This window comes from Cygnus atratus, chromosome 5 (genome assembly GCF_013377495.2).
Source record: "Cygnus atratus isolate AKBS03 ecotype Queensland, Australia chromosome 5, CAtr_DNAZoo_HiC_assembly, whole genome shotgun sequence".
Classification (NCBI taxonomy): Eukaryota; Metazoa; Chordata; class Aves; order Anseriformes; family Anatidae; genus Cygnus; species Cygnus atratus.
Genome location: NC_066366.1, coordinates 3319870 through 3541241, shown reverse-complemented (window position 1 = coordinate 3541241; position 221372 = coordinate 3319870). Strand labels below are relative to the sequence as shown.

At 38.3% G+C, this 221372-nt stretch overlaps 5 protein-coding genes and 1 non-coding gene across 17 annotated transcripts; 3 read left to right on the top strand and 3 right to left on the bottom strand.

Moving 5' to 3' along the window:
* Positions 1-9252: 9252 nt before the first annotated feature.
* On the bottom strand, positions 9253-14483 carry CALCB (calcitonin related polypeptide beta). Of its 4 annotated transcripts, none has more exons than XM_035550102.2 (5): positions 14365-14483; positions 13298-13393; positions 12869-13000; positions 9826-9999; positions 9253-9483 (listed from the first exon to the last, which is right to left on the bottom strand). In XM_035550102.2, the coding sequence occupies exons 2-4, from the start codon at positions 13381-13383 to the stop codon at positions 9837-9839; spliced, it is 381 nt and encodes a 126-aa protein (XP_035405995.1). In that variant the 5' UTR covers positions 13384-13393; positions 14365-14483; the 3' UTR covers positions 9253-9483; positions 9826-9836. The 4 variants fall into 4 exon arrangements, with proteins under 4 accessions (XP_035405995.1, XP_035405996.1, XP_035405993.1 ...); XM_035550103.2 differs by having other exon boundaries at positions 9826-9996; XM_035550100.2 differs by lacking the exons at positions 9253-9483; positions 9826-9999 and adding an exon at positions 11523-12036.
* Positions 14484-26840: 12357 nt separating this feature from the next.
* LOC118249771 (vitamin D 25-hydroxylase) lies at positions 26841-36047 on the top strand. 3 transcript variants are annotated; one of them, XM_050710919.1, is made up of 7 exons: positions 26841-26950; positions 28100-28245; positions 28963-29104; positions 29526-29687; positions 30677-31309; positions 34227-34556; positions 35504-36045. In XM_050710919.1, the coding sequence occupies exons 5-7, from the start codon at positions 30937-30939 to the stop codon at positions 35677-35679; spliced, it is 879 nt and encodes a 292-aa protein (XP_050566876.1). In that variant the 5' UTR covers positions 26841-26950; positions 28100-28245; positions 28963-29104; positions 29526-29687; positions 30677-30936; the 3' UTR covers positions 35680-36045. The 3 variants fall into 3 exon arrangements, with proteins under 3 accessions (XP_050566876.1, XP_035405986.1, XP_050566877.1); XM_035550093.2 differs by lacking the exon at positions 29526-29687 and having other exon boundaries at positions 35504-36047; XM_050710920.1 differs by lacking the exon at positions 29526-29687 and having other exon boundaries at positions 31113-31309.
* An 8533-nt stretch (positions 36048-44580) lies between these two features.
* On the bottom strand, positions 44581-136170 carry PDE3B (phosphodiesterase 3B). Of its 4 annotated transcripts, XR_007708319.1 has the most exons (18): positions 134843-136028; positions 68716-68766; positions 67569-67817; positions 64666-64808; positions 61201-61307; positions 59399-59609; positions 58757-58830; positions 58154-58257; positions 57260-57394; positions 54960-55071; positions 53125-53238; positions 51903-52102; positions 49962-50165; positions 49393-49554; positions 47733-47979; positions 46871-47396; positions 46040-46115; positions 44581-44659 (listed from the first exon to the last, which is right to left on the bottom strand). XR_007708319.1 is itself a non-coding variant. In XM_050710918.1 (16 exons), the coding sequence occupies exons 1-16, from the start codon at positions 135815-135817 to the stop codon at positions 47167-47169; spliced, it is 3276 nt and encodes a 1091-aa protein (XP_050566875.1). In that variant the 5' UTR covers positions 135818-136060; the 3' UTR covers positions 46091-47166. The 4 variants fall into 4 exon arrangements, 2 of the variants coding, with proteins under 2 accessions (XP_050566875.1, XP_035405985.1); XR_007708318.1 differs by lacking the exon at positions 44581-44659 and having other exon boundaries at positions 44853-46115; XM_050710918.1 differs by lacking the exon at positions 44581-44659 and having other exon boundaries at positions 46091-47396; positions 58196-58257; positions 134843-136060.
* On the bottom strand, positions 106864-107052 carry LOC118249938 (U2 spliceosomal RNA). The gene has a single exon (XR_004779249.1). It is a non-coding gene; the product is annotated as a U2 spliceosomal RNA (small nuclear RNA).
* Positions 136171-136199: 29 nt separating the features above from the next.
* PSMA1 (proteasome 20S subunit alpha 1) lies at positions 136200-166383 on the top strand. 4 transcript variants are annotated; one of them, XM_035550097.1, is made up of 14 exons: positions 136200-136261; positions 137006-137092; positions 141316-141401; positions 151820-151932; positions 156691-156832; positions 157474-157518; positions 161218-161319; positions 161831-161934; positions 162719-162807; positions 163523-163593; positions 164314-164443; positions 165060-165139; positions 165509-165613; positions 166014-166383. In XM_035550097.1, exons 5-14 carry the CDS (start codon positions 156830-156832, stop codon positions 166068-166070), a joined length of 786 nt encoding a protein of 261 aa, XP_035405990.1. In that variant the 5' UTR covers positions 136200-136261; positions 137006-137092; positions 141316-141401; positions 151820-151932; positions 156691-156829; the 3' UTR covers positions 166071-166383. The 4 variants fall into 4 exon arrangements, with proteins under 4 accessions (XP_035405990.1, XP_035405988.1, XP_035405992.1 ...); XM_035550095.1 differs by lacking the exons at positions 136200-136261; positions 137006-137092 and adding exons at positions 136364-136710; positions 152759-152805; XM_035550099.2 differs by lacking the exons at positions 136200-136261; positions 137006-137092; positions 141316-141401 and adding an exon at positions 136383-136710.
* A 433-nt stretch (positions 166384-166816) lies between these two features.
* On the top strand, positions 166817-186459 carry COPB1 (COPI coat complex subunit beta 1). The gene is made up of 22 exons (XM_035550104.1): positions 166817-167038; positions 169575-169726; positions 170371-170600; positions 171211-171380; positions 172067-172181; positions 172798-172890; positions 173233-173370; positions 174404-174523; positions 174933-175040; positions 175134-175280; positions 175705-175850; positions 176816-176912; positions 177150-177310; positions 177989-178109; positions 178506-178733; positions 178905-179084; positions 180117-180261; positions 181747-181866; positions 182322-182467; positions 183888-183977; positions 184709-184864; positions 186133-186459. The coding sequence occupies exons 2-22, from the start codon at positions 169636-169638 to the stop codon at positions 186190-186192; spliced, it is 2862 nt and encodes a 953-aa protein (XP_035405997.1). The 5' UTR covers positions 166817-167038; positions 169575-169635; the 3' UTR covers positions 186193-186459.
* The last annotated feature ends 34913 nt before the right edge of the window (positions 186460-221372 follow it).

Sequence of the window (221372 nt, the reverse complement as noted above, 5' to 3'; positions counted from 1 at the left end):
AGATTCCTAGAAATTATGATGTCTTAGAAGTCAAGCTCAGAGTATAAAGTACCAAACCTATGTCCTGTAGATATCTCCAGTCAGGAAGGAGGAAGTCTGTGGCAGCAGAAGACATAAATACATATCATTACAAGGAACCAACACTATAACTTTTCTATGCCTCTGCCTAGCAACACTGTCTCACGAAAAGGAGCTAGCAAAGGTGGCGCATGCATCTGCTGCAGAAAATGCGGAGGTGACAGTCTTCTGCCACATTAAGTTAATAATACTGTATTAAGTTAAGATCTGCATTTTTAGGACTAACCGTCTACCAGACTTCGGGAAATGACTATCAGGAAGAAAAATGCATTTAAGCAGAGAGTCACTTTCTGCGATAGCCATATGCTTAGTATCCAGTTGCAAACCAAATAACCTTTTATCTTCTTATGCCAAAGTATTGGATTATTTTGCTAAATTTTACTCTAAGGTTACCAGGCATCCTAATAAGTTTTACTTTCCATTTAAAGAACAGGAAAAACATTGGAATTAATTATAAATGATATTTTAAAAAGATTTAGAAGATTAAAAAATCAAATATTATTTGGCATTTGATGGTGAAGTGACATCTGTACCTTGTTCTTGAGGAATTTCAAGTAGTACAGCTCTCAGGAGTAACCACCACCAGAAGGAAACCAGGCATCTAAAATGGGATTTCAGATGAGTTAAATTAATCTAGATGCTACTGTATACTTTCATTTTATATTAATACAGTGTGAAAAGGACATTATTTATGATAAAAAGTCACATGCAGGGAGGCTGGAATACTCCAGCTTTTCCCTGACTCATTATTGCACAATTCAAAATGCTGCTCTGACTTAACGCGCTTCTATTCTCTGCCATATTGAGTACACAGTAGAGGTGGCACTCAATGAACAATATTTTATAACTCCTCAGCCCTCCCTGCACTGTGTATTTCTCAAACCCTGTGCTATGTCTCACTATTTTGCTCTTGAATATTTTTACAGCATTCTTCACCACCACATTCAAGTCCAGCACAAATCTGAAATGAGAGCACATCACTGATCATTAAAAAAACACTTAGCAGCAGTAGTAGTACCATACCTTGAGATACCTACCATTGTGATGAGGTCGTACAGTTTCTTGACCCCCAAAGGCAAGCTGGGAAAATGCTTTAGGGGTTAAAAGTATGTATTGGTATACACTGGTTCTTGGAGTCAGCTCAGTGTTGATGTATGTTCCTCTTTACCTATGACATTTATTAGGAGGCATCATCAAGTTTAAGCCAGCAAGCCTGAAGGTGTGCTTCTCATTAAAGATGTGTAGAAGTCCATCGATTTTCAGCAAAGTACTTGAATGTGCTTTTAATTTGATGTCCATGGCACCAGAGCATGAACTAAACCAGTTCTGGAATAGACTGACTATTTCTAGATGAGTAATGGACAGCTACCAAACACAGCTGTTCCAGTTCATTTATACAAGTTATTCGTTTTTGCAGATGCCTACCTGGGAAAACATGTCAGGCGTACTGCACAGGCAGGGCTGTCCCTTGTACTGCTCCTGCCTTCGGGGGTGTTCACTGTAATAATTCTCTCTGCATCATTCAGGACCCGATGAATAATTCAGCAGAGTTTCATTACTCCACCTGTCCTGTTTTGTTTACTGGAATATCTTTCCATGGTTCAGCATCTCTCTGTCTTCAAGCATAAAACCTGTGGAAAATGCAGCAGTTCACAAGGGCTGAGGGGAATCCTTTTCTTTGATGCTGAAGTCCTATGAACTGACAGTATTTTAAACCCAACATAAAATAATAAATATGTACATCTCGTCTCCTTTGCAAGCCTTGGAAAGCTCAGTTCTCTTGTTGAATTACTTTGAATTGAAAACAAAACACCCAAAATTTGGGGAGGTATTCCAAGGAGCAACTCAGGCTGCTCTCTTCCTCTTACACATTTAGGGTAAACCCTATGAGCTTTACTCTCAAAATGTAAACAGAATAAGGCTTGGTCTATGCTGCACAGTCTGCCAGTACGTCCCTCACACAGGTATTATACCAGTAGACCTGCAGATGGTAACATAAACAACATTAGGATTTTCACTAGCATGGAAACACTGTGTAGAGATGAAGAAAAGTTAGGAAATATTTTGACCAGACCAGAGAGATAAGTAAAAATCTGAAGTCTATGGTTATTCAGCTAAATAAAAATGCTCTTATGAAGAGTAATTTACCTTTCACCTTCTTCATTAAAACAATTATTAGTAGTTCTCTATTTTAACGATTAATGACAGGAGCTCCTGCAGAACATACTCTTATTACTAAACTGTTCTGGATTAAAAATTGGAAACATATATTAACATCTTCATTTAGACCAATATCTCAACAAATAATTGATTTTTATTTAGACGATCTGCGAAACTAATAAAAATACGAAAAGGTATTTCTGTTTTTCAGTCAATTCTCTTGAGAAAGAGAACAAAACCACTTTGAACTTCAGCAGCAAACATTGTTTTACATGAAAATAACAGAAAGTAGCTCTAAATTGCTCACTCGTACCACTTGGTAACTGTTACACCCGGAGACTTTCTATGTCTCCTATGCCCTCTAGCTTCTAGCAGATGTATTTACCAACCGCTCCCTTTCTTAAGAATATTTAGTTTTAATTTCTATTCAGTTACTAAAAACTTACTAAAACAGAAAGTGAAAAGCCTTCCCATCTCTTCTTCCCACATATAACTTTTATCTGAGACTGAAAAGAAGACATGAAAATGTTAGTGTAGATTCTCCTCTGCATTAAAGGCACCTCACACTTCTCTGGCAGCGTAAATGGGCCTTAGAGGCACACATTAGATTTAAATCAATTGCATTATGTAATACATAGCTTCTGTAGCTGTTGCAGGGAACACAAAAAATAAAACTCTTGGAGAAGGGGAATGCTGGTGAGAGAAAGGCCTCAGGGCCCCTGAAGCTTCCTGGGCTATTCTTTTTGTGAGTGGGCCACATCAGCTACCTGTGCTACCGAGAGACAGGGTACAATGCTAATGCTTTTCACTACCAGTGCTGCAGGTAGCAGTGCTGTTGTTATAAGGTGGTATTCCGTTGTCTTTCAGAAAGTCACTGGAATAACTGGACAGTTTTCATTTAAAATTTATAATTCCAGTATTTGGAACTCTAATCTGTTTCCTTTCCATTTGATTCTCTGCTCCCATCACATTAAGAACACAGATCAATATGCATTTTTATAGCTACTTTAACACTTAGTACCTACACTTAATACCTCTAATTATAGAATGATAAAGAAGAATTTTCTAGCCTCGAAATAAAGGATCTGTGATAACTAAGAGTGAAAGCATTGCTTAGAAAATGTGCGCTCACTCAAAATTGTCAGAGGCAACACTGTCTTCTTATACCTCTCTTAGAGGGCTGAGAATTTACTAAAAACCACTTCTAAGCTACTGGGACTTTTCCATAGATACAATCTGCATTTCCACATGAAAGTCACTACACTGGCATTGTCATCCTTCCCCATGATGTGCTTGCTTCAGGATTAATTTATTATAGCAAGCTATTCCTACCCACTAATAATAATAACCACGATGCTAGTTCAATATAAAAACATGGTTATATCAGGAGCTAAAAATGGAATTACAAACTATCTATGTAACTATTTGAGGAACATACTAATCAAAATAATTGGCTTCCTCCATGACAGGAGAAAGTGAAGACCTATAACAGTCTTTCAAGCATGTCAGCAGAATAATGGGCAAATTAATGTGGCTCATATAGTTCATTTAGACTTTCAAAATGTTTGCAAAGCTATGAAGAAGCTATGGAGAGTCCAAACAGCCATAGGATGAACGTTCTCTTATGGAGTAGAAGTGGCCTGAGAGAGCAAAAAAAAAGCAAAAGATCTGATTTTCTAAGCCACCACAACAACAGGCTGCTTATGATCATGATTTATGACCCTAGCAAAACTGTAGTAGAGGGCAGCTAATAGTACAGCAAATAGAGTTCAGTGGGACTGACTGGGATGGAGACATCCAGGACCAGGGGCTGTTTCTATCAGCCCCAGGAGAGGAGGAGGAGGAGGCACCCTCCGGCATGCCCAGCACTCTGGGCCACAGCTGCAGGGGGGACAGGAGCTGTTGAGAGGCAGCTACGCAGCATGGAGCTACACTCTTAACTCCACATCAGGAAATATAAGGTAACACACTGAAAACACTAATCTGACTGTCCTCTCCACCTTCCCATGATCTGTGGCCACTTAGGGAAATGCTTGGGGTGTCTGGTAGGCAGCTCAGCGAACACCACTGCTTACTGCATCCAACACTTTGCAATTACATGAATTATTTCATGTTGAAAGCCTTCATTGCTTCCACTCATTTGCTTCATCCCTTGACAATGCTCTGTAGCATAGCTGTTGGCTTCTCAAGCACTTATGGCTGCAATCTTGGGAGCAGGTACTCAAGACAACCTTGGGAGTGGTTACTCAAGATTGTTGTACTTATGGCTCTACCTTACTTGATCATCACCTCCAGAAAATCGCACTTGCCATGTGGTCTTCTCAGAGAAGATCAAATAGATGAATGCAATGCCAAATCGCCTCATATACTAATATGACAAGATACTATTAGGAAAGCCATTGAAAAGAAGAACTGTGACACAATAACAGAAGTAAATAGAAAAGCCAAAATAACAGGAGTGTAATCTTCTTTTGCAGACAACCAATATGTGTGTAAGGAAGTACTGAGTAGGATCTCAGAGTATTTTCTCATTTGTTATGGAGGGAAAAAAACCTGCCCAGAGGTACACACTCAGATTTTTAAAGGTAACTTTTGCTTCTCTGGAGGTGAATAAGTTAGCTAGAATCACAGCACAGCCCTGGACAAAGGAGTAATTGGTGCAAAGCACAAATTGTGATAAAGCCAAGAAATGAAAGGAGTATGTTTTGTATTACTCTTAGGATGTATTTGAAAGCTCCTAGATAATCTATTGTGAACTTTGGCATAATTAAGAAATTTAAATTATTAGTTTCTGAAAAAGGGCACTCCATGGGCATTTTCTGCAAAAGAGGAGAACTTGATAAGGAACATCCAACATAAAGGACAATTCTGTGCAGAAGGGGGGGAGGATGAGGTGCCTTTTAAAACACTAAAGAGGCAGAAAATGTATGTACCACGTAGACCCCCCCCTTTGGCAGCAAAGGCAGGGCTCACCTGGTTGTCAGAAGCAGTGAGCACAACAAGCTTGGACTAAAGTTGATGGTGCTCAGCACGGGTGAAATGAAGCTTGAAATGCCAGATTAATCTATAACAGGTATTCTGAGATCGCTCTGACATAGTTCAATCTAGAAAAATGCACAGGCCCAAATTCTCCAGCACAGTTTAAACTATTCACCTTGGAGAGAAGTTCAATCTGCTAATTATACATGACAATGTTGGATTAGCTAACCGATACCAAAATTTACTACTGCCTACTAAAAGTTGCTTTTGGCAGTGTTCAGTGTCAGAAGCAATAGCATTAGCTCTTCTGCTTTCTCACATTGCAGATGATGGAAGCTTTCAGGAAGATGAATTAAATTCTACTAACAGAAGAAAAAAGGGATCTAAACATTTGGAGAGAGACACAGTGAAATTCCACCTGGATTATTTCAAAGTGCTGCTATATCAGTACATGCAGAGATGTGCTGGTGCATGATCCTGAACCAAAAACTCAGTGGATCCAGGAGCACATTCCCCTTGGCAAGGAGAGCATGGCTGAATTGCTCCTGCCTCTCTGTTTTGGCAACTGCAAAGGTCCACAGGGACACATATTGGTGTTAGCACCTCTGTTATCGCTCATGTCTCACGCATCCATCACCTGGTCCCTGCAGCAGCTCGCCCACACTTGCCTGACACCCTGTGAGGTGCTATGACCCTGCACAGTGGTCCTGGGGACCCATGACACCATGGAGAGTCCACAGCTCCCTCCTGTGTGTCCCCTTTCCCACAGCCTGCTCCAGGAGGTGAGCAGAGTAGTTTGCCTCATGGCACCAGCCCAAGTGACCACCTCTGCTCACTTGTCCCATGTTCAGCTGGAAGCTGCACCTGCCAGCAAGACAAAAGCAGGAGCAAGTGGGTGAATAAATACTTCAGATAAGAGGGCTCCCTGAATGCCCTCACTGTCCTTATTCACTGGCCACAAGATGGTGCTTTTTTACCTCCCATTAGTTTAGAGCAAAGAACTGGGCAAAATTCATAATCTTCCTTTGGCCCACATGATACTTGTGTCTATATTTGTACTAGAAAACAAAACCACTGTAAAACCTGCAAAATAAAAGCCCCAAAACTCTATAGCAACAGGAAGACCATCTATAAGAAATTATCTTCAGATATTTCTTTCTCAGAAACGTCTTCTCCCTTTGCCTTTACTTGCAAAGCACACTTCCCAAAGAATTTGCTTGCACATAGCTAAAGAAACAACCAATTTGTCAAAGCAAAGACACACTGACAAACATCTAAGAACATCAGAACCAAACCCTAGCCATGAAGTTACTGCCTCATAAACGAGAACACACACACTTGAGCGTGACTAATTTGTGTTGTTTGGCTGACTGAATACTAAGCAAGTTAGGTTTGATGCCACTTGTACATACTGCACCAATATCATATTCTCTACCAGCTTTCACCATGCCTAGAATGGCAATGTAATTAAAATGGAAAGGTAAGTACAACAGAAAGCACATTTTCCCTTACTAAATGTAATTTGCAAAATAGATTTTCTATTTGGGTAAAAGTTTGTGTTTGCTTGTTTGTTTAAAACAACAACAACAACAAAAACTGACAAGTTTGGGTAATACTATCAAGAACAGCACTTTTAAAAAAATGGAAAATTCTTCCAGTTGTTAACAGAGTTAATCAAAGCAAATGACAAGCTTCCAATGGTTCTGCAATTCTTTCTAACACACTCATTACCTTAAAATAAATAAATAAATATAAAAAATAGTTTTTACACCTCTAGCTTTGTCTTGCTTCAGTAATAATCCGTTTTCCCAAAAGTTCTGGGCAACTGAGTTTTGGGGTGAAGGGTTTCTACCTTTTCACATAGAAAAGGATATAAGGATCCTCACCATCTTTCCCATTTGCCCTGTACTTTCTGTCCATTACAGACATTTATTTGTTGAAAATATTGCATTGATGTGTGGACAGAGATCTTACTGAGAAAACCGAAAATACAACAGGAATATATCTTGAGATACGAAACTATTTCTCCCTAAAGAAAAAAAGTGCATCAAAAGTTTGATCCAATCTTTCTCCAGCCAGGACAATGTAAGAACCAGCACCAACATTACTAGAATCTGTTGTCCATGTTAGATTTGTGATTTGATGTAGAATATTTGTCTGAGGAAATCCCTCTGACTGACAGGAACAAAATAAAAAATAAAAATAAGATAAAATAAAATAAAATAAAATAAAAAATAAAGTTTGTTAAACTGAAAGCAAGGACTGAGAGTTTTTAGAAGGGATGGAAACTTTGGCTGTCAACATAAGGGAGGCTCAGACACGTCTCAGCAGAGGATGGCTGTAAACAGAAACAACAAACTGCTTGAGTGTCTAGATTTTAAGACCAGAAGAAGACCATGAATATTACCTGGCTTCTTCTTTAATGTCAATTATCAAATAACATGTATTCATCCCAATAACTGTTCTTAGGCATTTTATTTTGAAGCAGATTAAGCTGTTGTGTGCTGTAGCAGGGAACAAGAGACCACCTGCCACCTGTGTCCGGTGGCTCTGCAATGACAGGGAAAGGTTATACTGAGGTGGCCAGGTCATCTTGTCATGTGATCCATGCTTTGTGCAACAGAAAATTGGAAAAAATCTAACTAAAAAATGTTTTGGGGTTGTAAAATTGAGAGCTGGGTCTTTCACATGTGACCCAAGCAGGGTCACACAGGCCAGTGGTTCACCTTGCAGCTGTAGTACGCTCAGGTGAGGCAAATCTCGGATACTTTAGGGAAAAATGGAAAAAAAAAAAAAACTATCTCAAGGCAACAGATTTCCAAGCCAAGGGGAGACCACAGAGTCTGCATTCCTTCCTTGCCCATCTAAGCACTGGAACTTTTCCGTTTAAACTAGCTTATATCATCTACAAGGTCTGCTTTGTATGCTGACTTACCAGGGCTGAAATGTCCCTCAAGGAGCAAAACCATAGCCATTAAAGAGCATGCTACAGAAATGCCATCACTGGACAGCCTTACTGGCTGTGTCTACATCTGGTTGACCATGCTTCTTTTTGCTATTATACCTGCAGCAAAGACAGACAGAGATATCGTGAGTGCCTTAACCTCTCTCTACTTTACACTGTGAGGTGATCTTCATCTGAACTGATGAAGCAGATTTTAGAGTCAGACTGTGCAGCACAAAACAAATCTAAACAAATATCTGACTCAGCTACTAAACTGAAAAAGCAGCAGCTTTGAGGAGGAAGTTGGCAGCACCACATAAAAATCCATGGATTGCTTCCAGCTACCCTCTTCGCCACTTACTCTAATTATTAGTCCCTGATCTCTAAATAGACTCTGTCTCAGGATTGCTTAAAAGAAATGTACATTTACATAACACCTTTTCCTCTTTCTTTCTAATTCACTTTTTCAACCTTAGACAAAAATCTACAGAGCATGTTAGGCCATTTCAGCCAAACTACATCCTGTATAAAAAAAAAAAAAAATTGCCTTAACCCACACATGGTGAATTCTTACTCTATTGTTTTATTAAATGGAACTGTGGCCTCTTTTTATTTTTTTTAGTACAAGTCTCATTAAGTTGTGGCTTCCTCAGCTACTGCGTTATGAATACACATAAAACAGCAGCTATTCTTTCTGTTCTGAACATTGGATTCAAAACCTAGCATTTATGGCTAACAAGGCTGTAGCAAACCACTGGGCCAGCTGATTTCCAATGATGTTGGGCTAGTGTCAAATGTTTCTGTAAGTGTGTTTAAATGAAAAATCAGTTTCTCAATCCAAGTGTATCTAAAATACTTTTTTTAATTTTGCGCAAATTCACAAATGATACAATATTTAAGTGTTGATTGTTTGTTTTTTAAACATACTGTACAGTCAGGTTACTTCAGTGTTTTACATCAAGGCACAGCACACTGTATTATACACACATGCCTTGCCAGGCAGCAGTTTAGTAGAATCCCCGAGTTTCGGCAGTAGTGCCAGGATAAATAGCAAGAATCACATATATGCTAGAAGATAAATAAATAATAGATGCTGTCACATTTTATTTGAAATAGAGTTGCATATAAAAAGAATATACAATAATTTAACTTGAATAACTAGATTCTCTTGTACTATACATAACAGAAGTGTTCTCATTTGTATTAAATAAAACATTTTTAATATTAGGATGCAAAATTAATCTTCTTTTTGGCTGTCTTGAATTATGGAGAAGAGCTCCTTTCATTAGAAATTAAAGTTGGATATTCAGTTTCATGTCAATCTGAAAGAAACAAACACAGAATTACTGATATGTCAATAATGAAATGTTACTGGTAAAATGGGGGAATAAGTCATTTCTACCCAACTGTGGTGTTTAGATAACTAGCTTCACAACACATTAACTAAGCAGATCATTTACAAAAGCTCTTCTTCACAGTTTAAACAAGGTGCACTTATATTTGTAATGTCTTTTTATACTGTTACTTGTCCTATTTTCCCCAGAGGTTTTCACTGTAGACCTGTTACTCACCAAGAAACACTAGAGCTCTGATAACTCAAGTTATCTGAAGGTTGCCTGCATTGAAGACCATTTAGTGCAACGTAGTTACCATATTCACATTACCATTCAGCTCTTTATATTTGAATGCTTCTTCTTCGCCTGCCGAAAGCCTTAGACCCCACGTTAGTTGGGACGAAGTTGTTCTTGCCCACTCCTCCTGACCTGCTCAGGAAGTCTGCCAGACGATGGGTCACGCAGGTTGCTGTGTTGCATGCCCTCTTCTGTGCTGTTACACTGCTTTTTGAAAGGAAAAACAAAAGTTAGTTCCCAACGTATCTACTCTGCATGCAACAGAATGTCAGTAACAGATCATATGCCTAGGAAAGATTTTTCTATAAAAGCAAGCAGGCTTGCTGAGCAGCAAGCATTTACAACTTCAGTGAGCTTTGCTAACAAGCTCTAAAAGCTGCATCTTTATGTTTTTCTAAGTGTCAGGATCAGTTTACAAAAGGTAGCTGAGCCACCTTCTCGGGCGATTGGACCACACCAGACTTTTAGGGATGCCTGAGCTGTTTCTTACCTCTGGCAAGTCACCACAGCTAGCAGAAAGCTGCTGATAAGGTGCAGATCTGTGGCATTTAACCAATCTCCCTTTCCACCAAAAATTTAAATCTGTGTTTTGTTTGCAGTGCTGCTGAAGGATGGTAGCAGAAGCTGATCACTAACTTCTCAGGTCAGCACCATAACACCCAGAAGAGATACGAAATTCTAGCATCACTGGCCAACGGGAATTGTTTTTTTTTTCCCCCCAGTGATGCTGCTAGGGCTGTACCTGCACAGCAGCCAACCATTTGCTCCTACCCTTTCTTTCAGAGCTGAACCACACATAAACATACTACTTCTGCACATCTAATTGGGATATGGAAACACCATTCCTGCCATCAGACTCCAGTCTATTACAGCACATCGCCATGCAAATAGTACACTTACATCAGGATTTCTTCTGATAATAATTTTGCAACAAAGGACTTCATGGCATACACGTTCATATGGCCCTTGCTTGGAATAGTTTTCTACTAAAGCAAGGACTTTTTCTTGGAGAAGGAGGGATTTTGCTCATTTAAGCATTACAGAACTGTTCATTAACAACTAATATTGTTTATAACATCAATGTAATGTTTTGGAACAGGCTTCTGATTACAGGATAGCTGTGGTGCTGCACAGGAAAACTAGAAAGAAGGATATGTAACATGTCTGTGAGAAATAGCTAAAGAAATAGTCATTTTTTAAAAGAGGCTACAATATTTAAACATTAAGCAAAAAGAAAAAAAAAAGAAAAAAGCTTTGTCTCCTAATTCACATTCCACACACACTATATTGTCTTAAAGTAATATAAATATTTTTAATACACTTGGGTTTCAAGTATACTAGTGTGAAGACCTATTATAAAATTAAAAGGAAAAAGGAAGAGAACATTAAATTCTTACCTGGAAGTGTTCAGTACTCAGCTTAAAACAGGATTACAATTCTAGTTTGAACAGCTCTGTATGAGCCCTTCCTGATTGCTTTGTTTCTCAGGATCTTTACCAATAGGATTGTATGCATAATTTGGTTACATGTGTACAATATCTGAGAAATTGAAATTATACTCCTATCTTATTGCACTTCATCACCTTCCTAAATTATTCTAGACTTACTTGCATTTCCTCTCTTGAATATGAATAGAACTTTTGTAAAAATGTTTCTAGCCTTATCTAGAAGTCCCGCATTCTAAAACAAGTAAACCAAACAGATCTAATCCTTATAGAAAAATAGGTTTATTGAACAAGTGCATGGGCAGGCATGAAAGAAGAGTCTACTTGTACATTTAGTAGCCAGAAATGAACCCTGTCTAGATTTTTTTTTTAATCAATGTCTAAGAAAATCATTTGAAGTCTCAATGCAGTGCTGTTCATTTTTATTTATTTTTCCCCTAGCTTGTTATGTGTGTTATGTTCTGTCTTCCTAACATTAAGGTCCATCTCAAACATTCTCTGTCGAAAACAGAATCAAAAGAACATAGCAAAGTTAGCAATCAGAGTTAGATCCACATGCATCAGGTTAAAAAAAAGGGAGAAGGGCAGAAATAAGCATGTCTAGTTGTTTCCTAGGGGTTCCCCATAGTTTGCATAGCGTTCATGTTCCAGGTCACTCAGCACATTTCTTTTCTTGCCAGGAGTTCCAGCCCCGACGTCAGTACGAGGGTAAGTTTGCAATTTGTGCAATTCTTGAGACAGTTTGCCCAGCACACAAGTACTCAGACTGGCACAGCGTTTGGAAATAGGTCTATCCAGGCTGCAGGGGGAAAAAAAACATGCCCAAAAGAAGAATAATCTCAAACATGCATGGTCATGCATTTCTTCCCTAGACAAATATATACAGTTAGGAAAAATCAAAAGAAAAAAAAAAAGATAATATAAAAATAATCTCTCCACATCACATTCCATGCAAGGAAGGTTCATACAAATGCAGTTAGAAGGAAAACACTATCTTTTTCCAATGAATACATTTTGTCGATAAAGCAAGTTGATTAGCCTTTCAGATGCTCACAGTTAGGGGACAAAAAGATTTTAGTTTCAAGATATTCAGCATGCTGTTTAGTCTCTCATACATCACCATGCTTGCAATACAAATTCTGTTAGGATAATGCAAATGTTCTTGCATGCCTTTGCTCTAGGGGGGAGAGTGGCGCTGCGTGCATTAGGAGGAACACCTCCCCTCTGCCAGGGACTTTCCATGCCTTACAACAGCATGCACTTTCACGACAGAGAATCCAAGAGTGATTGAATGGCCTCTAACATTCCCACTAGGAAAACATACCTTTTGCTGCCATGTTTTAATATAACCCCCTCATTCAAGCTCAAATCGCCCTCCACATTCAGTCGTAAGAGACAGATAGAAGCAGGTTAACTACGTGGAAGCCATTCTCCTGATACCATTGTTAGGATGTTTCTGCATTATCCTTTACCAATTAGGTGACCACAGTTAGCCATAACCACCCCCCCCCCAAAAAAAAAAAAAAAATTTACTTGACTTGCAGAGGGTCTGCTCAGATGGCTCTTGCCAGGTATCAAACATTTAACACTGCCCAAGTGCCCTTCTTCCACCCCAGGACCACAGTCCTTACCTGTTCCCCTCAGAGGCTTGCTCCAGTTCTTCTGCTGTCATCTGTATGAACTCTTTCACCAGTGCATTTAATAGTCTCCGAGCTTCATAATCACTGAGCGTCACTCTGTCTGTTATGGACTCCAAGCCAGGTCTACGCGGAGGCAAGCAAAATAGGATGAATACAGCCCAGTTTGCTATAGAGAGGGAGTGGAGTTTGTCACACTTTGCTGTGTGTCATTGACAGTGTCTTTCACTGGTGTGAATATGTAAATCGCGCTCGTGCACAGCATTAGGGGGTTTATATACGTAGTTAAGAAAAGACAGTATCATAAATAGCATTAGAAGAAGCTAGCTTTTGGTAGCCCTTTCTCCTCCTAGGTCTCTAAAGGAGATTAAGTATTTCCATACCATTCAGATCAAGCACTCGGCAACAGGACCAGCTTCTTACCTGACTGGAGCTGCTTGGAAGCTATCCATCTGGCACATGACCAAGGCATAAACAGCAAGGAAAGATGAAATCTTCAGCATAACCATGATTTCCTCTCTACAACAAAGAGGTACATCAAGCAATGGCTGTTTTCCAACCCTCTCAATCTTATAAGGTCACAATTTCCTAGCTTCAAGTAGCACAAATGCTAACAGCTTTTATTTTCAATGTTGCCTTTTCACTTCTGTTGATCATTCACATTTTGCTTTGGTTTTCTCAGAATTTTAAAATAGCTTAGCACTATTACAGGGGATAAAAATGCAGCTTTTTGGAGTTGAAGTTCTGTACAGCAGCATTCAACTTAATGCAGACTTTCTCTTAAACTGGCTGAACACACATTCCTCTGACTAACTACTGCATACAATGTCATATTCAGTGTGTCCATCATGAACGGGCAGCCATGGGAAAAGAGTTGGGGGAAGAGAGAGAGAGAGAGAAATGCTTAGCATAAAACATTTTAACAGTACTGCTGTTAGCGCTTTGTCCAAAACTGCTTGCTTTTCGGCAGTTAACACACTAATATCCCAGCTTAGGTCATGCTAATTTCAAAAAAGCATTCCTATTCTGAAATCAGAAAAAGAGTAAGTTTCATTAAAAAAAAAAAAAAAAAGCAGTCACAAGAACAAAGCCCGCAGAAGAAATTTTCATCGATTTGCTTTGAGATACACCTCTGCTCCTCAAAGCACCGGTTTCTTCGGCTCAGATGAGCACCCCTGCGACTACCCCAGGAGTTTCGGTTTTGTTAGCTCCCGGTTCTCGACCCGGGTTTTCTCCCAGGTGCTGTCCCGCGACAGGGAGAACGAGCGAGAGACCGAGGGCCAAGTTCTCTCCCCTGCATACGCACACACACTTCCGCGCATACGGACCCGCACCTCCGCAAACAGCAGCGCGTTACGGCCCCGAGCAAAGCTCCGCAACCCGGCGTGGAGACGGGACGCGGGGAAGCCTCCGGAGGCGGCGCTGCTGGAGAGCTGCTGCTGCTGCTGCTACAGCAGCAGCAGCAGCAGCAGGCAGTGCGCGGTGCTTACCGGCGGTGCGGTGCGGTGCAGAGGCCGGTGGCGCCGCCGAGCCGCGGTGCCGCGCGCTGCCCGCCCGCTGCCCTTTATCCCTGCCGCCGCAGCAGCCTGCGTGGGCGCCCGCGGGGCCCCGCCAACCAATCGCCGCCCCTGCCGCCCGGCCCGGCGTTGACGTCATGCCCCGCTCCGTGACCGTCCCATTCACAAAAATCCGCCGGCGGCGGGGCCGGAGGGGGGGGGGCAATTCACGGCGCCCCCGCGGGCCGATCCCCGCCGCTCTCCCGGCGCCCCGACGGCTGCGTTCGGGCGGGCGGGGGCCCGGGGCGCGAAGCCGGGGCAGGGGCGCAGGGCAAGGACGGGAGGGGCGCCCCTCGGCCGCCCTAGCGTCCCCGGCAGGGAGGGGGCGCTTTGGGGCCGCAGCCCGGCGCTACTCCGCGGAGCGAGGGGCCTTGGGCAGCCGACCCTCGAGGAAATCCTCACCACCACCGTCATCCTCACCACCATCATCATCATCCTCACCACCACCGTCATCCTCACCATCATCATCATCCTCACCACCATCATCATCACCACGGCCACCGCCGTAAGGCGCCTCTCCCGGGCAGGTGCACGGGAAGACACCCGGGGCGGGGGCCGAGCCCCGCCGGCGGTAGCGGATTACCGGGCAGCTGCCCGCCGCCTCATGCATCACCCGCGGAGGGCCCTTTGTCAGGGCGCGGCGGGGCTGCACCTGCCGGCAGGATGTTTGCCGAGGGGGGGCGGCGCGGCCGGGGCCGGGGCCGGGGCCGGGGCCGGGGCCGGGGCCGGGCGGAGCAAGGAGGCCGGTTGCCCTTCCTCTCGCGAGTCGTACCGCGGCCCCTCACCGCCCGGGACCCCGCGCACCGTGCGCGGCCGGGCCGCGGCTTTGGCAGCCGGGTGCTGGCCGCCGGGCTTCGCGCCGGTTACCGGGGGGTTGTTACAGGAGCCGGGGGCGCGGGTAGCGCCTGGCGGCAGGCCGGGGGGCTCCGCCCGGAGGCGGATGCAGTCGGGAGAGCCGCGGAGCAGGTGCCGTCGCGCTGTAAGGTTTTTTGGCTTCGAAGTTTAAGGAGGAGCGCAGAACCGCTGCGCCGGGCACGCGCTGGGGGTTTCTCCTTTCCCTCGCCGCCCGCGGTCGCAGCAGCCTCTCGGCGACCCCGGCCCCCTCCTTGCGCCGCAGCGGGGCCCCGCGCCCCGGCCGGGCTCTGCCCCTGCTCCTTCTGCACGGCGGCGGCGGCCAAACCGTTCGGCTGCCCCCCGATTACCGGCCCTCTTTCGGAGAGCGAGGCGTGTTCGCCGCTCCTCCGCCGCCCGCGGGCCGGGGGGGGCCCCGCCGAGCTCAGCGCGCCGCCGGCCCGGGGGCACGGAGCCGCAGGGCGCGGGGCTGCGGCCGCCCCGGGGCTGCTCTGTGCCCCCTACCCAGCCCGGGGGCTCGGGTCGGCCCGCAGAGCCCCGTGCCCAGCCCGGTCCCGGGGCTTCGCCCCTGCGGCTTCCCCACGCTCGCTCGCCGGGCACCGCTCGCACGCTCCCCCGGCGAGGCTTCCTCCTGCCCCCCGCCCGCCCAGCTGGAAATTTCGTTGTAAATGGCACGTCTGTGGCACGCACGAGCATCCCGTGAATCTTTTGTCTGCCGGGAGAAGGAGTCGAACTGTTTGATTTTTAATCTCCCCATCTTCTGCGACTCCTGGTCAGATTTTTAGTTAGTCTTTCTGAGGCTGCGTTTGCAAATAGCGGGTAGCACCTAAAGGAAGGCTCATCTTTGCTGTTTCAGCGTGACTTGTACAGCTCCATCAGCAGATGTAAAGTGTAGGAACTTAAATGAGTGAACTTGCAGTCAGACATTTCTCAAACTCCACTCTTGCTTCCCGCTTCCTCTGTTAACAGGTAATCGTTCAGATATTTGCTTTGGGGATTTATTAACTTTGCACAGAATATTCCTCTTTTAACCTTACAAAAAATCCAGGCAACCCTGCTGGAATAATGTATTTCAGTTCTTCAGGGCGAAAACAAGTTGCATTTCATCTTACAGTTGATTCAGTCACTTCAAGCACTTCTCCTGCCAATGCAACTCAGCCGTGGCCAGGAGTCTGGAGGATGCACTGACTACTGTATTTCAGCTGCCAGCATTTCTACTTCAGGCTTTCACAGGAAGAAACATAAATTTACAGCAACAGGTATTAATGCCAATAGATATACTTTTGTGCACGTAAAGATGAAATAGTACTTGGATGTTGGCAAGCACTTAGGCTGCTCCTTGCCAGAGCTAATGGAGGGACTCCCGGCTTGTTCTATTTTTTTTTTCCTCAGTTATACATCAGCTGGTCTCATCAGATGTATTTTCTTCTTGCAAACCTCTCTTCTCTCATACGTAAGATGGAGAAGAAAATTTACAAAATAAAAGGAACTGCAAAGATCAGTTTGTCTATTTTAGGGAGCTGTTGAAAAGATACAGAGTTCTCACAGGATAAAGCTCTCCTGTTGCTGGATGAATCCAAAACCAGAGGTTAAGTTTTTGTGGAAAAACTAGCACAAAGGGGTGCCTATGAGCACTGCACTAGGAAAGCAAATGATTAGGGAAACAAGGAACTTGTTCTGCTTTTTTTCATTGCCTGATAATATAGCAGGTAAAATAATCAGTTTCAAAAGAAACAAACTAAAGAGCTACAAAATATTTTTTTTAAGAATTATCTAATACATCCTACAGATCTGAGTAAAAGGAATCTCCTCTCCTAATTTATTTAAGTTTGCAGGAAATAAGAAAAATCTGCCCTATTTTAAAGTGACTTTCTCACTTGATAGAACTTCTTACAATATTCTACTATTTACCTATACATTTTAAAGTGCAACCATTTTTTTCTACTATACATGTTGCCATTACATCAACAAGCCATAGACACTGCAGTGAGGTTCTTAAATGTTATCAGGTGACATGCCATTAAACAAAAATATCACATTTATATATTACGCTGCAATTTTTGTTTAATAATAAAAAGTAATTCTTCGAGATAGACAAGACTGTGAGCTGCACAGACAGAATTTCCATCCCCAAGTATGGTTCACACCTGACAAGAGAGGACTCTTTAAAAAGGAAGGGAAGCCAGGGATGATGCCACCACCCACAGACACGGTAAGTTATTACTGAGGCAGGTGAGCGTTATTTGCTTCTCTCTGCTCTCTCTAAGCTTGGTTTTCGTAGCACCCAGATAAACCATTTGCAGATCAGGACATTTCATGATAAAACCAGCTGTAAAAATCACATAGTCTTTCTCTATCTGTGTCTCTGCTTGTCTGTGTTTCATGTGGGTGCCTAGTCTGATTCAGTATCCTGTCTCCATGAACGGCCAGAAAGCATTTCCACTTAAGCAGACTACAAACAATGCAGGGGAAAGTGAGTGCTCTTGAGCTCTCCCACGAAAGCGTCTTTCTAATGTTTGATTGCAATCCATTCTGCAGAAAAAAAAATCTAAGCTGAGCCAGAGTTAACCACATCATGCTGTTGTAAAAGAAAGCTGTACATCAATAAGAGCATCATATTTAAGACCTGAGAGGTAATCCTTACACTCTGCTTGTTGCTGATAAGGTCTCAGCCAATGTACTCCATTCAGGATAGCACGAGAAAGCTCAAAAAGACTCAGGCAAGTTGGAGAAGTCCAGAAAATAATAATAATAATAATAATAATAAAACAGTAATAGTTATAAGAAAGCCCACAACATGACTTAGGAGGAAGAAAAAACAAACAAACAAAAAAGACACGAAGACTGGAGAAACAGTTAAAAAAAGGAAAGTCTACAGAAAAGTGTGATACCAAAACCATAAATACTTGCCATGAGTCTACATGCTGGTACTATGTTCAAAACAGCAAAAATATATGCGCTTAAAAGTAAACAGGGGAGATGCCACACATTAGAAAGATTGACACATTGAGATTAATGACATGTAACAACAGGTTGTATTGCAGTTATGGCATATCTTTCACTGCAGGGTTGTATGGCATGGTAGTCTAACGTCTGTCAGGAGTGACATACACAGTTGATACACTCTGGGGATGGAACATGATCGACTAAACTGCTCTCTTCAACTTTTCCATCTCCAGTTTCTGAGATTCTGTAATTTTAATAGCTAGAGACTTGTGTAAACTCTGAAACGTAACACCTCACCTACCATCCAAACTTATGTTAGCACTTGATCTTGGAGATGTTACTTCCCTAAATCATCTGCTCCTTTGCCTAATTCTGCTCCCACAGCCTCCAGAAGGCCATATTCAGGTTTAGTCTAAGCTCACATAAAGCTTATCCACAAAAATATTTGACCGTCCTACAAATCTTGTAGCTTGGTTTAAATTTGGCCAAAACAATGAGCGCCTCTTTTTAGAAAAATGCAGTGCTTTAATGAGGAACAGAACACTGACACAGATCCCAACACTACAGGGTTTTAAAGGTTTTCCTTTTTAATGAACATCAAAACATTCAGGGTGCTTCAGGAAGTACTTTCTCAAAAATGGAATTGCTATTCAGCCAATTACTGAGAAATCTATGAATCAGTCTGAAAGCAAATTCAGTTCTTCCGACATGCCTTAGAAATGCTCCTAGACTGAAATATGAAAGACATTTTAAACAGAAGATCAATGCTGGATTGTTTTAATCTCACTGAAACTTTCCTAATGAGCTTTGGCTTTGAAGCAGTTTCCCTGTATATATTCAAAATTCGGTGCAGAATAATCTTTTAAAACAAAGCAAGTCACACTGTCCTACACTGCAGTTCCCTTGGACAGGGAGAAGTGGGAGACAGCAAGGAAGCTGGCTATGGCTTGGCCATCTTCTGTGCTGCATAACCATAGCTCAGCCTCTGTGCAGGCTCGCAGAGGCTGCAGCCCTAGCTCATGCTACCTGGCAACACCTCCATCCTCGAGAATTGGCAAAACTAAGCTGCACTCCAGCCAGAGCCGGTTCTGTCCCTGGTTGCAGCTCCAAAGCTCTGACAATTGAAATTCCTCAAGGGGAATTCTCAACTCTCCAAATGCAGCCAGGGCAGACCTGCAGCATGACCAGAGCAACACAAGGGAGACAAACTGCAGCTGAGAGTCTCACTCTGAAACTATTTCAGAATTGGCACCTATTCCCACTTCATACATTCTGCTGCTGAGATAAGAGTTGAACAAACTCCTTATCTGGAAAGCAACCTCAGAACTGAAAACTAACCTCGTTAAGCAATAGCATTGTCATAAAACTTTGTTTGAATTGCTTACACAAATGCTACGCTACTATATGTCATCAGAGTACGTCAGCAAAAATCTGGTGAGAGACTATACTGTAGATCCTCAAGTTAATCCTATGTTTGTCCTTTACAAGACATAAGGAGCCTGGAAGATCTCATTATTTCATTCTTTGTTCTGATAGTAGTGAGGTCTGATTAAGCCACAGTATAACTTAATGGTTTTATAAGTCCATTCTGGGACTATTCAGTTGCCCCAGCAATATCAGCTGCTACAGCTATACATCCTTGTTGATACCAGTAATGGCATCTGTATCAGGAGGACCAAATGCAATTGTTCCTGAGCTGGCTGTTTAATTGTTTGACTCTTAACAAAAGCCACTTGGGCAAAGATTTACCTGTACCTTTAGGTACTAGGTACCAAAATAAACCTCTCTCCTTACGGTGCTGGTAAATAGTACGTAAAGGAAAAAGCTATTACTATCATAATAGTTGCTAATCTACTTACATTGGAGTTTCTGGGAACCAGCAATCATATGAGAGCATCAATTAAAAGACACGCTTCTATATGTTTGCATTAAATTGACCTAAGTATATTCTGAAAGATTAAAAAATAAGAGCCAGCAAATAAAATATGCCAAAACTATTTTTAAAGTTACAATCTTTACACCACTATCATAGTTTTCTGCATCTGACTGACAACATAAAATGCTTAGGCACAGTAGAACTGTGACTAAGGAGATGTTGGTTTTCAGCCACCAAACATCAAATTCGTAAGAGAAAACTTTAGATGGGTTGTTCTGCTTTAGCAAATCATAAAGTGCCATCAATGTTATAAGTTTAGCTAAGAAGATACTGTAATTCAGCATTCACTAAGATGAATGGGTATATATACCTATAGCATATAGATATGCTACAAAGAGCTATGTAATTATAATAGATAACGTCTGCACGTGACTCTAAACTTGTCAGTGGGCTCATGAAATTATTTTTGTCAGTGAGAAGTACGCACGTTTCACACACGCTGATACAGCCGTTTTTCATTTTCTTGCCCCCCCCAAAAAAAAGAAAAGGAGCAAAATCTTTACATTCCCGGCCATAAAGAATTTGTTTGCCTGTATAACACTTAATAAGAAATGGTATAACTTAACTGGACAAAAGATACCATTATAGGAAGAGAATGCAATTTAGCCTGATAAAGGTTTACCTTGTTTTCTAGAAGTTCAGTAATAATGTCAGCGTTAAAGACTAAGACAGCAGAAGTCTTCTTTAAACTGCAGCTGAGTACAGGTTTGTGAAATATTTGATGGAACTTAGGAATTACTTCATTTTTCTCTCAAGGGTGTAACAGAGTTTTGATCAGGATTTTGATATTGTTACTGAAAGAACAGTCACATCTATGGGTATGTTTCTTCAAATTCCTTCAAAAGTCAAAGCTATGTAAATGCATAGTCATTCCCTGTCAAAGAATTGCTTTCTGCTTTTCTTGAGAAGACAGAAATGTAATCATTTGCTGTTACTTGACTGTCTCCTTACAGAATTTATGATGCGAACTAATTGTAAATCTTGATGACCAGAATGTTTTAGAATTTAATAAAGATACATGCTTTAATGGGTTTCTTTACTCAGCCATCATTTTTTATAATTGAAATCAAAAAACCTTTACTCATCCTATGAGTTTGCTCATTTGATCATCTGTAATTAAGATGAGTAAAACCTTCCCAAAGTAGCAATTCAGCACACACTACCCCCATGCTCTTGAAAGAATGAAAGAATGAAAAAAGGATCAGCCAGGAAATGGCAAGGAATCTGCCCTTGGACAGCCCATTGGAGTCTTGCATCCCTAAACCTCTGTTCTTAAGTGATTTCATCTGTCCACAATGGTTTATCACTTACTTCTGACAACTTTCAGTCATACTTATCCATGCCGTTCCTTTTTCCTCCATTTAATCACACATCGTTTAGAGGTTCTCAGGTCTTTTATCTTGGCTGATTGACCACCTTTTACATTTGGCTTGAACAAATCTGATTTTACAGCTCTGCAACCACGTTCTTTGGTTTCAAATCCTCTCTTACAGCAGATAGCACCACCATGTTTACTCCATCACCAGGGCTAAATGCTACGGTAAGGTCAGTTTTGATTGTTCTCTCCCCTGCTTGAAGATAACTCTCAAATCGTGTCTGTTTTTTTTGTTTGTTTGTTTTTGGTTTTGTTTGTTTTTTTCTTCCACATTAAATCACACAGAATTACAGAATCACAGAATTGTAGGGGTTGGAAGGGACCTCAAGAGATAATTGGGTCCAACCACCCTGCCAAAGCAGGTTTCCTAGAGCAGGTTGCCCAGGTAGGCGTCCATACAGGCCTTAAATATCTCCAGAGAAGGAGACTCCACAACCTCCCTGGGCAGCCTGTTCCAGTGCTCCGTCACCCTCACCGTGAAGAAGTTCTTTCGCATGTTGGTGCAGAACTTCCTGTGCTCCATTTTGTGGCTATTGCCCTTTGTCCTGTCCCCACAAACCACTGAAAAGAGGTTGGCCAAATCCCTCTGTCTTCCAAACTTAAGATACTTGTAAACATTGGTAAGATCCCTTCTTAGTCTTCTCTTCTCAAGGCTGAACAGACCCAGGTCTCTCAGCCTTTCCTCATAGGGAAGATGCTCCCGGCCCCGTATCATCTTTGTGGCCCTCCACTGGACTCTTTCCAGGAGATCCCTGTCTTTTTTGTACCGGGGAGCCCAGAACTGGACACAGTACTCCAGGTGAGGCTGACCAGGGCAGAGTAGAGGGGGAGAATCACCTCCACTGACCTGCTAGACACACTCCTTTTTATGCACGCCAGGATCCCATTGGCCCTCTTGGCCACCAGAGCACACTGCTGGCTCATGGTCAACCTGTTGTCTACCAGGACCCCCAGGTCCTTCTCCACAGAGCTCCTCTCCAGCAGGTCACCCTCCAGCCTCTACTGATACATGCGGTTGTTCCTTCCCAGGTGCAGGACTCTACACTTGCTCTTGTTAAACCTCATTTGGTTTCTTCCTGCCCATCTCTTCAGCCTGTCCAGGTCTCGCTGAATGGCAGCACAGCCTTCTGGCTTGTCAGCCACTCCTCCCAACTTTGTATCATCGGTGTACTTGCTGAGGATGGACACTATTCCCTCATCAAGGTCGTCGATGAAGATGTTGAACAAGACCGGAGCCAGCACCGACCCCTGGGGAACACCGCTAGTCACAGGTCTCCAGCCGGACTCTGCGCCACTGATCACCACCCTCTGAGCTCGGCCAGTCAGCCAGTTCTCAACCCACCTTGCTGTCCACTCCTCTATCCCACACTTTCACAGCTTTGCTGGCAGGATGTTGTGGGAGGCAGTATCAAAAGCCTTGCTAAAGTCAAGGTAGATGACATCCACTGTTCTCCCCCCATCTACCCAGCTGGTGATGCCATCATAGAAGGCTACGAGGTTGGTCGAACATGATTTCCCCTTGGTGAATCCATGCTGACTACTCCTCATAACCTTCTTCTCTTCCAATTGCTTGGAGATGGCATCCAGATCAAGCTGTTCCAACACCTTTCCAGGGACAGAGGTGAGACTGACTGGCCTGTAGTTTCCTGGATCCTCCTTCTTGCCCTTTTTGAGGACCGGAGTGACATTGGCCATCCTCCAGTCCTCAGGCACCTCTCCTGTTCTGCAGGACCTTTCACAGATGACAGAGAGAGGTTCGGCGATCACCTCCTCTAACTCCCTCAGGACATCTGGATGCATCCCATCAGGACCCATGGATTTGTGTGTGTTGAGCCCACTCAGATGCTCCCAAACCACTCCCTCCTCAACCAGTGGGGAGATCTCCACTTCCCAGACTCTTTCTCCTCCCTCCAGGGTCCAGGAGTCCCGGGGGAGGGGAGTCTTTGAAGCAAAGACCGAAGCAAAGAAGGCATTCAGTATCTCCACCTTCTCAGCGTCTCCCATTACCAGGACACCCCCCTTGTTCAGCAGGGGACCCACATTATCTCTAGTCTTTCTTTTACTGTTTACATACTTTAAAAAAAAAAAACACTTCTTATTATCCTTTATCTCTTTTGCAAGCTTCACCTCCAGGTGGGCTTTAGCCTTCTTCATCACATCCCTGCAGGCCCTGACAACACTCCTACACTCCTCCCAAGAGGACAGGCCCTTTTTCCACATTTCATAGACCTTCCTCTTCCTTTTGATCTTATCAATGAGCTCCTTGCTCATCCACGCAGGTCTCCTGCCCCCCTTCCCCGATTTCCTACTCTTTGGGATGCACCGATCCTGAGCTTGGAAGAAGTGTTGTTTAAATGTTGCCCAGCTCTCACAAGCACCCTTGCCTTCTAGCAATCTAGCCCATGAGATACCCCCAAGTAGGTCAACGTTGGCTCTCTGAAAATCCAGGGTAGCAATTCTACTTTTTGCCTTCTTCTACCAAGTTCCATCTTGAACTCCACCATCTCATAGTTGCTGCATCCCAACCTTCACATCCCCCAACCTTCACATCCCTAACAAGCCCATCCCTGTTGGTAAGAACAAGGTCCAGAAGCACCACATGCCTTGCCGGTTCCTCCACCACCTGCGTCAGAAAATTATCTTCAACACATTGAAGGAACCCTTTGGACTGCGTGTGCCTGGCCGAGTTACTTTCCCAACACATATCTGGATAATTGAAGTCCCCATGAGAACCAGCACCCGGGATCGCGAGGCTACTTCCAGCTCCTTGTAGAAGGCCTCACTGATCTCCTCCTCCTGATCTGGTGACTGGTAGTACACCCCCACAACAGTGTCACCCATACCAGCCCACCCCTTAATTCTCACCCACAAGCTCTCCACTCATTCATCACCCTTCCCCAGGTGGAAAGTCTAATTAAAGTCTATTTCTTGATTTGTAGCCAAACATTTGGACTTTTCTTCAGTACATTTTTTTTTCTCTTCTTGGGTCTTTCATATGATTTTGTTGGTTTTGTTTCCTCTTCAGAATGCTTGCTGCCAAAACTGTCAATCACCTGTCTTTTCTTTTCTGACACAGATGCCGTGGAAATCATGATCCTCCTTGTAACTCAGATTGCGATGACACCACACAATTATACAGTATATAATTGCATGGTGTGTTTGGCATATTAACATTTTTACTCCCATGAAAATCAACATCATTTTCATTTTGCAAGTTAGCCCCGTGTAATTGTAGGCTGTGAATAAACCTTTCTCCCACCATTTTGAAGTTTTTTTCTGATCAGCCAGTCTGTGTAGTTCTGTTCACCTGAATTTGCTGAGCAGAAGTGTTTGGAGACCTCCTCTTTTTTTTAAATGTATGCAAGTAAATAGGTTCGAATCTATCCATTTGAGTTCACATGCTTCAGAACAGCTGCTCAAGTACAGTGAATTCTAATCCTTGGCCGTTTCTCCTCATTCTGCCTCTGGCTGGAGCCAAGCTGAGGCTGAATTTCTTGCCCTCCAGTGAGAAATCTTAGGCCTCTGACCTTGAAATGCTGACATTTTTGCAGGTATGGCCAAAATAATTCAAGACACCAGGCACTATCATATTGAAAAAAAAGGATGAATGAATAAATAAGTGGAATGAAAAAATAAATTTCCAACAGTACTCAAGCCACTTCTTTGTATCATGAGAAACTGGATGAGATTCTGGTATGGAAGGCTGTCATTAATAACATTTTACAGGCATTTTACAGATAGGGCTGAGAAAGGTGCTGAAGGCCTGTGGAACTGACTTCTCATTGCATGAAGATTTACCCAAAAATCAGAGTCTTTCACTGCACTGACCCATGGAAACCAGCACAGACTTTGGTCAAACCCCCCCACCAGCCTTCAGCGCGTGACAACACACAGGCATCAGCAACTCTGGCTGAGAAAACTGGATCAGCATTGCTGCACTTAACCTTCAATAAAAGTTACTGGCATATTGTTCTGTAGTACCTAAGTGACATTTATCCTTCCTTCTCAATCTGCCCATCCCAGGCAATTATGAGCAAGGACCTTCTTTGAATCTTGTTCTCCTATTAGACTTTATATTGTTGTGCCCTATTCAGCAAGTACCTAGGTAGTCAGTCTGATTGCCCCAAAGCCTCGCAGATGTCTTGCAGCCAAAATGCTGCACTTGGTCACTTCCCAGCTCCCCTCCTTGTTCCCCATTTCAGCCACAGCTCTTACCTCCTCTCTGTGCCCTCAAAGCAATGGCCTTTGCTATGTTTGATTTCTTCATCATCTGCCTTCTGAGCAACATATGGGGCCCTCCTCAGCCTTCGTGCCATGTACTCTCAGGTCATGAGTGCCACGTTCGAAGCAGAATGTCCCATCACAGAAGCATACTGAGCATCTAATAGTTAGGTTATCAAGTACATAGCGCATTTGATCTGTAATGTTATGAATGTAATTAAGTACATGGGTATACATTCTTTATCACTTTAGATTTTAGAATTCTTACAAATCTACAAAAAGAAACTAAAAGAAGAAAAAGAAAGATAGATCGAGCTGGAAACACACGGTATAGAAATTATAACAGGGCAGTAATCCTTCTGTTGTGCCTAAGATTTACTGCCAGTGTAAAGTCGCAGTGATGGAATAGGAAAATCAGCGCGAGTGGAAACAAAGTGGAGTTTTCTATAAACTCTCTGGGCAGGCTGTTACATTTCATGGCGGGTTTGCTTTCTTAGCTCTGCAGTAAGTGATCCCGAGCGCTTCCAGCCCCCTTTTCCCAAGGTATGGTCCTGCTGAGCAGCAATCGCGCTGGCCCGTTAGGTACCGGGGGGCTTCCCCCAGCGCGCAGCTGCCTCCGAGGCGGCTGCCAGCCTCGGGGGGATAGACACCCCCCGACCGCTGGATTTTGCTTCCCCGGAGCCAAATGAGCGGTTTTGCTGTCCCAGGCGTGCGCACGGAGGCACTCTCGAGCAGTACAGGCACTTCCACCTCACTCGGGCGCACACCACGCCGGCACCGCAGCCACCCACCCGCCTCCTCCAAGCCACCCCCCGGGTAACCCCGCTCCGCGCCCGGCCCCGGCTGACGCGGCAGGCGGAGCCGCCGCGGGCCAATCAGCCCAATGGGGCGGCGGGACGGGCCGGGGCCGGGCCGCGGCAGGAGGAAGCGGCGCGATGCGGCCGGCGGCGGCGACGGGGGACGGGGGGCCGGGGGCGGGGGGCGGCGGCCGGCTGGTGTCGCCGCTGCTGCTGCTGCTGGTGCCGCTGGCGCTGCTGGCCGCGCTGGTGGTGCGGCAGCTGCTGAAGCAGCGGCGGCCGCCCGGCTTCCCGCCCGGTCCCGCGGGGCTGCCCCTCATCGGCAACATCCACGCCCTGGGCGCGGAGCAGCCGCACGTCTACATGCGGCGGCAGAGCCACATCCACGGGCAGGTACCGGGCAGGCGCCGGCTCCGTCTGCCGGGCCGGGGCCGGGGCCGGGGACAGGGAGCGGGGCAGCGCGGCGCCGGGGCGTTCTGGCCGCGCTGCGGCCGCAGGAGGAGCCGGGCTGCGGGACGGGAGCGCTGCTCCCCCTGGCGGGCAGCGGCGGCGCCGGGCGGCCCTGGGAGCATCCCCGGCGGGGCACGCTGCAGCCTTCACGGGGACGGGCAGGGGCAGGCGCTGGGGGAGCGCAGCCTTTGCGCTGGAAAGGCGCTGCTTTAAAGGGCCTCTAGGGGGATAGTTGGATATTTGCTTACAGACGGTTTGTGTGCATACACGGGGGGGTTCTTTGTTTTCCCCGCACTTAGTTATTTCTCAGCTGTTTCCTTTCATTGGCCAGTTTCAAGCAACCAGTCTATTCTTACACGCTTCATAAAAAAAACAAAGTGGATATCCTATCAGGACATCAATGGCAGAAACAAAAGGATAGGGGCATCTCCATTTCTTTCTTTTGTTTTGGCAATAGGAAAAAAAAAAGTGAATGTGTTTCAAGGAAAACATTCACATGAATGGATTAGAAATAGGAAGGAAAATATATCATAAAATAAGTTCAGGTTTCCACTTGCCTGAAGTGCTGCCTGCAGTTCTGTTCACCTGCTGTCACCAAAGATCCTGCAGAATTTGGGGGCACTTGAAGGAGGCAGATCAGGATATGGGGAGCTCTGAAAAAGATCAACAAAATGATCTTTTTTAAAATGACATTTTATATTCTAGGAAGAATAATAAATAAACTATGACTACAGTATGCAAAAATGACAAATGCTCTCAAGAAGTATACAACGAGTTTCTTCTTGTCACATAAAAGCAGCATTTGCAACAGTGAAAAATTCAAGTTTGCTAAAAGGAAATAGGGAAATGCATATCTTCACAGAATGCATAACTAGACTAACGCTCATTAATTCTTCATATAATGGTGTCCAACAGTGCTGAGATAAAGAAAAAATAAGGATTTGTGAAGGCAAAAAATATGGGACTTACAATGCTCAGACAAGTATGGAAAGGGTTATAGAATTTTTGTCTTCAGAGTTTAGCCTCATTTTAAGTTTTTTGAACCATAGGATAAATTTTTCATTTTGTTTATCCTGTATGTGCCTTCCGCAGGATGTATTGCATCTTTCTCCAAAGCATCTAGTGCTGACCACTTCTGGAAACAGGAGATGGGACTAGCTGGGCTATGCTATCATTTGTTGGCTGTCATCATGGCTCTCACATCTGTCATCTGACGGGTCTTGGGGAGCCTGTGCAAAGTAAGCTGGTGTCCAGTTTCAGAGACAGAAAGCACTAGGTGCAGCTTGGTTGTTTTCACAACTGACACCACTTCTACATCTGCCACTGCAGAGTGATGGAAGTCTTTGCGATAACAACTTGTAGCTTCAGTCACAACGTCCATAACCAAATTAAGCACTGGAATTTACCTTTACTAAGGAAGGGAGGAGAAAAAGCTAACAACAGTGAGACTTTCCTCCCTTCTGTGGAAATAGTCTCACCAAATTAAGGAAGTAGCCAATACAAATATTTTATTTCTAGATCTTCTATAAAAGATATACCTTATGCCTACTAAAGTTAGGGGAAAATATTTTTTTTTTTCTGAAATATATGCATTGTGGTACCTGACTCACATTTTTGTAATGACTATATGAAAGCATCCCCGGTCCTTACTTTGGAGGTCTCATCACGTTAGGTGCACTGCGAAGCAGAGTGTAGTGTGGGCTAATTTACTATATTGTTTGACAGAATAAACTAGCTCACAACAAACTCTGTGATGCCACTATTGTATCACTAGTAGAACTCTCTGGTTACCTATATGCCCTACTGAAGTTATTATTATATTTATGAAGATTGTATTTTCCATTGAAGTTTAACATTGTTTCACTTTTTCATTAGTTGTTTTGCTTGCTTTTGTTATTTGTTCTTAAGATTTGCTTGTAATAGCATTTATTATTTTTTTCTTTTTTTCTCCAAAGATTTTCAGTCTTGATCTGGGTGGTATATCTGCTATTGTGCTGAATGGCTACGATGCAGTAAAAGAATGCCTTGTTCATCAAAGCGAAATTTTTGCAGATAGACCATCTCTTCCCTTGTTTAAGAAGTTGACAAACATGGGAGGTAAGTGCCAGTGTCTTCAAACAGAAATGCCGTTTTTGTCCATTAGTTTTGATTAGTGTTTATGATCACATAAAACATTTGCATTAGCTGTTTTCTCTACTTTGTTTGTTTAAATCTCCTTTCATGAAATACTTAATGCTTTTTTAAAGATATCTGGAAAGGATTGTCATTCTTGGACTAAATTCCATAGCAACATGTGTTTCATTTTTTGTCTCCATGCTCTCCCCTCCCCACTCAATTACTATCAGTTGCTGAGCCATTTTCTTTGTTCCTGGTGATCCTGAGTTTGAAGCATCTCTTAGTTTCGTATTTGGCTATGAGTAGTGAAAACATCTTCTGAAGTAGCTATACTTAGAACTCTTCGAATTGTTTAGTATGAACTTTGAGGAACGTATTTTGTTACATCTTGTCTTTTGTGTAGATTTGGGCCTTTTAAGTAGGCAAATATGATTTCTGTGGCCTTCCTATTAAGAAGATCTATATTAGATGGGCCTCTAATATTCAAATAAAGTTGTATGAGGAACTTCAGGAATTTGAGGAGTTTAAGAGCTGCAGCAGAAACTTAAATTCTGTGGTTGAATAGGTCAGTATTTCTCCTTGGTGATTCAATTCTGTTTTTTTTTTGTTTGTTTGTTTTGTTTTCTGTCTTTTATGCTTGGCTTTGTAACATCTGTTTTGCAATACTTCTTTTACTTTGCATTACACAGATTTCAGCCACATCATTAAAAATTGTACCCTGTTCCTTCCTTGGTTCAGTATTCTTTTTTTTTTCTTTGCTTAGAGTGCTTAATTAACTTTACTGTGTTTAACTTAAGTATCTTAATTAACATTCAGGAGCTGTTTTGACTTCAAAGACGTTTGTCAGAAGCAGGCTGACAGTCCCAGCTCCCAGTGACACTTTTTATACCTCCCTGAGATGTGGAGAAGTACTGTGACCTTTACAACTCTGATAAGAGACAGCTTTGAAAGTATTCAGTATTTGAATTCAAGCCTAATAGGAAGGATCTTTTTGATTTTTTTATTACCAATTTCACTTCTTAACTTTTGTTTATAGGATATGCTACTTTAATAATAAGTGAGTGACAACTTCAGTGAAGAAAGGAAGATATGGGCTTTACTACATGTTAGTATATGTGTTATGTCCCAGAAGGGCTTGTGTTTTGATTGCTAAAATGTTTTTTTGTCTTTATGGATATCAAAATACTCTTGCTGTACCTGTTGACATTATAGTTGCATTGCATTTTGCTGTGTGGAAGTACCCATAGCAACTGTTCTATCTTAGTCCAAATTTTCATAAACACAACATGTTTCCAAACTGATCAGATGTGCCTCTACATAAGGATACGATGTCTGTTAGCCTGCTTTGATAGGTTAGGCAAATGTTTGTCAGGAGTAGCTTAGGCAAATTTAATTCAACTTTGAGACAGAGAGATTGTTTCAGTAATCACTTAATGGCTCATTCTATCAATAGTAATATACTCTTAGAGTGGATTGATATATTAAATAATTTTATCATCTTATGGGGGAAAAATAAAGCATTGCATAAAATACTGTGTCAAAATATTTTTTCAGGCTTACTGAACAGTAAATATGGCAGAGGATGGACAGAACATCGCAAATTAGCTGTAAATACCTTTCGAATTTTTGGATATGGTCAAAGGTCCTTTGAACACAAAATTTCTGAAGAATCTGTGTTTTTTCTTGATGCCATTGATACATACAAAGGCAGACCATTTGATCTTAAGCACTTGATAACAAATGCCGTTTCAAACATTGCTAATCTGATTATTTTTGGAGAACGTTTTACATATGAAGATACTGAATTTCAGCACATGATTGAGATTTTTAGTGAAAATATTGAATTAGCTGCTAGCGCTTCTGTATTTTTATATAATGCTTTTCCGTGGATTGGTATCTTGCCATTTGGGAAACACCAGCAGCTGTTTAAAAATGCAGCTGAAGTCTATGACTTTCTTCATGAGCTTATTGAACGTGTCTCTGAAAATAGGAAGCCTCAGTCACCTCGACATTTTGTAGATGCATATTTAGATGAGATGGACTGCAATGAAAATGATCCAGAATCTACATATTCAAGAGAAAACTTAATTTTCTCTGTTGGAGAACTCATCATAGCTGGGACAGAAACCACAACAAATGTTTTAAGATGGGCAGTGTTATTTATGGCTCTTTATCCAAACATTCAAGGTAAGAATGCTGATATTTTGAGGAACTGATACACTTTCCTATTGCCAATTTAAAATGCTTTTTCAAAATAGTGAAGTTATCCATACTTGTAACTAAAAAGGAAGGTTTGTATATATTACTGTACTTCATTTTCCAAATATGCTATGGACAGATGTGAAAAGCTGATTTTATTTGCAGATGAAGATATCAAAAGTGAAGCATTGATAGTATTGATGATAGTATCTTAGAATATTATTAAATTTTGTTTTAAAACTTTTTAAGGAGCTTTGATTTTTTTTCCATAAATTATTTCTAATATATTTAAATTTAGCATTATGGTGCTTAATATTGGTTGGCAGGTGCACTAGCTGTATGTAGTAAAATAATAAAAAAATGCAAATATGTATAAAAATAATAAACTAAATAAATAAAACGGAAAAGCATCAGCAAAAATGTTTTGGATAATTGCTTAGGTACAATTTCATTTATCCTTAAGTGCCTCCACTCAAAATAGATTTAGGTATCACAGACATGTATATTTATACTTTTAGAAGAAAGAAAAAAAGCATTTCAAAAATATAAGATACATTACAGACATTTTGAAGTAAGGCAGCACTAGATGTTTGAGTATCAGCCCAGACACTTTGTGTAGAAGTTTGGATATTAGAAGTGAGTAGTAACACTTCTTGTTTCACTGCTTACAGTTTTGCTTTTCCTATCAAAATCTTAGATGTGCTAAGTTCAAGTAGGGACTTTCAGTATTTGGAGAAAAAGCAGCATAGATGACTCAAACTTGGAAAGTTACTATTTATACTTTGACCAAATAATATTGCTCTAACATCAATTTGAACACCATTATTTTAGATTAGGGATGAAAACACTACCCATGTCTATAAGGCTATTAAGTTCTGCATAGGAACCAGATATCATTATAAATGAAAGATCATGTTTTCTTCTCATGGTAGTCGGTATATAACTGCACTTTCTGATTTTCTCAGCTATATAATATATATCTTTTTAATTTAAATCAAGTGGACAAAACATAATTATTCTTTTTAAATTAGATAAACTTTTATATTTAAGGCAAATACAGCTCTATTTAAAAAACATTGAAAATTAAGATATGTAATAATAAAAACATATGTCAAGACCTGACATTCAATAAACAGTAAAAAGCATTCAGATTAAATATAGAAAATTGATGCCAAAGATTTTTTATTGCTGTTACGATAATTGTTTTTGGTTTCATATTCACTGAGCTGGTTAAAATATTTGGTTAAGTAGAACTAAAGTTTTCTCAATGCCTTCTGACAGCCATAATTTCTTACATATTTTCTTATTTTCATTTGTTCAATGATTTTAGTTAGCTGATTGATTCATTGAACATGAGGTAACTTGTTAAAGATTAAAAATCAGGCAAATTTCGTCTTCTAGTTTAGGATTAAAAGTAAGCTGTAGCAGAATTGAAATGTGTTTTGTAAAAACTTTGATAGACATTCTAAGGAGAAATACCTACTTTCAGTTCACTGAGTACAACTAATATTATTTTGTGGGAGCTTAAAACTAAGATTGCTACTTTTAAACAAGAAGCATACTTCAGAGGTTTTAAAACAGAAGGGTCTAAAAAAAATATTGCTTATATGCTTCTGAGTTCCACTGATTCATCTTTATGCTTGATAGTAGTACAACTAGAAAGTCTACCAAAAAAAAAAAGAAAAAACGTTCAATAAAATTAAAAAAAATATATAATCTGATTAAAGATACTTAAGTTTTAGGTTGCATATATAAATTCTCTATATTTAGCTGAAAAGAAAGTATATCAAGTGCCATAAGTAATCGACAGGATAAGATTAACTAAGAACATCCTTACTCCTCTATTAAGAGCTGACCAAGATACTTATTCAATAGAGATCAGGAAAACTTAGCTTTGTCTCCTATAACATTGGAGTTTTGTAGAGATCCACTTACCTAAAATAATCTTCTGATTCCAGATCTTATGGTATAAAGTTACTGATTCGGGATTCAAATTCAGTTCACCTGGATAAAAATAAAAATTGCTATTACCTTTTTACAATGTACACCAATACATCACTGCATTACAGAACGTACTTTCACTAAGCTGCTTCTCATCTTTTTATTTTTATGTGAAATGTTGTCACTTCATGTTGAAGAACCTGGTCATTCTGGTAGAATTTTTCTGTAGTTTCCCAGAATTTTACTATCAATCCCACATGAACTGTAAATAAAAAAAAAAAAATCAGTTTTGTTTTAGTTAGGAGCTGTTTGACAGGTTTAACAAAAAAAGGTGTATCAGGGAAAAAAAAAAAGAGGAGGTCTGGACACCTTTGAGATGATTTAAATAATGATCTTATGCCTGTGAAGTTAATTTTTAAAATAGCTTAAAAACAGAGACTGATTGAATTTGTTCCTTTTCAGTTAAATTCAGAATCTAGCTATAGCTGTCCCTCTTACCTGATACGCTACAATGAGAGTTATTTTCATTTCAAGAGTAAATGACTTTACACTATGACAATTTCAAAGAATCAGCAGAATTATACAAATGAAATCTTAAGTAGGTAATTTCAGTGTTATTTGTGTCCACTCAGGTACTTAAAGTACATTATCTTTGCAGTGTCACGCTTGTTTCCTTCATTTTGAAGAGCTCCAGAAATAAAAGTATACTCAAGTGAAAAAGAGTATGTCAGAGCATGTTTTCAGTTTTTAATAGTTGCTCTTTAAATGAAGATTACTGGTATATATGCTAATAAGAATTCCTACTAGCTGGAGGAAGAAAACAAGAGTCTAAATGCTTATAAGCTACTATATTTTGTATAAGATATTTCATGTTTCAGTATTGTTTTAAAAGTATGTTTTTAAGCTAGAAAATATGCAGAATATTATTCAATAAACAACATGCTTTTATTCCTTTTCCTAACAGGGCAAGTTCAAAAAGAAATCGATTTAGTCATCGGCCCAAACAAAATGCCTTCTTTAGAAGAGAAATGTAAAATGCCATACACTGAGGCTGTTCTACATGAAGTTCTAAGATTCTGTAACATAGTTCCGCTAGGTATTTTTCATGCAACTTCTAAAGATACTGTCGTGCGTGGTTACTCTATTCCTGAAGGCACTACAGTCATTACAAACCTCTACTCTGTACATTTTGATGAAAAATACTGGAGCAACCCAGAAGTGTTTTTTCCTGAGAGGTTTTTGGACAGCAGTGGGCAGTTTGTCAAGAAAGATGCATTTGTTCCTTTTTCACTAGGTATGAGCCGTTGCTTCGACTGTTCCTTTTCACAAATCTAGGAATGTACAACATGGAATTGATAGCAATTAATCAGGAATGGACAGCATGATATAAAATGTCCACAGTTCTGATGAAACAGCTATTTTAAAGATATATTCAATATAATGCATTCTGGACAAAGCAGATTTTTGAATAATATCCGTATTATTATATAAACTAACAAAAGAGACTGCATAGTATCCGTATCTGAGGAGTCTATATACATCATATCATTGTAGTACCTAAATGCTCTTTGTTACATGATTAATGCAGATAGTCACTTGCTGCTGAATTCATTACATACAGGCGATTTACACATCCAGTTTTCAAATTGCAGCACTTTGGTCAGCACCAGAAATTGCAGGTATTATTCCAAACTACCTTGGGGGTCAGATTATAGCACTGCATTCTGTCCCAAGGAAATATTCTTGGAGTCCTAAATTATCTTTATAGGCATCATATGGTGCCTCTAAAGGGCAAATTTACCTCACATATAATTAGCAACCTAAAAATTACTTGTTCAGTCTAAGCTTACTGCCTACCTCTGCAGTCCATAGAAAGACATACCCTGTGTAGAGGATTACTTACTTTACTATCTGAGATACTCTTTCTCCAAGAAATAAAAGGAGCCAAGACAATTCTCTTGGACTAGATGCACAACTTATACATGGCCAAAGTTAGATGTAATGAATTATATCTTTATTGCATATTTTATTATGGTTTTGGAGGGTTTTTGTTTGTTTGTTTGTTTTTGTTTGTTTTGGTTATTCTACCTTATTACTTCTAGGTTTTGTTATCCATTCATCTGTCTTCCAAAACCACTATTTCCCTTAGAACAGAAATGACCATTCTTATTCATGAGTGAAAATGTAATTATTTAATGAATTTTAAAATTTTTTTTTTCAAAACCTTTTTTTCCAATCCAGGAAGAAGACATTGTCTTGGAGAACAGCTAGCTCGAATGGAAATGTTTTTGTTTTTCACTTCGTTGCTACAACGATTTCATTTGTGTTTTCCTCATGGTGTGATTCCAGATCTCAAACCGAGGTTAGGCATGACATTACAACCACAGCCATACCTCATTTGTGCAGAAAGACGATGAAGAGAAGTATCTGGACTGTCAGGTGGAATAAAATGCTCCAAGTTGCAGCTGAGGAATCACTTGCCTTCTATGTCTAAATGTATTCATGTTGGAAGAACAAAAAATTTAAGAACTTAAACTGTGGTTATTTGTGCACAAGTTTATGTTTTTTTTTTTACTTGGTTTTCATATATATAAAAAACAAAACAAAACAAAAAAAAGCAAAATCATACAGCACATCCTGTGTTTAAAGTTGATGTTTTCAGTCCATAATTATTTTCTTTGAAAATAGCTTCTGTTTCAGCTTTTCAATATTTCTTTGCCAGCTATTTTATTTGAGAGGATATTTTTATAAACATGGAGTATATTGCTCAAAATTTTTTATGCCGTGATTTATCTGTAGAAATCCCATACACATTATTCCAGCAAAGCAGTTCTCTATAATTCTCCATTAAATTTACATAGCTAAAAAGGTTTTAAAGATATCTATTTAACTGTATGTAATTTTAAAAAATATATTATTTCCAGCCTTGACGAACAAATTGACAAAACATTTTAATCATTACTTCTCCTTGCCCAGTCTTCCTTCATTTTCTAGCAAGTCAGATAACCGCATGAATTCACTTTTAAGATCTTTTATGGCTTGCTTCTCATTTAGTAACATACACAAAGTGTTCCATTATTCCCATGCTCATGACAGTTACAGCAATCTTCTTTGCCAGTTTATTGCATTTCCAGACACGGGTCCTCCATTGCTTCCCAACACAACGCATTATGTAATCATTAAGCTCTTCCTAAGTAGTCTAGAAAAGAGTGTTTGTGTTACCAGTGTCACATGCAGCTATGCTATAAGTCAAGAAAATAAGCTGCTAATGAGACTGACAAGAAAAGAGACTATTTTTTGGGGGGCGGGGGGGCGGGCAATAGAGTAGGGTAAGGAGAAACAAATATTTAAATGGATTTTAAGCACAAGCTGTAAGCCCAAAAACTATTTCTACCAGCCTCATTTTTGATTCTGCTTGACAGCTATTGCTTTATGGTTATTGGTAGACATAAACAGAACACAGGCCCTGCGGGAGAACCTGATACTCTGAATATGGTGCACAAGTCTGCATTGTGTGGGGAGTAGTGGGACTTCAGAATAGAGTTCATTAAAAAACACACACTGAGCAAACAGCTATTTATGGACATGGCTGAGTATTAGGCTTGCTGTTTATGCAGCTTTTGCTTTGAGTCGGAGCTGTGGAAAAGTTCAAAGGCAGGAATTTGTCATTTTTCTTCTCACTTGATGTTTTTGGCTTATACTGAGCAGAATTATTTCCTTTCTTTGGAAATAACAGAAGAGAAAGGTCAAATAGAGGTAATGACAGTCCACTTATATAATAGTCTGTTGACTTAAGATGCAGCAGGTCCAAATTAAATTACTTACCCTGTCAGAGGGTAGTCAGACTCACGTGTCCCACAGAGATCATCTGAAATGCATATTTCTGGTGCTCTGAAGAAGGAAGGAAGACTATCAAATCCTCTTGCTGACCAACTGCTTTTCTGTAGAGATAAAAGATTTCTAAAGAAAAAAAAGAGAGATGTCAGCCTTATTGCTGTGCATTTGGCACACCATGAAAGTTGCAAATAATCTGCTCCTAAGATTTTGGCATACAGGGTGTATAGGAATGAGACAGCTGCTGAGGTTCTTAATACTGTTAAAATTGAGACTTTTCTGTTGTCAGCGTAAGTAGATGGTGGGTACTTCTGAAATGTTTATGTAAAAATAGTGGGATCTACAAAACGTAGGTCCCTTTAGCATGAAGAAAAATGGAACGGAAAAAAGAGTTTTCAGAGCTACATTTCTGGACTCATGGGAATTCTGATACCCACTCACAGCTAGAGTTTTGCTACTTGACATTTGTTTAAAACATGTTTCAAATAATCTAAATTGAAGGGGGGAGGGGTTAAAAAATAATCAAGAGGTGGTACTTGTAGGGCTACACTGAAAACACAGCTGGCCAGTGATAATTGCCTTTTCCCTTACTTTGAGAAATAATTCTTGGCTGGTCTTAAATCCATTTAATGAGAACTGTATTGATTATATGCCATTCTGGTTTCTAAATCAAAATACCTTAAAAAGCCTTAGAATATTGATCCAAACTATTATGATTATCTGCCAATTTACAGTCTCATTCAAACTATCAAATACATCTGACAAACTGTCTTCTCTATAACAACATTAGTTATGTCTCATTCAGTATCAACTTTTTTAATTGTTTTCCCTCAGATATCTGACTTAGAATTATCCTACTGATCCAATTTAGTCGTTTGAAATATTGACATATTAGTTTTTCCAGTCCTCTGGTATTTCGCCATCATACCAAGATTGAATTGTAATGAACATGGGTAAACAGCTAGGTGCTGAGAATTCCCCAGTGAAAGTTTTAGAGTGGAAATAAGTAGCATAACTGCCTGCTATTTATCATTCTTTTGGGATTAAAGCATTTATTTTGTGTTAAAAATACATTGCTTGATTTTTTTCCCAAATACAGACCAAGTACTTCCTGCATAGTTTATCTTTTCATCATTTTTACCAGCATTGTTGCATTCTTAATATTTCCATTATTCCCTTTAAGGAATTGTCAGTATTACTGAAAGGGCTTGGTGGGTATTGTTTTGGGGTTATGTTCTGTTGTTGTTCATATCATGTTCAAATGTACATACCCATTAAGGACTCCTAACCCTTCAACTTTGCTGATTCTAGGTTCTGTTTCTATCACTTACTCCACTGTCAATTTGCTGTATTTCATACCTTACGGTGTAATCCATATTGTAAAGCTGTAATTCTTAAAAGAGGTTCGGATTCATGGTGGATTGGTAAACGTGCACTTTAACTCTGCAGCCAAAAGATCTTGCGTTGACAGAATATTGAGTGAGGATACAGAAGCCACATATATATTTGGTGCTGGCACAAGCATTCCTCAAATACTGTCCTGATCTGTTGTCTATATTTAAAGGAGCGTTTAAAATGTGGTTGTGTTCCTATAAAGCTGTAAGAATAACTAAGAATGTGCTTATGCTGTATATTCTGGCTTGCTGCAAGGTACTTCTACTTATTTATGAGCTGACCAAATACTATGTGATCATATGAGGGTAGCACTATGTCCAAGCCAATATGGTTCCAAATCAGCATGATTTATTATTTCAGACTTGGTGATACATGGGCACTGTTTGACAGCTTATGGATAAATTGGAGGCTCAAGCATGTTTCCAGAATATACACCACAGAAATGTACTGTAGAACATATTGGCTAGTCATACATTCAAGACAATTCATTTGCTTCATTTATTGAACACGTGAGTAAGTGACCTGATTACAGTCTACAGCTATCTATTCAGAGAGAAAAAGTTGATAAAAGATCTCTTCAGTTAGCGAAAAAAGAACAGAAAGAGAAGTCAAGCTGAAATATCTTTGAGCTAGGAAGCAGGCGAATACATTGAAACTGCTGTAGATGAAGAATTGGGTATATAACTAACAGTGAGGATATCCCTGGACAGTTACAGAAATTTTAAAATCAGTTATCAGACATTTCTCCTGATCTCTGCTTATAATTTGAATTGCCTTCAGCATGAGGTGTAAACTATATAAGGTCACAATAGTCTCCCATCTCAATCATCACCTTTTTAAAGTGTACTGTTCATTCTGAATTCCATATTTCTACTAGTTATTCAAGTGTTAAAGCAGCCTGAGTTTACATATCAAGCAAACCTTTTCTTGATTTGGTATGTCATAACTGGATTCTGTGGTTGTCTGCACAGCGAGGATAAATTCTCAGTATAAATTGGTCTGTAAAGGTACAGACATGGATTTTCATAGCAATTAGATATCTGAGGTGTTGTTTAGGCATTGGGCTTCATAATTCAAAGCCTTTGTCTAATCAAGATCAAATTAAACTTCTGGAAAAGTTACACCTTATTCTGTCCTTCATACAATTTGAGGATCACTAGATTGTTCCATTTCTAGGTTTATCCTTTTAGATATTTCTGAAGGCTGTCAACTATCTTGATGTCAATGTGATTAGAATTAGGCAGAACCCATACTCACAGTGGTCATTTCTTAGGAAGACTGCCAGAATTCAGGAGACATTACGTTTGCTACGTTCTTCTGAATAAGTAACATTACAAATAGATTAAATCTATTACAATAATGGAGCAAATCAGGAATGTGCAATCTAATCCAATAGTTTACTATTACTGCAGCAGATGGCTGCTTGCCCAAAATTTTACATGTGATTTATAACAGCCTATAGTAATATAACAGAAAGCACAATACAGTTACTATTTTTCCCTTGCTGTTTTTAACTGCTGACTTGCTTGTCGAGGCTAGTACTGAAAATCTTAAAAGAAATATCCTTAATTTGTATAAACTATGACTTGTCAAAAACACGAAAAGAGATTACATATATACATTACATATATGTTACTTTATATATATATTACTATATATAAAGACCTTTTTACATGACAGTTAATTTGTTAGTATGCTTAACCACATTAACCCCACTATTAGTATCTAGACAACAGGGTCCACACTGAATACTCTTATGCTCTTACTAAAATGAGGCAATAAAAGATGACTCAAATATTGTTCAGGTCCTTCACCAATATAGGTAATGCAGGTAGGATTTCTTATCAATAAGGAATGCAAATGAAGTAATAGAATCACTATGGATAAAACACCTTAAAGAATTCCAGTTACTCTAAAGTTTACTTTCTTTACACACATTCCATTTTAGGGAGTCCAAATGCCCTTTGGTTGTCTTCAACTTGCACAATAAACTCAGTTAAAATAATGCTTGTGGTGAGCATGCGCCACAGCAGAACTGAATTGGTCTAATTTTTCCAGGAAAAACCTAGGTAATTATGAGCCATCTTGTGTCTATATAGGTAAGGAAGTTCATTTAATTGTTCATCGTGGGAGCATAAGAGTTGTTTTTTTAAAGATCCTCAAGGAATCCATATCTTCTCCTATTATATTTTACATTGTATGAAACTATAATATTTCTCTTTCAAAGTACAGTCAAAATTAGTAGACAGTTCCACTGATTCAGTAGACACTTCCAATTCCCGTTTTTTGAATTTGTATTTGTCAAATATTGAATTTTGTATGTCAATTTCTAAGATTGCGCACATTTTCTTATTAGTCTTTAAAGTGATTCATATGAGATCCCGTTTCTAGTCCTAGTATTTAGTATATAGGTCCAGAAATAAAGTCAGTAAGCTATACAGTTTGCTCATCTGACCCAGGCAATATATTTTTTCTCAGAGCTGTTTATCAGACTTTATAAGACGTCCTTTGTACACTAAGGTAATCTCTCTCAGTGAATCACACTCTCAATCCTTAGACAATGAGCAGTGTTTAGCCTGAATCTTCCTTCCTGCAATTTAAAGTTGTTACTACTTGTCCTAAACACTATGAACACTGAAAACATTATTCTGATTGCTTTGCTCTTTGAAGCAGCCTTATAAAACTGGATATAATTACTTGTCTGATTTTTTCTAGACTCAGAAAAATCTCTTGAATTCATTTAATCATTCTCCTCTCTCTTTAGGACGTCTTCTGTGTTTCTGATCAGTCACACTGATCTCTATTGGAATTCAGCAGTCTGTCTAATGGACATACTTTTCCTGGGGTGTGACATATGAAATTAGAAACAGTACTTTGGTAATTCCTTATGTACACTGAATAGAACAGAATGATTATAAATCCATTCTTGAAGATAAATAGGAGTGCTTCTTTATTCACTTCTCTGAGAGGAACCTTTGTTAGCATATGAATCAGATAAATGAACAATACCACAGAGATTAATTAACACTAGCAGGATCAATGTCATGATAAAAGACACAGAAGTCTGTTAGAATGACCACACAGGAGTAAGTTTTCATGCCTAACTGGCATGGTGACAAACGAGTTTGAAAGCAGTCTGCTCCTCACTTGCTATAAGCAATATTAAGCTTACCTTTTGGATTTTTGGTATAATACATATATCTTAAGCCAAGCATTAGTCCTTGTTTTATAAGTAAAATGAAAAGACTTTGATCTCATCCAAGGTGCAAAGGGTTCTGCTGATCTGGAGAGATGAGTCAGGAGTGAATCATCACCTGTTTTTTGGCAAGGTACTTATAAGATGGACAAATCACAAGGTGAATGATAGGAATCATTTGAAACACCTCATTATTTAAAGGCGCTGTTGTTTTAATGTTAAGCATTTCTATTTCTATTTTTCTGAAACCTCAGGCAAACCACAAGACAAAATTTCTGCTCTGTATAAGCTTTTAACTCTTAGGTTTCACACATATTAATGTTCTGCCAGATAGTAATATTGTGCCAGGTAGTAGAACCTATCATAGACACCAGTTGCTATCACCTATGATCTCTTGCAGTACAGAAATCAAAAGATGACTCTTAGTGTACAGATTCCAAAAGAAGCCTTCCAGTCAAACATTTCTGATCATGACGTACCCTTTTTTAAAGTGTGGTTGTAGTATCACACAGAACCAAGTGTCAATCCCTTAGGTGCATTAAACTTTCATTATTCAGTATTCTGCATATATCACAACATAGCATTTAAAGTTAGTCATTTTCTGGACAGACTTTTAAATCTCAGTACCCGAGAAAAACAGCTTTTTCTTTACTGGGACAATTTTATTTAGCTTAATGCTGTCATTAACAAAACAAGCAATTGCTAGTTACTCTATTGTTTTAGAGCATTAAAGATAACAAAAGACCAACCAGAAGTATTATTTCAAGTGCAAACCAGAAGTGTCTTAGAGAAATGAGAGTAAAAATGGACAACAAAACCATTAAGACAGATTGCTCTGTTAAGAGTTACGTATATATACGCAAATGTCTTTAAGGGTTATACATCTGCTGGATTCATAAGGGTGTGGAGTATATATACTATGTCAGGAGGATAACTTTCAACTCAAGTACACTGGAGTGTTTATCCTATAGTAGCTTAGCTTTCCTTCCTGTTTCCATAAACTTTCCTTCCTGTTTTCTCAGAAATACAAGCCATTATTTTCTCATTTAACAGGAAAAAAAATATATATATTAATTGCTTGTGACCCTATTAAATACATATAGATATAGCTAGTCTTAACTAACAATTGTGTTTTTTTGCCAGCTTCATCTCTGAAAAGTCACAGTATGATTATCATAGCAAGATAAAGTTTTAATTCTGGAGATATCAGAAGGAAAATTCCTCAATGCAAAAATGAAAGCAATTGATCACCTCATTTGCCTTTGCACAGACATGAGGAAGCAAGTTGTCCAAAACCAATTCTGAGGAAAGCTGTAGGAAAATTATATATATAATAAAATTAAAAATAATTAAAATAAAACACTGCCTTGATCATATTTTTATACCTTATTTGATCAAGTTAATGTTTGTCTACACATTTTTAAACATATTAACGTTTATTTGTCACAGAAAAAATCAATTTTCTTAAACTTGCATCATTTGAGTTATGATAGTTGTATTTTTATTAGCAGTATGACTTGTATTGTTTAATAACAATGAAAATTACCATGACATATCAAAAGATATCCTGTTTCCATATTTTTTTTTTGAAGACAATGAACTGACTTGAAATTATAAACTCTGTCTCTCTTCCATAAAAGAATGGATCATGTGCATGTGTAATTATATTTATGCCATGCCTATTTCTCCTTTCCTAATTTTCATCACCTAAGCTAATTCTATCCTTTCACTGTGATTCAAGTACCACAGGCTGGGATTCCTGATCTCAGACTCATCAGCAAATGACACTTCAATTCTGCACCTCTCACATTTTTTCAAACGTTTTTGGACAAAAGGGAAAGTACTGCCCCTGGAGTTTCGGTTCCCGATTGGTTTACTTCAAATTCTTTGTATACTTTTAGAAGAATCATAAACCAGCCTTCATCTATAAGTACCCAGGAGGAAGCACCAGAGCTAGAAGTGAGCTCTCAAATCCTGCTAACACCTTTTGTTGATTCACCTGTCATTGTTTGTGTTTGACAGACAAATGTCTGTCAGTCTCAATGCCTATGAGAATATTCCCTTCCTTTTCACTTAAAATAAAAAGGGAGGTTGAAAGAAGAGCAAATAAATTATTTTTCTCAGTACAATATACTTTTGTCACCTGGCAGAACTCTCCTCCAGTTGATCCCTTTTATTAGGAAGTTGAATGCAAGAAGTACACAGAAAAAATTGTTTTATGCATATAGCAAATCGAGATTTACTCAAACTTTGTAAACTTGAACTTACCTGAAGTAATGTTACACCTGTCCTTCCATTTTGAATCCTAGACTCACCATCTGAATGTGCTGTGAATAATTTATGGGAAGAGGATCCAAGTTGATTTTGACTCTGGTTATTTAGTACCACCATGACATTCAGAGGTCTCCAGAGCTGTAGAGGGAATTGGCTCTTTACAGGAAACAAACTCAGTAGTTTAGTTCTGTATGCACTGTATGCATGGGAGCAAGTAATCCAATCTACATTGCAAAAGAGGGCAACGAGGAGGTGGGAGACTGTCTTGACAGAAAAGATGTGAAGACTTCACTTAAAACTGAGAATATTATCCATTAAATGTTTATCTACACTAGAAGCATAAAATTCAGTGTAGGCTAATTTAGCCTACTTCCTTACAAAACAAGTAAGGAGTGTTGCTTTAGGAAAATATTTTAAAAGGTGTTCTTTTGTGTGCTTTCTTGTGCTCCTTAGCATCCCTTGGTGGCTGTGAATTGAAGCATGATCACAGATTAAATTAGTTGTAATTTTTTCTCAATGGTCTGTTACCAGAATGAGAGTGATCTGTCTTATATGGATATATACCTTATTGTTGACAACAGCTCAATCAACATTCAAATGACCCTCCATTGACATTTTTGAAAGATTAAGGCGCCTCAGTTAAAGCTACATCCACTTCTACAAACGTGCCCTGAACAAACCTTTGGTGACATTTGCTCCTAGGGAAACGATAAGTCACATATTACGTATGCATAAATAAGACATTTCAAGGTGCTCTTGAATACATTCACAACTAAACATTGAAGCAAGATATTGTAACTCGAAAATACCTAATTGAAAGTAGGCATAATATTTTATACCTATTAATAGTTTAATAAACACCGAGGTTTTTTTTTTTTTTTTTCTAAATTTAAAAATTTCTTCCGTATTTCTAAAGAATATAATGGAAACCTGAGATAAAGTTGCTGGCAATGTTGTCACCAGATATAATTACTGTCAATGCTTTAGTAAAAGATAATGTTATTTCTACCTTCTTATTCTCTCTTTATAATACTTTTTAATAATGCTCCTTTTAAAAGGAAACTAAATAGAAAACTGCCATGTAAAATACCGTAACTATAACTTTAAACAAGCACATCTGCATTCTTTTGTCAGTAAAAGCAAGAATGAAACTAAATAGTATTAATGTGCCCCCCCTTTTTTTTTTTTAACATGAAAACACAAACTAACCACAAAACACTGAGAACATAGCATATTGAAACAAGCATAATTTCTGTAGTCTTCATGATTTGTTAGGAAATATATGAGCACCAAATGTAAAATACGAGGGAGTGATAAGTGTCAGCTTCACAGAATCACAGAATCATCCAGGTTGGAAGAGACCTCCAAGACCATCTAGTCCAACCTCTGACCTAACACTAACAAGTCCTCCACTAAATCGTATCACTAAACTCTACATTCGCATTCAATAGTGCAATATTTCATTAATGACAGAAATATCTGTTTTTAACACTGCTCATGTTACAAAAAAATGCAGTGATAGTAATAATGGCAGCAAAGTGGAATTTGGCACTGATTATATAAAATAGCAAAAGCACAATTCAGTGGTCTTATAAGTCGATCCACAAAAAGCTAATTAGTGGAAAATCGAAAAAAATATATATCTTTCTCAGTTATTTAAACTGACCCAAGAGCAAAAGAGAAATTCAATTGTGTAAAATAGTGCAATAGAATTTACACAAGGTTATCTTAGGAATGCTACCTCTTTTTCAAGTGAACTAATAAAAATGTGAACAAAAATATGCTAGAATACATTTAGCAACTTGAACATGTGTGCCTTTTTTTAAATTCCATTCAACAGCACAGCATGTATGTGTTTAGTATTAAAAGATGCACTTTTAAAGCTAGCTTTATTTGTGGCTTGCATAAGGTGATTATGCACTTGCAGCCTAATTTATTTATTTTTATTTTCGCAATCAGATCTCCAATGGTAGTGTTTCTAAAAATATATCTGTTTGGATTGTCTAAGCTTATTTAAAACCTAAATTATCTAAAGTGTAATATAGTACAGTGATATTTATCTTACTATTAGGCCTTACATGAAGTTTTCACATTCTGCTTTCCATATGTATATTTCAGGATGTACATCACACTTGGAGGCAATATAAGCTATGTCTGTGATAAAAGAAAAGATGTAGGACACATTAAAATACACTAGCCATTTTGAAACAATAATTTGTATCTTTTTTTAAAAAAAAATCTTTAATTCTCCTAAAGTTTTACATACAAAGAATAAATGAAATACAATCTTATTACTTTAAAATTTAATACCAGAAATCGGTGCAAGATAAAATCTATTGTGTGGTTGATTTGTTTTTAAACAGGAACCTGAGAAAGGGCAGGAAATATAACATTTTAACTAGAGAATAAAATCCCTTAATAATTTAAGTAGCTGAACAGATTTTTTAAATGTTCTACCACAAAACAACAAGGCAACAGATAATGGCCTTATATTCAATGAATTATCATGAACACCCACTGCAAACCTGAATATTTTCTGCAAAAATAAAACATCAGATTATGCACAAGAATAAAAAGCATCAGAAATAGATGCACCTGATTTTTTTCTTTTTTTTTTTAAACCACAAATACCAGAATTTAGCATTTATGTCACAGTCCTTGAACAGATGCTCTGAGATGACTACATTAAGCACACTATTGCACTAAGTAGACACCCCACAACAGGCTTGCACTGCAACAGTAACATGGTTTTCATACAAGCACAGACTTTGTCTTATTCATGTTCAAAAACAACATGAAATACGCAACTCATTACAATATTAGAATTCATCCAACATTTCCTTGTTAGCAAAAGGTTCTTGCCACTTTGGTAACTAAAGTCACTGAATGTTTTTAAAAATTGCAGGTACCTCAAGGAAAATAGGAGTTCCTTTTTCAGCAAGGCAGCGTTATATCAGAATATTTTATACCAACTAAGGCATAAAGAACTTTGCATCAGGGTATACAATACTCAATCTTTGAATAAAGTTTCGTATTCTGTGTGGCAAAAGTGCATAGGGATTCCACTGGAGTAGAAAGAATCCTCTCACAGTATTAAGGCCTTTCAATTTTAAGTGAACTGTGTTAGGCTAAAGTCAACACAGTGAAAATAGATATAGATATATATCAGCTTTCTATCCTCGTAATGGACATGACTGAAGTTTTCTCAGCATGTCTTTTCTTCTCCTAGCTGTCGTTCATCTTCTTCATCAGCTTCCTCAATAACCTGAATTTCATCTGCTTGAGGTAAAGATGAGTTCTCAGTCAGCAGTTTAGCTCCTTCAGCTTTATTTTTTTCTTCTTCTTCAATCACTTTCTTCCATATTTTGTGATTTTCACTTAGATGGTGTATTAGCTGGCAAAATATTCGTCGTCTACCTTTTCTTCTTTGAGCTTCTGAAAAATTAAAAGCATTAATTGATTTTTTGGGATTCAAAGTAATTACATTTTATACATACAGACAAAATGCCACGTTGAAAAAGAGATGTAAATTTGAGAAAAAACACAGATTTTTATTCAGAATATTTGAACAGTGACACGGAAAAGTATAGCGATGACCTTTTTTTTAGTTGCAAGTCTCCTGATATTAACAAAAAAATTATTATGAGTAAAAATTAAGGTGAATAATCACAAAATCTACAATATTTGAACTCCACAATTTCAACCATCATTGTTATTCCTGAATCTATTAAATAAAAAAAGTGTGTGTGCAACTCAAATACAGAAACTTACTTAAAATAAGATCGTCTTCTATTTCCTCATCATCACTCTCCGACTGTGCTCCATCATCATCTTCATTACTTTCTGCATCCTCCTCTTCATCAACCCATTGCCCTGGAAGCAACCCAGCTGCATTATAGGAATTACAAAGGGGGCCAACTATGTGAGTGATGAAAGATTCTTGCAGTTTTGCAAGCTGTGGAGAAGAGCGATCCATGAAGGGACTTATAGGTAATCCAAGACTTGCTTCCTCATCACCCTGAAAAAGAAAGGAAAAAAAATACAGAACTTCGCAAAAAATTAAATTCAATTTTTAAAGATTAACTTTAAGAAACCAAATACACATTAAATAGATTGTATCTATTTGTCAAAGGCAATAATAATATAGACTAAATGAATGAAAATGTAATCAGGACAAATAATAATAAAAAATAAAAATGAAGACATTTTCAGACTTGCACAGATCATAATCCTCCCTTCAGCTTTGCTGCAAGATACCCTTTGCATGGATGAAGATCTAGTTCTACTGGGACTGCTATTCCTCTGCCTTTACAGGATAGCTTCAGGGTAGGCAGAAATTTGACTTCAGCTGCTGAGCTGATGAACAGAGAAAATGGGAAAGTAATCAGATAGAGTAAGGCATTCTGGTGAATGGCTTCACCCAAAAGCACGGGGTAGATTGAAAGGAAGCACAACATCCAATATAAATTACATATATATAAATATATGCGTATTATATACATATATATTTATTTTTATAAATGAGAGAAGAAAAATCTGAGCAGTTGCTCTGATTTATAATAACTTGTCTTAGCATTTCTGTGGGACCTGATTGTTTGAATTTTTTTTTCCTAAAGGAATAACTTAGAATACTAGGTGTAAGCACTTCAGGTACTGAGTAAAAACTTAAATCTCCTAAGAGTTTTTATAGTTTACTTGTATTTTCCTAGTCTGAAAGATATTTTTAAATCCCTGGTTGTTGTCTTATAATAGTGAATCCCCCAGGAAATTGACTACAGAAAAATAACAGAGTAGGAATGTTGTAAGATATATTTGGGGGATATCTAGATACTTGGGATATCTAGAACTTATAGAAGTTCTAGATGTAAAAATAGACACCAAATTTTCAGACTTTGAGTTATTAACAATAGGATTATTTATGAAAGTTCCACTGTAAACATTTATTTACATTTTAATAATGCTAATTACTAATGCATATATTTAATATTTGGTTTTGAATGTTTTAATGTCTTCTGCCTCAGCACTATGGATTCATTGAATATACATTTCCAGTCTTGTGGATTCCATAATATTCTTTGACATGGAAACATTCCTGTTAACTTAACTTACCAAAGTGGAAGTTATTTTAGTTTATCAGTATCAACCTAAAGGAAGAGGTGGGGAATGAACAAAACTAATATCTGAAAAATGGACAACATTAGTAGGGAATTTTTTTTCAAGCTTCTAAGACGATAGGAAGTAAAAGATTATGTTAGTATGCTAAGCATAAAAATAACTTGTCAGTGTTCAGAAAGAGAAGATGGAAATACTTTACCTGAAGATTTAAGACAAGGAATAATATTTAGCTATATATTTTTAGTGTAAAGAATTGAATGTCTGTCTCAAATTTAAAAAAAAAAAAAAAGAAAAGAATAATACTTTCCATACCTACCTGTTCATAAAATTCATTAACAATGCCTTCTGTCCATTTCAGATGCAGCTCTCTAACTTTTGCTGGGCCATTAATATCTGCCAGTTTGATGCATATTTGACAGACAAGCAAGCGATCATTTTCATTGCTCCATTCTATACCATGACTGTTGATATCGTTGACCTGTGTTGAGTACATACGTTTTTAAAAATTAAGTTAAAACTATTCATGAATATTATATTTTCAGGCTCTACACAACAGACAGCCACTTTAATTAGTTTTTTCTTTTTTGTTGTTGTTATTTTTGGTTTGGTTTTGTTTTACATAGTCAAAGTCACTTTCTATCTTTGAGAAGACTGAACCATGAGATATGATTGAGGTCTCCCATGAGTCCTGTGTGTCACATCTGCTAGGCCTACTATGTGATACACGAACTGACATATAACTGTTCTATACATATTTGATTTTTTCGAGTCACTTAAATAGTATAAAACTTCAAATGCAAGTTATTAATACTATCAAATAACAATGCAAACATTAGTATATCATGACCATCATGAGCTTTGTGACAACATTAAAATGTAACTAACCTTGGCATTAAATTCTGCAAGGAAATCAAAATGCTTCTTGAGATCTGTGGCAAGGATTGCTTCAATCACTAAGAAACGAAAACGCTTAAATTCTACATGATCAAGATTTGATAAGAAGTTGTATTCTGGTCGTGATAGGAAAAGATTCCAGGCAGAAGCAGCATGGTGATTTTCTAAGACTGATCTGTCATTGTAGAGAACAGCCTACACAAAAAGAAAATCATAAATGATAGATTTAATATTTAGAATTACAATTAAATATTCTGAAGCTTAAGGGATAGTCACTAACAGCTTTTTTGTTGTTGTTGTTCTTAATGAAACTATTAAACGATGTTTTCACCTTCTAGCTTTGAGGGTTAAAAGTGAAATAGAAGTGGCAGATAAGAGGAAAAAAAGTAGAAAAAAATTTTCTTTCTTCAAAAGTCCTTAAAGGTCTCCTAGATCTCCATTCATCCTTGTAGGCATGCATGCACACACACACACACCCCACACTTAAAACAGAGACTTTGTATGTTTGGCAATATGTATGGGGCACACACACTAACACAAAAACAAAACAAAACCCACAGATCTAATTATATGCTGTTAATTCCTCTCAGTTCCAGTACTGTGTTTTGCTTTTAAAAATCATTTATTAAATTAAAAAATGAAAATAACCCTTAAGCTAATTAAGAACTGTGGTTAATGCAAAATACTGCAGAGATTCACTAGTTTTCAATATGTTACATTTAATGCTGATGAATACATTTTAACTGCAAATGAATTACACATATTAAACAGTAGTAGATTTTACACACAAATCCTGTGTTTATACAAAATATCCTAGAATATAACCAATGAATATAAATTAAGTAGGACCTGAAAAGACTTTTATGGAAAATTGCAAAAAAAATCTTCAATTTTTCAGAAGATGAAGATATTACTGATAAAATGAATGTGTTTATTTTTGAAAAGTGGAGATGAATGTCTATGTCATTTGTTTTGATTCTTCCTTTCATATTGTTTTCAGTATAAATACATAACTAAACTTTTCTTTTTTTAATCAGAAACCCTTGAAAGCTGACTGAGAAGTTGATTTTTAAAGCCTCCATCTCCTGACAAGTTGTATTAGTTTCTGATTTACTACTGTTATCGTCATTATTATTTCAGTTTCTCCTCTCAAGCTGATTAAGAGATAGAAATCACTATGATACATATTCTTTTTCCCCTGACGGTATTGCACTCATTAGGTAAAAATATTTCACTGTGAAGTTTAGGTATCTTTTATTCAGTGATTTCCTCCCCACAACAACACCCTTCCCACTCCACTTTTTTTTTTTTTTTTAAAGAAAAAAGCTTTGCTCTCCTTTGTCTCTATTATCTTTCTTTTCAACCCTGAAGAGAATCTCTACTTTCCTACTGTCTGTTCTAACAACAAAGTTGAATATGAGAGACAAAAGCAAGGATGTTTTGCATATTTCTTCTTCTTAGTTTACTCATCCACCCTTAAAGATAACAGTTATTTACCATAATGGACTAATTCAGAGGTTAGGAAACGCAGTTAATTGAACTGCTAGAACTCTTTTTTTTACGGTAATTGCAGAAATTACTATGATTACAGAGGACTCCCAAAATGTGATATATCCATGAATTTAGCTGCTCAGACAGTCATAGAACCAGCTTTAGGAAATAATCTATTACTATAACCTGCATTGATTTCTGTTGCTTACAGTTTTGTAAACTGAAAAATATTTTTATATATTTGCACAACCAATACATACGAAGCACATTGGAATTTATCAGGAAAAACTGTTACACGAGTAAATATAAATTAATTTCCCTGTGCCTTATATTGGACAAATGATCCCTAAACAGGCAATAGTAGTGATATAGAAGAAAAGAGATTTTACTATTTTGATTTCAGATAGAGACAAATAATTTTCTAGTTAAAGAATCTCTTACCTGTGGAGCATTTGTAGCTACTAGAAAAGCATTTGTACGACCAGGATGATCATAATCATGCATGGCAGCTGCTACATATAAAGCCATCAATTCCAAGGCAGGAATGTTTGATGCCAGGCACCCATAACTATCATCAGCAACAGAACAGGTTTTTGAAGAAATATAGTTGACTTGAACAGGGCCAACACCACTAGCTTCGTCTACGAAAAAATGAAAATAGAAAAAGAAAATATTTAGAACGTGATTCATTTATATTTTTAATACATTTTAAATGGCTCAGTGTTATTTTAAAATACTAACGTAATCTTAATACAGTTATCCTTGCAATTGTGGAGCTGAATAATTGGCAAAGAAGGAATTCTTACATCTTGAAGAAGGAACAAAAAGGGAAAGAAAAAAAAGTCATATTACTGCTTTTACATAAACCAGCAATTTTGAATTACAGTTAAAAAGGCCAGTAAGCAGTAAATTCATGACCACATGGGTTGTCCAAAATGGTATATACGATCTTACAAATATATAGAAAGCTTTCAAGATGTTAAACAGGATGGCAGGACATTCTGGAGTATTTAAGAAGTGTCCCAAAATGGGAAAGCCATATGTTCCTGTTCTAAAACCAATTCTTTAGTACTGCATACAGATATTAATATACCTCAGGAATCTTTTTTTCAGACATGATCTCCCATGACAGTTCTGAAAGATAACTACCATTCACACAAATAAAAGAGACTTTTGGAATAGCTGTTACTACTCATAAGCAGGAAGAAAAATTTAGTCTAATGTATTTCAAGTGCTAAACACGTACTGACTGTAGCAGTATGCAGAGGTTTCATTCAGCATAGAAAGCTTAAGTGAAATGGTATTCTTGGCTAACAAGTCAGCTCATCTAATAACTGTTCTAAAATCAACTGCATGATACTTCTGAATTGTTTATACTAATATTTGAATGGTATATACTAATATTGTCATATATCTACTGCCTTATATTAAAATATAAGCAATAATATTTGAGTTACAAGAATACTTTTTTCCCCTGAGAATCACGGAATGGCCTGGGTTGGAAAGGACCTTAAAGATCATCTCGTTTCAAACCCCCTGCTCTGGGCAGGGTTGCCAACCACTAGAGCAGGCTGCCCAGAGCCGCAGTTTTGTTTAATTTATTGTAGTTTCATTAAAACATTATTACAGCAAATGAATAGAAGTAAACTATGTGGATACATACCCATATCACTCTCCATTATATGCTCGTTATGAATTTGCTGAAATCCAGGAATGGGCCGTGTTGTCAGATACCATACTGCATGAAGAACATCCGTGGCGTGTATACGATTGTGATCTGAAAATTATAAAAAAAAATAAATAAATAAGCAAGTTACTTCACACCCTTTACTCAGGCTTTGATGTGTAAGTTATTTTTAAAAATGCACATGAAAAAAAAATCTTGAAAATAAAAAGAAAATAGAAACAAAACTATTTGTAATATTTTTCAAATTTCACACAGACATAATACACTATATTTGACTTTTAATTCTCATAAAGATTCAACGTCATTTTCTTATTCTTTCCTTTTCCCTACCTGTGTTGTAAATGTACTGTAACCAGTGTTTCCACACAAAAAAAAACACTAACACTTATGTATATTCATATATCGCATAAGATACACTGTGTATCTTATAAAAAAAAAAAAATTAAAATGTAGTAATACATAAAACATCAAAACAATTATTCATGTTTAACTTACATTAATAACTTGGAGAAACAAGAGCAGAAAAATGAAATTAAGGAAGATAGAAAGAATGGAACTAACTCAATTGAGTGGACTTGTTGACACTGTACTTCTTGTGACATTATTCATATAAAACCAAACCTCTACTTTCTTTTATTAAAACATGAAATTAACTGTTTTTGAGTGTTGTATTTCTGTAGAAATACCTGGGGCAAATCAGTACAGAAAAGTCAGTAAAAGGAATGATCAACTAGTTCCAAATTGGTTAAAACCCCAAGGCAGAATTGAGCTTTACTATCTAATATCTAAAGAACTATTTTTGTTATATAATCCATTTGTTTTTCATTAAAATTATATTTCTAATGGGATCTCATAGAATGTTAGTGGTATGCCACAAAAAGGATTAGAGATCTACAGTGAATCACAGACTGACTATAAAACTAAACACACTATTAAAAGATGCGTTATGTGAAAACCTGAAAGTATTTGTTGTGCCACTCTTGGATTTTGTAAAGCCAGAGAAGACCTGGAATATGGTAAGAATAGGGAACAAGGATTTACAAAGGGAAATTAGAACCAATTTTGTGTATAATAAGGGACTTTAAAGTAACCCAACAGACCTTCAAAATACAAGAAAATGCATTGAATGTGATTAAACAACAGTTCAATCTATCAACCACAAAGGAACCACAAAAAATATCTAATGGACCAAATATAAGGAAAACTTCAATTAAATATAAAGGAAAAAAAAAACACATTTAAACTGGTAGTAGACACTATATCACAATGCTTTTAAGAAATAAGTGAGGTAAAAATCATACATTCTCTAGGCATACTTCATCCAACCTGAGAGTCCGGAAAGGATTAAGTGACCTTTTAAATCAGTGATGGTGAGCTACTAGCATTTATACCATTCTGACACCTATGGGCATCTGGGTTGGCACAAACACTTGTGACATGATTTTATTTTATTTTTAAATTTGGTAACACTAAACAGACAGATGAATGATTGCTGTCAAAGTTCTTTATTTTCTCATAGCTCTACTACAGGACTAATCCAATTTTCTGCTAAATCAACAGATGTTCTCCTATTGATTTCAGTATGTTGGATTCAGTTACTCATTCAAATAATTTAAGATTATATTCAGCCTATACATTAAAAAAATCCATTTTGGAATCTTTTTTTGGTGCAGTAAATTAAATAAGTTCTAAATTCTGACAAATATAATAATTAAAATATATTCTATTCCTCCATATTAAATATTAATACAGACCTCAAAGAGATACACTAACATATAAGAAAAAAGCACACACAATTATATATTACTCACAGGGAATATCTCTGTAGCCATTTTCGAGCGCACAGAAGTAATTCATGAATTCTTGAACTGGGATTTTGAAAATCTCAAACAAACCAGTGTCTTGAAACAAAGTATAAGTTACCTAAACACACATTAAAATGCATTTTAGTCTGAAAGATAACACAATACCTAAGCATATTCTGTTTTTGCAACTTTAAAAATGTTCTTGTTTTTAAAATTTTGCTTGCCGATAGAGCTGGAAATTATTGATATGCCATTAAAGTTTACCTGAAAGCTAATGTAATACAGTTATATGTTTAATCATTTTAACACCAAAAATATGCACTTTTATATTCCTCTCAAATACAAGATAATAAAACCTTTTTTCTCTACTGATAAATTATATTTACAACTGATTATTTTAATAACATTCTCTAAAATTTTTCATAATACGTTAGGGAACTCATGCTTTGTTCCATTAGTAACCTAAAAAAGAATAAATCTATATTCTTACTTATTACTCTAAAACTCAGATTACCTAACTATAGTAGCAGATCCATTAATAGGGAGGAGGGGGAAGAGAGTCACCCCACACTTGTATTTATTTTTAGAGAACTTAAATTCTATTCTTTCTAACCACTGTGAAATATCTTGGGTATTTTTAAAACAATCTGTCTGGTAAACCAAAAAATGTTTCAAAATATTTTTAAAATGTACATGACACGTACACACGTAAATACTGTGCAAATACATTAAGCTGTACAAGTAGAACAGAGTGACTATAAAGACCAAAAACCAGTTAAGGCTGCAAATATTGAGAAAGCTTTTTAAAACAAGACACTACACCTCTTTTGCCACCTCCTTCCCAGACACTTGAGAGAGAAAAATCTCTGAAGTGTGGGAGGTGCTCAAAGAAACATCAGAGCAAAATCCCTCCTTCCAGCTGTCCCAACCATCCCCCTTACACATACTCAATCTGAGAACCTTACAACTGATAATGGTAAAATACAGTTTTTATTTGGCTTTTAACCAAAGTATATATTGGATGCTTACAGCACAACTGACAAAAGGACTGGGGGAAGAGAGGAGGAAGACAAGTAATACACATATATACAGAAGAACTGTTCCAGAACTTGTGGCGGAGTTAAGTAGAAACCTGCACACTTAAGTACTTACAGGTTTGAACACCAGATTGCACACAAATGAAACACAAGCTAATACAGATCCCAGAGTACTAGTATACAACCGTAAAAATACCACTCAAAAGTGGATTGTAGCATTCTGGACTGCACATTAACAGCAGTCAATAACTGAGGTGACAAAAGACCTGTCAACATTTGATTTAAAAAAAAAAAAAAAGGAAAAGAAAACCAACTGAAGACTTAAAACAATAGCCAGAATATTTGTGGATAATAAAAGAAAAAGACTGTGCCTAATGACAAAAATGAAGTTTTCCTCATTGTCTTTTCCATGCCTTCAGTATAGATGCAGATCTATTTTTCCACCTGCACACGAGTCCTTTAAACCATTTTCCTTCCCTCCAGGTACTTGTTCATAACACTCCCCTTGAACCAAAAGAAACATACATTCTACTTCAACATACAAAACTAAGATACTAGCAAGAAAAAAACTTTTCATCTTTGTATTAGAACCAAATCCAGCTCATACTATAGCCCCATAATTTCTAAATCCAGAATAAAGAAAGAAACAGAAGTTTACAGATGACACTGATGAATAGGAGAGGCTGAGGAAGACCAAACAGGATCATTCTTTTGCACCTGCCATTAGATTGGCTTCAGCACAACATGAAACTGCACAAAAGAGCTTAGTAGTAAGTCAGAAAGAGATAAAAGGGATACTACATGCAGAAAGCAGCATGGAAAAAAAATCCCATTGTTTGTAGGATCAAGAGGCAAAAGACTGCCTAAAAGATCACTTCTCTTCCCCCACAGGTGTAGCTCTGGCAGAATTATTTTACTGAAATAAAGAAAAAAGAAATGGTTGACAAACAAGGTAGCAACTCTGAAAGCAGGAGACATTTTTTTTTTTAATAGGAAACGGCACATTACTACAAAACCCATTCCAGTAAGCATGAATCTAACCTATTTTACATTGAAAATAAAATTCAGAAAATTTGGAGCAAGTTGTAAATAAATAAATCACTTATGGTTTACTATGAGATGGAGTACATGAAAAATGAAATTTCCACTTTTCAAGTTAGTGTTCAAATTTATGTTGACTGCAAAACTTTACAATAGTTTTAATGAAATATAAAAGCTTGACCGTTTTATACGCCCTCCCTCTCCCTCATATAATAAAATACAACAAACCTGGCTAAGAATCCTTCCAGATTGGTCTCCCATTTCTTGTACAAGGTCAAAAATTTGGAAGTTCCAATTGTTCATTTTCTCCATTAGTGAGTCATGTTCTATTAACATTGTTTCTAATGTAGGATTCTGCTCCACCTGTATGAGAGTAAGACACTTAATCATCTCTAAAATAAAAATGAAAACTAATTTGTCAGCTGTATTGACAAGAAAACATCAAAATGATAAAACCTTATTGAACTTATTGAATGGTGCTGTAACTGTGGCTATGAGAAAAATCATAAATCAACAGCACAAATAGCACAGTTAATTACTTGACTTTTCTTTCATATTTGGGGGCAGCTTTCTGAGATAGTACCATTATTATTACTATTATTCTTAAAGCAAGTTGATTTAATAAAACAAAGTAAAAATATGCATAAGCTAACTTTTACTGAGCTTTGACAATTCCTTAGCTGAACCAGATTTGAAAAACTGATGTATAGACCCAAAATGGTAGAAAGGTGTATTCAACAACTTGTCTTCTTGCACTACCAATATACGGCATTGTGTGAACAGTGTCTTTATAGTTTCACTGAAATTGATGTATCTTTCATAAACTTCAAGGAGAAAATACAAGTCAATCAGTATTTGAACATACTACCTACATTAAATCCACACAAATTAATTTTGGTCAACAATAATTAGTGCAAGTCATCATCTTGTTATTTGCTAGTGAAATTTTTGTGAGGTAGAAATACCCTATTATTAACTGTAAATTTGAATTCCAGTGATGCACCATTTCCCTTCAGTCACTATAGATATTAGCAATAACAAAACCTCTTTACTACACGTTACAAATGATAAATATTTTATTGATACAAGTTACTGCAAGTTCTTTTGCAATTACATGCTTACAAGTGGACTATTTTGTGTTTCAATAATTATTTCCTTCTTTACATCTTTTGTCTTCTCTGTATGGTAGAAAGATTCTTTTGGAACACTAGTGCTTCCAGCTTCACCTTAAAGAAAATAAACAGATAAATACTATATCAATCATTTATTTGTAAAATATTAATGACTAATAATTCTTGTACTTATCATACAGATTTCTTCACAGAAAGATAAATAATAGCTTGTTGCTAAACCACTTATTTAAGAATTTAACAACAAAGTGTTAAGGGATAAAATCTATTAGACAAAATGTATTTGGAGATTTAGAAAAAGTAGAAGCATGACTTTTTACTTGTACAAATTGGTGCAGTTTAGTTGAGATAGTACAGAAATTTTTGACATACTGAGTAGAGGTCTATAAAGCTATGACTGGAAGCCTATTATATAATCCTTATTCTGAAGCAGTTAATATTTTAGATTATCCCAATTATCCCAAGTGGCAAGTTGAAATAAAATATATGCATATAAATTATTTGAAGTATAGTGAAATTTCATGTAGAAATATAAAAATATTAATTTAACTGGCTTTTAAGAAAACATAAATATTTGTCTATTTTGAAATCCCACCTGATTTTTTGTCTTTATATTCTGCAAATTCTTGTTCTGGTGTTGGAACAGCCTTGAGTATGTGACATCCACAGCTTACAGAATACATGAAAAATATTTAAAACATTCAGTAATTTTCTTCTTTTACTATTGCTGTGTTGTATTGAAAAAAATCTGCAAATTACTTTTCTTAAAAAGATATGCTTTTCAAGGTTCCTCCACCAAGTGACCTTAGTATTTTCTTCTAAATTAGGCACATACAGATTTAGCCTGTACTTAGAAAATAATCAGCCATCACCTCCCCTGGACTCGCTTCCATGAATTAACAACGTAGAGATAATTATTTAGAAAGTGTTCAGACATAAAGAATTAAATTCCCAGGTTGGAAGTCATCCTTCTCTAAAATATGTAAAATATTATTGCTCTACAATAGCTACTGCATTTCCTACCAAGGTTGAAATGTTTCAATTCATTAGTACACAACTCAATGATACAGCATCTTTTAGTTCCCTGGATAACATACATACAAATTATTATGAGATGATATGCCTTTTTTTTTTTTCAGTATTAACAAATAATAGGCCTTGTTATTGTTTTCAATGAAAATATTAATAGTATGTTCAACACACATGAAGTTACTAAAAATGTAACAGTTTACAGTACCTGCTACACACATGACCTATAGGTGTTTTAACTTGCTGCTGAAAATCTGATGAACTAAATGTGTATGCTGGAGGCTTATAAATATTAATGCTTGGTTTTGTAAGAAAATCAGCAGTATCAGGAAATTCTACAGGTGACCAGCTGCTGAGGGTCCCACTGGAGACAGATCCATGACTAGGTGAACCCACAGGACTCAGGCCAGGAGAAGCACCTTCCAAAACAAATATAACATTGGGTTCAGACTATAATAATAGTCTTATTGTTTAGAAAGACTGAAATTAAACAACAATAATCTTTATAAATTGTAAAGAATGTGGAAGTTTTCAAAATGCAGTGTACAGTTCACATTGTTAAATACATATAGGTCAGCAAGATTTATTCCTAGTTTTGAGATCTACAAATATACAGCACAGTCTAGGCAATATATCTGAAGGAGCAGACTATGTAATGCATAACATCTGGCTTTCAAAGGTTTTGTTTTGTTTTTAGCTTTGGAAAACTTTAATTGGTTGCTGAAACTTTCTATATTCCTTTCTGACTCAGGATTGCATTTTTCCAGAACAAATGACCAAAAACAATTCAGTACTGATAATTGACCTAGTGCAAACTGTTTTACCTCATTGTTTTGTAACGAAGGAAAAATAGACTTAAGGACATTTTTAAAAACAAAGGAAAAAAAAACTGTAATCATATTTTTGAAGCAAGGGATTAAAGTTGGCAGATACTGGCCATTTTGACAGTGATGTGTCATTTTGTTAGTGGTAAGGTAATCTGTCCAAATCTGCCTATTTAGTCATTAAAAACAAATTAACAAAAACAACTAAAGTTCATTGTAATTAAAGATTTACAAACAAACAAACAAAAAACCAACTTAATCTTCTTTAGATCCATGAAATTCACCATTCCTGTTCAAACACTAAGCTAGGTTTTACTTCAGGAAATCTAGGAAAGAAAATTAGTAAAACTGCACTTTGACTACTATGTGCCTGACAATTTACCACAAAATTTAGTGTTAAGCCAAATATCAGTTCTTTCCTCTGCAAAAATACACAAAATATAGGTCTATGAGTGCAAAAGGTAAGTTATAACCATTGCAAACATACTTTCATCAAAAACTATGAAGTGCTCTTTGTCAATGGCTCAAAGAGCAAAATCATGAAGTATTCTTTGGATATTCCATAGATGAATTAGTTATTGTCCTGCAAGCTATGAAACAAAAACTCCATCATATTTTTTGCGATTGGTAGTGCATGACAACAAATTACTAAGAGAACATACAGTAGGCATTAACTGCCCTTAAAAAAGGAATCCATACATTATCCGCTTCAAACAGTATCACAGGCTGCACTGAATTGACTCACAAACCTCAAGAACAGTAAGTAATTACATTTTGTTACTGTAAAAAATATATATTTTGAAAGCCACAGCGCATAAATAACATTGTTCTATTACAAAAAGCAGCACTACTAAAAAAAGAAAAAGGTCCTTATTAAGGTATGTGAACTTAGCAATTTTCAACAATTGCCAACCATGCTGAATATAACAACTTGCAGATACATTGCATTAGGTGACTAGTGAGATTTTTACAAAGTTATGTTAACTGTAATTTTGAATTTCTTAGAAGCAGATTAAAAATGTATAGATACTAAGTGTGTGTGTGTATATATATATAGAATATATAGAACATGTTAGTATTATATGGGTACTACATTTGCATTAAATAAATAAATAAATAAAATTGTAATGCATGATGTACTGCCTTGACATCCTGCCACTAGGCTATACAAATTGCGCAATCTTACTTGTTCGTCTGGAACTTATATGATGACCCAATGTTATTGAAGATGACCTTTGTTTTGGTATTGTCAGCAGGGTTGCACCAAACGACCCATTTGAATGGGTTCCTTGGCTGAAAAACAAGCAAACAAAAAAATTTTACTCTTCCCTACCTTTGTATTCCATCAATAAATTTTATTTTATCAAATAAAATGCTTGCAAAACAGCTAGACTAAGTTCCACTACCATTCAAGAAAAAAAGAGAGTACTAGAAAGAAATAAAGGGCAAGATCAGCTAGACAATATGTTGATTATATAGAATAAAAAAAAAAAAAAAAACAACTAGGTACTGGGTAAAAGCCACAGCAAACATTATGTGGTCCTAAAATAATATGTATAACCAGACTAGTTGTCATAGAACTCCTTGTCTAAAATTTTATTTATTTTTCTTTAATATTGTCTAGAAGGGGTCCAATATTCTTCTGAATAATCATATTCATCAGCTAGACCTTTCCACAGAACACCATTCAATTCTTTCATGATCATTTACATTTTAAGAAATGCTATGAATAGACAAATTTTCAAGATTATGAAGTAACTGGAATTTGCTCAATTATTCTGTCTTGCATGACTGCTTAATATACCACTGCTAAGTATTACACAATAATGCATATATTTATTCTTTTGGGATAATATCAGATACTCTAGTGTATGTTTTAACATAGCAGGCTATTTTCTAATAGCTCTGAAAGCATTTAAAATATTGTTCAGAGAAGATGTGGATGCCCCATCCCCGGAAGTGTTCAAGGCCAGGCTGGATGGGGCTTTGGGCAACCTTGTCTGGTGGGAGGTGTCCCTGCCCATGGCAGGGGGTTGGAACTGGATGGCCTTTAAGGTCCTTTCCAACCCAAAACATTCTATGATTAGGTACATTGCAAATATGACAGCCTTATGAAGCTACAGCCTGCTTTTCAAATCAGCTCCACATTTTTAATTAATCATAAATTATCTTAAAAATAAAGTTGTTTTGACTGTCATATTTTATTTCAGTAGCTACATTGTCAAACATGACTGTTAAATTATGCCATCTGCTGTCGTAGGCATGACATTGCACTCCAAAATTCCCATTATATATTTCTGTTAGATAATAAAAACATGATATGCAATTAAAAGCAACCGTATACATGTAATCTAAAGAGAGAATACTTGTAAAACTAATTATTTCATTTCAGTGTGGGAAAACAATATCTACTTAATCTTTGCTTTAAATCAGATTTCAAACAAAAGTCAAGCATAAAAAAAACTTTTTTTTTTAAGTATATAGAAAAAAATGAGTTAAAAAATAAGGACAGATTTATTATCTTGAAGTCTGATGCTGACTTGTTAGACGAATTTTTAAAAAACGTTCAGGTTGACAATTTGGGCAGAGTGAATTTTTTGCTATTTGAATGCTGTTCAGCTTTCATAATTTACATGCACTCTTCTAAAGCATATAAAAATGTTGCATTAGTATTTAGTATATGAAGACTATATATTAATCAAGGTCCGTTCACCTCAAACTAGTGTTTGACTGACAAACCAAATCAAGAGCCTGTATGCAAATACAAGAGCAGCACTTAAGAGTTGTTTTTGAACCGTCTCAGAAGACAAAAAAAAAAAAATCTGCAACATTAAATCAGATTTTATAACAATATTAATTTATAGTACCACTGTGTAATGTAATGTCTTTCTCAACTCAGAATTCAGCTGAAAGTAGTCACTGTATGTAGAAATCTTTTGATTGTTGATAAGCTTTCCTCATAGTAAACAGTTTCCTGGTTCACTCTCCCTTTCTACTATTAGCCTGCCCATCTTTGCTTCTTTTCTAACAGTCATTGGGACCCTTATAGGGGTGACTTACCTCCGTAAGGCTGGAAAAGTTATGCCTTTTCTTTTGCTAAGTTATTTTGCTGACAATTTAAGGAACTAACTTAAAGAGCCAGAGCCAATGGGACAAAGGGACAGGATTGTACTCTAGGAACGCAGGACTGCCACTCTTGTCTATTTCCAGTCTATTTAACTGAGTAGATTTTTTCAAACACTGATAACCAAATTATCATGAACTTATAAACTTTACCTACTGCCATAACTTGAGCAGTGAGTGTTTGTGATGTGCTTTCATATTGCACCTGATTTGATACAAAAGTAATGAAATTATTGCCTATGGATGAGGAGTAGAAAAGGTATAGTAATTAGTTAAACTTCCATTAATGTCAAATTCATACAGACTAAATATATATATATATATATATATAAATAATATATTAAAAACATAAATATATATCTTGCTGTCGACCCGACAGTGACAGGAATGGAAAGTTATCCATGACAATTTTCAAGTATTTTTCAAATATATCTTCAAGTATATTTTATACATAAACCAAACTTAAGTTTTAGTTCATAAAAACATGAAGCATGTATTTTTTTTTCAAGGGAGAAGTAAAAGCTACTGACAATTGCCAAATTGTTTAAATGGCTCACTGTAAAGTGAAATATTATCTTGATTAATAAATTACTGGACATGTGTATATAAACATTCATCCACTACCAGTAATCATCAAATATACCTCACATTCTTTTTAAAAGGCATCTATTTACTTACCTTACAATCTCTATATAAACCATTAATCTTAAAAGGTAGAGTCATGCAAAAAGCTTTTTTTAAATTAATTTAAGCTGCATCACAACTTCAAATTTCTGTTGCACTTTTCTCACAAGATACCAAGCAAAACCACACATTTAAATTATGCAAGAAGTTTCACTCTGATACGCAACATTAAACAAAAAGAAAAAATGTATATTAATTTTATTCCTAATTCAAAACACAAAGTTAATTTTAGAAATAAAAGCTTTTTTTCCTGTGTGTGTGTCATACTGACTGACAAGAAGAGAAATGCATACTTTCTTAGTATGCTTTAACGCTTGCTTGATAACTGTATGAATAAGAAATGTTGCAATACACACAGCAGTGGCTACCAAATACAAGGAGTTTATGTAATCCTTTTAATTAGAAAAACAGTTTTTGTATATGTGGAAGTTGGAAAGTGATACCTATTTTAAATAAAAAGGAAGAAGATAAAGTCAGTAATGATTTAGAGTTTACAGAATTGCAAAAGAAATTTTTATTGGACTTAGTTTTCATTTCCTACTAAAACTGATATGCAGTCCCACTCAGTGCAACAGGGCACACCATTCAACCTCAGAACAACCTGATTTCTAGTTGGGACCAGAGTTACAAAAGTATAGTATATTACTAACTTGAAATGTTTTCCAATTTATGCTGTCAGAATTGGGAGACTTAATTCAACTACAAGAATAAATACTAAATTTACATTTAAATACTACAATCTATATTAAATACTTCCCCTGACAAGTGCCAACATTACAGATAATTAATATTTTTGAAGAACAACATTTATTATTCTACCCTTAAAACCTGGTTAGGTGCTTACCTTGATGTGTTATATTCCTGATGAGATCTCTTACTGTTACTCCGTTCCCATCTAGAAGGTTGCGATTCTATAGGTGGAATGCCAGAAACTCCTGAAGCTCGTCTCAGCTGTGGTGTTGGTAGGCTATTCCTGCTATTTAATCCCTATTGAATAATTTAATTATGGTTAAAATTTACATAATTGAAATTAAACAAAAAAACCTTTATTTATACTTTCTGAAGATAGGATGTGACACTTTATTGTTAATCATTTATAGTGAAACAGGAAGCAAGGTATCTCATATTCACTCTTACTGATTAAGAAAATCAAAAAATCAAAATCAAAAAATTTAAAATTATTTTGCTCATTGCAAATAATTTTTTCTTTTCCCAAATTAAAATATGTAAAGGTACTTGTACTTTGAAATCCACATGGTCCAATAATTACTCTTCAAGTGCTTTTAAAAATGGAGGTCATCTAGAGATGGTCAATTGATGTAGGATTATGGATCATCTTTCTACCCATTTCAGTTGTATGGCTACACAACCAGCTCTCCAGCATCCAGGATAGCCTGAGATGGCAATAGCTCAGATACTAAAAATTGACAATGCTTGTATTGTGGGCCATATGGAAAGGACAATGCATGTACTGTGGAACATATTGAAGGGGCAATGCACAATAGGGTCAGCTGCGTATCATCAGGCTGTGTAACATCAGGGCTCCCTCTGTTTGCATACTGGCATCACAGCACCAAGGAGGCTTCCCAGACACCTCTCCATTCCCAGCCTTGAAGCTATGTTAGTTTAGACATGCTGCAGCCCAAACACATGGAATCACCATTGTACTTGAACACAAAGCCCTCTGTTGCGGGACAACAGCACTCAAATGGTCCTGGTATGGAAATAGCTCATGACTTCCTAGCTCTGCCTTACAGAACTACACCCAAAAATGTATAGCCATGTTTAAATAGTAACTAAGAAAAGCTAAGTAACAGAAATAAGATCACTGAACTGAAACTGCAAAGCTGGCTCTGGCATATCTGCCTTCATTGCACAGAAAACCTATGCATTGCATTCTAATAAAATTTAAGAAATCTGACTGCATTCAGTCCACAATCCACATGTGAACTTGCCCCTAATCTTGGTCACGCAATGAGGGGTGAGGAGGTGGGGGTGTTCCACATAATTCAGATACATGGAACTAGACCTCACAAAGGAGAGGGGAAAAAAAAAAAAAAAAAAAAAGGATGCCAGGAAAAAGTATGTAAAGCAAGAAATACAAAGGGAGACTTGCAATATTGAGTAAGGTCTGCATGGTCATTTATGAGGACAGGTGACCCTTGGATACTAGCTGTTCAGAAGGGTTGCAGAAATACTGACTTTGCAATTTAAGCTTCATTAGTTGATCAAAGATCATACTTAACTCACTATTATATACTTCAAAAAAATGAAGCTGTTGACACACACGACTAGTTTCTCACCCTGAAAAGTCAGACTGCTTTGAGTCTTTGATATGAGATGCACCTTGACCCTGTTTGCTTTGCTGCAAAAAACAGTAGGCACAGCCAGAAAGGTGGAACTGGACAGAATAAGGACCACCATATCCCACAGAAACCTGCAGTAGTCCTTAACCAGGCAGCTCTACTACAAGGAGAACCAGAGGAGCATATTCTGCTAACCTACCTAAACCAGTTACAGCAAAATCTTCAGACAGGGAGCAACAGGAGTCAACTAAGCCATGCACTCTTGAAGAGCGATTTGCTAGGCAGAAATAGTTTAAACAAACAAAATCAAAATGTATATCTGAAATCTGAATGGATTGATGTCTTAAGACAATCTCCAGGAAAGTAGAGGAAACAGTTGTAATTGTAAAGCAAACTCAAAAATTCCTCTACCCTGGGCATTTAGCCCAGGGAAAGCAGGCAAATTGTTTGAGCCCAGCCTTTGGTTATAACGCAACACTGAGCACTACGTGCTCTCAAGCTTAGAATGGACTTCTGTGTCAGTGGACCATATCGATCCAACCTGTGTGCTCTCTTGCAACACGAGGAGCACAGCTGAAAATCCCCAACAGTGAAGGAGAAAAGTCCACTCCCTGAAACAAGCACGTGTGTTAGCACAATATTGAAATAAGTCCCCAATACCTGCACTGAATCTGGCTCATGAAGCAGTTTATCTGACCCTGAAATACTAAGCCAACAAGCTGAGCAGTTTGGGGCAACCTGCCCACTACCTGGAAGTGGAAGCACCTGCAGTGCAGGGACTTCCTGCACCAGCCTCTGCAATAGCCAGTTTCAAGCTGTCAGCACCATGCAACTCTAGAATTATTAGCTCTGGTGCACCACAGCTGAGTTTGTATATCTGAATGTTTTTCCACCATGTTCCTTAATGTGTCGTATAATAAATAGATTTACACACTCGCCCCACAATGTGATGTGCTCCGTAGGAAGAAGTGAATGTTTTACATAGCTGATTTACTTCTGTTTGATGTTTACAAAAAATGAATTTATTTTGAAAAAAAATTTAATTGGTTAGTCAACATATCTAACAAATAACTGTTAGAGCAAGAATGCAAGAGAATTAAGAACAGCCCTGTTTATCCCATATAAGATGAAAATATTATGAAAATATTGTGTTCTAATGATATTTGCTTTTTTTTTTAAAACCCTGTTTTTATTTTGAGAAAATGTGTTCAGAATGCAGACAGGTGCTTTTTACCTGTCTACCCATCAATCATTTGAATTTGCATCTTGGTATACATCTGCATTTCAAAAAATGAATTTTCACATCTTCTTTCTTTTGACTTTAAGCATAGTGCAGGTACTCAGCAATGAAGCTGCTATACATACAGAAGCATTCTTTCCAGATGATTTTTTTTTTTTAAATGGCAACATATATATATAGTGACAATTAAAGTCATTTGACCTTGAACAGCTTTCGGTCTCCTTTTTCAGCAGAATCTTCTACTTCAGGACATGGGAAGAAACCAGGAAATGGTGTGAACGGATTGGCCTTTGGCCTGCATGTGGCTGAGAATGCACCAATCAAACTATTAATGCTTCGAAGGGAAGAAATCACTTGCGCTGGAAGGGATGGGTCAGTCAGGAGGTCTGTTAGCATGCTCCGAGCCTCATTTAGTACTGAAAGATCAACTCCATTTCCACTGCCAACATTCTAAAACAGATGGAATTGTTGCAAACTATCAACATGACAAATAGTTTCACTTCGTTTTAAGTTTTAAATAAGCATCTTATCCAATTACAAGTTAAAAAATAAAGAAAATAATTTGCTTTTACAGAAAAAATATAGACAACACCTCAAAAATTTTTTGCAAATATTTCTCATGCAATAAGATAAATATTTCAGAATTCAAAGCTAGCTACCAGTTTATTTTTCTCTTTTTAAAATAAAGAACCTGTCTCAATTTTTCTTCTTATTTTTTTTATTATTTTTTCTTAGAATTAAATTTAGTATTCCATATTAAGTATTCCAATACCAACAGAAAATTTGGTGGAAAAAAATTTAAAAGACCTTCACAGAGGTACCACTTCCACAACCTCATTATTGTTATTATTTCTAAATCTACTGAAACAAATCCTAAAAAATGTATCAAAAACTATCATTAGTTTTTATTTGGCAAAGCTCCCTGAAGATGAGCAGTAATAGCTAATTAGATGCCAGTACTGACACAAGAAAGAGAAGGAGAAACAAGCAATCAGGAAAAAAGGTGAGATCCTTGTGGGCCTGAGTTTGATGACATAGCTGGAGAATCACTCCCTAACCTTATGCTAATGATTGTTTAAGCAAAACAAAACAAAAACAACAAAAATCCCCCCCACACTCCCATATTAACTGGGTTTGATATTGGTCTCATGTACACCACCAAAATCAGGTCCTTGTCACCTTGGTCAGACTGCTAAATAGTTAGCTACTGCTACATAGATACGTAGAGCTAGAAAGTATTAGAACAACTTCGGTAACAAAAATATCCATAGATAAATCTAACAGTTTACAGAGAAGTCTGTACTCAGACAAATTCATAAAAGAATAATTAAATTCATAACACACTGACCTGGTAATAGGGCTTGTACCATTGCTTCAAATCCCAATCCCAAAGTATCATCTGTAAAAAAAAAAAAAAAGTAAGAGTAACAGGTGATACGTTAATACAGAATAAATCTTGATTATATGAGGTAACATAAAATGCTTCTTTTTCTTCATGTTTTTTCATATGAAAATGAGGTCATTTTCTCAGTTAATGCTACCACAGCAAAAGTCCTAAAGAAACATTTGAAGAAATTGTGTATGACAGAGACGTCTTGATGATGACATAAATATATAGACTTATTTCAATATTTCTGGATTGCTGACAGAACATCTGAGACACACACTAAATTATTCGGTGATAGAGCTTCCCTGTTTTTATTCACCTAGACTTATATAAGCAAATCTATTCTAAAATCTCCAATATACTATAAACGTAGGTAAATTATCAAGAGAACCAGTATATAGCTACTAGACTTGGGAAAGGAAAAGTATACCAACAATGTTTTCCTCCTTAAACGATAAAATACACTGCAAAGGTAGTGAGAAAAAAGAAGCATAATAGCATATGCTTTTCCCTTCAGGATGTGGGCTGTACCAGGCTTGACAAATCTCACAGTAGAACTTCCTACATGAAGTACACAAGCATAGAGTAAAAAAATTAATATAATAGGTGCCTCAACATTAAAGTGAATTTACAAGTAAATACCTATATCTAATAAAATAAACTGCTGCAATAAGCTCACAACAGAAAAACACAAGTTAGAGGAAACACTTTGCATTAATTTTCAAATCCATGCAAGGAACAGCTTATAGCACAGCATTTGTTTTCATTTAGTCCCAGGAATTTCTAACTGTAGAAATTCACTGCAATTCTATTTTTAGGAAAATCCCATAAATTTCATTAGGAAATACTTTAAACACCCTCATCAACAAATTTATGTTTCAGAATTTTTACAAATTAAAATTTTGCTAAATCTATGAAAAATATAACTCGTAGAATATTTAACACAGTTGTGAATAATACAATTTAAGAAACTGTAAATAAAATTTTAAGAAAAAATGGGAAAATATAAAAACAGATGAAAGACTTTTCTTTAAAAGAAAATTAAAAATACTACAACATTAAAATCCTACAAAAAATGCATGAGGAGAACAAAAGTTTTCCCATGTAAGTTACAGAGCTTGTCAAAAAAGTGTTCAAAAAGAAGCCACTGAAAGTTTTCAAATGGTTCTGCATACATGGGATTACCAACACAAAGGTCTGTAGGTTTGAACCTATAATTTTCATTTAAGCTCACTTATTACTCCAATTATAGAATCTTTGTATAGTTTATTAACATACATGAACAAGAACCCTGCAACAGCCGATAGATGGAAGCTAGCAATTCCGTGGTAGGACAGATATTTAGACAAGAATTTCTACAAAAGTTATATATATTTATAAATAATATTTTACATATGGGGGGGACATATATATTTATATAAATAGAAGACTGAGCATATATATTATATAACTGAGCAACCAAACTGCTTCTCTGGTTTCTCCATCTTTTTCTTGTCCCATAACTTTTTGACTCATCTGACCAACAGGGGAGCCTACATACTCATGAGTCATAATATTTTATTGGCCATTTTGGTCAGAGGAGGCTCAGAGGAAACACTGAATGTAAGGAAGCTGAGATATTGTGACAGAGGTACAGGGTGAAAGGTGGACAGAAAGCCCTAAAAATCATCATTTGCTATTTCTGTTGCTCACAGAACACATTTATTTTTTAGAGGACAATGTAGGAAAAAGACCTTCACTTTTTAATTCCTAAAAGGAGCAGCAGAAGGGAGAAGAGTCATCTGAGATATGCACATGCGTGAGTGGGTCCATAACAGGAAAAGTCCTTAATACAGCTAAGTCCATCAAGGTGGGAACTAGCATCACTGGAGGTGGCTTCGCACTGACTACCACACTAAACTGTGAAATGGGCTGCAAGCAGCAACCAAGTGGTCTCCAGCTGAGAAAGCAGGCCATCTTTGCCACTTTGTCCAAGTACCTTCCCAGTACAATATTTTGCACTCACATTTTGCTCATTTTCAATATTTTTAATAAAAAATAAATATTACAAATAATAAACGTTAAAATATTGTGTAATATTTTGATCTTTTTTGAGTCCAAGTCCCAACTCATTTTTTATACATTTGTTCTCCATCACTAATTAAGATATTAAATAAAAATTAAATACAACAGAAGGAGTAAAGAAATATATCCACAGAAATTATGAAAACAAATATCTCCTGGCAGTACATGCACTTCCCTACATAAACGTTCCATATGAATATACAGATTTTGATAAAATTACCATTCTGAATGAATGTCTTTAGTCTTTAACTAAACTGATTTGTATGCATTTTTTTCTGAGCCTATTTTCACAGTTACAACTGTGAAAGTTTTGGTAGAATTCTAATACATTGCATTAACTATTTGTCCACCATTCAGAACTTCGGCAGCAGCTCTGTGGAAAAAAATGCCTATTACACAGATCCAGTGTCACTAGTCACGTTAAATTTCAACAACCTATTACGTACACGTGGTCAGGTTGTGTGACTATTGTTTTTCCCTGCTCTGTAAATCTAATGAAATATAGCATCTGTAATGACATTGGCTAGAAGTGAAATACGTTCATTGTATTTATATATTGTAGGAAATATAAACAGAAACTAAGCAGAAAAATAATTCTTTAACACAAATGCATGAATTTCACAGCTTGTAGCAATCTATACCAGCTGCATTAATATTCCATTCTCTTAAACAGATTGTAGAGAATGCAATTTAAAACATTTGTTTTCTTTTCAGAACAATTCAAACAGTAGCAATTTTGTAAACTCTGTTCAGAAAGTGCTACATTAACATCATTCGCTTAAAAAAATAAATAAATAAATAAAACCAAAAGGCTTCCCAGTACTTCAGGTTAAAAACAATTTATCTGTATTTTAAAAAGCATTATCTTGCAAGAGGAGTGTTTTGTTAGTTTCTACTTGAATATGGCTACAGATCTACGTGCCAAATAACTTCACAAAACCCACCAAACCCACAAAGAAACGTCAGCAACACAATCTAAAGATACTATCAGCTTCAAGTATGTCAACAGTGCTCACTTAACTTTTCTTCTACAGGGAGCAAAAATAAAAACAGCATAAAAGAAATTAAATTCAGATGTCTGTTAGGTTTCAAAACTGTTCAGTCTTTCTGACTTCTTGACAGGCACTAAAATATCCTGGTAGACAAGGTTCTAATTATTCTGATAAATGAATTCATTTGCGCAACATGCATTCACAAATTAAATGAATATAAAAACAAAACCCTTTTTTCCTCTCTTCCATCTATAACTACAGATCATGAATGAGGTATCAATATCCCTGCATGCTAGTTCATATTCTGCAGTCCTGGAACTTTTTTTTGCCTACCTCCCCCTGCCCCGCCTTTTTTTTTTTTTTTTTTTTTTTTTTAAAAAAAATAGGTGAGAGCTCTGTTTAGTTTTGTTCCTCCAAGACTAACAGCTTTTCATGAGGCAATCTCAGAGTTCCAGGCTGGCACTGGTCCAGCAGAAGGTGTAGAAGGTGTAAAGAATTGCAGGCTGAGCATCAGCGGCACTCAGGCAAGGGCAGCATTCACTGGCTCCTTTTCTTTTCTGTTACCTTCACACAGACACCATTAAACATTACATTTAAAGTTATTACTGATGACATCCACTTGCTGTGAAAACTGATTGCTAGGCATGCGCTTAGACTGGGAACAAGTTACGCTATAACAAAGCCTTATTACATGAAGGGAGCAGATCTAGATCCAAGAATCAAGAATTCGAGGTTTTGGGTTAACCTAGCTACCTTCGCCTCGTACATCAAGACTTGAAAAAATAAACAGACGAGGTGACTGTTAGCCTGTCAGTGAGGAGCATGACAATTGCAACCAACACTACCTGCCCATACCCATTTTGCATGAGGCATTAGGTTTTAGCCAGATCATTTTAAAGATTAAGGTTTTTACCTCCTGGTCGTCCTTCTGGACAGTTAAAAAAACAAAACAAAACAAAACAAAACAACTCTTCTTCATTCTTAAGTTTCTCTTTCCAGATTGACGCTTACTTAAGTCAAACGTAGCTAGACCTTGTGGTTTCATTGTGTCCTGCTCAGCATGGACATGGTGACTGTGCCCATCTGCTTCACTGACTTTTGTCCTAACCAGCCAGGATGATCGGGTGTCCGCATGAGTTTTGTTAGCTGCATCAGCAACCTTGTCAGCTTGCTTGCAACCTCCATTATGGGACACATGGGAGGTTCCCTTCCCGCAGCTCTTCTAATATGAAATGTGGTACCTTAACTGATTTTATTTACTTATTGTAAGCAAGATCTTAGCAACAGCAGGAGCATTTTATTAACTCCAGAAAGTTTCTGTACCAAGCCTTTAAATGCAGCTCCTTTTATTGACACAACCCATCCTTTATTAATCCTTTCAGCCATCAGGATCTTTCTTGTGTGCATGCATAGAGATGTGCATACATATACTTACACGCTTTCATATAAGCCGTACTGTTAAGATTTTGGAGAATAGATCATAGGACTAAAGAAGTTCAAAGGTTTCCTTTTTGTTGTAGCTCTACTCTGGTTGAGAAAAAAGTTCAAAGTTTGAGAGGCATAAAATACTAAGTGAAAAGTGCTCCTGCTAAACTTTGTGTCCTATACTCATACTGTATACACAAGGTAAAATAACGTACACAGTTCATGCAAAATCTACTTCCAATGCAAATAATGATTTGCTATTTTAAATGGCAGGTCACCACACAATTTTCCACACAACTTTATGAACTTAATGAAAAATTTCACAGCTTGATTTCATGACTGAAAATTTTCTATTGGCATTTAAACCAGAAGAATTGAGCTTTGCCACTGATCTCAATTTTCACAGAAAACAAACTAAAACAGTTTTGAAATAAACAGACACAAATTCACCCACGTGTTACCAACATATATATATATATATATATATATATACATATATACATATATATATATAAAAATTCATTATCCGTTGCCATTAATTAAAAGACAACTGTCCTGAGAGAAGACAGGTATATTATTTCACTGCAGCTACCAGGATAGCACAGTCTATGTTAACTGTAAAATTTTCAGGGCCCCTTCCATGTGGCACACACTAAAGTAATTAAATTAGCTGATGAAAGTTTTAGGCGCAAAGTAACAATCTCTTCCACCAAGCACAGTGAAAAAGTGTAGATCACAGAATCACAGAATGTTAGGAATTTGAAGGGACCTTGAAAGATCATCTAGTCCAATCCCCCCACAATTACCACACAAGAAATATTTTTCCATGGTAAATACAACTTGGTAAATCACTATATTACTCAAAACCTCACAGGTTAATAATGAAAGGGGGGGTTATTACTTTTTCTTTGATGCTGATAGTAGACCACAAGATGGCACTCAAATCCAGAAAGCCTCTCCCCAAAACAACTTGGAGAGAAAGGAACAGAAACCAGCAGCATATTCTTTCACAGACCTTCTGCAGAGCTGAAATGGTTTGAGGGAAGGGATGAGTTTTAAAGGTTATCAGCTGATAAATTCTACTTCTTCACAAAATCATCTCTATTTCACTCCTTACCATTCTAGTCAGAAAGTACCTGTAAGGAAGCTATACTTACTTTCTCACTACCCACGAGATTTAGCTCAATTAGCTTAATACCATGCCTTGCAACTTCACTCTGGCATAGTAAAAAAAAAAAAAAAAAAAGCTGCATTTCCAGAATTTTTATTTTTGAGAGTTTGGCAGTCAAGCCTTTAATTAATTACTGTGGATCATCTGTAGAAAGTTACGAAGTATTCCCAGAATTGCATTAATCCATTAATCCTAGAGCAGAACAGGAGTAAAAGGGTACAGTTTATTTTAATTTAATGTGAACAGACCTTAAAATAGGTCTTAGGCAGAGCCTCAGCAATTTGTGATTTTGCAACCATTAGACATGTTGCAGAAAGATCTGTGCTCTGTAATACCAAGATTTTGTAACCCACTTGCACACAACATTCTTCCTTACCTCCTGCATCAAGAAACACCTGATCTGTGAGGGACTTGAGTCATTAAGGCTCCAAGCTACAGTGCAAACCTCTGCTTAGCAACTCACACACCTCTTCCAAGCATCAATTTGCAGTGCCATCACCACAAAAGTCACAGAACTGCAAGCTCCTTCAAAAACAAAATTGTGGGGGGCTCTAATAATGGTTATGAATTTCCAGCAAGGTTAGAAAGCTACGGCCTTCCCCCCCCAAAATCATGTACAACAAATTACCAGTCAGCCTGCAGGATAAATTCTCATCTCAGCCCGATGCTAATCCTGGAGACTCCCTGCTCATCCCGGAGCAATGAGCACACTTTCCTGTTTTTATCTAATTGCCTGTCAAACTGGTCGTGTTTTTGAAGGAAAGTTAATAAAACAAAAAAGCAAACAAAAATCAAACACCTATAGCAGGATGTTCATTAACAGTCAGGGGCTGTATCTGCTTAAATATACTAAACAAATCTATCTAGTCTATAAAATAAATTTCAATGCAGTTAAAATGAGACAAAGCAGCTTACAAGAACTCGAAGTACAAGTGGCCTTTTCTGATTTAGATGCAGTTGGCTGAGGATGGCTTTAGGTTGAACAGAAACGTGTCAACCAGACTAAGTACCACAGAGGGAATTTACATCACTGGAAATAAAGTTAAAAGGCTGGAAAATAACTGTTAAAGCTTAACAACTTAGAGTCACTATTCTGAGGAATGAATTGCTATATTCAGTTCAATGGATATTTAGTCAGATCTATGGAGACCTGGACAGACATCTTTGGTTTATATATTGTATTTCTCAAACAATGAAAATAGCATTTCCATTACTCCAGAGGAATGCCTTACAATTTGAACATAAGAATTTAAGAATCAGTGAGTCTGACACTACTTGTAATTTACTGGGAGAAACAGAAAAGAAAGGGTTGGGGGGGAGGAGGAGGGAAGAAGAGGAAAGGAAGAGAAAAAGAACAAGAGAACAGAAAGAAAAGAAGGAAAATAAATGAGAAGAAAAGAAAAAGGCTGATTGTCGAATAACAACCTGAGAATTACCAAAGCTTAAGCATGGCTCTTTGGCAAAGCACATGTTGTTAGCAACACCAGAAACATTTGTTAAAAATGTACACAAGTTAACAGCATTAAAGGCCTTTCCTAGTACAGTTTATAGTTCACGCAGCAACAGGAACAAGCAATTGTAATTTTTACAAATGAAAAGTAAGGAAAAAATAAAATCACTTTTCCTAGGAGCTTATAGCCTAAATAAACAAAAACCAGGTGAAAAGTGGGATAAAACAGTCAAAGAAAAATGGCAGTTTGGGGGGGGGGAGGTTGTTTGTTTCTTCAGAATATTTTTCTATACAGAAAGTTATGTTCCTATCACAGTGCAGCCAGTGTTCGCAGGGCCTGTAACGGGCGAGTTCCAGAAGTGGGGGGGGGAATCCTTTTGGATCTTCTTCACATGACTGCCACAGCTCCCTTTGGCTAAAGACTTGTTTGAGGAGCATTTTAATCTTCTAAAAGTTTAAGCACAATAAAAGCTTACAGGTTTTACTTTGCCCAAGTTAGAACCACCGAAATTACTATTGACACTCAAGCATTTTTAAACACTTTTTTTCCACTTTAATGCTCAAGTCATACCATATTAGGTACATAGCTGTGATGATATTTTGAGAGTAATTTAGCTTAACATAAAATACAAATGCATAATATCTTAACTAGTCGAGAATTACCTACTTTTGTGCATTTAAAAGCATAAAATTTCCAGAGTTATACAAAGGACAATATCCATGCTTATGCAGTGACTACAAAAAAGTTTCAGAGCTTATAAAACTAAAAAGCAGTTTTCAAACTAGAATATAACTTAGAAATATGCCACATACCCTACGGCGCTGAAGTGTGCAGTCCATATGAGGCCATACACACCGCTAACATCAGTGACTGTGCTGTTTGATTGCCTACAGCAGGTAACAGGAGGCGTTGGTTTCAATGTCGCTCAGGAGATGCAGCGTGCTTGCTAATGCTCGCTGGGAAGAAGAAAACTCATCTGATTTGACAGCACCCATTTGCGTTCCATGCTCTCAAATTTTCTTGGAGAACAAGTGAGTAGAAAAATGAGTTTCTACTTCTGACCAAGTCTTTCATTGATGAAATATGAAAGGTTCCCAGCTGCTAGTAGCATCTGGCTGACATGGTTAGGCATCAGCTCCGTAAATAAGCATTTCCATAGCAACCAACAGAGAATTACCTAAACAGTGAAACCAACACCATAGCAACTTGATTCAGAAATCAACTCTGTAGAGCATCACCTCATTCAAAAGCAGAATTCTACAACCAGATGAGAAACTAATTTATTGAAAAATCCAAGAAAGGTTGCATTACACATCCATTTCTTTTCATGACTGCCTGTCAAACAAGACTGATGCTAGGTTCATTGCTTTTATTTTTAAATGTTCTTTTGTGACAGTTCAAAATCAATTGGCTTTATAAATCCCTGTAGTTTCATGATACAAAAGCAAACACAGCAGCATATAACCTAGAAGTCCTATCTTATTTAATAGGATTTTTTTTCCTCTGTGTAGAAATAGCAGATTTTGAAAAACTCTATTCCAGTAAGTAAAGTTATATTCTGTACAAGACTAATGGTGATACAACCAAACAATGACTTTGTCAAAGCAGCAGCATTACTTAGATAAGACAACATCCTGCTGCAGCCAGAACAGCAGCCACTTGAGAAGATTATCATAAACAAGTCAAGATATGGCACTTCGAAAAGCATTCAGTATGATACTTAAGGCATTTAGAGTCACAATGATATTTCACTACCCTCTAAACCTTCCCAGGAAAATAAATGGGACAGGATAAAAATAGGATTTTTTTAGAATCCTAGCACTTATCACTTCCAGACTCTATACAATTTATGTATCCAAGGCTGTAAAATGGGTAACAGGTTGTGAAGTCTGCAGATAGGCTCACCCTTTGAGGAGAAAGCGAGTGTACTTTCCTGGTTCTGAGGTCTGGCTGCTTATAGTGAAGAGAAGTGGTCACGTCCTGGCCTCTTCCACTGACTTGATTGAACTCATTCATGAAAGGCATTATCCTCACTTTTGTAAGAAATCTAAAATATTCATTCAACGGAAAGAGAGTTGCTCCTACTTAATTGTTTTATTAAATATCTATTTGATACATTATATAGGATGTGCAACATACTTGCCTGGACAGATAAGAACGAGACAGGAGCACACAGGTGCCTGGCTACCATAATGTTTTCACTAGACTCCAACATACCCACCAGATACAAAAACAGAGCAAAAACGCTCCACTGATAGGTTAGGTTAACTTTCAAATAGGCCTTTAGCAGGCTTATTGAGAAAGTTAACATTAATGCTTACAGGTGGGTGGAATAATACTTTTTTGTTGTTTGGTTGGTTGGGTTTTGTTTTGTTTTTTAAACAAGACATGATACTTCTGCTTTTGTAACCAGGAGTATCAGCAGGTCAGCTTCCACTTTGTCTGTTGCAGAAAGTTTACAGATTTCTTCTCTTTTCTTTTTTTTTTGTTTGTTTTATTTGCTCAGAACATCCTTTCGATATTTTATGAGATCTTCAAATGTTTCGAAAAGGTTTAAAAGGTGTTTTGCTTATTAAGGGAAAGTGTTTTTTTTCCTGTGTGTTTTTTCTTTCCTCTCCCCCTTCCTTTATGTAGCTAATGAAAAAAACTGGCTAAAACCACACTTAGGTCATTTCCTGTTCCTTCTAGGTTTTGTCAGACTTGCATGTCAGAGTAAAGGCCAACCAGTAATTTATGGCAACTGGGGGAGGGAGGGCAGAGGAAAAAAAGCCTGCTATGTGCAGATCCTTTAAGTGCCCATTACAAGCATTTTCCTTTGGAGCATGTGGTTCTAATCGCCATCAAAGGGAAGAAATAGCGCTAGGTGGATTACTGCTCCCATCTCTGATCCAGCAGTTGCTCCGGTGTTCTGGCATTCTGTACTTCTCTTTCTGTCATCCAAAACCTAAAACCATTTTTAAAGTTGTGTTTCTTTTATGAAAAATATAATCTAGAAGCTGTTCCCAAAGCATCCTTTTCACATCTACCTATTGACATTAAAAATAACGCACAGTAAAAGCACACCTTTATTGGTGTGCTGACACACTGTTAGTGCAACAGACCGAGACAGCAACCTTAAATTTCATCCTTCTGCAATAGATGGATGTGCACTAATCTTATGCGGATGGATTCTTAATGCAGTAACTAAAACACTTATTTAGACATGAACAGATTTCATCTATTAACTTTTTTTTTTTCAAATCAAGAGTTTTTTTCCACCTATTACACTAGAGATTTGAGAATGTATCTCAGATCTGTTTCCATAGGAAACTAAGAGAAACTACTTCATATGGCCGTTACTTGATGGTGGGTAGGGTTTTTTTCAAGTGCTGAGCTGAAGAAAAGGAGATAAAGCACCTTTGTGAAAAATTCTCAATCAAAACTTTCTCTTTAAAATCTCACAAAAACACAGTCCTCTGCTCTCTCCAACTCCTGCTTTACAACAAGCAGCATAAACTAAAGCTGTACAGCTCTTACAGCCAAAAGTTACCAGGGAACATGAGAATGGTTCACTCCAAGTAAATTAGACCGTACCTGTTCATATAGTCGCTATCTTGCCACTGACAATCACAGCCACCTCAAGATGAGAATATTCCTGAGCTAGCTGCAATTTCTCAGAATATTCTTGACTGATTTTTTTGGTCTTTGCATATCTCTGATCACTCTTTCAGAATCCATGTACACTTCTGACAGTTAGGATATCATGCACAAAAGCATTTCACAACTTACAGATTATGCAAAGTTCCTTTTCCTTTTGAATCTGTCAACCTGCTCCATTCAATGGCCTTGAATTCCTACAGCAAGGAATCAGCACTGCATTCTGGCAGCCTACCCACTGAATGATTTGTTGTTACAAAACCTTACAGTTCTTCTCCAGCTACCTGCAGGCACAAGAGACAGTATTTTTTTGGATGATGAGACAGTATTTTCAAATCCTCCAGGCTACACTTCAGAGACACAGTGCCTTCAATGTAGAAAAACAACAACAAACACTAATTTACTAAACACCACCACTTTTTTTTTTTAAATATGATTTCATTAATCGTTGTTATATATTCTAAACAGAATTGCCACAAGATACAAGCTTTACACAAATCACTGTTTTTTTCTTTCAATAACTTACCCGGTCAAGGAAGATGATGACTAAAAGTAACGTTACAGACATTGAAGTTAGGGAAGTAAGCTGGGAGAAGATGGTCAAGAAGCCAAAGAAGATACTATTTCATGAAAGAAAATAAATATTGGTGTAGTGCTATGGTTGGAAGTTATACATGGGGATTGAACTAATGACATTCTCAGTTGCTCAAGCTAAAGAATGAAAAATAACAACTTAAAAACAGATGAAAGACTGTAATTATCATTCTGATTACAAGAGTAATTGTGTTAGAGAAAGTTAAATCGGTATTAAAAAATATCTTACTGACAAGTTTCTGTATGCAGTGCCAGGAAATATAAGATGAGCTCTCCTGGGGGAAAAATATTGAAACTCTGAAGAACATAATACAGATTGCTGTCAGAAACTGAGAAGGATGAGGGAACGCAAATTGCAGCATTCTACAGAAAGTGCCAATTTATTTTTCTGTAGTGTATTCATGTTAAGTGGTATTTTAGCTGGCATCTTCCTAAGCAACTGGAGGGGGGGGGGGGGAGATTATTATTTTAAAACATTAGAAGACTAGCTTAAAAAAAACTACTTGGTGAGATCAACTTTGTCCCCAAAATGCTGAGCTTTGCGCGGATAACTGTTTTTGGGTCTTGCTCAGATAACTGGTGTTGGGTTTTTTTGTTTGGTTGGTTGGTTTTGTGCTTTTATCTGTGCTCTTATTGCACAAATAACTTTTTATAGCAAATCTTGCAAGTGCAATGTTAATAAAGGATTCCCCACAGCATTTCAAGAGGACCATATGCCTGATTCCACCTTGCTTTATGATAAACTCCTTCTTCTAGAAAGAGATAATGCAGGCAGCATACCCTGGTAATTGTTACCAGTTACTAATCATGCTGCAACAAAGTTGTGAATGAAAATACTGAGTGCTGAATAAGCTCAGATTTCAGTTAAGAGGGGAAAAAATATTGTAAGACTACAGAAGTTATGAAACGTTATGTTTTTATAACATTTAATAGCACATCCTTCTGGAATTGATTGACTTATGTAGACTTAAGTTGAATTTCACTCCCTGCTAATGCGGTAAATTAAGGTACATTTCCATCAAAAAAAAAAAAAAAAAAAAAGATTGGCTTTGACAAAATTTCCTCCTGCAATCAGCATCTCCAAAACTACAGGTTTTCTTCTTTAGCCTTTTCATAAATTATGTTCCATTCTTCTGTTCAAACTCTCAGTACTCTCTCACATGTGAAGATATAACTGTATAACCAACTATAATCAAAGGTAATGGAAAATTATACCCAAAAGACTGTTCTCACTCCAGTGTTTTGACTTCTAAATCCTCTAAGCCACTTTGCTACCCTGTGCACAGACCACAGGTTACTGCTAGTTACAACATTCTTACTGCAAAGGTTTCTCAACACAGACTGGTAAAATCCTAGGACAGAAGTGAAAAATAGTGAAATTGACTTGTTACTGATTCTGAATAACATACAAGCTTCTGTTTCTATGTCAGGTTTTTCTAGGATTTTGATGACTGGAATTGATATGCCCCTCTATTCCCTATGCCCCCCCCCCCCATAAAAATAAACAAACAAACAAAAATAAATAAATAAAAGACTTGCAATGTATCAAGTTGAGTTGATCTTAAACATACTCAGTTAACAAAAAACTTTTTCGTTTTGGCAGCATGACTCAAATGGAGAAGCTAACATGAAAGTAGGAGGTCAAGATGGGTCAAGTATCTTCCAGTGATTGTACAATAACAAGAACAGCTCTCCAGCCTTTTCTATACAAGCAGAAAAGTATTGTGATGTTCTTTTAAACTGCAAGACACTTAGCAAATTCATCAGAACTGTGAAAATTACATAAAGGCCCCAAAATTACAAAATTTGCAGTAAGAATATCATTTGCCATTTGGTACAAGTATTATTTACGACCAGCTTGCAGCACAGCATACCCAATAAATCCATCAAGTATTACAAATACATACTAAGTAACTTTTCCCTGGTGAATACCAGTAATTCTTCCATTTCTCTTTTTCTAATAGCTTTTAGGGTACTTGCTATGAAGTCTCTTTTGGACTATATTTTTCAAAATAGTTGTTAATATGATGAACCCAACAAAAAGAGCCAACATTCATCTGTGTCTACTTCTATATTCTTTCCAATAAATTCAACTCTCAACTAGCTTATCCAAGAATTTTTCATACTTTTCAAGGTTTTTTTTTCCTAAAAGCAGAAAAGAAGATGCCTTGAATTTAAAACTAACACTAGCCATAGAAAAAGTATGGGATGCCGAGGTTCTCAGTGCTATCTGACTAGCAAAATACTGTCTCAATGAGACATGAAAAAAGCTTTTACAAAGGAATACCTATCAGACCACGGTAATGGTCTATTCCATTAAATAAATAAAAAACACCTTCATGATCTTTATGAAAAAGACAAATAATTGCATAGTTATTCATTTCTCTTAAACCTGGAAACTATCCACCTAATGCTTTAAAAGCCTTTTTTTTTTTTTTTATTACAGTAATTACAGATTTCATTCTGAAATTAATACTAACAAATATCTTTCACAGCATTTAATGAAATGTGGCCATTAGAATTTCTTCCTCAATTGAGTGTTTTGAATTTATCAGTTAACTTATGACATTCAAAATGCATATATTAATCAAACACCCTTGTAAAATACATACAAATTAAACTAGGATGAAGACTGGCCAAAATAAATAATCAAATATTTATTCATGCCCAATCCAACACATGAAAGATAAGATTTTATTATAGTAACCTTCAAATGAGTAAAATCTATACTGCATAGTAGAACCAATTGCACATTGTGTCTTGTACCAGAGGAACAGAAAACACCGAGTATAACATCACCTTTTAAAGGGATGCAGATGAATGTGGGGAAGCTGTAAGAGGAAATGGGCAAGAACTGGAAGGAAAAAAAAAATAAATAAAAAAAATGAATTTATAGATTTTGAATTTAGACTATTTAAACATTTAAATGAAATATTAGCAGAAAATCAGTAGAATTTTCATACATGGATTCCATGTACTATAAACCTACTGGACTCTGAAACAGACGGTGCACACTGATTAAAAGTGAACCAGCCAGTCAGTGTACTTTGATTTGCAAAAAAAACTTTGACATGGTCTCTCATTAATGCTCTTGAAGAAACCACACAGACACAGAAAGAAACAGAAAGTTCTCTTCTGGATTAGGAACTTGTTAAAATGTACAAAGTAAAGAATACCAGTAGAAAGTTCACACAAAAGAAAAACAAATCAAAATGGACTTCCTCAGAGATTCAGGCTGGGATCTATACTAGTCAACCCTCTCATAAAATGATTTGAAAAGGCAATAAAAAACTGAGGTGTCAACATTCTGTTGACATACAGTTTCTGAGGATAGTCATAGAAGATTGTGAAAAAGCATTAAAAGATGATAACATAATGAGTAAACAGGCAATAAAACACTGATGAAACTCAGTGATAACTAATGAACAAATGCTGAGAACAAAAATAAATTTTAACTATATATACAGAAAACTGGGTTTGTACTGCCAGGAAATATCAGGAAGATCAGCCAGGAAAGAGATCTTGAAGTCATTTGTATCAGCCCAGTGCTCAAAGATTTTAATGAAATATTAGAAAAGAAAGATTAGACAATACAGAAAAGCCACAGCTACTGCATAAGTCCGTGCTACATCCACAATATAAGCGGGTGTAAACATAGAAATATGGAAGAAATAAAAAAGGACAGGATAATAAGACAAATCAAAGTTATAGAGCAGCTTCTACTGTGAGGAGCTACACAGACTGGGATCCCTCAAGTGTGAAGAAAACAGAGGCGTATAACAGCGCTCTGTAGCTACCAGTGTTATGGAGAAGGTAAATAAGGAATGGTTACTCAGTATTGTTCACAAGTACGAGTGAGGGCCATGTTGTTAGATCAGCTGGCAGCAAGCTTAAAACATGCCAAAGAGGGTGTTTCTCTTACACTGCATCGTTAAATTATCGCACTCCCTGCTGCAGGTTTTTACAGAAGCCAAGTGTAACCAAAGATATTTCAAAAGAAGTTCCCTGAGACTGGTCAACCCGTGGCTACTAGCCACGGCCCAGACACATCATCCTCTGGCTAAGGAGGCCCGAGCTGCAGTTTGACAGAACCTGGCAGAGAACCCCAGAAGGGAAAAAATCCACTTCTGAAATAAATGCTACTTCTGATTGTTATTAAAGATGAAAAACCTGGGATCGATAGACCAGGTTGATCTCCAATTAATGCAAAATGAGTAATTATAAAAATGGACCCATCTCAGCAGTTTTCCTGGTTGCAAACTGTACTGTCCTTCTGTATCCATGGGAAGTTTCCTTCCAAGGCCTGGGTCATGGATTTGCTCCTCTGTCTTTGAATTGCAGGCTGCCAGCTCCTTTCTGTAAATCTCATTCTTCCTCCACTCTTGTAGTCTGAAAGCTTCTCCTCTCCCCCTGCCCAAATTCCCAACATGCTCCCAAGGGCAGCAGCAGTTTCCCACTCCCTCCAGAAAGTTCCACACAACCAAGTCATTCCCTATACATGTTACAAACTATTATAAATCTGAACCTATCCCACCAGATTTGGTTATGGCTCAAATGCAAGACTTAATCCTCTTAATCCTCTTCTATGTACAGAAACAGGCATATGAAGTATCTAAACACACCATGCAAGTTTCTTAAAACATATCATGGCACTACTGTCTATCACATCTGTCATAGTAAAGCACCAGTAAGCTGTAAGTAACAATAAAATAAATGAAGAAAAACCACCAATGTTGCAGAAATGCAACAGAAATGCAGAAATGCTCAGAAAATCTACTGAAAAACATAATCTCAGAAATTTTGCTCTTTCACTAGATATATCTCAATTTAATTTCTCTTTACACTTTCAAAATGTGAATATCAGGCTGCTAGTTCAAAACATTCAGGGCTGTTCAACAGTGACAAACAAGGAGAAGAGCAGTGTTCTCAGCAGCACAGAACCCCAAACACTAGAATGTAACATCAAATATTAAAATAAACACAAAACTGAACCAAGCTGCAAATAGCAAGCCAACAAACCTGAGAATACACCCATGATCATACTTCACTAAACAAACAAGTTAATGAATTTATTAGCAGTACATCTAAATAGAGCCTACTTTTGATTGGCAAAGAAAGTAAATTGCAAGTCTAAACTGAGCAAGACAGGCACTACCACAACTGTACAATCACTGTCCTAAATGACAAAAGAATATGTCTCTAAACTGAGCACTGTATCACTGAACGGGCTTAAAAGAAACCAAATTCAGAAAGATGTCTAAGAATTCTGGAGGAAATTAGCACTTTCCTTATACGTAGCAAGTGTCCTTCAGAGGCTGCATCTGAAGTTTTAAGTTCAAAAGTATTTATTACTGTCTTGAGTGAAAACAACTTCAGTCCTTTCCCCGTTTGTTATATCTCCAAAAATTTTACTAATACTGTTTGGAGAGAAACAAGATGAGCATCACCTTCGGGAGAGGAACAGAGAAATAAGGTATGACTAATATTCTGGTGAGATTCTAAATTACCATTACTTAACTCTCTATTTGCTTTCAATAGAATTATTTCACAGTTACACATTTTCCTGACTGCCCAGATTGTCATACAAAGGTCTGTGATCTGCTCTGTCTACATAATTGCTTACCCTTTAATTCAATGGTGATGGCTAATGATCATACCAGCACTTTCCACTGTGTTGGATCAAATAACCTGAGAGAACAGTTTTAAAATAAGCTTGTGCATCCTCTTAAATAAAGATGGTCATATGATAGGAGAAGAGAGAACAGCAAATCTTCAAGTGAAGGGTATGAATTCTTCTGAGCCATGCTAGATTTCATCATGTCTCACACTGCAGTATTTTCTTTATCCAACTGCAAATAGCATAACAAACTACTTTAACGTTCATATTCAAGCAGCAATGTTTGGAAGTGAGGATAACCAAAAAAACAATAACTTATTCCCTTAAGAAGTAGTAGTCAGACGATGCAGAACACTTCTCTCTTCACTGCAACTTGATTATAGAAAATAATTAGTATTTAAGACAAAAGGAAACAAATTTTACATAGAAAGCTTCTATTTATGCTATTTAGATTCTCCATTGTTATTGGCAACCACTGACATTTCTGTTTATATACCAGGAATTTTGTTGAAAATAAAGACACTTTACAGACCAAATTTTTCAAAGAGAAGAATGGGATTAAAGTCAGGAGCCATAAACTCAGAAATATAAAAACAGGTTGACAGAACCTTGTCTGAAATAAATGGAAAGAAGGTACAATTTCTTCCATGGTTGCTTGCCCAACCCCGCCCCCCCCCGCTCTTTCTTCAGTCTGTCTGTTCATGCTGTCTAACTTTGTTGTGTTTCTTTTTGCCAAGGACAGTCAGCTGGCCTATAAGGGCAATTAGATCAGCAAGACATAGGCTAATTGCCATAAGTATTACCAGGGAATCTGACCCAGAGATCAGTCAGTAGGAAGTAGATGGCAGGAAAAACAAACAAACCATAAATCTCTCTCAGATTTTGAGGGAGATGGACTAAAAAACCCTGAAAATTGCTAACAGCGTTTAATGTTAACTTCCTTTTTTCCTACTTCCACATTTTAACAAAGAGAAAAGCAAAGCTTGTCTTTGTTTCAAACCCCTCTTTCCTTCAGAGCTACGATTTGAAATTTCCTGGCCTACACTTTGCAGTGGTTAGTAAAGACAGGTATGTAGACATCTGTTGGAAGTGACAACCATTTGAGACCAATTACTGACTCCGGTCAATACAACCACAAAAGGACACTCCTGATTTGGAGCTCTGTGATCACAGTTGCCCTCATTTCAATTATGCCACCAATTGCCGAAACTCTCTCTTAACACTGAAGAAGTAAAAGCAGTCAAGTTATGCTTTAACAACAGAGATTAGAAAAAAAAAAAAAGGCGGGGGTTGGGGGGAGACACTCAAAGCTATGAAACATTGGTCCCAAAGGGACTATTTTTATTCCTTCCTTACATACAACATAAAACAGATCGTAGTAATTTCTGCACCCAGCCCATAACTACTGACAGGTTTAATTTAGAGCCTGTTTTTTAGGAGAACATCTGGGTCTTTTCACAGTAGCTAATTTCAGTTGAAAGAGAAAATATGTGATTGTTTGAAATATTTGATCTAGATTATGTCATATGCATGCTAACTTGAGTGCTCTAAATCACTTCACTTCTACATGCTGTGAAAGAGCATGTTGTGAAAGCCCAGCCTCCCCAGATTAATGTAGTTTAAAAAAAATGAATAATTTTGATTTGAACACAGTGCAAGAGATAGCTCATATCTATCTCCAAATTCCAACATCCTTCTCTCCTTCAAAAGAATATACACACACCCACAGTGTCTCTCACACATACAAAGAGGAATTATATAACAAGTTCAGCAGAACAGAAAGACCACCATTATATTTCAGCATTTCCTCTCAGAAGTGAAATGAGAAAATCTGGCATTTAGAGAAAATTAAAAACATGAAAAACAAATAATCCAACGCTTGTCATAACCACAGAAGCTAAGTGACTTAAATCATTAAACAACTCAAACATGATTTATAAACAACAGCATGATAAGCACAGTTTGGTTCTGTGACTGATTTGTGAGCAAAGATGCTTCTGAGTACTTCTTCAAGGTAAGGCAAGAAGGCAATGAAGCACAGAGATTTAACAGTGGTCCACATATAAAGGCAGTTTGGACCAATATCATAGATCAAAAGCTCTGACAGCTCATCTGAAGAGTTTTGTTTCCCCATGGAAGAAAGACAAAGTATTTTCTCCAAGCTAAATTTAATTAGAGATCAATTATTTTTCCCTTCTTCGTAACACAAGACCTATGTGGGCCTAATCTGCATTTAAAAACCTTCCCAACTTGCCATCAGAGCATAAAAGCTTAGGTCTTCACTAGAGGAAATTATTGATATTTCCTCTAGTAATCCTTTTTTTCCTGGAGTATGAATCCAATTCGAATACCACATTTCTCAAATGCAGGCCTTTCTGCAAAGACGTACTTCGAAACACATATTTCAGAAGCAGACTAGAGTGAAGATGGCTCTTGAAACCCACTAGAGGAGTGGAGGCATAGTCAACAATAAAGAAGAATCCTTGAGGAACAAACTAGGAAAAAAAAAAAGTAATTTGCTTTAAAAAATACAGCAGTACAGAAACACAAGAAGAAACAGATAAAAGAAACAAATTGTTCTGGATTGAAATTGCTATGTAGCTGTAAGAAATGAAGATTATAGGATAAGAGTTTTGGTTTGTGCTGGTGAAGACATACATAGTACGGCAAGGTTTGTGTGCTTGTCCCTAGATCCTGCTCGTGCAAGAAGTTTTCCAGTTGCCAGAGCAGTTATATGCGCACAACTGCAGAATGAACATATGGGTGGAGAAGAATCCTAGTGCTTGGCTACAAGGAAACTGCACAAGTTTTACATCTCTCCTTCGAAGTTTTGTAGAAATACAGCTATTACTGTATATGGGAAGTGTAAGTATGAGAAGCACACGGGAACTGAAAGGGTACTGAAAGAACTGGCGGAGGAGCTGGCCGAGCCGCTTTCCATCATTTATCGGCAGTCCTGGCTATCGGGGGAGGTCCCAGTTGACTGGCGGCTAGCCAATGTGATGCCCATCTATAAGAAGGGCCGGAGGGCAGACCCGGGGAACTATAGGCCTGTCAGTTTGACCTCAGTGCCAGGAAAGCTCATGGAGCAGATTATCTTGAGGGTCATCACGCGGCACTTGCAGGGCAAGCAGGCGATCAGGCCCAGTCAGCATGGGTTTATGAAAGGCAGGTCCTGCTTGACGAACCTGATCTCCTTCTATGACAAAGTGACGCGCTTGGTGGATGAGGGAAGGGCTGTGGATGTGGTTTACCTTGACCTCAGTAAGGCTTTTGACACCGTTCCCCACAACATTCTCCTCAAGAAACTGGCTGCTCGGGGCTTGGACTGGCGTACGCTTCGCTGGGTTAGAAACTGGCTGGATAGCCGGGCCCAGAGAGTTGTGGTGAATGGAGTCAAATCTGGTTGGAGGCTGGTCACTAGTGGTGTCCCCCAGGGCTCGGTACTGGGGCCGGTCCTCTTTAATATCTTTATCGATGACCTGGATGAGGGCGTCCAGTGCACCCTCAGTAAGTTTGCAGATGACACCAAGCTAAGTGCGTGTGTCGATCTGCTCGAGGGCAGGAAGGCTCTGCAGGAGGATCTGGATAGGCTGGACCTATGGGCTGAGGCCAACTGTATGAAGTTCAACAAGGCCAAGTGCCGGGTCCTGCACCTGGGGCGCAACAACCCCAAGCAGAGCTACAGGCTGGGAGATGAGTGGCTGGAAAGCTGCCTGGCCGAGAAGGACCTGGGAGTATTGGTTGATAGTCGGCTGAATATGAGCCAGCAGTGTGCTCAGGTGGCCAAGAAGGCCAACAGCATCCTGGCCTGTATAAGAAGCAGTGTGGCCAGCAGGGCTAGGGAAGTGATTGTGCCCCTGTACTCAGCTCTGGTGAGGCCGCACCTTGAGTGCTGTGTTCAGTTTTGGGCCCCTCGCTACAGGAAGGACATGGACGTGCTCGAGCGAGTCCAGAGAAGGGCGACCAAGCTGGTGAGGGGTCTGGAGAACAAGTCTTACGAGGAGCGGCTGAGGGAGCTGGGCTTGTTCAGCCTGGAGAAGAGGAGGCTCAGGGGCGACCTCATCGCTCTCTACAGTTACCTTAAAGGAGGCTGTAGTGAGGTGGGGGTTGGTCTGTTCTCCCACGTGCCTGGTGACAGGACGAGGGGGAATGGGCGAAAGTTGCGACAGGGGAGTTTTAGGTTGGATGTTAGGAAGTACTTCTTTACCGAAAGGGTTATTAAGCATTGGAACGGGCTGCCCAGGGAGGTGGTGGAGTCGCCATCCCTGGAGGTCTTTAAAAGACGTTTAGATGTAGAGCTCAGCGATATGGTTTAGTGGAGTACTTAGTGTTAGGTCGGAGGTTGGACTCGATGATCTTGAGGTCTCTTCCAACCTAGAAATCTGTGTCTGTGTGTCTGTGTCTGAAGCGTAAGTATCAGAAGCACATGGGAACTGTGAGCATTAATTCCAGAAGAAAAATATTATAAGCAAATGTCTAAAACTCTTGAGTAGACCACTAATGTTTTCCTAACATATGTTATTCCATTTCTTCTCTAGCTACAGCCCTTAGCAATGCTCTTACTCTCAGTATAAAGGCTCTTTCACCTTTCTGATATTAATTCTTATCTTCCAGAACAATCTTTTGTGTAGAAAACATCATCAATGGCTCTTAATATAAGATTTTTATGCTGACTCCATTGTAGAATCTACATTTCTCTGAAACAATTTAAAAAAAGATTACTGTAAAATGTACTGTTTAGACAGGAAGACGTTTATTAGGGCATACAAGAAAACACTTTGAAACGTCATCTTATCAGGTTCTCACTCACAGAATGGTTTGAGAAAAGTAGCAATGCCCTAATTTATGGGTGCTTCTCTTACAAGCCATCTGCCTCAAGCAAAACAGCTGCCAGTGATGCAAGCTGGGAAAGGAGCCAATCTGGCTCACATGCAACTATATACCCAAGAGAGCAATTAATAAGTCACAAAACAGTACCCAATTATGCAAGCATTTTTGAATCTTGGGGCTCAGAACAGGGCTGAAAGAGTAAGACAGCCTGAAGGAACTCTCAGCACTCAGCTAGTGTATGGATGCTGCTGCATCATCCAATCTTTCTGGCAGCTTTTACACAAGATACAGTGGGAAATTAAATTTCACCTAAAAGCTAGCAAGATTTCCTAAAAACATGAAACCAAACTACAACATTTAAATTGTAGGAAGATAGCTTAAATAATTGTTTAATTCCAAGACTCGCGTAATGCTACCTTTCATTCAAAAACATACAGGGTACTTATTCAAGACAAAAGTGTTAATAAATATTTACACTAGTTACATTTTTGCCCAACTTATGTAAGAAAAGTAAAACAAACATTTTTTGTGTTGTCTTCTTTCAGGTATTACTGTCTGAGTTTCATATATTTTGCTGTTATAAGAAAAAAGAAAAAAAAAAGAAGAATGTAATAAAGAAATCCTCTCCAGCTGGGGACTGAAAAGCAGCTAGGGTTAGTTTTTTTTGGCAGGTAGCAAGATTCAAGCTGAGCACATCTGAGTAAGTTTTGGCAGTTGTATCATATCAAATTGATTTTTTCACTGCTCTTTTGTTCACAGCACAGCTTTCACTAATTGTCAAAATACATGAAAATTAAGGTCTGTGCATGTTTCAATCTCTGGAGACTTTCTCTTCACCAGGCAGAAGGCAGATTATGTTAGAGCTAAAAACATGAGTCCACACAAAATATTAGACCACATTTTGTATTGTGACATATTAACAGGAAGACCTGAATTTGAAGGGACTATCTCCATGTTTATAAAAAGAACAAACACTAATCCACATGCATAATGGAAAAAAAATCAGAACAGAAGCATTATTAAACATGCAAATATGCCTTATGTGGTGATGGTGGGTTTCATCTTATTTGATTACATAGTAAGATAGGTTATTTGCCAAAAAATTATTACAGCATCACTGCCTGGCAGCTGTCACTAGAGTAGAAGATACTCTAAAATGAAGAATACAGCTCTACCTCTGTTACTACTTCAACACTACTGCCCCAAAGAAGGGTATAAAAGTTATTTTTGTCTTCAAAGCTAATAAAACTGAGGAGAGTCCTAAATCAGTTCTCTCCCTACTTTCTCCCTCTCTCCCCAAATTCTAACTTGTTGTCACTTACAGAAAAAAAAATATATGTTATAACTATACTTAATATAGTGGAACACCAGAATTCAAAAGATCAAAATTACTTGACAAATTTTGATTTAAAATGTGAAGAACTTTAAAGAGGTATGTAACTGTCATGTGCCTACTCAGACAAGCTATTTGGCGCAACAAGACAGGCTTAGAATAGAGAAGGAGTAGCTGGAGTAGGACAGAACCAGAAAAGAGGCTACATCTTCAGAAACCTCAGGATAACAAGGCAGAAGGGAAACTCTGCTTGATAAGCTGTTGCCAGCCATGTAGTTAAAGATTTACAGAAAGGAACTCTGCTCCTCATAATTTTAGCAAATCTTTTGGAATGGACTCAGCTATTAAAGTTTTAAAAAACAACAAAACAATATAAAAAATCAGTATAAATGCCTCAAGATTAATTTAATAAAATATTGTATGGGAAAAAAAAAAGGAACAGTCAAAAAATGACACCAACATTTTAAATTGAAACTGAAATTATCGTGCACTTAAAATTGTGATGTCTCTCCCATGGGTAGTCTCTACCAAGTAGTGGATCTCACATGTCCTTCATAACTACAATCACAGAACTTAAAGGAACTTCATCATAAGTAAAATAACTACTCCTCTATCAATTTATTTATTTTGAAGTGATGCAACAGGTTCAAAAGCCAGCAGGCAAGAGGGGACAGCTGTACAGGCAAATTACAGACAGCACAAATGCTCTCCTGCACCTTTCTGCCTGCAGGGCAGAACCACACAAACTTCGCTTTCTCCGGAAACCTAGCTAAAACATGTATTGTACCTCAAATACTACTTACTGAATAAGCATACTTCTGCAGGAATTGTTCTTTCTGCTCTACTCATTTCTAAAAGCAGAAATATAAGAACATAATCCTGTCTATCACATGAACCCAAACCATCAGAACTGCGAATAACATGATAAAGCGCCAGGAAAGGCTAAGGGGTGCAAAGGAGCTGCAGCTTCTCTCCTGCCACTGCCTCACTGTTTCTGTACACATCACAGGGAAGCACTGAGGCCATGCAAGACAATAGCTAGCCCAGCCTCAATTATAGTACAGTTTTGTTGCTTCTATCATCCTGAATTCAGCTTTGTAAGCCTTAAAACCTTTTGACACTAGGTTCACCGTCAATAATCACAAATGCCTTTTCCACCTTTAAGTAATGAAACAAAAAGGATCAAAACCTATAAAAATATCCAGATAGGTAACAATCTTATAAGCTGTTTTGACACTAGATTTACCCAGCTAATGACTAACTTAAGGAAACCTGTCTGTGCACATATTGAGGCCTGCCATTTACTCAACAAACTAACGGTGATAACACAATCATGAAGCATAAGCTGAGGAGACACTATTTTGGACCACTCAACAAACAAGAAGCAATTTGTCAGACACTAAGGTACTAAGGATGCTTGAAGGGCCATACGGAGATTTTCAGTCAGCCACACTGGAACACAGGTATGAAGTTTTCCATACTATGTCACGGTACTTCTGCCAAGCATATTGCCTGACATTATGTGCACCTTAAGCCTATATATATATATATATATATATATATATATATATATAATTACTATTATATTATATATAAAATTATATTAATTATATTATAAAGAGAATGCATTTTTAATGCAATATGTGTTTTGAATACTCTGTAAAAAGAGGAGGATTTAAAGTTTTTGTGGTGAAGTCCATTTGGACAAGAATACAGCAAAGTCAAGTTTAACTTGGAAAGTGCAGTTATCTGACTGACACATAACAATAGAACTTGTATATAAAGTGACTCTTCTTTTCCGATGTGCTCAATCTATAATAATGTCAATCTGCTTTTTGATCCCTCCCCCTAACCAGTAGACATTTGCAACTGTATGAAAAGATAGTGAAATTGGCCTGTAGGCTTTCTCTCTATCATCAGTTTCTCTATTTTAATAAAAAAATTCCAATACTTCCCTCTCATCATTCCTCAAGGGATTTTCTGCATTGATCCAAAATAACTGTCCCCCCATAATCACTTGATTATTCGCATGGTTCATAATATGGCTCTCTCATAAGTGAACAAACCTTCTCAGAGACAGGCTATTAATGCCCTCTCAAAGACGTTCCTGAAAAGCTTTCCTTCTGAAGAATGGTTCGAGCTGCTGATATTAACTGAGGCTAGTGCCAGCCTGTATTATCCACAAGGGTCATAATTTTATACACAGCTACTGAAAACTGGATTCAGACAAGAGTTATTTGACATTTTTTTTATGGTCTAGGGGTGTATCTTATTTCAAGCTACCATTCTAACAAACTATCTGAGATGCTAGAAATCAAATAGCTGAAAGAGCTTAATGCTCTTTCCAGGCTATTTAGTAAGGTAACGAAGGCTATTGCAATGGGCATATGAGGCTCACAGTAAGCAGTGCTGCTCCTGCCTTCACTCCCGCACAAATAACAGGTTATGAACCAGTCTTCATCTGTTGCAGCAGAAAAAAAAGATAGACAATTTTGAAACTTTTTACCATAACTGTCTCATGTCCAAACCTACATTGCCATGGTCATTAGTGCTCTCATTGAGAAAAAATCATTTGTACTCAGAAGATTAATGCCCCTTAACAAAGGGTAATTTAAAAGTACTTTTCCCAAGTTTCCGAAATCTATATGGCAAAGTGAACTGTAACATAAAAGGTCTTGAATTTGGTAAGTGGTGAAGTACCATCTCCAAACAGTGCTTCGAACTGCCAGGGATGTTCCAGGGGACAGGAGGATACAAGGATTTGTATTTTAGCTCATAGCCAACAGTCTATATTCCTCAAGCATATATTCAGTGATTTGTCTTTACAGCATTATTCTAGACTATATTTAACAGTCATTAAACATACTCATAGTATTTACTCAGTCAAACTACAAGACTGGTCAATAATTACAGAAAAATTTTATGTACTCCATCACTTTGACTCACTGGATATGGAGGAAAAATAACTGCTGTATACAAAGAGAGGAGACTACTTTGGCTGGGAAATACCTAGAAAGCACCCACTGCCATGTTCCCTGGCTGTTGTGTTCCTTCTAGCAATGAAAAAAAACATTCTGTCCCTGAGTTCCTAATGTTATTTCATTTTATTTTTTGCAAGTGACCCGCATCCTCTTTTCCTGAAGTGCTTACACTCCCGAGACAGTTCCTTTAAAAGCCAGTATTAAACTGAGAAGAATCATGTAAACATTATTCTTTTTTGAACTTACAGACATGCATTTTTCCCTCACTCAAAGGAGATTTCTGAGTTGTATTTTACAATGTTATGATGACAGAGGCTACTTAAGTGGACAGATTGACAGATAAGAGAAAACAAAAAATATTTTTGCTTTGAGAAGACACCAGTCTGCACTTGGACAATACTGAAAGGCATTGCCAGGCAGAAATAAGTGGTGAGGTCAAAACCAAGTGCCAGTAGTGCCGTCTTGAACAATAATCACTGTATCCAAAGAATGCTTTCTGCTGATGCATTAATATTTTTTCTGTGATGCGGGAAAAAACGCAGACTGAAGCTCACAGGATTGCCAGATGTCCTGTATAATTAAGATGTTATGATCTAGTGGTCAAATCTGATGTTTTACGAAAAGCATATAGGGTATGGCTTTTCCTGTATTTCTGTGGTAACAGTTGTTTTTCCAAACATGCAGAAATCAAGGCTATGGGACATCCGGAAAAGTAGTTAGTATGCAGATAAATTGTACTTTCCATGCACAGTTAATCTATGCACAGTTTAGTACTCTGCCATTGTCCCAGATTTTAGCATCTAAACTCTGGCAACCCTAAAGCACTGCCAAATTTCTACAGAAAAAGAAAGAGTTTGTTTCAGCTCCAGATGTGATTGCGACTAAGGATCTACTTCTGACCTCCCTCCTCTCTTCCACTGACCTTGGCAAAATACTTGTAAAATGGGACTATTTATATTCATGAGCTGCCCTCATAACTGGTTCCTTACTGCATCATCAGTCTGTATAGAGAAAGACTACTCGTGGTAAAAGATGCAAATTTGACTTTTCTGTACTATTAACATGCAAATGTTTGAACCAAATTACTAGAGGCTGGTGGGAAAGGAAAAAGTTAAACTGCTGAGAGACCAGCATACTACAGAGTAAACAGATGAAGTCTGTCATTCTGAACAGCACATTTATAACAATATAGGCAATGAAAGTCTGAGACCTGTTTTCCACTCAGTTTAGAATAACCTGGATGCCAGCAGTGGAGACAGCTGTCCAATAAGAAGTGAACTGGACTTCAACAACTTTAACCTAAACCATATATATGGAATAGTGAAATATTCTGATGAAAAAAAAAAAAAAAAAAAAGAGATTTTCATCATCAGTTTAAAACTGTAAGTCAACATGTTAAATTTCTGGGTCAAATCACAAGGACAGAATTATGTTAACTGAACATATACTCAAACCAACAGTAAATGCTGAGGTTCCTTATGTTTGTTTTGTGCCAATATTAAGTCAACACATTTAACATTCTTAGATCTTCTGTACAAGCAGAAACCCACGTTACATTGCACTTTCTTTACAATACTATAACAAAACCTCCTGGAAGTCATGAATATCATAATAAAAGCACTAAAATTATGATCTTTCAAAGCAACCTGATAAATCCTAATCTCTCAATATATATGCCTCAACTCCAGGAAATGTGAATTACCTGGTTTCTTAGCTGGTGGAAATATGTTGATAATGCACGACTCAAGACGCGAAGTGCTGCAGTTTCACAGAGCTGGATCTACCCTAGAGAAGTGGGATGTTTCTGAAAGCATTAGGCCCTCTCAGAGGCATCCATTAGGCAATTAGTGTGGTGCAAGCTGCTGCTTGTCAGCTGCTCCATTTGTAGCCCGTGTTTTTAAAAAATAAAATGCTTCAAAATATCACCCCTCAGAGAAAATACACTGAGAATGGATTATTACACAGGGAATAAAAGGAAATCCATCAGCAATTACTGCAGGATAGCTGATGTATCATAAGATAACAATGGCAAGGTAACACACCCACATCTAAACAATTATGGCATAAAAGGTTAACAGACCATTTTAAGTTCAGAAACAATTCAATATTTCTATTTCACACATTTTATGTGACCTCATACATTCTTTACCATAAACCTTCCAAACTGTTAATGGAATAAAGATGAATCTTCTGATGAATTTCCTATGATGTTAATTTTGGGGAAAAAAAAAAGTCTCCATCTTCTCCAAGAAAGATGAGAGTTTTATGATAAATATTTTAAAGACAGACCAAGACAAAGACAATTGCAATAGACTGGTTATCAGGATAACAACACTATCAGACAAAGATGCTTTGTCATTCAATTATTTCAACCACAGTGATCCTTTCTTGTCATACGTTCAACCCTGAGACAAAACATAGCTCTTAAAGTCTTATTAGCTATAGAATTTTTTGCACATTTCATATTATCTGCACAGATTAATTCTTCCAAACACATCTGACCTGCACGTGGAAAAAAAGATAAATTATTGCTGGAAAATCAAAGGCTTCATCATAATCACGTACACCTGAAGTCAGTTTAGAGCCATTAGTATTGTAACATTTCCAGCAAAACTGTAAAGCATAAATGTAGGTTTCCTAAAAATATTACAATGCTTTAATGCACACAAAACTCCAATATTATAACTGAAATATATGAAAAGCTGATGTACAATAATGTATAATATAATATACTTACATGTATTTGTAATACAGATTTATAATATATAAGCATCACTCACACTGTTCTTGACATTAAAAATATTGTGGTTAATGTTTTAGGATCACAATAGCACTGCCACATGCAGATGCATTATAAACAATAATTTCAATTCATGAGCAACAGAACTTGTTCCATTGCAAAGAACAATTGTTTAATTAGCTGTCACATTCCTTTTTGGTGATGTGTGTACGTAGTTCATCATCACTGACTCAAGTGAATGGAATGCATTTTTCAAAATTCAATGGAAGAAACGTATACCTATGAAATCCTTAATCTCATAAAATAGCCTAATCAGGCACAATAATTATGCTTACATACATGTTAGTGTGATATTTCCTAAATAGAAATAGAAGCATACACACTAGCTGTCAAAATACTGAGAGGATTTAGCTGCAAGGGATTTACAGATGGCTTAGTGAGATAGGAGTTCAGTCTGTCAAGAGAAATACAGCAAAACGTCAGTTGTCAAACATGAAAAAAACCAACAGATCAGGTCCACAGAATGAGTATAGTATTCTGCTTCTTTATTGTTTAGAGTATGGCCCCATCCTTGCTGAATGCAGTTCAAAATCGCTCAACAAATATACTTCCTCTGCCTTTTGTATAGTGCTTACCATAACACCTGAATACTTACAAACATTCCCACAAATTTAGTTACAAAATGATCATAAGATATTGAAGTACTTTACTGATTAGTATCTCAGATAGAAAAAGACTAAAAATCATCATGATAAATTTAGATGGCTAAGAATTGAACATACAGTTTCTGTCACCACTCATGTAGATTTTGGATGTTCAAGGTATAGTTGATAGCCAAGAATGGTTACCATTATTGCAAATCAGATCCACAGTCTCAAAGGAAACAAACAAACAAACAAACCCATGCAATTAGTAACCACCTATGAAAGTTAGATTTTAGTGACTCACCCCAGATCTCACATACACGCAAAAAAAATGATAACAGTAAGGGTTAGCTCAGGGAACTCAGCTCCCCAGTGTGAGTGCAACTGCCTGGAGCATAATCCCATCTCTTGTTTTCTTCTGACTTCTGATTCATTTTTTACACCATCCCCTGTTTGGGGGCATGGTGAAGTGGGCACTGCAGTGAAGAGCACCTCTCTCATCATTCACTGCGATGTATCAACAATTTGAGGATTTGACGTAGGGGGAAGGAGGAAAAGGGGCAACAGAGGGGTATGGAATTACATAATTGGAATTTACAAATAATAGGCAATTTCATTTCCAGAATTATTTAATTTTTCTCCTCCAAAACCTAAGGACATTTTTTTTTTTTAATTCCTGCTACCAATTCCTCTCAAGATAAACCAAAACTCCTGAATTCCATCACACGTCATCCCATTGACAGAGTGACTAGCTATCAGCAGATCTGTGCCACTGGAGCAAGGAATGGTACAAGTCAGCTTAACATCTCTTATTCAGATGAATATTAAAAAGCCATAGGAGCACTTCTCAGGTCTTGCTTGCAACAGGGGGGGGACAGTGTCTTTCAGGCTCCAGCTGCAGCATTCCACAGCAGGCACAAACTTTTGTTTGCTCTCCCAAATACAAGATTTACAGCCTTGTCCCTTCTAACATAAATCTAGACCCGTCTCTTGCCTGCTTATTCCCATCTCTCTCTAATTATGTTTACTTCTCAAGCTTCTCATCATAACCTCCTCATCTAGCGTGTCAATCTCATTACTCCAGATATAAAATATCCCATTCTTATGCACGTTCAAACCACCATTTGAACCTCCTCTCCCTCAGACCCAGCTCCCAGCTTCTCTCCTTCTGCTTACCAAAACATTTTGTCGTATTTTCTCCCCCACACCCACATTCAGTTCTTATCCCTTATCAAATCATGCATGACAAGCCAAGGAAGAGATAAAGAGTGGAAGAACCCATCCTCCTGTTCAGTTTGGGGGCACAGCCCAAGCTCAGAGCTGAAATTATAGGCCAAGTTCACTTGAGATAAAATTGTGCACATTATGGTGGAATTTTCAATTGCTGTGCTCTAAAGATAAAAAGGGTTTATTGAGTATATGCGAAATACCATTTTAAAAATAGAGCTACGAGGGCAGATTTTCACAAAGATGATGCACACATGGCATAAAGGTCATTCCTCTTCAATTTCCTAGTCCTGTTCTACAACAGAGGAGTATAAGACAACATTAGTGTACCACTGAATGGGGAAGATGACTGAGTGACAAAGGATATAGAGAAGCCCAACATGCCCAATGCTTTCTTTCCCTTGGCCTCAAGCTTCCCAAGTATCTGGTCTGCTTACAGAGGTTAGGGTACCACCCACAATGCAATCCAGAGCAGAGGCAGGTCAAGCTGAGGATGATTAGGCAAGCTGGACTGGACTAGGTGGCACTGGATGTCTGGTGTCTCTGAAAGCTCAGAGTGAGCAGAGGATTGTTACCCAACTTTTAAAGACAAGCAGAAGGATATAGGGAACTACATGGCTGTTGGATCCAGTTTAACCCCTGGGAAGTTGGCTTTCCCTGTCATTCATGATTTCACAGACCACTGTCATACTCTCCCTGTAGATACCTTTTGTCCTGCTGCAGCCACAGTCCATAAATCCTTCCTTGTATGAAAGCTGTTGCAATAGCTTTTATTAGCTCTGTTACCTCTTTCTCTTCCCTTTCCCACTCTTGCCAGTGTCAGATGGATCTTTATCATCTACAGACTTGCTGACTCGTTCCAAAAACTGTTGCAGTTTTGTTTGCTGCAAGACTTGCTAACAAAAGCAGTGTTCACTCTCCCCCAAAACACCATATTTATCTGAAATGAATAATGCTAATGTTTGTTATGATTTCTACCAGTTTGCTTGCTATGAAAATCATCATTATTGGCTAACAGTTTTTAAAAGCTCTCCTAAGGACTTTCATTAAGTGATATGACATCAGCTGTCTTCCACTCCACTGGGACCTCACCCATTTTAAGTAAAAAGCTGCACATTACAGTCAACAATTGAATTATTTCATTCTTAGTTTTTTTGAGAACCTTGGGCCTGCGCTATCTGGTCCTGACATTTTGCTGTTTTTATTAAAAACACTTAAATCCTCTGAAACATTGCCTGTAAACTTCCAGTGATGGAATTTTCTCCAGGTTCTCTCACAGTGAACAGATGAAAAATCATTTCTTTTCCTGCTATGGCCTCGTCTTATATAGACTCTCCCTCTATTTCTGAGAACTCAACAGTCCTAAAGACACTGAGAGACTTCAAGCTTCTAATGCATTTGAAATATTACCACTGATTTTTGTATTTTCTGCACGTTGCTCTTCAGATTCTTTTTCACCTGCCTCAGAGTATTAGATTTAACCTGTCTGTTCTAGACAGAAGCCTAATTTTCTTTCAGGAATGCTTACTTTTCCTTTAAGCCTCTCTTGCTGCCTTGTTTTATCACGGCATGTTTCTTTTCACTTTTTTATAAAAATAAATAAATAAATAAATAAAAAGGCATGCATTTGCCTCAAGTTTCTGGTATGATGTCTTTGAATAGTCCCAATGCTGCCTGCAGGAATTTTGCTTTATTTACTTCCCACTTTTAGCTTAACAAACTTTCTGACCAATAAATTTGCCATTTAAGCACAAGTGTAGTGGATCTTCTGGTTTGCGTTGTTCCAGTATGAATTCTGAACAATCACTGACATTGCAATCACCATTACAGGGATGATCTCCAATTGCTTTCTTAAAGCAGATTCTAAATATTCCCAGGAAGAACCTAACAGTTGCTTTTCATTTTCTGTTTTGCCTGATTGGCAGCTTCAATAAACAATCATTGATGGTATGCAAAGATTTAATCTGAGCATACCACCCTCATAAAATCTAACCAATTTACATAAAGATATGTAAATGTAGTTTAAAGTTCTCAAGGTGCCACAAAATACAGGATGGGTCTCTGATGGGACAAGTCTTCCTGAAACTTTAAAGGAAAACAAACAAACAAAACAAAACAAACAAACAAAAACTCTTTTCTATTTAGCTAGTTTCTTAGCTGATACCAAAGGAGCAGAGAAGTTCCTAGAGGAGTTTCTATAGTTGTTCATATGTATAGTTTCCATAGTTGTTCATATATATACACAGCTCAAGATATATATTCACATTATCTGTACAAAACATTTATCTTTTTACTCACTTAAACAACTGACATAGATATTCAGTAGTAACTCTTGACAGAATTGACGTTGCATGGCACATCTCAATGAAAAGATATTCATTCCAGCTTCTAAAATTCTGATTTATTTTACTGTCATTATATGTATTTCAGTTTTTATCTACCAGTTACAATATCAATATTAACTCCACTCACTCAGTATCATCCAACAGCTTACAGCCAACTTGTTTGAATTTCTGAGTTTTCCACTAATCTTATTTAAATACATAGATGGTTTGTAAATTTCATACTTTCTTCAGTTCAGATTATAATACAGTAAGCAGACATTCTGCCAAAAATTAATGAAACATTTTATCAGTAAATGGTTTTGCAGGTAGTTTTTGCAAGCTTTTCCACTGTTTTGTTTCTAGCCATAATACCACTAGGTATTTTTAACTTTCTTGATAAAGCCTTGTGTAAGGAAGGGACTAGCCAATTAAAAGTCATGTAACAGAAACATCCAGCATACTACCAATGCAATGGGGAATCCTTATACACCTTAGAAGCACATTTTTCTGTTACAGAGTATTTAGTAATGACTTCTAGTGGTCCAATCTATCAAATCATTGCTTCAACACTTTCAATAGTTAATGAAGCTATTAGCAAGGTTTAAAAATCCATCTCAAAACATGCTGTAGCAACAGAGGAGAGTGACATCTAGCAAGGCCCTAGCAGATGCCAACCTGATTGAGCACTGACAGTTCAGCTTGCTGTGTGACCAGTACCTCTCTTACTCCAGGATTCTTCTGCTGCACAGTTCTTCACTCGAAACCAAACCAAAACAAAAAACCACAACCAAGATTCAGTAATTAACTGGCTCAGAAAATCATCAAATCTTTCTTCAGGAACAGGTCTGCACAGAGATTTCAGTATTATTTCTTTAGCTCAAGTACTAGCAATTACACTAAAAATCAAGGGGTTCAAAATCTAATGTAATCTGTTTATGAAAAACAACAAAAGTTGGTATGACTCACAAACTGAGAATTAGATAGACTGTTTACAGAATAAAATAATTTATAAATTCTAATGTGAATCACGTGTATTTTACACATTTTTAATACATACTTTGCTGATGTAACCTACTAAGGGCCAAGAACTGTAATGATACCACTTCTTCCCCCAGTTTAGGATGTACAATTTCCTGATAATTCTCTCATGCAGAACAGACATCTTAAGAGGAAAGTACAGATTCATGCTTTTAAGCAAAATATATTTCAAAGCTTATTCTACCACAAATTACTTCAGCAGTGCTAAAGAACAACATCCCAGAGATTTCAATACCAGTGTGGGGACAACAGAACTAAATTAACGATATAAAAAAGAGGTTTTAATTTTTGAAGAGTTGGGTCACTGGCTTTAAGGGCAGCTAATGCTGCAGTCAAAGAACATTGCAAGATATCATTAAAGCACATGAACATTTTTCCTCCCAAATTCATAAAATTTACCCAAAATATTACTTAATGCAATTTAAGATGTATATCACATTAACAAAATCTTTCAGGTTTTAGTAATATTTAAAAGCATAATGTGACTTTTTATGACTTGTGTGCTATACAGTGAGAACATACTAAGGGCAATCTAAAATGCATGTTTCAGAACACTAAACATTTCATCCCCTCCCTCCCCCACCACGTTTTGAAATAATAACTGATAAGCTTATATTAACTCAGTAAACTACCAGATTGTTTGAAGTACTGGATAAATTCAGTCATGAGTATCTCTCTAGGTTTTTTTCAGGTTTAAAAATCCAAGAAAAGACTGACAGGACATATAACACTATATGGCCTATTTCCACTACGACAGAAGAGCTACGAGTAGTAGTTGAAGGCACTGAGATGCTTCTAGTTCATTCATACAAACTAGCAAGAAGTATGTTAGAAAACTCCTTGCAAACTACAAGCTAACTAGCTTAGGTAGTACTAGCTCAGTAGCCACAGTGGCTCGAGTTCAACATTGACTCAATACTTAAATATTTGCTCCGTTCCTTTCCCAGAATTCACAGCCTGAGAAGAATTATGTGCTACTGCAAACATGCCCTCAGCAGTACCTGAACTAGTTAGGTATGTCTCCACAAAATTTTACACCACAAGGTACATCCTCTTCTGGGATAACTCCATTTGAAAGAAACCTTAAGAAATAAAGGAGTCACTGTATGTCAATAGTAAATGATTCCTACAGAAGAAAGAAATATTACCTTGTATCCCCATCTTGCCTTTACTCCAAAAGGTGTAGTTGCCAATTTTATTTCCCATGTTGTGATAATTTTGCTTTTAAGCTTCATTTCTTCCATGGTGAGAACTCCTGATACTAACAAGCAGTTTGGTTTTGTGTCAGGAATGAAATTCCCCTTGCAACTGCAGGAAACAAAACTGGGTTAGCAACCGTTAGCGATCCCATCTAGTCTGTGAACCACTGCTCTGCAGCATGTAACTCAGTTGAGTATTTGGCCAAAAAGAAAGGTCAGTTTCTGAAATAAGCCAATGAGGCAAAGCTACCAAAAGCAGAAAGAGAATGACTAGGGTTTCTTTGCAAAATATGCTGAGAGTCCATTCTTGGTACAATCTGTTAAAGTGGTTGCCTCCAATAAAGAACTACTCAAAAAGAAATTAGAAAATAAAGCCTTAAAATGCGTTCAAATTATCTCCACAAAGACTAAGCTAAGTATTACTGCATTTGAGTTAAAACTAATTCTTTCAAAAGTCGTGCGTAGCTTATCTATAAAACTTTCCTTTTTTTGGCAGCCGTATGTGGACTATACCTCAGAATTATTTACTCTGGCCTAAAAAGACAAAAAAAAAAAAGTCTTCACTACTTGCATCCAAGCATACTTAATTTATAGCTTTGTAAATGCATCTTATCAGCCAACCATCCTTCTAATTGCTGTCTAATACATGTTAACAAACATTAAGCCATATCTATTGAAGAATCCTGGCCTTTCAGGACATTTCTGAAGAAATTAACTTTATACTTGTTTAATTGTATGTCTGGAATAAAAGCAAGAGTCAAAGGAAAGTGGGAAGAAGAAATTTACAGGATCAAAAATAGATCAAATTTATATTTTCATAATCTTTGTATAAACAATGAAAAGAACAACAAAAGCCTCTTGTTAGCCAATCATCAGTGAAGGACTATTCCAATTCCAGTACGTTTCATACTAGCTTAACACATCTCTACAATTTATTCCACTTCATTACTAAAACTTATTTTCCCTATGTAAATGAACAAAATGCTTCTGAAAGGTTCTGTTGACTCTACACAGTTTCAGAATTTTAGAGTTGTGTATAGTCAGTTTAAATGTACTGAAAACCAAAGAAAAGCGCCTGATTGAGAAAATAATGCAGCATTAATACTAATGTTAATTACTACTGTTGATACTGCACTGAAAATATCACTTTTCAAAAAGTCACAGTGGACTGCTAAAAATAATAATCCAACAAATAAACTAATAAAAAATTATAAAGAACCAGCATGGGTATTTTTTTTTTTTTTTGCAAGTCCAAAGAGAAAGGCTTCCCCCTTTGCCTATTATAAATTTCCAGAGAGAAGTTTTTGGAGTGGAGCCCAGCTATAGTTTCACAAACAGAACATACAGGATGGTAACCAAGAAATCTGAGCCCAGAATGGTTAGTATAGGTTGTACTGCAATTAGGAAAAATAATAAAAGCCTTTTGCTTTGTCTCAATTTAAGGTAATTACAGTTAAACGACAGGTGATCTTAAAGAAATAATTTTAATATTTTATTTCCTTAATTCAAGGAGAGATTAAAATAATTTTAAAGTGGCTAACAATTTAAATTATTTTTTTTAAAGTGACACAATTTTGATTGTAATTAATTTTAATGGAAATTTTAATGGTATCCAAGAGCAATAGCTTTGAAAATTTGGAATAGAATTGTTGTAAGATCATACATCATAAATGAGTTTCTTTCTTTTTTGTTCTGGCTTGCTTGTTTCTACTCTTAACATATGACCTAATAAGGAAAGAGTGACCTTTTTTCTGTTCATAGAATTGTATTCTGAGATCTCTGTTGTGGCTGCCTTCTGAAGTCAGTGACACTCAATGGACAATTTTTAGAATAATCTATGTATTATCAAAAATACACAGTTTGCTCTCTGAACGTGAGCAAAACCTGCAGCACAAACACCTGTAAAATACCTGTAAGGCCTTATGTCCAAGATGCAGCCATTTCTCTGTAATTATGCAAAGACAGTTATAATATTTCCAGCCATTCTCACACTACGCAGAATTGACACATTTCCCCTGCAGAAAGAAATCAGTGTTATAGAATGGTATCATTTTGCAGTGAACAGATTTTTCTGCTGTTCATTTGTCTCTAGGTATTTTGCAAAAGACCATCTGATATCATTAGGCAACACTTGGAGTGGCACATCTAGCAGCAAAAATTTGCAACGACAGATAGTTATCTTCCAGGAAACAGGAAAACTACATATTACTGCAATATATTCACTCTAAGAATACACAAAGTCATGAACTTTGATATAAGCTGGTTCCTAAAATCATATTAAAGTGATTTTTTTAAACAAACTAGTTATTTTCACTGCTAGGTGTCACATATACTGCTATGCTGAAATCATGATGGTTGCAAATTCTGCCTGAGGAACAGTCAGTAGAAAGTTAAACACAAAAGACTACTTTTTCACAGCACAAGAACCAAATGTCATTAGAAAGGGCAAGGATGAGCCAGGTCCAAAACAGAAAGCAGTTTTTTCTTTAAGTAACCTGCCTTATCAAAGGAACATGTGGATGCAAAAAGTTTACATAAGTTCAATGGGAGACATGGCAAAATTAGAAACTCTCAGAAGTTGAAAGGGAGGCACTTGTCACTAAATAACTAAACTACGTTAGAAAGTCCCTTGAACTGGAAACAGGTGGAAGCATAAGAAGGCTGGATGAGAGAAAAAGAGCATCATATGCTTCATATTCTTCATCCTTCTATCGGCCTCTGATTATGGCTGCTTTATTTTTTCCTCATGATCTTTAATGCATTTAATTGAACACTAGCCCTTGTAATAGACAGGAAGTGATAAGCAGCTACTTACGATTAGTGTTCTTATTGGTTCTCCCTTGGTGTGCTGCTCCTGGAGACGCTACAATAACAGGCAGATGCATGGGAGCTGTGGAAGAAGTTCTAGCCCACATTTCAGTCCCAAAAAATCTGTTTAATATGACATCTTCAAGTCAAGGATGTGGGAGATATTTAACTAATAAGAACAGATGTTAAACTTGACCTCAGTCAAAAACCGGAGGTTAAAAGATGTTGAATTTGGTCTCAGTCAAAAACCTGAGGTTATAGACAGAATATTAAGCTACATGGACTCTTGATCTGAGCCATTTTTACTCTTTTACACTAACAAAATTCATAAGTGACTTCAAAATTTCTTTAAGAAAAGTTCACTGAATTAGATGTCATTTCCTAACTCCTTCGTTACTGAAAACTGAAGAGGAGATTTTTATCATAAGAAAATATTGTTAAGGGGGATGAAAATTCATTGAAGGCCTAGAAAAAGAATCACTAAGGGCAAATAAGTAATAGCACTCACAAATACTTAAAAAAAAAATTAAACCAACTATATTTTTCTGAATAATGGAAAACATTTACAGAACATGCTCACAGATGACACTGAACTGGGTGAAGCAGACTGTCTACACAAGGGCAAGGCTGCCATCCAGAGGGACCTAGACAGGCTGAAGGAAGGGGTCAATTGGAGTCATGAAATTCAGCAGGGACAGGGTGAGGTCCTGCACCTGGGAAGGAAGAATCCCTTGCAAAGGCACAGGCAAGGGAGCTGCGCTTCTGAAAACGATGAGGGGCTCAACGCAAGCCAGCAGCGCACCCTGGCAGCGAAGAATGCCAGCCTTATCCTGTCCTCCACTATCAGGAACACAGCCATTAGATCAAGGGAAGGGATTATTCCTCTCTGCTTAGCTCCTTTGATACCATACCTGGTATGCTACATCTGGTTTTGGAATCTCCGACACAAAAAGTCATCATTAAAATGGAGCAAGTTTGGCAGAGGTCCGCCAAGATGACCAGAGGACTGGAAACTCGACCCTGTGAGGGGAGGCTGGGGAGTATGGGTTTATTCAGCCTGGAGAAGTGATGGCTTCGGGGGGATGTACTAGCCACCTGCCAGTGTTCTTTAGGAGGTCATCAAGATGGCAGCCAGGCTGTACCCAGTGGTGCACAGTGGGAGGACAAGAGTCAGTGTTGAAACAAGAGGGGCTCAGACTAGATATATGGGGAATGTTTCTCATTATGAAGACAGACAGGCAATAGGGCAAGGTGGAGCAAAGTGCCCAGAGGCTGTGCAGCCTCCATCCTCGGAGGTTTTCAAGGCCAAGTTAGATAACACAATATACCAGTGCAGGAAACAAAAAAAAATTGAAATGGACTTCAAGACCAATGAGGCCATCAAAACAGCTATGTTTGGTCTGGACCTTATTTAGCTTTTCACTTCTGTGCTTACCAATATGCTCCTATGTCCCACAAGCATTTTCTTAAAAAATAAATAAATAAATCTAATTTAATTTGGAGCAATTGTTCTCAACTTTTACTTAGTTCTGAAATTTGCTGCTTCTGTTCTTCAATCTGAAGAAAAGATTTTTGCCAGAAACACTTGCAATTTTTCTTACTGCCTTAGTAAATCATTGTGTAGTACTACTTCCTGTAAACTGCCTAGCTTCTCTCTTTGGACTGCCCTAACTGCAGTCCCACTACTATTTCCTTTACTTTCATACAAGGGTGAGGTTTTTTTCTTCCCCCTCCCTTCCTCTCCCCCCAGGTAATTTTTATTCAGCGTGGGTGTGTTGCAAGTAAAACCAAAAACAAATAAAAATGTACAACGGTTCCTAAACCAGCTATACTCTGATTTTGTTTAATACAAAAGCATGCAGCAAAATATTCCAAGAGTATCATTCCAGTGTTTCTAAATGTATAGACTCTAGCCAAAAATCTCTGAGTAAATATGTTTCACTTGAACTGGAAATTGTATGCCTGCTTTCATTTCTAATACTCCTAATTTCTAACCTCGCAATTGGGTATCGAAATCTTTATGCTATGATATTCATGCTCCTTTTAAATTATTCTATGCTATAGAAAAGAAGAAAAAATGCTTTCGCTTTAAAGCAACTGCAACGAGAATATGTACCCCTCCTGATCCTCTCCTGCAAACTGGATACTGTGTGACATATGCAAAAGAAGATACAACTGCTAATCAAAATAAAACATAGAAAAAATAAAATACAACATTGCAAACAGTATGTATGCTTATTTAAAGCAGCAACCTCTTTAGCCTAATCTAGTTAAATACTTTCGTCTTTTCTAAGAGTCTGCCCACAGCAGATAAACACACAAACCTTCTTGTGCTGCACCAACTGACGTCAGCAGTCGCTTAGGAACAGCGTTTGGTGCAAAAGTGGTAGTACCGAAACTATGTTTACAATTGAAGGAGAATGACAGTATGCAGGACTCACCATAGCTTCAGGAAAGGACTTACAAATCTATAAACCTACAAAAAATATTTTCTAAAAGCTTCGTTGGATTTTCTAAGAACGTTGATCTGCATAAATAATTTCCAGTCATTACTACTCCACCAAGAGCAATAGATTTATTTTTCCCTATTTCAAATGGTACAATTCCCCCCCCCCCGAAGTCATCAGTTTTGGAATGCAAGCTTTCAGCTTCTTTCACTTCTGTTTAATCTGTAAACAAAAATTCAAATCCAGTAACAACTTCATCAGGTAACTTTATGGGGACAAAGCTCTGTTGTTCCCAGAGCAAGAAAGCAAAAAGATCTCACAAAACAACCTACAGCAATAGAAATAATCATCCCATCATTTTTTTCCAAATAGACAAATATTTAGAACATCTAGCATTTAAGGATAGTATTTACTATATAGTAGAGCTCTACTGCTCTACTTTACAGTGCTCTGCTTTAAATAACCTGAGACAAAAATTATTTTGAAGACTTTCAAGAATAAACATAAACATGTAGAGCTGCAAAAGTAGTTTGTGACAGCTTCTCAAACTTTATTTTTCAGTTCCAGAACTTTAATTTAGAAAGAATGTGTGTGAAAACTGAATATACAGTTTCCTTCTATCAGTCCATAGCAATTTACAAATGAAGCCCAAGTTTTGAATCGCCCGATACTTTCCATTCTGTAACAACGTATTACAGGGTTTGTAACCATTACAGAATGGTTACAAGCCATTGCTAAATGGTTAAGTGTCCAAATCACAGAACACTGAAAATTAAGTGCAAGGTGTCCACTGTTTTCTTTCCCCTCTGCCCTCTCCAATTTATTTTATTTTTAATTTCTGCAAGAAAACATTGGCTATTTTTTGGAATTATTCTAAACAAATTGTATTTCACCTGTATTAAAATTACAAAATGTGTATTACGGCAACATGCTTTGGCACAAGATCTTGTAAACTGATAGTAAGGTACAGATATGAAGAATGTGTTTTTGTTACACTTGTCAAAATCTATTGAAGAAAAAAAACCACACAACTTTGAATGGTTTGCACAAGCTTAAAAAAATATTATTGGAAGTGCTAAATTCACATATTACACCTATAGCAGGCACACTCCAGCTTCGGGCTATGGAATTTAAGGAGTTCTCATTAGAGCTAGGCCTAATGGGAATCCCAGTGCACTGTAACACTAGACATCTGAACAGAGAGAGTCTGTACCACATGTGCTCACAGCATTCCTCCTACTGGCTCTAAGAAAACATGAAGAAAGAAGCTAAAACTAGAATGGCCAGGAAAATACCATTGCAGAGAAGAAACCTGAAAAATGAGTCAGTATTACAAAAACAATGTTTATTTTCATATTGTCTTAACTTATAGCTATATGTCAAAATATATATAAATATGAATAATGCATATTCATTCTCAGCCCCTGACGTATAATTAGTTTCTCAGACAAGAGGTTGTGTATGCTTTTTACTAGTTTTTCGCTGTACATATCTCCGACTGAAAAGCTGCACCGAAAGAGAAAATCTCCTTCTTTCTTCAAGCTAACATAAGAACTACTATAATTTTGGAAGGGATTACTGGAACACATGCTGTATCAAATGGAAGTGATCAAAACCAGGACCACTCCCCCCTCACCCCCTGCCAAGCCACCATCCATATGCAAAGTGGAAAAACTACATAAAAGACAGTAAATAGGGATAATCCTCATTTTTGAAACATTAACTTCAAGACATGCAGACCATCTCACACAACTCATCCCCAGACTCTCTAAAATCAAAGCAAGGAAAAGCAGCAAGTAACATCAATTTGATGTTGGTTTCATTCAAAATGTTTTGTCACCTCAATGTCACCTCAAAATGTTTTTTTGGGGGGTCTGCTGTCAGGAATGGGACAGAGCTGCACTTGCCATTTCAACACAAGAATATTGTTTCTGGACAAAGTCTAGAAGTAATTTGAGCCAAAAATCGGTATTTGAACCCAAACTGAACAACAGAACTGAACAAACTGAACTAAACTGACAACAGCAAAAGGTCTGAGTAGAATAGAATAGAATATTTCTGTTGCAAGGGGCCTTCAAAGACTATCCAAAATTAGTTTACCTGGAAATCAGACAGAGAAGTCTAAAGAAAAACTGGTTCTACTAAATTCACTGAAGCCTTCCTCATTGATTCTGTGATTGTTCAGAAATCACTCCAGCTTGCTTTCTGGGCTCTACAGCCTACTTTTCCAGGAACCTGAACTTACTTTCCATCACACCTCCCACCACGACAGCTAAGAAATGAATTGCCAGCTTTCTAACACCCTTGGGAAACAAAGCATCATTTTTTCTGCTGCTGTGTCTGGAAACAATCAAGGTGCTGAAGGGAACAGCTGGCTGTTCCAAATCTTCTATACTTTGAGGAATTTTGAAGGGCTACAAGACAGTTCAACAGTGCTTTGATGGGCAGCACCAGCAGGAGACTCTGTTGCCCCAGCCTCACTGCTGGTAAACCTCCCATACAGAAACAGTCAGAAGCCTCTCAGATAATATTTTAAATTTAATTTGTGATAAGAAGCAAAGGCCCACAAACAAGTGTCCAGATTATTACTGAAAGGGCAGCCAATGCACTAAGCACACACTTGCAGAATTCTAGGTTAGAACTACGCTTTTTCAATACCAGTTCCATATCCAATAAAAAGGCGAGACTTACTAGGAAATCATAGAATTACAGAATGGGTTGGGTTGGAAGTGACTTTAATGTTCATCTAATTCCTATCCCCTGCCATGGGCAGGGACACCTCCCACCAGTCCAGACTGTCCAAAGCCCCATCCAACCTGGCCCTGAGCACTTGCCAGGGGTGGGGCATCCACAGATTCTCTGAGCAACCTGTTCTAGGGCCTCACCACTGTCAGAGTAAAGAATTTCTTCCAAATAGCTTATCTAAACCTACCCTCTTTTATTTTAAAGCCAATATTCCTTGTCCTATCACTACAGTCTCTGATAGGGTTCCTCCCCAGCTTCCCTGTAGGCCCCCTATGGAAGGCTGCAATGAGGTCTCCCCAGAGCCTTTTCTTCTCCAGGCTGAACAACTCAATTTTGTTGTTGTTATAACTGGTTTTAGGAAACAGCCAAGTTTTAAATACCTATATTCTGTTTCCTGCTTCATCCTCCCCTTCATAATGTTAGCTAATCAATTTTTTTAAATCACTTCCCTGCTGAAACAGACAACATTCAGAATCTAAATGTACACATCTTATCTGCTAAAAATGCGATGGTCTATGAGATACAATGACAAACATACTTCAGTCACACACGTTACTTTTCTTAAAGGGGAAAAAAATAACTTGGTACATCAGAAAAGACTGAGGAAAATGAATGGGAATCACTGTTATTAATCTGTGCAAAGAAATCCTTTAAGAATTCCTCTTTTCCCTGGAAAGCAAACTGCTTTGCTACTGCTTTTATCTGCTGTCAGTTCTACTGTTCAGGGCTCCCCAAGAATAGGTTGTGACCTACTCCTCTGCTTCTCCAAAACAAAAAAAAAATCCAGTGAGGCAGCTTGCCGTCATATCCCACCAATGGCAGGGAAGCATGCCTCATGCTTCACTGTAAAGCACAACTGTTGTAAGCAGTTTTGTAAAGTGTTGTAACTGTTTTGTGAAGCAAAAACTGTTCAAGTGCTTCCTTCAAAGAAGGGCCGTGGCTACTGCTGTTCCCATCTAGCAAGCTAACTCTATTACAAACAAACAAGTTGTAGTCTACTGTGAGAAAGGCTCAGAGGATAAGTAAATTGGCCAATAAATAAGACATTTCATTGATCATGAGGCTGCCATCACCAGACAGCTTGTTTCTGAAACTGATAAAGACTGAAGAACAGTAAACAGAGTCCTATAACATGACAGGAAATATGCCATCATGTTGCACTACATAGACGACCATCTTCCCAAAACTCGAATAAAACATCTTAAGAGTAAACATGCTTTTCCAGAAAAAGGGATAAGTAGTTCTGTGGGGAGTGTAAGTGATGAAATCCTAGGAACATTTGTCTTATGACTAAATGACTTGGCACCTTGGAGCTGCAAGCTTTAAGTGCTCCATTTTCCCTTTTTTAGAGTACTCACTCTGTCTGTCTTTTGTGGTTCCTTTGGTATTTCTCGTAACAAGGGTGCTAGTAGGCTCTCCCCTCTTGCTGGCTACTGATTTTCATGAAACGTACAGGAAATGTAGTGTTCAAGATCATTATCCTCTGTCAAATCTAACTGAAAGGCCAATGGATTCAAAGGTGCTAGGGATGGATGATGACAAAAGACAAAGAGGTATTTAAATGACACCAGTCATGCTAGTGGCTGTGTGCACACGTACACACCGTATACACCCACATACACTGCTTTGTACACATTTTAGTAGTAAAAAAAACTCTTTCAGAGGTACCTATAAATATTTAGGAAATGTTAAGGTCATAATTTAATACAGGGTTATATTGCCAGCAAATTAATCTATAGAGGTAGCTCCAACTTAAAGTACAAAATAGAAACTTTAGAGTGCCAGGAAAACGCTAGATGCCTGTGGTAAGGGAACAAATTTCTTTTCCAAGTACAGGTATTTGACAGCATGGGGCAGTGTCATTTATTTGTATTTAAGAAGAAGGTAAAATAGGAGAGCAGAAATTATTTCTTTAAAGCTTTTTATCTTGTCAGATAAATTTCACCAATCATTTACATAGTTTAAAGATGCTTTGACTTCTTGAAAGGACTGTGTTTTCAAAAGGTAGTGCAAGCTGAGGACACTCAACCTGGAGTTTACCAAAATGTATTAGTTAAGAGCAGAAAAAGCTAACTAGAAAAGAAATATTGACTAATTTGCAGAATGGAACAGTTACACTGATTTATGCTTCAATGCAAAAAAAAATAAATCATGCTGCTGCTTAAAAAAATAGTGATGTGAAAACTTGTTATTGCAAACACTGTAAGACTGACTCACACTATTATGCTTAAACAATGTTAACCCTCACTATCACACTTAAACTATTTAAATTAATTGCATCAGGAAATGGAAAATGAACTACTACTTTGCAAAGTAGAAAATTAAGTTTCTCAGTGTGTATAAATGGCTATTAAAAAGGATTATTAATGTTTAAAGGAAAGAAGCACACTGTACAGTATATGCAGATGTTGAAACTAGTCAGAATACTAGGCAACATGTTTCTAAAGACAAAAAAACTGCAGTTTAGGAGGTTAAACTGTCCGTTTCAAAAATTTTGGACAATAGTTTTGACTGACAATAGCTTTGCTAATATAAAAAAGGTTGTGTAGCTGTTTTGAAGTTACGAGACTTCAGTGTGAACATACGGGACGTTTTACTGTATTTAGACACACCATACCAGGTTAGTCATTAAATATACAGATTTGAAAACTGAGTGGGAAAAGCAAAATGTTTTATTAAAAGTAAAAAAGTGTCTAACATCCATAAATTTTAGAATTACGGGTACATGGATTTACTTGAAAAAAAAAAGACAGTCATTACTGAGTAACTAGCACAATGCAGCAATCTTTCAATCAAATAAAACCAAAAAGCTACACATCCTTAAAAAAAGTTATGAAGTGGAAAAAAAATCCACATCCACTCAATGCACAGTATTCATGATAATCTCAATATTCCTAGCTTCCCTGTTGAAAATTTAAAACATTTTGAATACTTCTTCGAAATTTTCTGACAAAATATTATCTACCAGGAATGCTATCTTTAAGTGTTTTCGTGAAATAAGAACCCTGTACTCCTTTTCTTGGGACACTTGCACAGCAAAGTTACATTTTATACAATCAAGTCTAATATATACAAATCCATTACAGGTTGTCGGTGGGGTTTTTGTTTAGCAACGCCATCTATAACACTCTGTAACTTTACTGTGAATCAAGCTGTATTCAATACCAATACAACAAAACACTTAGAGACTCTGGAATCACTTCTGTTTGATGTTTCTGATCAATATATAAAAGATCATCCTGAATTCAGTAATCCTGAATTTTCCCCAACCCACACAGGACTAATGAATTAATCAAATCAACACACAGTACATTTGCATGAAGAACAAAGACATTAACATACAAGGGAAAAGAGTTTTTTCAGTGGAGACTCCCAGATGGTGCAGGTTAAAAAACAAGGCAGGGAAATCAGATTAAAATTACCTTGTCTGACCTTGGTTTGGATCCCTGTCAGCATTGACCAGTTGCGGAAAATATCGGCTAAATTTCACAAAACATTCAGCTTCTGACAGCTCATCAGACACAAAAAGGAGCATTGGCAAAATACCTGAGCATTATAGGCTACTTTTCCAAATGTTCAATTAGTCAAAAAAGATTAATGGCAGAATGTAATTCAATACAAAATATCCACCCATGTTCACCCAATTTCCTCAGCAGGTTTCACAGTATGCTGTAAATTGTCTCATTTGTACTGTTAGCAGCATTAGATAAAGATTTTATGAAACTATCACAAACTGTAATCACTGTACCCCTTTTCTTAATACGGTGTAGGGTCATTACCTTTTTGTGTAGTCATTATAATGTATGACTGCTAAGGGACACTCTTACATTCTTCAGAAGTTGTTGCCCAACTCTCACTCCATGAATAATTTCTCTCAACTATTACTTGCAATATTTTTCTAATGTTTTCAGTTTAGAAGCCTTTGCTTCTAAGTCCAGCATATTTCTGCCAGCTGGCCATACTATTTAAAAAATCTTACAGACCACATTCAGGGAATTCCAGTGACGGAAGAACCTGGACACTTCATACTTCACACAGCATTGTCCAGAACAGATTGTCTTGTACAGTTGCTAACAAAATAGATAAAGCACTAAGAACTGCAAAATCCTTATTTTTACCTAATCAAAAAAGTGTTCTAACTCCACCTTCTGGCTAGGAATAATTGGCATGGAAAATCAAAAAATACAAATAATCTTCAGGCTGATCAGGCTTTAGCCTGTTCTTTCAACATGAAGTGTTGTTGTATTTAATCAAGTTTTGATTTAGTTCACTTTTAAGCTTTATGCTTCTTTTGGTTATAGTTATATTTCTTCTTTATATGATTAAAGTTTTCTCTCCAGTTTATTGTTCCTTTCTGTTTCCTCTCACTTCTGGGTTTAATCTTTGACAAGCACTGATACAATCAATAATTTTGTTGATGCTTTGGGTTTAAAAATTGTGAACTTAAATGCAAATGTCTACTTTATCTTCCCTATTATTTGGGGGGGGGGGGGGTAGGGGGGGACGACACAACCAACACCTTAATTAGGTGATCAGACACTGTCCTTGTATTAGAAAAACATTATTAGTTGCACAAGGAAAGATCTGCTGCTTTGGATTTCATAAAGATGTAGAACTAAAACTTTTCTAAGTAGCAGGAGTGCAAGTGCTTTCACAAGAGTTTCTCTTTGAACACAAACCTTGAGCACAAGGTAGAAAACAACCTCAAAAACATCACAACAGAAGTAGCTATCTGAAGTCATTTGCGTATACTCCCCAACAGATGAATTATTCAAAAGCTGAAGTCAGAAGTGTGGTGCACCTGCTTCCACTTCTCCATTCCTAAGCCCTCCAGCAAAGAGTATTGACGGCAATGGCTAATGCCTTTTACTTAGGTGATTTTACTGGGATGGTGGAAAAGAACATATAAGCAAACATCTCTATAACATGAAAATAACACAGACTGAGTTATTATGAAAATAATCAGTGACACATGATTGGACTGCACAATTCCATATTACAGAAAATTATAAAGCTGATAGAACTCTGAAGCTGGCAGGAACGAAGTTATGGGACATGTTTGCCCCATGAAGTTCAGTTTGAGCTTGAACTGTTAATAAGAAATGGTTATTTTGATCACATTTTCCTTTTTCTTGCTGTCATATATGTCAGTTTTTGGCAATATGAGAAGTAAGAGCCAAGGAAGGTTACTGCAGAGAGCTAGACTGAAACTTTCTTACTGTAGCAATTTACTTTATTTGAAACTTTAAGTACTCGCAAAAGCAGGCAGAAAAATTATCAAAGCACCTAAAAGCATCAAAGAAGGAGAGCCATACTTCCTGACTCAGCATGACAGGACTTCTACATTCTAAGATAATAGCCTTTTTCCATTACTGTATTACATATTTAGCCCTGTAGATGGAAGCATGATGAATTGCTGAGTACAAGACTCATAAGGTGACCCAAAATAGTGCTTTAAGTTTTATGATATTTTAATTCACTCTGAAAATAACAAAGGTTTTTCATATAAACTTAACAACGTTAAAACACTGTTATAAATGAGAGCCAAATACCCAGGTATGAGAAAGAATCTGGCTTAACATGCGTCCTTTGCCAATTAGTTCTGGTCTCACCTGCAAATGTGGTACAATTCTGTCTGTTACCACACAATCCTAAATTGTTTTCCAAAAGAACCCTCTGGCTAACTAAGATATCTAAATTACACCTTTACATTCAGGGACTTCATGTGTATTTTATATATGGCAAACCTGGTACCACACATGACAGCAGTTGCTTAATATCTTACATTTTAAGTACCTGTTAGCCATATTCCAGCTATCCAATACTGAAGCTTCCTCTTCCTTTCACTTCAAGCAGAAAAATGCAGAACATGGAGTTCAATCAAGACACAGAGAAAACATAGAAGTTTTTGGGGGTGAGGGGATGTTATTCTGAACTATTTGGTGGGAAGTTCTAACACATCCATTCTTTACACTGCATTGCCATTAGTTGCCTTAAATCAGCTTGACTTGGCATCTCCACAATAGAGGAGCAGTCCTGCCCTCCCCCAGCTGCTCATTCCCAACCCGTGTCACTCCCTCCTTATGCAGCAAAAGCATTCACGCAGACACATGGCAAGGAACTACAAAAAGAACTGATTACTTTTAACATGGATTAGTTCCCCACTTTAGTTCACTGCGTAGTCTCATGAATGCTTGTGTCAGCACAGAGGGGGATGGGGCCAGGGCAGGAATAAGCAGATAGCGCTGGGAAGGAGCACTCCCATCAGTGGAACCACTATGAAGCACTCAGGCAATTGCAATAGTTGAGTAGGGATGTTCAGATTAGAAAGGATATGTCTAAAGGTGTGTGTGTGTAAAATATATATATATATATATATATATTTAATGGCTACGTAAAGATTGATATAAATTTAATATAGTTCTTAGCATAATATATGTATGTATATATATCATTAAGATGTTCTAACACCAGAGCTCAAAATTTTGTTTACAACATGCACTGCAATTGTACCTCCCAGACAAGAAGTTGCTGTTGAACCATACACTTTAGTTAATTCTGCTGGTGGTGTTATCAGCAGAAAAGAGTTAAAGGGAAACAAAAAATAAAATCAAAGTGTGAAAAAACAATTAGGAAGGCTTGCTAAAAGAAGATAACAGAGACAAATACAAAAGGTATGGAACAGTTAGTGATATTACTTGACCTTAAAAGCCATTGATATCCCTGCCTCCAAAGTACATCTTAGCAAACATTTCCTCTAAATAGCTGCCATACACCAAGAACAACATTTTAAATCAGGTTTATTTATTTAAATAAAATTAGTATCCCAGGAGAAGATTAGTGGGATATGAAGTTCGAGAAAGACCACCTGCAACTGTCATCTAAGGCAATGAGAATGAGAAACAAGCTCTCTGTTCCACAGCATTTTAGTCAACTGATAAGTTATATTGATGAATTAAGGACTCAAATTCTATGTGGATACCAACAGATTGAGGTGAAGCCTGACACTGAAGAAATTGGGAAAGAGTTACTTGGACAGACACAATAAATAAGCGTTGAAAATCACAAAATAGGAAAGGAAAACTTGTGACATGCCAGGATTATTTTTTTTCCCAGAAACACCAAAGACATGTTTCCCTTTATTTTCCCCTAGGTTTCACCCTGAGGAAAAAAAAAAAAAAAAAGGAGCCCAGTAACTGGTTTAATTGCAGGATGAACTTGGGATTTCCTAGGGGTGGAGCTGTAGAGAAACTTCCTACTCAGAGGAAACAAGGATATTTTAACATTGGGGAAAAGGAGCTGATGAAGAGTAGTAGTTCTACATCACTATCTCTATTGCCTGTAATAATTGAGACAAGGCTGTGTAACTGGCAAAGATGGCTTGAAAACAAAAAGGCCTGAAAGAAAACTATTCAAATTAGACAATGGGAATAACAATATTAAAAATAATAATAATCATCATCTTAGGTGATTCTAATGATCATTTAAGAACATAACTGTGATATCAGAAAACAAAATGAAGAAAAACCCCTTTGTATTGCTCTGAAAAGCATGAAAATATTCCTGACACACACAACTCTACTCTAGGTGATCTGACAGCTAGCCATTTTAGCTACATACATAAAGAAATAATGCACTATCAGCCACCTCCTTGGTGTTTTCAGTGGATTTTCTACAAACTACTGCATAGTGTAAGAGTTTCAAAGACCTGGTTATGGATTTGCTTGCCTCATGATCACAGTAAGATGGAAGCAAGCCTTTTCTTTCATAGCACCCCCCTACACGTCTGGTTCTAAAAGCTGCAGAACATACAGTATGAGACAAGTTGACTTATCAAGTCAGGAGACCACAACATATACAAAACAAATATTTTCCCATGAATCACATGGAACTTCACAGACTTTGCTGAAAAAACATGGTCCCTTACTATAAGGCCTGCAAGACTAAATACCAAATAGTGTCCTACTCCTACTGCTGTTGCATCTTTTATTACAGACTTACCTTTTGAAACGTGCATGTATGCCAAACAGTCTGGCTGAGAATATGAAATTCAGGAAACAACAACTGAATATTGTCAGTTCATAAAAACACTTTGAAAATAACTAGCAAGTACTAGAATGAAGATTAAATTCAAATAATTAAAGAATATTAGAAGTTGTGCAGAAAAACAAGGATGAGAATCTTCATTGAAAAAGACTGACAAGGCTTACAGGGCAAAAATACTAAATGAGGATAAGACATAATATTCAATATGTGTGATGTATTGCATAACTTGCAGGCATTCACCTAAATAAATGGCAAAGTTACAAAGCATACAATCACAGAACCAACTGTGATCTGTCGACACCATAATTTCCATTTTACTGTCAGGAATTGAAGCAATAAATAGAATTAGGGACAAAATTCACATAAATTTCAGACTTCCAGACACTGTTTTTATTAGCACCTACATTAACCATTTATTAACCATCTAGATTTAAATCCCAGTACTAACTTCAATGGAAAAACTTCCTAACTTGCAGTTGAGCTAAAATGAAAGCACACCACATAAAGCACATACCAAGCAGCGACTACATGCAATGACATGTGTTAGTAAGGCTAGACAAGTCACCCAAGTGATTTTGAATGGACAGCAGAAACAGTTGTCCTTCATTTAGAATGACATCTCAGTGCTTTAACCACCTCCACCCACCCTAACCTTATATTTATTTTAAAATAATAATAACGATGAAGAGATAACAAAGAGCAATCCCTGGCAAGGCAGACTGTGGTCCCCACTTGGAATGCAATACGAATGGCCAGCTAACTACAAATGGCACTTGCATTCAGTGTGAAAAATGTCCCATCCCGTTCCGCCCCCCCACACACACACACAAATATGTGCTGCTAGGCTCTCAAAGCAAAGTTAATCTATCGCAAATGCACAGAACCACAGATACACATAGCAGTCTTTCCGTGCCTTGCATTCAAGTTTTTTGTGTTTTTTTTTTTTTTTAATAGCTTTCAGTTTACACTTCAAATACTGACACAGCATTAGCTGCTGATCTGTCAATGTTATTTTTCAACAAGTTGTGTTTTTTATTTTTTTAATAGGAACAGCTTCTTTCAAAAATAATTTGAAAATCCTAGTGTTCAAACATTTAAAAGATACTAACTTTTTAACCTTCATACAAACACAGGAATATTTGTATTGTGTACTAACCTTGACATTCTAACAGGTTCAGCCCGCAACTATGTACTACAGCAGTAGTTTGCTAACATCTAAGTTTATTCAAGTAACAAAAAGCAACAGCAACAAAGGTAAAGACGGTGACAAACACTCTTGGCTTAGTATACTCACTATATGATTTTCCTCTAAAAAGTAACTAGCCATAGCTAGCCAATAAGGCAATACTCATATTTAAAACATACATTAGTGTTAAATCAGTAGTTGTGAACTTGTCCACAGTTTTTAAGTGAAATGCAAAAGAAGTGCTGACTTTCTGAGACAAAGCACCCACTGCTTTAAACACCACTAAAAGTTGCTGAATTTTAATCAACAAAGAAAAAGCAGTATGTAGAAAGAGAATCCCTTACTTCAGAGGTTAAACCTCAGGTAGCACCTATTTTGAAAAATAAATTTTAATATGTAACATTGCAGCACACACAAGAATACTTCAGAGTAAGTGCTAGAAATGGCGGTGATAATTGGAGGCATTGGTGAGCCTTGCACAGTACTTAATTTTGGTAGCTAGGAACGATCACTTTCTCACAAACAAGAAAAAAATGACTGCACATCTTTCAGAACCAAGTACAACTGCAATGTTCTTTGCAGAGGCGAGCTCGAGAGTTTTGATAATTTCAAATTATCCTAAGTTACACTTGCAATGTCGTATGAGCGCCATGGCCTCAGCCGCAACCTAACAGTTCGAGATGAAGCCAGTCTTTTCCTTTGTAACAGTTGAGTTCAGCTTGCAACACTATCAAAAAGAAAAGAACTGTAAGCTAATTGCTGGCAAGTATGACGCAAGCGGTTTCCTCGGTTACAGCCCAAGTTGCTGAAGTGCCTGATCCAGCATTTCCTCATCTGTTTGCACTCACACCAGCAGTCTGACAATGTAGTCACTGCATCCTGTTTCACTCAGCAGCCAGCCAAACACACTGAGCTTAACCCTTGACTAGCATCTCGACAGCTAACCTATCGTATCTGGAAATCAGCTCTTACAGCAACCTTTTACGAATGTGTTTTTAACTGTATCACACCTTGGCAACAACTGTCTATGCTGCACTTTCTTTTTAACGGAGGAGGAAAACATGAAAAAGAAACCATCTAAAATTTAAAAAATAAAGTTATTATTTGCATTTAAAACAAAAATGCAGGAAAACTACTGAAAGCCTCTGCTACAAATTAGATGTACAGAAGTTTAAATACCTGCAGATTTTACTTAAAATATCAAATTATCTATGCCTCTGATTTTAATTTTCTAGCTCCAGAATTTTCCTGATTTTACACAACACCAAAAACACGTTAGATACAAATATCAAATTTACTTCTCATTTGCTTAAAATAGATGCGTATTCATATATCAATCGGGAGCATGCTTTAAAAATGTACCAAAGAAATGGTAACTGTATACACACAGGAAAAGAAAAATAACATTTTAATTTAACAAAAAGTGCAGAAGGCATTGGCCTCATCATCAATGAGCTATCTTCCAGAGGACCTGCAGATCCTAGAGCAAATAAAAAATAAAATAAAACCTAAGATGTTAATCAAAAAGCACAAGCACTGGCCTGTCTGACAATATGCTGCACAAAACAATTTAGATAATTTTAGGGTTTATTTTTAAATGTGAATTTGAATTTGGCCACTTCAGGGCACAAATAAATATGCAACAAACTATTTCCAGCACAGAGCTGTTGCGTGCTGACAGTGGTGCTTATCTGGTGTCAAACTTAACTGTTTTTCTGTACTCTGGAATAATCGTGCAGCACAAAGAAAGCAAAAAGGAAAGATAAAGGTCGTAATTTTCTATTAAAAACTCTAAGCAATGCTTCATAAAGGCAAAATGCATGTGAAATTTATTGATTAAAAAAAAGCCTCCCGCCTTCACTGATTGATGTACTCAAAGCAATTTTAAGTGGGAAATCCCCTGAAGCATTTTGAAACAGACAGATGACAGCCACCAGAACGACCTGTCACAGCGGCTTCCTGACCACTAAAAGAGAACTAGGTATCCAGAAATGTCAAGGTGCAAGGAGAGACCAAGCTAGTGACTGTCTATTGATTTTTTCAAAAAGGCTGGGTTCACACCAAGCTAGAACTACTCTGAAAGGAACTCCAAAATAGTCCTGATTTTCCAATAACAGGAAATAATCTCAATCTTTCAAATTCATCAGATTCTCCAGTTTCTCAGGAGGCCTTCTTGCTCACATCTCATCACAATTTATCCATATCACACAAATAAAGTGTTAGGGCAAGAAGCCCAAGTGTACAGACAAATGACCGTCCCGACAGAGCTCTGAAAAACGGGATGCTGGTATGCACTGGCAACCATACTTATCTAGAAAAGAAGAAACAGAAAGGGCCACCATGTTTACACGATATAATCAATGCTGAGGCTTAGTTAGCAATTAACTACTTGTTAGCCTCCCACTGACATTTTTCTCTGAACAGAGATGTTTCAGCCAGCAGGCTTTCCTACCCTATTAGTATAGTTTCCCACTGCATCACTTCTAAGTTTCTTCCCACACACCTGCATTCCTCTTTGTTCTGATGTCGCAGCACCAGTATAGCAGATAGGAAGGAAGAGGAAAAAATATGACAAGGAAAGAAATATTTTCTTCACCAATAAACATTTTTATTCAATTGAATGGAGAAACAGCAAGCCAGCAGAAACCAGTGAGACTAACCTTGCTGGGCTGTTTGGATCCTGGGATCCAAAGGATTCCCACACCTACTCTATTCAACAAGAGATCAGAGAGCCCTGAGAAAAATCTCATCTCCAAACTGAGAACCGTTGAAAACAATTTTCTCTTAGTTCTTCAAAGTGTATTTTTAATGGCACTTGGTGGCTTTAGGTTATGGGACTCAAGGCTCAGGAAGATTTTTACAAAAGTAACATAATGGTTGTATCGGATGTCTTTGATAAAATGAGTTTTTAGCTGTCTGGATTAGAACCAAACAGAGGAACATCCACAGACGAGGTCTTTCAGAAGGCACAAAATATGGCTCATATCTAAATAGGCACCAAATGACCTCACCATTTCAGTCATGTCACTGATGTATAAAACAGCCATCCTGCAGAGAGGGCTAGCCTCTGTGAGCCTTCAGATAGCCTTGGAAGTCTATCCAATCACTAATGATCCAGTGAATTTTGCAACAGGCAGAACTGTTCCATGCTTTGTAACAATCCACAAGCTACAGGAGGTACCACCATGAGATACATTTTCTCCAGCTCTGCCTCCTGCCATACTTTGCCCGTGACAAAAGAAGAAAATACAGCTCTGTCCACGGATGACATTTGTGACAAGACAGATACAGGGAACTCACAGTTCTTCTTGACTCTGGCTTTTCTCAGCTTATGCCTCTTCCTGAAGTCGGCAGGGATACCACTGCAGAACAACTCAAAAAGTGGAACAGAGATGACAGGAAGAAAAAGAAAGACCTGGGACACAGCTGGGAGTCTAGCAGACACACTGAGCTAAAGTATTACTGAGAAACTGGAAATAAAGTTCAGAATCTCTTTTAAAAATAAGTTCTGCAAAAGTTCAGCTTAATTTGGTTGCCCTGTGGAGGCAAATAGAATTCAAGACTCAGGACAGAAAATATTTCTCTGCTCCTACTGATCCTGTTACAACCCAAGCTGTAATCAGAATGTAACATCTCAAATTCATATATGAACTTCAGTATCATAAAGATCAGGCAAAGCTTTCTTACAGCACTCAAACAGTGCAGGAGGGATTTTGAAGGATACAAATCCTCTAATTCTTTGCCTTTGTTTTTGAGTGGAGGTGAAATGAAGGGAGTAAGATGTTCAGTAAATATTTTTTGAGGCACAATTCCTTCCCTGTTGTCACTAGTCAGCCAGCTACTCTTGCAACAGCTACAGCACCCAATCCAATACTACTCCTACTTTGCTCTCTTCGCTTGCTTACACTAGGAAAGGGGCAAACCATAAGCAAGATGGCTACATGCTTAGTGCTCTCCAAATAAAACTTAGAAAACCTCTGTCCTGTCTATCCAAAAAAATAAATGGAAGATTATTTTCAGCTTTGCAACTACTGAAGAGGTACAGACTCTATCCGAGTAGCAAAGAATAAGCTCGCAGCTACAGAAGTCTACATACTAACAGCTCACATTTCACAAAAAGAATTGCAGTTATGTTTATAGAAAATGAAGCAGGCGAGTGAACACCTTGCTTGTAACTTAAAGAACTAAAGGAACAAAATGAAAAAAAAAAGAACCTCACAATACTGCAGAAGATCAAGATAAAAGATACGGTCTGTATGAGTATATCAAAAAGAAATATACACGCCTTTTCAAATGCGGTCTACTTATTTCTCATTTTTCATTCATAGACATTTATACAGTATTCATGTAAGGGATTCTAGAAACATTTTTATGTTGTAAATGCAAAGAAATACTTATTTTTTCTGTTCAATTAATTGCGTTACCAAATGTTCTGCTTTTTTTTTTTTTTTTTTAATAGTTTGCTTGAAAGATTTCTAAAAAAAGTGAAAATGTTTCCAGTCAGGACATTTTTATGTCTTTGCTGAAAGATACCTGTAATTTCGCATAAAGTTAAGTTACTGGTCTTGTAATGTGCAGAAGGAGAACACACTGGTGAGAAGAGGTATTAAAATGATGGCAAAATTAGGAACAGCTAAGGACAGGGAATGGTAAGGAAAAATGGAATTACAAAGACAGACAAGCAAGCAAGCAATTTACTATTGAACATTAATCTTCTGGAATACTATTTTTCTTGTACTTTCAAGGCCAAGTTAATTTAAAACAAAGATGTACCTTTTAAACGCACACCAACCCTGTCCATCATCAGGTAGGAGGAAGGAACATAGCTTTAATAATGCATTCATTTGAGATTGTTAACACCTACAGCTAGAGAGCTGAAGTTATAAATTACATTAAACCCTGTGAATTTTTAACAAGTGAGGACTGTAATCTCATTCCTTAAACACTGTAAAACACATGTTCTTTTCCATTTGAAAGCTAATGTGCTCTGTGCAGACTCTAGAGAGCTTCCTACCAGAACAAATGGTAAGGCAAGTATGGAAGACTTATGAATCTTTAGCAATGAAATTTTAACAGCAGCTAGGCTCATACTAGAAAAATTACACCTTTGTTACTTAATGGAGAACTGTGATACGTGCATTACTGAAGTTATATTGACTTGCTATTAGTTCTGAAATTGCATCTCTCTATTATATGAAACAGTTTGCATTATTTCCAAAGCTGTATGAGTCTTTCCTCACAAATTCAAACAAGGTATCAACTTGTTATTTCCAGATACAACACTAGATTCCAAATTAATTTGTCCTGAATTTTTTATCCTTAATAATCTTAACAATGTTACACTTCATATGTAAACACAGTTTTACTTGGTTTTACCAAGACTGTTCAACTTCAGCATCTTAGTTCTGATTTTTACCCTCAATAAGAATCTTTATCCTTCACACAGGCTGAAGTGCTATTTTCTTCAGAACATTCTGCAGATGTCTTTGACGTGATGACCATTGTCTCAGAGGGTCTGAAAACATAGGCTAACCTTAAAAGCAATAGCCAGTGTCTGCCTCTGCTCATCTACTCATGTCTTATTTCCTCCCCGACATCATAAAGTCACATGCAAACCTATTATTTTCAAGCTTCTTCAAAAATTTTGTCATTGAACAAAAGTGCTGCTAGTCATGAGACATAAATAAAATTAAAACCAACAAGAATATTGGTCATTAACTCAACAGCTGTTCCAAAATCTTCCTAAGCAAATTTGTTCACCAGAAACTCCAAATAGAAGGAAAAAACAGATTTACAGTATTACCACAGCATAGAAGCATTCTGCTGTAATGAATAAAAGAATAACAAGTAACTCCAAGATAGACTCTAATTAATATTTTCCTATAACTACATAAAATAAGTGAACAGATGCCTGTCTTCAAAATACTTTCAACTATGCTTTGCCATAACAGCACAATGTTGTTATTTGTTATTTACATCATGGTAATCACTCATCTTAACTTCATCTAGACAGGCTACATTTCTTTAATTCATTGGAAAGATCCTAAGTAACATTGCTTAGCTTTTTATTATTAAAAATAAAATAAAAAAACCTAGAAGATGCTAACAAACATCTATGTGCATAACCAATTGAAGTTCCCTCATTGTAATTCTATTTTTTCCATTTGAAATTTGCTTTTCAAGAACACTTCGGTAATCCCCAAATGAATGGTATGTTGCCCAGAAAAAACCAGCAGGTTGAAAAAAGGACAAAAATGGGGCAAATGTGGGGTCAATACCACAAAGTTGTTTGTGTTTTCTAGTTAAGATATGAAACATACTGCTCTACTGACACACTGGGAAGAGCAAAGCCCCTCAACTGATGAATGTATACGCTTGTTTACCCCAGGCTGTAACCAGCATCTCACAGTAGACGTACCTCTGTTTCAGTGCATTTCTGTATGTACAGTCTCAGAGGGAGCAGTATAATGCAGATCAACGTTCAGCTTTCCTTGGGTGATTAAAGCCTGCATCTCACAGGTCCAGCAACTCAAGAGGAAAACTGCTCACGTGCCTTTATGTCTTCCAGTCAGAGCCCATTCATCAGGGCAGTGCATTTCACAGGCACAGCAGGAATTAAACTTTTCCCAGGTGCTCATCACACCTTCAGGTTCTAACACTGATCTCCCTCCCTTGCTACCCACACATGGGACCGTAGCCTCTCGTGTCTAAGAAAATGCAGCCTAAATGAACTGAAATTGAAGTTCAGACTCTGCAATGAGAATAATTCTGATGGACTGATTATGTATAGGATTACAGAACTGCAGGAGTGGATATCAAAGAACCTGTGAGTGTGTTTACACATTACACTGTTTAGATGGCAAACCAGATGAAATGCAGGCTGTTGTAGATGTCAATCAAGACAATCACTTCAGACTTCTCAAATACATTTCTTTCGTTTTAGAGTCAGTGTCATTAAACTACTTGTATGACACTGAATTTTATTAAGTACTAACAATGTCCTGGAAATACAGAAATCAATACCTGCCTCAGAGAAAGCTCAACAAAAGTTACTACATATTCAAAAGCTTCCAAAGCTACAAGCCCAGCTGAGAGGCCATCCACTTCTGTAAAGTATACGCACTGTAAAGTTCCTTGGCCACCCTACAAATTTCACACAGAAAATAATGGTAACATGAGGATTAGTGTTTATCAGTAATCAAATGCTGAAGAACATTATTTGTACAAGCAATTTGCATGAAAGGATTTAAACCGTTCTGAAGAACCAAAAGTACTAGAAAACTCACCGATACCTGTTCTTAACCTGTATTTCTTATCCTATGTTAGTAACTTAGAGCACCCAGTGATTTAGAATTCCTTTATGAGAATCTGCCAGACAGAAGGAACAAGATTCCTGAAGTGGGAAACAGGTGTCACCCAAGAGTACCTAGGAAAAATGGTTTTAGAAAAATGAATATAGTTTATAACTGCATCTATAATATTAAACTAAGAAAATCAGTGACCCAGAGATCCAGAATGTGTATATAAGCCTTTAATTTTAGGCCACACTGGAACAAAAATCGTGCTAAAGATGGGGACAGTGAGTCTACTGTAAGAATGCCTTTTTTAGCCTTTAGTTTAGCTCCCATCCTGTTAAAAGGGTTTAATCCAATCAAAAGAAAATACAATATGACCAATAATGAAGGTTAAAAGAGACACTAATACCAGAATGCCTGTGCAAGGTTTCATATTTAAGCTGTTGTTTCAGTAAAACTGATAAGACTTCCCTCTGCAAGCCTTAAGTTTCACTCACTTTCAGAAGAGTCTATTTTATGAACTCGTGCTGATAAAGCTGTACTGACAACAGATGGAAACAGGCAGGTGTGCCACAGGCTTGTGGTACAATTCCACTGGGGTGGGGGAGCAGACTGTGTGGTTTGGGTACACTGAAAGTACTCATCCCAAATTAAGCCACATGCATATTTTTCAATTACTATTACCAACATGGATATAGAAAAACCAACATACCTATATTGCTAAATCATATCATTCCTCATAGAAGAAGGTAATGATGGTAAGGCTGCAAAGTTTTCACTTCTTAGGTATCAGAAAAGGAAAACAGAAGGGGAAAAAAAAAAAGACATTAAAAAAAGGATTATTTTCCTATCAAATGTCAAATAAGGAGCAGACTAACAAAAATTTTGTGGTGTTCACTCATGACATAGGAGACACTGATGTGGATTCCTTGAGTTCAGCTCATACCGCAGAGTTGCCCCACGTCAGAGCACATTTCGTAGGGTCTTCCCACCCACCTTTTTCCATAAAGCTTGCTGGAATTTCATATCTTTGAAAAATCTAAGGCCATTGTGTTTCCATTAGGATGGTACTGCCAGGCATATACGTGTGCACATAGCTTGCACAGGAGTTGAGTCTTTTCCTCAGTAAAATATGCCTGCAACCTTGTAATTTTTATTCCTTTCAAATCTAACCTCACAGAACATACTGTCCATGAACTGCAGTGTGGAGGCCATCCTCTTTTCCCATTCTAGAGATTCTCCTGGGAACCTTTTATCGCTCATCTTTACAATTTTCTTGCATAATTTTAAAATATCTCCTAAGTCAAAGCTGAAAACTAGAACTTCATCAGTTTATCCTGTTAGTTCCCTTTGACACAGCTGATCTCTCATTTCTTGGAAACTTCTCTTCCAGCTCCTTCCACTTCTTTCCTACTTGCACTCTGGTCACTCCTGTAATACACCACCTGCAATACTTCCTCCAAATTTCTCCATCATTTCCTCAGCAGTTGTCTTTGATTTCCTTCCCTTCTCTCTTTACATCTTCTCTGCAGGAAGTCACACCTGCAGAAACAATTAACCCCTTTTGCTACACTGACAACTTACAAACACGGTTCCCTCCTTTTTAGTGTACTACTTCTGCCCAAAACAAACTCCCATCAAGTTTCGAGTATCTAAACAACAGCTTACAATGGACTTAGCTAACAGAGTTCTTAAGAGCAGTCAGTCTTCTTAATTGCACTCTCAGCATTTTTTTGTCATTCTCTGTGAACCACATTATGGTCCTGGTGATCGCTTTGGCACAGGATGGCATCTTAAGCTCCAACCTCTCTCTACAGGTCTCTATAGGCAGACCATTCTCAAATCAGCCTTTCTTTCTGGTATTATACTTCAAGACTCTAACTACAAAATGAGGAGAAAGAGAGACAGAGAAAGAGACAGAGAGAGAAGCTACAACACTTCTTAGGAGTCTTCTCATTTCACCTAGCACAAAAGATTTTTCAAGGCCACAGAGAACTAAAAAAATAATCTTACTTATCCAAAATACAGATGCAAAAATGGCTTCCGAAGACTGTCACTTTCACCATGTAGTCATTCTCTTTGTATATTCCAAACACTCACTTGCTTCCCATTGAAACTGATCACATTCACAGCTCAACACACCCTTTCTACACTGATTTTTCACATAAGACAGAGGATAAAAACCCAAAAGATACAAAGATTCTGGTAACAACAGAAACAAATCCTTACATGCAGGTGCACTTTAGGCAGAGGTCACTGCAACCACTACTGAACGTTGCAAAGGGCTAATTGTGTACATAGCAAGAAGAGCTCCATTTCATATTATTGGCTGCAACCAATAATAAGATGTTCGGGTTTCTAAGGCTGCAAGCAGTATCAGAATTTAATAACTTTAAGACACTGTAAAATACATACCAACAGGTACCTTCTCCACTAGGAAGCTAATAGCCTCAGTACTTAAGGACAAAATATAATGTAAGAATAGGAAATAGACACAAATTGTCTACATAAAGGACAAACTGCATTAATTTCAAGTTACATAAACATTTTAGATTCTCAAAATCAAATCCTTACCTTCCTAAGGTAAGGCATAAAATATACAAGATAGCCACAAACTGAAACCGGCAGGAGGTGGTGGTCAATTCACCAGCCTAATTACAAGACAACTCCTCCTTAATTAAGAATGCAACACGAATGTCTATCAAAGAAGTATCTCAGCCTCTTTACTTGTTTGAACATACTCAGAGAGTTAGGGAAAAAAAAAAGTCAGCTCTAGTTGCAGGCTGTTTTGGACACACATATCTTATGCATAATTAGGAAGGCCTATTCTTTTACAAGGAAAAATGGACATTTTAGAAAATGTCCTATATATAGTTATTCCCTCTCATATACATATTCACCAGCTTGTTAAAGAAAAGTAATGCTTTACTACAGGATTTTTCAAGACGAATATTATGTATAAAGATCTGACAAACACCCTTAAGATTCCCAATCTTGATTTGTCTTTCAGGAAAAAAATAAAATTAAGCAACGGAGTTGTAAGTATTCATCAGCCAATGAAGATAATCCCTTTGATACCAGTAGGTACAGCTGACATTAGCATTTGATTAATACTTGTAATCAAGACATTGTCTACACAGAATATGGTATAGCAATCAATACTGCACTCATACTGCTAATAAGCAATTCTTCTCTAGGTCGAAGAATACTGAAGTAAGGATTCAAAAAGCCTGTGTACTGCTAAAATTATATGAATTTCCATGGACTTTTCCTGTTAATATAGTAGAGGTCAGAAAAGACACTGCACTTGCATGATTTTTAGCCTCAATTTCAGTCATATTGCTTTCTTCTGTTCTATGTGTATTTCTATTTATATATTTGGTAATGGCATTTAAGTATACTCGCATGAAATTTTAAAGATAGAATCCACTCAAGACTTCTCCCCCACTCACCAAACAACATCACTAGCCACGCATACTGCAGAGAAAACATATGCAGCATGAATTCGTAGATTTTGGTGGCTAAGTAAGCATGGACATTCCTATAAAAAGCAAGAACAAATTTTAACAACCTTTCAGTGTTATAGTTGCCATAGCTGTTCAAGTACAGAAAGCAATACTCTGAATATGACAAACACATTGCTCAAATTAGAAAGCACTTGCAGCATAATGCTCACAGGGCCTCTTCCCACCTCTGTCCCAGAAAACAGTGACAGCTCCACCTGCTTCCAGCATGTGCACGCTGCTGGGTGCGCATACGTGGAGCTGCTGACTCTCCCGCTCCCCATGGGGAAAGACCCCTGACAATTGTTAGCTTAAGCTTATTTGTGAAGAAAAAACAGTCAACCCAATACAATTATTTTCTCACAGTTTTAACTAGACAAGAGTCAGGCATAATTTCAAATCAACAAGTAACCGGAAACTTAAGGTCAATAGTAGCATTCTCTGTTTTCCCCAGGGTAACTAAAATCTACATCTGCCTTTTTTGTTCTCGTGTGTCCCTGCTTGCAGGGGTTCAATGTGCACGAATAATTGGATAAAACACATCAAATATAATCACAATAGTTACTTAACTGTCATTCACCAAAGTATTCTTGGCATGGTGGACTTGCCGCACATTCCTTGTACTCCACTGATCTTCCAAATAATGCTCATTAAACTCACTATCTTAAAATACTAATATTGAAAAAGAAGCATTGCAATGTTGAATAAACATCTGCAAAACACTCAATCAATCTTTCAAGAAAGTTCACATAATAAATGCTCTCTGAAGAGCATTAAGTGTGTATTTTCCTTCTGTTTCAAGGAAGCAATATAAAGACCTTACAGTGTTTATTCAAATAAAGTCACAGGCTATACCCCATGCCACCACCCCCAGCCCAAACAGTTGACATTTTATCAGCTTTGCAATGTCTGATCTCTCTCCAAGTCAGACAGGAGATCAGAGGATTTAGCCTGTATTATCCTTATAAAAACTGCTCATAAAATACTGCATAGAACGTATATCTGTGAATCCAATTTAAACCATGGCTAACAAAGCACAAATATTTATTGTAAAGTGTAATAGACTATTAGGAAAATAAAGAACTTTAGATCTCTTTGTTGTTTCTATTCACTTCTGGTGATAATGAAGATATCAAATTCTGGAAGTCTACCAAACAGTTGCATTTTATTATGAACACGTATGATTTAAGTACTGCCAATAAATTCCATGTATTTAGTTCTGGTTGACATTTATGATGTTACTTAAAGAATAATAAATGCCTTAACTTGAAATATACACATACTTTTTTAGGAAGTGAGCTGCATATCAAAGGAAGCATTTAGTAAGTTGTATGAGAACAAATATCTTTTATCATCTAGAAAGGTTAATGAAAGCTGTTATTGCATTTTCTGAGTTTTTTTTATACTGCAGACAAATGACACAAAAAGAGAGAGCGTTTGCTATCTAGAAGGGATCAGAGCAGAGAAAGTAAATTACAACACAATATTCCCTACATATCTTAATTGCTATTACAATATTTATCGTTCATTTCATAGTCTGCACTTGACAATTTAAAAACTTACTGAATGAGTTACTTCTGAAGCGTGCTGCAGCACACTTGCATTTCAACCTTTTACGCAAAGAACGATTACTGCTGTCTTACTCTGTTGCATAAACGTGGAGCACGACATGCTCAAAAACCACCCTGCTTGTTCAGATTCACCTCGTGTTTCCTCCGACCTATTTCACAGTCGATCACAAGAGGCGCGTTATGGCACACACGACAAAGTGGAGTTAGAAACTTGCATTTAGCATTCATGAATTTCAGCCACAACAGCGGGAGATGGGGGACTCTGCGGCAACCATCCCTTGCAGGAGCTGCTGGCTTGCATGTTCCTTCCGAACTCTCCCCTCATCCTCCCTCCATAAGGGGCTGGTTATCCCGCCGGCACACCACTCGGCGTCCTGCAGTTCACGTGCAATGTACCGAACATAAACAAACCCGGCCCCACACGGGGCTTCGCGCTGCGAAAAACAAGACTCATTGACAAGTTTTCCAGGAGGGAGAAACCAACAGAGTTCCATTCAAGAAAACTGAACGTTTTGGGCATCTTTCCAGACTCTACTGAACAGCTCTCTCTTCAGTAAAAAAAAAAAAAAAAAAAAAAAAGTAGTTGCTTAAATCCAATCAACCCCAACCTAATGTTAAGTTATTTGGAGCGAGGAAGAGATGGTTAAGAGGGAGAGAGAGAAACGAGAGACCGTAATCTGCAAGGCAGAAGGACGCCTGCCACTCAAACATTGCCAAACATCGGTACAAAATATCCCTCAAAATCTGATTTTGTGTTTTTCTTTAGCACCTTTTTGTCGACAGAAAGCGGGAAGAAAGTGAAGTGCCGAGCAGCTAGAAATCTGTGGTTTCTTTCTCTGGTGAAGTCTGCCAGAAGTGGTGGAGCTGGGCTTTGGAAAAGAAACAAGGTAGCTGATAGCTGAAGGTGTTTGTTTGTTTAAGGAAAAAGGGCTACGCTTTAATAATTAAGGTCGTATGAAAAGCGAGCGAGCCCTCTATGCTATTGCAAATGCATTGGTATGATTTAGCTTCCATACAGACCAAAAGGGAGGGTTACATCGGCTGTGCAGAACCAAGCTGAGAAATTAAGACCCGCTAAGGAACCACTATTTTCCTCCATTTCTTTAACGGGCGTCTGACAGCGAGCAGACATCCAGCGCGCACCCACTGAGAGGTTAGGCGAAGCGAGCGGCGCTCACTCCTCGGAAAGTTTCTCCCTGCAGTTTCGGAGAAACCTACCTGCTCTCTGGAAATGCAAGGCAGCGAGGGTCTCCGAAACATTTTGCTGCTGCCGTAGTAGCTGGCCGAAGTCTCCCCTAAGGACACGCAGCTCGATCTCCTCCTGGGTCTGATCACAGGCACTTTTTCCTCCGCGCTGGGGAGCCGCGGGTGGTGGTGATGCTGCTGATGCGCTGCCCGGCTCCGGGCCGCCAGGACGCCGCGCTCGCCGCCGCAGAGGGCTAGGAGGCAGCCCGCCGCCCCGACAGAGCCGGCCAGCAGCGGGCGGAGGGCCGGGGGCAGCGAGTGGAGGCTGCCGAGCGACACCAGCCACACCAGGCTGGAGAAGAGCAAGACGAGGAGGCTCCGGCGGAGCTTCAGGGAGCTCTGCAGCAGGGTCAGCGCCGCCACCGAGCCCAGCACCGTCAGCAGCCTGCCGGCCACCATCTGCGGCTCGCTGGGGGCTCGGGGCTCCTCTTGGCGCCCCGCGGGGGGCAGCAGCCACTGCAGCGCCACGAAGTCCCCCGAGTAGCAGCACACGGGAAGCGCCAGCAGCCACCAGCGGGTCGCTCCGCCACGGGCTAGGTGGCAGGTGAGGAAGAAGAAGGCGCAGGCGATGCTGAAGAGCGGGCTGAGGCAGCGGGAGAGGCTCAGCAAGGCGTGCAGAGGCCGGGGACTCCGCCAGCTGCTCCCGTCCTGCTGGCCCCCGGCGCTGCCCCGGCCCGGGAGCGCCAGCAGCGAGAGCACGAGGGCGGCCAGGGCGGCCAGGCTGAGCAGAGCCCGGCAGCAGGAGGAGGAGGAGGAGGAGGCGGCGGCGGGGAGCAGCAGCAGCGAAAGGAAGCTTCTCGGGGGGTCCTGCCGCAGGGGGGTCGCGCAGCTCCTCACGTAGCCGTTCCGCAGGCTCTCCGCGCCGCCGTCCGGCTGCTGGCAGTGCTGCGGGGCTCGGCCGGGGCCGGGGCGGGAGGCGGCGGCGGCGGCTTCCCTCTCGTCCCTCATGGTGGTCGGGGCGGCGGGAGGGACAGGACGGGGCAAGGCGCGGGTCGCGCTAGCTCCGGCCCGGCCGCGCCTCCCTCATCTCCTCAGGAGAGGGGCGCTGCGCTGACCCGCGGCGTCTCCTCCGCAGGCAGCGGCGTCCGGAGCATGGTGGAGGAGCGACGGGGAAAGAGAGAAAAGGTAACGAGCCTCGCTCGCTCGCTCTCCCCCGAACGGATCCAGCGGGAGGGGCTCGCTGTCGCCTCCCAGCGCTCACCGGCGGCAGCGGCCGCTGGCGAAGCCCCGGCGGGGGCGGGAGGCGGGGGCAGCACGGCCTCAGCGCGGCCCCGGCCCGCCCGCCCGCCGCCCTCCCTCACAGCGCTGCACACGGCGCGCGCGGAAGCCCCTGCGGCGGCACGCGCTCCGGGAGCGGTTGGGCGCTAACTGCCACGCGCTAACGGCAGCACGGTAGCGGGGGCGGGGGGGGGGAAGCGCGAAGGGAGGGGACGGCGGGAGGGGCCGGGCGAGGCAGGCGCGCGCCCGTGTGTGTGTGCCCGCACCCGCCCGCCCGGCGCGAGCCGAGCGGCCGCTGAGGCGCCGTCCCCGGGGCTGCGGCTCGCGCCCTTCCCGCCGCCCGCCCTGAGGCGGCCGCCCGGGCCCCGTCCCGCCCCGGCCGGCGAGGAGCGGAGGAGCCCGAACCCGAACCCGGCAGCGTCCCGGCTCCGGGAAGCTCTGAGGAAAGCTGCCTGAGGCAGGTCCCACAAACCCGCCCCGCGGCAGCGGCGCTGGCTGGGCGAGCCGCTGAGAAGAGCTTGGGGGGCTCTCTGAGGCACCCCGCGAACGTTGCTTTGCGGCATGCAAAGAATAGCAAAGTGTTTGCCTTGTAAGGACCGTCTGGTTCTTTAAGCACACGAAAAGTGAGTACGAGTAGAGGAGCTTTCTGCGCTTTTTTCAGTCCTCGTTAAGTGAGCTTGCAGGTCAGACCCCGTCTCCAGCCTAGGTTTGATCCTTTTTACAGCTAACCCCTCTGGAGCGGAGTACAGCCGTCGGTTTGGACCAGGCTGTTAGCGGCGCTTGGGCCGCAGTAAGCGAAGACAGGCAGCTGGTGGGCTTTTTGCACAGCTCTTCGGCTCATCCATCCTGCTCGTTCGTTTTCCTTAAGTGTAACTGCTTAGGGCTTTTAACATTCTGATTGTAACTCTGCATCTTTAGCCCCTTCGTTGCTTGCAGTGCCCTTTGGGACACGTTTCCACACAGTGCTGTGCTGCTTGGCGTAAGTCGGTCCAGAGATCAGACCAGGTAAGTCCCACATGGCGCTTTCTGCTGGCTTGCTGAACCAGGCTGTGGAAGCGGCTGAGCGTCCGTGCGTGCAGTTTGCTGCCTGCGAGCAGCGCTGAAGTTGCGGTGTAACAGGAAGCTGCAGGGTCCGGGCCTAAGGGCTGCGATGTGCAGAACTCATCCAGCGTGATCACTGACAGCGAGTACAATGTGCAGTGACAAACAGAGTAACTTCTGTACGTAAGAAGTTGGAAATAAGTAGTGGTTTGTATTTCAAAAGGCAAATCAGCGGAACTTCAGTGCCGTCACAGGCCTCCCTCTGTTAGAAATACCTCCTACGCGCTTTCCCAAAAAAAAAGAAAAAGGAATTCTGTCCTGTCTTGGTACGCTTACAGCCAGTATAATTGTACAGTTTCCTGGTTTAAAAGTTTTCAAAATAGAGTATGTGAATTTCCTTTTGGGATAATAATCCTGCATTTACTTTTATTCACACATTATTGGCACCAGTTAGCCTGCAATCAAGTGTATATGTGAATGTTTTCAAGGCTGAGATAAATCTTGCTATTTTGCATAGCTCTTTCATTTTTTTGATTCGGTTGAATTCAGCTATAAATAAATGCATTCCTGAAATATTTAGTATTTCACAGAAATTGTAATCTTCACAGAAATATCATACGTGAATACAAGCAACTATAGCAGTGGGCATTGGAAAGTGTACAAAGGACGAGTACAAAGATAGGACATCATATGACCCCTTAATACCCCATATGCAACCCACTGTGGCATTAGCACTTTCTGAATCAGAAGTGGTGTCTTATATTTAACACAGTCCTCAGTGCATTTTTATTCCATGAATTTGCACAACCATTTATGCATTCGTTTACTTTTAAGTCCACGTTGGCTTTTGGCATCTGCCGTGTACTGCAGGAAGGAGGTCCTTAGTCGGTACAACTTGACTGCGTTGTGTGAAATGTTTTTCGTGTTTGCTATCTGTCTTAATTGATAACAGTTTCTATCAAGTCATCTTTTTTCTTCAGTTTGTGATTTTATATCTTTCCCCAGTCTTGTGAGTCTTGTGTTTTCCAAGCAGAGGAGTTATAGTCTATCTGATATTTTCATATGGTACAGATCATCTCTTTATTTTGTACTTTGTGAACACTAGTATATGCTTCTGCTGATGAGGAAACAAGGAGTTACAGTACTCAAGACACGAGCAGATGGATTTATGCTGAGCCAAAATAATGGTTTTCGTGTCATTATTGACTTCTTTCTTTATAATTTCTGTAGTCTTGTTTATTTTGTTAAGGAAGAAAGAAAGCGGATACACTGAGTTTTGAGTGTTGTTCTGTTGAACAAACATTGAACGTTGTTTTCATGGCATTAACTATATAGATCACAGGATATCTTTTCTGAGTGTTAACATCTACAGCTGATAGATAGTTTTACAAATCAAGGATAGGATTATTTTTTCCCCTGTGCACTTTATGCTTATTTACCTTAAATTTGACCTGCATATGCATTTATGAGGCTGTATGCGGATTTGCTCAGCTAGGTTTATTTTTTCTGCCCTCAGTAACTTAGCATCAACAGCATATTCCACCACCTTACTATTTATTTGTCTTCAGATCATTTATCATGAAGTAATTAGCTTTTAATTCAATGGTACATCTGTGCAAAAACACTCTGAAGAAATGTCTTCACAGCTCATTCTATGGGAGTATGTTTTTTCTCTCGTAGCATCCCTGTTGCCTAACAATACTCGTCTTAGCATGTTCATTTGTAAAAGGATATGACTATTAATAGATCCCTGTCCTGAGTAATTTACTATCTAATCATGAACAATTTCAGTATAAGGAAAAGTTGGCTTGAGTAAGACAGCACCTATCATTAGGAGCATTAACTAAATTTCTTCTTGTGAGAGAAAAATTTTAAGGGTAAAGAAGTACCTTTTCATTTGCCCACTGGTAGGTCAATATTCCTTGAATACAGAAAATGTTGCAGTAAAAGACGAAGTATTTAAGTTGTAGTGAAGACATTAATTTCAGGTAATGTCTTTTTTTTTTTTTGTCATTTTACAGTTTCACCAACAAAAGAAAATAGTTTAGCAATTCTGGTTTATTCTTAAGGTACTGTATAATACCTGTATCTGCCTTTTGGCAGTGGCTTTTGCTACTACTGCATGTATATACAAACAAATGTCTTTAGGTGCTGGTTCCTAAGTTTCTAATGAAAATTGGGCTATGATATTTCAAAATAGTTATTGTTTCCTTTGTCTGTTCTCCATTCCAAAACATTGTAACTGGAAAGAACAGAGTATAACCATAACTGTTGTCATTCAAAGCTGTAATTTTGGCATCTTCTTTGACCTGTTTCTCTTCTCTGACCTGCGCATCCAGAACCATCTCTAAACCTTACCTCATCCCGTGGAATATTTCTAAGTTTTAATCATTCCCTCCTGTCTGTGCTGTACTTTTTTTTTTTTTTTTTTGGTCATGTCCTGGCTATTGTGCCCTGTAATGTTGGAATGTGGAAAATTCCTGCGCTGTTCAGAATTGCTATGGTTTTTACCTGTGAGTACCTTTATCGTCTCCTTCTTCAGACACATCAGATACAAACATCTGATCCTTCCTTCCTCCCTCATCTAGTCCTGTGATTCTGACGAGTTTCTCACCCTGTGGACAACTTTGTTATCTGTTTAATAACATTGGATGCAGTTGCCCAGGTCTTCACTTCAGGAAACTATTTTCTGCTTTCTCTTGTACTAGCATGGAAAGATTAATCAAATCTTAAGAAATTGTCTTCAAGCCTTCCATAGTCTATTCATCAAAGTAATAATAGTTACATCTAACGATACATAATTGTGCCCTGACTGTAGACCTTGCACTTTTAACATGGGGAAAGGTTTTAACATTATGGTGCCTAACTTGGAACCTTTCACAAGGTAGTATCGCAGCAAATTATGAGAGCCATCAGTGCTTTCTAAATTTTTTGTGTGTTTCTGTTACAAAATTGTCTCAGTTACTGTTGATAGCTTTCTTGAGGATGGAACTTTATCTTAGCCAAAGGATACCTGTCATATTTAAGCTTCATTTTGAATAATGTATTTAGATGTACTGAATTATTTAAACAAAGTGTGCTTTGAAATTGGAAACAAACAAACAAAAAATTAAAACCAGCTACATGGCTTAAATAGCTCGGCTTTCTAATTGTCATCTGGGTTCATTTGCTTAGAAATTCTTCTGTATTATTGAAGAATGAGTGAATTGATGCCTTGTTCAAGGAACAAATTGCTACTACCTGACTGCTGGTGTAGTGTGAGTGTGGTTAAAAACAAGGTGGGAACAGAGGATGTGTCTTGTGTTGGAGCTCTGAGCTAGTGAGCTGTTACAGTTACTGCTTTTCTTTCTTTCTTGTTTATGAGGAAGTTGTCTGTAGGCTGCAGTAATCAGAAGTGAATTGGACTTTTGCAAAACATTTTTTTAAATTGTGTGTAACCAAAACATTTGTATGAATTCCTGCTGTCTTGTAAATGCAGTTGCAGATGTCTTTGTGGAAATGTTAGCTGTATTTTGTTATTTATTTCTTTGAACATTAGACTTTTGTTGGGAAGTTAATTTGTAAATTAATGCAAAGACAGTTAAGGTGGTGTAAGCAGTAATTGTATCTACCTCAACTTTGTTATCAGTTTTACATTAGATGCTTAAATAAAGAAACAGCATTATTACAACCACAATCATTTAGCAAAGAAAACAAAAGAAATACCATACCTCCAGAAAACACATGCATACTCATACAAGTGCAGTTCCCTTAGGGAAATCAAAAGGCTTAACCAAACTTGAATCAATGTTTAGAGAAACACCAGTACTACGTGTTACCATTCTGAAGTTGTCCTGAGGCAAGCACTGTGGCTTCTCTGGCTGGTGAACTGTAGAAGCGTGTGCTCTAGCTCACTGAGTGCTTGCAGCTGGAGGCTTAAGGATGCAACTAGGTGCTGGATGATTTCAAACATACCTGTGTAATGTGCTGTCTTTTAAATGCAGGATACGAGTATTTTAGAAGTTGATGTTGTATGTCTTCAGCGCTAAAGGCCTAGAGAGATCTGCAGTGGTTCACAGGCAACCAGATATAATGGGGAAAAAAAAATGAATGAAGGGTACTCATGTAGCTACTAAGTGGAGAATAAAATACAGGAAAAGAGTCTTCTGGAAGTGTATTTACTATGCATGATGTCATTGTACTTGCAGTGAGGAGTCGATGTATTTGTCATGTCTAAGGGTGAGAAGAGAGATTCAGGTGCATTCCACATGAAGCGAAGCAGTCAGGTTCAAAGGTAAGTCACAGCACTGTGATCTTCGGCATATGACAGGAAAGACCAAGTTACTACAGAGTGCATCTGTGAGTTTAACTTGTCAAAAAAAGACACGCGACAAAGAAAACTGGAAAGAAGTTGTGAAAAAATGTTCCTTGTATGATAAGATGTCTCTAGCAGATACAGCACTAGTCAGTTTAAAAAGTATGGGCGTTCCATTTTCACTGGAAATATGGAGCTGGTGTGATAGGGCATTGTTAGATGATACTTCCTATTTCTGGAGATGGAAAGTATCAGAACATCAGTGTGATGGCAGGCTCCGAGATATAGCTCAGCAGTGACAAACCTGAGGATCAATCAGTGAATGGAAGAAATATTGCATCAACCTAATTAAATACTCTAAGTCTGAAGAAAAACTGGGACAACACATCTTTATCTTGTCTCTCAATTTTTTTCTGGTGCCCGTTTAAGTAAATGTAAATGTCTTTGGTTGTTTTTTTCCCCCCAAAGTACCAGTGATTTTAGATGCTTGTTTCCTAATAAAAATGATGATAACAGACTATCAAGTTCAACGAATAGCTGTCAAAATTCTGCCTTTAAGATCTTAGAGAATTGCACAATTACATATGGTACTGCTGTTTCACATGAGCTTATTTATTTGGAAAATAGTGAGAGAGTTCAATTTGTTGATAATAAAAATGCAGAAATTTCTCGATCATGAAACTTTTGACATTTTTACTTTCTCAGAACTGAGTAAAATTTGTCATCTTATAAGCAAAATTGAAGATCAATAAAATAGGTGGCTTCATATGTAGCATCTCACTATAAAAAGTTTACTTTATGCTAAATCATATTTTATTATAAAATCTACACATTCAGTGAAATAGCATTAAACTTAAGAATACACACTAATATTTCTATGGTAATTCATTCCCTTACTTGCTAATTGAAATTTCTCTCCTGAATTGAAATAGAGGCATTTTATGGCCTCTGCTCATTAATACCGCTGAAGATTAAATCTGACTGGGGAACTGGTTTGGTTTTTCCAGAGAAGTCTGACTTTACACATGAGCATCATATGCATAAATATATTTTGAAAAAGATCAAAATCGGTCCAAGCCTGGTCATTTATTGTGGGTGGTGGTGGTGGTGATAAAAGTGAGCTGAATCATTCAGTCAGCTTCTCTCATTTCCATGTCTTTTGGTAACTACTGTATTGACCCTAAATCATTGAGACAGGTTCTTGTTAATTAACATTCATTAGAATTCTGTTAAATTGCTAAAATTACATTATATTGTCAGCAGGCATAAAACAAACCCAGTTGTACCTCTTCAGAGTTTGGCCTGTGTTTCAGCACGTGCTCAAGTGTCATCCTAACTGTTTGCTTGGCTGTACTGTATCATTCAGCTATGTGTAGGAAAGCCTTGCAGGCATTAATGTATTCAGAAGTTCATTATATTTAATGCTCTCTGATGTAAGTCGATGTAAATGAATCTCCAGAAAAAGAACATGTAAATAAAAAAAAAAAACTTTACATTTCTCCTTTTATGAGAAAAAAAATAACAGAATCCTGTAATGGTGACTGCATAACTCTTTCTTCTGGAGATTCAACTTGAGATTTAAAAAAAAAAAAAAAAAAAAAGGCAAGTTTATGCAATTAAGCTGATTAGCTCATTAATGTGGAAGTATTTTGTCCTTCTAGCCACAGAAAGAATTCAGCTGTGTAAAAAAGCAGACAGGAATAAACTGTGGCTGGAGACAGAAATTGTCTGGTTTTAAAATGATAACTTTGTGTTTTATGTCTGTCCTCTAAAAGCTAAGCAATGTACAAGCATTTATTAGGTTAATTTTATTTGATTAATTGTTAAGACCAAATTGTTTGTTATACGTAACCTGAAACTTGTATATTGTCCAGGCAGTCATGACACTCAGTGAACGAGTTCTCATTTCAAACAACTTGTCTTGGCAATCTTGCCTATTTGCATTTAAGTCCACATATTTAGCTAAAAGTTACCTTTCTTACTTACATAATCCAACAGGACTGTTTTGGCATTCATAATCAGTACTGTGTACAATTGCAGTAATTTATCAGCCTGCTTTTAGCATCTCAACTGAAGCTCCCCCTCCCTTTTCAGCATTCACAATTTCTGAACACAGAAAAGCTTACTTTGGGCTTGAGACAGCTCAGAGCCTGAATTTACCACATCAGAAACTGCACACCAAATAAAGACTTGAAATGCTTTTGTAACTTTGAAGGGTTTGCTGCTTTTGTCCTGTCTGCGTAATATAGTGATGCATCGTAATTATTTCCAAACGGAGGGATTGTATTTAGTTGTCAAAGGCAAACATATGTAGGTGAAGCAGATGGCAGTTTCACAAGACTGAGTAACAGATAAAGCACACGATGATTAAATCCAGCTATTTTTCTGCTCAAAACTAGTGCCTATTACTTTTACGAATAGTTTTACAGTAAGAAGAGGAAGAACAGTTGGATGTGAAAATGTATTTAAATGTTTCCAAGATGGTTGTTTTTCTTAGGTGATACTCCAAAAGAGTAAATAGGAGCTTTTAGAAAACACTGCTAATCACTGTGGGGTTTACCCAAGCAGCAAAGACTAGTCAATCATAAAAAATACTCTCCCCTATTTTTAAAAACGTTTGAATTGACTGTAAGCAAAAATGAGAGTATGCTATGGAAACTTGTCAAATTTTGAATCTGTAGGTAATGCAAATGTATTAACTTTCAGTTGACTAATTTTTATGTGCTTATTTATAACTAGAATGTGTCTGGCATACCTGGGTACAAAGTAATGATGTAGAAGCAGTCGTGCACCTGTTTGATCTTTCTTGCAATGAAAGAATAATAATTGACCCGCAAACGCAAAAGCAACACATTTAGAATGGTTCTTTTGTTGCTTTGGAGGTTTTCTGTTTGAATTAACAGCAACCTGAGAGGAAAGGACGTTGAAAGAGAGGGAATTGGGCATAGCAATAGGTTTTACTGGAGCTGATCACTGAAACCCAGAAGTTTACATTATGATATCTTTGCACTTACGTTCGATTAGTAATAACTAGTTAGCTATGACTGATGCTTAATATACCAAACTCAAACACTCTGTCAGTAAAGAACTATGTTTAAGTTTACATCATTAACTGATTTCTTATTGCAATATCCTTTAAACCATTCCATAATGATTCCTGCTGTGATTGTTTATGCAAGAGTTTATGGAGGCACGGAAATAAGTCTGGAGAGTTTTTTGAGACCTAGAAACCTGTCTAGTTTGGTCTTGATGGCATTTTATTTAGATTTGGAAAAAAAATGTCAAATCAATTGCAAATTACTTGAAAAGCATGTGCCTTATTTTATCATAACTATTATCATAACATTGGTCATAAACTGAATTACAGGGATTTTATTTGTTTAGTATTCAAATATTGTTTTTCCAGAGGAATAGGTATTGTATGATGAATTTCACTGACAGTCTTCCCTAGCAGTGATCCACAGCAAACTGCAGTGCAACATTTACTTGATTACTTGTACTGCTATATTCAAAATGTCTTTTTTAACTAGAATTATGTTTATTTAATATTAATATTAGGGCAACATATTGCTAGAGAAAAAAGCATAATGAACAAACATAGTACAATTAGTAAATGAAGTGAACGTGTGCCCTGTGTTTACCTTCAGTTTTGTTTACTTGCAGATTTGTAAAATTTGCTGATTTATAATCAGTTTCTCTGTGACTTCTGCTAATTACAAAGAATCTATAATTCCTAAGAATTACTGCTTAATATGCTAGCACGTGCTAGATAATGGTTTGAAAGTTTGTGATTCCTGGCCATTTGTTTTTTACTACTTAATTCTTGTAAGGCTTATTGCAGTGTAGCAGTTTGCTAACTGTAGGTCTCAGACGCAGGCAACCTCTGGGATTTAAAACACTACACACTGCTTTCATTATCTGATATATAAAAATGCCAAAACAGCTATGTACCTGGGAGTTAGCCAAATACCAAAGAAGCTGAGTGACGTACTTTGACTGAAGTTGCTCACATCATGGATTCAAATTGTTGCTATTAGTTCTGAGGCATTTTATGTTTAAAAGTGAACATCAGATGTAAGGTATTGCTAAAGGTTGCATTTAAGCTAGATTTTATGTTCTTTACTTTTGCTATAGTTTACTCACTGTGAAGTTGCTTAAGTAGCCCTATTAATTAAAATATTTTGCATTTGGCATGTTTGCTTTCTTTAATGCTGAAATTGAGAAATCTATTTTCTACACGTAAATGTAGTTTTCCTTGATTTCTTAATGTGTCCCCTTCCTATGTGACTGCAACATTTTTTCATGCAAGTTCTGAAAGGGGTAGAGGGAAGAAGGAAAACAGCATTCCCATTTTAAGGAAATGGTTAGTTAAACTTTTAACGCTTTCTGATATATTAGGAAAAAAAAATCATTCTCCAAGCTCTGTTTATGCACTTTATAGTTTAGGATCTGCTTTTCTGGAATTTTAAAAAAGTGCATGGAGCAGTGACAGTGTTAAATGAAAACCTGGGATATATCCTATTCAGTTATCTCCACAGCCAGGCCTCCTACACAAGTAGGTCTTCACCAAATCTAATGGTGCAATTCACATATTTCTGAATAGAATAACTTTGAATTGGTGTAAAATACAATAATCTGACATGGATATTAAAATAACTGAGGAGTATTCAGATTTTGAGGTGAGAGGCCTGATTCTGTACACTGCCCAGCAAAATAAAAGAGCTTTAGAGAGGACAGGCAGGAATGCTGCTTTAGTAGATGTTTTTTATACTGGTGCTTTAGGCAGTATCGATCTAGAAGCAGGATCATGCTTCTGAGACATCTAGCTAAAAGTAGTTTTTAATAACTGATATGGAAATATATTGGCTTGGGACATAAATATATATAATCATTTATTTTACTGTATGTGAGGTAATGATTCCAGTTGCCAGAGTACTAAGCATTAACTACATTTATTCTGTCTTTGTGTTCATGTGAAGGATTATTAAACTATTTTCAAAAATGGGCATTAGTTATTTACGGTGTCTTTATGAAACGTTTGTGAAATCAGGCTGTGCTTTACCAGTTACTTGGAAAGTTAGCCTTAAATGACAAAATGACTTGCAGAAATTGTGTAAATAAGTAATAAGAAGTATTAATTATTATAAGTATATATAATTATAATTATTATAAGTAATAAGAAATTGTGTAAATAAGTGTAAATAAGTGTAACGTCAACCTGCAGAATCAGGTATGTTCTATATATTAGAACTACTTAATCACTGAACAGAGTTCACAAATACAAATCTAAATTATTTAGACATAGAACGCAAACAATATGTTCCAGGACTGGAAAGCCTGTTATTTTGATATGAAATCTGACATCTTTTTCCGTTTCTCCCTCTAATTGCTGACCAAGACCTTAGTACCTGGCAGCAATGTGGGACAATTGGAAAAGCTTGTCAGACCTGCAGCTTCCTAGTACCTGTTTTCCAAAGAGAGCTCTAACACCAGAGTACTGTAATGTCCTAAAGGAAGATCTCCCTGTGCTCTAGATCTTCACAACCCCCTCAGTGCTTAAGTACCATCAAAGGCTACTTTTCTGAGAACTCCTGAGTTACTTGTGCCCCATAAAAGACTTCAGTCTCACTTAAGTTCCACGTTTGGAACTGACTTGTGTTCTCATACTATTTTCACAAGATCTTTGACCATCTTTTGACCTTTATCTGCCTAAAGATACTGCCTAAAGATTTTTGCCAGAAGCTTTGCCTAACGTTACTGATTACTGCCTAAAGATGTGTGCTAGAAGTTGGACGCTCTGATTATTGAGGGTGATGTGTCATCTAGAAGAATCCTGCAAGCCTTGCTTGACGCAGCAGGGACAGCAGTCTGTGCTTTCACCTCCTCCTTATTTCTTAGGCAATTTCCTTGGCTTCTGTGTTCCCAGAGAGAATGAAACAATTATAAAGAATGATTCCTTAGCATCCATTACAAAGGGACATTACACACTGTAGAGGGTGTGAGCTTACCAGAAGCAAGCAGAAGCGGAAGGACTATCTGCTCTTCAACTGCTTGTAAACTACAGGCTTGTGGCTGAGTCTAGGCAATCATTATCTAATTACCCATTCTTTAAGGTCTTTGTAACAGATGCTTGCTTTCTTGGCTAGAAGTTGTCCTTTGGCGACTTGAGATCAGGGAGCTATGCTGTCCTCCTGAGCAGTAAAGCATCATATGTGAGATGTTTCTGCTAGCAATCTGCCTGGGTTCTTGAATGAATTAGAAAAATAGATTAGGCCATTTGAAGCACCCACATCACAGGCAGGAAGTTTGGGAGAGTGTTCTGGACACTTCTGTTGAAGAATATGGTTAATCAACACTGACTCTTTCCTTGGACACGAATAGGCAATGCCACCTCCAGAATGTCTTCCAGACCTGCTGTTTATTCAACTGTTAAATGAGACAGGCACAATCATTTCAACCACACATTTTCTAATCTTCAGAGTTGTTTGGGAGATAAAATGGTAATTATGATCACATTAATAGCTAAAGCTAGCTGATAGTAAGTAGCACTTATTTCAGAATCTGCACTAATGCCAAAATCTGCTGTCTTTCAGTACAGCATCCCAAGCCATTGCCTTCACATCAATATCTCTTAAGTATGAACATAAGGCTGACTTGACATCAAGATTTCAACTTCTGTATTGAATTCAACTTCATTATTGAATTTTATTTTTTTTAATGCCCAGAGACTATTTATTTGCCGATCAGAGAAATACCTTGATTAATAGAGGAACAAATAGGAGGCAAATGTATTGGGCTAAGTAGACTTAATTTGCCACGTGATACGCAGAAAAGTCAATTTCCCTTTCCTTGGCCTTATTGTCTGTGTTTCCTGGATGGAGCTGGGTTCCTCTGGCAGCTCAATCTATTTGACAGCTGTTTCAGCACAGCACTTCCAAGCTGGTGGCTTCTTTGGCTTTGTTGATACTGTAGTAATTGTATATTGAAGGATTTGTATTTTTGTCTCCTTCATGAAGCAATTTTCAAGTACAATCTGAACATCGTAGCTGTTTCCTCTGTTTCTGAGCACTTTTTGAGTGGTCAGAAACAGTACTTACACTTTTAAGTGCTTGTCAAATGTTTATCACAGGTCCTTCACAACTTATGCTATTGACATCTTGGGAAGAAGTGTGCATTAAGAAAGTAAAAGTACAGAAGAATGCACACAAAGCTAGATTTGTGTTAAAACTGTTAGTAACTTTTTAAAGAAAAAGTTACTAATCATACTGACCAAAGTTACTGACCATAAAATGGAGATATGCATGTGCAGCAATGCAACTTCAGAAATGACATTTCCTGATCTGAGAAACATTCTGTGAAATTCATGTTCGCTGGACTTGGTAGAAATGATAGTATACTGCATTCCTCCCTGGCTAGTAACCAGAGAAAGCTGGTCAATTTGATACCACTGCTCAAAAGTCTGTTACAGGGGACATAAACCACTCCAAAGCAATGAAGCACTGCTGTCATTTTACTCATATGCTACAGCTGCAAATGTTATATTCTTAAAACTTTTTTGTAAAAATGTAAACGTGCATAACAAAGTTGTTTTTCTGTTGTATTTTAGTTTCTTTCCTTCTTTATGGTTTATCAGATTTAGGCCAAAGGACTATTCACAGATTTGTTTCCGTAGGTTGATGTCCAGGATATAGTTTAATCCTTTAAATTCATAATGTGAATGCTTCTGGTGTGAAATTTGGAGAAATACACACACACAAACTACATGTCCCAAGTATAATTAAAACCGTGGCTATACTGAAGTCAGAGCGGGAAAAAAAAATCATCATTCATGATGCAAAGATTGTAACTTAGAAACTGGATTTTAAAGCTGAAGTTGAATATATTTTGACGAATAAAATACCTAAAGAAATGGATGATGAGCGTGATTAGCATTAGAAACATGTTGGTATCACATCAGTGATATACGGCAAGCCTATGTATACCTGGGTGAAGATTGGTAATTACTGATAAGGAAGCAGCACCAGGGCATACTTTAAATTGCATTGTATGAATGTTTTTTGGGTAAGATCCTAAACAAATTAACCTAATGTTTTGCTTTAGTGGTAAGAATGCTACTTTTGAAGAAATTAACCTAAATAATGTGTACTGAATATTGTATAAAGTCAGTAGTGAGAATATATTTGCTGCTCACTATGAAACAAGGAGGTACCTAGGACTTTCTGGAAATTGTATCACCATAATGCATTTCGAGTTGCATAACCAGAAAGTGATAACCTCAGTCACAGGTTGCTTTTCAAAATCTTGAGGCACATGCTCAATTTTCAAGCTCAAAAGTAGCTTCCTGCTTTTATTAATCACTATAAGATACTTGAAAGGGTCTATACAAATGCAAAGATCTTCTGATTTTCTCCTTTCTTAAAATTATTTTCCCTGTTTCACATATGGAATCTTCTGTTTGTCTGAAGAATTGTTCCTGTTGTTATAATGATGTGATAAGAACATCTCAAAAATGTTTTAGTGCTAGAGAACCTGTTGTGAATGACATAAATAGTCACAAATTTAGCTGATATATAGTTCTTAAAATCAAAGCCAGCTGTGCAGATGTGTTGACTATATAGTGATATGCTAATAACCAGCGCAGAGGTTTTTAAATACTCACTAGCTGATTTTGAGACAGGGTTATAATAAGACTGGAATTAATTTAGAGCTCTTCAGGCCTTTCACTGAATCCTTCCATAGACTGGGCTTAGGAGCCAAGGGTTGCACCAAATACTTTGGATTTAGAACCACCCTTACATCAATGGAATTTGTTCACAATTTAGGCATGTATGATGCACTGTCTGAGCTCAGTCATCTGTGAGAACAATGGAAGACAATGGACATTATGCTGCCAGAACCTATCTTACGTTTGTCAGGACAGGCTTAGGTTTCTGTTCCCATTGCTGTTAGTTTTGGAATATATGCAATAAAGATGGCAGTGCCAAACAAAATTTGTACTATGAAAACCAGGGATATGAATGACAGCAAAGCTGTTAAAATGCATGTAGCAAAATTAGGAGCTTGGCAAATGCTAGAAAAAGAAAAGGCTGATGACAGCAAGATTTTTTAAGACTCAAGCTTACTCAAACATCTATTTTTTCCTTCATAGTAATTCTGTATTGTAGTCATTCCTAATCAAAAACTGAATCCATGCTATGAATGGTTTGAGTCACTTTTTGAAGAACAACCAGAATTGTTGCCTAAATAGTAACTGAATATTACAATAAGTTCAATACTCCTATAGCACTTGAAAATGCCTGTAAAGTTAAGTGTCATGCAAATCCTTAATGTCTTGCAAGGAATGTTAAGTCATTCCTAGGGTGGTCTTTCCTTGTTTTTAAATGATACAAAAGATGTAGCTTAATTGCCTCTGGCAAATTTATTTGTGTATGTGAATGCATTTCCATTTTTCAAGCAGAAAATTTTGGCAACAATAGATGAGTGCAAAAACACTCTGTGAACCTTTCATTGTGCAATCCATGTATAAGTACTCATTGTAAAATATTTATGGAATGTAAACGCATAACTAAGAAGGTAATACTTTGTCTAGCCATTAATTTAATATGACAATAATGTCTGTTGTAAGAAGATAGGATCCATTAATGTTCTCATGGATTACAAAGGATTTCTCTCTGTCTCTTTATCACTCTGTGGTTTCCAACTTTTGCTGACAATTATAGTTATTTCTTTCACAGGTAGAAATTTTGAAAAATTTCATCATTAATATAACTGACACAGTATTCAATCATGAACTCGTGTAATTCATATATGTCTGTCTCAGAATGTTATGTATCTGCTGTTGAATGTTTGATAGCTTGGTTTTGATTCAGTTTTATTCATAATCAAAAATCCAAAAATGAGTCAACAGCAGCAATTAATATATTTGAAATAGCTTATTTGCCAATATGCATGCCGAAAATGTGCTTTTATGCTCAGACCCTTAAAATAACTACTGTTTTTTCATTGAAATAAAAAGCTTAACAGATTTTTGTAAAAGTAAATAAGGTGTTTCATAATACTCCCATAACAGACACCTGAAGAATTATCATCATCATTTGATGACTCAGACAATATAATATACAGAGTTCAAATCACACCTTCTAGACTAGCAATTAAATTATAGCTCAAAATATATTTTTCTTATATAATTAATGTATATGATACAGAAACCCTCACTGGGCATGAAGAAATTTCAAGACCAAGAAAGAACTAGCAATAACATCTGCATGAATTTCAAATTAAATATATTTTAGTTTGATTTATTCAAACAAGAAGTTACAAATCAAAACTATTCCTATGACCAACATATGCTACAATAGCTCTGCTGTGTCGAACCTTGTTCCCCTTATCTGTTCCAGGATTGGACAGAAAGAACCAGACTCCTTTCTGCAGTTCTCTTAACACATGGATTATTTTGTCCTGCTCTCAAGATTGCCTGATCGTTCTCAACCAGCAGTGATGATCAAGCAAGGTTAGTTGTTCTGAAGGCCTTTCCTGAAAAGGGCAACTGATGTCAGTTCACAAAAACTATGGATTTAAAAAAAATTAGGAATTAGCTTTAAAATCTCGTATTGCTAACATTTTTCATGACAGAATATTGAAGTGTTTTAAATTGGTCAGTAGTTTAAAAAATGTTAAAAATGCCTTTGGCAACATAAATGCAAGGCTCTCATAGAGAAATGATGTCTGTACCTCTCCTGAGAACTTGCAGAAGAATAGGAAAGGAATTTGGCATCTTTTATAGAGACAAGTTATTTTTCCTGTTTACAGTACTAAATGCAAAATGATTCATTCTTTTTTTTTTTCTTTGTGAGAGCCTTTGAGATCATCTTTAAATAATTCTAGGGTCAAGTATGTATGTTTATGGCAGCTGTCATAAATATTTGTTGTCAGTCTTAACTTAGTTGATGGACATATCATATTTGACTGTCCCATGCAGATGCTTAAAATTAAGTAATTCTAGATGTTATAAAATAGCCATTAATGAAGAAGTAAATTTATTAGCTGTATTGCTTCCAAGTATAGACTGTTTGCATTGTCAAGAGAGTAAGACAGTTCTCAAAAAAAAAAAAAAATCAAAATGTACAGTCCTGAATGTGTTGTGACAATATCCAATTTAATCTTAAGTAGCCTTATTTTGATAAAATGTTCATGAAGATGGAACGTTGGCTTCATATTTCTGTCTGAATAAGGGTATTTGGGGCATTATTAAGCCCAGTTTTATTGTATATATTGGGATCCAGGTTCATGGCATTAAAATCAAATGTGATTGCTATTTCTGCCCTATGTATTTGTAGACTACAGTGGACAAGATCTAGTAGGGGAGTGAAGACTACTTTTCAAGGTCTGTTCATTTTCCTGATTATCATTTCTAAGAGAGTCTTGTACTCATTTTCAGAAAAGCATATCCACCCTTTCTTGTGTTGGCCTAGGTGACTTGAGTATCAAATGTACTTTGACCATAGGATACAAAAAAGATCTAAACTGTACAAATTAAATTCTTCCTGTCTCAAGATTTTGCTATTCTTAGTTTCTTACAACATTCCACATTTCACTTTAACAGGTGTAGCATTGTTACAAAGCCACAACAAAGACTGCCTAAAACTTTGTTTCATTAATAATTTCTTTTTTTATTGTTTGTTTGTTGTTTGTTTGTTACCTAATATTTAAATTTGCAATGGCAAAATGGAAAGGCAGTATATGAAATAGTGGTATTTTGTAGCTTCTGTTGGTATGCTGGCATACTTATTATATAGCATCAATGTTATTTCATAGCAGCTTCTAATATTTTGTTTCCACATGTTCTTGGTTATGCCACCTGTTGTAGGAGTGGCCTGTCACTTTGCCTGGCTTGTGACCTTTTCTCCATTCATTTTCTTTAGCTAAAATAGTACCTTTCAAGTCTCCTGAGGCTAATATTGACCACTTATTTCTCCCAGTGGTAATAGTCAAATTCCCAAAACTTACTAGATATTAAACAATGGTTTTTATTATTATTATTATTTGACAAATATTGAGATTAATTGATAATACTCTTATTCTTATATGTAAACAGCTACTTACTGGAGAAAGCTGTACAACACAAGTCATGAAATGCAGGCTAAAGAAATTAAAGTAACGGATTTGAATCTTACAGTGGTACGCCCATTCCTACTTGTTAAATGGTAACAGCACTGCCGTTTGCCAGTAATAAGTCGTTCTTCTGCCAGGAGTGGCTCCATTATCTCCCTGTACTTTCCCCTTTTCCAAGGGGATGAAGATGCCACCTTAATTCAGTCTGTCTCTTATTTTAGCACAACAGTTTTCTTTCTTTTTTTTTGTAGTCTGCTGTCCCTAGGCAGCATGAAACGTGCAGATGCTGGGTGTGTTACCGTTGGAGCCAAAAAAAAAAAAACACACCATAAAACTACAGGATCATAGTACTCAGCAGCACAGTGGTTAATGTAGATTGATCATGAGTGGTATCCCAAAGGTGGACTTGGTGGAATGTCATTTCCTCTAATGAATCAGCAGTAGGGAGGGCGTAAGTGCCCTTCCCTTTTAGTTCCTGTATGTTAATCTCTTCAGAGCCAGCCTGCCATTGCTCAGATGTCAGATGCTGTTTATAACTACGCTGGGAATGTAACAGAACAAAAGAGTATCATTAATTTCTCTTGAGACTTTATATGCTCATTTTAGGTTAGCTGTTTTTTCCCTGCTGCAATTGATTCAAATATTGTATCAGCAGTTTTGCAAGGTGGCTTGAAAAGTCATCCTGTGTATGAATTTGTCCAGCTGATCTTTGAATCTGTGACCAAATTGTGTTCAGTTGCAAGTATTTCCACAATGCAGGTATTCCATGTCTCAGTAAGTATCCTTGTCTTTTCTTGAACCTGCTGCTTTTAATGGCACCCAATTTCAGCATTGGAGAAGTGAGAAGCACACATTTTTCTGCTGTGTCAATCAACTATGCCTGCATTGCTCTAGTCTTTTGGCAAGGATTTTTAGCTCCTGTGAAGCTGTCTAAAACTGTCAGATCACTTCATGCAGGCCACTGTACACCATTAAATATATCAGGAGTGACATTTTCCCAAGTGCAGAGGTCAACACAGCACTTGTCCATTGCTTAAATTTTACTGACACCATAATTTAAGGCCTTCAATCAAATTTTCTTAACTTTAGATGACTGAAAAACCACAAACTTGATTTATTTCAGTAATTGTTTGTTCAGTAATATGTATATTTGGGAAAAAATATATATAAATGCTTTTTTGCTTTGATTACTTCGTTAACTGAAAAAGAGCTATTTGATTTTGCCTTGTTGACTCCTTTCTCTCATTTTTGTACTTTTAAACGGTAGTGCACCCAAGATGTGAATAGAAATAAACTGCAAAAGCACTGGAATTGCACCTGCTTGTAAAGGGCTCAGACTGAGCCTAAGGGGGGGGACACAGGAGTACTGAGTAGAGGGAAGTGAATGACTTCCTTCCACTGTAAGCACTTCCTGGTTCCTAGAGAATATTCCTGTCTCTAATAACCTCCTGCGTTACTGCCTTGGGAATGTGGTAGCAGTTACGCTGTCTCAATCACTCAGGAGAGCAGCTGAAACTCCATCCAATGCCTGCCTCACTGCTTTGCCCAGCTCATCAGTAAAGGAGGGAAAGAAGCTTCCGTGCAACACTTTTCAATGCCACATTACTTGAGCCACTTTGGTTTTGAGGAATTTCTTAATAGCTGGACTTCATAACTTGAAGTTTTGGATATATTTTTCTATCCATACATAAAAAAAAAAAAGATTATGCAGGAAAATACTGAAGTTGCAATTTAATGTACCTATGTAATAGTTGATACAGCTTCTAAAAATTCTTCATTTGTATAGATTTCATCTAATTTTCTAGTGTGAAGTTTTAAAAAATCCTGCCTCTTTATTACCAGAAATGTGGTTCCTAACATTACTTCCTGTTCTTATCAGTATATATACAGAACAATAGAGTCTTGGCGTAGTTTAGCATTCTATGAAAACTAATATACTTTTGCCAAAATAGAGGAAATATCTGTCTATTGTTCCGTTACTGCAGGTGGAGTAAGCAGATCTTTTGGGAGTCACTTATTGCTGTAAGGAAGTTATTACAGAATGGCATTATAGCAGAGACTACAGAAATATTTACTGAAAGTTCACTGTAACTTGAAAGCTGGTCAGCTCACTTAAAATGTTTATATATCCTGTTCCAATGCACATCAAACAGTGTTGAAGAAAGGAAGTTATTTCGCATCAAATGTTTTTTTATTAATCACAAAGCTTAAACATAACAAGTTAGATAATTAAAATCAGTCTGTTTAGATTTCTTTTCTAGCCAATACCGTGGTCCTCTCCAATGAAAAGTTTTGTACAAATTCACCAGTGCTAAGAGAAATGTTATCATCGGTCCCACAATAACAAAAAGGTACACATGCAATAGTGGTTTGATTTGAGTGACTGCGATTCCAGCAGCTGGGTACTTGCTGAGAAAATAAAACATACAAATATAGTACCACCTGATTCTTGTTTGTCTTCATGCTTGAGTCGTGCAACCCTACAGAGAAGTTCTAGTAATTCTTTTTTTACTCGCTTTTCAGTTACAATTGTATACACATTTTAATCATCCAAAATAAGAGCTCCAGTAAGCAATTTATTTCTGTTAAGCACTTTTAGTTTTCTACCTTTAGTGAGAGAGCAAAAAGACCCGCTTAGAAATGTAATCGCATCTTAGCTGTAATTAAGACACAGTGATATTTTCTAGTATTATTTATAGTAGTGCTTGTCATTTGACTGTTATATTATTTCAGAGGCTTCCTGTACTTTTTTTTCCAAAACATAAGAGGATATCCAGTCTGCTACATCTGATTAACAGTGGCTGTTGTTTTGCTCATACCAGCCTTTTTTTTTTTTTTTAAATGTTAGTTACTTAAGCTTATAACCGTTGTTAGCATAGACCCTGTATGAAAACATAATTGCAGATTTGGAAGCCCAACACATTGTACGCTTTGTGCTTCTGATAAAAGGGCAAGGGCTAAAAATACAGCTTTAAAACCTGCTTCTAGTGATTTCAGAATAAGTAGCTCTAAACTCTTTATAAAGTCTCCTGAAGCAAGATATACAATTTGTATGCTCGCTGTCTGCACAAGATCGTGTTTACTTCTGACTGCATGGATAATTTACATTTGTATCCTGCCTTCACGTGTATAAAGTTTGGCTTCTGTTTTGTTTCAGTGCCCTGGTCAGCAGCTCCCACTTCTTCCAGTCTCCTTTTTAGCTCCGGTACTGCCCACTTCCCTTCTTTAGCTGGAGTTTTCTCCATCCTTTCGCCTTCTGCTCTCACAAAAACCCTCGTTTTGAAAAGAAAATAATCATGGTTAGTGATATTAAAACTGGAAAAAAAAAAAAAGTCGAATACTAACATGAACGTTACTCATCAGTCGGGGGGTGAAGAGGCATGGCCTGAGTTGGCCGTGCTGCAAAGGGAAAGAAAAAAGCAGGCGCAGACCCAGCACCCCCGCAGAGGGAACGCGTGCGAGGACAGCACATCGCGCAGGCGCCGCGGGGCGGGGGCGGGCGGAGCTCGCCCGCTCGGTGAGTCGGGGCGCGGCTGGTGCCGCCTGGCCGCCCGCAGGCCGAGCGATCGCTGCCCGAGCGCTGCCGCTCGCTGCCCCGGAGCCCGCGCCGCCGTCGGGGGAGGCAGGATGGTGAGCGGCGGGGCCGGGCCGGGCCGGGCGGGCAGGGCCGGCACCCGCGGCACCGCCGGGCCCTGCGCCGAGCGGGGGGACGGCGGCGGGGGGAGAGGGAAGGGAGCGCGGAGCGGGGCCGTGAGTCAGCACTTGGCGGGGACGGGGCCTTGGGGCCGGGCCTGCCCCGCGCTGCGGCCTCCCCGGGCGGCCCCGGCTGCCGCTGCCCGGCACGGGGCCGGCTGCGGCCCCACGGGATCGCGGCCGGGGCTCGCCCGGGCCTCCGGCCCCGCCGCGGGCCGCGCTGACGGCTGTGCCTTTGTGCCCGCAGTTCCGCAACCAGTACGACAACGACGTCACCGTGTGGAGCCCCCAGGTAAGCCGGCCTTCGTGCTCGGCCCGCTTCGCCGCCCGGCACCGTGCGGGGGGGGCCTCGGCAGCACCGGGCTGCCCGCGGGGCCGGCGGCAGGCCGCGGCGCCCGGAACGGGAGCCGTGGGCCCGCGGCCCTGAGCCCGGTCTGCCGGCTCCGGAGCTCAGAGGGCGCTTAGGTGACCGCAGACGCTCGTCCGGGATGTGCCAGAGAGGCGCGGAGCAGCCATCGGCATTGTTTTACAGGGAGTAGTGCGAAGGTGGTGAGTAATGGGCCTGAAAGCAGGGGGCTGAGTCTGGATCTCCAGAAGGCCAGGCTGCTGCGCCCTCACTTTCTCTTTCGCTCCATAGCTAACGTTGGGAATGCTTAGTCAGCGGCGGGAAAGAATTTTTCCTATAATTGATCTTGCAAGGGCTTCGTTCGAGCTGTTCAGTAGAAAAGATTAACACAAGTAAAGTTAAGGCTTAGTGCTTTAAGTGGGAACATGCTGACTTCTTCAAGTAAGGCGTAACAGCAGCTGTTTGTCATTTTGATCAGTCAGTTTTTACTGCCTTGGAAGCTCCCATCTCAATGACTGTACTCAAACAGTAAGCTGAGGCATTGAATCTGAAATCCTGATTTTTTTTTTTATAGAATGAATAAGCAAATCTGAATTTTATAAGTTGAAATGCTTGCGAGCATCCCTGTTAAATAAATTCTAAGTATAAAACTTATAGCACTGAGAGTTAGCACATGCTGGAGGTTAAATGCAATATTATTTTGTAGTGCAAGTTGCATTGTGCTTTAATGGTGAAGTCTGTTCAGCTGTGGGTATCTTCAGCTTTCCACGTTGCGTAATGTTAGGCAGGCTTCATGCTGTCTGTGTGCGAGGCTGTATTACGATTTGCACTTGAATTGGTAATCCTGTTACCTCTGAATCAGTTTCATGTCAGTTTCACACCGTATATTTTTCTAAAACTTACAAAGGCTGTGCTGAGTTAAGAATAGATAGATATCGTAGAATTTTAGAAGCAAATGCCTGACACAGCTGAGGTGGTTAATTGCCTCTTCTTTTGCTATGTATGCTTCAAGATAAGAAACTTATGGAAAATAGGAGTCTTTTCTACATTTGGTAAAGCTAAAGACTTGTTTTAAATACAGCAATATGGCTTGTTATTTATAAAGCTACTATATCACTGGTTTGTGGGTTTGTATTACTGCTGAAAAATTTCATCGCGTGGTATTATTTTTCGAAAGATAAATTTTCAAATACATTGAAACAGCGTTTTTGGTGCTTTTCACCCTGCACGAATATAATCTTGAATGTACTTTAGTTAATACCATGATAGCTGTAGATGGCTTTGAACTGCTTTGAGAAATACATTTGTTTATCTCAAAGGATGATGAAAGCTTTGAGGAGATTTAACATATAAGAACGTGCCAGTGATATGAGCAGCAACTTTTGGTTAAGGAGATGTGCATCTGAAAACGTTCAGTGCAGATACTTACTGTTACCTTCAAACTTCAGTGCATGCTGCAAATAACATGCAGCTAAATTGTCTATGTCCAGTTCACACAGACACGCACATGTGCATAAGCGTGTGCACGTTCCATATGTTCAATACATTCCATGTGTACCTTGTGTATTCCTTAGAACAGTCTGTATTACTCTTTTCACTCTTCACTTTTGTTTGTGGTTTCAAGTTTGTTTGGTAGTGATAAGTCCTAAATGTTGCACAAATGAAACTGTCACAGGCCGTTCCCTGCAACCCGTGATGTCGGTACCTCCCTCCTCTCACCACTTACAAAGGCACCTTTGGGAGCTGAAGATGGTGACAATGGGAGGGGAAGCCAGGCTGCCCGTTTCTCCCGGGCACTGCCACATCTCTTGCGTAGGACACAGGCTAAGAAACACCTAATGCTTTTGAGCTTTGTTTCTGCAGTAAATGTAATATTGACAACTCTCTTAATGCAGGCAAGTTGCTTCTTTACATAGTGAAGGTCTGCTCTGCTTGTTTGCGTTCTGTTGCTGTGCTGGTATCTTAAGAATTGCGTTGCTTTTAAAATTCCTCAGTGGCTATGGAGAAGAATTTTAGATTTGGTATTCCTTTTCCTTCTGGTCATGCACATTTATAAGCTACAGCATCTTTTTGCATCTCTGGTCACCTCCGTGAATGTTATCTTTTCTAGTCTTCACTTCTAGACTGTTTTTTTTAATTTCCTAACTATCAAGTATTTTTTAGAGTTTAAAAACAGTGTCGAGGCTGTCACTAATGTCTTTTTAGTATCTGAAAAGTTAAAAGTCAGAATTCTGTATCCATAATTGGAAACCTACATCTACCTCTCATCCCTCTTAATGATTGTCTTTCCTGACAGGTCCTGTATCAGAGACTTTATTTTTTCATCTCTTACTTTAAAATTACTTTCAATAGACTTGAACAGTTTTTAGGCTTTTAGTAGCTATCATGAAATCATCAACAACACTCGTTTCTACTTTCTTCATAAATTGTCTTGAAAATATGAACAGCACTTTGATAAAAGCAGTTTCAAATCACTGCTCCACACATTCCTGCAGGTGGCTGGGTCACAGAGGCTGTTATATGATACCATAATAATTCTGGGCATTGTTAGTAGAGGAGCAAAGAATAATCATGTTTCATTTGGGGGAATGTTTTCTAATACTGTTTTAAAGGGAAGGGGATACAAGATTAAAGACTAGGCAGTGCTTCGTGGCTTTCTAGCCTTGCAAGTCATTCATGACAGTTGATAAGTATCTGTTGGATGGGTCACCATGTTTCTACACTGCTCTTGGACATGAAATACCTATATGTAGGATATGCTAAGCATCTAGGAGACCTTGTATTTCTCTAAATAAATAAATCAAAAACCTTTTACAAACCATATGTATATATATAATGGAACTGATAAACGGAACTAATACGAGGTGATTTTCTTTGCATTATCACCAGCACATTCCTGTTGTAACAGCTCCAGCAGTGTGCTGTATTTTAATACATCGGAACTGATAGGAGATAACTGTGTGCTGCGTTTGGTAATTCCAGTTCTTGCATAGCAGCAGTGACCATGCTGATCATTTGAAATAGGCTGGCCAACTAGAGTGCGGGAAGTTAGCTGCTTTGCACTCCATGGTAGTACTGAAAGGATGTCGTCGTATTTTCCTACAAAGCTGCAGGCTGACTCTGCAGAACTTGGGGGGAATTAATTGTCTTTGAGACCTCTACTCCTCTTTCAGGCTTTACTTCAGTTGACTAATAACTTGTTCAGAAGTTATTGGGGAATGGATGGTGAGACACAACAATTGCATAAGACTCGTTTCTTCAGGAAACTCGATTAAAAGTTACATGTCCAACTTCAGCTGGAAGTTCCATCTTTGAATCGCATTGTCTTCAGTGGAATCAGTATCTAACACAATGACAAAAGTTTTGTGATTCTCACAACATCAGACTTGTTCACCCTTTCAATTTTTTTTTGTATGTTTCTTTATATGCAATAGTGAGTGTCTCAGAGACAGCCAGATTTGTGTGGGTTAGTGGTGAAGAGTTTGCGAAAGATAAGAGGAAATACGTTGCTTGTAGACTTAAACTGTTATGCAGTCAGCGTACCTGTTGGGGTGGGGGGAATCAAAGGTCTGTAAATCGAAAAAACATTGAAAGTTGATATAGAGGATTAATTTTAGAATGATTACCTTTGATTTTATTCTGTAGGGGCGAATTCATCAAATAGAATATGCCATGGAAGCCGTGAAACAAGGCTCAGCTACTGTGGGGCTGAAATCAAAAACGCATGCTGTCCTGGTAGCTTTAAAGGTAAGTTTAAAACTTTGTTTTGCAGATGGCAATGTTAGCACAGAAGTTCTGGTTTGTCAAATTAGTTTAGCACAGTCTGAACTTTTTTTTGCTTATGTAACATAAACATAATCCCAGTTTCCTTTTGCTTTAGTACCAGTATAGAAACATATTTTCAGTGCCTATGTTAAGCAGATTTTCACAAAATCGTGAATGGAGTGAAAAATTTTCCCTTTAAAAGATAAGCACTCCTCTATTTTTTTGTTAGTTATTAAGTAGTAAAACTACTCATTTTCTTTAAAATGTGAGCAAGTGTCTGTTCTTTCTTCCTCTTAGTCTCCTACTGAAATGGAGCTAATTTTTTTTTTTGGTCTTCTGTTGCAAGTTTATAGGTTGTGGGTTTATTTTTGTTGTTGTTTTTTTTGACAATTTCGTGATTATATTCAGTTCTTGCAGTAAATGTTAGCAGATTTCTCCACAGTGCTTGGCAAACTGGTCAGTCTGCCACGTAGCTTTCTCCTTTTATGTGTAGAGAGCACAGTCTGAGCTGGCAGCTCATCAGAAAAAAATCCTGTACGTTGACAACCATATCGGTATCTCCATTGCTGGACTTACTGCTGATGCAAGACTCTTGTGGTGAGTGTCTTAGTTGTTGACATACACAGTTCTGCAATAATAAGTGAAAGTTCATTTGTAGACTATTGCGAATGAAATTTTATGGTCAGCTAAGGATTAGTCTCGCTCTGTTGTACTATGCCAAAGACCTCAGTATGAAATTCTGGCAGATTTTTAAGTTGTTGGCAGAAATCTTATTTGTTTGGCACTAAATTTTGCTCTTTGGTTTTGTTACTAGTAAGACAGTCCTGTCTGGTTTCCTCAGTGTGATGGGGTTTCCAAGCCGTCTGAGAAAGTGCATCACCTATATCCCTTTAGTAGCTGCTGCTGTGTACATGCACTTAAAGTTATTAAAAGCATACAATGCCTTGTGTGTCAGCTAGAGGGGTTTGCCTTTTACCTGTAGGCCACATAATTTCATTAAATGAGGTAAATATGCACTGAAAGAGGTTTGATAGGAAAAGACAAAGAAGGCATTGGAAGAATTACTGAAATAAAATTTAATTGCTGTAATGTTACAAAGAAATGTTACCATTTAACTATTTTTTTCCAGACAACCCATCTGTAGCCTGTGTGAACTTCCACCTTCCCTTTTGTATGACTGAAGTACTAATACTCCTTAAAGCCTGTGGTCAGCTTTCTAAATAACAGTTATAGGTCAGATGAAATGAAATTATGTAATGCCTCTGACCCTTTTTCTCAACAAGTCGAGCTGAAACAAAAATACACTTACTTTAACAGGCAAATATTGAGAAACTCATTGTGACTTTAATCTGTGCATTGATTTTATTTTTTTTTCTCCTAGCAATTTCATGCGTCAGGAGTGTCTGGATTCTAGATTTGTGTTCGATAGACCTCTTCCAGTTTCTCGATTAGTGTCACTAATCGGAAGCAGTATCCTTTTTTTCTTTTAACACTCGTTTACCTTCTAAGTTTTTTTTACGCTTGTTCTCAAAATTAGTTTTATATATCACAACTTAAAAGTTGTACTAAAATGAAAAAGTTAATTCAAAGTTAAATTTTTCCTTATTTAAGATGTTTGTATAGTCTCTCATGGAATATGCTGGAACATACACTGAAATAGTACAAAAGTGGTAAAGTGCTGTGCAGCATTTAACTTAGCACTGTTTTTGTTACATAGTACCAGGCCTTTGGAGGTGGGGGAGGAAATATGACTGTACGGTTTAAAATATGATTATTTACTGAATTGTATGTGCTCGCTTAAATCACCACAAGAAAAAAATATATGTTGTCGGTGCACGGAGCACAGTGGAGGCCTTGTATTCTGTTATCAGGTGCCTAGAAAAAGTTAAAGGTGTAAGAAAGTAAGTGAGGCCGTACAGCATTAAGTGAGCTGTTTGTGATGCTTGGCTGAACACACCACTCAGTTCTTCTGGGAAAGCTAACTGCTAGATGTTCTTCGGGTGAGAAAAAGAGAGGGCATTGGTATTCCAGATGAGTCTTGAGATCTATTTCTTCAAACATAGCCTTTGATACTACAAGAGGCTTTACAAAAACTACACTGCAATTTTGGTGCATCTCTGCTTCTTTCTGAAGAAAATGTTTTTGGTACATGTTCCTTTGAGATTGTTTCCTTAGCTTTCTTAAGAAACGCAGATACCAACACAGCGTTACGGCAGAAGACCATATGGCGTAGGACTGCTTATTGCAGGTTATGATGTAAGTAAGCCATGCTAGATGCTATCGGTCTAGAATAAAGCATGCTTAATGCAATTCTAGACAACAAGTACATGTTAAAGAGGAAAAGATTAAAGGAGGAGGCAGATCGATCAATTCTCTGAATAAGGAAATCATTTTCTGTGTCATACCTTGAAGCATAACTTTTATAAAAAGTGGATGTGAAAATCATCAGTGGCCTCTGTCTTGTTTAGAAACAACAGTTTGCTTAATGGAGCACACAATGAATCTCTGCCCTGAAGATTTTTGACATGAAGAAGGTTGAAGGAAATTGTCAGCTTGCCTGAAATCTGCTGTATAACTAACCTTGCCATTGTGCAGATAAGACTGTGTGTGTGTAAAATACCATTTGCAAGCCATGAAGTAGGAAGCGTACTGTTATCATAAGCATGGTACAGTTTATGGAGCAGAGAAGGAAATGTTTTTGGTGCCAGCTATATTCTCTGTGTAAAAAATACATTTTAATGAAAAAGTGTAAACAAGGGTTTCTGTGGAACACTACATTTTTTATTTTTTAGAATAGCTTTGAAAGAACTGGATAAGAACAGTGGTGTGATAAGCAGTATTGAATTACTCTGTGCATATGTATAAGCTAATGTATCATGAGACAAAACTGTGTTAGAAAATATCATGTGTTCTAGCAACAGACTTGCTACGAGTTTACACATTTGTTTAATGGTTTGTGGTTTTTCTTCCTTTTAGGATATGGGTCCTCACATCTTCCAAACTTGTCCCTCTGCAAACTATTTTGACTGTAAAGCAATGTCCATTGGTGCTCGTTCACAGTCAGCACGAACTTACTTGGAGAGACACATGACTGAATTTACTGACTGTGAGTAAAGAAACCCTAGCGATCTAGTGGTCTTTATCAGTTACATAGTTTTTCTGCTACTGCTTCATTGGTTGGATTTAGTAAGATAAAATAAATTTTGGGGGCCAAGTTTGGCACAAGTGTAAATCTGCATGAGGTCAGAACTGTGAAGAAAGTATTACAAACTTTCATGTGTAACATCTGGATGCTTGTTAGATCTAATGAAAAGGGAAGTTGTGCTCAGAAAAGCAGAGCAAAAAGTAAGAGGCCTCTGTCCTGTTTAACCCAAGGAAAGTTTTCTTTCTATATCAGAGCAGGCATAGTATGTCAGAGCAAATACTTTGATGGTACATTCTAAATTGTGAATTTATTTTTATAAGAAACCAATGATGTGGAGACAAAAAAGGGGGAAAGATAGCTTGATTATTGCTGCATTGGAGGCAGTGCGGTTGCCAAAACCAGATGCATTCAATTTCAGATGTACAGCTTCCAAAGGTATACCTTTTTTTAACCAACTCTGCATTCAGTACCAGAAATATCTAAGGAGAGGAGTTGCATCAACTGAGAATGGGAGTAAGGGGAAAATAAGTAGAGGTAATGCCATGTTTTGTAAATATCTTCCTGCTTTTATTTTAAGGTAATCTAAATGAGCTAGTTAAACATGGACTGCGTGCTCTCAGAGAGACTCTTCCTGCTGAACAGGATCTGACCACCAAGGTATATGCTAGGTTTACTTAATAAGAAATTGTACTGCCATTGTTTTTGGTAATGACCATGACAAAACTGATGTAAAGTATGGCTGGGGCTGAAACTTGGAAGCCAAACACTTCGTAGATTTTTAAAGATTTTTAAAACATGGTAGTTGTTCTAGGGAGTAAATCTCCCTCCTTTTCCTTTTCTAGTACAAACTACCGAAGAAGGAGTCTCTCTCAAAATTTTCTTTCTTCCTTAAGTAGACACAAATAGCACAATGAGTTTTATTATTCCAGGGGGAAGCTTTTGTCTGTTTCACAAGTGAAAGCTGTAAAGCCGCAGAGTTGTTTGCAGAAAAATGGTTCTCATTTCTTTCAAAACTTTGCTTAACAGAATGTTTCCATTGGAATTGTTGGCAAAGACATGGAGTTTACTATCTATGATGATGATGATGTAGCACCATTCCTAGAAGGTCTTGAGGAGAGACCACAGAGAAAGGTGTGTGTTTTGAATGTAACTAAGTAGTCTGTGTTAAAAGACACTTTGTGATGTTTTTATGTTTGACATTTAACTCTACTAGAGTTTTAGGAATGTGATTTTTAAAATTAGAAGTTAGTACCTGAAAACTGGAGACACCATATAATCTTAGCTGAAGACTAAGACAAGTGTTAAATCAATTTATGCTGAATTGTTGGCAGGCATTTTCCAGTGAAATTTCCTTTCCTCATCTGTGATCAAGTACCGTTTTGCACTTTATTGTAACAGAAGTGGCTACATGTGTTTCTCATGCATATAGCAAAGAGTATCCTCAGACTTCTAATGATCTGTATTACCAGCTCTGTCCTTCTCCATGCTTAATTTGGATAATCCTTTAATATGTATTTTTTCTCTATTTAAGCCTGCTGCACCTGCTGATGAACCTGCGGAAAAGTCAGAGGAGCCCATGGAGCACTAATTCATGGAAGAGTTCCTCTATGATAACATATGCGTAATTATACAGGAACATTTATGTATTTGGTGGTAACTTTATCCTCACTGATATGTGTCTAATGCTGATGCACTGTGAGGATTACTCTTAACAAAAAAAAAAAGGCAAAACAATGCACCTATCCTTAAAAAGTTGTCGGGAGTTCAAAACTGGGTGTATTTTCTTTGATGAGAAAGGTGTAACCGTTTTCTAAATAGTACATGATACTGTTTTTTAATGAAAAGCATACTGTCTTTAACTCGTAAGGACAAGTGGAAATAAATAACTTTCTTGGAATCTATTGCCTTTTGTTTGGTTGTTCTTTTTTTTTATTTTTTAAAATCTGAGCAAGTGGAAGGCCCCGGTCTGGGCACTAGGTGGGGAGCAGGAAGGATGCAGTGGCCTCTGTGCTGTCATGTTGTTGCCTGTGTCTTGAGGAGCCTCCTGCAGTGACCGGTGTTACCAGAAGCATGGTGTGTGTGGGGGCAGCCCCCCTTTAAGCCGAACATCACAGGACTGGAGCCAGAGGCGGCTGTGGAAGGGGCGCCCTACCCCGGAGCCCCGCGGCTCTGAGGTGCCAACGTGGGCTTGGTTGGAGCCAAACCCGCCCGGCGCGGTTGTGTTTTTCTCCTAGGGCTTGAATCGCTCTGTTACGCCGCTTCCTTTTTGTACTGCTCCTCGCTGATCGACAGCGGGAAAGGAGAACGAGGAGGGGCCGTGGAGCGGCGGGCGGAGCCGCCGTGCGGAGCCTCCTCCGGCCCGTGACGCGGCGGCGCCGCCCGGCCCGTTCCGCGTTGCCGTGCCGCGGCGTGTCCCCGCGGGCCGCCGTACCATCGATGTGGCCGGGAGGGCGCGGCTCCACGTCAGCCATCGGCGGAGCGGCGGCGCCGCGGGCAGAGCGCAGCGCAGCGCCTCCAGGCCGGGCCGGGCCGGGCACACGGAGCGGCCGCAGCCGGGTGCGGAGCTCGCCCCCTCTCCTCGCCCTTCCCCTCCTCCTCCGCGGCCTCCTCCTGCTCCGGGGGCTCCGCGGCCTCCCCGGGCCTGCGGCGGGGCAGCGCCGTGTAACGGGGCCCTGAGCGAGGGGCGAGGCTCGGGGCCGGCACGGGGGGCAGCGGGGCCGGGGCAGCGCGGGGAAGGAAGCCCTTTGTTGGGGCTGCGGCGGGGCGCCCGCGCTGTCCTGCGGCGGGCCCGGCCTTTGTCGTCCTCCGCTGGCGCTGGTGCGGCGCCCGTCTCCGCGCGCGGCTCGGGCAGCTGGGAGCCCCCCGGCCCACCTAGAGCCGGGGCGAGGCGGCCCCGGGGTGGGGGCGGTGGTGCCGGGGCCCGGCAGCGAAGAGGAACGGGTCGGGGTGCTGGGGGTGCGCCCTGCCCCTCGTCCTGCTCCGCGGTTTGAGAGAGCTCCTCTGCTCTGCTCCGGTCAGAGCGTAACGGCGGGCCCCGTGTCCGTGCTCCAGAGGCCTGTTCTGCTGTCCTGAGGGAGTTTTGGCGGCTAAGGTGTCTGTGTGAGCAAACATACGTGGCCTGCCTTTCGCACAGATCGGCTTTATGGTCCCTGAGGAGTTCCTGGAGACGGAGGTGCCAGCTGCAGAGCTTTGAGGCCTCCAGGAGTTACGTGTGGGAGTGGGGGACAGGTGGCGTGAGCCGCTGCTGAGGGGAGAAAACAGTTGTTTACCTATAAGTGAGCAGGAGTCGTGTAGGTAGATACTTATCAGCAACGAGCTTGAAGGATCTAAACCATAAAAATAAGGGATTCGTAGCAGAAAGTGACTTTTTAAAAGATGGTTGTTGTATTGGATTTTTTAATATTATTTGTGATACTAACTTGTGTTGTTTTCTTGTGGAGAAAGAGGCTACAGCTCAAGATAGCACAACTTGTCTGCTCACTGTTCAGCCTGAGGTTCTTGAGGTGCCCAATTGACGGAAAAAAAAGGGACTTCGGGTCCCATAACGGCTTCTCTCATTCATTTATCATTCAAATGCTGCAACTCCACGTCCCACTTTCCCTTGTCATTCATCAGAGGTGTTTGTGGGGCGGTGCTTGCAACCAAACTGGGAACGGGTGTTTGCCTTTTGGATGTTGTTAGTTCTAACCGGTGCTCCAAAATAAATGGGAGGATTTACAGAGTTTGCATCTCAAACACTATGTCAGCACAGCTGAAGAGGTGATATGGGGTAGGAACTGGTATCCCTAGACAGTAACTTCTTAAACTGTCATGTCATTGAAAACCTTATGTTGTGGAGATCCCTGAACTTCAGAGGGAAAGAGATCTGCAGGGAACATGTAGCACTGGGCTGGGGAGCCTGGTGTTTCAGTCTTCTGTGGGAATCATGAACGTGGATGGGGATCGCTTTGTTCAATTGGCTCTGATATTTGGTAGTGACAACAGTTATATAAACTAAACGTGGGCTTTTTATGCAGTGTTTTAAAATATGATGTGTAGCATATTTTAGAGTAAAAAGCTATCTTGCTTGTTGTAATGATTTATGAAACTTAAGTCTGAGACTACAAGAAAATTAATTGCAATGAAAGCATATAGCAGTCTTTTTTTATGTTTTTCTACACACAGTTAGTGGAATAAGAAGTAACAAGTTGCTGTGCTTGTTATTATGGTACCATAACATTAACTGGGCAAGCTCAAACTTGAGCATTTTCCCATTACTTTATAGATGGAATAGAAAATTTGTTTTTATCCTAGAAGTCTATTATACAAGGAAAAAACAGGCAGGAAAAAGAGGATTGAACTTAACTGTTCTTTTTTTTTTTTTAATCTCAGCTGCTAGACACACAGCAGCTTTGATAGAACTGTAACACACTAGTACTGTTCCTCTGTTTAAAAAAAGGGGAGGGGGGGAGAAAAAACTTTCCTCGTTAGTATGTTAGTGTCTATAGGAACAGGTAAACAGTAGAGTTGGTCTGATGGTTCTTGGCAGGTAAAAGGGTAGTCCTGCTTTCCTCGTCATCGTGCTTTCTTTTTCCCATCCTCAATTTCTGCTCTGTTAGGTCTTATGCTCATCTTCAAAGCTTCCTTCATAGGCTGAAGGCTTCTCCCCGCTTCACCCCCTTTTTTTTTTTTCTGAGATTTTTTTTTTGGCTGCCTTTGCAACTTGGGTCAGTTCACCTGGAGTGGCACAGGAGTGCAAGAAGGGTAGTGGGAATGCAGCCAGGATCAGAGGGATGAGCAGACGATGGAAAAGCTGCTGCATCCCTTCAGTTGCAGTTGGACATCTGTGTCAGTTGCCTTTAACTGTGCTCCAAGTATTGAAGAAATTCCTTTCATTTCTGTTCTTTTGTTTTGTTTTCTTTGAGAAACTTCACACTCCCGATTGTGGAATGTTTTAGTATAACAGAAAGTTGGGAAGTCTTTTGAAGGTGACTTCTCAAGAAATCTGACAACAGTCTCTTCAAATCATTAAGTCAGTTGCCAAAAATGTTTTTGTGTTGTTTGTTAGTAAAATCTGTTAACTTTGGGATGTCTTTATTTGTTTGGATTTTAGGTTGTCTGATATTTGTGTCAAAATAATTCTTCCACTGAGAAAACATTTGTAACGAAGAACCATGACTGCTGCAGAGAACGTGTGTTACACGTTAATCAATGTCCCGATGGATTCAGAACCACCTTCAGAAATCAGCTTAAAAAATGACCTAGGCAAGTAATGGGCCATGACTTGAAGGATACTTCATCATACCTGCTCTATCCTTGCATACTCTCATGATACTTTTGCTAGAATATTGTTTGCATTTTATAAACTCAAGTCAATTTATGTTTATTTTGTTCTGTTGATTTTCAAAACGTGTGAATTCTTCTGTTTGCTGTGTTTTGGGAAACTTTATTGTATTTATCTTATGTGATTCTTCTTCTAATTCTGAGCAAAACTTTAAAGTCACTTACAGTCTTTGTGTGAAGTAAAACATAAATGGACCTGGGATTTAGATATTAGATATTTAGATATTATTACACCATAGTGAGTTGTAGCAGAGCATTGGAGTATTCTGGTTTAAAATGCTGTTTAAAAGCATTGAAGCAGTGGTAGAATCTGTTGAACTCAGTTAATTCCAATATATTGATCATAAGAATAAATCTGAACTCCAGACTTACTGTTTAAATATCTCTTTCTTCCTCTTTATGCTTTTGGAAGTAAGGGTGTGAATTTTATTGAGATGCTATGTTGCGTTCTTCAGGGGAATCTTCCGATGTGTAAGATTGGTATGCCTGTTAACTGACTGTGATGTGTTAGTCTTCCCAACTACGTAATTAATATGACTTGCTTTCTTGAATTTTCTGTCCCCTAGAAAAAGGAGATGTCAAGTTAAAGACAGAGGCCTTGAAGAAAGTAATCATTATGATTCTGAATGGTGAAAAACTACCTGGGCTTCTGATGACCATTATACGCTTTGTGCTGCCTCTTCAAGATCATACCATCAAAAAACTGCTGCTTGTCTTTTGGGAGATAGTGCCAAAGACCACTCCAGATGGCAGGCTTCTGCAAGAAATGATCCTCGTATGCGATGCATACAGAAAGGTGGCCTGTTGCTTTTTTATTTCTTATGTTCCCATGCAGCATCCTTCTATAAAGTATATAATTTTCTGTCATATAAAATACATATCAGTGTTTTAAGAAGGTAAATTTCATAAAAAGACAGTGAGGTGTCCTCATAGACATTTGGAACTTGAACCATCAAAAAGCTTAGTGCGGGCGAAGGCTAGCAAGCATGTTCATAGAATCATAGAATGGCTCGGGTTGGAAGGGACCTTAAAGATGATTTAACTCCAACCCCCCTGCCACAGGCAGGGATGCCATCCACTAGGTCAGGTTGGCCAAGGCCCCATCCAGCCTGGCCTTGAACACCTCCAGGGATGGGGCATCCACAGCTTCTCTTGGCAACCTGTTCACCACCCTTACAGTGAAGAATTTCCTCCTAATGTCTAGTCTAAATCTATCCTTTCTTAGTTTAAGACCATTCCCCTTTGTCCTATCATTATCTACCCAAATAAAGAGTCCTTCTCCATCTTTTTGTAAGACCCCTTTAAGTATCGAAAGGTCACAATGAAGTTTCTCCGGAGAGCTTCATCTGAGCTTAACAGTTAGATGCAAAGTCTGGTATTTCAAATACTCTGCTTGTTGATTTTAGGATCTTCAGCACCCAAATGAGTTTATCCGAGGCTCTACACTCCGTTTTCTTTGTAAGCTGAAAGAAGCAGAATTGTTGGAACCTTTGATGCCAGCCATTCGTGCGTGCCTAGAACATCGTCACAGCTATGTGCGCAGAAACGCAGTTCTTGCAATTTACACGATTTATAGGTAAATGCCAGAAGCTATTTCACGTTGTAGATAAAGAAGACCAAGGCTAGCACTGGTGATCAGGACAGCTTTGGAAACCTCATAAGCATATATCAATGGCTGTTAGTTTGGTGCGGGGGGGGGAGCGGGGAGGAGGAGGAGAAGGTTGATACTTTTTTTTTTATGTTTGTTTGCTTTTTCCCCCTGTAAAGTCATTCTTTGGAAAAGTGAAATGTTTTGCTGTTGCCATCTGAAGTGTGACTAAGATCCTTATATTGCAGGTTAATATGTATGGGCAAATAAATAAATACCTTTCTTAGTTATCTAAACTTCATTAATAGTAATCATTGTTCACAGTTACGAATACAGAAGAATCTTTACAGGACTATACATGTATAAACGTATTTGAAGTGGGACATTCTTTATGTACTGCAGTTACATACTAAGCATTATTGCAGGTTTTTTTTCACCTAAAATGTGTGACTAAATGTTACTATTAAATTGAAATCATTGTTCTGGTAATGTTTTAGCTGTCATGATAGCAAGTAATTTTTTTATGCTGAGTCTCTTTAGTTTCAAATAATTACACAAAAGCTATGTATCACTGTTTCATTCTTCTTCAATTTTGTAAACTCTTTAGGATATGCAGTTAAGCTGTATGTTTTACCTCTCACCAGAAGTTCTTTTACTTATGTTTTTTTTCAAAGAAATTTTGAACATCTTATACCTGATGCTCCTGAATTGATCCATGATTTCCTGGTGAATGAGAAGGATGCAAGCTGCAAAAGAAATGCATTTATGATGCTAATTCATGCAGATCAGGTAAGGATACCTGCCCTCAAACTCATTTGGTTTAAATAGTTGAAAATCTTGCAGGTAACTAGCCAGTAGTTTGTTGGAAGTGTAAACTATTTAAATTCATTAAAAACAAACAAAAACACAACGATATGTGGCAGTGTTAGACCATTTGTGAAGTATATCTAACTGCAAATAAATTAAAACAGATTGTTAGTGCTGCCTTTGTTTAAAAGGAGAGTTGGTGTATTTGAAGAAGGCATACATTGCTGCTGAAAACTGTAATTAGTTTTGCCAAATAAGCCTAACTAGACTGAGAAGTACTCCATTATCTACTTCTGTAGGTAGCTTTTGCAGTCATATGAGAAAGAGATGACAGTTTCTGTTCAGTGTTTTGGTTTATTTGTTGACAATTGAATTTTGTGCCTGACTGCCATTAGTCTTGTCTCTTCTTTTTGCCATCTATGTGTACAAAATGGATTAATTTGCTCTTCAGGTATAATGTTTTTTCATATTTTTTTTTTAAACTTTAAGTTGAAGGATTGAATATATGTGGTTCTGTTCCAATTTTTAAAATGCATTTTTCTTTGAAATGTAGCGGAGAACTCAGAATAATTTAGAATAATTTCTTTTATTTGTTTAGGATCGAGCATTGGATTATTTGAGTACCTGTATTGACCAAGTCCAGACATTTGGTGACATACTACAGTTGGTTATTGTTGAACTAATTTATAAGGTAAAAGGAAAATGTATTGTGGCACACTGAAAAATAGACGCATGTTTTAGATTATATTAGACTGCTTTATGGAAGGAATAGAACACAGTTGCAAAAGGCATTTTAGCTAGCCCTTAGTCCATGTCAGGACCTTGTAGCATTGCATAGAATTGCCAGTAAAAGCTGTTTATTAGCTTTTGTAAAGGTAATTCACAGTTGGAAAAATCTGTTCTTATCCCCAGAAAAGTTTGTCAACTTTTGCTTAATTTTCTCCCTGTAGTAAGATAGTTGCTATTCTACTAACTATATGGTTGCTGTTCTTTTTTCTTTATATGCCAATGACGCGTTGTTCTTTGAATCTAGGTGTGTCATGCAAATCCATCAGAAAGAGCTCGGTTTATTCGCTGCATCTACAACTTACTGCAGTCATCAAGTCCTGCTGTGAAATATGAAGCTGCAGGAACACTGGTTACACTCTCCAGTGCACCAACAGCAATCAAGGTATAATTTGGTGTTTTCAGACATTTCAGTAGCTTCTAGTGTACTATAATACTGTATGCTGTACGTTGTACATCTAAAGACTGAAGGCTTCAGTGAAATAGAGAGTTTGACACTTCACATTTGAAACTGTCTCAAAATATCTCTTAAAGTTGGTCTGTTTCATTTCATGTGTCGCCCCCACCCCCCTCCTTTAAATACTGAGACTGTTCTGCAGACCTGTGACTAGTGGACTTCACTTGGTAGTGGACAAGCTTGAATGCTGTGCAAACTATTCCAGTAGTTGCTACCAACCTGCAATCTTCTTGGCATACTTAGCAAAGTAGACAAATGCTGAAGATTTGCAGACATAGAATTACTTTCTTTACTCATAAACATTATTCTTTCTAGACCAGGGTGGAAATGCAAAGTATTGAAGATTTACAATGATTACTGCTTGATTTTGTGTTTATGTATTTATCTTTGTACAGCTGATTAAGAACACACAGAAATTCTAAACTTGTATTGAACGTTCAAAAAAAGAATATTGTAATCTAGATTAAGAGTAAAAACATTTTAAATAGCTTCAAAAGGTCAGAAAGTGTATTAATACTTACATTCTTGCTTTAGTGTAGTCGTTTTTGTTGAGTACAAATATTGTTTGTAGAAGGTGTCATTGAAGCCTTATCTAGATATGCTAATCCTGGCATCTGTTTTAAATTAATTTTCATGTCCTATTGTATACTTAAAAACTGACCTAGAGCATGCAAAGAAATTTATTTTTTTTATGGTTTTGCTTGAATTTGAAACCAAATCCATGTATTGTAAGCTGCTGCCACTGTTAGTCTTCCTGTATGGTTGTTGTAACAACCTGGTGGAATCATCTTTACAGTTCACCAGAAAGCTTGAAAACTTCTCAGGTTCATTTCTGTGCCAACTCATTGAGTAGTTGCTTTAATAATAAAGTAGAAGCTGTCTTTTCCTGAACTTCTCACAGAAATGTGCTTGTTTCTCCTCTTCGTTACTTAAAAAATGGTTTTGATCCTTTTAATTTTAGGCAGCTGCCCAGTGCTACATAGATTTGATCATTAAAGAAAGTGATAATAACGTGAAACTGATTGTTTTGGATCGGTTGGTTGAATTAAAGGAGCATCCCTCCCATGAACGAGTGTTACAGGTATGTAAGCTCTTTTTTCCTACAAGCTTATTTAAAGGATTTTCCTTCCCTAAAAATTTTAAGATACCGTAGTGAAAAATGTACTTCTGAAATTTAAACCTTCAGTTGATATAACTCTTGAAATTAAATGAGTGGCCTTTTACGTGTAGGCTCACTGCTTTTATTGCTTGCATAAGAAATAACAATGGTAAATGCTGCCTAACTTAGTTATGTAGCTTGCCTGGTAAATGTTAAAATACATTAAATGAACGCTGTGAGATTCCTAATCCCTAGTATGTTGCTTGTTTGTCAGTATATTTTATATTCTGTTTCCACAACGTCCTTGAAAATCATTAAGGACTAAAAATTAGAACTGCCTGAGAAGGAAGTCATTTGAAGTAATAAAGCTGTTATTATTTTTATTGTTTAGGATCTAGTTATGGACATCCTCAGAGTGTTGAGTACCCCAGATCTGGAAGTGCGCAAAAAAACCCTTCAGCTAGCTCTGGATCTTGTCTCTTCAAGAAATGTGGAGGAGGTAAAATATATATGACTTGTGTTTCATTACATTAATTTTCATTCTTTGAAAAAATACATGGCTCTCTTCAATTTTATTTGATCTTTTCTGCAGCTTGTGATTGTTCTGAAGAAAGAAGTCATTAAGACTAATAATGTGACAGAGCATGAAGATACCGACAAATACAGACAGCTGCTTGTTCGGACTTTGCATTCCTGTAGTGTTCGGTTTCCAGACATGGCTGCGAATGTTATTCCAGTGGTATGGAAACATTTAATTATATTGTCATTTAATTATGTTCTAGCTGTATCAAAATACTTGCTAACCACCTGCACAAAAGAATAAGTGAAGCCGAGGTGTTTCTAGTAGTGGGCTTCAATAAACGATGCTATTTTTAATCACTAAAGAAATGTGGAGCTTTTGATGCTGTGGTTACTGTCATCTTAGACTTCTATTTTTAAATGTCCTTGAAGAATGTGAGCTGAAAAGTACCTTTACTAAAAAGTGCAATAATCTCTATAATAAGAAAAATAATTTGTGGATTATGATAACTGATTGAAATTTACTTGAGGTTGTTTGACTTCAGCTTTATTAAATAAGAGATGTATATGCATCTGAATGTAGAAGTACAATTGTGCAAACATAACTGTTGTTCTTTGTGCTCATATTTACTCTGTTGTGCTAGCTGATGGAGTTCCTTAGTGATAACAATGAAGCAGCAGCTGCTGATGTGCTGGAATTTGTGCGGGAAGCGATCCAGCGATTTGATAACCTCAGACCTCTTATTGTTGAGAAGATGCTTGAAGTGTTTCACGCAATTAAATCTGTCAAGTGAGTCACAAATAGGATACTAAACCAAAACTGGAGCACCATGTGCCTCTTTTGCATTGAATGTGTACTGTCATTAATTCTGTTCCGCCAGCCTTGCAGCCCACGTGCACAAAAGATGCAGGGGGTAGATGACTTGTAGAGATGTAGTTTCCCTCTTGCCTGTTTATACGAATGAAGAAAACCACTTCAGGTTTTGTTTCTATGATGTAACTGTTAATCGTATTTGTTAGTGGGTAGTGTTGTTGAAGGCCAACACTAAAGCGATATATTTGTTGAAATAGAGTTAATAAGGGAATATTGCAGCAGGAATTTGCACTTACAGGAAACTGGAAATATTTGTTGTATATTTGTCAGAAAAAATCTGAAACGTGAATCTGCAAAGCATCTTTAGTATCTTGCAGGGCACTAAAAACTTGGCATTGTAATGGATATACAAAGGTTCAGTCTTACACAGAAAAGTTCTCCTGATCATGCACTGCTTTGCCATTCTTCCAATACATGGGATACTTTTAATTCTTTGCTCCATCATTATGTCATTAAGTGAAGGGAAAGGAAAAAAAAAAACAAACTGTAACCTTGCTACTCTTTGCTTAATCTTCACTCATACTTCTTTTTTTTCATTTTGTCCTGTATGATGAGAAGTTAGTTTATCTTAGGTAATTGGAGAAATTACAGCTGACTTTATTAATGTGCAATAGAGTTATTTTTGATCATAATGAAATTTAATTTTAGGAATATCAACCTTAACACATATAGAATAAGTTAGAAGCTGAGAAGAAATCTTATTTGCTATATTTATTTATTATTTTATTAAGGATGAAAGTTATTCATCAAACTTGATTTCTGTCAATCGCATCCTTTTGAATTTGTTGAGGCTGGCCTTGTCATGGCCACCTGGCTATAAATGGCTTCTCTTGATGCAAGTTTATTGTTGAGGCATGACTAAATTCCTGTTCTTGTCTTAGGATTTATCGTGGAGCTTTATGGATCCTTGGAGAGTATTGCAGCACAAAGGAAGATATACAGAGTGTAATGACAGAAGTTCGCAGATCACTTGGAGAGGTGTTTGTTTTATTATACTAGCTTTTTGTGGTTTATCTTACTATATGCAGTGTGCTAAAAAATCAATTAAGATGGAACAGGGTTTTGAGCACTTGTTGTATAATGGTGTGTGCACAAGAAACTGCGGAGTCTGGCGAGTTCTGAGGGGGATCTAAGGCATTGTATGCAATGTCATGAGCTTTATGCATGGGCAGAAGGCTTCTGTATTTTTTTCAACATTTACCTATTTGTGTTTAGATCCCAATTGTAGAATCTGAAATCAAGAAAGAAACTGGTGAGCTAAAACCTGAAGAAGAAGTGTCTGTCGGTCCAGCTCAAAAATTGGTGACAGAGATGGGTACTTATGCAACACAGAGTGCTCTAAGTAGTTCCCGACCCGCCAAAAAAGAAGAAGACAGGTATTTAAGATGTCATACTAGACTAGGAGTGCTCAGTTTTGTTTTGTTTTTTAAGTGGTATTATCTCTCATGTAGAGTTTAGTGGTTGAGGTGACTTCCTGTTTTTAAGGTATTATCTCAAATAGATGATATCTGGCAAGAAGTTGCACAATTGCTGAAGATTTGCAATCAAAACTTACTGCGTATCAAAAAGGACCTTATTAGTTATGGTATCTTGAATCCTATATAATTCTTTATAATGTGTACATGAAGTTCCATTACAGTTTTATTTGGATGCAGAGCTGTTGCCTTTAGAGTAAAAACTGTTTCTTTTTTTTTGTAATACCATCTTGCATTATTTAACCTCTGCTATATTTCGTTTCATTGATAAAACAATTGGTATATTTTCTTAATTACTGCAGATGGGCTACTTTGTCTTGAGTGCTCATGATCACTCAGTGCTATGATGAAACATATTCAGGGTAGAAATTATCCATTACATCCTTCACTCTGTATTTTGTGTGGAATTGGATACGTGGCTTGTATATGCCTCTATCTGGAAAAAATACTTTGAGGGGGAAAAAAACTTCAGACCTTTCAAGCTTGTTTTCTGTACAGTATGGACACTAATGTATGAAGATAAGTATTTTAAAAAGTGTCTTCCAAAACTAGTTTTCTGATAACTATCTGTCTTTGCAGACCTCCATTACGAGGATTCCTGCTTGATGGCGATTTCTTTGTTGCAGCTTCTCTAGCTACAACTTTAACTAAGATTGCTTTGCGATATGTGTCACTAGTTCAGGAAAAGAAGAAACAAAATGTAAGTCATATCTATGCTTTCTCTGTAGTTGCAAAGGAGAGCTGGTTGGGTCTTTTGTTTGTTTGTTTGGTCTGTTTTTTGTTGGTGTTTGGTGGGGTTTTAAGCAGATGTGAAATTGGTTAAGTCCCGAGTGATATGCCGATTACAGGATTGTATAGTAACAATAATTTGGGTTGCAGATAGGGCCTACTGCTTTCCAGACGCTCTGCCTAGACAATTTCTTAGGTCATGGTACTTCTGTTTCTAAACAACAAGTACAAAAAATTTTTTTCCATAGATTTTCACGAGCTTAATTTGCACCTGTTTATGAAATAAGTCAGAAATAACCATTTCTATAAAGCTGTGTAAAAATGTAATAACCACTTTCCATTCTATTTCCTTTGTCTTCCCTCTCAGTCCTTTATTGCTGAAGCTATGTTGCTCATGGCCACTATTCTCCATTTGGGAAAGTCTTCTCTTCCCAAGAAGCCAATTACAGATGATGATGTCGATCGTATTTCCTTGTGTCTGAAAGTTTTGTCAGAATGTTCTCCACTTATGAATGATATTTTCAACAAAGAATGCAGACAGTCCCTCTCTCATATGCTGTCAGCCAAGCTAGAAGAAGAGAAACTTTCCCAGAAGGTGAGATATTATAAATATGTAATCATAAAATCATTTTTTACTGATGTTCACATCCAAGCAGGTCCCAGAAATGTCACCATTTGACTATGTTCAATTCAGTCATTATTTGACTGTTCTCTGTGCTAAGTTTCATAACTAATTATGAAATTGTGAATATTTGTCTTTTTGCAGAAAGAATCAGAGAAGAGGAATGTGACAGTTCAGCCGGATGATCCAATTTCCTTCATGCAGCTTACTGCTAAAAATGAAATGAGCTCAAAAGAAGACCAGTTTCAGCTCAGCCTTCTTGCAGCAATGGGAAACACACAGAGGAAGGAGGCTGCTGATCCTCTTGCATCCAAACTTAATAAGGTAATCTAAAAGTCAGCGTTAATTATATTCCCTTTGTGCTGCTCATGTGCAGGATCAATTATGGGAGATGTAGGCTGGAACTAATGGACCAGGCTATGCTTAGAAAGGCCTATGTGTGTGTTGATTATGATCAGGAGGAGAAAGGGGAGGAAAAAAACCCTTCTTGTGGTTAGTTATTCCCTTTTTTTCCTGAGAAAAGAATGATACTGAGACTCAGAGCACTAAGCTGGTGGTATCCAGAGAAGAGATTGAAATTGTTTGCTGCTCTTGTCCCAGCAAAGTTCACAAAGAGGAGAGCTGGGATGTCACAAGTGGTTAAGAACCCCTTTACTTATCTGCGGTATCCTACTGCCAAGTGTAGTGCATCTTGTTTCACTGTTTCTTTTTTAGCTGCTGGTTGCTAGGACTTGCAGTGAAGATCCAAAGAGAGGAAATGTATTGATTTGTTCATTAGTTAGGAAAACAGGCTTTTATTCTTACAGTTTGGATGAATTCTTCTTACTGTTTAAAGTTACCTTTTTTGAAGTCACTGTCTTTTTCCTTCTGATCTTTTTAAGAATAATATAGCATGTTATGATTTTGTGAATTCAGTTCAGAACACATTTTATCTGGAAAGGTTTTACAAATTGTAGCATGTGCACAAAGGGACAGGTGAGGAAAGATGGAATTAAAAATCCATTTGTATGAATAACATGGAAAGTCACTGTGATTTAGCTATAAGTCATTTGATTTGGTTTATTTTGGAAGGCTTATGCAAGAAATATTAATTTTGTTTTCCAGAATGTTACTTCTAAATATTTTCTAGACTAAATTCGTGATGTTCAGCCGAAGCAGTTATTTTGTCTATTTTCTTTCTAGAAAGATAGTTCTGTGAAGTTGAAACCTCTTTGCACGCCTGTTCTATTTGTTTTGGAGGCTCATGCTAAAAAACAATGGATTCACTTGGAATTTATTATTTTGGCATTGTTTGTCATGATTTCTTGTTTTGAAATGGTTTATGAGAAAAATACCTTAAATTCTTTTCCTTTGCAGGTTACTCAGCTGACAGGTTTCTCTGACCCTGTTTATGCAGAAGCATATGTGCACGTCAATCAGTACGATATTGTTTTGGATGTGCTTGTGGTAAACCAGACCAGTGATACTCTGCAGAACTGCACGCTAGAGCTCGCCACACTAGGTAAGGAGTACTGGTGGAAGCAAAGCAACTGTTTGGCAACAGTGAGGTGCTGGGTATTGACACCCCGTTGTAAGTAGGTACTTAAGCACTTCTAAATACTTACAAATTTATCCTTGCTAGTTGCCATTTTGAAAGTTTTTTTTTTGAATTCCCTTACAAATATTTTTTCTTTCCAAATGCTGGAATAGTTGTGTCTACTGGCACAGAGAGATAGCATTGGATGTTACACGCAGTAATCAGATTTTGAACTGTCGTGTGTTTTCTCCTGGAAAAAGAGCATTCTGTTTTCCCTTTTTCCTGATATGTAGAAAGTTTTTGATGTACTTATTCCTCATTGTACTTTTACTGTAGAGCAAGATGACAAAATCCAAATTGGTATGGAGCAAATGTGAGGTACTAAAAGCAATCTGCCCTGGGTGATTCTTGCACTCATCCAGAAGTACTTGAATACGGTGTGTACTCAGCTGAAACTATTCCCTGTACTAACAGTTGTACCGGTGGCATGTTTGAACAACACTGAGGCTTCAGAAACTTTTGGGTTTGGGACTGGAGCAGATAATCCAAGAAGAGTGGCTAATTTCCTATTAGTTATCTTCTGTTTTGTTAGTCAGGAGTTGAAATATGTGTATAGCAGACTTGGAGAACATGTTATATACTTTTAGCTGATGTAAATATGACTGAGGGATATTAGCTTCCTCATGTTTTTAAGTCATTTGATAAGACTAATGATAGAGATAAAAATATATTACTTAATAGGTTTCTCTGTATTGTTCTATGTATCAACTCAGTAAAGGGGAATTCTGTAGCTAATAGTTGATGTCTTCAGATAACTTGAAAAAAAACCAACAAACTGAACAACCACTAATGTGATGGATCACTCTTGCACGTGTAGACCTGCTGCTGTTCATGCTGTGTTCTCAAATTGTACTGATAGAACTGAAGAGTCTCTTCCAATTTGTTGCTAATGGACTAGGAAAAGTACAGCTCTCACTGTTTCCTGGCAACAGTTACAATCAGAATAAAGGATACTTTGACCTGTTCATAGATAGCTTAGCCCATGCAATACCGAACCTTGAACTTTGGTTTTGAGGCACTTGATGGTAGGGTTAGGTATTTTGATGGTGGTGGTGATTAAAGCACAGGGTAGAATTAAGTTTGCTGTTTGTTTAAAAACTGTTATCAGACTCAATCTGAAGACCATTTAGGTCAGTGTTTTCATTTGTTTTCAGTGGATTTGGGGTGAGTACGCTAATATTTTAACTGAGAGTTCTTAATGGAATATAAATTATTTTGTCTTCTGGGTAGGAAACTGTAGAAATGAACAAAACAACAACAAAAATACAAAGTAATGCCTTTATGGGATTTAGTGCAGCTCTGTAGGCTTTATTGTTGAATCCCAAGAAAATAAAAATGTTGTTCCAAAAGCTAACCTTTTGTGTACTGGTAACGTTTCCTGACCCCACACCTCCCAATTTCTTTAAACAGGTGACTTAAAACTTGTGGAAAAACCATCTCCTTTGACTCTTGCTCCACATGACTTTGCAAACATTAAAGCTAATGTCAAAGTTGCTTCAACAGAGAATGGAATCATTTTTGGTAATATTGGTAAGTAAACAATTAATTGTATGTGCAAAATTAACATGCAACATTCCCTAACTGCTCGATGAGCTCCAAAATAAATGCATAAAACGCTTCATACTGGAAAAGCAATTTAAACGGTCTGCTTTGTATGAGTATTTTGTGATGATTTTTTTGTTTTTTAAAGTTTTATCACTTTTATGTAAACTCATGGTGGGGCATGCTGCCTTTAGAATGATGGTCAGCATGATACTTGAACCCAAGTCTCTGAATTGAAAGTGAGCTAGGCAGCCTTGCCTGAAAGGCTGATGCACTTAACTCAAAGTTCTGTGGCAACTTGGGTAAAGCACCTGAGAAGAGTAGAGATCAACACTGAGCTGAGCAAGTGTTGACTGTTGTTAGTTTGCAGATGGTAATTGGGTACTCTTATCTATTGCAGACTCGCTTTTTAAAACATTAATGCGTTTTGTTTTATATTGCAGTGTATGATGTCTCTGGAGCTGCCAGCGACAGAAACTGCGTGGTTCTCAGTGATATTCACATTGACATCATGGATTACATCCAGCCAGCTTCCTGTACAGATGCGGAGTTCAGACAGATGTGGGCAGAATTTGAGTGGGAAAACAAAGTTAGTTTTACTTTTTGTACACTATTTTGGGTTCTTCTGGATAAGTTAGCATTCTGTTTCTTGTTCTATATTGGCTCATTATCTCGTGATATAAACCTCATTCAGATGTTTCTGTAATACAAGTGATTCTTTCCTATATTGTGTTTATCACTAGATAGCTCTGGCTGTATTCATTGTCTACATGTCTGTGTAAGTGCCACTGGTTATCTCCAAACATAAAAAGCGTCTGTTTTTCTTAAAGAATCTATATAGTTGATAAAATGCATTGGATGTTGGCCCCAAATAACTCATTCTTTTTTGCTATCTAATGTTTCAGAAGTTTAGTGATGCAGTATCTTTTTTTTCTTACAAAAGAAGTATGTGTTTTGAGCCTTACCTCCTGTATGGACAGTGTCAATTGCTGGGTGATTGCTGTGTGTTTCAGTTGAAAGATGAAATATCGAAGCATATAATTTTTTGCTGAGCCTGCAGGCTTATTCATACTGCTGAGCCCCTCCAGTTTTAAATTACGCGGTCCTCTTTCTTGAAATGATGTGCTGCGCTTCAGGATTTTCCATGGCTTCCAAGCAGAGTAACTTTATTACTTTGCAATGCAGCAGTAACATCCAGAGTAGTTACAGATGATACACAGAATACCTACATACACACAAAATTCTGGGTGCACTTAGTACTAGAGGGTGTCCACACTGTTAGTTCAGGACATTTTTATAAGGATTTAAAGGAAATAATCTCATATGACAGGCAATATAATTTAACAATAGATTAGAAATGTTAAAGCAGAATGAGATGTTTTAGACAAACTATACAGCCTTGTTTGCTACATGTATCTTCACATGTATTCACTTGAGACTGGAAGTAAGTTCCTGAAAGGCAACTTGTGAATAAATTTTAACCAATGATACCTGAAGCCTTAGCAATTTGGAAACAAATTCTAAAATAGATTTTAAAAGGCAATTTAAACAACACCCACAATATTCGGTATGAGAAAGTCAAGGCAGCCCAGGGAGTTTTGTTGCTAGAAGGGAAAGATGAAAGTAATTTTATAATTGGTTAAAAGCAAGCTTTTGGTCTAGATACCACTTTTTCTTCTGGCAACATGTAAACTGTATTCAGACAAAAAGCATACAATTTGCTGTAGAGAATCTATGTGTTCAACAGAGTATCATATTTACCTAGTATGTTTTAGAAGCTGCAATAATAAAATGTAGTTTCCACCCCTTAATGAGTGGATGGCAGGAGATGAAGATTTGGTATGATTCCACCACATGATGGGATATCCAGCCAGCTCTCTGAATGTGGTATTCCTCGAGGAGAAATGTAGTGGCAATCTCTTTTATAGAGAACTGAAGAAGGGGTAGTTTCAGGAATGCCTGAGCTGCTGATTAAAGTAATTGCCCTTTTTCTTTTCCTCTTTGTGAAGGTTACTGTGAATACAAATATCATCGATCTAAATGAATACTTACAGCACATACTGAAGTCAACCAATATGAAATGCCTTACTCCAGAGAAGGTGAGTTATTTGCTTGGAGACTTTTTGTGACACCCTTTTTTGTGCATTTGCTTTTTTCTTTAATTTTTTAGCATCTGTTACACATATTACTAGAAATGCCTATGTAAAATACAAAATAATATATATGCATCAAAGTTCTTAATGCCCTGAAATGAGTAAGAAGCGAATTGTTATAAAAATGGTGTCACTTTATCACTTTAACTGTTTCTTGTTAAGTTAGAAGAAAATCTGAATGTATAGACTTGATGAACTGTCTGTTTTCATACAGCTTTTTTCAGTAGTTCAAAGTTCTTTCCTTCTCTCTCAAAGCTAACCTTTCTTTTCATAATATAGCCTTTTTGCCATAAAACAAAATATGTACAGTAGCTGTTTATTGCCAAGATATACTGTGTATGTATACCAGATATTAGCAAATACATATATAGTAGCTAAAATAGGTATACTACCTACTTGCTATTTTTACCATTTTTGCTGTTCATTACCTAATACCATAAAGTGTTATCCTACCTTGTTTTAAGAAATAATATAGATTGCATATCTTTCAATATTAATTTTACAAGAAGACCACCATTGTTTTCCATTGCATGATTCGCACGTCTCACAAAAAGCTGTATGTGAAAGCAGAAGTTTAAATGTTAAATACTGATACCTGTCTAGCTGTACCTACAGTGAATGAGAACCTGTTTAAAGGATTTTGGTCTTTCTGAAGAGTTCAAATGTGCTTTCTGTAGGCACTTTCTGGTTATTGTGGCTTTATGGCAGCCAATCTTTATGCGCGTTCCATATTTGGAGAAGATGCACTTGCAAACGTCAGCATTGAAAAACCAATTCATCTTGGACCAGATGCCCCTGTCACTGGTCACATACGAATCCGTGCAAAGAGTCAGGTAATGAGCACTGTTTCTTCTTGTCATTTTTGAGAAAATGTGCTGAACGCTCTTAAAACCTGGCAACTTCTGGGGCTGTTGGTCAATTTCTAGTACTTAGGTAACTGGGAAAAGATTTGGATTAGATGAATACATGAACTTTAGTTTTTAAACTATTTTACACATTTTGTGAGGGGGAAAAATGTCTTTCTAATTAGGTGTATTTATAACGTAAAACATCTTCTCTCCGAGTGCATTACCATAAAATAGGTCTTTGGACCAAGATTTCTTAATCTTTACCCATAGCACTGCAAATAGGATGTTGTATTTCATTTGCATTTAAATAATGATCAATTGCTCCCTGAGCTTTCACAATCTTTTCCTACTGAACGAGACATTTCGGTTTCTCATTCAAAGGAAATTTTATGCATGTAATTGCTATTCACTGGTTCTTTTTTTTTAAAAAACAAACAAAAAAAAACAGTCTTTAGTAGAATTGCTTTTTAAAGGTACATCTATAAGTCTGCTTTGAATTTTAGAACTTCTGCCTTCTGAGTAAAAAGTACAAGATTTAGAACTTTAATAATGAAACAGCTACTTTACTAATAAAAGTTATTTTACACAGCATACAATAAAGGGCAGTCTCAGTTTTCACAAAGAAACCTTTTAGTTTGTGATGTCATTGTAAAGTTTTTGGAGTAGTTTAATGTTTTTGATATGCTTACAGTGACGTTTTTACATAAGACTGCACTCAGTTACATGTGCCAGCTTGATCTCATCTTGAGATCATTTTGCTGTTGATTAGGTGGATTTACTTGGGTAATTTCTTTTGACCCTTCTTCAGTTTCTGTGCAGTATGGTTCTGTGGTGAAATTATTTTCTGTAGCCTTGATATATTGAATGCTACTATCAGCACTGAGACTTCCAAATGCTGAATTTGAGTAATTGGACTAACAGGTGTAATTTCTCCAGTGGGAGTGTACTTCCAATTGGTAGAAGGTCAAAAGGTTTAAAATTCTTTATTTTTCTGCATCTTATATCGAAGGCAAGCTTAGTAGCTTCTAGCTCATTAAAGTTTCATTGCCTCAATAATACATGTAGGTCTGGCCTTTACCTAGTGGTAAGAAAGTGTGCACTAGAATTTATGTAAAAAAGTGGACAGTTAGAAATACTTTGTTTCTCATGCCACTAGCTTCATAGGTTTCTGTATATGGAACTTCACTTTAATATAAAGTGATTTTTTTTTTTTTAATTATCAGTGTCATAAATTTATTTCTTTTTCCTTACAGGGAATGGCTCTGAGTCTTGGAGATAAGATCAATCTGTCTCAGAAGAAAACAAGTTTATAAATTTTGCATAATGTCTTTTCAGGTCTTTCACAATTTAACTTTAGGTATGTGGCTTTTGGGATCCAGAACATCGTATATTCTTCAGTGTTCTGTAATTGTAGAAGCCAAGCTTTTGAGCTGAAAGCATTCCAGCAGATAATTTATAGGTTCTCCGTGATTGATACTGAGCAAAACTTTAAATTTTTTTTTCTTTGTCCTGGACATCATATTTTCTTTGTCTCTAATATATACTGATGCTCACAGTACAATAAACAAATTATACCTATAGTGTTTTGCGTGTAAATTAAAAATTGGGTATTTGATTAGTACTGAATATATGGCCAGGGTTATTTTAATACTCTAGGAAAATGCTTCTTGCTTTCTGAAAGTGTTTACAGTAATGACTAGGCCTGAATTATGTGAATGTGATCATGGCACTTAAAATACTCTAGTGTATTTAGTAGTATACACTTGACAACTAAATCAAAGGCTGCATCTTCTAAATGGTTGGTGCAGTAATGTAATCACTTGGCACAGACAAGGTTATAATATCAGAAAAGAACATTGTTAAAATTCATCTATTTCCAGCAAGCAGTAGAATCTTAAACTTTGTTAGTTTTTAAATCTCTTTTGGAACATTATCATCACAAGTATCATAACGTTCTCAATGTTGCGGTTTTGTTTGTTTGTTTTTTTTAGTTAAAAGCAAGAAAGACAGCAACTTGTAATAGTAAAGCTGTAGAAATGTAAGCAGTATTTTCAGTGGATGCAGCCATTAGCTACGTATTTCAGCTCAGGAAGGAAGGAGTGAGACTCCTAGTGACCTTGCATTGAAAACCAGTGAATTGAACTATGTTGAGGATTTGTGGAAAAGGAAGAATTGTGAGTGGAGTTCAGGTCAGGATATGAAAGTGAGTTAACACCATTTGGCTACTAAGTGTTATGCAAATTAGCAGTAGATTAAAGCATGTACACATTAGATTGAAAATACATTTAGCTGAATCTGTTAAGCATTAATCTGAATTTGTTAAATTGTTGTAAGCAATTAATTCTACAGAAGAGCCCCCAGAGCCAACACAACTCTTCCAGCTGGCAGAAAGTCCTCCTGATGAAATTGAACAGCTGTAGTCGTGCTCCAGTAGGACAGAAGAGAACTGAATTAGTATCCTGAGTAGCCGATTTCCAAACCATTTAAGGCCTCAGTGATGAAAGTACCTATTTTGCACTCTAAGTAAGGACAGGATAGAGCGCACATGTAAAATCTGAAATGAAAGACTCCAGGCTGCTGTGTTTTATCCAGCTAAAGGATAGCTCTAAAAGTACAATGCTAAACCTGAGCTAATGAGTGACATTCATATAAATATTTCATTGTCTGCTCTTCCCAATATTACTTTTTGCCAGCTCACTTTGGTCTCTTCATATAAGCGTTAGGTTCACTTAGTTCCTTTTCATTCCTATCTTGTTTTTAAGCTTAGGTGCTAGAAGAATATAGTTTGTCCGTAGTGTGGAAAAAAAAAACAACCTGTCAACGTCTGAAGCTTTGCACTGAAGGAGTTGCACAATTCTGAATTCTGAGTACATTTCTATCTTTGTAATAGAAATCACAAAGTCAATAGAAGTCAGCTGTCAGTATTTATTATTTTTGAGCCATTAGCAGTGGAAGCCATTCTGAATCTAGTGGCCAGTACCGAAGTTTGCATTAGTGTACACCAGTGTATATACTTGTGTACAGGTTCCTCAGTAACAGATGCAAAGCCTGTGTCTTTTATTAAATATTCTGAATTTGACATACGTGACTTCCAGAAGCTATGGCTTATTTTACTGTTTTCACATAGGTACACACACTTACTACAGGCAATATGATAAAGGTCTTTATAAATGAGAGGCTGTTGCCATGACTTAATGCCTGAGCAGAGGAAAAAAAAAACTTTAAAGTTACTTCTGAAGGCTCTTATTTCCTTTTGTGCTTCTGCGAGCACTGAATAAGTCACAGTAATATAAGTCTCAGATATAAGTAGTAGATACTGTTGATATTAATTACTATGATGTGACTTAAAACCTTTGCCTGCAAACAGCAGGTAGAATCCAGCTCCAGTAAATGTTAGAGATGGTAAGTTGGAAAGTGTGTGTAACGTTTCGCTGAGTGACTTCAGTGAGCTTTGCATGTTTTGAAATGCCTTTTGGGTTCTGACATTGTTACGCTTTTTAATGAAAGTTCCAATGCATACGCTGCATACCAGCAGGAGTTGAAGCCCTGCATATGCAGGTCTCCCTTGATAATGAAGTTATGTCTCTACATGATCTCACAGCAATGGGAATTCAGAGTGCTTGTATTGCCTGCTATGAAGTTAAGCCAGAATCACAAGGCTATAGTAGAGATGATCAGAATATCACCTTAGTTGCTTAGTATGTTGTAGTTTTGGGAGGGGTAATGGGAGAAAAGTATAGAAAGATGTTATGTTTGCTCTCCTGTGAAATTCTGTGTATATGGGTATGCTGCTTTTCATGGAGGGGAAAAGGGGGGATTTTATTCTCTCAACTATTTTAAGCCAAACCAAGAGAGAAGAAAATCCAGGGACTCCAGTGAATGATTTCATCTCTGCAAAGGCATTGTGATTAGCAGGACACTAACAGAGATGGTAATAGCTGCATGTATGCTGGCACAATGAGATAGATTTGCTGACCGCAGCCAAGGAAGGATGTTTTTGAAGGAGAATGATTTCCAGTATCTGTTATCAAAGCCCTGTTTCAGTCACAATCTTTAGTCCGATTTGGAGAATAGAAAATGATCTTTGTGTGTGTAAACGTCAATATTTCATGTGACTAATAAATCAACTGAGAGGGTCAAATAATTTAACTTAGTCTGGGATATCTTTTGCTGTTAGGACTTTATGCAAGGACATGAAAACACCTGTTCAGTGCAAGCTGACTTTAGGATTCCTTTTCCATCTGTCATGTATTTCAATAGCTCTCCTACAGAATTGATCTTGTGCAGAAGTTTTTATTGGTGGTATGCATCTTGCTAGTAACCAGAACACTTTGGAAAAAAACAAGCTAGATGCCTGTTTCCTATCTAAACTTTAGAATGCAATTTTATCCTATTTAGATATATCCTATTGTGAATGGGCTCAGATTTTGCTCAGTAACTCAAATTATAGGCTGGTTTTGGTTCAGAACACCTCTTTAAAATAGCTTATGTGCCCTGAGGAGAGATCAGCTGAGAGATTTTCTGTGTCTGTCCGTGTACAAAGACAAAATTCTTAAGTTGTGTCATTGGAGAGAGGTGACCCACTGGTCTTTCAGTGCCCCTGAGCAGACTAGTGGAGTCAGCTCAGTTGCCATTGCTCACAACAGCTGTACTTGTGACAACTACCACAACCGTTTACAGGCTAGGGAAGCCAGGAGCACAAGAACCACAGAAGCACCACTGGTCACTTTAAAAAATTGCTGTTCTTCAGAGAACAAGGACTGAAGTAATTCCTGTTGAAAGGTATTAATATAAACATTTCCCAGGTATTAGAGAACTGTGTTCTGCACATGTAAAGAAATACCTTACACAGACTATCCTACCTTAGGATCCACTTACAACTTTTTCATTGCAGCAAAATTTAGTAAAGGATAGTTTAAATCTGTGGCTATATTTTTCAACACTTTGTATGAGGAGGTTAGTAACCTCTGAGCAGCAGTAAGTATGTATTGCATGCATGATGCTTGGGTTTCAGAAACTTGGATACCAAGTACAGGAAGAAATTGCCATCAGGAATAAACAGAGCAAGACAACTTGCTGCTTTTGCATTAGAAGTTTTAAAAAGTCATTACATGGCACAGTGCTGGCAAAGCAGGAATCTGGTTTCTCCTTTGCCCCTGCTGCAAGTTGGGCAGGTTTCATTAACAGGGCTCGGTAAGGATTTAAATTTCTGTTCTGTTCAGATGAGCAGCAGGAATGCTTACATAGTGTCAGGCACAATATCAGCAACTCTGTTATCTAGGAGAGGAAGAAGTCGTCCCAATAAAACACGAAGGTAGGTAATACAAAACAAAACCAGGTCGTAGAGGAACGTACTTTGTCTGTTGAGGTTTGAGAAGATTTGTAAATGGGCTCTGTAGAGACATTTGAAAACATCCATTAGAAGCGTGAGAATGAATGCCCTCATGTAAAGGGCATTTGCGCTACATTGGGCGCTTTATGGCGCAGAGCTGTAGCTCTGTTGAGAAGACGGACAGTTAATCCACGGCTTGGGCAATCCACACAGTGACACCTATCAGCTGTACCATGACACAAATTAAGGTATTTTATAAGGTTCGTAAACTTTTCATGTGTTGCTACACCAGAGGGTGCTGTCTCACAAGTGATAAGAAATGTTGATAGAGTGTTGTTGTTGTTGTTTTTTTAAAAAACAAAACAAAACAAAAACCTTAGTAAGGAGGAGGAAAGTAATGGAGGTCTGTCTGCAGGTTTTATCATAAAAATGATGCCATGCAATTTTGGCCCACCCTCAGAGTTACTTCCAGTGTGTTTTTCTTTTTTGTGTATTTTCAGGTTGCTTAGCAATGCATAACCAGTGCACTGTGATGTTGACAGCTCAGCTTACTAATACAGTACATCTGTTTCGATGCTGACTTTCTCTAGAGATTTTAATTTACTAAAACAGAATGGGATAGATTTGGCCGTACACAGCTGGCCTAGGGAGGGTCTCTTGTTTGAAGGTTATGATGATGAGTTCATTAGGAGAGGGATACTGATGAAATATAGAAAATTCTAACCACAACTTCGCCTGTATATTTGTAATATTAATGTAGGCATTTTTTTTTTGTTTGAAGCCACACATAACCATCTTATTTCTTGAGATATTTCTGATATTTGTGTGTTTTCATTTCTAGGAGCATAGTCTGTAGCGTGGCATTTTAACCTGTTCCACACCATGCCTCATTTTTGTTTCCATCAATACAGTATATTTCATCAGGATGATCTGTAATCACCAAGAATAGAATAGAGAATTGCTAGCAAACGTGTTTTGTTTTGAAAGAGCAGCATAATTCTTATAACTATAGATTGTAGACTTTTTATAATTGAGTTCTGTGAATTTAGATGTTGGCAAAAACACTTAGGTGTAAAATCTGCAATCTCTGTGTCTTGCAAGTCCCTGTTTTGCTCGCTCTTTTACTGGAATTTCATTTAGAGGAAGCAAAATGGAGCTAGAGGTAGCTATCCTGGCTCCAGTACAACAGCAGAGTTGGTGGGTCTCTCTGTTCCTACATCTCACACCATTTTTCAGGCTTGATGTTTCAAGTTCTCCCTGTAATGTCTGATCAGAGGTCTAGTGCTTTACCGCAGTTGGTCACATCTGCGTTTTTCCATTAAAAATAGGCCACAGAAAACAAAAGGACCCTGATGTTACCATACAAGAGTTGTAAGAGTATCAATGTTCTGTTAATTATTTGTGAAGTTTAAAAATGCTATCCACCTTCTGTATTTAGAAAGGTTAGGAAACCATTTTCTTATACAGAAATTGTCATTTGAATTTTGAAATGCAGTAATGAGTTCTTATTCTGATCTTTTAGAATAACTTTTCTGTCACTCATCTTCAGACTCAAGAGTAAAGAATTACTGCCACTGAGTTGTCCTTAAGCTATACACTTAGTACACAAGGATACATAAATATTTTAATAATGTGCAGAAGCTTCACTCTAAATGAGATTCCCCATGACCTTTTTTTTTCCCTTTCTAATTTAAATATTTAATATTACCGACATCTGCAGATCTCATGTACTGTCCAAAACTAACATGATGTGTTGCGTAGGCATTCATGTCCTTGTTTTTAATTGTTTTTTTTCAAATGAAATTTGTCATTCTTTCCAACACCCATTGAATTCCATGGTGTTAGTGAGCCAATTTCCTCTTTGAGCTATGACTACTGAAACTCATGAAAGGGTTGTTGGTATGCAGAAGCATGTACTATTTAGCAGTAAATTCTTTTCGGAGGCCAGAAGTAGCCAATGCAGCTTCACTCATAGTTAATAGTGAGCTTGGACACGTGGTGCCAGAGTCACAACAGATCAAATCAAAGCTGGTGTCCGATGGTGTTCACTTCAACCATTAACTTACCTGTGTCATTTCTATCTCATTCAATGGCTGCCTGCTCCAGACGTTATCCAATGCTTTCTCAGGCTGTTCTTGTGCCTGACTGACTCGAAGTAAGACAGCTTATCACAAAGACCAAGTGCATGGTTCTGTGTACCAGATGGAAGTTATGCTCCAGGCTTTGGTCTATTAGGTCTTAAGCAACATCTTTGCTTGCTTACAGTATTCTAATATCTGAAAACTGCAATTTGGAACAGCCCACGTGATTTATTTGGTGTTACGCACAGATCTGATACCAGCCTGGAAGGCAAGTGTCCCATTTTATTTGGCTGGTACAGCTGATGTCACTGTGTGGAAAGCAATCGTGTTCACCAGTTTCTTACCATTAGCTAGGTGTTGAAGTGTGTTGTTTTCCTAAGGAGAAAGTGAATTCTTTTTCTATGGTAACTACAGTTCTTCGGAATGCTCTCATGCTTGAGCATCCTGCAACTTGCCCTTCATCCATGCTTGAGTTAGGTGAAGAAGAAGAAAAGGCCACTTGAGTCTATAACTGGTGGCGCATGCAGCAAAGGACATGTCACTGACTGCTACAGACCTGCTGCAAGGATCTGACCGTGTGCCCCACGTACTCATCCACTCCTAAACCTGTTGTTTCTATAAATCCACTCTTCCTCAGTTTACGAGGTTGCATTCATGGGCAGAGGCGCTTGCCTGCTCACATAGCATCTCCCTGTCTCGCAGGAGCATTCTGCTTTTCTGGTTCATCCAGCACAGACATGGTAGAGGTTGTCTCAGAAGAGCATTTCACGCCAAGCATGACAGCTTCTCCCTGAGCTGTGCCATCCTGTCCCATGGTGCCAGTGGCTCTATCTCATAGCCTTCTGACATGTAAAGACTAACAACATGATTGACAAAACTCAAATTTTGCCTCTTCCAGTTTACCTATCTCATACAAACATTCATGCTGCCATCATAGAAAACAAATTCATCTTTTACTTAAATTAGCAGGAATTGCCTTGGATTCCTATACTAGATTTTTTTTTATCACATCATGCCAAATTTTCTTTTAAAAAATGCAAGAAAATAAGCCATTCAAACCCTGAGGTGTTTGACCTGTCAATACTTATACTTCCATGCCTGTATTTTAAAGCATGTAATGCTATGTTAATGCATCTTTAACAGGGGATATAATTATTCCAGGGTTTGTATGCCTACTCCATAAGTAAGAACAGGTGTTTTTTTCCTACGCCTGTTCTCACTTACACTCAAGGCGTACAAGTTCAGCAGCGATGCTATATCCAGCCTTAATAAATGTGAACGTTGCCGTAGAAACACTGTCACTTTGAGAGAGGTATGGAGTGCCAGAGAAACCTGTTCTCTCAGCATGCAGATGCTAAAAGCAGATGAAGACATTTATCAGTTAATCAGTTAGGCTTATTATTTATGGAAAATACAGATCATGTGAGCCTATGGAATGCGTTTGTTAATTAACTGAAAAATCAGGATTTGTGTTTGTTCCAGCTAATTCCTCGTGTGTTATTGCACAGCATGATGATACAAGCCCTAACAAATACATACTTCTGGAAGTATAAAGTAGTCCCAAACTTCCCAAGTTATATATATATTAAAGCATACAAATACTGAGGCTGCAAATACTGAGGTCTTGTTTAACCTCTGCTTTTTGTTGTTGTTGTTGCAAACGTATTTCTGCATTACTAATTTTCCTGGAAATTACAGGGGTTTGTAATTGGGGCAACCGTGTTTTCAAAAGCTCATACTTGACTTTTGTAGTAGCATTTCATGGGTGCTACATGGGATTAGGTCTTGAGAATGAAACAGATTTCCACATTTTCTCTCACGCACTTGGGAAATCACCTTACGGTCCCAGTTTCCATGGCTGTGAAGTGGAGATATGCTGCTGCCTTTGTTAAGTGTTTTGAGATCTGCTGGTGAAAAGTTGAGCGTAAGATCTCAGCTGCTGTTCTTATGAAAATCTAGCCGACAGTCCCGACTTTCTTGCTAGCCAGCAAATAGGCACCTAACTGGGCTCAGTCAGCTGTCGGAGAAAGCTGTGGGTGAGTGCAGCAGGACAGAAGCGGGGACTGGACAGCTGTGCAGGCTTTGCAAAGGAGTGCTGATAACAGCCACCTGTCGGAAGAACAGAGACTTCAGCATCTTTATCCTGTGATTTACATTTTGTCGTAGTTTGACGTGAGGACAGTAAACTCTCAGCAAAGTAAGGCTAGTTTTTGATGTGCTGAAAAGCTAAGAAACAGTTAGATACCTGAAATGTTGTTAAGCAGCAGCAGGACCACTCTGCAAGAGGGACAGCCCCATGTATTTCAGATGACCTTTTCAGTGAGCCAAGGAAAGGAAATCGATTTGAGGTTGAGGTTGAGGTGAGGTTGGCAGGCTTGTCCTGCTGCTCCCATGCAGCCTTTAATGAAAAGATTTGTGCAATAGCTTGTTTGTTATAATGAAAGCATGTTTTTTAGCTCTGTTTTCTGGTGTGTCTTTGATAGATACAGGCAAAGCTGCTTTTGGAGGGGATGTGTGGTGGTCCTGCTGTCACCTACTAGGCAGTAGTTTTTGGAAGCTCCTTTCCAAGTAAAACTTAAATCATATGCATGTCCCTGGGTGCAGAGGGCCAAATACACTTCTATGGGGGTTCATGGCGTGCTATCTTGATCCCTTTGAGGAGAATTAATACTTCATTAGCACTTTCTCTGTGGAGCAAAATGTTGAACCTTTATAACATTTTTAAAGAATGTTTCTAACATTGATGAAGCCCATGAATGTGTGGCTGTCACATAACTCATGTCTGCTGAACCAGTTCTCATCTCCTACTGTGTGCCACTTTTCCTTTACATAATAGCCTGTGCCTTTATATATATTTGACAGGAGGTCTGTTTCTCAAGAAAGTGTTTTAAAAACTTGATGCTAATGGATACAATCCAAATCTACAGCTTATGAGTATTTTCTAATTGTTGCTCTTTTCTTTCAATATAGTCCCTGAAGTATTCGCATGCTTTAGGATAGGAAATGTGTTTTTCATAGCTTTTTGTTTTTCATAGCTTTTTTTGTTTTTTCATAGCATGATGTTACATTGGGATACCACTCGCTGAGCACATGTGTGCATCAGACATGAATATCCATTCTACCTAGTAATTGTTGAAATTAGTATTTGATTACAGGATTCAAACAAAATGTATTTCTTCATTCCATCAGTCAGGATATTGGCCAGGTGTAAGATGAGAGTGCTGGTGTAAATCAGAAGGCTTTCAGATTTTTGTTGAGAAATGTAAAGGTTGTCTTGCTTAGACAATGGTGACAAACACAAAGCCACAGAATGAGGAAACACAGTGGTAGTAAAAGAAATCTAGACAAGTGGGAGGAAACGATGAAGCCACAGCTTTTTTGACTACAAATAAGAAACATTGATTTACAAAGATCTTATTAGCTATAAATTTGATCAGACCCATTGTTTCAAAGCAACCTTAAGCTCCTGAAGGAGGTATTTATTCTCTGGTTAGGAACTTCTTAACCTCTTCGTCTATTCTGCTGTGCACTGAAATGCTAATGATTGTTTGTGAGTAACGTTAAGGAAGACCAGATGCCCTCCAGTGTTCCAACATGTCAAATTTTTCACAGAGAGACAGGATAGTACCATTATTTTTAATTACAGGTGACAGATGTTGAGAATTGTGTGAATGTATGAGTAACACAAGAATGCAAAGCTTCCAGAACATGAATTGTTTTTCCCCTGGGTATAAGCAATTCAAAGGAACTTTGCTTCAGTTAAAATTGTGTTTTCCTCTATGGTATTAAACTTCCTAGTAACCACAGGTAGTACTCTGAAGCATGGTTGAAATAATGAGATTACTGATGTTAATACAATTTTCTCAGCCAAAAAAAAAAAAAAAAAGCTGTGAGCAACTGAATGCTTTCAAGCTCAAATAAGAATATAGTGCTGTATATACCACTGTACATTTGCTTCAGGTTGAAAAAAAAAAAAAAAGCTGATTTAGGGGATTCTAGAGGACCAGGTCTTGCTATTTTAAGAAGAATCTGCAAATTGACATATACTTTTCCCAAGGAAAGACTGAAGGGACTCTGTAGTCACTGGAAAAGGAAATAGCGGTGAAGTTGAGTTTTTTTTCCAAGGACAGTCAAATGCCCCTTGAACAGTTTCTTTGATCCTACTTGATTAGATGCTAGTAAGCTGTTGGAGGAAGCTAACTTACTTAGCTTTGAGTGGTACTTACCTATATCTACCTGTGTTTAAAATAATAATTAAAAAACAAAAACCATATCCCTGAGTTGTTCAGGAATCCTTCGGTGTGTTCTGCTGCTGAAGCTCCCAAATCTTACAAAAGCAAGAGAATATGTACTCTGCCAGTCTAGAATATTTTGTCTGATTATTAGTTACTTGGACTCCAGGTGTGGCTTTTTAACATCATGTTTTGTGGTGAACAATAGCTCTTATAGTAAGTTGAAATTGCATTTAATTAATTGGGAGCTTGGAAAGGGAATGACATGTAAAGCAATGGTAGTCCTCATTTGCAGAGACATCTTTTCTGAAAAACTAATACCCAGAAAATGAGAATGGCAATGATGGATAATGTAGTTATGTTGTGCAGTGAGTCTGTATCACGTGAGAGAAGTTTTCCTGGGTGATGTAAGTGGTGCAGGTATTACAACCACTTGTCCTTTCATGCCTTAAATATGGTATAGCTTGAACATTATAGATTATCATATAAAGTTTGGTCATCTGAAAAGTATGTGGAATTGGTGCCTTTCACTTAGATGAGCTCCACGTTACCATTTCAAAATCCAGCTGAACTGCCTAGATTGCCCAATGGCCACCCAATGCATTTTTGTTTGACTGCTCTATGTGTTATGGCCTTGTGGCCAAAAGCCGTTCTAGTGTTTACGGCAGGGCAAAAGATACCTGTCTCTTTCAAGTTCCATTAAAACTTGGCTTTCTGAAGTTAAGTGACCATTTAGAGATACAGGTCTTGTGTTGGTTCTTTACATATAGAAATTAAGCACGGGTGAAAATAGGATCTAAGCTTGAGAATAACTGCCTGATGATCATCTCAGCTGTGCAGTGTGGATCCAAGGAAGCATAACTTCATGTACAGCTATGCTGCAATATCAATAATGCCAGAACAATGTTGATTCAAGCTTTTTCTGTGCTAGATATGGGACTAGTCCATGAGATTGTTGATATGACAGACAAGGAAGGTTGTCATTTGCTAGAGGCTGGTCCTGAAGTGGCAAGGAAACTTGTAGCTGTCACAGTCAGAGCCAGCTTAGATCTTCCTATTATTCTAAATTCCTTGAAAACTTCTTGAAGACTAAAAATCAATCAATTTTCTCCATCTCTGTCAAGCCAGTAGTCTTATGGAAGCACTTTTTGTGTTCAAAGTCAAGGGCTCTGACAGGAGACAAATGCAGTCATTTTTACTGGCAGACTCATTCTCTGCCTGACCTCACCCCAATGGCATTTCAGAAGTGTGGGTTCGTTATTTTGCTTAGGTGAATCATTCAAAATTACCATTCATCTGAAACAGTTTATCAAATACTAATGGGATTTTGAGAAAAAAGTCGCTTAGTGATACTTCGTCTAGCAGATTGCTGAGAGATTAAATGAGTCTATGAGATATTTATTAACTTCTTTTGCTATCTCTGCATATAAGAAAGGAATATGCTTTAAATTTATTGAAATGAAGGATTACTGTCTTTGTCAGTGAGGAGTTTTTAATGCACAATGAATACAAATCGTTCAGATGTTTGCTGCTAGTAACTACCAGATTGTTTTTAATTAAAAAAAAAAAAAAAAAAAAACTTTCAAATAAGAATTTTTACTTATTATTTCTGAATAAATCATATCTTTTTTAACAGTTCAGAATACTGTTGGATGTATAGTGCTTAGGGGTACAGAGAAATGTTTCTCATGTGGTTGCTCAGTGGTTGTTGTTGAAGAAAATGGCTGCTGTGATGCTCATCGTTCTCTCAGGTTTTATCAAGCAGCTAAAGCATACCATCAAGTTTTGATACCAGATGTAATTATTCACTAGATGCAAGTGTATATTTAATCCTGAAAGGTAGGAGTGTTAAGTAGGCAGGATAGAGTTCACACATATGGAATTTTACATTCTTTAATGATGCTGGAGCAGGCTAAAGCTTATTCTCTGGTTTTGTATCTGCATGCCAAAGTGTGAACACAAATCAAAATCTTTGTTCGTACAGATCAGTCACAGGTGCAAATATGCAACCGCAAGTTAATTATTGCAAACTATGTCAGTGAAGGGGAACTTGCCTTTCCCAAAAGGTACCCCAGAAACTGTACTTTAGCCAGAACTCTTTAACTAAATGAGCTCTTCCCACAGTAAAATTGTTTTGAATATTAGATAAGTTTTATGGAGGCAGGAACGATATGCATGTAACATGCTAGATATGTTTGGACCATGATATGCTGTGCCACCAGTTATGACTTCGTTATCTGAGTGATAATATGAATTTCAAATGATTTTTGTCTTCTCTTTACCTAGTGTTGTATATTTTCTCATTCTGTGAGAAGCAAAAGATTGTGAGAATGAAACAAGGGAAGGTTGCCTGTAGGAAGGGAAATCCCTACTGTAACTATGAGGAAAAAAATCACAGTGATGGTTGTTAAGCACTGGAACAGGTTGCTCTAAGAGGCTCTGAAGTTGCTGTCTTTGGAGATGGTCAAAGCTCAACTGGACATGGTCTTGAACAACCTGATCTCACTTTGAAGTTAGCCCTGTTTTGAGTCTGGATGAGGAGACCTCCAGGCACTCTTCTAGCTTTCTGTAATTCTGTAGTTCCCCATAGTCGTCTGTTGTCTTAGTGGCTGGCTTATTCTTTTATAAATACTTAACAGGCCCCCATGAATAGCAGATGGAAAATGGAGAACACGGTATTGCTGAGAGATTATTTTTATTTTGATGGTCAGCAGAAAGACAGTTCAGTGGTGCAAGGGAAAAACAGATGGAAGCAGCAACTCTGAAATCAGATGAGGTTAAGATTAGTATTTAGCAGAATGTGTTTCATGTATAGTAGCTAATAACATATCCATACATCATATTATAAAGGCAAAGTATTTTAAAAATAGTTTTTGTCCAGCATTCTGCAAATGGAGGATTTGGGTATTTTTTTCAGAAGATGATTGTCTCTAATGAAGTGTTTTATGGCTAAGACCATTGCTGGAATAAAAATATTGGCTACTTCTGCCTGCAGCTTCTACATCTAAATTGCATATACACTCATTAACTCTAACTTCTTCCTTTCTTACTGATCTTATTCATTAACGAATACTGTGGTTCCTTTATTGCATCTTCTTCATTCTGGATCATTATAGGATCACTAAATGTAATTCTTCCCCGTGGGTATATACTAGCTGTTCTTGCTCATTTCACAACATGGTAATTATGGAGAAACCAGAGGTTGCAAATTATGAAAACAATGTAGTCCAATTTAGAATCAGTGTCAGCTGTAGGGGAAAATCCACTTATGCACTCACATTGTTGGCTTTATTTTTTTTGCCTTGTTTTTAATAGAAAGGGACCTGGTCTACTTAGCCAATGCCTCATACGAAGTAGAGTCCTGTGGCAGCATTTCTTTTTCATCGCCAGTTGGATTTGAGATCTTATTACATTTTAAATGAAATTGTTTTTCATTTTATTTCACCAAATGCAGCTGGGGTCCTGAGCAGCGGCAGCTCCCTGTGGAGCTGGTGGACGTGATGGCCAGTTCCTCTGAGGCCTGCGCTGCATGCGATCGTGCTGCTGGTGCGCAGGGAAGAGGCAGAGAGCATGTCTCCTTGAGCTGCCTGTATCTGCTGGAAAGGCATTCCTGGGCTTTTGAAAGGGAGGGCTAGTTGCAGGTACAGACTCTATCTGATTCTGAGAGAGGTGAAGAGAGGGGGAAATACGTGTCTCTTGCAGGTTGGATGCAGAAGCGACCCGCTCCAGGCTTAGTACTACCCAAGTCTCACCAGCGGAGCTGGTGTTTGCACCCAAAGATGGCAGGTGCTCTGCAGTGCTTTTGGTAACAGACAAAGCAAATGTACTGAGTACAGATTTCCACCTAGCTCTGCTGCTGAACTTCCATTACTTCTGGCTGTGGCACCCCCATTATTCCAGTCCTTAGTCTCTGATCGTCAGGAAGCTGCGGCTGCGTGAGTGCTACAGCAAGAGCAAATCCCTGAAGTGTCTGAGGGCTGCAAGCCTGCTTCACCTCCACCGATGCATCAAATATGAACTCGCGTCTCCAGTGACTGAACTTTCTGCGCCACCAGTCTCCAGGCCTCTCTGTAATGCTCTTATTTCTGCATGGGTCACAGGGGAGCCTCTCAGGCTTTTAATCTACAGCTTATTGTTTAAAGATTTATTTCTTTTGGGAGACTACGGCCAAGACTTGAGCGCAGGCCAACACCCATGGAAGGAAGCTGTAAAACTGGAAGTGTGTCCACTACTTCTCCAGATGGGTGCCTCGTCTGTGATAAGACTATTTTGAAGGATTGAGGTCATTCATAAATGTCATCTTAAAACTGCGAGTGCTTCATTTTTCATTTTTTTCTTGTGTACAGTAGAAATGTGTGAGAGAGAAAATGAGGTGTAACCAGCAAGTCCCTTGATATTGCAGAATATTGCAGAAAAGTGTCGTCTTTTTTTTTTTTTTTTTTGTAGGAGTGCCTTGTTTCCATGGCTACCCTTTGTTAAGATTCCTGCTGTTGGGATCAACTTTAATTCTGCCAGTACCCAGGGGTCCCCAGAGGTGGGACGGTCTGGTCTCAGGAAGGGGGAGGGCGCAGGATATTCGCCCAGCCTGCAGCCCCTGCATGAACCAGTACACCTGGATTTAAAGAAGGCAATCTCACGTTTCTTTCTGTGCCTTCACCCTCCAGCTGACTTTTCCCCACTTCAGGGACACACCGCCATAACAGGCAAATTAATTAAGCCCAGAAACTGTGAAGAAAATGCTGATCTTTCTCCCTGATGCCAAATCAAGACAGTATAGTCAAGGGAACACTGCAATTCTTGCCCCAACCCCTCTGCTAGCTCAGTGATCAGCTTGTATTCTACTTTTAAAAAGTAATAATAAATACCCAAAACAAAGCAGTAACCTCACTCTTGGAATTGCTGTTAATTACAAATTGAGACATCAATGTTTGTCTCAGATTTTCCTGTGATGTTTTCCTTTTCCAGATTCTCCATCTCTTGTGCAGGCAGCAACAAGTTGTTGGAAGGAAGTGCTAATTTTTGGTCCATCTCATATGTATTGGGTTGTTTATGAAGTAGTTTTCTACTTATTCACAGATATATCTGTAATAAATGGGAAAAGTTTCTGAAAGTTGAATGGTTTTGGTCACTTTTTAAAGTTTTCTTGGTTGTCCCAGTGAGTTCAAAATGTCACATATGCATCATTTGATTCCCTCTCTCTGTTGAATTTGCATGTTCTTGTCAATGATGTGTGTCCAGAAGCAGTAGACTTCAAAACTATTCATGGGTATTTCTAATTTCTCATTATCTTTCTCCCTTTGGAATTAATTGCATATATCTGGGGCTTCCTCTCTTGTCACAGAAAGGAGCAATGCTGCTTGCAGCCTTTTCTCCTACTTATCTGTTTCTGTAGCCATGAGGTACAAGAGAAATCTCAGCTTCTATTTTCTTCAATTTTCCGCTAAATTTCCTTTGAAGGTTATCTTTCCTGGAGGCTTCAACTGATCCATTTTCCTTTCATTTCCTTTTTTTTTTTTTTTTTTTTTTTTTGGGACTGCATAATGTGTTTGTGTAAAGGAGAGGAAAGGAGAGGAGAAGAAAGTATACCTTTCTGTTGACATAAAAACTCTTTAGTTCTTCTGGGCTTTCTGCTTGGATATCCTGAATACAGCTGTATATTTCTTCTGTGCTATAAAAGGGATAGCATGCTGCTGTAAAGAATGGCTATTTGAAATAGTGTTCCTTACGCACTTTGCGTACGGTCCTTTTGCAGCAGATCTGTTGTCCATATACATTCATTTAATCATAGCTCTTTGCGTTACTGATTTTAAAACAAGTTTTTGTTATCACTTATTTTCTAGGTCATCTGGAGCCAACACAGCCAAAATGTTTATCCTGCCTTGGAGAGGGCACGGAGGGTGGCAGATCGCTTCTGCTCTGCTCAAGGACTGGGGGTCTTAGTGTGCTTGCAGAGGATGTCTGCTAGCACAAGGAGATCAGGTAAAAAGCAGAGCTGCTCTGTTGGTGTGAATTGCGCACATGTGCAAGAAGCTGCATCCTGTGTGCCCCTCCTGCTGCTGACTGGTGCAGGACGTGTGTGTGCCTGTAGTTCTCTGGAGTGCTTCTGGCTCTTACTGTACTGTGTCGGTGGCACTTGGCTGCTTTGGAAGGGTCTGTGGATAGGCTGGGACTGGCTTTGCAGACTGGTCCTTTGAAGGACCACACTGAGATACTTGAGTGGCTCTCTCTTTCCCTATATTCCTGCAAGGTAGTAAGGGTTGGCTATTTTTGCCCTGTTCTGTCTCCTGATTGGGTTTATCTAGAAAAATTTAGGGGCCTTCCTAGGTAAGAAAATTCATTGATGGCATCTTTTCCTGAGCGTGCCATGCATTTAGCTTTTGCTTAGATCTTCAAGACTAGAGCTTTCTCTTCAAGCAAATTCATCTTTTCACATTTTTGACCCAACTTTCTCACCAGATCTTCTGGACATTTTTTTTAATATCCACTGTCTGTTTCTGAAGGTGCCTGTGAGATGTCTGGGACTTTGGTATTTAAAAATTATTTGTTGATATATATATATATATCATATATCATATATATATATATATATATATATATATAAATGAAATTGTTTGGGTTAGAGGAAAGCTGTATGGTGCATTTCAAATCAGCCCTTCTTCAGTCACATCTTATCTTCCTCCTCTGAGGGTCTGTGGGATGGCTGGCAGCAAGAAGTCCCCTTGCACCAAGTACACTCTATGCTAGAACCTAAGTCTCATTTAAAACTACACTTCACTCAATATTGTGACTAAATTCTCTTAGAAAGATGAAGGATTTCATCTGTTAGTGTCTCAGTTGAAGAACATAATCATAAATCTTTGAGAAAAGCAAGTTTTGTGTTCACAGCAGAGCTGAGGTAGCTTTCTTACATGTTTGTGTTCTGTATCCCCATCACCTGCTCATCCATACTGCTTTTCCTTCTGCTTTTCCAGGATGACTTAGTTCCCCTCCTGTATTTCTCTGGGCAAGCAGCAGCATTTGGGCTGATCTATAGTTATAAATGTGCTGATTGGCAGGTCAGTGTCAATATGCTTGTTAGTCAGCTGGCTGCTCCTTCCAAGATGGAAAGCATACTGGGTTCTATCTGTTTCTCCTCTCTGTGGCTACATGCCTAGGTTTCTATCCCCCATGCTACTGATTTGTATGTGAGGGGAAAAAAATACACTTTTCACCTCCAGTTGTCTGGCAAATTTGGCTAAAATTGGTATTAGCTGGACATATCAGTTTGCTATGCTGAAAAACATCAGCACGCTCCTATGTAGCCCCAAGTCATCTTATATTTTATTAAAACATCTGCCCAGTAGCCTTAGGAGATACCAATAGATGAGCTTTCATTCTTATTTTTTCCTGTGGAATCTTATTTATTTATGGGGAGAAATTTGATAGAATATGTAGCACATGGACCTTTGGCTATGTGAGTTTAGTAGACGTTCACTGTGCAGAGGATTAATAAAATTATTTGACTGTGTTACATTTCCTCTTTATTCATTGTATGAGCAGTGTTGACATGTGCAGTACACTGATACAGATTGTACTGTTTCATCCAAGTACACACAGTCCTATTCTCCCTATTTTTTTGCATTTAAATTGAAGCACTTGTAGTTGTGAATGATGTGATTTATTTCATTAATGGTATCTTTGCTGCAGGCAGTGGCATTCAGTCTCTTTGTCCTGATGAAGTCTTTTCTATGACAATGATAATATATGACTTAGTATTTGTTTCAGTGACAAGGAGACAACTGTACTTCGTTTGTGTTTATTTTTCAGTCTTGAATTCTTTGACCATTCCAAAAATAGACAAAATGGGCTGAAGCATATGCAAATATCCTTATTTCAAACTTAGCGTTATCTATTAATGGGTTATGTTAAACTGGAGATTATAGCTCAAGAAAACCAACGCACTCCTTAAACATATCCTTAATTTTTATTGAAAATGATCTGAGATTTCAGACCAAGTTTAACAGCTTTAGCCTGTCGAATCTATAGTATTAACTAGAACCATGGGTCACGGTGGTACTGGGGTGCCTGAGACAATCATCAAAAGAAAACTCATAAGCTTTGCTAGCGGGGAGCATCCATCCTCCCTCCAGCTTCTGCAAGGGGCTAGGATGCAATTGCGTTGGCTGGGCCTTGTTTGGGGTACCAGGAAACCCTCTGCAGGGAGAAAGCGGCTGGGTGCTTGTGCTGTCCGCATGCCGTCCCTTACAGCCCGCTGCAAGAACCAGCGCCGCGGGGACGCCGTCCCAACCTCGCCCTGAGGTCCTAGCTCTGCGCTGCGCTGGGGCAGGAGCCGGCTCCCATCAGAAGCGCTTCCTGCCTGCGTGCTGCCGCTTGGAGACCTTCCGCTGCAAATATTGATCCAGCTAACACTGCTCAGCTTAGGAGATTTGGGGAGATGAAAGTATTTGGTCTCACAGCCGCAAGGTATTACAAATGACTATGATGTGAATCAGATCCTCCACCTATCTGCAAGTTACCGAGTTTGCAATTCCTTTCCATTCCCTGCCCACGCAGTCTTGAGCCCAGAGATCAGGCTGGCATGCAGTCTCCTGGTTTGTGTTCCTGTCTTGAACACATCCTCTTCTTTCTCTGCGTGGTATGCTTATGATATGGCATTGGGCACAGTGGAAATATTTGGAGATCTTTTGGCTCCAGCCACGTCACTGCTTGTTCAGCTTGGTGTCGTGAGTCACAGGTCTGGATTCTTTGCACTGAATCAGATGTTAGAGATGCAAAAGGTCTGTTGGGTCACCCAGCACACCCTGTGGTGGTTGCTCATTGCAGGATGTAAGCCTAGTATTTATTCTGCCAGGAGAAAAAAGGAAGCAGAGTGGTTCTTTTTCTCGGCAGCTCTGGATTGCTGTGTGGATCCTTCGTTCTTCGTTCCTTTGTGTTCATGGAAAGCTTTCGGTGTTCACAGATTCAGAAAGTCCGTGTTGTTTCTTTTTGACTGCTCATGTGTGAGTTGACACAGCAAAGGCAGAATAAAAGTCACAGCACAGCAGATAATTAAAGAAGAAAAAGTTTCTAAATAGCAGGATTTTAGGATTTGTGCCACCTGCGTGGTAAACACAGTGCATGTATCTTTTCTGGTTTGTCCTGTTCTTTTTCTGCTACATTAACAAGCATTGGTAATATTGATACTTATTTGTGCATGTCTAGCAAAAAATAAATAAATAAATAAATAAATAAGGCACCTTGTTAGTTTTTTCACTTAGGAGAAACTGGTGAAAAGATGAAAGCAAGAGGTGCTGCTGGAAGCACACCCGGTTTCTTTGAAAAGACAGTCGTCTTTCCCGGAGCACAGAACTGCCGGAGCAGAGGCTGTCACCCCGTGCTCCTACAGTCAACCCTCCCTCACAGCAGGTTTTTCGTGCTGGTGCTACCACGCTGGTTCAGGGTGAGCTTCCTTCCCCCTCTGCCTGTCTCCTGCATCATGTACGTGCACGAGTGCCCACGGATGTGCCGCCCTCCCTGGGGCAGGCACCTCCTGCACGCTTGGGTTTCTAGCTAGACTTACATTTCTGCTTGGTGCTGCATGGCACTCGTGTCTGTGCTGTATTTTAGAGATTAGCGTTCCAACTACCCATCCTCAGAAAAGAATTTGCTGATTCCTTGCAGCCACTTTAGACAAATGTCAGTGCTTAAATGGCATTGTTTTAGTGAGGAGTACACCTGACAGGCAGGACGGCAATGCAGGTTTGCAAGAACTCTGAAGTCTGATGGTCTCACCAAAGAAACCAGTGTAAATTGGAAGCTGTGGACTAGGGTTAATTTGTATTTGATTTCCTGAACAGCAAGACAGAGGAGAAAGGTGAGGACCCTTTCTGATTTTGCTGAACAGGTCTTATAAATCATCTTAGTGCCCTACTTAGGGGAACAAAATTCTTCATCTTGCTGCTCAGGAGAGGCAGCTACCGTTTCAAACAGCCTCTGCCCTCTCCCAGCCCCCCAGAACAGCCTAATGACACAGGTGCAGAGGAGGGCTGGCAGCCTCCCTAGCCCACGTTGGTCTGAGCTGGAGCTGCTCTATGCAGAGACCCAGGGAAGTGGATTCTAAAGCAGAGCAGTGGGCAACTGGGATGTGTTTGTCAGTGTGGGTGATAACAGAATAATAATTGTTGTCCCCTTTCTGTTGCAGCTCCACATCTCATCTCTCTTCCCTTGCTTTAACCCCACCCTATTTCTCTGAGTTAGTGATGTGTAAAAAATGAGGGAGGGGTTGGTTTTGCTTTTAGTCAATAGCATTTTTTTAATGTTTGAGGGAGTAAAAATTCATGCTCCGTTGCTCAGGATGGGAGATCTTGCCAAAGTCATTCCAGTCATGCCTCAAGCCTGCTTGGGAATTCAGTTATTGATGTTCATGCTAAAAGCTAAAAAGCTGTGTCAGAGAAAGCCTAGAAATGTTTGGGTTTTTTGTTTATTTGTTTTTAAAGTTTTTATGTATCTATCTTACCACATTAGCTTTTGGTTTAAAACAAGCAATTTTTAGAAACTGCAATCTTTCCCCAGATTCTGATGGCCTGAGCTAGTAGTTATGGGCCCCAGCTGTCACCAGAAGAGGGGACGCTTTCCAGGGAGGTGAATGACCAGCTCTGGCTGGTGATGCTTCTAAAGGTTGCACTTGTTCTGCTTCAGTATCTGTTCAAGTGGGAAATTATGTTTTCCGGTCAGTGTTGTTTTTGTTTATTTTTGTTTTTTAAGCTTTTATTTGCATTTTCCTTACTAGTGCCTGTGAAGCAGTCCTAGGATGTAGTGAGAAGTCAAAACATTCCTTGCTTCTCAGAGGCTTAATGGGCCCCTTTCAGGGTTGCTGCCTACCTTGTTTGTTTAGACACATCTTTCAGAGAAAAGGTAGGGTACCCAGCAGTTCAGAAAAATGTGTTTTTGCTGCTTCCACCTGATTGTATATAAAGTAAGGAAAATAAATACTATGAACCTAAAAAAAAAATAAATCTGGAAAATGTTTGGCTTGGAGTTCTTAGCCTGTTCAGTGATGTCTGTCTTGGAAAGGGCAGATGAATCTCACATTTCCAAGAAGACTATATATAGAGCGGTGCAGTCTCATTTACTGATATTATGCAGCTAATTTAGCCGTAAATTCAATTTTATATCTACACCAAGAAAGAAAAGTCACCATGCTGTGAGAAAGAGTTCCCAGCAAACATCTAAACAGAGACTGTTTCCACTCTTCTTTTCATGCCAAATCACAAAAATGGTGTCCTCCTGAAGCTTTGAAATTAGAAAACCTTTGTAGATTCAGAACCAACTGTTGTCTGAAATAGCTTTACAAGTTTCCCTTTAATGTCTCTATGGCTCATGTTCTGCGTTTAATGGTTACTAAAGCCTCCTGGAGTTAAAAGCAATATCATATTTTTTATTAATTAAAAACAAAAAAGGAAGAAGATAGAATCATTTGGTAATCTGCCTGGTACCTTTCCAAAAAATGATTGATAATATACGATTCTAGATATCTCAAGCAATTCATTAAGCCTTTCAGCACTGAGTAGGCTAATAATGGATGCAGAATATCATTTAAATCCCTACTAAAATAGAATAATCTTTACTGGAAATGGTAAGCCTTTGGCAGTACACTCTGGTTTAGGGAGGCTGAGACCTACCTGAGGCAGGATTCAGTGGGACAGGCAGTTTATTGTCACTCACTCACAAAATGTTCCAGGAATTTCTTCCAGTTCTGAGCTTTTCCTCATGTTGCCTGACTTTGACTTATAACCTAGACTGCAAAATGTAGTTTGGTTTCTGAGGTAAGGTTTTCAATTTCAACCTTAACAGAATAAAGTATTGACTTGACATTTATAGGGATTCTGACTCACGGAATGAGTTACCTGATTAAAATGAGGGCAAGCAATCTCCTAGAATATGAAAGATGCGATGAATTGTAAAAAAGTAATGGTTGATAATAATTAGAGAAGATTATATAATGTCTGTAGATTTGTAGGACCTCATACTGAATGAACTGCAGAAGTTAGATAGCAGACCCTTCAATAGAAAAGCAGAAAATCCCGGTGAACTTTAAAGATGTGATTAACTTGAGAGTTTATTTAGTGCAGATCTTACTGTATCAGGTGAGTATTTCTCAGCTGTGTACAGGTTTCCACCTTTCTCCTCCAGTGAAGAGGTAAGGGCAAGGCTCGCTTCCAGGTCTATTTAAAATTGGGACTCTATCATGCATCTTTTCATAACTTTGATATTGCTTTCCAGTAGCTAACTCGAGTGACTCCCCGTGAATGAAAACAAACTGTAATAATGAAAAGACCTCATGGCAAACTGTTACAGGGACCATTAGCACAGCTTTAGAAGAGAGTGTGTGGGCAAATAAGGAGCCATGTCCTTAAAGTTCTTTTTTTCCTGTTAGATCTCATTCCCTTTTCTGTTGCCTGTTTTCTCACCTACCCGGGTCACCCTTTGCTGTTTGGTGTCTCCACTGTGTCAGAACCTGCTGCTGCGCTGTAGCTAGCTGAGCTGGGCTTAGGATTTGGCAATTTTTTTTTCTTTTTTTTTTTTCTTACTAGAAGTGGCAAAAATTGTGTTATTTATCTCTCTGTTTTGGTCAGAAATAGTTTCCTAATTTGTCTGATATTCCTAGGCACTACCTAAATTAAAACTGTAGTCTGGCAGATAACCTGAAAGTTAACTTTCAAGAAGCAGATTAATCATCTTTTCCTATGAAATTTGTCATGCTCTATCCATAGCCCCAGACTACACCAAGTTCTTCACTGGAACTGTGGGGAGGCATCATGAGGAAGTACTGTAAAATCTCTCCAGGAAGAGCAGATGAGGGGGAGAAAATGTGCTTTCATCCCAAAGGCAAAGTAACTGGACGTGGAAATGAAAAATGTTTATAGCAAGAGCTGATGATATATGTATTTTAAACTAATCAGCTTCCAGAGTAATGCTACTTGATTGTAATGATCTCTTTTAGTGAAATTAGGAAAACTGTGAAATGGATTAATATTGAAATGGACATATCATTTAGTCTTTCTTGTCTTCTTTAGACACTTCTATTTCTTTTGCTCTGATGCTTTCACTTTATTCACAGTATGTGTGTATATATCTATATATATATATGATAAGAATGATTATACATAGGAATATTTGATCCATGGCATATGTGCTACTGCTCTTGGAAATGCTCAGCAATTACCCTGTCCTCACTGTTATTGCTATTTCTGGATTTACAGATGCATCAAATATAGCTTGAGGACACTGCATTACATTGATATATGGTCTCTGATCTTAGACATTCATGATCTTTTTTAAAAAAACAAAGCAAAAAACTTCTGTTAACTGTAATTCTGCTTCCAAAGTGCTTTAACAAAGTCTAATTTTTAGCAAGGTATAGCTGGAGGCAGGAGATGATGTTGAAGGCATGAAGGTTCAGCAAGAGATGCTTAGGAAAGCCTTAAGGAATGACAGGGAGAAGGGCAAAGTAAGGAAGAGCTGTGTGGATCTTGGGAGGCCAAGGAGTGAAGCCAGCAATAACCTTACTGAGTGGTGGTCAAGCTTCTCCAGTGAGGGATGTCTTTGGTGAGAGTTTAATTGAAGAAATGAGTGCTAGTGAAGTGATGCATCAGATGCTGAGACTCTTGACTGCAGAGAGATTAATGAGTGGCAAGGAAGACAGGAATAAGAAGTAGGTGGAGAGAGAGAAATACAGAATCTGTTTACTAGAAATTTGTGACAGGGCAGGCAAGAGCTTCTTGTTACTGAATAAATTACTGTCACTGCAAATACTGTGCAAGTGGATTCATTCTTTCTCCCTAACGTATCTCGTTTAAGTCATGTCTGACTCTTCCAGGATTTCAAGTGGAGGTGAAGGGCTATTGCCAACTGGACCGCAGCTCCGCTCTAGTGTTTGTCCAGTGTCGTCATATCTGTGGGGGTTTATTCTTTGTTTTTCTCATTCTACTGATTTGTTTCAGCTGCTGCCGGGGGGTTATTATTTGTATTGTTGATTTTTATACATGGTATTTGAGGAAGGGCGAAGTCCAAGATCACTAGTAACTAGTGCAAACAGTAACTTCTGGGCAGGTGCTGTCTGGAATTGAAAGACTTAGGAGACTTTGCCCTAGAAGGATGTATGTATTGAATCCCAGTCCTTGTGCTTTAGTTCTCCTAGGCTTGTCCTTTTAAAATGTTTAATAAATATAGATATTGGATGCTGGATTATAGAGTACCTCCTGTCTTGGATACTTATATTTATTACTATTGTTAGTAGTGAATAATTTTGGAAATAACGACTGGATAAATCCAAACATCTCATTGCAACAGTGACGCATGTGTATCACTTCCAAAAGTTCATCCAACCTCTATGGCAATGTCAAAGGGAGGTCCTGGGGACTCTCCAACAGCGCAGGTTCCATTCTGAAGACTAAGGTAACGTGAGTGACACTGTGTTTGTGACCCTGGGCAAATCTTTTGCTTGTGTTCTGCAGCCTACCCTATTGCAGCATGAGGGAAGGCTGTAAAGGTGGAAGGGAATTGCCTCTGTTTATCAGGTTATCAGTTACCAAGAAGAAGTAATGCACTTTGTGGTGAACTTCCAGATGGCTTTCAGATAAACACTACGTCATTAAAAAAGTAGTTGTATGTCCTTTTTCTTCATGTGCCTTTCATAGGGACTGCAGGAGCCCTTTTTCTGTCATAATTTATAGTTCAGATTTCGTATTAACTCTGCAGTAACATCCTCACCAATTGCAATCAGTGTTGCATTAATTCCTTTAACAAGGGACTGTTAAAATGGCACTCTGGGGGTGATTTGCTGAGTACTTTGCTTACCTTGTGGTGATTTCCAACTTCTGTGTTAGCTGTGCTTGCCATTGCTCAGGAACCCAATATTGAAAAGAAATCCAGCTCATCTTAATCTCAATGGAGTGTATCAGTAAGAGATATAAATATATATTTATCATTCAGTAGGGAAAAATCATGGAAAATTTAACCGATTACTCTGACTTCTGCAACCAACTTTGTATTATCATGTATTTTTCTTTTAATATGGTGACTGTATCGTGGAGAACTCAACGGCTTGTTAGTAGCCATGCATGCACTTGTGTATTTCCCTAAACAAACAAAAACTTTCAATGACTTGGTTGTGTATCCAGTGCTTTTAAGCAGGTATTTGTCTAAGTAGGGATTCCTTGTCTTCATTTTTTTCTGTTGAGAAAGCCAGACTGACGTATAAAAGACAAGTGCATGCTGAATGCATTAAGATTTTACAAAGCCTTAATGAACGTGTTTTAAAATTCTTCGTACAACCCTGAAATATTAGTCCAGAGTTGAAACCAGTTCTGACATTTCTAAGAAAAAATAATATTGAATGAAGGAACGAGTAAAGTATATGTGTGAATAAGGCATGTGGCAGAGCACAAGGCTCCGGGTGCAGCCTCTGAAGACTCTCGATGAACAAGGTAGAAATCAGATTCAAATCACCAGCAGTGGGGTCACCCTGTTTCCCCTGGGCTTCCTCCCACAAAGTCCAGTTCTCTCAGGGGTCTTGCTGTCAATCTTCTCTCCCTACCACTTGCCACAGACCATTGCTGTCTTGCATTTAACATGAGCTGAAGGAAGAGGGAAGGCATGGCAGTTGCTGGCGATGTGACCTGTTAGCTTAGCTGCATGGAGAGCGTACAGTCTGCTGCACTTCCCAAAGCACTGGGGGCTTGTTAGTCGTTCACTGAAGGTAAACTGCACTTAATGAAGCTCACTGTGGTATTTCAAGGCTGAGGGCTCAAATCAAGTTCATTCTTAGAGAAAAAATAAATGATCTGTTGAAACAAACTAAGAAGTACAACATTGTGCTATTTTGGCAACGAAGTGAGTCATGACACACCTTCCTCTATTCGTGTGGGAGAGATCCGAAATGGAATGCAAGATTAATGACTTGATGTTGTTCCCCCTCAACAGAGATTACCTCTTTGCATAGCTATGAGCTGCTGTGGGTAGTTCTTGTCCATACCCCTAACAAGAGCATGACCCTTTATCACAGAACCAAGTCAGAGACAAGTGCTGACTCTAGCTGTGGCTGCTGCAAAATAATGCCTGTTTCTAAATGCGCTGCAATGTAAACTGCCCTTCCAAGTTGTACGTAGCTAGGTGTTCCCACCTGAACTGCTGTGTTTGCTCAGAGACCAGTCTGTTTTCAGGACAGCTCTGGGTAGTCACTGCAGCCTGTCTTGATGTTATCAGTTGGCATGAGAGTCATAAATCTTCATTCTGACTGTTCAGGGGTGTCAAAAATATGCAGCAGGAGCACCTATGTTATGTGTATGTTATTTAGAACTGCTTGTTATCCTTAGGGCACCTTTTTTATACGTTGAAATACGAGAATAACACGATTACGCAGCTTGTGGATGTAACTGCTATAACCATGTCTGTTTCATTCCCAAATGGTGAGAAATGATGGTCTGTGCACTAAGCCTCTCATGTTATTAAATCCTGACTGACATGAAAGAAAGAAGTGGAGAGGATACATCCCTGCTCAGATGCAGACCGCGGTAAAAGGTCAACAAAGTAAAAAAAAAAAAATAAATAAAATTAAAAAAAATCTTCCTTAGATATTGTTCTGTTTCTTTCTGGAACAAAGATGTCTGTTCCTCTCCCCCTGCCCTGGAAAACATGAATACTTCATTGCCCAATTATCTAGACAGGTTCTCTAATAATAAGGCAAGTACCAAAAGAAAAAAGCCTGTAGGGCATGAATAAATGATAGGTTTGTTTTTATGACTTCCTACAACAGAGAATGAGAAATTACTTTACTTTTCTGAGGGCAGGAATTATAAAGAAGTTTGGTCAAACATGGTGTGAAATCTTGTTTTCAACAAACTGCATTTTCAGGAAATGTGGAGGCCTGGCTTGATGAAAGCACTTGGAAGCCAAAATCTCCTCATTATCGCTTTGAGCCAAAGTGTAAAAAGCTTAATGCCAGTACTAACATGAATAGCTATCATAGCTCTCCAACCAAGGAGAGCTTGTAGGAGAGTTGCAAGGAGAAAGTGTCCTTTAGGTCCCATTTCTAGACCCCACAGAATCTCCCAGCCTGCATCAGCTGTCTCCTGGGCCAGTACTTCTTGCTCCAGCCTAAGTAAGTGGGCTGCTTTTCTATGACTTTCTTTTGGGGGGCAATTGGCAGAGGGAAAGAGTGGCATCTTCTGCCAGAGGAATCTCTGGCTCCCTCTGGAGTCCCTGAGTTAGGCTCCCAAGAAGTGCCTGGTAAGCCAGTTAGTGAAGTATGGAGGAGTAATGTCTGCTGTGTGTCCCTCTTTTTAGAGACCTCTTCAGGTGCCCGTGTTAAGCCATAAGGACAGAAAATGGCACCAGGCTTCAGACCACATAGCGACTCTTGGGGAATCTCCTCTCCACAAGAGGGGAGGTACAACATCTGAAGTTCACGTGGCCTTTCATGAGGTTCAGAAGGCATGGCCATTCCATGAAGAGTGTGTTTTGGCCAGAAGCCTGGGGTAAATGGCCAACTTCTCACAGGATAAAAAAGGGAGAGGACAGGAAAGAAGGTCCTGTGTCCCTGTGGACAGGGAGAGAGAAGGTTTCCTTGGTGAAAGAGAGCCTTTTTGTCCTGCAGGATCTAAGTAACTTGTCCATTCCTTGCCTTTCTAGCCCTTACAAGTCCCCTGCCCCCATCCATAGGAGCTGCTTATACAGCCTCCTTACATCTTTCCTCTCCTGCTCTCTCCACTGTCTCCCAAGAAGCTGGCAGCAAGCAAATCTCTCTTTGCTTTCTCTCTTCCTGATCTGCATGGCACAGCCACTTGTCATCTGCATTTTTCTCCAGCAAAACATGTAGTCCTCAGCCTGTGATGTTTCCTGAGAGCTGTGGAGGCAGCAGTCACAGCCACATGCCAGAATGCTCAAAAAGTTAAAAAAAAGACATAGAGGGCTGTCCAGGGCACATGCAGTCTGAGTAACCATTGTTGCCTGGAAGATGTGTGGATCGAGATCCCTGGGGAGTCAGTGGGTAAGGCAGACAAACCTAAACCGTTCTTCTAGGAAACCGAGGGGGATAGGAGGCCTTGTATGGGAGAGGATGGCTGTGATACAACAGGCAGAGAGACACCTTGCAACTTCCTTCTCGCCTGCAATCAGGAAAGCAGAGCTTCAAACGGCATGTGTGGATGTTCCGTGCAGGGAGCCAGGCTGCATCTTGTCCACAATGGTACAGTACATGCCGCAGTTGTAGAGACCTTGGCACAGTTGAATCTAATCTCCTAATCAACTCCTGTTTCACTGTGTTCCTTGTTAAAAGGCAGTTCTCAAGCGAGAACTTCAATGTTTTCATTTGCTTGGAGCCAAGTGCGCAAATATTTACTTGCGTCTTATAAGCTGTTGTGCAGAAGTGCAAATCTAACGCATTGAGCTTGATGCCAGAACCCAGCCAAACTGCAGGTCATTCACTGTGCTTCTGTGCACGGCTCCTCGCCAATGTGGTAACGTGAGAAAAAGCTGCTAGCTTCCTGTGTAAGCTCTGCCGCAGCCACCAAAGATGTGCTGACCTCAGGCGAGATGTCTTACAAACCTTCGCACCACCACTGAATGTGTTATTTAGAATTGTCTCTGCTGATTTCCATTTTCACCAGTTTCCTTTTCATCCTTTGTTTTTTAAAACATTGCAGATTAAAATCAGGCCCTCACATTGCAAATGCTTTTGGAAAATGTCCACATGTACATTCTACCTGGGGAACCAAGAAACTACTTAGCCGGGTAAGAGTTTGCTGAAATATTATTGAGTAGCATCCCAACTCAACAAGGTAGCAAAAAAAAAGTGCACTTTAAGCACAGGATTAACTCTGGTGAAGTCAGTGAGTAGTGAATGCTTGCACTTTCACAGTGTAAAACTCCTCGATCTGGCTGTTTATTCTACATTACTAGTAAGATAGATCTAGATTTAACAGTAGGTTTAATGATCAAGTGTTATAACTTATTCCATTATTATTTTCTGTGATTACTACTGTGTGCTTTTTGAATATCTTTTCCCTTCATAGATTTGATAGCGAGCCAAGGCATTTTAAACATTTTGCTATATTATTACTGTGAACTTTTAAAAACTGGAGTTGGAGGTTGCTGGAGAATCCTGGGGATAGTCTCGTTCATTTTTTCTGAAGGAGATTATTTAGCAAGTAGAACATTCGTCTTGCACTATGCTTATCAGAGAAGACAGAATTTAAAAAAGTTATACATTGAAAAAATAGCATCTGATTACATACAACATGTTCTGCCAGATATTCTGAGACAGCACCAGAAGGCACCACATTTCAAGTGGCAACAACATGTCATGGAAATATCTGAAAAGTCTCCTTTTTAGTAAAATGTCTGTTTATCATGCACTTGCTATCAGGCTGTCCTGTTTGTTTTTACCTTAATTTCCCCATTCTTCAGTTGGTAGGTTCACTTTCACTTTTCAGATGGATTCTGATTTTCAGTGATTTAAAAGCATAAACAAACATAATACAATTTTGTTTCTGTTGTAAAAGCATAAAACGTTTGAGTGAATTCATTCCTACAGCGATCTCATGGATTCATATGGACTTCAGTCCTTTCTTCTCATGTACCTAAAAACGACAACAAAAAGAAAAACTACTTCAGCAGCTTCTTCAGCTGCAGTGCTGCTGGTGCAAATTAACAGGCTGATCTGAAGGAAGATACAGAGCATCTGCAGAAAGAATGTGTAGAGGGCTTGTGTTGTTTATTCCCCAGTATGGCTCACTTGACTGATACAGCTTTCTGCGTATCCTCAGGCATATTCCTTAGCATGTCTGTGCTTGAATGCCCTGTCTGCAAAGGGGAAAATAATATTTCTTCTGTCTATTCAGTCTATAACTTTCGTGTGACAGCAACTGGGTCTTATAACATTTGTACAGAATCCACCATTGTGACCCACCGATAACACCCTTGTAGGTTAATGGTAAGAAACGACACGGGCAAATACAAAAAATTGAATGTTAATTCCTCAGCTGAAATCTTAGTACAAATTAGTTTTGCATATTTGAATGAATACTTTTCTTCTTCTTGGCAGTAGACCTCACTGGTCAAAATATGATGGATTTGGGGAAGTCTGCCAACATCACCTTTGAACCAAAAGCATTTCAAGTGCTTCTGGAGCCAAGCCAAAGGTATTCTGAACGTAGGGTATTCTATGATGCATATAGCATTTCCTTGATATATGCAGATCAGTGCGGGGGGAGGAGGAGTGGAAGAGGAATTGCTGAAGAAATTGCTGAAACAGCCTATTTTGTCACCTGCAGCAATTCTTCCACTCCTGTTTCCCCATAGCTAAACTGGGGCAAACCAGGAGAGAATAATTTCATTTGTGTAGTGTCTTTGTTGAGCTTTGGAAAAACACCCTTCCGGGTCTTTAAGCTGGTGCTCAGCAGTACCTCACAACACCCTATATCCTGAGAGGGGCTCCTTGGCCTGTCAATGATGGAAAGAGGGTGGAAATGGAGGTGACTTCATTGTTCATCATGTGATGAGACCACGGGGCTGCAGGACTTGGTGGAGGAATCAGAGGACAAGATTTGCAGAGGAAATCAGTAGAGAGGGAGCTTACCAACAAGGAGCTGCCCACAGAATGGAAAGAGAAACAGCAAGAATGGTAGACAGGAGAAAAGAATACGTTTTACAAGATTTTTACATTGGCATCTCAGCTCTCATGTCCAAAGAAAATGAACTGCTGAACCCTCTCCTGTTCACCCGTCCCTAACCTTTACATGACAAAATGACAGCACTGAGGCAAATTGTTGTAGGCTGAGAAAACAGTTTCACTAGGCAATAGCAGTGATTTCAGCAGGCTGTGACATTTGAAAGCACAGACAGACTAGGCTGTCCTTTATTTACTAGTGCAGAGATGCCCCCCCATGCTTAATAAGCAACCATTGCCAGTAGTTAGAGTCAACCATAATAGTAAGGGAAGCTTCAATAGTTTGGGCAACTGTCATTGCAGATCTTGGAAGCGTGAAGAAACATCACATTCTGGCAATAGCATGCATTAAAAAGAGTGGGGACAGGAAAAATATCTGCTTAAAAGAAATTCATGTCCCCAAGCAGTTTTTAGCCAGAGAAAGAATAATATTTCTGTATCTGTGAAACTCTGTATGGACAGGACCTTGCTGTACAAAACCCCCTTGCTAACAGCAGCAACTCTTTTAAGGCACCACCTAGGTGGAGAATCCTTACTGCCCTGTTTTTAGCACTGGAGATTTCAAAGATGAAGTGAGTGCTTTCAAGGACAGTTCTTTTGGCACAGTGGGCTAGAGGGTGAGCCCACATTATATGGATTTTCTGTTGTTTCAGTTGCCACCAAGAGATAGGCACATAATATCCTGAAGAATCAAACATAGGACAGCCAGCAACAGAGAGGTTATTTCTACCAGACAGGTTGTGGTGACTCAAGGAAGAATCCCATACATCTCATTTAAACCAAGGGCAAGCCTTCTGCTGCCCTCATGATCTATGTATCTTGCAGACAGAAGTGCACATTGTAGAGACGGTGGGTAAACTAGTTTGGGTACCAAAAGCGTACCCTATATAAATGTGCCTGTTTAAATTTACCTCCATTGTATCTAACCTATACTGCAATCTCAGTTGTTTAAACCACTCTGAAGCACTGAACCTTTTAAATCTCATCATTTCATAGCCTCGGACATCTGGAAAACTCCATCTGTGCTGTGGAACTGTGCTATTTCAAGGTCATGAATTTCAGTACATGATTCCTAGTGCATTTTGCTCCTGTGTGGATGTGGAGTTTTCAGCATTAACCAGACCGCTCTCTGCATCCAGCTGAGGTGCTGAAACACTGACAATGAATTCTAGAAAAAACTTCTCTGAAAAATAATCCAGGAATGGGTCATGAAAGGGTAAAGGGAAATAGCAATGAGACTGCAAGTGAGTGGCCTTGCAAAAAGTGAATTTATAGGAAAAAAGCAGAGTTTGCAGTTTGCTAAAGAAATACTATGAAGCATAAGCACAAACCACCTCAATGTAAAAAAAGGATGGGAATTTTAGTGAGACCAGAGTGCCTCAATCATTAGCACTTCTTTGATCTCTGTATAAGAAGGAAACATGCAGACAATGAAATGTAGGTCATCATACTAAGGATTTATACTAAAATGATAACATAAGCATTTATGGTGTAGATTACATTGCAAGCTAGAAAGAGAAATAAAATGCAAGAAAGGGGGCTTCTGAAGGTATGTTGGTAAAAAGAGGGAGTTCAAGCTCAGGTGTTAATACCAAGAAGCAAGGGAAAACAATTGTGTCAGCACAGGGAAGGAAAAGTAAAATTTTTGTTGTTGTTTTGCTTCATTCTTTTCTAATATGCCTAATTTTCTAATTTTCTAATATGCCTAACTGCAATGAAGTAGGCATGTATGGCTTCCAGGGAAATGTAGACGAATTGTCTACATATGGAACAATGCAAGTATTTTTACTGAATTACATTCAGTTTAAGTTTTCTTCAACTTTTTGTGGCTGTGCAGAATTCCAGTTCTGTCCTCCAGCACACAGCTTTTGAAAACCTAGGAGATGTGTTTTCTTGCTTCATCATTCAGATTATTACTGAAATATTTAATAATACTAGATTGTGTCAGGTCTTCTGGATAGTTGTGTGGTACTACCCTCAGCTTTATTAATGAACCACTGAAAATCCTTATGTCCAGTGCTCCCACCTGCTCTGGCTCCCCTTTGGTGCTGCCATCTAAAGATGACCTAGCCTGTTTATAAGAACATCAGGTAAGACAGTGTCTGAAACGTTACTAAGATCAAGATATAGAACACCTACTGCTTCCTCCTACTCAAAGGCCTGTTACTGAATCATAGAAGAAAAATATTTTGGTTTGACACAATTTGTTCTTGGAGAAGAACACATTGGTTGTCAGTTATCTTGTTTTCTTACAGGTATTTCCAAATAGTTTAATTACTTGTTTTAATACTTAATTTATTTTCCCAGAAAATGAGATGAAGGTGACTGATCCATAATTCTCTACTCTTCCTTTTCTCCCTTTTTCAAATATTTATCCTTTTCAGCCTTCTGGACTTCTCAGCCATCTTCTATAAAGTGCTGAAGTGAACACCTTTCAGATTGCACGCCCTGTAATTTGCAATGTGTTTTGTCAGGCCCAGCTGAAGTAGTCCAATTTGCCTAAGTAATTTCTCACCCCTTCTTTCTCTGTTCCAGCCTAAATATCATAATGAGGTGGATTAGATGAACAGTACTGGTGTGTGAGCTTTGTCTGAGCGCTGGAAATATGAATTTGACATCACAGCTCTGACAGCTGCATGACCTACTGGCTCAAGGAAAAGAGAAACCAACCAAGATATGCCCCCAAGCTCTCAGTTTTTCTCAAGGTGAATGGCAGAGGTTTCTTAATGATATGTTTTAACTTTGTATCAGACAATGAACTTGATAATCTTTGTAGGTCCCTTCCAGCTGAAATTCTATTCTATTCTATTCTATTCTTGAGGAAGGTGGTAGGAGCCAACTCCTTCTTTCCATTTTGAGGCAGCGGGACCATGGGTAGCATGCCCAAAATGACATGTGAAAACATGGCTGTTCCCAAGCTTGGGATTCAGATGCTGTTTTGGATGGCCAGGCACTTTCTACACCAGAACAATCTTTCTGTTGTCTTGCCTCTCTCTCATTGCTCTGATCATAAATGCAAGAAACACAATACTTACAAGCATTAGGGGAGACTGAGAAGTTTCATCTCATATGAAGGGATAGGAAGCCAGCAGTGTCTTGCCTTTGGTGGTGAATCAAACAACCTCACGTCTGTGTTGTGTGCAGGGAAAAGGCTCCAGTTGTACTGTGGTACACGAAGTGACTGTGTGCGTTGACTAAGATAGGTCGTTTTCTGGTCAAGGAAGTCCAGCTGCGGTTTGTGGGGTTGTCTTTCACTGCCCTGAGATGTATATGTGGAGACAGCACTGCACTGTACACTCACCTGCTGTCCCAAAACCCTGGGCACTGGTGGCAGTGATGCCGGAGGGGTCCTGGGTGAGCGGGAAGACACAGTTTATTCCCATGCGGAGCCCCCCAAGTTGCAGAGACGGCAGGCACTGTCATTGTGGCTGCTGGGCACCACCAGCTGCAACGTGAGAGGTGAGCGGCCCACCAAGGTGGGGATGTGAGCCTGGAAGGATGCAAATCCCCCGAACCACCCTCACACAGGTGGCACATGTTGCCACTGGGAACACAGAATGAGAAGAGCCCAGGGACAGAGCTTGCAGGTGTTATCTCGGCTTTCAACCCTGAACTCACCACCCACAGGCTCACGGCAGCAGGCCAGAAGTTGCAGAGAGCACTTTCTGGTGCTGATTGGCAGGTATCCATCCTGCATCTGGTAACTGTGGGTGAAGTTATTGACCAAGGCATGGGTGTTACAACACAAGCTCCTCTGGGATGCTGGGGCTCCCCTAAGCAGCAAGGTCTGGCTTTGCCCATCCCTTAGGCCTAGGAATGGGTCTCCAGGGATGCCATGAAGCCCCCTGTGATGGTCTCGGGCAGCTCTCCACAAGGGGCATGGATGGTGTTTGTGGACACATGTGGGGCTCTCCATCCTCTGACAGGTCATGACAGGTGATGGGAAGAGGCTGGAGGTGTCAGACATGGAAGGTACAACACTGCACGGCCTACAGCACGCAGCATGGACATGGTGCTGCCCCAGACCTGCTCTGACCAGCATGGAAACAAGCCAGACCCCACCATCAGTATGGAGCCTGCTTCCCACTGTGACCAATGGCTACACCTGTAGTTGCTTAGCTTATCTGGGAGGAGACCAGGA

Coding starts and splice junctions, on each gene's coding strand:
- CALCB (XM_035550100.2), bottom strand. CDS start 13,383: ATGGTTATGCTGAAGATTTCATCTTTCCTTGCTGTTTATGCCTTGGTC. Junction 13,001..13,297: donor TTCCAAGCAGCTCCAGTCAG/GTAAGAAGCTGG, acceptor GCCTCCGCGTAG/ACCTGGCTTGGAGTCCATAA. Junction 12,037..12,868: donor CAAGCCTCTGAGGGGAACAG/GTAAGGACTGTG, acceptor TTCCCCCTGCAG/CCTGGATAGACCTATTTCCA.
- LOC118249771 (XM_035550093.2), top strand. Junction 31,310..34,226: donor TCTTTATCCAAACATTCAAG/GTAAGAATGCTG, acceptor TTTTCCTAACAG/GGCAAGTTCAAAAAGAAATC. Junction 34,557..35,503: donor ATTTGTTCCTTTTTCACTAG/GTATGAGCCGTT, acceptor TTTCCAATCCAG/GAAGAAGACATTGTCTTGGA.
- PDE3B (XM_035550092.2), bottom strand. CDS start 135,817: ATGAGGGACGAGAGGGAAGCCGCCGCCGCCGCCTCCCGCCCCGGCCCC. Junction 50,166..51,902: donor TAGCTACAAATGCTCCACAG/GTAAGAGATTCT, acceptor CTTTTTGTGTAG/GCTGTTCTCTACAATGACAG. Junction 47,980..49,392: donor TTAATGAATTTTATGAACAG/GTAGGTATGGAA, acceptor TTTCTTTTTCAG/GGTGATGAGGAAGCAAGTCT.
- PSMA1 (XM_035550094.1), top strand. CDS start 156,879: ATGAACGTTACTCATCAGTCGGGGGGTGAAGAGGCATGGCCTGAGTTG. Junction 161,935..162,718: donor GCTGATGCAAGACTCTTGTG/GTGAGTGTCTTA, acceptor TTTTTCTCCTAG/CAATTTCATGCGTCAGGAGT. Junction 164,444..165,059: donor CATGACTGAATTTACTGACT/GTGAGTAAAGAA, acceptor TTTTATTTTAAG/GTAATCTAAATGAGCTAGTT.
- COPB1 (XM_035550104.1), top strand. CDS start 169,636: ATGACTGCTGCAGAGAACGTGTGTTACACGTTAATCAATGTCCCGATG. Junction 169,727..170,370: donor CAGCTTAAAAAATGACCTAG/GCAAGTAATGGG, acceptor TCTGTCCCCTAG/AAAAAGGAGATGTCAAGTTA. Junction 180,262..181,746: donor GCTAGAGCTCGCCACACTAG/GTAAGGAGTACT, acceptor TTCTTTAAACAG/GTGACTTAAAACTTGTGGAA.